The sequence below is a fragment of the Erpetoichthys calabaricus genome, chromosome 16 (assembly GCF_900747795.2).
Source record: "Erpetoichthys calabaricus chromosome 16, fErpCal1.3, whole genome shotgun sequence".
In the NCBI taxonomy this organism is placed as follows: Eukaryota; Metazoa; Chordata; class Cladistia; order Polypteriformes; family Polypteridae; genus Erpetoichthys; species Erpetoichthys calabaricus.
The window spans coordinates 77263645-77508031 of NC_041409.2; the positions used below are offsets into that span (position 1 = coordinate 77263645).

The 244387-nt window shown below is 39.5% G+C and overlaps 3 protein-coding genes across 4 annotated transcripts; 2 read left to right on the plus strand and 1 right to left on the minus strand.

The window, feature by feature from the left end:
• The first annotated feature begins 1428 nt into the window (after positions 1-1428).
• On the plus strand, positions 1429-20376 carry slc25a47b (solute carrier family 25 member 47b). Its single transcript, XM_028821441.2, has 6 exons — positions 1429-1629; positions 10716-10759; positions 10845-10916; positions 11239-11421; positions 15800-16070; positions 19133-20376. The coding sequence occupies exons 1-6, from the start codon at positions 1593-1595 to the stop codon at positions 19399-19401; spliced, it is 876 nt and encodes a 291-aa protein (XP_028677274.1). The 5' UTR covers positions 1429-1592; the 3' UTR covers positions 19402-20376.
• Positions 20377-23852: 3476 nt separating this feature from the next.
• LOC114666415 (tryptophan--tRNA ligase, cytoplasmic-like) lies at positions 23853-55340 on the minus strand. Its single transcript, XM_028821269.2, has 11 exons — positions 55260-55340; positions 51841-52078; positions 40014-40227; positions 37407-37515; positions 33382-33501; positions 31578-31760; positions 31307-31407; positions 30088-30200; positions 27226-27399; positions 24518-24658; positions 23853-24206 (listed from the first exon to the last, which is right to left on the minus strand). Exons 2-11 carry the CDS (start codon positions 51952-51954, stop codon positions 24048-24050), a joined length of 1428 nt encoding a protein of 475 aa, XP_028677102.1. The 5' UTR covers positions 51955-52078; positions 55260-55340; the 3' UTR covers positions 23853-24047.
• A 123-nt stretch (positions 55341-55463) lies between these two features.
• wdr25 (WD repeat domain 25) lies at positions 55464-214560 on the plus strand. Of its 2 annotated transcripts, none has more exons than XM_028821266.2 (7): positions 55464-55623; positions 68356-69031; positions 144376-144523; positions 197946-198076; positions 199946-200116; positions 205817-205957; positions 212569-214560. In XM_028821266.2, exons 2-7 carry the CDS (start codon positions 68363-68365, stop codon positions 212788-212790), a joined length of 1482 nt encoding a protein of 493 aa, XP_028677099.2. In that variant the 5' UTR covers positions 55464-55623; positions 68356-68362; the 3' UTR covers positions 212791-214560. The 2 variants fall into 2 exon arrangements, with proteins under 2 accessions (XP_028677099.2, XP_028677100.2); XM_028821267.2 differs by having other exon boundaries at positions 68359-69031.
• The last annotated feature ends 29827 nt before the right edge of the window (positions 214561-244387 follow it).

Below are 244387 nucleotides of genomic sequence, written 5' to 3' on the forward strand. Positions count from 1 at the left end.
CAGACGAGGAGCCAGATTTAAATGTAAGCGCATCGTGAAGAAAAAAAGAAGAGTGAAGAAATGAGTGAAAGCCGAAAAAGAAGCAGCATCTGGCTGCATTTCAGTGATAGTGGAGACTGCAAAGCTAAGTGCAGAATTTGTAATATGAAAATATCCGTTAGAGCAGGGTCAACAACAAACCTGCACAGGCATATAAGAACCACCCACCCATCCGTGCAACTGGAGGAGAGCGTGCCCTCTCTCCTGCCATCCACTGACCCTGGAAAAGAGCCAAGTACTTCTGCTGCAGCATCCACTGTCTTACCGAAAACTGCAGGTATAACACGGTCTTCAGTTCAAACCAAAATAAGCACATTTATTCCAAAACAAATGACGCCAAACAAACAAATAAGTGTCGATGAGGAGCTGGCTAAAACGATAGCTAGCGACTTTTAACCATTTTCCATTGTGGAGGACAGAGGATTTACAACTTTTGTACAGGCCTTAAACCCCATGTATGTTCTCCCTAGCAGAAAAACTTTGTCCCAAACAATAATTCCATAACTATATATCTGAGGATGGAGTACAACACTGTGCTTTCAGAAACCACTGCTCTGGAAAAAAGGTAGCATTTAATGACAACAGAGCTGTGGATGAGGCTTTTCAAAGAATAAGTGCAGCAGCAGCAAGATGCAACCCCAGAAGCCTGTCTGCTCCTCCATCAGAGGGCCAAGAGGAAGAAATTGAAGCAGGGGCGTGTTCACAGGAACCACAAGCTTCTGCTGTGTGGAGGCTCTTTGACGAAAGAGCAACAGGAGACACTGCAAGGAGAAATCCCACAGCTGATGCTATGCTGGAGTTGAGGTCCTATCTTGAGGAGCCCCTCATCCAAAGATCTGAAGACCCACTGAGCTGGTGGGAGGCCAAGGCTGCAGTCTACCCACGCCTGGTTAAGGTAATGGTAGGAAGACTTTGCATTGTCGCTACATCTGTCCCCTCAGAAAGAGTCTTCTCAAAAACAGGACAAATAATCACGGAGAGGAGAAATCGTATCAGCCCATCTAAGCTGAGGCATCTGGCATTTCTGAATGCCAACCTGGCCTAAAAACTGTTATTCAAAGAGTCATAGTGTTGTGTTGTTGTTGTTGAGTTTGGCCTTTATTTAATTTGTTTGCTGTGGAAAAATGCATAAAAATACGTAATGTCTGAAAACAATGAATACGAAATTGCTTATACACAAACCATTCATAATTGCTTAATTAGGCTAAAATATAAGCATCCAAGTGATACTAAACGAAGAGCCATTCGGGAGCCGTAAGAGCCGGTTCTTTAAAGGGAGTCGATCCAAAAGAGCCGAAGCTTTGAAAAGAGCCGGAGTTCCCATCACTATCGTGCTCGCTCATGCCCGCTCTTCTGTTTGTGCGCGTGCGTACGCGTGCCCTCATACCCGGCTTTGCTCAGCTCTGCTCGCGTCCAACACTCTGAGCCGCACGCGCGTGCGCCCAATCTCTGCGCCTTCCCGTTTGTCTCATGTCACGTTAGGGGATTCATCTGCCGTCATTGCTGTCAGGCAACGGTCATTTCATTTGATAAAGGTTATTGCTTAGGTACCAATGTATCTGGCAGATTTCATCGCTGGCTCCGCTGGAGGTAAGGAAAACGTCGGTATCTACCACCACAGAGTACATCACTATAAAGTCCTTTAATAATGCTTAGATTTAAAATCGACACACTAGCTTTTGCCTGGTCACAAAACAATTTAGAAAACCGCTGACCTCCATTGTGTGAAGGCAGAGTACGTAATTCGCATATAATCGTACCGGCGTGGCACGTCGTCAGCTAGTCTTCATGTATAAGCATTTAAAACGGTAATACAATATCAAAATTCACAGCAAGTGGCGGAGCTCATCTTTTGAGCAGCGGGCCAATAGCGTCACGCTTGCACTGCTACATCTAACGGCTGGCGCCGGGATTGGGGCGGAGTCACGGAGGTTGGACTTGCTGTCACACTTCCAGTAACAAAATAAGGAGGCACGGTGAAGCAACGGCGGTCAGCAAATGGTCACTCACCAGATGAGGTCGATAGCTGTCAGCGTGGAATATTAACTTTCTCCCCGTGGTCACACGAGTTCAGCGTGCTCTAGATCAGGGGTGGGCAGATTCAGTCCTGGAGGGCCGCAGTGGCAGCAGGTTTTTGTTCCAACCCAGTTACTTAATTAAAAACCAATACGTGTCAATTATTTAATTTCATGGCTTGCTAGTGCTTTAACTCTGCCATGTCAGGTCATTCTCATATCCTAGATTTTTTTTCCTTTCTAAGGATACCATCCAAATAATTTGAAGTCTAAAACAGTTATTCACAGTGTTTCACTTTTTTTCTCTTCATTTTCCTTCCAAGTATTTAATTAAACCCAATAGTGCATGTTAAATACACACAGGTGTAAACGGAAACAAGCTAAATGGAGAAATGTTGGTTTCTTTTGTCATTTGCATCTTATTGCTAATAAGGAGCAATTAAAAACCAAGACTACAGCTGTTTAAGACTAAAATAAGTAATAAGGGTTCAACATCTTAATGAGAGAGACAACTAAAGTGAAGCAGAAGTGTTACTTGAGCAATAAGTGCTTCTTATTAAGCAATTGGGTTGGAACAAAAACCTGCAGCCACTGCGGCCCTCCAGGACTGAATCTGCCCACCCCTGCTCTAGATGAACGAATGTGGCAGTCGGTAGTGGAAATTATCGTTCGCTTGATGACGCTGTCGAGAAGTGAATTATCATTAATTTAATTAAAAAAATGTTACATGTTATGATATATTGTTGACATAAATGTGAATCTGTCACCAGCCAACTCTAAAGAAGACTGACAATAGTTATTTAATAGCATAGCTGTTCATAGACGTGCTTGTTTAGCTCCTTCTGCTAAATTAATCTTTTAGCAGAATATATATATATATATATATATATAAGATGCTACTGAGAGAAGGAATAAGCAATAAAGGTAGGGTGACAGGGCATAAATGCTTTAGTTAAAACTTTTCATTGTAGTGCCTTTTTTGTGAGGATCCACAAATATAAGTACTTGACATGTGCCCTTTCAACCCAATATTCACATGGATGTATAGCACTGCAAGGCTCCAGGGATTTGAGAAATGGAGGAGTGGAATTAGCCTCTGGTAAGTGACCCTTAAAAAGGTCAGTTGGCATCTTCATGTGATCTTACTAGAGTCAGAGGGAACCCGTATGCCACACTTTTCCCTTAGGTCCATGAGCCATCCCAAAGAAAAGGTTGACATCCAAGGCTCGCCACCAGCCACACATCAGGCTGATGGGTTTCAAAAGCTGGGAGACGTGATCGAGGTGCGCTGTAAATGCTGTCTGCCTACTTCCCATGCTCCTCATTTGGCTGATTTTTATAGCCAGTATTCCAGGTTTCCTTGCCCCCTCGAACAGTTGGTGGTCACCTGAGGAGCGTGTCCCTTCTCACGTCTGGACCCAGTGCCTCTACAGCATGTTTCATTTACTGGCAGCACAGGTAGTTTAAGTAACCGTGGACATCGCACATTGAGTCAGAGTTGTGATTTAAACTTTTAGGTGAGCTATTGTATTTTATTTTGAGTTCCTCCTATCTAAAATTCACGTTGACTTTGTACAGATTAGCTGTCAAAAGTGGCAGAAAATCTTAAAAAGACAGCTAGTTAAATGATCCAAAGATCAGAATAAGCAGAAAAATAAAATAACACCAATGAAAAGTTGAATTTCATTCTGAGTGTCCTCTTAATTCTATAAGGGTTGATGGGTGTTTTCCAGATTTCCCAAACACCTTAGAAAGCTGCATAAAAACAAAAAGACCACAACACTCAGGACAGTTTAGCTGTGGAGTATTAAACTATATGTCTACAGAAGAAATGGGAATGGTGGTGTCCTTTCATCATTTTGCTCTTAACATACTATATGACATTGAAACACAATAACCACCAGTATTTTGATACAAAATCTGTAGATAACTGTTTAGAAATATCGCAAATTAAAACAACCAACGCTGATTCAGGTGGCGCAGTGGTAGTGCTGCTGCTTTGCAGTAAGGAGACTGTGGAAGATTGTGGGTTCGCTTCCCGGTTCCTCCCTGTGTGGATAGTGCTTTGAGTACTGAGAAAAGCGCTATATAAATGTAATGAATTATTATTATTCATTTTCCATGGCAAAGGTTTGAAAACAGCCTGATAATTCCCAGTCGGCTAATGCTTTAGTCCAAAGTCCATTATGTGGCTACTGGTTTCAGACAAACCAATTTCTTAAACAGAGACTATTTCTTGCTTTCTCTTTCAATGCATCTTTATCAGACGTGTGCACTTTAATCTAAGAATCTTCAGTATTCCAGATGTGTTGATTATGATTTTTAATTTGCCAGTTCATAAGGAACACACAAGTGTCAAACAAAACAAAACTGCTTTTTATGTATTTGCTCTTGCGTTGTCATATTTTAAAATTTAACAGATCCTGAGATGGGCCTCTGTCCCTTGTAACCCAGAACTGGATTAAGCAGGTGTGGAAATGTTATGCTATGAAAAAAAAGCAAATAAATAAAAAAACACACACAATACAACATACACACTTTAAAACCTACATGTCAGTTTTCTAAAGCAGCTTATCTAGTAGTAGATTGTGAGATGTTGAAGCCTGTCCTGATAACACTAGTTGAGGCTCCTGTCTGTCACAGGACATACTTGCATGCACATCTGCACCTGGCCATTTAGATAAGCCAGTCCTCCTAAGCTTGCTGGAGACAGCCAAGGTCTCCAGAAGAAAATCATGCATGGACAATGTAGAAGCTTCATAGAAGAGCTCTCAACTAGATGTTGAACTGAGGTTCAATCACTGAAAGGCAGCAACACTGCATCACTGTTGGGTGTAAGCAGAAAAACAAAGGATGCAAATGTACTAACTACATTAGTACTACCATCCATTTTCCAACCCGCTGAATCTGAACACAGGGTCACAGGAGCCAATCCCAGCCAACACAGGGCAGGAACCAATCCTGGGCAGGGTGCCAACCCACCGCAGGACACACACACTAGGGCCAATTTAGAATCGCCAATCCACCTAACCTGCATGTCTTTGGACTGTGGGAGCAAACTGGAGCGCCCGGAGGAAACCCACACAGACACGGGACGAACATGCAAACTCCATGCAGGGAGGACCCGGGAAGCGAACCCAGGTCCCCAGATCTCCCAACTGCGAGGCAGCAGCGCTACCCACTGCACCACCCTGTACTAAGTAATGGTACAGCAAATTTAGTTAATACCTTTTTGGTGCGTTTGCATATAATGCACAAAGCACCTGTTGCATAACCCATGTCTGTCTATCTGTCTGTCTGTCTGTCTGAAACAACTCAGACCCCCATGGACCAATTTTGTTGAGATGTAGCACACTTACTCTTCAAAGACATTTATTGAGACAGTTCAATTTTCACTCAGGTATCTCAAAGAGATTGAACTGTGAAGTTTGAAAATGTAAAAAATTCCCATTGGGAAGCATCGGTGAATTTGCAAACTCTTCCATTTTAACACGGAGATTTGTTCTGTGCAACTTTGACTAGGAATTAGTTTACTGTTTCAATTTGACCTTCAGAGATATTTTGCATATTTTCCTTTTAACTCATCTGACTGTCGCTCAGAGGCCCAATGCGATTGAGTCAAACTATGAGCTCAAATAATAGCGCCCCCCTTCTGCTGCTTTAGGTAAGTTAACTAATAGGATACAAAAAGAAGTCACTTCTCTGGAAATTAATGGAAGGAGAAAACAAAAATATAAGCATATATAAGACGGAATTGATTGAACGATATTATCTGCAGATTATTATTGTAAAGAACCAACATTATCAACCTGCAGCTAAATGGTGTCTGAACTCATTAATAACACAGAAAAGGCGCAGCTGCCCTAACTGATATAAACACAGGGCAGGTTTAGAAATGGACAGTGGCTTCAGGAGGAGGGGGGCATCAGGGGATTAAACCCCTAATTTCTGGCACCCAGCCCCCCTTGTGATATACAAGGACAATCGCGGTCAGCACCTGATCTTTTTGCCCACCCAATGCCATACGAATTCCTGTTATACAATAAATCAGTTCTGCTGCTTTGCAGTAAGGAGACTGTGGAAGATTGTGGGTTCGCTTCCCGGTTCCTCCCTGTGTGGATAACGCTTTGAGTACTGAGAAAAGCGCTATATAAATGTAATGAATTATTAATTATTATTATTAGTTCTTTTCCAAGTTCATACTTATTTGTATAATTTTTAAGAAATTACTCTGTTTTAAGTAATATTAATGGGTAGAGGGGGAACTTATTTCAGTTTCTTTTCTCCTTTCATCGGATAATATTAAGACTGATTTGATGTTAGTATTGGTCAATGTGTATCTATACTAATAAAAGGCAAAGCCCTCACTGACTCACTCACTCACTGACTGACTGACTCACTCATCACTAATTCCCCAACTTCCTGTGTAGGTCGAAGGCTGAAATTTGGCAGGCTCATTCCTTACAGCTTACTTACAAAAGTTAGGCAGATTTCATTTAGAAATTCTACACGTAATGGTCATAACTGGAACCTCTTTTTTGTCCATATACTGTAATAGAGTGCACCTCCATGGCCATGGGAGGCGGAGTTGCGTATCGTGTCATCACGCCACCCACGTAATCATGTGAACTGACTGTGAACGCAGTACATACAAAACAAGGAACAGCCCCAAAGAGCGCTGAAGAAAACATTCATTACACAATTGAGAAGGCAGCGAAACAATAAGAAGCGAGCGAGTGACGCATACAAGCATATTCATAAGTGCAGCTACTGCGGAAACAAAGCACGGTGTAAACCGTAAGTTTAAATTAAGTTTATAGAAACACTCCCGCTGCCATTTGCAATACCATATTCGCGACATACAAGTTTAATGAGAAGACACGAGGTATAAACGAGACTTTGGATCACTTTGTAACGGAGTTAAAATTGCTGTAGCGAGAAACTTTTAAGTGCCGGGTTTTAGCTAACATTAAATAAAGCCGTGGACATCGCAACATCACACAAGAGAGTGGCTCACGTGAACATATGAAGCGACTGACGCATATAGACATATTCATGAGTGCAGGTACTTCGGAAACAAAGCACCATGTAAACCTAAACTTTAAATTAAGTTTATAGACCTACAAAAGGTTGCCATTGATTTGAGGCAAGATTGCTTTTCTCCTGTACAACTATACGTTGCATTCTCCACAGTAAGCTTGCACGGCTTGGTCATATTACAACCGGAGTGCTGAACTGACAACGTGGTACACAAAGAGAACTATAACAATCGTAATAAATGAACAAAAAAACATCTGAGAACCCGTGATTATATAAAAAGGCTGCTTCCTTGGCGAAGCAAGGAAAAAGGAAGACCTTATATGGCGTTCGTTTATAAAACAGCGGAAAAGCTGTGTAAAGGCTGCTTCACAAAAAAAACAGCAGAGCGCCTTATATGAGCAGGCAGTCAGCTAAAGAAGGGAATCAATAAATAACTATAATCGTACATAAACGAACAAAAAATAGCGGAGATTCCGCGGACTACATAAAGGAAATGGGTACCTGAACAGAAAAGTAAGTCTCAAACAGCTACACAATAACTATAACAATCGTAATAAACGAACAATAAAAGAATACAGAACCGCTAAGCAAGGAGAAAGGACGGCATTATATGGCGTTCGTTTATAAAACAGCGGAGAGGATGTGTAAAGGCAGCTTCACAAAAAAACAGATCCTTAACAAATTGTTATTGGTATATTTTCCCTCAATTTAAAAAGGTTTTCTTTTCTTCTTAATAAAAATTTAAAAGCAGTACTTTGCCGCTGCGAAGCGCAGGGATTTGGCTCTATATATATATATATGTATGTATGTGTATATGTATATGTGTGTGTGTATGTATGTGTGTATATGTATACAGTATATATGTTGATATGTGTATATGTAGATATGTATATATATATATGTATATATGTATATGCATATATATGTTTACATAACCTCTTTAACACACTACTTCTCCGCTGCGAAGCGCGGGTATTTTGCTAGTTAATAGATATTTTTCAATTGCTCTTTATTGGATACTACTCTATTGGGGATGTTATCTTTAAGAAAATGGAACAACAATTAGTCACAGGCTACTCACCACTAACACACATCAATTGATGTCATTTTCACAAGTGTATGAAAGCCATTGAGCCACCACAAGCCTCTGTGTCCCTGTTGTTAACTCCATTGTAAAGCGCTCTTGGAAAGCACACATTTAATGGAGTCTGCTAACACATGTAATTGCATTCTATTACCACTATTACGTTTGAATATCACTCATTGTTACAAAAGTATTTAATAAACAAAGATGTAATAACTGACCCTAGGATGATAAATAAAAAATGTGAAATGCTCCACTGTTCGTATCCGTTAACTTAGTCACCAAATGCACAGAATGTTGCGCCATGTGTCTAACGTGTCTCATATGGTGTAACTCAGGGGTGGGCAGATTCAGTCCTGGAGGGCCGCAGTGGTTGCAGGTTTTTTCTCCAACCCAGTTGCTTAATTAAAAAACAATCCTTGTCAGTTATTTAATTTCATGGCTTGCTAGCGCTTTATCTCTGCTATGTAAGGTCATTCTCATATCCTAGATTTGTTTTCCTTTCTAAGGATATCATCCAAATGATTTGAAGTCTAAAACAGACGAGTTATTCTCAGTGCTTCACTTTTTTCTCTTCACTTTCCTTCCAAGTATTTAATTAAACCCAATAGTGCATGATGCATACACACAGGTGGAAATGGTAACAAGCTAAATGGAGAACTGTTGGTAGCATGTTATTGCTAATAAGGAACAATTAAAAACCAAGACAGCTGTTTAAGACTAAAATAAGCAATAAGGGTTCAAAATCTTAACGAGCGAGACAACTAAAGTGAAGCTGAAGTGTTACTTGAGCAATAAGGGCTTCTTATTAAGCAATTGGGTTGGAACAAAAACCTGCAGCCACTGCGGCCCTCCAGGACTGAATCTGCCCACCCCTGGTCTAACTTGTTTAGTATAGACTTTGTGGAAAGCAGCCCGGACACAGACTGGTAGGTAGACATGGTTTTAAGCACCACACACATGTTTACTTACACTATATACTATTTACAAGGTGCACACACAACCCCCAAACCTTCCCCAAAGTCCAGGCCTCACAATGCCTCTCTTTCTCTGGTCCGCCTCCTCTCCTCTCCTCTCCTCTCCTCTCCTCTCCTCTCCTCCAAGACTTTGTCTCTCGTCCTCCCGACTCCAGCCCCCTGATTGTAGGGAGTCAACTCCTTTTATTCAAACCCGGATGTGCTCCTGGTGCCTGATGACACTCTTCTGGCAGCACTTCCTGGTGTGGCGGAACTGCTGCCCTTGTTCCCAGAAGCACTCCGGGCGTCCCTGGAAGGCTCTTCATCCATCTTCCCGGGTGTGGTGGAAGTGAATGTTTCCCGGGCTCTCTGAGGCTCAGGGCACCCTCTGGCAGTGGCCACAGGCCCCAATGGGCTTGAGCCTCCTTGCTCCTCTCCCGTGGTCCTCTCCCGATCCAGGGTGGTTGCCCCCTCGTGGCCCGGAGGACGTAAACCATTTGTTAAATGGTGCGACTCAAACCACCTACAACTGAACACCAGCAAAACCAAGGAGCTGGTGGTGGATTTTAGGAGGCCTAGACCCCTCAAAGACCCCGTGATCATCAAAGGTGACTGTGTACAGATGGTGCAGACCTATAAATATCTTGGAGTGCAGCTGGATGATAAATTAGACTGGACTGCCAATACTGATGCGCTGTGCAAGAAAGGACAGAGCCGACTATACTTCCTTAGAAGGCTGGCGTCCTTCAACATCTGCAATAAGATGCTGCAAATGTTCTATCAGACGGTTGTGGCGAGCGCCCTCTTCTACGCAGTGGTGTGCTGGGAAGGCAGCATTAAGAGGAAAGACGCCTCATGCCTGGACAAAATGGTGATGAAGGCAAGCTCTATTGTAGGCATGGAGCTGGACAGTTTAACATCTGTGGCAGAGCGAAGGGCGCTGAGCAGGCTCCTATCAATTATGGAGAATCCACTGCATCCACTAAATAGTATCATCTCCAGACAGAAGAGCAGCTTCAGCGACAGACTGCTGTCACCGTCCTGCTCCACTGACAGACTGAGAAGATCGTTCCTCCCCCAAACTATGCGACTCTTTAATTCCACCCGGGGGGGTAAACGTTAACATTTAACATTATACAAAGTTATTGTCTGTTTTTCACCTGCATTATTATCATTCTTTAATTTAATATTATTTATTGTATCAGTATGCTGCTGCTGAAGAATGTGAATTTCCCATTGGGATTAATAAAGTATCTATCTATCTATCTATCTATCTATCTATCTATCTATCTATCTATCTATCTATCTATCTATCTATCTATCTATCTATCTATCTATCTATCTATCTAAACGCCACCTCCCGGTCCTTCCAGGTATCCCGGCTGGGTCTGTCCCCCAGCCTCCTGTGACAACTTTCACATTAAAAAGAGTTTCTATTGTGAAATGTTTTTCAGTACTAGGGGCGCTTGTATGAGGGGACATCGATTTGTTTGTCTTTGATGTGAAATCTTCTGAATATGAGATGGGGGATTGTTTCTCTATATAAAAATGAAACCTTCATTCAGTTCTTTTCTTTCGCAGGGGCTCTTGGTGTGGCCGTGGGCTACCCTCTTGACACAGTCAAGGTATGTTTATATTTCAGCTTTGCCAGATGGTGCTTTCTGCTGAAGTATCTTTGCTAATAAAGTGTTGATGTGTGTTTTATTTCAGGTTAGAATACAAACCCAGAGATCATATAAAGGTGTATGGCACTGCATTAAAAGCACCTACAAGACCGAGAAGGTAGGCCTCTATTGTTACTAGGACTAGTGTTTCATAGGTCCCTTTTACTTGACATGTTTTTTGAAATAGTAGCAGATTCAAGTCCTACAAGGTTTCGTTAGAGTGTCATGTCTCCCTTTATTTTAGGAAAGAGACTCTCCATGTAAAGACACTGTGAAAGATTAGTAAAGAATGAGGGGGTACATTGCACATGTTGGTCACACATGCCAGTAAGAGTCTCACTGTACTCTGTATGTGTGAAAAAAAACTTCAACTTGAACTTCTGATTTAGGAGATAATTAACAAGTGTTCATTTTTAGTGAATTCTGTGCTATTTTTTCAGATTGGTGGCTTCTTTAAAGGGATGTCAATGCCTGTCACCACTGTATCCATCACCTCATCAGTTGCATTTGGCACTTACAGAAATTGTCTTCAGTGGATCCAGCAGTTTCGGTATGGAAGCACTGAGGTCAGCCCATCAAAACTGGATTTTTTCCTGTCTGGTTTAGCAGCTGGAGCCGCACAGGTCAGTACCTAAAACAAATAAAAATATTAGATACTGAATACTGAGTCTGTTTTATCTTTCCATTACGAGAAATATTAATAATTCTTATTAGACTCATATGTGACATAATAAGCGAAGAAGGTCAAATGGTTTACCATTAAGTGTATCAGTGATCCTGGCTGTGCTTAACGTGGTGCAGATTTTTCCTCCATTGTTCATTCTTGGTAAGCTTTTAATGAATCATTTTACTAACATGCCTTTCTTTGTTAGCCTTCCCTCTTCATCTCTAAAATGGTATTTATAGCTATCAAGACATTTTGCAATGATAATGTTAGACTTTAAGTATACAGTCTTAAAAGAATTGACATGAATGCCGAAGACAATAGTCACATAAACATAGCAGATCAAGAGGTCCTTCACATGAGGTAGCTCAGATTGAGATCAAATGCTTCTTCTTCCAGGGTTGCGCAGATCTGTGTTAAATGACAGTTTTAATGTCGTACATAGTCACTGGAAAGGATGCTTTACAAACTCCCTGGGATATATTTCTTTCATCCATTATCCAACCTGCTATATCCTAACTACAGGGTCACGGGGGTCTGCTGGAGCCAATCCCAGCCAACACAGGGTGCAAGGCAGGAAACAAACCCCGGGCAGGGTGCCAGCCCACCACAGGGTGCACACACACCAATGCACCCAAGTCTTTGGACTGTGGGAGGAAACCCACGCAGACACGGGGAGAACATGCAAACTCCACGCAGGGAGGACCCGGGAAGTGAACTTGGGTCTCCTAACTGCGAGGCAACAGCGCTACCCACTGCACCACCATATATTTCTCTCACTAACCATTAAAAATGTCTACCCAGTACCCGTTCTTTTATAAATCTTGTGGGAATTTTCAATGCTCCCTACATTAATAGGCCCCGAAGACCTGAATTTCTCAAACTGCAACACTCAATGAGTGCATACTGTATTTTGATAAGCTGCAATGGCACTTGGCCGTAACTCTGAACGTGATCTGAGCCTAGCCAAGGGTTTACTCTAGATGTGATGAAAAAGTTAAAATATTAAATACATATACAGTGTATTCAGAATGTTCTCAGACCCCTTCACTTTCTGTACTCTGTATTTAATTTTAAATGGATACATTTGCCATTTTTGCCCCCCTGTCTACACTCAATAACTCATAACAACACAGTGAAAAACATGTTTTCAGAAGGACATGCCAATTTATTAAACATTAAAAACTGAAATCTCTCAATCGTACCAGTATTCAGACCCTCAATTCAGTATTTTGTAGCAGCAGTTCCAGCTTTTGAGTCTTCTTAGACAAGCTTTGCAGACATGGATTTGGGCAGATCCTCTCAAGTCCGTTATATTGGATGGAAAGCATTTGTAAAGTGCCATCTTCAGGTTACTCCGCAGAGACTTGTACCCAAAGCCACTCCAGCTTTGTTCTGACTGCATGCTTTGGGTCATCGTCGTGCTGAAAGGTGAACTGTTGCTCCACTCTAAGGTCACGTGCGCTCTGGAGCAGGTTTTCTTCAAGCACCTCTCTGTATTGGGCTGCATTTATTCTTTCTTCAGTTCTGACAAGTCCCCCTGTCCTTGCCAGTGAAAAGAACCCTTATAGCATGATATTGCACCCACCATGCTTCACTGGCTGCGGTGGGTTGGCACCCTGCCCGGGATTGGTTCCTGCCTTGTGCCCTGTGTTGGCTGGGATTGGCTCCAGCAGACCCCCGTGACCCTGTGTTCGGATTCAGCGGGTTGGGAAATGGATGGATGGATGCTTCACTGGAGGGATTGCCTGCTCTCTGCCAGACATAGTGCTTGGAGTTCTGCCCAAAGAGTTAACATTTTTGTCTCTTCAGACCTTTTTCCTTGTGCTCTCAGTGTTCTTTAAATGCCATTTGGCAAACTCCAAGTGGGCTGTCGTATGCCTTTTACTCAAGAGTGGCTTTCTTTGTCTACTATATACACCTGATTAATGGAGTGCTGCCTGACAAGTTGTCCCATCTCAGGAGAAGCGACCGCACACTTTGTGAGCGCACCGTACACCCAGGATCTGTTATAGTGCAGCATTTACTGCGTTATCTTAAAATGAAGTCTAGCACAATAACACGCTCCAGGTATTTAAAGCCAAGACAATTCAAATAGTACATGTGAGAATGACATCTTATACCTGCCACAATTAAGTAGCAAGAAGCAATGCTAAATTGTATTTTTATTATGCAAAAGGTCACTTACAGTATCAACCAGCCAAAGCTAAACTGCATTGACTATGGAAAACAAATACCACGGAGGTAAATACACAAACTGAACAAAAGAAACAGTACTAACAATAATCTGTTTTGATCAAAGATGATTTTCATTACTGAAGCACTGTAATACTAGTGTTTAAAATTTCATTAGTAATTTTTATGTATTTATTTGTGCCATAACCTGTGATGCAATACCGTATTAGCTATTTTTAAATGGGTGTACATGCATGTATGTGTATGTGTGTATGTATGCAGGTACAGATGTATGTATGTGTGTGTGTGTATACATCCATCCATCCATCCATTTTCCAACCCGCTGAATCCGAACACAGGGTCACGGGGGTCCGCTGGAGCCAATCCCAGCCAACACAGGGCACAAGGCAGGAAACAATCCCGGGCAGGGTGCCAACCCACCGCAGGTCTGTATACATATATATTGTTAATTATTCTTGTAATTTGTGAATGTACCAAAAAGGTTGGCAATTCATTTTGTTGTACTTTGCGCAATGATAATAAAGGAATCTAAAAGAAATTGTCCAAGTCCTGCTCATTCTGTCCACAGTTAATCCGGTCCAGTGTTTGTGCAATGACTTGATGTTTACTCGTCATCAACACTTTTCAAGGAATTTGAGAGAACTCAAATGGTTTTATAAATCAGAATGGTCTAATAGGCGTCCAGTGTTGCTGCACAAACCCATAGGTTGGGCTCCTCACGAGGTTACCACCATCCAATAAAGCAGGGGCTGGACACTGAATAGTTATGATATTCCAGTTTTGTATTTTTAATATATACAGTTGATATAGTTTCCCACCCACAGCTGTATATTTTAAAAACAGACAAGAAAGATGGCTATTTTAACAGTAGGAAGCATTTTTATTTCAAAATATGGAGTCTGGCACATAATGGACATTTAAGTGCATGCATGTTTGAGGCATAACGGCTATGGCAGACTGAACTTTATTGTTGTTTTATTGTGCTGCTTCATTGTTGAAGCCCCAGTTGACCATCCACTATGTACCTGCGTGCCAGGGGTAGATGGCCTTCTGCTCTGCAGTCCATTAGGACTCAGCTTTCTTAGCACTATTGCCATATCATATAGGTCATAATTATTACATTACAGTGTTTATTAAAACTAAAGCATGCTAGAAATGGGTAAAGAAATGGAAATGTTAAGGATGAATAAATAAAAAGTTTATAAAAAAAAAAAAAGGTGCTGCCACTATGGGTCACCTGGGTGACTTGCACTCTTGCCAGTCTCTCAGTTACCCTAAAATCACTCCCCTCTTCACTTATCACCTGTCTGTCTCACACACAGCTCTATCTTCCACATCCTCACAGTGATCATCACTTCACAACAGTCCTTTAGGCTTGAGATGGCTTTATGATGGCTCTGCTGTGCTCTCTTTTTGCAAAATCCCAGAATTATTAAGACTTTTACTTGCAATGGAGACAGCAGGCTAGAACTCCCCAAAGTGGCTTCTGGCTTTCCTTTACCCCTAAATCACCAAAAGCCATTAAACACTCAGCTTTTGGACCCACTTTTTGCTGAAGGAGTTCTGCAGGTTTATGGCTTGTGTCCTGCAGGTCCTTTGCTTTAAAAGTACAACATTGGGTGAATGTTTCGATTGTCGCTTTCCTGTTGTGAGCTACAGTGTTCCACCTTCTTGTTAATCATCTGTGACCTTTCTCCTGTAGTCAGAAGATGAGGCATTCCCGGTATCTGCCGTGTTGCCTTCACTCTAGTGGAATATTTCATTAGTCCTCCAAGGTAGCTGGCTTTCTACCTGCAGGAGTGCAGACTCCCGGGCCAAGCAGTACATTTACAGGGCTTATCTGACTCTGACGGTGCCATTTTTCCCACACTGGAATGTCAGCTAACATTCTCATTGCCAGTGTGTATCATGTTTACCTTTTCCTCCCATGGGGCTTTGCTTCTTATTTTCTCTGTCTTGTGCAACTCCTTCCTCAGGACAACCAATGGCAAGTAGGCAAACCATCACACCCACTATTGTTTATTTAAGATCCTTCTTTGTAATGAAGCTGTGGTATACAAAAGAAATAATAAAGTACACTTTTTATTTATTTCCTTGAATTGACCAATAAAATAACAATGACACAATTTTTTTCTTTAAAGGTCTTGGTTATGTCACCTGCAGACATAGTGAAAGTGCGGCTCCAGACTCAGACCCAGCCATATCGCTCAAGTGACGCTGCAGGAACACCAAAAGCAAAATACAGAGGCCCTCTGCACTGCATGATGACGATTGCCAAGGAGGAAGGATTTTTCGGCCTCTATAAGGGGGCCTCTGCACTTATTCTGAGAGATTGCCCTTCATTTGCAACGTACTTTCTGACTTATGCTGTTTTTTGTAAATTGTTGACACCAACTGGCCAGAATCATCCAGGTAACTGCCATATTATCTTAATACATAATTCGTCTGCCTCCTCACTCACTCACTCACTCACTCACATCCGAAGCCAAATGCGCAGTCGCCTTCTGTGCAGCTGCCCGAAAAACCTTACAAGACCGACATCCAACCCCAACATCGCGGCAGGCGGCGGATTTACGGCCGCAAAAATTCAAAGAGAAAGGCGACTTCAATTAAAGCTCTAGAGGCCTGAAAGGCGATTTTGACTACAGCTCGAGGCCTAATTACGCATTCATTCAATACACCTATATCAGGTTTGTGGTGCTTATACTTATTACTATTCCATATTGTACTGGAACATTCATCATTCAATATTATACTATAGGCCTGGAAAATTCATCAACTAACAGTACAAGCCTGTACAGTAAAGAGTAAAGTGGACTACAATCATTACAAAACAACTTCTTCGTTACTTATCATTTGTTCTTCATACACTGCTGACACAAACTTGTGCCTGTTTCATCTTACGTTGTCGAAACGGGCTCTTTGTCTAATAATTCTTTACATTTATATAGCGCTTTAGTGAGTGGAGAGCCACCTTAACCACCTAGCGCTAATGTGTAGCATCCACCTGGATGACACAACGGCAGCCATTTTTGCACCAGTATGCTCACCACACATTACCAGTAAGGTAGTGAAGTGGTGAGAGAGACAGCCAATTAGAGACAAGGGATGATTAGGGGGGCCAGAATGACTAGGCCATGGTGGGCAATGTAGCCAGGACATCAGGATACACCCTACACTTTGCAAAGGGTGCCTGGAGATCTTTTATGACCACAGAGAGTCAGGACCTTAGTTTTATGTCTCATCCGAAGGACAGCTCCATTTTTACAGCACAGTGTCCTAGTCACTGCACTGGGGCATTGGGATCCACACACAGACCACAGGGTATGTGCCCCCTGCTGGCTTCACCAACACTTCTTCCAGCAGCAACTCCAGCTTTTCGTAGATGATCTCCCATCTAAGTACTGGCTGGGCCTGAACATTCATAACTTCAGGTGGAAGACCTCCTCTGAAATGCATGTGGCATGGCTGCTGGTCAATTCCTTTATGATTTACTGCCCCACAGACGGCCAAGCGTTTAGCGCTGCTGCCTCCCAGCTTCAATGACCCAAGTTTGAGTTACTGTACATATTCCACATGTATCCTGGTTTCCTTCTACGTGTCATATAGGTGCACGATAGATTAAGGGGTTCATTGAAACTAGAAAGTCTTCCAGTGAACGTGTGCTGCGAAGTTGGTTCATGGGTGGCTGTGGTAAAATGAGTCTAGGCGGTGTGTTAATTGTTTCCCTTATTTGTTTTAATCGATTTTTAGCACAATTCACACCAGTGTGAGGTGCGCATATGAGAGCATGAACTTGTTTAATTGACAGTTAACGTGAAGCGGCACAGTAATCGGCAGGCACCGGCTATGGGTTAAAGGTAACTGGTTAGAGCAGGTAAAGACTAAATCTTTATAGCAAAAAGAAAGTTTTGTGTGAAAGAAGAACTCAATTGTTTGTTGGTGAGGTAAGCAGGCAGAGGACGAGAAGGGAAGCATCAGCCATGCTGTTGACTGAGAAAGAGCAGGACTGAGGTGAGGGCTGCGTAGAGGTTTCAGGTTGTGCTCATATTCCCTTTGCTGAGCAATGGAGCAGACAAGATAGGGAGACACCACAGGAGCTGGCAGACTGCGGAAGGGGCAAAATATGTTGGCATCGGTAGAGAGGCAAGGAGCCCTGGGAGCTGTGGCAACCCAAAGGCGCTGGACTGGGATGTGGCAGGCTGCATTGTTGTGACTCCCATTGCCCTGACATGGAGAGCGAAAGAGTGAAAGGGTTACTCTTGACTGGGATGCTTTTAAAGTGTGTTTTGGGTTTGTCTGTTTATTTGTTTTAAGGTACGTATATTATTATTAATTATTAGATTACATTTATTTATTGACTTTATTTATTTGACTTCACCTTTGTGCACTTTAAATTCTCGTGATCTTAACTCCCTAGCGTTATATAAGCTTTGCATTTTTTGGATTGAAAAATTACATTTTTATTAAATCTCATCTTTCTAATGTAAAACGTGCAAAACACTAAAAGTACAGAAAGTATAATACTGATAAAAATAATAATAAAAATGATTAATAATTATAATAAGAACAGCACACTGCACGTGTGTGAGTGACGCGAGCGTCACTTTCGGTTTCACTGCCTGAAGACAGATTCACTTCACCAATGCTTACGCGAGACACGTCAGTACCACAGCCTGAGCGATACTCGGGACGAAGGTTTTTAGCTCTGTTTTTATAACTTGAGTGATGTGATGCTCGGGTCTAACACTAAGGAGGTTAATAAACTGCCATTCCTTTGATTTTAAAGTTCTGCTTGTCTGCTCACATGCCCTGGTCCAGTGTCTCAGATATTACAAAGAGTCCATGGCTGTGGGTACCTTGGTTTAACTTCAGTAACCATTTTGAATAGCTATTTCTCTTTATAGTCAGTCAGTCAGTCAGTCTCCAACCTGCTATATCCTAACACAGGGTCACGGGGGTCTGCTGGAGCCAATCCCAGCCAGCACAGGGCACAAGGCAGGAACAAACCCCAGGCAGGGTGCCAGCCCACCACAGAGCACACACACACACACACACACACCAAGGACAATTTAGAATCGCCAATCCACCTAACCTGCATGTCTTTGGACTGTGGGAGGAAACCCACACAGACACGGGGAGAACATGCAAACTCCGCGCAGGGAGGACCCAAGAAGCGAGCCCAGGTCTCCTTACTGCAGGGCATCAGCGCTACCATGCCACCCTTTCTCTTTATAATAATATAATAATTCTTTACATTTATATCACACTTTTCTCACTACTCAAAGCACTTTGCAAACTCTAGGCAGGGAGGACCCAGGATACGAACACTTATTCATTATTCGCTGTTCTCTTTACCTTGTGATATTGTTATACCCTTGTCATGCTTTTTGTCCCACTAGATAGGTGTCTGCCATTCATAATCTGTTATGTAGGCAGAAATTCTCAATTTTGTTAATTTGTTTTCCCCACAGAATGGGCTGGAGTACTGGTGGCAGGGGGCTGTGCCGGTATGTGTGCGTGGTCATTATCCACTCCCATGGATGTAATCAAGTCTCGGATGCAGACTGATGGCATTACGAAGAAGCGGTACAGAGGTGTGATCCATTGCATCACAGACAGTGTTAAGAATGAGGGAATTAAAGTGTTCTTTAAAGGCCTCGGCTTGAACTGCCTTCGCGCCTTCCCGGTCAACATGGTGGTATTTGCAACCTATGAACTACTGTTGAAGATCCTGAGGTAGGCAGCAAAGATGAAGACGAACATAACAACATGGAGTTCCAATTGACTTCTCTGTTATATATAGTATGTAATGAATTATGACCTGGGACCTAAATTGGAAAGGATTTATTTATATGTGACTTTAATGCCTAGAATGCTGCTAAAATCTACATTCATTATGGAGGAACAAAATATCTGCAGTTATTTCACTATGGAGCCCCTGCTGACTTTGCTATTGAGAGACGTATTAATTGCAGATGTGGTGACAGGCACATTGATTTTTAACTTTAATTATATATTATACAGGTTTATATGAAGATTATCAATTGTTTGGCTTTAAGAAATCATTATATTTAGTAACACTTGGTAAAACATAAGCAGTGGATTGTCTCTGCTAATTTAAAGTACACTGCAATTTGAAATTCATTTTGATAGATCACGGTGGCCTACATGACACAATACCTTGAGGCAATGAATGCAAAGCTTAGCAAAATCATGCAAAAAGCATTAACTGCAACCTAACTGGTGTCCGCAGATTATATTTCACTTCCCTGGAATAAAGCTTTATGAGGTTTGTTTCAAAACCATCGGTAGTAATAAAGGGCTGAGGCAGGCTTTTGCCATGTCCAAAGTTGTTAATAATTCATGTCATATGAGAGCAAGACACTTCATTGCAAACTGATTAATCATATCAATTAAGTTGATTTAAATGAGTAGGTAGAAAATGTTGCTGCTTAAAGTACAGATATCAATTATACAAACAATAAATCGGGAGTGGTCTCCTCTCGGCTTTCTCGTATACTCAGATATGGGGATGGATATTTGAGGAGTAAATCGCAAGACAATGATTATATTTTTATATTATGTACATTAAATAAATATCAACAACAAATCAAATCAATAATATATTGAACAATTATTATAAAAGTAAAGTTGAATAAATCAGACTCTGCAGCTGCATGAATAAAAGGTAAAGTACCACTCCGGCTAACGGAAATAGCCCAAAAGTTGATAAAAATCTACGTTTTGTACCCAACACTTGTATGCAAAATTTGGTTGACATAAATAAAAGTGTACTCAAGTTATCGTGTTTACACACACACAGACGTAATTCCATAAATGGTATTTTCTGAGTCAGGGTGGTCTAAACATCAAAATTAATCAAAATCTTGAAATGGAATTTTTGGTCAATTACAATACTTTCCCTATTCTTTGTATACGAGAAAGTCAGGGAGGTCTAAAATGTTGAGATTCATCAAAATCTCGAAATTGAAATTTCCCTATACTTCGTATACAAGAAAGTAAAAATTGAACATGGACTGAACAAATTGTGTTTGGTTAGCTAAGTAACGTTATCCAGCAACCTGGGACTGACTCCTCTTTATCTGTGTGGATTTACACATTGTCCCTGTTGTTCACGCAGGGTGTCTCCACCAACTTCAATTTCTTCCCACATTCTAAAGACATCTCATTTAAGGTAATTGGTAAATCTGATGGATTGAATTCCTATCTAGGGTTTGACTGCAGCCTTATGACGCTGTAAATAAGACTCTGGCCTATAATAAGTGGATACAGGATTTAGCAGGATGCTCGGATTTTAAGATGAAGACAAACAGGAATGGCTTCACTGGTGGCTATCTCACCAGTCTGCATCTGTGCTTCCTTACGAGGTATGGCTATTAAGTAGAAAGACTGGACTACTGTGGATCAAACCACATCACGCAGGCAAGAACTAGGCGGGGGACATTAACTGTGGACAAGCATAAACAAGCCTGCGAGTTTCCAGCATGTCGCGTTATTAGTTTGCTGTCAGGCATTGTTTGAAGTTAACAAGTTTTTTCTTGCGAGTCAGAATGAAAATCAGGCAAAGTATTAATTTGAAAATTTCGGTTAAAAGGAACAAAATGACTGCCAAATCTTTTCAGATGACAACTGAGGCTAACTGGGAAGAATTCACGTCACATGTGCAAGACACAAGCGGCACAAAAGATTTTCTGGAGTTTGAGAGGGTGTCGAAGATGAATAGACATTCTGGACGCCCATGCATTCCTTTCAAACACCAACCAGAATGTGCAAAAAGTTGAAGAATGTGTTCAAAATGATTACTGGCCCAGTGTCAGAGTGACTGCACAAATACACCATCTGAACATGAAAAAAGTTTGTGCAAAAGTTGTCCCGAACCTTCTGACCTCCAACCAAAAAAAAAAAAAAAAGCCGCAAGCAGATTTGTGGTGACATTTTGGGGCAAACAGAAACAAACCAAACTTTTTTAAAAAAAGTCATCACTTGTAAAGAGACCTGGAGCTTCGACTACAATCCTGAGACATCGGTAAACACCCTCGCCACCGAGGCAGAAGAAAGCACAGCAAAGCAAGTCCTATTCAAGGCCATGTTGATTGTTTTCTTTGACATTAAGGTTGTAATTTTAGTGGGAGTGGGTTCCAGATGAAGCAACATTGAGCCAACACCACTACAGACAGGTTACGAAAGAAAGAAAGAAAGAAAGAAAGAAAGAAAGAAAAGCCATAGGTGTGAGAAAATGGTTTCATCCTTCATCAGGACAATGCACCAGCCCGCTCAGTGAAGCAGTTTTTGGCTGAGAATCGCATCGCAGTGCTTGCACATCCTCCCCACTCACCAGGCACGACTCCATGTGACTTTATTTCTTTTCCCTAAAGTCGAGTCTACACTCACGATAACCCGTTTTGAGTCATTTTCTGAGGTGAAAAAGAAGACAAACGACACTTCTAAGACAACTGATGGAAGATAACTTCGAGCAAAGAGCACGGATTTGATCAGTGGAAGATGAAAACGAAGCAGTGTGTAGAAGCAGGAGTGGAGTATATTGAAGGGATTGAAATACATCTTTTCTTCATTAAAATTAAGTTCTAGCATCAGTCTCATTATTTAATGGCCACCCTTTGTATTAACCATTTGCTTTTTTTTTTTTTTTGGAAATGAAAACAAATACAGTTCTGAATTTTCAGTCAGTGACCCGTGATATGTAAAAGTGAAAAAAAATACTTAAGTACATATAAGAGAGTAAAAAGCCTTCAGTGTCGTTTGAAATAAAACCCAACAATTGTTGTCGCCTTATTAAACTTTAGGAACAGGCTTGTGATTAAGAAATGTAGGCAGAACAAAGGTCAGTTTCCACATGAGTCTTCTAGCATAAAGACTGACAACCTCTGAAACACAACAAAAGCACAGCAGTCAATTAAAATAATAAAATAAAATAAATAAATTCAATAAAAATTTATGTGAATTTCCCATTGGGATTAATAAAGTATCTATCTATAAAAAATAAAAATGGCAACTTAGCACAGAAGCAGTTGATTAAAGAAGAGGGTGCTGCTGTGCCACATCATTTCATGGACTTCTTCATTTGTGGTATTCCAGTTCTTTAAAAATAGATTTCCTCATTGAAACTGCACACTGATTGTGTCCATTTTTCTTTTACCCATATATATATATATATATATATATATATATATATATATATATATATATATATATTTTCTGCCACTTCTCTGAGTCCGGGTCGTGGGGGCAGCAGACTGAGCAACGATGCCCAGACATTCCTTTTCCCCGCCACCTCTGCCAGCTTCACTGAGGGGATACTGAGGCCTTTGCAGGCCAGCTGAGAGATAGAATCTCTCCAGTATGTCCAGGGTCTCCCTCAATGTCTCCCTCCCAGGTGGACATGCCAGAGAGACCTCCTCAGGGAGGCATCCTAATCAGATGCCTGAATTACCTCAACTGGCTCCCTTCAACTTGAAGCTGCGGCTGTACTTTGAGCTGCTCCTCTCACGCCATCTCTAAGGCTGGACGCCCTGCAAAGGATACTCATTTCTGTGACTTGTATCCATGAACTAGTTCTTTCAGTTTCAGTCACTACCCAAAGCTTGTGAACATAGGTCTTTTACTCCTGTTCCAAAATGGAGACAGTATGTTGCCTTGTTTGTCTTAAATATATTTTTGAACTAGTTGCATATAAAATGTGGCAATTTTCTACCTACTAAAGGAAAAAAATGAAGTGGCTAAAATGTTCCCAGTTATTCAGTTACAACCACTTATACTGAGCAACATTTTCAGGGTCATTCTGAATTTTGATGGTGTGCCAGGAGAAAATTATTCTTTTTCTTAAATCATTTTAAAGCCAATCCCCATTTCTTATTATTTTGAGATATTCTTACTCCCAATTCATGAAGAGAATCTATGAAAGGACAGAATAAAATATTTCAGAGTAGTTTAAACCCCTCAATCTGTATCCTTTAATGTCAGGCCCTTCTTTAATTTCCATAAGGCCATCGTCATTTTGACTTTAAAAATCTCAAAAGTGGATTTCCTTTATCATGTCTAAAAGTCTTCTTCACACTTACCAATTACTGTAAGGTCATTTTAGAAATGACAGAATTGTGGTCAACTGCATGTGTGTCATTGGAGGGTAAAACAGTTCACAGGATGATAGTCTGGTTGTGGTGCTACTGGAGTGCTACCTGCACTGACACAGGTAAACTCTTCTGGATTCTTTATTATTACTTGAAGGACAAGATTTACATGGCAAAGTATATTTCCTCTTATCAGATAAAAGATAAACATATAGTTTTTTACTTTCTAACTTAAAAAAGGATCTATACTCCGTACAATTAAATAATACAATAGAGTTCAGAAATCAAAAGCCAGTTTTCTTGGAGTCATGAACTGTTTGATAACGTCGTCAGTCACCTGCTTGCGTCTTTCTTGGTGGGCTGCTATTAGGGGCTGTAAAATATCTATGAGGTATTTCTTCAGTTCGCCTGTTAGGAGTGCTCCACTTGAGTAATCCTAGGAGGAAACAAATGAAATAAATCTTTAACTGTGATTAAAAAATTACTTTTATCTCTAGCTGCTTGTAAGTAAGGGAGCAGCTCTAACTCGAATCGGGTGTTATGGGTTTCATAACGTTAAACAAAATTCATTTTGTAATTAAAGGCATATTTAGTTCCCCTCCATTCAAACATTTTAACATTTAGAAACTATCCATGCCTAAGAATGCAGAGTATATATATCGCTAGCTATACATATTGCTAACACAAAACAAATTAGTACCCTTGGTGCATTTCCTTCCTTGAAGATTTACTGAGATCAGTACTGACCTTCCTGATTTGTTCAAGTTTCTCATCATCTTCCAGGAAGAAAGTCAAATACATGAAGGAGACATCAACATCTGTGTTTCCACCAAACTTTCTGTGTTCCTCAATTGTGTCTTTACCGCCCGAGAAAGCATGTTTGTTAATCTGTAGGTACAAGGTCAAGATTGCCAATAATTTATTTCTTTTCCTTCAGAATTAAAGTTTATATGCACTACTCAAATAAACTAAACGAACATTTAATCATCACGGTCTAACACCAAGCTAGTTAATCTTCAGGGTTATCCACCTGTCCAGTTAGGAAGCAGAACTGATTGTAAATGAAAGTGAAAACAGGGGCACTGGAGAGGCAACAGCAAGACAACCCCCAAAAAGGAAATGGTTGTGCAGGTGGTGGCCACAAACAATTGCACTCTCCTTATCTTTCCTGTCTGATTCTTCTCTAGTTTTAATAATAATAATACTTCTTTGCATTTATATAGCGCTTTTCTCACTACTCAAAGCACTCAGCAATTGCAGGTTAATGGCCTTGCTTAAGGGCCCAACAGAGCAGAGTCTTCTATTGGCATTTATGGGATTCGAACCAGCAACCTTCTGATTGCCAGTGCAGATCCCTAGCCTCAGAGCCACCACTCCGTTTTGTGTTTTGCTAGTGTCCTTCTCACTACTGGTAGCATTAGGCGGTACCTGCAGCCCATTCAAGGTTGCACAGGTAGTCCAGCTCCTCCAGGATGGCACATTCATATGTGCTGTCACAAGAAGATTTGCAGGGTTTCCCAGCACAGCCTCAAGAGCATGGAGGAGATACCAGGAGACGAGGAGAGCTGGACAATGCCATAGGACATCAACCCAGCAGCAGGACCTTTGGGAGAGGAGGAACAGGAGGAGCACTGCCAGATCCCTACAAAATGACCTCCAGCTGGCTACTGGTGTGCATGTTTCTAACCAAACTTACTGAGTTCTGTTGAAACCAAGTGAGCTAACGCTAAATATTAAACCCTGGTTAGCCAGAGCTGTTAGTATAACTGTATAACAGGAAAAGATGTTAGTAATTATTAAAAATTGCTTCATGAAAACGTAATAGTCTTTTCTCCAGTTTTGATGTTTTTGTCGTGGAATTCTTTTCAACAATAGTTCTTATATAGCAAAAATCAATTTTTTCAAGTGAAAGGAGTGGGGTGGAATTGACGTTATCCATTGTTGGCTACTAGAAGTAGGTTTACTTTTCAGTGGTCACTTGATGAATTTTGCTAAAAGGTGCTTATTCTGTAGATTATATAACTATGCAGTGGTTAATCATTAATAAAGATAAACAGACCAGCTGCTTCCATATCAATAGCTCAGTGCTAAAAGACATTTGAAACATTTCTAACATCTTGTGGAAGGGATCAAATAGTCAGAGGGCCTTTAATAAAAAAGCCAGAGATAAAATGGCTTTTAATTATATAGTAAAACAAAAAAGGTCAATATTGTTAAGAAACAGATAGATGGCTGTCAGAACTTCATCAGAGCTTTCTCAGCTCACAGCCTGCCTTAGTGAAATTAAAACCTGGATGAAGCAGAACTCTTTAAAATTAAATTGCAATAAAACTGAACTCCTGCAAATTGGGACTAAAATGCAACTTAATAAAATGAGCTCCTTCCCAGTCCATCTTGGCGGTGATCTCATCAGACCTGCCTCTACTGTAAAGAATCTTGGTGTCATTTTTGATTCCTCCTTCTCTTATTCCGCCCACATAAATCACATTAAGAAACTTTCTTACTTTCACCTCCGTAACATATCCCGTGTTCGCTCCTTCCCTAATGCTGAGAAACTTGTCCATGCTTTTATCACATCCCGCATCGATTATTGTAATTCCCTACTGGCAGGTGCCCCTTCTAATCTTATATCACAGCTCCAGCTCATTCAAAACTCAGCTGCAAGAGTCCTTACTCGAACCAGCAGCAGCGAGCACATCACACCCATCCTGCTCCGTCTTCACTGGCTCCCTGTGTCTTACAGAATCGAATATAAAATCCTACTAACAACCTACAAAGCCTTAAACAACCTTGCGCCAAACTACATCAGTGACCTTCTCCATCACTATGTGCCTGCCCGCCCACTAAGGTCCTCTGATTCTGCCAATCTTGTTGTGCCCCACACTAATCTACACTCCATGGGTGACAGGGCCTTCAGCTGTATAGCGCCCAGACTCTGGAATGACCTACCGAAATTAATCAGGTCACCTGACTCCACAAATTCTTTTAAAAAACAACTCAAAACTCATCTGTTCAGGAAGGCTTTTAGCTCTACCTGACTTTATTACCCTTCTCTCAGTTTACTTCTCTGTCAAGATGCTCATGTGACCTGTGTGTGTGTGTGTGTGCTAGACCATCAATTATGTTGTCTGTTTTTTTTTTCCCCAGAATTCACTGTCTTAATCTTCTTTATTTATTTATCTGGTTTGTACAATGCTATATACTGTATACACTGCTGTTCTTTATTATATTCTGTAAGTGCCTTGAGCATGGGAAAGGCGCTATATAAATAAAATGTATTATTATTATCAACAAAGTCAATATACTGTTCAACACAGCATTAGTTGACAAGCATTCTGAGTAAACCAAAGTGTCTCTTAAGTAGCTGCATTTTTCCTATAAATTGGTGCATTATTGAAAACAGCTCTGGGTGAAAAATAAGTGATATTCCCCTTTTTTGATTTAATTGTACTCACCTTGTTCTTGATCTGTTTTGCTGTGTCAGTGAGAAAGATGGAGGAGTTGGGGTCACTGGCACTCATCTTGGTCTGAGCTCCTTGGAGAGCAGGAAAAAATGTTGAGTGAAATAGAGCAGGTTTTGAATGGCCAATTCTCGGGGCCACATCTCGGGTCATTCGGAAGTAGGGGTCCTAAAGTAGCAGTACAACACAGGCAATAATTCGATTAGGTTAGATAAACTTTATTAAACTCAATGGGAAATTCAGATGCATACAGCCACAGAAACATAAAACAACGAGGATACAGACTCACAGGACAGATCATATGGCCAATCAATCAATCGATAAGTAAATAAATAAATAAATAAACTTATTGAGTACATGGGATGGAAGCACTGAATTGCCTGATAGCAGTGAGTATAAAAGACTCCCAGAAGTGCTTCTTAGCACAAGGTGGTGGGATCAGCCTATGGCTACAAGGGATCCAAGAGAGCACCTACTGAAGGGGATTTTTCATAATGACATCCAATTTTGCCACCGTCCTCTTTTTCACAACAGCTACCAACGTGTTCAGGGTTCGCACTGTGATGGGGAAGGCTTTCCTGATATCTTTGTTCAGGCATTGTGCTTCTTTTGAGCTCAGATTGCTCCCCAGGAGACTGTGGTGTAGAACAACACACTTTATTTTTCTTTAATATAAAGCAGCATGCAAACAAACACATGACATGCTGGCCTCAGATCATCAGGTAGGGAGGAGGATGAGTTACACACATACTGACTCTTGTACAAGAATACTGGAGCCCATCCACCAACCAGCAAAACTGGGAAGAGAGTAAGCAAACTCCACGCAATTGTTCTCTAGCATTGTTAGGAAGTAGCATTACCCAGCAAACAGCAAAACTCAATTATGCCTGGCATTTACATTCATGAATCGAAAAACCCAGTTCACAATGGTAACGTATCCAGGTAGTTCCAGTGGTGTTACACTGGACAAATACCCCTGCCATTAAGATTCCCATCCTTTCAAAAGAAAAATGTTTCAATATGACATGCTGGTTTGATGCCAAATGATTCTGTGGGCAGAATAATTTGGATAATGCCTTATACTAGTTAAGGCAGTCTAGAAAGGTCAATGTAAAAGTCACTGAAGCAAAGGTATAGAAACTGAAATAGTATGTAATATTGAATCTGCGTTTATAGTAGAATACTTGGGGACTTTGGAAAAACAATATCTCATGAAAATATTCTAAATAGAGAAACATCAAGTGTGTTTTAAAATCCACTGCAAATGAGAGTCCGGCAGGTGCTTTCAAATCTCCTTTACTGTAATACTTAACAGTAAATTTGAAGAGGAAATAGTGTAGGATTAGCGATGGTCCACAGTTTCTCCTCTTCAACATTTCAGTATTTAACTCACAGGGAGGTACAGTTTACAGATTTATACCTGAAAGCTTGGCTAACTGTAAACAGCTCACTTCCTACTTGCTTTATTCTACATTTTGGGTTGTATTACTTTGACACTTTTTCTTATGTAGTCATACTTGTGATTTGCTTCCAATTCAGTCAAATAGCTCATCAAATGAAGCATAACCACTAGAAAATGCAAAAAAGAAATATGAATTTTCCAGTGTCATACAGGATGCTGGAAGTTTTTGAGCTCTAAAGGTGAGTGAAGACTTTTAACGTGTTGATTCGTAAACTAATGTCATATACTGTATATACCTGCTGTTTTAGGACTTGTGGATGATACACTATTTTACTATTGTGCATATTTATATGTATAAAATAATAAGTTTTAGTTTTGAAAATGCAACATTTGTTTCTACAGCACTTTTCATATTGTACTTCATTAAACACAACCAGTAGGGAATCCATTCCCGGGAATTCGGGAATCCCGCATGTCATTCCCGGGAATGACACAGTGCACGGGCATCTCACATGTGAACGGTTTTAGAACGACCGCCACTTATTTTTAATAAAACTACTGCAATATGTTGACACAAATAAAAGACTAACCTTATCTACAAGCAGTTCATGCCGTCATGTAAGTACATGTATCTTTAGTTGCGGTAGTAAGAGCGTAGAAAGCACAACGTGTCCAGCGTGCGGTCGTACAGACAAGAGCGCACCTTCGTGCATACTAGTACGCCAGCCGCTGAGAAAGCACACTCTGTCTCCACTTAAGGAGGCGGCACAATCATCAGATACTGATACACTTGTTCTAAACAATGCCCGCGCCTGCCGTTGCTCTGAAACACCGCCATTTCAGCTTTTACTGATGCATCCAGTTTCTTGCCATCATTCTGTGATGGCAGGTTTCTTGGCACAGATAATGCAGATGCAACAGACTGACGCATTGCAATTTCAAGTTGCTGTTCAAAGCTGTTGTCTGATGAAGTGCAAGCTGCAACAATGGTGCCACCTTAATTATTTTCAACGATAACTCTGTTATTTCTTGATCGATTTTTATACTTTTACACGCTATATATGCGAGCTTGGCCGTTCCCATTTTCCCGGGAATTACATCAGTTTAATTAATGAAAAATGTCCGGGGAGCCCTGGATTGGGTTCCCTAACAACCAGGCAATTAAATCAACTCGGCAAAAGTATGATTTTGCCAGCCAGCAGGCTTCAGATGATGCACTACGGTTCCAAAGCAGTTTATGTAAAGGTAGCTTGGTGGAACGATTTCAACCTGTACCAGTTTGCTATGAACCAGATTGGAGATGGAATGGTTGGCCAACATTACAAAGGTTCAAAAAACCAAAATAAATATTTAGTAGTAGAACTACATTACTGGCCATCTGTTTACTAAATAAAAATAGATATCTTAATTCATGTATACACAGCAACTTAAAAGCAGCAGACAGATGCAGATACCTGATCAATTGCACAAGGAATAAGACTCTGAATGTCCTTTCGGCCATTGAAGATCTGTGGAAATGAACTGCTGAAGGATGGAGCTGCTTGGATTGCTGGAAAGCTGATTTTTCCTGGAATGCATAATTGTGTAGAAATAATAATTTATGAGTCAAACCAGTTTGATAATTATTTCATAGTGTGCCTTTCTATAGTAGACACATTCGCAAGACACTTTGCAAGTACAGAACTGTATTACAATTGTTTACATGCAAGAATGATTTGCTCTATAACCTTTTAGACAAGACTTTGAATGTTTTGTTTTAGGACAGTTCATTATTAGACTCAAAATATTCTCGATCAAGGGAGTGCTTGTGATGTTCTGCAGAAATTTTTGTTATTAATTTTGGATTTCACTTTTAGACCTCTCTTAAGTGGAAAAACAATGGCTCTTGAAGTTCTATGATCTTAAGTGTGTTAATGATTTTTAGATGTTTTGTTGTCCAAATAATTATTCTGGTAAAAAGAATTTGTGGGAAAACCACAGGATTAAAATTTTACAAAAATTACCAGATTGACGTGCAACAATAGCCATGTGTAAAGTACTGTTTTATAATAAGGAACGTGACTGGCACATTCTGATGAGAATGGAGATCATTGGCCTGACATACTCAGTTTATAAATTCTGATTAGGGCATCACTCTAAATAATTAGGTGGATCTTATACAAATAAACAGTTTGCTTATAACCATCTTGGACTATTGTGCATTGTCTTTTTAGGATATTTATTTACAGTTAAAGTCAGAAGTTTACATGCTGTACATTTTAGGATACGAATCCTAACGGTATGTCAAATTTATAGTTTGTTAGTATAAAATCTGTTGAGGGGTTATAAAGTGAGTTTTAAAGAATTCACCCTAAGTATATGTAAACCTCTGACTTCAACTGTATACACAGTAGTTTAAATCATTAAAGCAAGATGGTCATGACATTCACAGTATATACACAATTTGAAAAAGGGGTGATGCAAGTTGTAATTCTATGCTAATTTGGTATTTTGGGTAAGTGAAATACGAACACAGCAAAAACAGAAAATGTCTGGTTTATGTGACAAGACGCCACTGTGCTTACAGAGATCTGAGCTCTCTTCAGTAGCTCATCTGGTTTATTTAAATGAGCTGTCTCCTGGTAAAGAAAATATTCTTTGAAAAACAAACAAATAGAAGTACATCAAGCTTACCAATACAGTCACTATCTGTGAAACCAAAGATTCCCTTCACTTGATTGAATGTTACATGCTTCTGAATCTTTACCACATTTTTGTAGAATCCAGGGCTTTCTCTGTGAAGTAGAGTAATTATTTTGTGTTTTTTATTAAAAAGCACAGGCATGTTTCTCAGCAGGTCTCCGACAGTGACTATGAAAACTGTAAAAGTTAACAGGGTCCCTTTAGTTCTAATAGATAAAGTTACAAATCTAATGTGGAAATTAAAGAAACCATTTTGACATACCCCATGTACTCCAGGTCCGAAAATATGAATGTTTTGTTCACATCAAACCCACAAGCGATGATATCCTTGCAGTTTTCTATAGCAAATCTGTAGCATTCTTCGATTTTCAAGTCCTTCCACAAATATTTTTCATCATCAGTTAACTGAATGACCAAGGGAACATCAAACACTTCTTGCAACCACCTGGGGGAAACAACATAAGATGTCATGAAAAATTTAATTACTATGTATTTTTTGCGACTCTAAAACTTCCACACAATCTAATACTTATAAACAGGGATGCACCGATACCACTTTTTTGGAAAATGAGTACGAGTACGAGTACTTGCATTTCAGTACTCGTCGATACCGAGTACTTAATAAAAACATGATTTAAATTTACAGGTAACAGCTTTAGTCATATAATTTAACAAAAAAAACAAGAAACTCTCGTCTATCCACTGGGAGGTTAGGCTAATTAGCGACACGGGGCTAACACTGCTTGTCCAAAACGCAGAGGAGGCTTGCAGTAGGCTGTGGATATGTTTTTTCACGGAGTCGTGTAGTTTAGGCAGCTCCGTGTCAGTCATGTAGCGGCGGCTTGGGACATCATATCTGGGCTCCAGAACATGGAGGAGACGCAGGAATCCCACATTTTCTACCTCCGAGAGTGGCTGGTCACTCAGTGCAATGTACTCGATAATTGCCTGTGTTATTTTCACAGCACGTGGATTGTCTCTGGACATTTTCTCTCGTCTTGCAAGAGTTTGCTGCAGCGTGGGTTGTGTTGGTTTAGAAGCGTGGGTAAACTCTTTGTACTCGTTGTCGTGTTGGGATTTTAGGTGCTTGATTAAATTACTTGTGTTAAATGCGCTACCTTTTGAGCCTCCTCTGGACAATTTCGCTGAGCACAATTTGCAGTCCACCTTTGTTTTGTCGTCTTCATTCACTTTGAAATAGTTCCACACGGCTGACATGTCTCGCCTCGCCTTCTCCCCGCTCTGAGCTGCAGCCGGGGCCTGGGGGCGGGCACTCGGCGCCTGTGATTAACCCCTTACACACCGCTCAAACATAGACATTTCTCAGACCGTGGTATCGGTCCCCGGTATCGGGGGACTTTTAACGAGTACGAGTACTTTAGAAAATGTGGTATCGAGGCCGATACCAGATACCCGTTTCGGTATCGGTGCATCCCTACTTATAAAGCAGATGACTTGTATTGTTGCATGCTAGCACTACCATCTTTTTGTTCTATGACAAATTACAGTGATAATTCATCTAAGAAAGTCTCATTTATAACATGTTGTGTGCCACCTTTCAACACATGAAAATAAGATATTTAAATTCTGGTCAATGAATGAGAAGTGCTGCATTTACCCACACCCTTACAATTCTACCTATTTTTATCCGTTGGATATGAAATTTTAATCTTAGTTTACATGACTGGAGTGATCATTTTTATTAGTAAAACAGAGAAAAGCCAAGCAAAATGACACCTTTTATTGGCTAACTAGAAAGATTACAATATGCAAGCTTTCGAGGCAACTCAGGCCCCTTCTTCAGGCAAGATGCCTGAAGAAGGGGCCTGAGTTGCCTCGAAAGCTTGCATATTGTAATCTTTCTAGTTAGCCAATAAAAGGTGTCATTTTGCTTGGCTTTTCTCTACATTCATAATGGCTAACACGGTACAACACCCTAGTACTACAGATATATTAGTAAAACAGTAATTCTTAAAACCACACACACTTAATGAACTCTGACTTGGCCAACTTCAAAGGGTTGCCCACATAATGAAGCTTAGCCAAGTGTAAAGATATCAACTTACTTTGTGAAAATGAATGGAATAAGGTGACCCACGTGCATCGATTCTGAAGAGGGTCCTCGGCCAGTGTACAAGTAAAAAGACTTCTTGTTTTCATAGGCATCCAGAATCTGGTGCATATCTCTAGGAGACAACAAGTTTGTTGCACATCACTTACAGGATCACTTCTCAAAAGGACTAGCAAGACTTATTTATGGGGGGTAATGTGACAATATGTTTTAAAAGCAGCAAACCCTATAAGGAAAACTAATCATGTTTATCAATATATTCCTTCAAAGCTTATTTATTTGTCAGTTTTAAAGGATAACAATAGAGTACAAAACAAGCTCACAAACACAAAACTGTCCAAGCAAATTCATTACAGAGTGAGGCATTACTGACATATAAAAAGCAGAAAACGGAAGTTCGTTTATGAAGATAGATACTGTATGTGTTCATGAGGACATATTGATGACAGCAGATTATTTTGTTTTGTCACATGAATACAAATGCGGTATGGGGGCTCTGTGGTCATTGCTGATGCTCTCAGAGCCAATGTTAGGGTCCTATTCCTGCACCTACTTGCCATCGGTGTGGAGTCTTCACTTTCTGTCTGTACTGGAGTGAGATTTTCTTAAGAAGCTCAGTTCTCCTACAAGAACTCAAAGACACACACGTGTCTTTGGTCGACTGTCAATTTAAATTGGTTCTATGTACAGTGCATCCGGAAAGTATTCATAGCACATCACTTTTTCCACATTTTGTGATGTTACAGCCTTATTCCAAAATGGATTAAATTCATTTTTTCCTCAGAATTCTACACACAACACCCCATAATGACAACGTGAAAAAAGTTTACTTGAGGTTTTTGCAAATTTATTAAAAATAAAAAAATTGAGAAAGCACATGTACATAAGTATTCACAGCCTTTGCAATGAAGCTCAAAATTGAACTCAGGTGCATCCTGTTTCCCCTGATCATCCTTGAGATGTTTCTGCAGCTTCATTGGAGTCCACCTGTGGTAAATTCAGTTGATTGGACATGATTTGGAAAGGCACACACCTGTCTATATAAGGTCCCACAGTTGACAGTTCATGTCAGAGCACAAACCAAGCATGAAGTCAAAGGAATTGTCTGTAGACCTCCGAGACAGGATTGTCTTGAGGCACAAATCTGGGGAAGGTTACAGAAAAATTTCTGCTGCTTTGAAGGTCCCAATGAGCACAGTGGCCTCCATCATCCGTAAGTGGAAGAAGTTCGAAACCACCAGGACTCTTCCTAGAGCTGGCCAGCCATCTAAACTGAGCGATCGGGGGAGAAGGGCCTTAGTCAGGGAGGTGACCAAGAACCCGATGGTCACTCTGTCAGAGCTCCAGAGGTCCTCTGTGGAGAGGGGAGAACCTTCCAGAAGGACAACAATCTCTGCAGCAATCCACCTTCAGGCCTGTATGGTAGAGTGGCCAGACGGAAGCCATTCCTTAGTAAAAGGCACATGGCAGCCCGCCTGGAGTTTGCCAAAAGGCACCTGAAGGACTCTCAGACCATGAGAAAGAAAATTCTCTGGTCTGATGAGACAAAGATTGAACTCTTTGGTGTGAATGCCAGGTGTCACGTTTGGAGGAAACCAGGCACCGCTCATCACCAGGCCAATACCATCCCTACAGTGAAGCATGGTGGTGGCAGCATCATGCTGTGGGGGTGTTTTTCAGCGGCAGGGACTGGGAGACTAGTCAGGATAAAGGGAAAGATGACTGCAGCAATGTACAGAGACATCCTGGATGAAAACCTGCTCCAGAGCGCTCTTGGCCTCAGACTGGGGCGACGGTTCATCTTTCAGCAGGTCAACGACCCTAAGCACACAGCCAAGATATCAAAGGAGTGGCTTCAGGACAACTCTGTGAATGTCCTTGAGTGGCCCAGCCAGAGCCCAGACTTGAATCCGATTGAACATCTCTGGAGAGATCTTAAAATGGCTGTGCACAGACGCTTCCCATCCAACCTGATGGAGCTTGAGAGGTGCTGCAAAGAGGAATGGGCGAAACTGGCCAAGGATAGGTGTGCCAAGCTTGTGGCATCATATTCAAAAAGACTTGAGGCTGTAATTGCTGCCAAAAGTGCATTGACAAAGTATTGAGCAAAGGCTGTGAATACTTATGTACATGGGATTTCTCAGTTTTTTTATTTTTAATAAATTTGCAAAAACCTCAAGTAAACTTTTTTCACGTTGTCATTATGGGGTGTTGTGTGTAGAATTCCGAGGAAAAAAATGAATTTAATCCATTTTGGAATAAGGCTGTAACATAACAAAATGTGGAAAAAGTGATGCGCTGTGAATACTTTCTGGATGCACTGTATATATATATATATATATATATATATATATATATACATACACACACACACACACATACACATATATATACATATACTTATTTTAGGGGGCTCTACCCCTGCTCGCTTCGTTTGCCCACCCCCTGGTTTGGCTATCCAGATATACAATTTAAAGAGATTGTTATTTTCATGGGAATTGTTACCTACTCTATCAATTCTATGTTGCATCGCTTCTCCATGATCATCATAAATATAAACCTGACCGAATTGCGGTTTCTTCTAAATTAAACTTGTCGTAGCTTTAATTGTTGCGGAACCACTGATTCTCATGGCATATGGTATATTATTGTGTAAATCTACATATTGAGCATTGAATGACGCGATCGCGAAAAGTTTATTGTAGACTCTGATATTTTGCCTGAGTGTTTGTGGATTTCACTTTCACCAAACAACAAATCTTTTAATTCTCGCACATAGGCCTCTTCACTGGGAAGCAACACTACTTTTCCCTGATGGCAACACAAATTAGACGATCTACAAGTCTCTGACTTAAACTTTAAAGCCTTACAATATCTACATACTTCTGACATATCACCTATTTCCATATATTCAATCTCTTTTTGCTGTTCTGTTATTTCACAGATTAATAATTTGTTTGCTTGTGCTAATGCGATCTTTACTTTCTTTTTTTTTTTGATACTTTCGAATTTTACTACTTTCATATTCTTTAACTTGCTCTGCATGTGTATCGCGCCAACATTTTTTTTGAGCCTTTCGAATTCCACTGCTTTCATAATCTCTAACCTGCTCTGCATGTGTATCGCGCCAACATTTTTGAACGTCTTTATGAAGTCTTTTATTTCTGACCCCAATTGGACCTACAAGGTTTTCAATTCCACTTGGTCTGGGCAGTTTTACTTAGTTGTTGACGTGCCACCTAGAACATATAAAATTTTTAAGAGCTGGGACCACATGAAGTGTGTCTGCCAAAAGCATTCCAACAACTGAGAGGTTAGATGTCCGTGATCTTGTTTTACATTGTTTGTAAGTAGGCCGTGAAGTGCAAAAGTCACCGTCTCACGGGTCTTACTTCCAAAGGTTGTAAAGTGTAGTCTCGCGGGACATCAAAGTATCTTTCTGAGAAGATCATGTCTTGACCCAAGATTTTTTATTAAAATATATATGTGTGTGTGTGTGTGTGTGTGTGTGTGTGTGTGCATGTCTTATATCACAAATGATGTTATTTGTTTAGGCTTTTCTTTTAGTATTGAATTTAGTATTTTACTCTTGCTTATTGTCTTTTATTCTGTATTTACCTGTTTAGTGTTCTATGCAGAAATATTTGTACCCAATGTTACATATACCCTGCTGTTTAAATAAGTGCCTTGAGCATGGGAAAGGCGCTATATAAATAAAATGTACTTACTTTTATTATTATTCATTTTAATTGGCTGCAAGCCATATGTATCATATACGTCTTGTTTTGACATACAGTAGTAGAACATTAGAACAATCTTGATGAGAACAGGCGAACATGTCCCGATGTACTGTACTTATGACCCAAATGACATTCCAGACATAACAGACTAACTAGTTAAAAAGATAATAAGGCCTAGTCGTTCACTGAGTGTATCCTTTCAAGATTCAGTTACTTCAGGTAAAGCATGATTTCAACAATAAGACACCATTAAAATCTTAAATAAGGCTGAAGAACTTACCGATGAGAGAAAAAGATTCCTCGTCTGAGAAAGTGGTGCGGTCTCTGTCCAGTGACTCGTTCTATCCGATCTATTAATTCCTGATCAATTTTACTACTTCCAAACCGTACTAAAAAAAAAAATATATATATAGCATAATCCCTTAAAAATTCTGTCTTTACAGACACTAAGAGTTGCAGTGCTGTTACCTAATCTCATATGCTGGTGTAATCTACAGTATATTACATGCCTTCAAGTTATAAAGGCAAAGCTGAACTAAAGTAAAAGAAATACTTTTTCCATTTGTATATTGCTTTGCATTTTGCCTTTTTTTACATTTACATTTATGTGCTTGGCAGATACTTTTATCCAAAGGGACTTACAAAGAAGGTCAACATAACTGAATAAACATCTGTCTGGGGACTGTTTGGGAAACAATTGTTACAAAACAAAGTTGCAAAATTAATCACCTCAAGTGAAGAGCTCAGAACAAAACACAAACTTGTTATAAGTGTCAATTCCTACATTAGAAAACCAAACAGCTAATAAAAGTTAGACAGAAATTCGCCAAACAAAAGAGTCTTCAAAACACTTCTTAAACATATTGAGGGAGTCATCATTTGGGATGGCAGTGGGCAGCTTGTTCCACCAGCTAGATGCTACACATGAAGAGTCTGGACTGAGATTTTTATATATATAGGCATACAATGTACTCGAGGACAGGTTGTAAGAAACTATCACTATCAACGTTCCCTCTAAGGACTTGGGTGTTGTGAGCCAAATTTTTTTTTTGTGAGCCAAAATTTTATCAATTTCAAAACTTGTGAGCCACTTTCTCCTTACCGGCTTCGATTTGTTATTTTACCAACATCGGTTGATTGCGCTTTTTATCAACGCTTCTGTAGGCCTTCGTTTTAGTGGCGATGAAGTATGTCATTTACAAAGTATGTTATTTAGAATTACAAAGTAAAATTACTTGAAAATTCAAAAGTTAAGCATTATAAATATTATGAGAGTTTCAATTTCCCTCATTAATGGTAACTGTTTCCAAGCATCATCAATTCCTAGGTCTTCTCGGTGAGCTACACAGTGCTGCTCTAGCAAGTGAGGAATTGATTGTCTTAATATAGCAGCAACACCATTATGCTTTCCAAGCATCACAGATGCACCATCAGATGTAAACATGACCATGCGATTTATGTCCAAGTTATTCTCATTATAAAATCTCCTTATTGCCTCAACTATTGCTGTACTGTTACAAGCAGTCAATTTGGTAATTCCAGCAAAAACAGTTTTATGAATTTTATCAGTAGTTTTTCTAAATTTGATGTACATAATCAGCATTTTTGAAACAGAAATATCTGTACTTTCATCCACCATAAGTGTGTGGAAATCAGATTCTCTAATTTCATTTAAAACTTCTGTTTTTACAACATTGTTAATGCATTCAATGAATTCAAAAGCATAATTTTTGCTTCTCCAACATTCAGGAATTTCTGTGTATTTTGCCACATGGTCATGAATTTCTTGCACAGACAGCATGGATGCATTCAACTTAACTGCAAGTAAAACATTGTCAATCAACACCTTTACCGCTTCGGGATTCGATCTGTCACGTTCATTCAATTCTTGTCTAACAATCCTATCTTCAGGCGTTTCTTTTAAAAAATTTTGTATGAATCCACGATTCTGATTTCGAAGTTTCGTGACAGCATCCAGATGAATTTTGTGACTTACGTGACGCTTCAAGTAATCAATTTTCCATTCACCCCATTTCTTTCCTGAACTCCATTCTCCATCAACTCCTGCTTTAAGACAAAACGTACAAACAACGTCTTCCGTTTCACGATATTTAAAAATTTCTCCGAGTTTCACATTCTTATGTCCGGACCCATTTGGCAGGATGGTTTCAACCGAATAATCTGTTAACCATTCCTTCTTGAAGTTATTGCGGCTTCTCTTTGTCGCATTACATAGCAGTTCATCTTGAGCTTTGCGCTTCGACATTTTCATAAATAATGAAAAGAAATTGTAAAGTTCAAATTTTTATTTTTTACTGCGAATTTGCGAAAACAGTAATTTAACGAACGTTATGAATGCGAACTGGACCGGACCGGAACTTCCGACCTTTCAGTAGACAACATCATGGACTTTAATTGAAATATAGACCAGCTGAATGGTGGGAAAGTGCACCAATCACGCGGTCACCGGTCACATGCCATATTACACCAGCCAAGGCCCAACTTCGCCCAAGGCCAAAGTTTACTTCGTTATTATGCCGATTGAATCATGTAGCCCGAGACTCCCGAGTCACGCAGGCAACAGGATTCCCGCCAGGCCGCAGTCCGCCGGCACGTGATTTTACGAAAATTAACAAATCGGCCGCCACGTGCGCTAGGATTAAAAGTTGTGCGCCAAGGTTAAACAGTTGGTGCGCCAGCGCACGCTAGCGCAGCTTAGAGGGAACGTTGATCACTATATAGTATACATAAAGCTTGACACGTAAAAGATTATATTTCTTTGTAATGTTTACATTTTTTTTGCATTTGAAACCCTAGCTGTGAAGTGCTTGACTTTAAACTTTAACCATGCTGATGGTACCAGTGTGCTGTGCACAGTTTCACTTACCTATGAGTTTGTCATAGTCTATGCCTTTTGCGTTTGACGTTGCCACCGTCCAGGGATCCACAACATCGTCATCTTCTGTGGTTGCTGTAGGTCCATTTCCACTTGTTGATGTAACTTCACTAGGTGGACTACCAGACTTGTAATCTTGACCTGTGACTTTTTTGTATGTTTCTTTCAGTTGCAATAAGAGTTTCACTGCCTCGTCTATTTCATTCTACGATCATAAAACAGAACCATGAACCAGAATATGAATAAACTATACAAATGCCAGTAAACATGGAAAGTCTCTAAAAGTTGAATATTGTAATTGGATTTAAAGTATAAAAAAGATGACCAAGTATTTTGAGAGGAACGCAGCATTATTGTGTTATAGAATGCTAACTGGGCAACTGGGCAAAGTCTGAAAGAGTTTGACTTATCATTTCTAAATGACTTTGAATTGCTGCATGTCAGCCTTATTTTTTTCTCTCCTCGGTTTAATTGCTGGTTTTACTTTTACATACAGTGCTGAGAAAAAATATTTTCCTCACATCATTATTCGCCTTTTACAGTGAAGGTATCAGATCTTCAACCAAGACATAATATAATATTAAAAGGATCCTGTGCAAACAAATAACAGGAAAGATTCATGATAACCATTCAATTACTCACAGTGCTGATGAGAACATCTGGCCCATTACTCCATGCAGAACTACCACAATTCATTGAAGTGGGTTCATTTCCACAACAACTCACGTGGCCTGCACTCTGGGCCATTCCAAAACCAGCTGTACTGCGCCTTTAACTCGAAGACGTTTGGTCTCATGATATCCAAAGGCACAGCTGAATTCATAAGTTCATTTAGTGCTGGCAAGTCATCAAGTCCTAAAGCAGCAAAGCACTGTGAAACAACCACGTTCAAGTTTGATCTTTAGAATAATATTCTTAGCTTTTCACTGAATGTAATGGGGTCCTTGCGGGCCAATAGGTTCCATTTATTTTTGGCTCATTAGTTCATGGAACACTGTTCTAGAATTCTACAGGATCATCCAGGTACAGTACATTTTAGCAAACGTAGGGCAAATACTTTTGTTCTAAACTAACATCATTTTGGACCAAGATTTTTAAATGCCTTTCAGACAGCCTTGGTGTCACAATCCCTCCTAATCCACTAACAGCTGTGTTTGGTGTACTTCCAGATGGGCTTAAAGTGGAGAAGGACAAACAAACTGTAATTGCCTTTACTACACTATTGGCACATAGACTTATCTTTAGACTTATCTTGCTCAACTGGAAGAATCCTAACTCTCTCCTCTTAAGTCAATGGGTAACTGATGTTATATATTATCTGAAATTGGAAAAAATAAAATTCTCACTTACAGGATCTGTGCAGAAATTTTTCCAAACCTGGCAGGATCTAATCAATAACATTTTAGAATAAGCTTTTAAAGCACTGAGGAAGCAGATTCTCTCCCTTTTTTGTCTTCTCCATTTATCTATATTCACTTATTACTCTATCTATTTGCTTATTTTTACTAGGTTTAAATTTTATTCTGCTGGCCATGCTCTCTTTCTCAGGGTTGGGGGTTGATTTGTTTTCAATCCTATTCTTGCAAAATTGATGTATTTGTATGGAATGTTGTGTGATTTCAATAAAATCAATTAAAAAAAATACTTTTGTTCTTAGTAGAATGTTTTTTTTTTCTTTTTCTGCACTGTCATGGAATTCATTTTTCCAACTGTTTGTCTAATGATAAAATACTGAGCAATGACTTTTAACCAAAGCAAGAAAATCCTATAAATGGAAGTCGGCAAGGCCAGCCTGCAGCAGCCCTGGTTGTTAATGAGACTATTCAAACAGCTATTCAGATAATAACTTTAAATGGTTTGAGTCAACAGTTGGGCAGCAGAGCATCCAAATTTCACACTGGAAAAATATGAATGTTTTGCTTTGGGATTTATTTGGGTGGGTTGACCTCTCTTGCTGTGATTGGCTGCTACATCCAAGTGCTACCTCCAACTCTCTGAGAGTGCTCCTGTTTCTGCACTTTTAAATCACAACTGAAAACTTTCCTCTTCTACGAACTTTTGTCATCCGTGTAATTTTTTTTTTTACTCTGTATGTAAAGCGACCTTGGGTTTGTGAATGGCGCTCAATTAATGTAACCTATTATTATTATTATTATTAAGTTCATGTGGACAAAACATCTCTGCCAAGGGTTTGGTGGAGCTCCAGAAACAACTTTTGTAAATCTTTTCACCCAGATAGACTGAAACAATTTTTTTCTGAGCTCTTCCCTGAATCTTTTTTGATTGTAACATGATGTTCCTTTAGAAGCGAAGAGATAAACTAATCTCTAATGTTAAGAACAGAATTTAGTCTGAAATATACTGAGCAGGACTAGTCAACAGCAAGGCTGATTGTTAACATAACTATTGAAACAATAACTACAACGGGTTTGAGTTCACAGTTGGCCAGCAAGGCATACAGTAGACTCCCGCGAAGTTGCGGTTCAGAGTTCGCGGCCTCAGTCATTTGTGGATTTTTCCTTAGAACCTACAGTATCTAATAATTAGTGGAAACCGCAAATATCCTCCGCAATTTGTATGGCTTTTTTCGTGGCCATACTGTACTGTAGAGAGAACAGGAAGCAACTAGAGGAAGACGAGGCTTGGGATGGTGGAAGTAGCCAATAGAATTTGAAACTGCAACTCCCAGCAGTCCCTGCAGTGGCTCTGATTGGTCTTCTGCTGAGGGTGCTGGGGTTGTTGAGGTCAAAGGATGTCAACACGGCTTTGAAAAAGGGGGCCGGTGACCAAAAGCAAAAAAAAAAAGTTTTTGTAATTTGTGTTTCAAGTTCCTGTCTGTCTGCCTTCTGTTGGGTTACCTGTACTTATTCGTTTTGTCCTGGATTGTTTCGTGGTTGGCGCCTGGATTGTCTGCCATCTGCCTATGTACATGAGGACTGTAAGTAGATTCATGGCCACCCTGCAAAGAAAGGAACGCTCCTGAACCCGTCCACCCGTCTTCACCATTTCAGGAACTAGCGGTAGGACTATCTTTACATTCCCATTCAACGTGCGGATCTCTGGACTATCTATTTTCATCATTACATTTCATCCGTTGCCGTTTTTCATGATTTACTGTGTGTTTGGTTTGTGCTTTGTTATATTTAATGTATAAATCGCCGTAAGGGGAACGGGGTGGTATCGTTGTTTTCATTTATTTCATTTGTTTTCATTACATTCTTTACTTGCTGTTTGATTACCGGTTTGCTTTGTTTTTGTCTCTGTGAGTGCGTGCGGGTCGGGTCAAGGCTGGGTGCATCCCTGGAATCTCCACCATAAAAATAAATAAATCACCATCTTCTCAATGGTGTGAATCTTAGCGGCACCGGACTGCTACAGCGTTATTCATTTCTCCTTGCCGTTGATTGACTGTGATGCATCTCCAGCCGAGTGACTTGCGGGTAAATGCAGACAGAGGCCATTTATCTGTTCTCATCCTCTTAGATTTGAGTGCCGCATTTGACACTATTGATCATAATATTCTTAAGAATCGCCTTAGTCAATGGGTGGGCCTCTCTGGCAGTGTCTTAAACTGGTTTGAATCCTACCTGGCAGGGAGAAAATTCTTTGTTAGTTGTGGTAATTATAACTCAAAGACACATGATATTCTATATGGTGTTCCACAAGGCTCTATCCTGGGTCCGCTGCTCTTCTCAATCTACATGCTTCCATTAGGTCAGATTATCTCGGGACATAACGTGAGCTACCACAGCTATGCTGATGACACACAGCTGTATTTATCAATAGCACCTGATGACCCCAAATCTCTTGATTCGCTAACACAATGTCTAACCTGTATCTCAGAATGGATGAATAGTAACTTTCTCAAATTAAATAAAGAAAAAACCGAAATCTTAGTGATTGGCAATAATGGATACAATGAGGCTATTAGAAATAAACTGGATGCATTAGGATTAAAAGTCAAATCGGAGGTAAAAAGCTTAGGGGTAACCGTTGATTGTAATCTGAATTTTAAATCGCATATTAATAAAATCACTAGGACAGCATTTTTTCACCTAAGGAACATAGCAAAAGTTAGACCTCTTATATCATCGAAAGATGCAGAGAAATTAGTTCATTCGTTTGTCTTTAGTCGGCTAGATTACTGTAATGCACTCCTCTCAGGACTACCCAAAAAAGACATCAATCGTTTGCAGTTAGTGCAGAATGCAGCTGCTAGAATCCTTACCAGGAAAAGAAAATCCGAACACATTTCTCCAGTTTTGATGTCACTACACTGGTTACCTGTGTCATTCAGAATTGACTTTAAAATTCTGCTTATGGTTTATAAAGCTTTAAATAATCTCGCCCCGTCTTATATATCGGAATGTCTGACACCTTATATTCCAAATCGCAACCTCAGATCCTCAACTGAGTGTCTCCTTAGAATTCCAAGAGCAAAACTTAAAAGAAGTGGTGAGGCGGCCTTCTGCTGTTATGCACCTAAAATCTGGAATAGCCTGCCAGTAGGAATTCGCCAGGCTAATACAGTGGAGCACTTTAAAAAACTACTGAAAACACATTACTTTAACATGGCCTTCTCATAACTTCACTGTAATTTAATCCTGACACTCTGTATATCCAATTCATTATAATAACTATTCATTCAAAATTTGTACTAACCCCTACTCTCTCTTCTGTTTTCTTTTCCGGTGTCCTATTGGTGGTGGCTTGTGCCACCACCATCTACCCAAAGCACCATGATGTTCCAACAATGATGGATGGATTAAAAGCCAGAAGTCTGTATAACCATCAGCATCAAGTGACTCCGTGAGAACCCTAACTACAAAGAGGACTATTTCATTTATGTTAGGTAGAATGCCCAAAGGGGACTGGGTGGTCTCGTGGCCTGGAACCCCTACAGATTTTATTTTTTTCTCCAGCCTTCTGGAGTTTTTTTTTGTTTTTTCTGTCCACCCTGGCCATCGGACCTTACTCCTTTCTATGTTAACTAATGTTGTCTTATTTTAATTTCTTATTTGTCTTTTATTCTTCTTTTCTTCATTATGTAAAGCACTTTGAGCTACTTTTTGTATGAAAATGTGCTATATAAATAAATGTTGTTGTTGTTGTTGAGTGTTCTTGTGTTTTCCGTTTTGTTCCTCTTAACCCGCCACAACCGGCTATAGTCGTTTCCCAGTGACATTTGCGAGCACACAGGAGCTGATCAGTCAGTGCCGTACATTTGTTGAGTAGCCAGCTCATGACCAATGGCTGAAAGCACCCCTAGAAGACACGGACGCTCCTCAAAAAACCCATCTTAAAAAAAAGCTGATAGACTATTTTCACATTGCTCCCTTACTTGCTGGGCTTACTTGCGGCTGCTCCATTGTGTGATATGCTTCTCGCGCAACGCTACGCATACTTAAAAGCCTGAACAGCACCTGTCCTTTTTGGCTGATTGCTTAGTTTCTCTCTCCTCCCCCTGACATCCTCTGCTCCTGTTAGGGGTCCCGCTCCTGTTGTACTCCCCTATGATATTTATCTATTCTTTAATCGAGAACTAACTGCATACTGAGCTCGTTTTACTTCTGAAAGAGACATGTTTATTTGAAGTGTTTGAATAAAGTTCCTGTCTCTACAATCTCCTGTGTTTTGGGCAATTCTGTGACCCAAGTGTGACACCCCTGCAGTCTCACTGTCCCTGGGATTGAGCCGCTGCACTAGACTAGCCTGCAAGCATCAGCGCTTACCTCTGTTTGCTTGAGTGCAGCCAGTTCAAGCGCAGTTCGCTCGGTGATTTACTGAATTTCATCCATGGCGTCAGTTGCTCCTTGTACATATTGTTCCAGTAGTTTTTTAAATAGTTTTTACAGTTCATTAGCAGTGTGTAAAATGATCAGTGTTGAAGTAATTGTGATGCTCTTTGCATGAAAAAAAATGTGTTCTATTAAAATTTCACTTTTCCTTTGTGAATTGTGACGTTTACTTAAAAAGTGCAGCAAAAAAGTATTTGGTGTCTAGGGATGCATTAACCCCCAAATATGTGGCAGTTTAAGGGTTAAAGCCCCAAGATGCTGCCGAAACGCCCTGCACCTTCTAAGGCTTCTGACAATGAAAACACCCTTGCATGAATTACAGTACATATAACGATAACATCGGTATTTTACATTCTAGCACTGCAGGAGACATAGCAGTACAGTATACGGGTTTACATTTACATTCTTTATTTTTACGTAATGTATTAAGCTGAGTTTGAAATTAAATTAAAGTGTTTTGGGGGCATATTTAGGGTTTAAACTATAAAAATAGGCATTTTTTTTTAACCACATCCAAATTTGCGGGTGCTCTAGGAACGTAACCCCCGCGAATTTTGGGGGTGTACTGTATATTTTTCTCATCTGATGACTCTGATTCCTTGAACATCAACATTTTTTCCCATTACATTTTTCTTTATATACAGTACCTATTGAATCCACAAAAATCTCACTCAGTTCAGTGTGAATAATATGACAAATACTGTAGTTTTTCATTCATAGCACTAAATCTATGCATTACGCTGAACTTGTATTGCAGTAGTAGGAGGACTATAAAACTAATTCACTGTATAAAATAAAAACAAATTCACATATATGTATGATACGTATCTATGTAAGTTATTATTACTTCTTCTTTTCTTTTCGGCTGCTCCTGTTAGGGGTCGCCACAGTGGATCATCTTTTTCCATACCTTCCTGTCCTCTACATGCTGCTCTGTCACACCCATCACCTGCATGTCCTCTCTCACCACATCCATAAACCTCCTCTTAGGCCTTCCTTTTTTCCTTTTTCCTGACAGCTCTATCCTTAGCATCCTTTTCCCAATATACCCAGCATCTCTCCTCTGCACATGTCCAAACCAACGCAATCTCGCCTCTCTGACTTTGTCTCCCAACTGTCCAACCTGAGCTGACCTTCTAATATACTTATTTCTAATCCTGTCCATCCTCGTCACACCCAATGCAAATCTTAGCATCTTTAACTCTGCCACCTCCAGCTCTGTCTCCTGCTTTCTGGTCAGTGCCACCGTCTCCAACCCATATAACATAGCTGGTCTCACTACCGTCCTGTAGACCTTCCCTTTCTCTCTTGCTGATACCCGTCTGTCACAAATTACTCCTTACACTCTTCTCCACCCATTCCACCCTGCCTGCACTCTCTTCTTCACCTCTCTTCCACAATCCCCATTACTCTGTACTGTTGATCCCAAGTATTTAAACTCATCCACCTTCGTTAACTCTACTCCTTGCATCCTCACCATTCCACTGACCTTCCTCTCATTCACACACATGTATTCTGTCTTGCTCCTACTGACATTCATTCCTCTCCTCTCTAGAGCATATCTCCACCTCTCCAGGGTGTCCTCGACCTGCTCCCTACTCTTGCTACAGATCACAATGTCATCAGCAAACATCATAGTCCAAGGGGACTCTTGACTAATCATATCTGTCAACATGTCCACCACCATTGCAAATAAGAAAGGGCTCAGAGCTGATGTAATCCCACCTCCACGTTGAATGCATCTGTCACTCCTACCTACTCTCACCACTGTCACACTTCCCTCGTACATATCCTGTAAAACTCTTATGTACTTCTCTGCCACTCCCGACTTCATCATACAATACCACAACTCCTCTCAGTCACCCTCTCATATGCTTTCTCCAGGTCCACAAAGACGCAATGCAACTCCTTCTGGTCTTCTCTATACTTCTCTATCAACATCCTCAGAGCAAACATCGCATCTGTGGTGTTCTTGTTCCCAGAAAAAGGTCTTTTTGTAAAACTCTGAAAAGCTTACTAATTTTCCTATTTTGATAACTCAAACCTTTTTTTTAACCTTTGGATGTTTACTGTTTACCTTTGTACAATTTTAGGTTATTAACTGGACTTGAACTGCTGAAATTTCGATAAAAAGTAGAAAGATTGGGTTGTTCTAAAACTTTTGACTGGTAGTATATATATTAAAATACATTTTGGAGTTATAGTGTAAAACGTAATTTTTTGCTTTATTGAATGTTATTTTGCTATTTTGTAAATGTATGAGATGCTTTAAACATTTCAAAGGATATTGTGTTGTAAATATATATATCTATATCAATATATAATGCAAAGTTGAATGACTCATTCACTCTCTCAACAACACTATTTCCGGTTTAGCTAAAAAGCTGAAATTTGTCAGGATGGTATATCAAAGGTAGTAGGTATTTGTTAGGAAAGGGCAATGTTATGAACAAAATTTAGGGGTTAAAAAATGCAATAGAAAAACTATAACCCCAAAATCTCAAAAATACTTCGACTGATTTGAATGAAATTTGGTGACGTTGCAGAAAAAACAAAATTAGCCGACATATGTTTTTTTATTTGTTGATACTGTATTTGTCAGTAACAATGCTCTAGCAAATAGTACATTCTAATGCACTGTGTCCCCCAATTTACAACAGTACTGACAATGATCTGAAGGAGAAATGGAGTGTGTGGGATTATTTCATTACTGCACACTAAGTTTAAAAAAGAGCTTCGACAAATGGCTCATGTCTTCAAAGGGAGCAACTGTTGTGTTTTTTTTTTTCTCTCAACCACTCTGGAATAAAAATTTCATTGTCTCACCGGATTTCAGTGCTTGTCTTAGAACAGTGTTTCTCAACCTTTCTGGCTATGGGATCCACTTTTACCTTTATAAGTTCCTTGACAACCCACAGACAGCGTTTGTATGGGGGGGGGGTCCAATTACCTATATCAAGCATGATAAGATGAAGCGAGTGCAGTTAGAAATGGGGGGGAAATATTACTCAGTATTGTTGATCGCTTTGGTGCTCCGGGAGTGTGTTATACAGTATGCTATACTAAATTTGGATTAAACTGATTACACCACATTTTTTATCAATGTAAAGCCTTGCATTTTCGAAAAAGTGAACTCTGTTCTCCACCTGCATATTGTCATTAAGTTCACAATACCAATCAATGATCAATCAGCATTAAGCACTTTTTGAAATAAAAGAAAAAAAAAAGACAAAAATAACACAAAATTAACCGATGGAGCCAAGCCACGGTTTAACAGAATGAAGAACAATTTTTTTTCTGTAGCTGATGGAGATGCAATTTTTCAGAAGAGTACAGGATGGAGCATCTGAGTGAGTAAAAATAACTAGTAACTTTTGTTTTTGTTGGCAGTCATTTATTCAGATCCACTGTACGCTGAGGCAATAATAATTTCAGGCTTTAATGCTAATGGGGAGTTGAGATTTTTAGCAATTTTTATCTTTGAATTACTTAACTTTAAATCACCTTCGTAATATTATACCACTTTAATGCTGAGTTCTGCTGCAATCTGTTCCACACGAACACCAATGAGTACTGTATGTAGCATGTGCATCAGTAAGCAGCTCAAGTGAACTAACAAAATTAGTCCCAGTACATAAAAAAAAAATTAAAATATTGTATACAGAAAATTTCTTAGTTACACATTACTTTTGATACATTGGAATAAGCAATACCACTATCACAGAGGCCCACTGACTCAGAAAATTTCTTGGGCAAAGCCGAGTAACACAGCTTATTAAATTTTATATATACATATATCTACCCCCTCTCGCTTTGTTCGCCAACTCCTAGCCACTTCGGGGCTCTGCCGCTCGCATATGGGGAAGTGGATGTACAATTTAAACAAATTGTTATTTTCATGGGAATTGTTACATATGCATAACAGAACTATTTTACATTACAGCAAGTAATTAACCATAGTAAAAACTAGTAAAATGTGACAAATTGAAAGAAAATTATGTTTCATGTTGCATTAGAGGTATTCATTGTGTTATACATTTTTGTTCTGTTTTGCTTTGAAATTAACACGCAAATACTTTTTAAGCTTACACTTTTTCTGTAAAACCAGTAAAAATAATTTTTTGAATTAAATTTTTGTGAATATCAAATTGAATTTTGATTCCATGTTTGGACTTTCATCGTGACAACAAAACGTATAACTGCCCGTGAGTGAATATAGTTTATTTATTAGAGAGAAAGAAACGGACTTTTTCAAATGTTTGCCCCTGTAATTTGTTAACTGTCATAGCAAAAGCTACTGTGACAGGAAACTGTAAATGTTTTAATACGAATGGCATATCAAGATCTCCTTTGGTGTCTAATATTTTCCACGGAAGATGTACTACATTACCTTTTTTGTCGCCTGTTAAAATTTTACATGTCATTGTCGTGTAACCGATTGACAATTTTCACGTTTATTCATCTGACTTCATCGTTTCTCGGTGCTAGGATTGCCCGTGTACTCATTTATTCTGTTGACAACCCTTCGGGATGAAGTTCATTAATAAGATTTGAACATAATAAGTCTTCTTTAATTGGGAACTTAAAGTGAGGAAAACGTAAAAATTTATAAGAGCTGAGAGCGCAGGAACTGTGTCGGACAAAAGCATTCACATGAATGAGAGGTGACAGGACCGTGGGCGTGTTTGAAAATGGTTGAGAGAAGGGCAGGACTTGAAAAAAATCTCTTGGCAATAGTCTTGTCTCAAGATTTTCTTTTATAATATACATATATATTCGGTTCACGAACGTCTCTGAACACATATTAATCGGGTTACGACCAAAAGGTTTGGCAAATTTTTGCATTTGTTCTTGACCACACACTCGGTATACGAACAAGCCAGTTTCCCTTTCAGTTTGTACGCGCAGATGATTTCCGCACGTGTTCATTCTATCCCTGTGCATTCCCTGTGCAGCGAGCGAGAGAGAGAGCGCAAGCGTCAGACACACACGCGCGAGCGACAGACACACAGATACACACACACACACACACACACACACAAGAGAGAGGGCTGGCTGCATAAGGCCGAGAAGGCAGTTAAAGAATGCACCGGGCTTGTTTTTAAAGAGACTGATTCGAGCATTGTTTTAATCGTTGTATTTAATGAAGACTTTTTTCTATTGGATCTTAACCTCCACTTCACTTCTGTTTACAGCGAACGGTTCGTATCGTGCATTGTTACTTTTCTTGGTTGTTTATTAAATTACGAATTTTTCAAATGTTCATTTTTTTCCCTGTGCTTAAAACTCATTAAAAAAAAAGAGTTTTTAGCGAGCGGTTCGTAGCGCTATAGCGGGAACTCTTGCAATGTTAGTTTTCTGTGTTGTTCAAGGTTTTCTCAGTGTTCTTCAATGTTTTTACATTTAGTTTACTATTACGCTGTGCATTCTATGGTATAATTAACTATATTTGTGCTTAAAAATCTTTAAAAAAAATATATTTACATACAGTTCGTACAGTCTGGAACGGATTAATTGTATTTACATACAATCCTATGGGGGAAATTACTTCGGGTCACGACCAGAGTTTTGGAACGTATTACGATCGTGACCCAAGGTTCTACTGTATGTATGTATGTATGTATATATATATATATATATATATATATATATATATATATATATATATATATATATATATATATATATATATATATATATATATATATATATATATATATATCTATACACACACACACACACACACACATCTAGAAAGAGAGAGATAGAGAATATATGAATATGTGTGTAGCTTTACTTTTAATACTCTGTGCAGCTTTACTTTGATCATTTACAAAAATACTCAGTATTACAGGAGCACCCCAAATGGACTCATCTGGCCTCTTTTTTCTTTTCCTTTTACTTGCACTTTAATTCAAAAGTCTATGAAAGACCAAGATAATGCACCACCTATCTTTGAAAAATTAGTCATTAACTATTTACAACAAAAAATCAAATTCCAGTGAAATAAAAAAAAATACCTTTGCAGCTTTATCTGTCTTCAGTGTTCGGACTCTGTCCCCTTGTGCAGTTAACCTTTCATATAACTCCATGGCACATTCACTAGCAGCACAATCTTTATTGCAGTCTGTCATTTTGCACAGTACAATATCAACCAAGCAAAAGTGCTCAACCTCAGCAAAAGATGAACAATGGAATTCTTCAGGATTTAGAACAGTACACAGTCATTTACTGTACAAAAATGTTTTTTCAGAAGCCCTAAAAAACAAACAAAAAACAGAGAAATAAAATTAAGACTTAAAAAATCACAACCTTTTTTAAATAAGATTTTGTTTCAACAACTAAGGGAAGCCTTGAATAGATAATTAATAAAGGTTTCTTTCTAACAACATGGTAAACTGTTAACATACATGGTAAACCTCCGTATTTTTTTAATTTGCATATGAAAAGATGAATGTTCAATATCAAGAAGGCCAAAGGTCTCCATTGTTCAGCTGCCAAAAAGCTAACAGCTTTAAAAATCAACTGTTAGAAATAGCTGACTTTGACAAAGAAATCCATCACTGCTTTCAATTTACAGGCACACCTTTTGGTCTCTTAATGATAACAGTTATTGGTAATCAGACCATGAGGACTTGTGGTCCTTCCATTCTGATACCTACTCTACTATATGAAGATAAGACAGGAATAATGCAAAGCACACATCCCAAAGCCCTTACGAAAATACTGCAGAAAATCCTCTGTATTACAAAGGCAAACCTCAGTACTGACAATGTCTGCAACAAGTCCTGAGATTATGATGATGGACTGGCTATGTTACAAAGTTATCAGAATAATGCAGCCAAGAAATTCAAAATGTGTCTTTTGCACCAAGATGAAGAAATGAAATATTACTGCAGTTTACCCTTGTACTGGAAGAGTATGGACTTAAATTATTCCAACTGTGGAACTCTGGGAACCATCCCTGTACAGTATGTCAAAAACTACTGTATATAGTGCAAACACAAAGATAAAACTCAAAAGCAATGCATTAAAAAGTTTCTGGATCTCAATCTGTTCTCTCTGACTAAATTTAGATCACTCCATTGGACAGAATAATGTTTCTCATCTGAAAAAGTTTGGTAACAATGATAACTTAATTCAGATTGTGCTATTATGCTTTAAATAAGTACACTGAAAATGAATACTTTATGAAAGAGGCATGGGAACATACAACCTGAGACACTGAAAAGCGATTGATTGAACGATAGTAGACAGAGAGATCTTCATTTGTTCCCAGGAAAACTGGGCTTTTTACAAAAGCACAATTTTATTTATATAAATTTTAGTTACAGTTTATATATTTATAAATATATTATTATTATATGGGGCTGCACGGTGGTGCAGTGGTAGCGCTGCTGCCTCGCAGTTAGGAGACCTGGGTTTGCTTCCCGGATCCTCCCTGTGTGGAGTTTGCATGTTCTCCTCATGTCTGCGTGGGTTTCCCCCGGTTTCCTCCCACAGTCCAAAGACATGTAGGTTAGGTGCATTGGCGATTCCAAATTGGCCCTAGTGTGTGTGCTTGGTGTGTGTCCTGCAGTGGGTTGGCGCCCTGCCCGGAATTGTTTCCTGCCTTGTGCCCTGTGTTGGCTGGGATTGGCTCCAGCAAACCCTTGTGACCCTGTGTTTGGATTCAGCGGGTTGGAAAATGGATGGATGGATATTATTATATGTATTTAAGTAATATTATATTTTCTTTTTTATTGTATTTATATACACACACACATATATATTACTTTATTACAACAAACAAGAAATACACATCAGAATAACTACATTTATTATGTATCAATTATATTCTTAACATTCATTTACTCGTGGGAATCGGACAAGATACAGGAAGAACACGTGATCAACAAAGAGAAAGCAACATCGGGTACAATGCATGAATAGAGCCTTGAAAGAGGCACCCGTGCATGGCAGGGCTTATTAATCCAAATACATACAGACACACACCCTCAGAACTGTCTAATTTAAAAAAAAATAAAACAATTAATTGGAAATATGTAAATTTTCTCCCTTATTTCCACATTGGAGTTCTTAGAGAAAAACCCCATACAGAAAATGTTAAATACTACAAGTGGGTATGGAGTTTTATGTTTTCTCGTTTTTAATTAACTTACCTAAAGTGCAAAAGAGAATATCATACACAAGCCACTTACAAATCTTAGGGAAGCAGCTATACATGCAATACAATACACCCACATTAGTTTCACTGACGTCTCTACTGGTGTGAATAATTTTAGTGAGTGTGCATCAAGCAATGGACTGGTGTCCCATCCAGACAAGTAATTCCCAGGGAAGGCCAAGTGTCAAACAAGGGTGGGGGGCTGTTACCCATTTTAATGATCATGTCTCTGCCTATTTGCATATTCTAGGTAATCCTGTTTAGAGCATATCACAATATATCATTAAGTTTTCTCAGACTGTAATGAAGTAAATGTGTGTGGATTCAGCGGGTTGGAAAATGGATGGATGGATATTATTATATGTATTTAAGTAATATTATATTTTCTTTTTTATTGTATTTATATACACACATATATATATTACTTTATTACAACAAACAAGAAATACACATCAGAATAACTACATTTATTATGTATCAATTATATTCTTAACATTCATTTACTCGTGGGAATCGGACAAGATACAGGGAGAACACGTGATCAACAAAGAGAAAGCAACCAAACAGGAGAAAATCGATCACTTTCTAATCTGCGTAATGCAACTGCTAACGATATAATATTTTCACATCTTTAAATATATTTCTTCCACAATGTTATATTTGTGATCCAAAACCTCATAACCATTGATACTATGTCGATGCATTCTACAAGAGAAGGCGAGGCTTGTCTGTTTTTAAATATCAGATATTTAGATAGATAGATAGAACCTTATTTGTCCTGGCTTTTTACATAGATAGATATGAAAGGCACTACATGCTAGATAGACAGACAGACACAGGAAAGACAAACGACTGTCTGTGCTTGCCATCAGTATTTCCCAATCAACCGCATACGCATGGGTGTGCTTTTTAATGTAGTTGTCACATGTCTGGTTCTTGCATTTTCTCTACAAAACATCAGGTATATCGCACCAGAATGTCATGTCAGTAAGCGAAGCAAACGTGATGGGGTCGCATCATCTTCCAGAGAACCGGACAAGTTATCCAATTATACACGCAGCTCCCTATTTCAGGAACAGGACAGTCGATTGCAAGCGATGCCGCAGTCAATTCACTGGCACCTCCACTCTCTCTGAGCTGACGTGTTCTTACATATGCAGTAAACGAAATGTAAAAGTCATGATAAAATGTATTGTGTTCAGCAGCTCCATTGTAGGAAGTCTACAAATTAGCTAAAAGTCTTTCATAACGAAACGATAATATGTCGCTTACCTCTGCTGACATGAGGCAGCATTCAACACCCGGCATCTACCACGACTTCCATTGCATCAGTAAATAAGTTCAGCAACGAAATGATCCCCCCTGGAAAAATGACTCTACATCAAGTAAGTAAGAAAGAAAGAAAAAACAAACAAATACGGAAAACTTGGAAAATTAGCATGATATACGTCTTACAATTATTTATTTTTAATAAATATAGTAAATGTGTAACAAAAATAGAATACTATATTTGGGTGATTGAGAAAACGCTTAAGTAGTTTGTTGTGAGGGGGACAGTACTAAATGACGGACACAATTCCGGCGATGCTGTTGACGGTGACAGATTCTACACTACAGCCTCAGTCTGAGCGAAAACGTGAGTGATGGTGTGTGTGAAGGTTTGGGTGCAACAGAATCCATTCTCTGTGCCGGTCTCCGGGGTGTGCTCATAAACTATCCATTTATTAGCATGAAGCTTTCTTGAATGACTGTGGCTATACCACCGCTACGTGATTGGTTGGTTTCCTCCTTTTAAATTTTACGCGTTTTCTAGCGTGGTGTGACTAGCATTTGACATGAGCGCTCTAACCTTATAGGCTGTAAATTGAATGTTTTAGTCGGTCACAGACGTGCATGTAATAATACATACAGACAGGGAACAAAACTATTTGTAGTTTATATATGTCAGTATGGTCGTACCTTCTAAAAGTGGGTTGTGTCGATCTTTAAAAGCAAAAACATAACATGTTGTATGTCTTATGTGTCTGAATAGGAAGTTCTCGGGATGCTATTTTCAGCTACACGGCTAAGTAGTTTAATTCGCGAATCAGTAATGGTTTTAAATAAATAATTTTCAACCATTCATCTTTTGGAACCTCATTACAGAGTTGCACCATCCAGAGACGGCAGTGGACTATTGGAACTACCGAAGATGCGATTCCACGGCATTGCTTTGCATTCTTAGGACCACCAGACTTAACACAAAGCACGCTCTAAACACGATTTGGGATTTAAATGTTCAAATTAAGCAAATACATAAATTAAGTGTTTTTTCAAGTAAATGGCTGGTGCATTTAAGATGAGTTTAACATTGTTGTAATATGTATAAAAATGTGAACATGCCACCTAAATAAAAATATATTGTTAGTCCGATTTTACTTGAGTTGTTATGTTGAGGTTTGAAAGTTCTTCAAGTACTACCGTCTGTCCATCAATTTTCTAAACCCACTTATTCAAAACGGTCACAGAGAAGCTCGAGCCCATCCCAGCAAGCACAGGGCGCAAGGCCATCACAGAAAGAATGCACATGCAGTTGTAAGAAAAGGTCTTTGGAATTTCCTGGATTTCTTCATTGATTACTAATAACATGTCTGATCTTTATCAAAGTCACAATTGTAGACACGCACAATGTAACTAAACTAATACCACACACACACACAGTTGTGCTTTTCATGTCTTTATTGAGAACAGTGCAGGGAAGATTGTGGCTTCTAAAGGAGGATCTGCAAGTTATTAAAATCAAGAGCTCACTCACTTTTTCCATCCAGCACTATGAATGATTACTCAGTGTGCTTAACAAAGACATGAAAAGAATAACTTGATTTGTAGGCAGATTGTGCTTGTCAATAATCGTGACTTAGATATAGAGCAGACAACATTTTATTGGTAATCAGCGTTGAAATCCAGAGAATTCCAAAGGGTTCACTTACTTTTTCTTGCAACTGTACACATACACACCATAAGTACAATTTAACAATGCAAATTCACCTAACCTGCTTGCCTTTATTCTTTGTATCTTCTTGGTGTGAACATGGACTTTCTATTAATTCATGCAAAGTAAACCATTTACCCATTTTCCACTGTGCTCTTGATGATGAACTCATTTTGAAGTAACAGCTGACATCTATCCTACTAATCCCCTTCATAATATTACACACACTTCTACACTTCTGTTAACGGCATATGTTAACTGTTTTCAGTAAAAATATTAAACTCTTTCAGTCTCTTCTAACAAGGCATACCCAATGTTGCTGAAATCAGTCTAGCATCTCTCCTCTTTGACCTTGTCTAGCACTGTTGTATCTTGTTTGAATGTGGAAACGGCTGCCAACACTGCTTTCTGTTTAGGGTGGCTGCACTTACTTTACTACTGTTCTACTGTATAATGTCAGTAGGCAGTTTGATGTTGCAGTTAAGACATTGGATTTAGTTTTTTGGCTTTACTCTCGAGCTCCTACTTCTTTACTTATTTATATAAGTAGAAGTAATATGTGAATAACCCACAATTTATGTTCACACTAGGGGGCTCCGCCCCCTGCTCGCTTCGCTCGCCAACCCCTGGTGTTGGGAATGACAAAGAGCGTGATGTATGAATGAGATATAGAATAGTGTGACGGTGTAGATGATGCAAATAGAAAGCAAACAATAAAGTGTGTGGCACAGTGTAAAGGTTTATTTGAAAATTTCTTTGTACACGCCGTTTAAGTGTAAAAGGTAATTCCAGCTCAGAACTTGTAAGGTCATTTAAGATGGTTATTGTTGTGGTCAGAGTCAAGTTTGTCAGAGCCTAGAAAGAGTTGTGTCTCTCCAGGAAGTAATGGAATGACTTGGGTATTAATGTTTTCCATATTAATATTTTTTGGACATAATATAGTGCGTTGTGTTAAAAGGGGCATTTGGTCTAATGAGATTGCTGTTCGAAATGTCTCTGTAACTAAGTTGTCGCAGATAAAGGCTTGAGGAATTGTAATAATATGTGCCTGAAGTCCAGCTGTATTGGTGAGTGTACCATCTCTCAGTTGTAATAAGCAATTGTTATGATCTGGTTTTGGACATCGTATCTTTTTTACTAACTGTATCTTTTGAAAGCAATGCCAATTGTCTGCGTATTTTAAGGTGCACTGAACAATAGCTGAGTGCATGGCATCTGGAAGAATAGCTAATCACTGTCTAAAATCTCCTCCTCATAAAAGTACCTTTCCTTCAAATCGAATATTATTATTCATAAACGTTTGTAGAAGTTTATGAATGGTGTTGAGTAAGTGACTTCATGCCATTGAACATTCATCAATAAACAACATTTTTTCAAGACGGATGTCACGTGCAGTGCCACCGTTAATGTTCATAGTGGATACCGATTTGTAGGATCTAATGTAGTTGATAAAGATTTCACTTTCAGGTACATCGTCAGTTATAAGCCTCTGTAGATATTCAGTATATGAATGTAAAGAAGGCAGTCTAATTTGACCCTTTTGACAACAACGTGTAAATGTATAACTTGTATTTCCAGTTGTTTCTTCAGGGAAGTGAACTGAATGACAATGATTGCAAATGACATTCATTAATCCGAATGAATTTTACTGGTGTATGTTTTTCTTGTGCCGTTTGAGAGGCGCGTTGTTGCATGTGTAGTATTTGGGACGTGTTGTTTTGGAGCTGTAATCGATTTGCCTGTGCTGTGTGAGAAGCCCGTTGTAGCCTTCGCTGCCATTAACGTATGTCTGAGACGGGAGGTGTTTCGTTTTGAATCCGTGCCTGTTGCGATGCAGCACTTTGATTGATAGTTTGCGTCATGTGGATCCAGGATGTAGATTTGTGCATATTTGCGTTGTTGATTTGTTTCAGGGTGCACTGTTCCAATGCGATGCAGTATTTGTGCACATATGCGAAAGTAGTATGGGCCATTGCCTTTTGGTGGCCTGATATTTACTCCGGTATATGCAAAAGCAAATGAACCATTGTAGGATCTAATGCAGTTCATAAAGTTTTTACTTTTAGGTACATCGTTAGTTAGAAGCTTTAGTTGAGCTTTGCGTTTTTGGAGTCGAGACATTTTTTCTTTTCGAAATATGGATAAGTAATAAGGAGAATTGCACTCACTGTTAATATGGAGCCTTTTCTGCGGTTGAACAGTTAATAGTGCCTTATTGTAATGAGATCCACCTATGCTGCATAGCCGTCTATTTTGTTGTTTCTTTCGTTTTCGTGTGTTTGTTCCTGTTATCCTTTCCTTTTCGTTTTGTACCCGTGACCGTGTATTCATGACTTGTTTCTTTCTCAGCATGCGAAATATGGATAAGTAATAAGAAGGATCGCAGTCACTGTTAATATGTTTCTTTTTCTGCAGTTGAACGGTTAATAGTGCTTTATTGTAAGGAGATCCACCAATGCTGACACCTATGCTGTCTAGTGTGAAGGTGTTGATGTTCACTTTAGAATATGTGGCTTTGGGTGTCACTTCTTATGGATGTGTGTGTGTGTGTGTGTTGGGGGGGGGGGGGGGTTGAGGATTGTTGTCGCGCGAGCGTCTTCTTTCTTTTTGTGTTCCTGTGTCTTGTTGAATCCCCCTCTTTGTGTGTGTCCCGTCCGTTGCTTGTAGGGTCTGTGGGGTGGTTTTGTGTTCTTTTTTTTGTGTTCCATGGGCTTGTTGAATCCCCTTCTTGGTGTGTGTCCCGTCCGGTGCCTGTAGGGGGGGGGTGCCTTGCTGTTGTGCGCGAGCCTCTTTTTTTTTTTTTTTTTTTTTTTTTGGGTCTAGTTTCGTGTGCAATGTGTTTCGTGCTTTGCTTGCGTTTGAATACTTTTTTATGTGCCGTTTCCTTTTTTCGGTGCTCTTTGCGCCTCATTTCTCAATTTTTCCTGTGCTCACTCCTTTTTTCTGTGGTCTTGTCCGCCTCTCGCGGCCCCTCATCCGCCTCTCTCGCCCTCTTCTATCCGCCTTTCTCGGCTCCTCAGCCGACCCTTGCAGACTCTTTTTGCGCCTGCGCAGTACGTCTTTTTGCAGCTACGGCCCATTGCCGGATGTGCCTGCGTCCATCATCCGGTTTAGCATTCTTGGTTAGTAATATGGATGTTTGCTACATTTGTACTGTTTTGCACAAGCATTAGGAAGTTTTTCTTTTCATAGAGAACCACAGACACTTGGAATAAGCTACCAAGTACCGTTATAGACAGTAGGACTTTAGGGACTTTCAAAACTCGACTTGATGTTTTTTTTAGAAGAATTAAGTAGATAGGACTGGTCTCGTCTAGATTGTTCTAATGTTGAGGGTCTGGTGGACCCAGAGCAATATTTGAATTTTGGAACAACTCAGCCACATTTACTCATACAGTGGAACCTCGGGTCACGACCATAATTCGTTCCAAAACTCTGATCGTAATCCGATTTGGTCATGACCCGAAGTAATTTCCCCCATGGGACTGTATGTAAATACAATTAATCCATTCCAGATCGTACGAACTGTATGTGCTTAAAAGTCTTTCAAAAAATATATTTACAAATATAGTTAATAATACCATAGAATGCACAGCGTAATAGTAAACTAAATGTAAAAACATTGAATAACACTGAGAAAACCTTGAACAACAGAGAAAACTAACACTGCAATAGTTCACGCTATAGCGCTACGAACCGCTTGCTAAAAACACTTTTTTTTAATGAGTTTTAAGCACAGGGAAAAAAAGGAACATTTGAAAAATTCGTAATTTAATAAACAACCAAGAAAAGTAACATTGCAACAATGCACGCTATGAACCAATCGCTGTAAACAGAAGTGAAGTGGAGGTTAAAATCCAATAGAAAAAAGTCTTCATTAAGTACAATGAGGTTAAAACAATGCTCGAATCAGTATCTTTAAAAACAAGCCCGGTACATTATTTAACTGCCTTTTCGGCTTTATGCTGCCAGCCCTCTCTGTCTCTCTCTCTCTTGCGCACATGTGCCTGTGTCTCTCTCTCTCACGTGTGTGTGTGTGTGTGTCTGTCTCTCTCTCTCTCTCTCTCTCTCTCACTGCACAGGGAATGCACAGGGAGAGACTGAACCCGTGCGGAAACATCGGCACGCACAAACTGAAAGGGAAACTGGCTTGTTCATATACCGAGTGTGTGGTCGTGAACAGATGCAAAAGTTTGGCGAACTTTTTGGTCGTAACCCGATTTGTACGAGTTCAGAGACGTTTGTGAACCAAGGTTCCACTGTATTTACCAAGGATCATGCTGATTGCTTTTCCAGCAAAATTGAAAATTTTCATTTTCTACACAACATTATAACTACAAATTTACATAACTTCAATTACACAGTACATAAGACAACGAGACACACAGACAAGCAATAAGTACTTAGTTGTGGTGCTGGCATTGGCTGCTGTGCAGGTTGGGCTGGTGGGATTCTAGGACCTTCCTGTTGAATCCTCCTCATGATGGCTGCAGATGTTGGGTTCCTTGGCACATGCTGTCTAATTTGGATGTGAAAGCTCACCAATGCTTTGCCCATTTCCTCAAGAAAGAGCTGTCTCCCATGGTGCCTCTTTTTTCCATTCTTGGTTCAAGGTTGTCCAGATGACAAAAGCATTGTATGCTGAAATGCCCAGTATGTGGAGAGTGCAGTGTTTTTCTTTTGCAGCTGTATCAAGTCACCAGCTTTCCCAAATGGCCTGCTCATCTGTTTTGTAGCATTGTAGTCCATTATCTCTGGTTTTTGATGTTGCTGGCCACAGATTCTCCCATCCCTATATAGCGTACTCATGAAGATCACATTTTTGTTCCTTTCTTCAGCACATAGGACACCAAGGAGGTGTCATCTGTATAGACTTACTTTGAAGACTTCGTTGACTTATTCCATGTGACCAAAAGCCAAGGTGTCTCCTTTTAATATTAGTGACTATGGAAAATGATCATATAATGACCATTTTTAGTGGATGCTAAATCTATGGCAAAACACCTTTATAATGTCTGACTGTAACTTTAAAAACTAAGTTTCCTCTTGAAACATCTATCTATCTATCTATCTATCTATCTATCTATCTATCTATCTATCTATCTATCTATCTATCTATCTATCTATCTATCTATCTATCTATCTATCTATCTATCGGTCCATCTATCTATCGGTCCATCCATCAATCTTTCTATCTATCCATCCATCCTCAAAAGTTCACCATCATGATATACAGTGACTTACCACACTGAAGATATCTCAGAGGACATGACCGAGCAGCAAAATTATTAGGTTTTTATGACAATGTGAGTTGGTGATTGAATGTGAGAGTTGCCACTGTAATGTCAAACCTTTTAGTTGAACTAATTATTCAGGTTATTTGAGGGTTTACTACTAAGTACTGACACACTATGTTTGTTAATTTACTTTATTATAGTCTGAGAAAACTTAATGATATATTGTGATATGCTCTAAACAGGATTACCTAGAATATGCAAATAGACAGAGACATGATCATTGAAATGGGTAACAGCCCCCCACCCTTGTTTGACACTTGGCCTTCCCTGGGAATTACTTGTCTGGATGGGACACCAGTCCATTGCTTGATGCGCACTCACTAAAATTATAAGTCTTATTCACACCAGTAGAGACGTCAGTGAAACTAATGTGGGTGTATTGTGCAAATGCATCTCTAACAGGTAAATACTGTAGTACTAAATAGCATGTACAGCTGCTTCCCTAAGATTTGTAAGTGGCTTGTGTATGATATTCTCTTTTGCACTTTAGGTAAGTTAATTAAAAACGAGAAAACATAAAACTCCATACCCACTTGTAGTATTTAACATTTTCTGTATGGGGTTTTTCTCTAAGAACTCCAATGTGGAAATATGGGAGAAAATTTACATATTTCCAATTAACTGTTTTTTTTTTAAATTAGACAGTTCTGAGGGTGTGTGTCTGTATGTATTTGGATTAATAAGCCCTGCCATGCACGGGTGCCTCTTTCAAGGCTCTATTCGTGCATTGTACCCGATGTTGCTTTCTCTTTGTTGATCGCATGTTCTCCCTGTATCTTGTCGTCCAATTCCTGCAAGTGAATGAAAGTTTGTTAGTAATGTGTTAAAAAAAAATGGGGCATTCTTTATTCATCTTAACAGTGTCCTTACTTTTCTGTACAGATGTTAAGAATATAATTGATAAATAATAAATGTGATCCAGGCTATGTAATTACTGAAGTTTTCATTCTTCTTAGTTTTTCTGGTGTGTATTTCTTGTTTGTTATAATAAAATAATATGTAAAATAAAAAATAAAATATAATAATACTTTAATATATATATAATAATGATATTTATAAATATATATCAGTAAAATTAATATAAATTAAATTGTGCTTTTATAAAAAGCTCAATTTCCCTGGGAACAAATAAAGATTTCTCTATCTATCTCTCTATCTACTATCAATCAATCAATCAATCAATCACTTTTTAGTGTCTCAGGTTGTATGTCCCCATGCCTCTTTTATAAAGTATTCATTTTCAGTGTGTACTTATTTAAAGCATAATTTCACAATCTGAATTAAGTTATCGTTGTTACTGAACTTTTCCCACGAGTCTACAATGGATAATGCAGGTTTAAAAATGTTGCGCTTTTTATTTGTAAACGTTTTTATCGTGAGTCCTGGGTAGTGCAGTAGTTATTGTAGTTGTGGTGTTTGACAGTTACAAGATTGCTTACTCATTTGCCAAGTAGGTGACATTCTGTGGCACATGCATAGTTCAAATGTGTTTTCTCCACATATAATTTTTTTCTGCATTTGAAAGATGTGCCTGTGTCAGAATAACAGATGAGATGAATTGAACAATTATATTTGAGTGCATGCCTTGTAATTGTTTAGAGCTCAATGCAGCAATGAGCTTGCGCACCCTGAAACAGAAATAGTCCTTTCAAAAATGAGTGGACGGAAAAATGCATTTTATGATTTGTTTGTCTGATACAGTCTCTAAAAAAAACTGCTTTGTACTCTTTACCTACTGGAGTCATAGACAGAAAGTCTTCTCCCCTATTCTTCCATTTATAATACCAACATTGTTATAGAAGTCAATATATTGATATACATATTGAGACCATAATTAAGCAATGTGCAACCATGGTTCTGTCATGCTTAAAATACAATTTGTTTAAGATCTATTAAGCAATTGCTTTCAAACTAGACAGTTCAATCTACAGATGCATTTCCATAATATAACTGTTTGCATTAATTGCATTATTTGATTTTGTTTTATAGGTAATAATTTATTTTTCCTTTTGGTGAAGGCAGCTTCTTGAATTGCTGTGTTACTTGACCACAAGCACTAATAAGTTCCCCTATTTTAATATATTTTACTATATAAATCCCTGTAGTTTTGTGTTTGTGCAAATGCAGGTAATGCCCAATCACTTTGTTCATTTTCTCTTTCTGAATTTTTGGATGCTCTTTGTAGAGATTGTGCACCGCTGGCCATATTTTGGCGTCATGAGAAATGATACACATAGCTACTTACTGTTATTACAAGCTGTCAGACATCAAACACATTATGATAAACTATGCAAGTGTGCTGTGGAAGGGGACCTGGAATGTTGAGAGACAGTAACTCCTGCTTCCAAAGCCTTGCTTTCCTTTTTTTCTTAGAAGCTTCCAAAAGCAAACAGACTGAAGTATTAGAGAGGGTTTTACATGCTGTCACTCATAAAAACATCTCTGTGCTGCTACTGTAATCATTTTTAATTTATCTAGGAAAAAACAATGCATAAAGCATTTTTGAAAGTATGATTTTTTTTTTCTGCTAAATGACTGTTGTTCTGAGAGCAACTAATAGAATGTTGTTAAATCACAAGATGAACAACAGAGAAAAGAAATCTGACATATTTATTATTGTCATGCAGACACATTCTAATCTTCTTTGTAAAGTTATTATATAATGTTAGCTCCTGGAGACTTCTTTATGGCAAGCTTCATTTACATAAGGGCATAACTTTGAAACATTAGAAATACAGGTAAGTTTTCTAATTAAGAAAAAAAGAACAGCATTTAACTCTCATTTCATTTCCTGCATTATTGTATATCTTGGTCATAGCACTTCATACGTTTTAGTAGAACAGGAGAGTCTGATCATTGATAGTTAAAGCAGATTTATCCATCAAAGTGGAATGTGCATTCTTAAGGTATGAATAAGTTATTTCTCCTCCTAGAGTACTCAGCCTGATTAAAGCGACAGTGTCAGTGTTCGATGAAGCAATAAGTTACTATTTACGTACTAGCAGTGTAAACCCGTGCTGTAAATAGCCTGGGGTCCTAGAAACTATTGAAATCGCCAGGGAAAAAAAATTGAAATGTAGAGATGTCAGGTAATTGAGAGGAACTACTCTGGGCGTCTCTCTCCTAGGAGGATTAGTTTTGCTGACGTGCTTGCATCACTTGTACATTAGCGTTGGGAGAAAAAGTGAAAGGGATACCGTTTTGCCAATATTTGCGGTTAAGCGACTTTGTCTTTCTTCTGAGGTTTCGTTTTGCTGACGTGCTCGCCTCGCTTGTGTATTAGTGGCTAAGCGAGTGTCTCTTTCTTCAGAGGTTTCATTTTGTGGACTTGGTCACTTCCCTTGTCTATCAGCAGCTAAGCGAGTTTCTCTCTTTTCTCTGCGGTTTCACTTTGGCAACAGAGTCTCTTTTTTTGAGCCTCATGCTGTAGCCTCGCACTTCCAAGCCAGACAGACAGACAGACGCACACTTCCACGCATAGACATTTATATATAAGATGTCATGCCTAACATATATCTGACTAACACTAACTCTTACAATCAGAAATAAGCTTTCAGCTCAAAGGTTCTAGAATTACATTGTGTTATTATCAAAATAAATTTCTAAAAATCCAGAGGTAGGGGTTATAAGTTGTTGATGTTTTATCTGTGTGAAAAAAGGTTCCAGTGCTCATTCTGTCACTTTAACATAATCAAAGCCATATTAAAACAGTCAAAGCAAATTCAAATATTTTTAGATAGCAGTTAATCTTTTTGATTGTTGTTCTTGTTGGAATTTCTCCAAAAGTAATAAGTAAAGTTTTTTTCCTAAAGTTAATAATTACTGTAGAACAGTGTCAGCTGGCAATGTTTGTGGTTCTAAAATCAGAGAGAAAGTGGACAACAATAGGATTCCTGTTGGAGAAGCAGGAGTGTAACTGCACTTTAATAAAGATGTTGATGCTTATTTCCAGTTTGCCAAAATGTTCCTGGCTGAAAGAATTCTGGAGCAGTTTTCTACAGACAGATGAAATCATACCCAGTGGCTTACATGTGAACAGTAAGAAGTATATCAGTACTCAAGCATGGTGATAATTTTGTGAAGACTTGGAGGTCTTTTATTGCAGGGGTTCTCAGGTTCAGTTTTGGAGGTCCCAATTTTCAGATTTTTCGTTCCAGCCCAAAGTTTTAAAATAGAAGCAAATGAATGCTCAAACAACATGTTTGATCTTCATTTTAGTCAACGCACTTGGTAAGATTCGCAACCCTCAATTATCTTTTAGTCTTAAGCAGCTGCATTTACGATTGTAGTTATTTAATATTTGCTTTGTTTTCCATCTGCCAACTAACAATGAGATGCAAATCAGAAGGAGCCAGTAGCTCATCATCTCTATTTATACTTGCATGAGTTTATCATGAAGTGTCTGTTTGAATAAAATATTTGGAAAGAAACAAAAGATAAAATAGTGAAGGACTGAAAAATACTAATCTGCACCAGTCCACAAATCATGTGGATGATATATTTGAACAAGAAATATCTGCAGTATAAATGTGATAACAAGTTCTGTTACCAGCAAGGATTAAGTTCTCATTAGGCATTAAGGTTGGAAAACAAACCTGCAGCCACTCCAGCCTTCCCTGCTTTACTGAATCACGTGTTATAATGGCAGGAGGCATAAATTCTGTTCTGTATGTTTAGAATTCCAGTCTATCCATCAATGAGCTGAAGTATAGCTAGCTCATGAGGTTTAGATTGGCCAAGTCAAAGTGCAGACTTAAACCCAATTGAGAGTGCCATGTAGTCAGTAGTTGGCACTCTTGAAACAATACCAAAAACCACAGTAAGAACTAAATGACTTGAAGAATCAGAAAGAAAAATTATATATATTGTGATAAAGATACAAAAGACATTAGAAATATTTGTGGCCCAGAAGGCAAGCCCCATATATTATAACTAAAATGCGGGTTGAAATGCGTTGAAAAAAGGTAAAGGAAAACGTCATAAAGATGCAAGTTAAAATTAGACTGTTTAAGATGGTGGAGCTCCCAGTCTTAAAGGCTCCTGGCAGGAAGAGGCGGGTCCAGATGTCATTATCATCAATCTTCCAGTCTGCAGAGAGAGGAGGAGAAAAGGTATCGGTGAACAGTGCCCTTGGGCTTTCCGTCGGGAAATTACAATTATCTGAACCCTTAAACTGTCCCCTGTGCACTCGCGTGTGGCAATATTAAGCATTCAAGAGAGGGCAAACACATGGGAGCTAAAATGAAACAAAAACAATGACTGACATTTAGGGTTATTACTACTGTATATAAGTTATTCCCCAACACCTTCAGTGGAATGGTCTCTGTGACCAATGACACACTCGTATAAATTAACTCTCGCCCACCCTTTCCTTTTGCCACCTGTGACTCTTCATTCTCCTGTCAACAGAGCTTTTGCCACCACTTGACCACCTGACTCCAAGTTCTATTCCTTGATTGATGACACCAGGTCAAACCTCCACCTAGTGGAGCCTGCTGTCCATGCAACTCCAAAGAGCCAACCGGGTAAATCGCACAACCTGAAACAATCAATTTAAGCTTGAAAATCAGAGTTTGGCAGAGTTGGCCAAAATTCCTCAACAACTTTGTGCAAACTGATGAATAACTATACAGGAGAAACCTCATTACAGTTATTGCTGCTTAAGGTGGTGTAGCCAATCATTGGTTGTGTGTGTCAAATGTGTTTACATTCAAGGTACTGGATGTTGTATTACTTTTAAAAGAAAATATATTGTTTTTAAATGTTGAGTTATTTATTCACTTGTGGTCTCTTTTTATTTATTAATTATGTTTTTGTTTTTCTTACTTAATATTTCTTAGTAACATAGATATTGGTGTTTCTGGTTGTAGATTTTGAGTTTCACTCAGACAGTCATGTTTTCCTGCTTGTATTGAATTGTTGTAAGGTTTCACATACTGAACCCTGCAGCCAGTAGAATTTCAAAATAAGTAAATGGATAAAAAAAAAGATAGCACCCCCATTTCCTTCCATAAAATATGATCACATTATTAGTAATAGATACTTTCTAGTGTGTTTTGTGAAATTGCTATTTATTTATTTATTTATTTTTTATTCCCAGAAGGACAATGACATCTTTGGTGGAATATGAAGATTCCGATTCCGAGAATGATAGAAGTGGACCAGAGAACCCAAGATGTTCAAGCGTAACCCTAAATGGTTGTGAACCTAATATTTCAGGATGTTCATCTTTGTACAGTGAAGCAGATTGTTTTCAGGATGTATCTAGACATGCAATAAGACATAATCTTAACATAACCTCTAGTGTAAGCACTCAAGTAGAAAGTGTGCACAAAGTACAAAATGTTCAGTTTTCTTTGCATTCATATCATAATGTTAACCAAGGAACAGGACAAAGATATGCACAGGTGGAGCACCGTCCTCCGGCTCACAACATTCAGAAACGATCATTTCAGCTGAAAGATGGTAATCCAAGAGCAGTGAAGCCTTATGTACCTAAAAGACTGAGGGTAGGACCATCTGTGTGTGGCATGGACTCAGGGAACTCTTCTGGAAATGAAGTGAACACAATGGGCGAAGCGGATTCTGCCATATTGTCAGAGGCTTCTGTAACACTGCGCGCACATCTTGGCACACGATATGCTGCCACTGAAATTCCTAGAGCAGTACTTTTCCAAATGGCAGCTCATCAGGGTCCAGTGAATAAGGTCCAATGGTGTCCTGTGCAGCAGTACAGCCATCTTCTTCTTTCTGCTTCCATGGATCACACTGTAAAGGTAAATGGTGTACCTGAACATCACTCGTTATCTGCATCTCTAAGGGAGAGGGAGGTGACCTTCACACTTTAGTTTGAGTTCTGGGAATGAACATGTGTTACTGTAGAGAAGCATCTAAAAATAAGTTGTTTCTGTTAATAATTGAGGATAGCATGTTTCTGTAGAAGAACTAGGACATTTTTTTTAGTTGCTGACTTCATCCATATTCTAACCTGCTTATCAAGTTTGGGGTCATAGGAAAGCCGTGTTTGTTTTGCTCACTAGTGTGATGTCCCCTATATATTCTGTTAGTCACAAAATCTCACAAGTATGGGTTCCAAGGAGATCAGCGGAGAGAAGTTTGCAAATTTATTATTTACCTTTCAATCGCTGTTTGTCTCAGTGATGTGTCATAAAACTCTTCTTTATATATAAGTTGCTTAGTAAGAATGTGTCTCTATATAGAAATATAGATTTTTGGTCTCTGTGTCTTTAGACCAGTTCTTCCACATTGACTTTTATAGATATACATTTACATTAGTGTCAGTAAAGATTGTTCACTTTTGTGTTGTACCAGTGTGGTTCTAACCTTCAGTAATATATTTTTAAAATAAAGTAGCACTTGTCTTTTGTTAATTAGGTGAATCTACAACAGACAGATGTGGAAGGGTCAGTAAATGAAGGGTGCAGAAATGTTACAGAAATGGGTGACACGTTGGTGTAGTGATCTTTGCTGCTGTCTTACAGTTCTGGAGTCTCACGTTTCAATCATGGTCTATGGATGACTGCATGGCATTTGCACATTCTTCCTGTGTCTGTCTACTTTTTATTTAGATTCTCAAAATTGTGTCTCACATCCCAAAAACATTCCAGTTAGTTTGTCACCTCCTTTGTGTTGGTAAAATGTATTACCAACATATTAGTGAGAAACATCAGAATAAACAGAATCTAGGAGTATATACCCAGTTCTACTTAATATGGACCTTTCAAACAACTGATTAGATCATTGGTATTTCTAGGAAAAAGTCACACTTTAAAACTTATGAACTCCTCCTTATTGCAAAATAAATAAATAAACATAAAGGGACTCCAAACCTTTACCTCCCATGTGACCCCCCCCCCTTTTTTTATGAATTTTAATTTTAACAAATTTTTGGCATGTTTTTAGACATTCTTTTTTGTAACCAGTTCTCAATTAATGTTTTTCATTTATTCCTAAAAGGTTTGATAAACTTCAGCATGGTGGTCATGTGTTGTTGCATGTTGATTAGCATATGTAAGTAAGAATTGCACTGTACTCTGTGCATATGACAATAATAAACCTATAAATCTATACATTCAAAATTAGATTACAATAGATAAAACTTTATTAATCCCATGGGGAAATTCAAATGCATACAGCAGCAGAAATATAACAAACAAGAATAAAGACTCACAAGACAGATAATACAGCCAATCAAATTAATCGGTAAATAAATAAATAAAAATAAACTTAACAAGTACATGAGGTGGAAGCTTTGAATTGCCTAATGGCAGTGGGCAGAAAAGACCCCGAGAGGTGCTTCTTAGCACACTATGGTGGAATGAGCCAGCAGCTAAAAGCAGGGCTGTCTTAACAGTATCAGAGGTCCCTGGGCATTGTAGTGCACTGGGGCCCCTATTTTGATAGCAAAACAGGAACATACATAGGCATCAGAAACATTGTGGGCCCCAATGCCCCTGGAGACCCCGGCAGTGCCCATTTTACCCATACGTTAAGACAGCTCTGGTTAAAAGTGCTCCAAGAGAGCATTTCCTGCAGGGGATAGAGGAGATTTATTATGATGGCATCCCATTTTGCTACCATCCTCTTTTCCACAACAGGTTTCAGTGTGTATAGGGTTTCCCCTGTGATGGAGCAGGCTTTCCAGATAAGTTTGGTCAGACATTGTGCTTCTTTTGTGCACAGTTTGCTTCCATGGGAGACTGCAGTGCAAAAAAAAACACTACATTAGCTCTTATGGTCTGGTTTGAAATTGGCCCTGTGTGAGTGTGTATGTGAGCATGGCGTAATGTGGACGCAGGGCCGGTTCAGAATTGCTTCCTGCCTTGCTCTCTACAACCTTTAACTTGATAAGCAGATAAGAAAATGAAGGAGAATCATTGTCGACTTTTAACACCAAGTTATTTAAAATAATGTCTTTGCATCATAAACAGTTGTTCTCTGTGTCTGGGTCAGTTTTAATCCAATCTTTGCACCAGATCCAGAATCCATACTTGATACAGTTGTTTGCATATTCCTACAATTGCTCTGGTCACAGTAAGTGTTGTGGGAGCTAAACTTGAACTTCAATGGTTTATCTCTTCAGCATTTTGGCCCAAAGGCACCAGTGTAATTTGAAAAGTGGTTTGGGGGATTGGGGCCTTCTCTAGTAATAACGCCATGCATAATTGACTGACGCATAATTTTAACTTCCCTGATGAATGGAAGAGTGACTATTACAATTAGCTGCCTCATTAACTAAAAGCTCTAGAGTAAATAATAATCATTCTTGTGACAATGTTATGGAACCTAAATTGAATTAATATTAGTGCACATTCCACTTAATTCACTACTGTTGTGATAGTTTTAAGATATGTGGAGTAATTTGGAGAAAAGCGAGTCATCTGATGGCTCCTGAACAATTTTCTCTTTCAAAGGCAGAGAATCATCTGCAATGATGGTTTTTGTCTATTGCCACCAGAGGGCACTGTGGAACAACTATTATTTGATTTCCAGAAGAAATGTTCTTTACTCAAAGGCAACATATACACTGAATTTGCTCATATATGCTGTCTATTTTCAATAAAGAACCAAGTATAAACTATATTTTTGTTTAACATTACACTGATGACATTGTACTTTCTTTTCTCCAAATTGTTCACATTTGACATGAAAACAAACTTTTGGAAACCAGATGTTTTATGCTCTTTTCAAACCTTTTAAATATTTATCCTCCATTTGCAATAATCATGTAGCTGTTAGTCAGATGTGGTCTTTGGCTCATGGTTTCATGATAACAGAATATGGTTAAAAGATAGAGCAAAGTCATCTGGGTGCATTTTTATTAGAGACTTGGTTAAATATTCACAGTTAAGCCCTTCATTATGAGTGGGAAACAACTTCAAACACTGCTGCGTCTATGAAGTGCATCTAATTGGAGAAACTGGGGCAGTTGGTAGAGGCAGCTCTCTTTATTATTATTCTGATCTCTCTTCTGTGCTGCCAGTTTACCTGATGGATTTTATTGCTTGTCTGAAATTGAAATAACGGCATTAAAAATGGAAGAGCTGAGCCAGTTTTGTCAGCGCAGATGTTGTTTAGGAGGCGTTACTTTAGAAAGATTTTCTTTAGATATGTTTTCAGTGAAAACAAACTGACTGTGGTTAGACTCCTCTGAGTTTTGTGTATTTGGGAATGCTGTTACTATACATTATATCAGTAAGTATTCTTTGAGTGGTGCTAAGACATGTATTTTCTTGTTGTTTCATTCTGTTGAACTCTTCACTTACTCTTCACACAAATAGTTCAAATGCTGAACTTGCTCTGTCACACACAAGAAATTATGTCTGCTCATTTTGTGTCAGGTGAGCCACACACATTTCCTTAAAATGCTGCCTTTAAAATGTATATTATAAATTTTACTTTTGTTTTTAAGAATTTCTAAAGATGTATAAACACAGATTCATTTTTTGCCACTTTTTATTTCTGTTTTTAACATGGAATCCAGGAATTTGCCAATAAATCTGTAGTCTTCTTTTCATTGACCAGGATCATTTGGGTTAACACACTGGCCAAGGCCTTAAAAGTCTTTATTTCAAACCCTCTATATTCTGCCTGTCTAATAATGTTTAATTGTAATTTGCATTTGCGTTTTGTCATTGAGTTTTTATTTCACAAAGTACTTTCACTGAGAGTAGTAACAGAAGATGCTTTACAAAGCACTGAAGAATAAAATGTTAGCTGGTTTAAGTTAACAAGGTACAATTATAGTCAACAACACATTAACATGCACACAGTCTTTTAAATTATTCTTCTAAGGAAAGGGATGAACAATAAAACAAATAAAAAACATCATTTATTAATGCTAAAAACTGGAAAGGTGGGGAAGAAATGCAGATCACATTGCCAGTGGTGTTACTGTTGACTTTAATTTAATAGCGATCAAATGGCTTGTATATATTACATGAATAGAGTGTGGGGTGGTCAGGTGATTGTTTAAGAAATGCTAAGGAGATTTCAGAAATATGTAACTCTCAATTTTGTGGCTGTGCTTTCAGATAATGAAACAGCCTAAACAAAGATGGAATGAAGCTCAGGTTAGGGATAATTAACTCAAAAATGCTTGGGACTTAGTTTAAACGTGTCCTAGTGCATAGCCAACTGTATAGTTTAAGACTTTCTTCTGAATGCATGCTTTCTTGGACACCTTTAAAAAGCAAAGCTGCAACCTCATATGCCCTGAATTCCCAAATGAAGGCCATGGAGTTTAAAATGATTTATCTTCCTGTGCAGTCCTTGCCTTTTGGGTTCTGTCAAGTAGGGATTTAAAACCATATGCCAAAGAGAAAGAAAAAGATGTGATCTTATAGCAGCAAATGCTTGTTTCAATCAATGTGGAACAAAAGTCCAAAAGAAGTCCAATCTGTATTGTATAAATGATGGATCTCACTAAAACGGCATAAACTTCAGTTGGTACTCTCTGTCCTTTTAGATATTATCATAGTGTACCTAATTGCCAACCGCTGCACACGTTTAGCTTCTGTGTGACATTGTGCTCAATAATTCAAGCTCTGAACTTTAAATGTACAGTACAGAATACAGAGTAAAGTGCCTTCTCTCTTAGGGGCTGTCATTTCTCCTTCATGTCACGTCTTTAGCATTGGACATCTTTTAATCGTTTTGATCTGTCTTTTTCTAACATTTGTTAGGGAATGCACTTGCTTATTTCTGTTCATTGCTTGTTCATTCTGTGGTAAAAGATAGTAAGATTGTGGAGATTATTTGACATAAAAATTAAACCGCAGTAGTGTGAAGTCACATACTGTATCCTTATGGTATACCAAAGATACTGAAATAATAACATCTCAAAAGTGAATTCAGGAATACATCGTTGATAATTTTTTGTGTTAATTTTTGCCCTAGCATTCTTCCATCAAATCTTTATTAAAGGACACAAAAAACTACATCTAAAAGAAACAGACATCAGTTTTAACAAGGATTCTAATAACAACCTTAATCATCACATGACCCCAAACTAGGCAGTTTAGAGTTCTTGAATGATGATAAAATGGAAGCCTTTATTAATTGACAAGAGAAAGCAGCTCTACTGCAACCCCAGCAAGAAAAAAATCATTGAGAGAGTTCGGTAAGGATGAGGGATATGGCAAAGGCCGTAGAATCTAAGAACTAACCGTGTCATTTCCAACTGTTTGCAAATATTGGGATCAGGTACACCATGAATAGTCACCATTTAGAGTTTGAAAAGGGTCAATTTAAAAAAATATTAATGTTTAGAAAGGTTGGTGGGATGGGAGAGTTGGTAGTTTTCTAGCAAGAGGCTAGAGCAAGTTTTGTAGCACATGTCCCTAAGGAAAATAGCCTGTGCTGAATAGCAGACAGGTGGAACAAGGTAGGGTCTAGAAGTAGAAAAATATTTAACAAGGAGAGGATTGTTGATAGGGATGTTGAATTCCAAAAAAATTAGACCCTGAAGGGCAACTGCAAATGTTTGCATACAGGTCTCAGGAGTGTTAATGGAACAGAAATGCATGTTTGGGTTGTAGATCAAATTGCAGCTTTGTATCTTGTGTGGGACACTGTATTTTCAGTTGAACAAACTTGGAAAAAAGGAGATATTTTTTTAAGGAGAGATCCCATTGCCATACTGCCTTAATCAATAATGAGCCATATGTTGCCTTATTCAGCATGGTATATAAAGTTAACACTGATTTCTCTGCTTGAAGAAAAAGTAAGCAAGGATTTTTACAGAGGGTAAAAAACAAGAGAATGTAAATTTCAAACTCCACTTTAAAATAGATCTGAGTTATAAGTAAAAGGAAGAAAGGTTAGAAAAGGAATATTTTAATGGCTGCGATTTTTAAAGTCCAGAATCGTCATATATATTACCAAGTGTGTGAACACCCCAATGGAGCTAATAAAAGAATTGGGATTCATTTCAACACATAGTTGTCAGGTTGTTGAAAAGGGGAATAAAAGTATGCAACACTGGGCAAGGACCAAATCGCCTCACCACCTTTTGCAGCATTTCTAGAGAGTATATTATTGGAGGACCCATATCTGAGGATCAAGACCTGAGTTTAGCAGCAGAAAAGAGTGGAATAATAAGATCCTGGAGCTTAACTCCTGTGGTAGCCAAGACGGATGGCCACACAGGATGCAGTGTATAAGCCCATTGATCCAGCTCAAAGGCCTGGTTCAGCTTTGCTTTTAATTAGGTCAGGTTGAGGAGCATGCAATGGTACAGCGCGTTGCCACACACCCCACATGATGACACAGCTCAGGATACTGGTTCATCAACCCTCCAGGCAGACATGCAGTCCAGTCCCACCTTCCGGAAATGACCCTCTATCTGCCACAGCCAGGTGTTACATGGGTGTCCCCTTGGCCTGGTCCAGTCACTCAGGTCCTCAACAACGAGGATCGTACAAGCCAGATCACCCTTGGGGAATCGTGCCACAGGCCGTAGTGCCATAATTAACGCTCCCTCACAATTCAGGTAATGTGCCTCATTCGGGACATCATGAGCAATCGCTCATTTGACACAAAGTCAAACCAGCGGTACCCATGGATTCTCAGAAGAGACACAGTACCAAAGGAGTACAATCTTTGTCTCAGGTCACTGGATAGCGTCCATGTTTCGCAACCATATAGCAAGACAGGAAGCACCAGGATTCTAAAACTTGGACCTTTCTCCTTTTGCATAGATATTGGGAGAACTACACACTCCTTTCCAGTGACCTAATGACCTCCCATGCTCTCCCAATGCATCTACTGACTTCACAGGAAAAGTCACCAGAGACATGAATGTCACTGTCATGGTAAGTAAACCTCTCAACAAGGTCAACACTCTCTCCACAGTCAGACACACTGCTGCTGTGCCTAAGAGGTCATTAAAGGCCTGGATCTGGGTTTTATCCAGGACACTCGCAAGCCTAGACACTCCGACTTCTCACTAAGTGTCTCGAGAGCCCTGATAAGAGTCTTCCATTGACTCCGCGAAATCACAGCATCGTCGGCAAAGTCAAGATCCGTGAATCTTTCTTTGCCAACAGATGCCCCACAGCTGCTGGATCCCACAACGTTGCCCAACACCCAGTCCATGCAAGCATTGAACAGAGTAGGAGCAAGAACACTCCCCTGACGAACCCCAGAATCAACTGGGAAAAATGTAGGGATTCTGCCTCCACTCTGCACAGCACTCACAGTACCAGTGTACAGGCCGGCATGATATCCAGCAACCGTGAAGTCTCAGGATGTCCCACAGGGCAACTCGAAAGCTTTATGAAAATCAACAAAGGCTGCAAAGAAACTCTGCTGGTATTCGCATTTGTGCCCCATGAGAACCCTCAGTGCCAGGTGTCATTTAATTCGTATGGAACTTTTAAAAGCAGTTTTTTTTATTTTATAAGAAGTTAGATAAAAATGACTTAAAATAAAGCCAGGACACAACTGGAGAAGAAAGGGGAAGCAAGTTTAGGTGGGGATGAATATTAGTTTTTACATTAAGCAAACGTGATGTGAATAAAAGACACTTCGACAACCATGATGTCATTGAATCTTCCACACTGTTGAGAGTTCAACAATAGGTAACGGTAAAAGTATGTTACAGAAGGGAGAGATACTTATACTAAAATACTTCACTGATGTAATTAAAAGAGTAGAGGGAGGCGAGTGGGGGAACAGTATTTACAGAAAACATTTACGTGTAGGAAAGCAGATTTTATTGAGTTTGTCTTATATCCAGAGAGATACTTTTAGGAGACATATAATTTAGGACTATGAGGGAGAGCTGTAGGGGCATTTCTTAAGAAGAATAAAATGTCATCAGTGTACAGCAATATCCTGTGATAGATGTACAAGATGGTAAAGAATATAATGTCTTGGTCAGATTAATGAAATTTGCACCAAATCTCTTGGAGTACATGATTTGTTACAAGAAGTTCCAAGTTATTTGATCAAAGGCCTTGTTTGAATCTCAGGCAATCATCTATCACATTTTACTCTAATGCAAGTGTAAGGCATTGAAGATTGTTTTTGCCTAGTTTATGTTACGGTGTTTTTTTCGTCCCCCATTTATTATTGCTTTTTATCATTATTTTATTAACATCAAGAAAATATTAGTATTAAATTCCTGATATATTAATTTTGTTTTGATGTGTTAATATTTTAATTTTATTTTATTTTTTTGTTATTGTTCATGTTTGTCAGTGGTTGCGACCATATAGTGCCCACAGACACACACATTGCCAAGCAAAGTTTGCATTCACTTCTGCAGTAAGTAACGTCACATTGGCACTTTAAATAAAGGCAACACACACAGCAGTGTTTGAGTAGCAAAAAAAAAAAAACTTCATAAGAGCATAGCACTCACGCAATAAAAAGAAATTACTTAAGAACATTATTCTGGCTTTGAATATAATTTTTTGTTTTTTAAGCTTCAAGCTTGTAACACTAGTCCCGCATATCAAATGCGGTGTCCTTGTGTATTCTCCTGCTCAGTCCAAAATAAAAGGCCTTTGAAACCACTGCTGCTCAAAAACAAATCTTTTCCTTGGGACTTATGCTACCGAAGATGTTAAGGGGTTTCTACAAATGTAACCACAAAGCCTTAAGTTTTATCTGTCCATCTGTATGGTAAAAAAGAAAAAAAAGAAAACAAGAATCGAAAATATGAAAAATACATCTATTGAAACCAAAACAAATTAACTTAAACTACATTCTGATAGATAGATAGATAGATAAATGTTGATAAAAGTTAAGTAGGTATAATAAAATATGCATCTATGATATATCATTAATTAAAAAAGAACAAATTGGTATTAGTGGGCTCCTTTCAAAAAAATGTTAGGGGGGGCGCGATTAAAACTGTTATGAAAACTCGGGTCGCAAATACTTAAAGGTTGAGAAACGCGGTACTATTGTTTTCACTGCATCTATAATTGAACGGGAACAACAATAAGGAAAAATGATGATAAAACGTGATGAATAACCAGGACCCTTGACTTAAATGGTGAAGCTTAAATTGTGTAAAATATACATTAAGTGGATAGACATGTTGAGGCTTTGAATAAAAGTAACAAGTTTTGTATTTGCCATGTTTCAATGCCTTGGGCTTCTGCAAGATGTTTTAGTGGGACAAAATGATGGTGTAGGACAAAGTGGGCTGCTTGGGGTGCCAAATGGGCCAAAAATGTGTTTCACTTTCAACAAAAATCCAGTAAAGACTGAAACTCAAGCAATTCTTAGCATTTTCTTAGCAATAAAAGTCTTTTCCATTGGATGTTAGAGAAGTATAGTCTCTGGCTCGGGTCAGCGCAGAAGCCTGGTGAACATCTAAAATAAGATGCCATCTTCTGGGAGCAGTCTCCTTTTATATGGCGTGAACTGGAAGGGGAGGGGCTTCTTTCATTTTTGTACCCTCACTGGGTGGTTTCACAAACCTGTGAGGAAAGAAGGAGATGAGACTGTTGGCTGCAGTGCCCTCTTTCATCCCGAGGTGGTATTACTTCAGGCAGATTTGGATGATGGCCTTCTGGGGTGCATGCGTGACAATGTACAGAATCAAAGTGTGGCTGATGATATTCATACATTGTACTTGAAAATTTCTGAATGCATGAAATACTTGATTTCAGGCATTTTGAACTGGTACAGGACAGGTTCACACAAAGCTCTAACACCGTGAATACTGTAACTGGCAGCACAACTCACTATGCCAGTGAAAACGTGCAGAGAAGTATATTCTGTTTGAAACCATGGTTTGTTCTCCCCAAAGCACTAGAAAGCTGACATCCCAACTAGTTACCTAACCATCTTCTAGAAAAATAGTGTATTCCTTTAAGGGTTTCAGGCAGCTTAGTGGTGCAGATACAGCAGGAGTTGGTAGAGAAGCTCTAGTATTTGTCTCTGGCTAACCCCTGATAATAGAGATGGTCATAAGTGATCCTGGTGGGGTATTAAAACAACTTCATTGCCAGTCCTTTCATAAGTGATCCTGGTGGGGTATTAAAACAACTTCATTGCCAGTCCTTAATTGAGTCAAGAGGAGTGAAATGATAAGTGTTGAGTTGATGGGAGTAAATTCAACCAATTTGAGAGAGAGAGAAGGTGCAACGTAGGGTTGGTTGTGAATGGACACAGTACAGCTACAACACAAATATATAGGAACACAGGGTTGTATTAGGAAAACCCAGAGTGGCTACAGATGTATATTATTTATGTAAGTATGAATTTTGATTTATGTATGTTCACTTTAAATAATAGTTTCCTAATAAGCCATTTTTGGCTGTTATTGTCGTAGTATTGTATAGGTTCAGAAATGTCACAAGAGCACCTCTACAACTATTAGTGGTTGCAACCTAGTTTAAGACATTTAAATGATATCCTTTTAGTTCATCTACATTTCTAATGTGTTCATTCCTCGTGTAATGAAAAACTCTGAGAAACAAAGCTGACTAAATGAAGCTGTTATTTCTGCAGAATCCTATTATAATAAATAACATTAGTTGTAATGGGCTTCTAAGGAAGTAATGACATTAATGCATTATCAATAAAATGTTTCATTACATAATGCCCTTTACTGACATAATAAAAATAAGTAGATTACATATATAGATTGTATTCTCTAATAATTGTAGTAATACTATTAATAATGAACTATATTTTGAATCATTAATACTAATGGGAAGAGGTTGACTGGGAGAGGTGACAGTTAAATAAAACAGAAATGTTTTTCTATTAATCTGAAATAGAATCACTAGGGAACTGCAGTATTTAGCACACAGAAAAAGTCTTGAGGGCTCAAAGTCAATTACACATTAGTTTGTAATAAGTGAACCAAAAAAACCTTCTGTACCTAATGGCATTGTATCCTAATAGTTTAAAAGTGTTAAAGCAAAGCATCGTTTATTACATAAGCATTTGCTCGCTTGATAGAATACCCATTTATAAGTCGCTTGCACATTGTGCTTTGGGGATTGAGGATCCTGCCCACTGGGAATTAGCAGTGGAATCCAGGAAATGTGTGGTGAGACCTGTAAAGTTTACAGTGGTGTACTAGTTTACTCAGAAAACAATACTGACAATTTGAAAAATGTTGGGGTATAATACACCACAGAGGCAATTATATTTGTTTTCGCTTACCAATATTTAAGCTATATACTATACAGATTCATGCATGTTTCAGTTATGATTGACACACCTTTTTCCCCAGCATTTCACTGTTCTTATTGTTGCAGAAAATGAAGCAAGGACTCTTTTAGGATAATTTAAAATTTGTGAATGATTTAATGACTACATGGCAGTGCAGGAGAGATCTGAGCAATGTGGCTTAGCTAAGGCCTGCTGAAGTTAACAGTTGAATTACCTTTAGCCAGGGGCCAATAATAACATTGGTGGAAATATATTTAAAACATCTTAAGAAATTGTTCTCTCTTAAGATTGAATTAACGTATTAGAAAAAAATATGAAAATCATTATTTCAGTGTGTGATGTTGTGTTGTAGAGCAGCATAAAATGAATTGCTGAAAAATGTAAAGAAAAAAAAACTATTCCTGTCCATTTTTTTGCACTAATCTGCTTCAAAAAGATGAGAAAATCTGTACACTGATTCCTCCCTAATTTACACTGAATTGTTTTGTCATTACATTGTGGAGCACATTGCACTTGTATCCCACTCCAAAGGATCTTGTCATTTGGCACAATTGCCAGGGTAATGAAAAACCAAAAGGCTAAGGTAACTTTGAAAGTATTTTCTACTTAACATTATGAATATTAAGAAATTTCAATATTAGGTTAATAGTTTCTCCCTTCGGAAATCTCTTTAGGAAGCATTAAAATGAAATGGCGCAGAAAAATTGTCAAGGTGATTTCTGAATAAGTTGTTATGTCTTTTCTTTTTGATCAGAGATGATGACTAAGGAAGTCTCTGAGATTCTGGATATAAGAGGAACATAATAAAAAATGTTGGCCCAGGATATCTTTATATCCCAGTGTTTTTGTGATTTATGAGTTTGCTTGAGGGGTTAGTTTTCAGAAAAGTTTTGCCAGACTAGCAGCCAAGCACTGCAATTCGGGATAAACATTTGTTTTCTTCCTGAGGTTAATTAGGTTAGGGTCCCCTATCTCTTGTTCTGTTGACCAGTGCCAAACATGCAGTGGAAGCCAGTGGTAGGATATTAATATACTTTTTCACCCCAATCATTTCTGTTTGTATCCAAAATTGTGTCACTTCTAGGTAAGTAAAAGTAAAAATATATTAATAAAGTGCCTATCACAGACAAAAGTCACAAAGCACAAATTCAATTAAACACAGAATAAAATGAAATTCAAAGCAAAATACAAAATATGGAGAATATATGAACGCCCACAGATGGCAACGCTACTCAAATGCCTGTCTGAACAGATGCGTCTTAAGTTGACACTTAAACAGTTCAATAGATACTGCTGATCTAAATGTCAGTGGTCTGTCATTCTGTTTCATAACCTTGGAGCAATGGCTTGAAATCTGTGATCCCCACGTGTCTTTAATCTGGTATGAGGAATTGAAAGGAGATCTAACTTAGCAGCTTCCAGAGCGTGGCCTGAGGTGTAGTGTTGAAGGAGGTTTGCGATATACTGGGGAGCATGACCATGCAGAGCTCTGTTAGTAAGTAGCAGAACTTTGAACTGGATCCTAAATTCCACTGGGATCCAATGTAGAGAGTGTAAAATCGGGGAAATGTGTTCTTAAGTGAATTTGAGCATGTTTAATTATGGACGATTCTTTTGTAGAGAAGCATGTTGTTAAACTAGTCAGCAATGTTATTCTAGGAAATCATGCTAGGGGTTTTCTGCCAGAAATGAATCCTGCTTAACCAAGGATGCCTAAGCAACATTAAGAGTCAAGCACTCATACAGATACAGTATGCAGTTTAACTCCCAAATATGAATCCACCTTTAGTTCACGTTTGTAGATATAGGTTAACTTTAACTTGTTCTGTGGTAGATTGGTTATATCTTGCTGTGATCCACACAATTGCCTGATAACTGTTTTAAAGTCCTCTCAGAATCACCACCTCATTAATTATATTATAATTAATTGTGCCTTCTGTCATGCAAGTCTCCTTTCGAAGTTATGCATTTATATGTCAGTGCTATGTCTCACCTACTTTGCCTCATAACACATGTCGTTGTTACTGAGTGAAGCATTACCTTTGACAGAAAAAACACTCCAAAAATGCTTTCATTCTCAAAATTCAAAGAAAAAAGTGGGAGTACAAAGCTCTGAATGGTGAGATACTGGAAATAGTAATTTAATAAACAGACTGCACTGTATTTATAAAGAATTCAATCACATTACAGGTGTCCCCCAAGTTACAAACACTTTATAAAAGTGTGATATAAAAAGTTTTTTTGATACATTTTTGTTTTACGAACCATAATGAGGCAGAATTTTTGCAGTTATGAAGACCGAGTGTTTTCAAAAGCACTCCACTAGTGGTAACACTTAATCATCTTGGCAATTATTCCCAGTATTCTTTGGTGCAGCCAACAGAATTGGGCAGAACTGGTTGTTGATGTTGCCCAGTCACAATCTCACATTCTCACAGTCTGCCATTCTCATAGCTGATGCCATTTTTATATGTTATGGTTCAGTCAACTAGTTACATTTGTTTCTCACATGTTGTTTTGAATTAACTTGAGCAATATAGCTCCAACAAATTGTGAAAGAGATGGAAAAACCTGTTCCTTGAATGTGAAACCTTCAGTCAAAAGGTTTATTTTCATTTCCATTAAATCAGTTTTGTCAATGTGTTTTCTTGTTATTTGAATAAAAATGAGGATAATGTTTTGGGACCAGGTAAGAGCAACAGGGGCAGGTCTCTGGCATTTTCAACCCCCCCCCCCCCCTTTCCCAAAACCCCATCCCAACCCACCCGCCCCATCACATGTATCTAGTTTCGCTCTTAATTCTGCCTCATTAAAAAAAAAAAAAAAAAAATTCAGATGATACAATTGCACCATGTCTGTGTTGTTTGTTGGTTTATCGGTGGCTAGGGATATAATATCAGCCTGACATCACCAAAGTTTGGATATTCTCAGCCAACATATGAACACAGCGTGCAGCAGTTACAGGTGACAGAAATATCTGTTTTAGAGATTCATAACATTATTACTACAAAACTGATAAAAATGTCTGTAACATATTTTTTTAATAGTTCCACTCTGGTGAAGGCTTTATTGTTGCTTCTCCATGTTATTTGGAGAGGAGTATTTTCCTACTGTGATCACAGCTTGCTTTCAAGGTCTTGACTTTTCCTGTGCTGGGCCTCAGAATATGTTGGATAAGATTCTGTGGAAGTGCCATGTGTCTAAAGATACTGGAACCTCATATTGTACATTTTTACAATAGCAAATGTTTAATTGCAGATCAGGTACCGTATATACTCGCATTTAAGTTCTACCGCGGATAAGTCAGGGCTTGATTTTACCATATAATTTCCGGTATTTTATAATGTCGGTCGTATATGTCGAATGCACGCTATAACTCACGCTATTGGTACAAGAGTTTATGATATACTAACGTCCACCTGAGAGAGTAGCCACAGAGCATACTGCCTTTTTTTCTATGTTTTGTGCCTACGTGACCACACAGTAATACCTGAACTATTCTGAAGCAACGTTTGCACTGTTGTGTGTTTTTTGTATCTCACACCTGCATACACCTTTATCATAAGAGCATCCCTTATCTACGATGTAATGTTTGACCAGAAGAAAATATGAAGCTGGTTTTAAATGAAAAGTCATTGAAATGGCGAAAGAAATTGGTAACTGTGCTCCTGCAACAAAATTCGATGTGTCTGAGAAACTGGTGTGAGATTGGAGGAAGCGAGAAGATGTAAAAAAAAAAAAAAAAAATTAAGTGTCGCATTTTTGAACAGGCGTGTAAGTTGCGGTCTGATTTTATGATTGATTTTTTGGGTTTCAAGACCCAACTTATACGCAAGCATATATGGTATATTGGCTAAGCATTTCCAAATGATGGCATTATAGAGACAGGTCTTTTGATCCAGTCATCACTGAAAAAACATTCTCAGTATTTTCCTTTTAAGACATTTTGACAGAGACATTTTTACTAGCTAAATTGCACCCTGAGTTTTGAATGTTACTTCTTGGCTAACAAGCAAACAAAGCATGATTGGGTACAAACACTTTTTTATTTTCATGAGGAGAAATGTTAATTTCAACGATAGAGCTTGCTCATTTCAAGTAAAAATAATGCTCAGATTGCTTCAGTGCAACTTATACTTGATGATCCCTTATCTTGCATACCACAGATGCAGATTTTGCAGGTCTGAACTGTTTTAGTATGCGAGACTTGTTTGTGTTGGTAGGGTCATTGTTACAGGGAGGTCCAGCCCAAATGGTATTTGCTGTTCAGGATTTTGCCTCTAGGTCCAATCTGTTTGTTGACCCCTACTCAATTGCATGAAATTGATTCTAAAGAGAAGATTCTTCAGTTTACACTTGAGCTGATAGCAAATCCACTTTGTAAAGACAGCTGCCTGGATTCTCTCCTCATCCCTTACCATATGCTAGGTAGCCTGCCAAAATCTACAGTTCAATTCATACAGCCAGTAGATGAATAGCACAGAAAACCTTGCTCAGAGTAAGAGATCCAGCAGCAATTAAGGCCAAATAAATAATTATTGTAGTTTACAGGAAAACTTTTTTTATCATATTTTCATTTACTGTTTCATTGATTTATATCAAGCAACAGCAAACAAAAGGGAGGACTTATCTAACCTGTATATTATTTAGAGTCCAGGGAAGAATCATCAGGATACCTGAGGGAATCCATCCTGGTTGGAGTACCCGTAATGTTTTGTTTTAAATGTAGGAAAATTGAAAATTGCATGATGCTTCATAGATTCATCTGGACCTAGGTTAAAATCACATTCAGCATAAGTCTTCTAACACATTGTGTCCTATTTTAAAATGCACAGTGTTACAGAACTTCAGTGAATGTCACTTCCATCATGACAGTGATGCTCTACATTTGGTGCTTCCAACTCTAGAATGTCCTACCAGCTGTTCTATTACAACATTTATTTCTATAGTATATTTTCATACAAAGGGTGTTGCTTAAAGAGTCTTACAAAAGAAAGAACAGGACAGTATGAATAGTAAAAGTAAAAGAAAATAAAATTAAAAATTGTCTAGAATGACAGATATACTGGCTCTATGTTTAGATAGCCAGGGAGAAGAGGAAAATAAAATCTCCTGTGTGTATGAATTCTGGGTAAAATAAATATCTATGTTCCAAGGCCAAATGAGTCATTAATGTCTACATGTGATAATATACAGTATTTCTGCTGGTCTCATCATAGGTAGATAATCTTCATCACTTCTAGCCTCAAATGCAGTTTTTTATGTTTGACTTTGCAAGTCTGATTAGTAACATATTACAGGATATTACATGTATCAAAGCAAAAGGCTGCATCACCAGTTCTTTTTGATTCACTCTAAGAGCATTTAGAAATCCAGAGTTTGAAGATTTGATATTATGATTCGGGATGTATGGGTTGGGCAATCAGTAATGTAAGGAGGTGCAAGAATGTTCATAGTTTTAGATTATTAACAGAATTTTAAAGTAAACCTGAAAGACGCAGTCATTCAATTTAATGATGGTAATATTGATGAAAGAAATTCAATTTTCCTTTTCTTGGTTAAAATACTTCCTTCTGTATTCTGAAATAGTTGTTGCCAGTTTATTTATTTTATTGGCGGCCCTGACAGGAGAGCATTACAATAATCTATTTGGCTAAAGCAAAAACATGTATTCATTTTTCGTCATCTTGCACAGATAAAAAAAAGATTGGACTTGTGCTGTTTCTTAAATGGAAAAAAAACAATCTTTTATAACATAACTAATACACAAATTCTGAATAATTCTGAATCTATAATGACACCTAGATTCCTCACTTTTGGCTTAACTTCCTCAACATTTTTCCTGCCAACAATAATTACAGTTTCTGCTTTTTTTGTTTAATGTAAGGACAATACAATCCATTTTGAAATAATAGCAAGGCACTGAATGAGGGGATGGAGAGCCTCGGGATCATCTGGTGCAATAGATGTGAATAGCTGTGTGTTGTCTATGGCAATTAACTTTGTATTTCGAAATTAGCTGACCAAAAGGGCAACAGAGTGAGAATAATAAAGGACCTAAACATAATTCCTAAGGCACGCCAAATGCCATATCACGTGTTTCTGATATGCAGTCATCAAGACTTTCTCCCTGTTATGTATGATTTAAACCAACTTAGCATGTTACCTAAAAGACCAAACCTCCGTCAAAGACAGTTAATGAGAATGCTATCATTTTTGGGATCAAATGCCAAACTCAAGTCTAATAATACAAGGACTAAAATGTTATTTTCATTAGCAATAAGCCATAAGTCATTGCCTTCTTTGACAAGAACAGTTTCTGTGCTCAGATTAGACCCAAAAACCTGAATGGTATCTGCATAGAATACAATTGCTTTTCAAGTAATCATTTAATTGTTGAAAAGTCACTTTTTATAGATGTTTTCTTGAAAATATTTGGAGAGAGCTCCAAAATGATCCAAAACAGAACAGTCAAGGTTATTTTTTTTTCCAGCAGAAATTTTCCTAGTGCAGCTTTTGAGGAATTTGGAAAAATGCAGAATCTATTGAATATGTCATCTACCCAGAGACTTCCTTGAAAAAGTGTGTAGGTGGACAAATTAAGTTAAGAAATTATTTTGCAAAGTTCTAGACTACTTATTTTTCTAAAGAGCTGAACAGGCAGAAGTCTGTATTCAGAGATGTTTTATCATTTTTTTACAGAACAGAAATGCTGCAGAGTCTAATAATCAATCAGTGACACTTTGTTGATCCATTCCATAGGTGATGCTGGGTTCAACAAATAGTTGAGGACAACAGGTTTGGATTACCTGTATTCTCTTTTATAATTTTAGAGTTACAGGACCAGATGGACATATTGCATCTAATTATTTAATTTCTCAAAAATGATTAGTGCATAGTTAGTTTTTCCTCCATTTATGTTAAGACTTGGGGCAAATCCTTTTCAGTTTGTACATTTTTTTGGTTTTCGACAAAACTGTAGTAGTTATTGATTTTTTCTTCTAACCAATTTTTCTGAAGCTATTATATTAGCTGTGGCCTTCAGCCTAGCAATGATGTTGCCCAATGGCTGTAAATATGTCTTTTTGTAAAAGAATAAAAGCTTGTGTCCAACTGATTGTTACTAAGCTTAGAAAAGGTTAAAGCAGATGTTGCACTAAATTATAGTTTCCTAACAGTTTGCCACTTTCTGAACAGTTTCAATCTGGCTTTTGTCCTAAACTTAGCTCATAAACTGCCCAGGTCAAAATCACAAATGATCTCCTCCGGGCAGCTGACATGGGACTCTTATCAATTCTTGTACTTCCTGATCTTAGCTCTGCATTAGACACCATATACCAGGGGTAGGCAACGTCGGTCCTGGAGTGCCACAGTATGTGCAGGTTTTTGTTCCAACCCAGTTCCTTAACGAGAACTCAATTATTGCTGATGAAGCACATATTGCTTAAGTGACATTTTAATGCTTCATTTTAGTGGTCTCGCTTGTTAAGGTTCTCCAACCTTAATTGCTTATTTCAATCTTAAACTGCTGCATTCAGTGTTTTAATTGCTCCTTATTAGCAATAAGATGTAAAAGACAAAGCAGCCAGCAGTTCTCCAGCTAGCTTTTTTCCAATTACATCTGTGTGTGTTCATCATGCACGGTTTGATTTAATAAAACACTTAATAGAAAAATGTGACAGACTGAAAATGATCTGTTTTAGGCTTCAAATCATTTGGATGATCTCCTTGGAAAGGAAAAAAATCTACGATATAAAAGCCTTACATTGCACAGACTAACAAGCCATAAAATTAAATAAGGTCTGAGATTGGCAATGATTGGTTTCTAATTAAGCAATTGGGTTGAATGAAAACCTGTAGCCACTGTGGCTCACCAGGACCGACATTGCCTCCCCTGTTTTACATCTTATTGCTAATAAGGAGCAATTAAAACACTGAATGCAGCAGTTTAAGATTGAAATAAGCAATTAAGGTTGGAGAACCTTAACAAGCGAGACCACTAAAATGAAGCATCAAAATGTCACTTAAGCAATATGTGCTTCATCAGCAATAATTGAGTTCTCGTTAAGGAACTGGGTTGGAACAAAAACCTGCACATACTGTGGCACTCCAGGACCGACGTTGCCTACCCCTGCCATATACCATATGGTGTCAAACCATACCATACCATCAGATACTTTTGAAATGTCTAGCTAGTTTTGGAGTCTGTGACCTTGTCCATCAATGGTTTTCTTCTTACCTCACTGACAGGAGGTTTGTTTAAGTAAATGGCTTTAAGTCAGAGAATGCAGTTGTTACTCAGGGAGTTCCGCAGGGCTCTGTTTTAGGGCCACTTCTTTTTGTCATCTACATCTACTCAACAGGTAGTATCTTTCAACACCATGGTATTAAATTTCATTCTTATGCTAATGACACACAGCTTTATCTATCCACTAAATCCACTTCTGCTTTCCTTCCAAATACTCTTATGGCATGTCTCCAAGACAAAAAGTCATGGATGACTCATAGTTTTCTCCAATTAAACAGCAATAAAACTTCTTGGCTCGAAATCTACACTATCTACTGTAAGTTTAACCGTTGTTCTATTTTAATTAACAGAACTATCACAAACATCTCTTCCCAGGTTAAGGGCCTGGGCACTACCTCATTCTAGACAGCACCCTCTCTTTTTTATCCCATATAAACAATGTTTCTCAGACTGTTTTTTTTCCATCTCAAAAACATTTCTAGACTTTGTCCTGTTCTTACACAACACAGTACTAAAGTATTGGTTAATGCCTTAGTCATTTCATGTATAGATTACTGTAATGCTATTCAATTTGGCACCCATAAAAAAAACGTATCCATCACTTAAAACTTACACAGAATTCTGCTGCTAGGTTAATTACTTGCTCTACATCCACTGAACATATTCCACCTATTATCTCTGAACTTCACTGGCTCCCTGTTTACTACCAAATACAATACAAAATGCTGCTGTTAACGTTTAAAGCTCTCCTCCCTACCTTACTGATCTCCTACAGACTTACACTCCTTCCCTCTCACTCAGATCATCATCTGCAGCTTTACTTTCTGTACCACACATCAAAGTCTGTTCTATGGGAGCTCGAGTATTCTCTCATTGTGCCCCTCAACTCTAGAATTGTCATCCCTCTCATATCTGTCAGCTAAATTCAATAATACAATTTAAAGCTGCACTCAAAACATATCTTTTCAAATTTGCATACCCATTATGAGTTTACCACTGTTACAGCCAGATATCTTTGATGTTTGTTACTACTTCTGTACCCTTATTGCTATTTCTAGTGAGGTAGGTGGTGACCTTGGCTCGTTTTTATGCTTGGGAGCTTGGGTAAAGTAGATGTGGCCTTACCTTAACCTCTGTGCCATCCACTAGCTCCACAAATCACTGAGTTTACGTTGCTATTTCAAATGCTGAGGCAGTTGTATTGATAATACACTAAGTGTACTGGTAAATAGGAGACTTCTAAATCTGCTTCTCCAAGTACACAACTCCTCAATCAAATGCTACAGCTAGTAGCTTCAGCTCTTCCCTTCAATGCTCTAATGTGTGGAAACCATTGAGTTAAACTAAAACAGTTGCATTTAAGAAAAAAGAAATAAATAAAAGAATTATTCATGGGCACAAAGAACTTGGATGGCATCTCATGTGACTGGACATCCGGTAAATATATTTTTTCAAGGATTACACTGAGCTGGGTGTAATGTATTAAACATCCCTGGACCTGACTAAGTCCTCTGTCTTAGATAGATAGATAGATACTTTATTAATCCTGCAACATACCCAAGCATTCTTTCATACATGCTTAAACTAGAACAATTTGAAAGACTAAAAATATTTGCACATTTTCCGCCCTCCTGAGGAGCTGCATTTTGATATGCAATGCATCTTTGTAAAATGGTGCAAGCTTTAGACCTTATCATAGCAAATGTACATTCTATTTAATTTTTAATACTGTTTAACTCTACTAGGGGTCTATTTAACCTCCTTGACTCGGTGACTCCGGCACGGAATTCTATGTAACTGTGTTTAAGTATGAGTCAGTCTCGGGGCGATGTTGAATTGCCCGCTTTACAGTGTAAAGCCCAAAGAACACTTGGGAGAGTATTCTGCTGCCTTCTATTGAATAAAATAATGTCTTGCTGCAAAGAATTATGAATATTTCTATGCATTTTGCCACACTGGAGTAACTCATCAACATTCATGAGTGGGGCAGAGCCTTCAACAAAAGACAATGGCATGTAATGGCATGCTTGTGCATGAGAGGGTACAATGACAGTGCCTTATCCACACGATCGATGTGTCCCTTGTGTTACTGTAGGCTACCATAGTGCAGCTGGATGATAAATTGGACTGGACTGCCAATACTGATGCTCTGTGCAAGAGAGGACAGAGCCGACTATACTTCCTTAGAAGGCTGGCGTCCTTCAACATCTGCAATAAGATGCTTCTTCTACGCAGTGATGTGCTGGGGAGGCAGCATTAAGAGGAAGAATGCCTCACGCCTTGACAAACTGGTAAGGAAGGCAGGCTCTATTGTAGGCATGGAGCTGGACAGTCTGACATCTGGGCGCTGAGCAGGCTCCTGTCAATCATGGAGAATCCACTGCATCCACTGAACAGTATCATCTCCAGACAGAGGAGCAGCTTGCATTTTTTTTTTTTAACTTGCACTGTGTTTTTATTGCTCTTTAATTAATATTGTTTTTGTATCAGTATGCTGCTGCTGGAGTATGTGAATTTCCCCTTGGGATTAATAAAGTATCTATCTATCTATCTATCTATCTATCTATCTATCTATCTATCTATCTATCTATCTATCTATCTATCTATCTATCTATCTATCTATCTATCTATCTATCTATCTATCTATCTATCTATCTATCTATCTATCTATCTATCTATCTATCTATCTATCTATCTATCTATCTATCTATCTGAGAAACAGATAAACACACATTCAGCTTTATATATTATATGATAGCTCTAAAATAATAAATATCTCACTTAACAGATTTCTAAAACAGCAAAATCAAGCATATTACTCTAATTCAATTTCAAACTTTAGATAACAGTATGTGAATAATATGTACCAATATCAATCAAATGGGTTAAAATGGTCAAAAGATGTGCTGCAGAATTCTGTGACAGGCCAGTGTCTCCAGAAGGTCATGCAAAGTCTGGCCAGCCTTTGACATCAATGAGAAAAGAAAATGTTGCCACCGTAGAGAAAGTTCGTATGCCCAGTTTTTTTTTAGTGATGTTGAGTATTTAATCCGTATTAGATACCTTGAGAGGCCCATATAGCCAGGTAATATTATACTGATTTACTTAAGCATTTATAGCAAAAATGCTTGCTATATATGGGAAATGGGCCGTGCCTGTCGGTCCACCTGGACTATTAGCTCCATTTATTTTTAAAACATTTTCTAGGAACAGTCTCTCTGTTTACAGTTCATATTTCTATTTACTGCAACCTTTAGAATAAACACTGGAGTATTTATTATTTATATATTGAATTCAAATATTTTTAGTATCACAAGTGTCCTATAAATTAATTTGGCAGTCTTTGTTACTAAAATTTCTCTTTAAACACCCGAAAAAATTATTGCATATTAAAACAGGTTTATAGGGTCATTAATCTGGATAAAAAAATAACTTTTCTTCTTTATTGTATTTATTTCCTTCAAAACATTTTTACAATGCATACATGACAGATCAATTATTATTTTCTAATAATAAAACTTTGTCCAATTCAGCTGCCACTAACCCTGAGATACAGAAATGAAAATGTAACAGCGATAATAAAACTATCGTAAAAGCTGGCATATCCAGTGAGAGAGCATTAGTTGGCCATGCTCAGCATAACATTAATAAATGCTGGCCAAATATCAATTTTTAAAAAAATTATTCCTTATGAATAATTATTTAATAAAACTGTAAACTATAATTTAGCATTTTTAAGTTGTACTGTGGCATGTTAAGATTTTTCCCACTGACAAACTGACATGTGCAAGCAGTGTTAGTTACTATAACAGGATGTTTCTTAGGTAGTAATGTCCACTCAAGTGTCACTCCTACTAAAAATATTAATTAATTTGAGTTTTTTATGATTCTTAGGTTGTCTTCTTTCAAAAGTGTATTAGCAGGGACTATCCCAAAGGAGGTGGCATAAAGAGGCAGGTACTTGACGAAAAGGGTCTAGTCTCTTGTATATTTTTGACCGAAAGTCAAGAGAGACTAGAATTAGATCTGAGTTAGACCGTGTTTGATGAAAATAGAGCAACTATGTATCTTAAAGTTGGCTTAGATAATAGGTTTATTACCTGAAATTTCAGTTGAAATGTCATCAGCTGTCAAAAATTCTCTAGCTGTGTGTTGTGTTTTCATGCAGTTTGCTGGTAGTTTCTGTAGCTATATTACAGACAGAGTGCAAAGATTCCATAGCAGATAGTGGATAGTGAAGACATGTTGTGATAGTTAGCCAGCATTCTTGTATTCAAAATGTCTATCTTAGCAGAACAAAATGTTTTTTCACAGAAGATTGTGTTTGAGATAGCTAGGCATTGTTATGAAACAGGGAGTTAAAATCCAGTTAGAAAGGGCAAGTTACAATCAAAGGTGGAATGAAAACATCTTTAGAGAAAGCAGAAAAAAAAGATAGTCTCCAGTATGACTTCAACCATACATAAAATAAATTCCTGAATACCCATAGTCCAATGCAAAAAAATAGTCATACAGGCTTAAGGTACCTGTCCAATCATAAGCATGTGCAGAATAGCAGGACACAGTAGAGAGAGTCCAAGTAAATGTTTACACCTGTAATGGTGATATGTGGAACTGAGGAGGTCCAGTTTTGGATCAAAATATAATGATAACTGTTTTCTATTTTCTGTGAAGCCATGTTCTGTATATAGATGAAGAATAAAATTACTGCTAAATAAGCAATTGTTGAGGAACAAATTCTGTAATAAAAAATTCATTTTAATTCTATCAAAATATCTTGCCATCCAGCTGTGTAATGGTTTAATATATGGAAGATATATTTGCAGACTTTCCTTCCAACCAGCATTAATTCAGAATTAATTTTCAAAAAGTAACAAAATCTTTGTCAGCTACTGCCAGTCTCTGAATTTTTGACACATAAAGCCAATTTAGTTAATGTCATAGATTTTGCAGTTGAATTGAAATTCTTTCTAATAATTCTAATTATTGTGGCGAGTGCAGAAACATAATGTTCAAACCTGATACTAATCAACAAATGCCTCAAAAGCGCCACACAAGACAGATTGCTAGCACTCACCATTTTAAAACTTGAAAATTACTGTGAAAGGATGAGATAGAGGAACAGTAACCTGACAGCAGCTAGGATAGGTGGTTGTACAGGTACAGAAAAATGACTGCCACTCATCCAGTGAATGCTTAGTTATATCAGATCAGTTAGTACATTTGTCATTTGCTACTTAAAAATAAGGAAGCACTGTTTTTTATTTTTGATTAAGGTATTAAGTCTTTGTGATTGAATAGGTTTTTGGACACCCTTATGTGTAATGGTTGGTTGTTTAAGGCAAATTGAAAAATAATACTGATCTACACCACTGATCTGAAACCTAACATTTTGTCTAGACAAACAGTTTCTTACACATCCATTATAGAATTTTTAGTAACCATTTAAATTACAGGTCTGCCTCACTGTTGTCAACACTTGATATTTGTTCTTTGTTGTATTCTGCAGTGGACCCACAACAATTAGCCTAATTCCTCTTGAAGCACACACACAACACAGGCAGTAAAGGATACAATATGGGAATATTCAAGAAAAAGAGTACTTAGATTTCTGACTTTTATTCCCAATTTAGCTTCTTTTTCAAACTGCTCTTGAGGTACAAGAAGGCAACACATCATCGGAACAAACAACTCCAGTCCAAAGCAGAAATGAGGAACATGGATTATTGCCAACTTCTTGTCTTTTCAGCTTTAATAATAATTCTTTGCATTTATATAGCGCTTTTCTCACTACTCAAAGTGCACAGCAATTGCAGGTTAAGGGCCTTGTTCAAGGGCCCAACAGAGCAGAGTCCCTATTGGCATTTACGGGATTCGAACCGGCAACCTTCCGATTGCCAGTGCAGATCCCTAGCCTCAGAGCCACCACTCCGCCATTGTCCTCAGTGACTTGATCATGAAAAATGCAGTGCTGATTGCTGTTAGGACAGGATTCCGGTGTTAAACAATTGCAACAGACAGCAGCTGTCATGAATTTTAAGTAAGTTGGACAAATATATAAAGTATTAGCAGAAATAATCACAATAGTTCAGTATGTGTAAGGATGTTGACCAGCATGTTATTCTATCACTAACAGACCAAATAGAAAGAAAGATACAGTAATCCCTCCTCCATCGCGGGGGTTGCGTTCCAGAGCCACCCGCGAAATAGGAAAATCCGCCAAGTAGAAACCATATGTTTATATGGTTATTTTTAGAATGTCATGCTTGGGTCACAGATTTGCGCAGAAACACAGGAGGTTGTAGAGAGACAGGAACGTTATTCAAACACTGCAAACAAACATTTGTCTCTTTTTCAAAAGTTTAAACTGTGCTCCATGACAAGACAGAGATGACAGTTCTGTCTCACAATTAAAAGAATGCAAACATATCTTCCTTTTCAAAGGAGTGCAAAGCAAGCAGTCAAAAAAAAAAATCAATAGGGCTTTTTGGGTTTTAAGTATGCGAAGCACCGCCGGTACAAAGCTGTTGAAGGCGGCAGCTCACACCCCCTCTGTCAGGAGCAGGAAGACAGAGAGAGAGAGATAGAGAGAGATAGCGAGAGACAGATAAAAAAAATCAATACGTGCCCTTTGAGCTTTTAAGTATGCGAAGCTCCGTGCAGCCTGTCCTTCAGGAAGCAGCTGCACACAGCCCCCCTGCTCACACCCCCCTACGTCAGCGCAAGAGAGAGAGAGAGAGAGAGTAAGCTGGATAGCTTCTCAGCCATCTGCCAATAGCGTCACTTGTATGAAATCAACTGGGCAAACCAACTGAGGAAGCATGTACCAGAAATTAAAAGACCTATTGTCCGCAGAAACCCGCGAAGCAGCGAAAAATCCGCGATATATATTTAAATATGCTTACATATAAAATCCGCGATGGAGTGAAGCCGCGAAAGGCGAAGCGCGATATAGCGAGGGATCACTTGTATGTTATTATGAGCAATCAACATTAATTGGTAGTAGTTCAGGACTACATATCATGTATTTGTCTTTACTGTAAGTTATTGAGAATAATGAAAATATACTGAAAATGTTTAAAACCAGTGAATTACAAATGCAAAGTGTTAGGTTCTCTGCCTGTAGGGTGTCCTCATCATGTATGAATCTGCCTATATACTCAGTGAGTTTGTTTTATATTTGTATTACTGTTCTTCACTGATTACAGGCTCAGAGCACTTCCACAAGTTTTAGTTATAATGCTGTAAACCATACGTTATTCATCATTTACATACACATGATTAATGTTTGCTGCCTTGTCTTCACATTTAGGCCTCAGATGCACTAACCCTTTTTAGGACACCTTAAACTAACAATATTTAATTTCTTTGGACTTTCAAAGGTAATAGTGTATATCTTTGTTATGATTCACACTCTTAGTGAAAAATGCTTGATATTTTCTTTCTTTCTTTCTTTCTTTCTTTCTTTCTTTCTTTCTTTCTTTCTTTCTGAATGTGTCATTAATGCTTTAGCAGCATTATTCAGCAATATTGTAACTTTTAGATTAGATAAATTTATATTAATCCCATGGTGAAATACAGATGCATACAGCAACAAAAAACAAGAACACAGACTCAAGGACAAATAATACAGCCAATTAATCAATCAACAAATAAATGAAAATAAATAAATTAATATTGTGTAAGATATTTCAAAATGAACATAACAAGTACATTGGTAGGAAGCACTGAATTCCATAGTGGAATTAGTCTGTGGCTAAATGTGCCCCTGGAGGGGATGGAAGGGTTTTTTTTTCTGGATTCCATCCAGTTTTGCCATCATCCTCTTTTCCACAACATCTTTCAGTGTGTCCTGTGTTTGCTCTGTGATAGGAGTCGTTGGTACTTAAAATACTATGGATTGGACTCCTTTGAACATTAAACCATCAGTCTGTTTTCAGAGTAGAAATGCATGAGAAAAGCAGGAACACTTCAATGCTCAGAAAGCAAGTGTCTCCATGGAGTTTTTTTTATTATATTCTGGTGTATTTCCTCATCCCACACATCTAAATGCTGAAAATGTTTGTTAAAATAATTTGGTATTAGACTGGTGCCCCTACCAGGGTTGGTTCCTTCAACACCTGTTGTTCTTGTTCTAGGCACATTCCACACATCCAAGATATTCAATTAAAATGCAGAGCATTTCAGTTTGTTTTAAAGCTAGCACACAAGGAAGAACATAAAAATATTAAATAAGCAAAAGAGCTTTTCAGATATTTCATAACTAAATATTAAGATGACAACAGGTTTTAATTTTATGTTAATGATAGCAGTGTTATCATCACATTTAAATATTGGTTGAAATAACCCTCTGTCAGAACACCATATGGGCCAAAAGGGGATTCCATTTCACTTATACAGACACCACAATTATATTCCTATCTTCTTTTGCACCAGCATGTCTTCATGCATTTTATTTTATGCACTGCAACCATGGAAACGCATCACACAATATATGACTGAGCTGCCAGATTCTGTCTTGTGTTTTTTTTTTTTTTGTGTTAAATTTCATTATTTGATCTAGGACAATTACAGTGAATTGAAGCCATTAAAGTAAAATGAAAATTGGTTTGTGGCAATTGGATCCCTTGCATTACATTTTTTTTTTTTTTTACTTGATGACTTGGTTCAGTAAAGAAATAGTCACAATTAATCTAACTGTAATTTTTGATCTTTCCATTGTAGTACACTGGAACAAAAAAAAAAAAATAAGTCAGCTTTTTGTTAACCCCCAAACCCAGACACTTCCATCTTCTTACTAATATTTTTTTGTATTTAAGACAAAAGTCAGCATTTACCTCTCTGGGAATGTTAAACATGCCCCAAATACAGTTAGTTTCCAGATGAGAATAGACTGTAAACCTTTATTATCTTTTAATAACTGTGTGGCCTCACTGTTTGTATATCCTTGCAGCCACATACAGGCAGCAATGGAAGTACCTGATTCTTTACTTACATATATTGTGAGCAAAAGGACAATCACTTCACTTAAATTGGTTTAAGAAGAGTAGGCAGTACAGAATACACTTCCCAGTCGGACAGCGTAGAGCTTCAGCTAATGTAATTTCTGCTAAAGCAGCTTTTGCTAACAACCCTGTACCACTCTTCTTCACGCAGAAGCCATAAATGTGTCATGATTGGAAACAAAACTACAGTGTGCTGTCAATATGTGAGTCTCCAGCCTCTCATTAGAAACAAAACTTTAAGAAATGTTTCCTTGTATTTGGGATTGCAATTTTTTGTCTAAGCAAAGGACAAATCTTTGCGAGCATCTGTGTTTCAGTGCTCATCAAGATATGGAGGTCCAGCTGACATAGTACATGCTAATTTAAATCTTTAATAATGTGTACAGACATAAATCAAGATGTCAGTCAATCAGTTATTACTTACAGAACCTTTTATAGGGAAAACGTATACTGCATCTTTACTGCTTGTAGACAAGCAGTAAAATTAATAATGAGAAAAGAGAAACTGAATTACAGTTCAGTAAATGATGATATACATTCAGGTCCGTAAGTATTTTGACAGCGACACAATTGTCATAATTTTTGGCTCTGTACACCACTACAATGGAATTGAAAAACAGCAATCATTATATGATTGAACTTGACTTTCAGGTTTAATTCAAGGGGTTTAACAAATATATTTTATGAGCTGTTTAGCAAAACATTTTTATACATGGTCCTCTTATATTCAGGGACTCAAAAGAATTTGGACAGCCAACATAATCATAAATATAACGATCATTTTCAATATTTGGTTGAAAATCCTTTACAGTCAATGACAGTCTGATCTCTGAACCCCTGGCCATCTTCAAGTGCTGGGTTTCCATGCTAGTGATGCTTTGCCAGGCCTTTACTGCAGTGGTCTTCAGGCGCTGCTTGTTCATTGGACTTTCTGCCATCAGTTTTTTCTTCACCAAGTGAAATGCAAGTCCAATTGGGTAGAAGTAAGTTGATTAACTTGCATAACATTCCGTTGGCACCCTGCCCAGGATTGGTTCCCTGCCTTGTGCCCTGTGTTGGCTGGGATTGGCTCCAGCAGACCCCCGTGACCCTGTGTTTGGATTCAGCGGGTTGGAAAATGGATGGATAACATTCCACTTTTTTGTGTTTAAAAGCACTTGGTTTGCTTTTGCAGTATGTTTTGGCTCATTGTCCATCTGTACTGTGAAGCGTCATCAGTTTTGAAGCATTTGGCTGAATCTGAGTAGACAGTATAGCCCCCCTGTAAACTTCAGAATTCAACCTGCAACTTCTGTCAGCGGTCGTATCATCAATATACACCAGTGACTGACTTCCATTGGTAGTTATGCATGCTTATGCCATAAAACTGCCTCCACCGTGTTTCATAGATGATGTGGTGTTCATCGGATCATGACCAGTTTCTTCTCTTTCCAACATTCTGGTACATATTGGCCTTAGTTTCCTTTGTCCAAAGGAAATTCTTCCAGAACTGGACAGGCTTTTAAAAATGTTTTCTGGTGAATCTGTCCTTACTATGCTTGAGGTTAACCAGTGGTTTGCACCTTGTGATAAACCCTCTGTCTTTACTTTCATTCTCTTGTTTGTATACTTCGGCAATGATAGGCCTACCTCCTGGAGAGTGTTCTTGGTTTGGCTAAATGTTGTGAAGGGGTTCTTCTTCACCAAGGACAGAATTCTGAAATCATCCAGCACAGTGGTCTTCTGTGGTTATCCAGGCCTTCTGGTGTTGCTGAGTTCACCAGTGTGTTCCTTCTTTTTAAGAATTTATCAAGTGGTTCATTCGACCACTCCTGGGGCCTCATGTATAAATGGTGCGTACGCACAAAAATGTTGCGTAAGAACGTTCAAATCGCGATGTATAAAACCTAAACTTGGCGTAAAGCCACACACATTTCCACGGTAGCTCATACCCTGGCGTACTCAAGTTCTGCGCTTGGTTTTGCAGACTGGCGGCACCCAGCATCAAAGCAGTGCTACTGTTCCTGTGTGGTTACCCTTTCTTTTTTAGATCCACATCCGTGATGCGGCTTTATAAATACACTGAAATTAAACGCATATTGTTTATTAGTTTAATGCATCTGATTGTAATTAACCTGTAACAATATAATGGTCCACAGAATGGTCAAACTATTCTAAATACAATAGCTGCTTCAGCGTTGTTACTCTCACTGCACCTTCTTCTTCTTCTTTCAGCTGTTCCCGTTAGGGGTTGCCACAGCGGATAATCTTTTTCCATAATACTCTTACTGCACCACTCTGAGTATTTATATCACTGTATCTGAGTGGGGAATCACAGATCTACAGCAGCTGATCAGAAAGAGAATTATCGGTATACAGCATCAAGCACACGCTGCCTCAGCCATGCTGTCTATTGAACTGCTCTCTTACGGCAAATGCTTCGGAGCCTTTCCTGTACTGACCTCGCGGTTCAGAAAGAGTTTCATCCCAAGAACTATAAACGCACTCAATCAGTCCATCAAGTTCTCCTTGTAGAACTGCTTGTACCTATAAGTACAATTACCTCACTGTAAACTTGCAATACAGTTATAATATTGCACAACCTGAGCCACTTTATAAAGTGCGTATTTACATATGAAGACTATATCATTTATAAGATGAAATGCAGCAAAATATGTTTATTATATTATACAGATAAAACTTTAACTTCATTTAAATAATCAATATTGTTAATAATTAAACATGTGAGGACATGGTGCCTCAGCGCTATTGATGTGCTGGTGCACCATTCACAGATTGTTCCTGCCTCGCGCTGTATTCTTGCTGGTGCCGGAAGGATAGATGGATAGAATAATTAAACATGTACTATGTAGATATTTCAATGTTCCTTAAAAGTTTTGAAGAATTGCCGTTCTAAGCTTACAGATGGCTTAACGTCTATTACAGAGCTGATTGTGTGGCGATTGGGTATTTGGAGAAAGAAAAATAAGGACAGGAATTGGGGGTTAGTACGTTTGAAAGAGACAGTAATGCTACAATAAAGTATTTCATCGATGGTCGCGCATGGTGCAGCAAGCATCTTGCGTGAGCCATGAACAATCACTGTGCCACCGTGTTCCATGTTTAATAACATGCTTTAACTCCTATCATCAAGAAAATTATATCACATATACATCTCAGTATTTAATTATTCAGAGAGCTGTAATATTACGAATTTAATGGATTCTGTGTCCAGTCGGAGGAAGAGAAAGCCCGGAAGCACATAGTGATTTACACACATAGAGCACCTAGAAGATCAAATACAAAACAAAGCATTTAACGTGCTACTTTAGTTACGATGGGATTTGAGAAACTAAACATTAAACAATTTTAAGATGAAGTTTATGATGTTCTGCGTTAATGACTAAATAAACTACGTGATTAAAGTGGAAATTTAGATATTAAAGTTGACATTTCAAGCTTTTTTCCCCACTGTGTGCCTATTTTTTTTCTCTGTACCCTAATAAGCTTTCGTATGACACTCAGACGTTGGGCTACGACTCGCCTTTTCATGGCGACTTTGATATGTGACAACTTCTTTTTTTATTTCGGGCACTGTGCGATTTTGTGAACTTGAGCTTTTGAGTTTCTCCGACACGCTATGTCACTCGATCAACTTCCTTTTGTTGATTATATCACTGTTTAAACTAACAAATAGTACATTTTTCCTTGCCTCCACTTGGTATTCGCTGAAATCCTTCTAGTTTCCCTTGTGCTTTTGCCATTATCTTTTCACAGAAGGCTGATCTTAAGGGCTATTCATATTTATTCAAAGAGGCGTAATTCTGGGAGGAGTTGGGGCGGGACAGCAGGGGCCTCATGTATAAACGGTGCGTAAGCACAGAAATGTTGCGTAAGAATGTTTCCACGTTCAAATCGCGATGTATAAAACCTACATTTGGCGTAAAGCCACGCACTTTTCCACGGTACCTCATACCCTGTCGTACGCAAGTTCTCTGCTCGGTTTTGCAGACTGGCGGCCCCCAGCATCAAAGCAATGCTACTGTTCCTGTGTGGTTACCCTTTCTTAGATCCACATCCACGACGATGGCTTTATCAAATACACTGAAATTAACTGCATATCGTTCATAAATTTAATGCATCTGATTGTAATTAACCTGTAACAATATAATGGTCCACAGAATGGTCAAACTATTCTAAATACCATAACTGCTTTAGCGTTGTTACTCTCACTGCACCTTTTTCTTCTTCTGTCAGCTGCTCCCGTTAGGGGTTGCCACAGCGGATCATCTTTTTCCATATTACTCTCACTGCACCACTCGGAGTATTTATATCACTGTATCTGAGTGTGAATCACAGATCTACAGCGATCGGAAAGAGAATTATCGGTATACAGCACTCGCTGCCTCAGCCATTTGCTATTTGAACTACTCTCATCCGACCAATGCTTCACAGCCTTTCCTGTTCGGACCTTGCGGTTCACAAACAGTTTCATCCCAAGAACTCTAAACACACTCAATCAGTCCATCAAGTGCTCCTTGTAGAACTGTTTGTACTTGCAAGTTACCGTGAGGTAATTGTACTTATGATACAGTTATAATATTGCACAACCTGAGCCACTTTATAAAGTGCGTATTTACATATGATGACGATATCATTTTTAAGATGAAATGCAGCAAAATATATTGATTATATTATACAGATAAAACTTTAACTACACGGTGCTGCAGCGCTAGCGAGCTTGAGCTTTGTTCACGGATTGTTCCTGCCTTGCGCTGTATTCATACTGTAGCTGGCGCGACACTGGAAAGATAGATGGATAGAATAATTAAACATTACGAAAATATTTCGATGTTTCTTAAAAGTTTTGAAGAATCTGCGTTCTAAGCTTACAGATGGCTTAACGTCTATTACAGAGCTGATTGTGTGGTGATTGGGTATTTGGAGAAAGAAAAGTAAGGACAGGAATTGGGGGTTAGTACATTTGAAAAAGACAGTACTGCTACAATAAAGTATTTCATTGAAGGTCGTGCATGGCGCAGCAAGCATCTTATTGTAAGACATGAACAATTACTGCGCCACCGTGTTCCCATGTTTAATAACATGCTTTAACTCATATCATCATGAAAATGATATCACGTATACTTCTCAGTATTTTAATTATTCAGAGAGCTGTAATATTACGAACGTAATGGATTCTGTGTCCTGTCGGAGGAAGAGCACATAGTGATTCAGGCACATAGAGCACATATAAGATCAAATACACAACAAAGCATTTAAAGTGCTACCTTAGTTACGATGGGATTTGAGAAACTAGTAAATTAAACGATTTTAAGATGACGTTTATGATTTTCTACTTTAATGACAAACTACATGATTAAAGTGGAAATTTCGAGATTAAAGTTGACATTTCGTGCTTTTTTCACATTGTGTGCCTTTTTTTTCACTGTACCCTAATAAGCTTTCATATGACACTCAGATGGTGGGCTACGAGTCGCCTTTTGATGCCGACTTTGATATGTGGCAATTTCTTTTTTATTTCGGGCACTGTGTGACTTTGTGAACTTGAGCTTTCGAGTTTCTCCGACACGCTATGTCACTCAATCAACTTCCTTTTGTTGCTTATATAACTGTTTAAACCAACAAATAGTACGTTTTTCTTTGCCTCCATTTGGTATTCGCTGAAATTCTTCTATTTTTCCTCTTACTTTTGCCATTGCCTTTTCACAGAACGCTGGGCTTAAGGGCTATTTATATTGATTTGCATATTCAAAGAGGCGTAATTCTGGGAGGAGTTGGGGCAGGACAGCAGGCGCGTGCACGTGCGTTTATTTCCACGCTGAGCGGGATTTATGTAGCAGAAGAACACGGAAGTTGGCGAACGCACAGATTCCTGCATCTGGATTTTTCTGTGCGTAAGCACAAAAGCCGAAATGTGCTTACGTCATGTTATAGTGCGAATTCTGCGCACAGCGTTATGCATGAGGCCCCAGGTGCGTGAACGTGCGTTGCTTTTCGCGCAGACCGAGATTTATGGAGCAGAAGAACGTGAAAGTTGGTGTTCACACAGATTTATGCATCTGGATTTTTTTGTGCATAAGTACATTTCTGCTTTTGTCCACACGCCATGTTATAGTGTGAGTTCTACGCACGGCATTATGCATAAGGCCCCTGGTGTTTCTGCCATCTCTCTAAAGGGTTTGTTTTGTGTTCACAGCCTAATGATGGCCTGTTTTTACTTGCATGGACAGCTTTTTGGACCTCATATTGAGAGTTCATAGTGATTGCTTGCAAATGCAAATTTCACACTAGGAATCAACTCCAGACCTTCAACCTACTTAATAGTTAGTGAAATAATGAGGGACCTGCTCCCACCTGGCTATGGAACAGCTTGTCAGTCAAATGTCAAAATACTTTGGAGCCCATGGAAATGCAGGGGTGGTTGGCTATGCAGAAAAATGTCTGTCATTCCTAAATCACTTCTACGATATTTTTGGTAAACCCCTTAATTTAAAACTGAAAGTCTACATTTCAAACACATCTTGGTTGCTTTTTTCAAATCCATAGTGGTGGCATACAGAGCCAAAATTATGAAAATAGCATCACTGTCCAAATACTTATGGACCTGTCTGTACCTTTAGTGTTTGCTGTGCATTTGGCCTGGGGCTGGGATTTGCTGGTGATGTGCTTAATGCTAAATATCTGAATTGAGATGTTAAGGTGGACAGAGGGGGGATTGGAGTGAAAGGAAAGGTTAAACTAATGAGGTTGTGGATTAACCTCATTATAAAGTGTAGTCATTGTTTCCTATTACAATACCTTTATGATTGTTTGGTATGTTAGCAAATGTTGATTTATTATTTTTAATGTTTTTAAACATCCTAACAAATCAAAACATAAAATCAGTCACAAAATCTTTCAGGTCTTTATAAGTCACAAAGTAATTCGGGTGTTTGTATATCTCTCATTTATTGATCAACAAACTGTTTCTTATTGATTATGATTTTGAACTTTTTGATTGTGGGTGTTTGACCTTCTGCTAAACTGGCTTTTGTCAAGGTTTCTGTGGCAGAAGGCAGAACATGGATGAATGGGAAGCTTTTCATTCTTGATTTTATTTTTTGCAGGAACAATGTCTATTTTAGGTGTGGATAGGCTTTTCCCAGTTCCTCTTTTTATTAGTTTTATAAGAATATATTGAAGTATGTATAGTGTTGAATATCTGAGCACATAATAAGTGATACAGTATTCTGTCAAGTTTAAATTCAGATTCAGTACTATCCTGATCCAATATGGAGAGCTATAATGCACCATTATGTGGTTGTCACTCAGAAATAAAAAAAACACCTAAAGGGCTTTAAAGACAGCAGTAATACATTTTTGCCAAATTATAAAGAAGCTTGTAACAGTTCCTTGAATGTAAAATTTGATTCTTTTCAAATTTTAAATAGCTTCAGATATTCTTTTCTCACTGTATTATAATGAGGAAATTGGGATTATTCCAGCTGAATAAGACGAGAAGACATGTGAGCAATGTAGTGTAAGATATCACAGTGGATTTTTCTCTACACTGCTATATGTCCCACCTGGCAATGCTTGGAAAACTGTAAATGGATGTAACAAAACATATGGTTGTGGGACACATATGCCTAACAACGTTGTTCACAATTGGGTCCTTGGCTAATTTTAAATAACCTGTATTTAGATATACTATATGGCCAAAAGGATATGGGCATCCCTCCAAAATATTCAGTTCAGGCATTTAAGCTACACCTGTTGTTAACAGGTAAATAAAATCAAGTACATAGCCAAACTTCATTGACAGGCATTGGGTCATATTGAAGAGTACAGTGATACTGTCATAGAATTACCCTCTTCGCCACTATTCATTATGTGAAATTGCTGCTCTAATAGATCTGCCTTGGTCAACTTTAAGTGCTGCTATTGTGAACTGAAATCGTCAAGGAGCAGCAGCTCAGCCATGAAGTGATACACCATGCAAACTCACAGTGTATAACATGTACAAATCACCTATTCTCTGTATCATCACCTACAACATAGTTCCAAAACTTTCCCTGGAAGCAACATTAGCACAAGAACTGTGCATTGGGAGTGTCATGAAGTGGGTTACCATGGCCAAAGAGTTGCACGCAAGTCTAAGATGATTGCGTAATTCCAAATGTCAGATGGAGTTGTTTAAAGCATATAGCCATTGTAGTCTAGAGCAGTGAAAATGTGTTCCCTGGAGTGATGAATCACACTGGACTATTTAGCATCTGGCAGACTGATGGACACATCTAGGATTGGCAGATGCCAGGAGGAGAACGCTACCTTCTGGACAGCATAGTGCCTACTGTAAAGTTAATAGTCTGAGGCTGTTTTTTAGGGTCTAGGCTAGGGCCCTTTTTTCCAGTGAAGGGTCTTTCTAATGCTACAGCTGCTGCATACAAAAACATTTTAGACAATTTTATGCTTCCAGTTTTGCGGCAACAGTTTGGGGAGGGCCCTTTTCTGTTCCAGTATGAGTGTGCACAAAGCCAAGTCCATAAAGACAGGGAGAACCTTGAGTGGCCTGCATAGAGTCCTGACCTCGACCCAAATGGGATGAACATCTTTGGGGTGAACTGGAACACCAATTGTGAACCAGGTCTTCTTGTCCAACATCAGTACTTGATCTCACATATTCTCTTTTGTATGAATGGGCGCAAATTCCTGCAAGCACACTCCAAAATTTTGTTGAATGTCTTCCCAGAGGGTGGAGGTTGTTGTAATCGTAAAGGGGGGATCAGACTCCTTTTTAATCCCCACGGTTTTGGAATGGAATGCCCAAGAAGCACATATAGGTGGAATGGTCTGTTTACAAACCTTTGGCTATATAGTTTAAGTGCATGTGGTATACAATTTCTGACTTTAATAACACCATTTTAAACACAGTGTGCCATGTCAGTTACTGATTTCCATTCTTTTTCCAAAATTCTAATTGAAAAATACCTCCCCCAACACTGCATCAAGTCGTCTAAAAAAAAAAAAAAAACCTTTTGGAAGAAATTGTAGAATGTATAAATTCTGCTTAGAGTATATCTTCATTATTGCAAGAGTCTATAGTTTCTGTTGTTGATATTAAAGGAGGCTTGGAAAAGCCTGTTAGGTGTCTGACTTCAATATAATAGAAGAAATGAGCTGCTGGAAGATTAAATTTGAGTCATACATGTTTGAAGGAAGAAAATCAATATAGATATCTGTAAAAGCCCCAGTGCTAAGAATCATCCATGTCCAAATGTTTAATGTTTAGGACAGCTGTAATCCTCATGCTCAGGTACAACTGATGGTAACATTTACAGACTTCTACACTGGCATCAAATTTCAAGTAAATGTTGAATCACCAGATTCCTGCAAAATTCACAGCAGTTGTAATGGGTTAACAGAGGTGAGCATACATATAAAGCAGAATTAGAACAGAATTTATTTTCCCATGCTGCAGTTCAATTGTAGTTTCACATTTGGATCTAATTTCATTTTCATTCCCTCTAAAGGCTAAGGATATGTATACAGTAGAACCTCTGGTTACGAACATTTCCGAACACGTACAAATCGGGTTACGATCAAAAAGTTTGTCAAAATTTTGTATCTGTTCACGACCACATGCTTTAGTGGTGAACAAAAACACTGGCGGCCAGTTTCCCTATGTGCGTTCGTATGCGCCAATGATTTCCCATTCTCCGTTTCCCATTTTCTTTTGTTTGCGTATACAGGGCCTAACAAAGCAGCTGATGTTGCATAAGGAGTTACAATGTTAACCAAGCAGAGGCCTCAAGTGCTGGAAGAGGTGGAAAAACTGTTGCTAGTGTGGTTGAACGAGAAGCAGCTTGCAGGGGATATTGTAAGCGAGGCGATCATATGCAAGAAAGCCAGGAAGATTCATGGCAATTTGCTAAAAAAAATCCTTCTTTGAGTGGCGAAGGTGAGGAATTTAAAGCCAGTAGAGGATGGTTTGAAAAGTTTCGCAAGAGAAGTGCCATTGAAATTGGAATGCAACATTAACACATTCCGAAATTTTCAGATGACTATCATTGTGAGTCTTCTGTAAGATAAAGAGGACAGTCATGCACCTGTTGTTGGTGTGATCATTCTTTTTAACAGCTAAATATCTCTAAGACAAAGGATATGGCTGTAGACTTCTTGTGCTTCCCTCCTCTTACTCTCTCAACAGCAATTAAGGTGGTGACTGTGGACTTGGTGGGACACTACAAATGTCTACGGACAGTCATTGATAATATGTTAGCTTTTGATCTCAACACAGAACAAATCTGTAATATATATTAATAATAAATTTATATATATATATATATAAGAGAGAGAGAGAGAGAGAGAGAGAGAGAGAGAGATATAGATATAGCTATTCTTTCTTAGGAAATTCAATAGTTTTAAAGTGGATAAAAAAATAACAAATTTTTGTAAGTTTTTTTTTTTTTTTATTGAATCTGTTGTTACATTTGCTTTTATATGTTGGTATGGGTTTTCAGCAGAACCTCTGTCAAAGATTTGGGGCAGAATGGTGGTGGCTCTGAGGCTGGGGATCTGCGCCGGCAAATCCTGTAAATGCAAGAAATGACTCTACTCCGTTGGGCCCGTGAGCAAGGCCCTTAACCTGCAATTGTTTTGTCCTGGGTATGATGTTAATCTGCATCCAATCCTGCAAGTAGGTCCCCCAACTTGCATGGAAAACTTGTGGGTTGGTGGGTAGAGTATTCCTTTAAAATACAAACCAAAATTTTGGATCCCAAAGGAAGTGTGCCACCATCATCAATGCTTTTCAAATAATGATTATACCCTGTCCCACTTCTGAGCAGTAGGAATGTATCGCTAAAAACAACTAAATGGTGACACCTGTGATAAATAACTGTGTGATGAAAGTCATGAAACGGTAAATGAAAATAACAATAAAAAATAATCACATTGTTAAATGATCAAAGTTTTTGCAAAAAAGTACAAGAATAGAAACCAGAGTGCACATAATCATTACACTTTTCAAGCAGTCAGCACAATGGCACTAACTTACCATATGCATACTGTAGACAGCTAGCTGTTCTTATCAGATATTAGACATTATTAATTACATGTAGAAATTTCCCATTAAATGCTCTCTGTTAAGTTATATGCAAAGCATTCTAACTGAATGATTTCTGTAAACAATAAATAAGCAGTGTAGCCCATTACATACTATATAATGAACTAATTAAAATAAATTAATTAAAGCTTTATTGTGATTAAAAATATATTTTTTAAATAATTACATTACATGCTACTTGGTGTTTGGCAGAACACAACTTGCCATTTGCCCTGGTACCAAAATTAATAAACTTTGTCAAAATCATTCAGCTGTTACCAGAAAGCCCCCCAGAGACTAACAGTGTCATGTGTTGCAGCATCCTACAAAAAGAAGCATGGCTTGGCATGTAAACTTGGCATATACTTTTACACTGAAGACCATAGGCAAAACGAAGAAAACCCCATTTTCACGTACCATAAACAAGGCAACATGCCAAAACACAGAGGGCATTAAGCATGTTGCTATGCTATTTCTCTGAAAAAGTGGAGCATCTTGCTTCTGTTAGCATCACAATCTCTTTAAAAGAAAATGACGTTTCTTAGAAAATCTTTGGGTCCTAATGGGTTAATGTCATGCAGTGAATGTATATAAGTAAGTGTGTTGACACACCTGCCAGGTTAAAAATACAGTTTTGAATAGCCATTTGAAAGAAAGATTGAGAGTCTCAACTCATAGCTGTTTGAAAGATGGGTTGAGGGTCTCAGCTCTGACTTGCTCCCTAATTTTATATACAGTAGTCAGTAGATTTGAGAAAAGCATCGGAAGGGATCTGTCTAAAGCTTGGCATTAAAGTCACATTGTCAGTTGCATTAAAACTACTAGTTATGGTAATGTGCTATTGCCACTTGCTGCTGGAGAGGGAAAAACTTTTGGATGATTGTTTTTTCTTGAGCAAGAAGCTAGCCAGATGACCCAGTCTTAAATGTTAGGGACAGTAGTTGGCTCTCTTCTGACTGGCAGACATGTCAGGGATTACATCTGGTTCCTTGATTATCTCTTACAACAGAATATAATACATCATTCTTCTTGGCTTTAGTTGCTGTTTTGATGGCTGTGGTGGGGATTTCTTTGAAGACATAATATGCTTAATACCGCTGGAATCCTCAGCAGAGATATTGAAATTGTTGTGTTACAGCCAGGGTTCAATTCATTTGGTTATACGTATTTTCCATTTTATTGTTATTTTTGATTTTTTTCATGTTTTTGTGTAATTTCTATTAGCTGTCTCTATTGTTTTATACTTGTTTGTATATACTATGCCTTTATGTATTGTGACATTCTTTGCACTTTTTGGATGGTTCCTCCAAGATGTGGGACCATCCTCGGCCTTTACACCGAGGTGAAAGAAAAGGTTCCAGCTGTTGTTCATTTAGTATTATAGGAGTAGTCTTATAGTCGTCTTTATATTTTGCTTCTGCTCTTGGATTACTGATTTTGTATTTCACGTTCTGACTGGTTCACCTTGGATTGCCTTTTTTTAATTTTTGTTTTTAATTTTGTGCCTCCTTTTGCTTTTCTTTAATAAATTCTGTATTTGAAAAAAAAAAAAAAAAAAAACCAGTTTTGGTCTTGTCTATTCAACATATATTGAAAGACATTTTTGTATTTTTTTTAAACATTTGGAATATTTTGAACTTTTAAAACCAGCTCCCCATTTTTTGAGCCTAGTAGGCTACAGCCTGCCTGTGGAATCTGGAGAAAGGCTGCCTAGGGTTGAGACTACATCTGGGCAGGTTGTGGGACTGGCCTGCTCTGTGGCACTTTCAGGAGATATCACTCCCCTTTTCAACATTTTTGTGACTCCTTCAAGCAACAGAAATGCATTATGCCCCAAAGAAAATGAGAACAGAATAGGATTCCTTAGGGAACCAGGCACCTCAGTGCCCAACAAACAGATGAGACCAGTCCTCTTGCTGTGCCTTTACATTTTTTACATACAACTTCAGGTTGGTCCAAGAGGGTGAATGCACTGCCACTATTGCTAAGGAAAAGTGTGGAAAATTATTCATATTCTTTTATTAGAATCATTGTCAACTGAATTAACTTAGTAAACACTGAAATAAACAACATCCTTTTGGTCTTCCTTCATTTGTCAAATTTCTTATTTTGTTATTAAGAAGTGCCTGGATGAGATATTTGGACATCGTAGCTATTAGCTAAACAAATGATCTTGATGGATTTAATGGACTTTTGTCAAATTTCTTATGTTGTATGATCTTGTATATTGTATATACTGTATTGTATAAAAATCCAGCTTATACTACCTACTGATATTGTGTGATATCCACCTTACTCCCAAAGGAATTTTATTGTATTGCATTATTAAATTACATTTAAAAGATCCTGGGGGTGTGAAGTTTGTCTTCCTCCCAGATACTCCCATGAGATTAACTCATAATTTATCTGCTAAAAGCCAGGTTTGCCAATGATGAGTAGACACTAATGTGAACAACACATTCTAATTAATACTTTATCATTCACACTGTTGTCTCTCACCAAAGCATTTGCTGCTTTAGATAGATGCTTTACAAAAACCTGTTACAACCTCATACTGGATAGACTAGAAAAATCTGTGCCATTATCTGTTGCAGAACCAACAAAAAATTCTCTCTTCTTTAGCCTCTGATTATCTAGAACAAAATCACTGCTGATCTCCAGAATCAAGGTTGGCCACTTCTATAATATAGACAGAAACCAGTTACACTTTAAAACCTGGTAAACAGATCTACACCAATTAGACTTTCTCTTTGTAGGCGCTTAGAGAACACTTCAGTTGTCTGTGGTCATTCATCAAATGTGATCTTTATTCGTACTATTTGAGATTCTCCCATTTTTATCATTGGCTTTTAGTGATTGTTTGTTCCGTGCAGGAAAACTGAATTAACCTTTCATTAGATTTTTATGAAATTTGTGACTGTTTAAATCAGGTTTTAATTACAAAGCTCTGGATTCCTCAAGATTTCTTTCAGCTATGTTATGCACTTCAAACACATATGTTTTCTTTAATGTAGTCCTGAAGCAGTGGGTGTTGCTTGAGGAGAGTGTGATCTAATAGCTCAATTAAATATTGCAGTCAAGTAGAGATGTTTAATATTTTATTGGTTGACTACTGTAAATCTGCAGTCAATACTGCCTGCAAAACAGCCTAAGTCAATTAGTGCTTTCTCTGCTTATAGGTAGTGAGAACTGTTATTAATTACTGTTTTTCATCGCTGTGTCAAGCCTGTGATATTATTTGTCACATAGTGAGATTAGAGTTTTAATAATAATCTAATTTCACATATTACTTCTAACACATTAACACAGAGCACTTATTCACAAATAATCATCTGAACTGGTTAAACTGGATTAAGTATGTATGTATGTTCTAAAAAAACACAATTTAACATGGATAATGCTTGATAATTCAAATAATTGGTTAATAAGATCATTATGATCTTGTCTACAGAGTACAGTTAAATTCTTACTTCCATATGCTAATCAATAAACATTGCATTCCTGTTCATGCCGTGATGCATGGTCATAATTAGTGAGTATAACTACCCTACTAATTTGTTGATGACATCTCTTTCCATACAATCCCATTGGATTTCTGTATTGGATAAGGAGCACCATTTATTGTAATTTCTTCATTTATTTAAATTTGAATAATCACGTTTGTGGAAGTTGTTGCATTTGATGCTCACAGAAGTACAGTGTAAATGTTCTAGATCAATATTAAATAATCACTTCCGACTTTGTAGAGATCAAGGTTAACCTGACATAATTATAAACTTGCGTGCCATTATTTTCTGATTTTGCAAAAAATGGAACATGCAAGCATGCATAGTGATAGCATTTCCTGTGTTATTCAACAATACGTATAACCTACTGGGTTTGCATTAAGACATTGTTTACTGAGAATCAAATGCTGATGTGATGTACTTTTTTATTTCAACATATCAGTTATTTCATCTTCTATTTACTGTTTTTAGCACAACTGATTATTTCCATGTTACAAGTTTTGCACATATGTCCTCTTTTTTGGAGTTCAAGGAGTCCTAGCAGGCTTTTTACTCACCACATATAAGTGTTTTGTATTAGCTTCTCATAGCACGGAAAACTAATGTACATGTTTCGGTACAAGGTCTTGTCATGTTGATAAATGGCACAAGGCAACCTCTCACTATTATTAAAATCATCACTGTTTTTCTTTTTTTCATACCTTCAGCTAACAAAGTTGTCCCATAATAGTTCTGAAGATTATTTTAATGGTGTATTAAAGGCAAAGGGAACAATGGACTAAACCTATCTATGACTGAGTGATTGTTTTTTTTTTTTGCTTAGTGAGATGGCAGAATTCAGAGTTTATGTCCACACTGCTGCTTTTTTCTTTTGAAAATGCAGATATTCATTTCTGCTGTTGCCCTTTTGTCCACATTATCTTGCTGTGGTTCTTTGGAATAAATTAGCTATGCTGAGTGCTGCCAGTTAGGACATACTTATTGTAAGTAGAGAATATAGTTTTTCAATCTATGGTAAACAGTATGTGAGGCTGTTCCTGGCATTTTTTATACCTGCCTGGTGTTCTTGATGTGTAGAGAATGCTCATGTGCCTTTTTTTAAAAATTAGTAATAAATTAGAATATTCAACAGTACAAATGAGAGATATGGAAGTAAGTGCAGCTCATACTACACTATTATTAAAATTCTGGCAATATTATTAAATTAACAATAAAGGTTCTCATCTTGCTCCATTTCCCAAGCACAGGATTAAGTTCTAACAGTGAAACAGTGTGTGAAAAGTAATTTAACATTTCACGATATCACCTAGATAGCAAATTCCCTTTCCGATTAAGTTACAAGGTACCATTTGCTATTTTATGTGTTTGTTTCTCTATTAAAAATGTTGCGAATTGTGTTCAAATACCCCTTCCTTTCTCTTTATTATGCTGCAATTGGGGAAGTTTCCACCTCACGGATTCTGGTAGTGACATTAGTTTCTCACCTTATGTCTTACTTTTGTTTTTTGGGCTGTTTTAGTTGCCCAAATAAAAAATTTTGGTTATTAAAATATTGATTTTTTTACTGAAGGCATCATTTTGAGCTCCCACTGTCAGGCCAGTACCCACCCGTTTTGGGTCGTCCGAGGTTGTGAACTGTCAATCGTGATGCGTTAGAATAAAAATTCACCTTTAAAGTAATTTCTTCATCCAAGTTCACGGATTCAAATTAATACCTTTGCTTTTGCCTTTGTTAAATTGTTTTTCTAACGATCTTCCTGTTTTAGATCTTTTGTTCTTCTTTTTTGTTTAACTTTGATTTTTGTCTCTTGATTTTGTCTTGTTGCTGTGCTTTTTGATCTCTTTGTATTTGACTTGTTGCTGTTTTTTGACCTCATCTTTTCTCTTTTAAAATCTAGCATGCATGTAAGATATTGCCGGAGAGACAACATCAGAAGAAATTCTTTTTCTGACTCATTAGCTCTTACTCTCACCCATATATATCAGTCTGTTTGTTTGTATCATTAATTGTGCTGCCAAAGATACTTTTTAAATTCACTTTTCCTTGATGTACTTTGTAAAGATTTTATTAACATTAGAAGGTATGCATTACAGCATGTGCAGAGATCACCTATAAAGGGTTTGTGCCGTATCAGCAGTCTGGAAGCACTATGCAATTTTATGTTTAACTGGGATCTGTAATTTCTGGTTGAGGATATTGGTGCTTATAAGTTTTTTTGAGTGGTACAATAACCTAGAGTTAAAACCTCCAGTTTTCTCCCAGGACCTCCAACTACTTCTGCATAAAAGACTCACAAGCAACTGTTGATTAGCAGCATTTCACAGAAAAATACTTACAAAGAGATTTTTATTACTACATTTGGTATTGTGGCTTGGAAACTGAAGAATAGTACAGAGATTAGTTTGACTCTTTATTGCTATAAACATTTAATGATCTTTTTCCAACCCATTTAAGATTGGCGTTGTCTCAGTGTTGAGGGGCCAGCAGGGGGCATTGTGGCCTGTTTCATGTGGAAGCCAGACTCTGTTTTTTCTGCTGCAGTTTTACTTTGGCCAATTAGCCGTTATTCTTTTGCCTTCAGGGACCGGCACAATTCTGCTGGAATGTCAGTCAGCTGTCTCATTTTTTGGCCAGGCTCCTACCCAGCAGGGGTCAATCAGCCCCATAAGGCAAATCCATTGCCTCCCTTGCACTAATTGGCAGCTGTACATGACAGGGATTGCAACAGATGCCCACACTATCCCCACAGGGACCCTACTAATTCTGTGAATATCTGAAATCCTTTGGCAGGAACCCCTAAACACAAACTTCACGGCGTCTATGCTTCTTGGCAGGCCCCCAGCTTTCCTTAATATCTGAAACTGTCTTTGGAGGTGAGTGTTACTAGAGCTTTGAGATCATGCTCTCCCACCTAAGTTACAAGTTATCTGTAACACTGGCAGCTGTTTTTCCATTGCTTTTTATTTTTCTAAGTTAGAGACCAGCAGTGTGTTTCACTGTGTAGAACACAATCATAGTAAGTGATAGCAGTAATGGCTTTCCGCCATGGGAGGCCTATAAAGCCTCTAAGAACTGAAGAGCCATCTAGCATTTCTCAGATAATGGTGAGCATCAGTACCCCTAGCTAATTTGCATCCATTTTCTAATTAACTATTAATGATTTTATTTTCTTCTTCTCACCTCCGGAGACTGCTATTTATGCTAATGAGAGGCTTTTTTTTGTATGATCAACCTTTTATAGTTTACAGGAACATTAATTCACAGTGGGTAGCTTTTCAAAGCTGATATTAAATTAATGTAAATGGGCTTCAAGAAAGAAAATCCAGACTAATGTTCTCAGTACATCTGGGCTAAGGGATTTAGAATAATAGTCATAATATGTGTTTCCATTTCTCACTAACATGTTTCACTAGCAATATGAAAATGTGAATGAGAGTATTGCAGACTTACTGTTATGAGCTAAGCAAATTATTGTTACTCTGGAAACACAAAAATCACTGCTATGTAGCTTTTATTTATTTATTTTTTTTTGCATTTTACATTTATTTTACTATTTTGATTTTGGGGGTGGGGGGCTACATGCAAGTGGTGGTTGTTGCATTTATCTAAAACATGAAGGCAGATATGAGAACATCTGTGGTGCAGTATCATTTTTTCATAAGTGCAAGTTAACCAGGTATATCACATATTCAATGTAGATTTATTACAAAAGAAGTCTGAAAATTAATTTTGCAGAGCAAATGACTAGTGTTAACAGTTACAAAAAATAAGCTACTGTCATTGCTGTAGTAGGTGAAAGCATAGAAATAAATAATTAAGGTGTCCCACAAAACATACAGTAGGAAAGACTGCAGTATTATATGAAGTCTGAAAAGGTGGATCTTCAATATCTCTCTATTATAAAAAACAATCTTGGAAGGCTTGGAAGGAGACGGATTTTCTCGGAGACACTTTAACGTCCCGTGAGACAAAAGGACAACTGCTGTACAGGCTTTTAAATGATCGATGTGCAGCGCGACAAACAGAACATGCAGCTCGGCAGCAGCAGCAAGCCAGCCAGATCCGACCACATCTCCTTAGCGTGCATTCAGCCCCCCCCTTCACAACCCGTGCGGCAGAGACACGAAGTGGCTGGCACGTAGCGCGCCTTGGGGAAGAGGGGGTGGGCGAGCTAAGCGAGCATGGGGCAAAGCCCCCTAGTTTTTGATTAAAATGATAATGAATTCAGCTGTTCAAATAATTGTACATGTAATGGAATATTTTCCAAACAATGAGTTAAAAGGTCTAGTAATCCACAAATGTGAATTTCCCCCGGGATTAATAAAGTATCTATCTATCTATCTATCTATCTATCTATCTATCTATCTATCTATCTATCTATCTATCTATCTATCTATCTATCTATCTATCTATCTATCTATCTATCTATCTATCTATCTATCTATCTATCTATCTATCTATCTATCTATCTATCTATCTATCTATCTAAATAGTAGATGGTACACCTCAGTAATATCTATGTCAAACATCTTGGATAGACCCTCCATAAATGTACAGCTAGCAGGTGTATAAAAAAAAGAGGATCACTGCTACAACAACAACATTTACAAGGGGAAGCACAAAAACTACTGGAACTGGTCAAAGGTACAGGAGCAGGGTGTTTTTGAATGTGCCGCTAGGTATCGTATGTCTACAAGTGTGGTTAATCAGTTTGTTGAGTGGCATCGTGCTAAGTTGATTGAGTGCATATTTCTGTTGTCCGTATTCTACAATTGTGCAGGTGATCTGGGCGATTTTTTTTCCCTCCAATCCACTAACTTAGATTTTCAAGAGACGATGATTGTGTGTATTTTTTTTTTTTAAACATTAACGGACTTGTTCATAAAAATGTTTTTCCCAGTGGACAGACTGTTAAACAGTGACATTACACTGAAGTACCGAGGTGTCTATGTGAAAATATCAGGGGAAAAAAAACAACAATGTGGCTGTTGCTTCAGATCCCACACACTCTGTTTACACCAGATCTCTCTCCCTGTGACTTCTTTTCGTTCCTGTAACTAAAACTGAGACTGAAGGGAAGAAGATTAGCTACCGTGGAAGAAATCCAGGATAGAAACACCTGAGGCTTAGTACAGCACATGCATCCAGAAATGGGAGCAGAGCTGGAAATAGTGTAGGTTGCAAGTTTGAATCCCAACAATGCCAGAAGAAATGCTACTCTGTCGGGCCCTTGAAGCAAGGCCCTTAACCTGCAATTGCTCCAATGGGGGTGTACAAAATAGCTGACCTTGCACTCTGAACCTACTTCTCCCTCTCTGTGTGTCTCTAGAGAGTAAGTTGGGGCATGCGAAATATGCCAGATAAAGTGGAAGATCATTTGTAATAAAGTTTCTTTTTTTTTTTTTTTTTTACAGTTCTGAGCACTTTTGGGCCCCCCTTGGTATTTCTATAGCCCATGTTCATACAAAACATATAACGCAGAGTGCTTTGCAAGAAGTTAAAGAAAAAAAAAAAAAAAAAAAAAAAAATACAAAAAATAAATAAAAATTAATAAAATGTAAACAAAAATACAAACATATAACACTGATAAATACATAAGCAATAGAAGTGGAGTCCTTAAGTTTGGATTAAATTGCTACCCTCATTTAAGTCTCTAATTATTTAATTGATAAGTCTAATGCTATGGTCAGATGACCAAGGAGGATGGGAAAATAAAAACTCTATCTAGATCGATGATGGAGGAAACAAATCGTCAGGAGTTCTAAGGCCAAAAGACCCCCCAGCTCCTACTGGCCTTCTTCTAAGCATAATTGCTCTAAAGTAGTTTGTTTTTGTTTTCATGCTCCGTCTTAGAATAGTGTTGACCACATTGACTTGCTATTAAGTTTGCATGATTATTGGGTCATATCTGCCACTTCAGCGTGGCACATCATATTTAATATAATATGTATAATATATATTTATTAATGATCTGTGGAGGTGCACACTAGTGCAGTGGCTACTTTAGATCTGTTTACCCCGGTGGTAAATGATGTCTCTAGTTTATTTCTTGAGAACTATAAAGAAGGCAATAAAAGATGGGTCTGGATCCTGGTGACCTCAAAACAATTAAATTGCTGCTAAAGCATAGCATGGCTGAAGGGTTCTTTGCCAGCTGTGTAAGCAGTTTATTGAGTATGATAGTAGACTGGATTGATAGTCCTTGTGAGTTTGTCATATATTGGCCTACAAACATGATAGTAGGATGATGTTCTGAGTAGTGTTTGCAAAAAACCTCTCATGGTCTTTGGGAAAACCAATTATACATTGAGAGATCATGCAAGCTTCAATTAGACAGTGCAGCCATGTATTTGAACCATTGTGCCTACATACAACCCCAGATATTTATAAGCTATTTCTTTAAATACAAGGTTTTACTGCCTTCAGATGCCATGCTTGCCCTCCTGCAGTTGCTTACCAGCCTAGAGAAACCTTGTAGAAATGCCTGTTTTTAATCATCATAGAGTCCAACAAGATTCCCATATGTCTAACAGACTTTGTTTTTTCAAGCCTTGCTACCAAAACTGAAAAGGAGTACTTTTACTTCTTGTCCTATTCTCATTTTTTCACTCCACATGAGGAAGTTATAATGAACCTTTCATCTGAAACTTTTAAAGCTCTTTAGAGATCTTATTCAGGAGAGAGTTGTGTGAAAGAGAACATTCCTCTGCTGCATGTCACATGTAATTTACCATTGAGATCACATGCTGATAAATTATGGACTGTGAATTGCAGTGGGGCTGCAAACAGATTACAGATATTGCTGTCTTATTGTACACATTTGGTTGTAATTAATTCCCTCTAATATGCGGAAGCAGACATAAATCAAGCAACAGACATCTACAGAGACAAAAATGCTGAGTTCCCAGTGAAAAACAAATTTCTGTATTTGTGGGGAACCAAACTGGAACCTGTGGCCTTTCATACTAAACACTTGTTTAATATTAACTTCATTTGGCACTGCTAAGAACAGAATTGTAACACTTTGAAACTCTTTGATGAGAAGCAGAGCTCTAAAAATTAAACAGTATGCTTTCTTCAAATTTAAAGCATATGTGGGAGAGGTTGATTAATAGTGGGATGCACTAAAATTGATATCATTCACAAGGATTTAGCAAAGATTTAAAAAAGGATGAACCAAATCGTGGAAAAGACTCCAGCCCTGTGCATTCCTGAATTGGATTAAGTGTTTTTGAGAATGTTATGTTGTATTTTGTCTATTGGTGGGATGATTGGCTTTCAGAATGACTATTGTGTTGGTGCTACTATGTGCCACATATTGAGCATGGCTTCTGTGAAGGGGTGGATAATCTTTGCAGAGGTGTCTCTTTGTATACATGTAGCTTCAAAGAATTCCATTCTCTTCATAAGAGATTATTTATTTATTTTTCCCTAATTTCTGTTTCATTGTCAAAGCCAACAAGTTGCTGAGATCATTGTTAAATGTATCCTTGATAAGGCAAATTAAGAAGATGTCTGGTTTCATCACTAAACCAGAAAACTATTTACGTTTTTTTCCACACATTTCTATTTCATGGCTAAAGGCAGTAAATTACTGAGATCACTGTTAAATGTGACATTGATAAAGCAATTTAAGAAAACATCTGCAAGTTTTTAAAATCCAACAACTTTGGTAGACGTTTTATATAAAGAATCAGAAGCATGTAAATGTTTACATGGAAATCAGAATTTATTAATGTCAAATTAAAGCAACTCAAAATTGATAGATTTAACGTTTTGGCAAATTGTGCTAAGCACTGGAAGTTCATGTGGATCAACACTGTGGTTCTAGAATGTCTTCTAGCATGACGCAAAGGCTCCACAATTTATTTCATATTTTATTCTTATATAGGTGGTTGATTAAAAAATGTTGGGAGCTGGGGATTCAGATGTGCTGCATGCATTCTCCTGTTTGTAATTAAGATGACCTTTCTCTTTTATTTCCCTGTACTTACTCTGTATGCTCCATTCAAGCACAGATGCAATGTGGGTTATAAAGTATCTTGTCCCATGCAGTTGATTCTACCTGTTTCTCTTTGTTTTTAGCCTTGTAAAAAGAAGGATAAAGTAAAAAGGAATTTGAACAGTGGATGGCATACATTTTTATTCAGCTAGGTAAGACCTATTTACACAGCACAGAGTATGGCAGCTGTTAGTCTACAAGCGTGGCTTTCGCCTCCCATACAGCAAAGGCCAAGAATGACCCATGTAAGAATGAAGTGCGCTTATAAATGCCGATCAGTCCTTTGTCAAACAATTCTTCATATTCTGAAATGGAGGTACAATCCAGTGTCACTAAAACACATTTACTGTAAAACAACATTGTCCACGGTCACATTAAGTCACTAGAAAATGAAAGAGTAGATTCAAATACTCTATAAAAGAAAACTAAAGTACTAATACAATGCAAAGATAAAACACTGTAAGAGCACAAACCCTTCCATTTTAAATACAATGGTTTTAAATCGCATAGCTTTCTTTTACAAAAACTGCAATATTGAACAACATATTCTTAGTACCACCAGCCTACCAATGTGCCTGTAAGCAGAATAGGCAGCCCAGCTGCAATTAAAATTAAGCAACAAGAGCTCACTGATATTGACAACTGTTATAAATAATGACAAACATCTGTAGCTGAAGACAACATTCTCTATTCCCTCATTTCATTATATTTTACAGATATCTGCAACTGTGAGATAGATTGTCGCATTGTGTATCAGAATTTGAATGTGAATCAGCAAATCCAAATCTTATGCTATGGCTCTCTTCATGAAATGAGTAGCTTGTAGACGAAGATGTAAGCACCTGCCACAAAATTAGCATTTAAGTCCATTGTGGTTATATTCAAAAGTAAAGGTAGACAGGACTGTGAAACAGCTGTACTAGACAGTGATGGTGAGGTGGGATCTAAATCTTAAAAGGATGTTCTTGATTTACTGGTGACACATTGTTGTTCAAAAAGTAATGAACATTAAAGAACATGTTGATATTATTAAGAAATGGCAGACAACATTCAAATACAATGTATTGTAACTAGTAGCTTCATTTACCACCTCATAAATGAAGAATGTCATCTGCCTAAAGGTTAAATGTAAATAGTTTAGTGAGAACACATGACTGATAAAGACATTTTGTCTATACACTACATTGTGACTGAATCTTTTATGAATCTCCCACTACAGCCATTCATACACAAATTTAAAATGTGCAGTGCCTATAAAAAGTATTCACCCCTCGGAAGCTTTCGCATTTTATTGTTATATAACATTGAATCATAATGAATTCAATTTGACTTTTTTGACACTGATCAACAGAAAAAGAAATTTTAATGTCAAATTCAAAACAGACCTCTGCAAAGTGGTCTAAATTAAGTACAGATTAGTCATTTATAGTGTTATGTATTTCCCTTTGGGCTTCCCAGGGCCCCTGGTGACCAGACAGCTTCAGTCTCTCAAAACTTGAGCAGTATTGGGGAAATAAATGTGTAAAAAATTGTAGTGTCCATTCTGTCTTGTGGTACTCACCCAAAAACTAAATGTACTAAGAACAATAAAAGGAAAGAAAAACTGAACTCACTAGAGAAGTCTGACAATCAGTTATGACAATTAGAGATATTAAGCCATCCAGGCATGCTGTTTATTCAGAGCTAGAACTGAGTTCTGCTGAAGGAGATCTTCAGACTTCTAGAACAGCAACAAAAACCTATAGATAGTAATAAAGGCTTTATGGACATCTAAATATAGGTATGCAGATTAGATCAATTTATAGTAATTTCCTATGATATCTTCATTGAACCATAACATGCTTTTGCTTTTGGACTGAACCTTGTATAGCCCCATTCTCACCTACAGTACCAGGTCTTAGGATATTAAACAAAAAATGAGATCACCAAACAAGCAACCAGAATTCTAACAAGGGTACACCACAGGATGTTTACTTGACCTGGAGCCAGACCAACAAACAATTGTGGAATGAAGTCTCTCTTCTTATAGAAAGTGTCTGGGAATTCTCTAAGAATGGAGAGAAGACGTTAGTACTGTAGGAAAAATCAGGTTCGCCTTGTTAAACCTTTTACAACAGTAACCGTCTCCTAGAGATATAGATGGAAACTACAGCAAGTGAGTGACAGAACAACACGAACTGTGTTATGGTGAAAGGAGATAAAGTGGGATGAGTTTTTCACTTATAAATCTTTTTTTATGTTCAATATTGTAGTGTCTTTTTCAAAACCAACTCATAATAATATTTTGTATAACCAGAGATTGTATCTTTAATTGCCACCCATTGAAGACAAAGAGATAGCTAGGTTCAAAATGTTTTCATCAAGACATTCTGATGTTAAAAGATGTCCTTGAGGCAACAGAAGAGAAGAGGGCAGTGAATTAAAAAAGTTGTGAAGTGGTCAGAGACTGCAAAGGAAAAAACTGTAGGCTACCTGAAATGGGCTGATTAAGAGCATGTTAGGTCTACTTTGTCCAAGCTGGTATGCCAACAAGAGCACCCCATGAAAGTGATGTTCAATTCAGAGGCAAGAGGAGCCTGTTAGGGGCTGTATGTGTGTGTGTGTACGTGTGTGTGTACGTGTGTGTTTTTTTATAATCTTTTATGCCTATTGAATGAATACAGATTTATTGGACATATTTCAGTCTTCCTTGGCGTTTATGCTGCAGGAGAGAGGATTTCTTTGTTACGTACCATATACATGTAACCATAAAATCAGAAGCAGTTTTACTGAATTGGAACAGAACAAATTATTCTCTTTTTGTTTGCAAGTCTTGCATTTCCCAAAACGTGTAGATGTTCATTAGTCACATTTCTTGCAAAGCCAAGCTGCACCATAAGCAGTACTTCTGCCGAAAATGATTTGCAGCTTGAAAAATTGTCTTCCTTTGTATTTAATATAATTTGTAACTGATTTCGTAATTATAGAACTCAAGGTGCAATCTTTTGTATGAGAAATGGTTTTATCTCCTTTTTACATTGCTAATTATTTTTTTGTCCTTATGCAGTGTAAACAAAATCACTTAAAACCTCCAAATAAAATGTAAATCTCATCCATTATTTAAGCCATAATGATCTGTGGTAGAAAGAGCCTCCCTGTTAATAAAATGCAGTTTCTTATCTTGGCTCGGATACATTCCTTTAGATTCTCAGTAAGCGTAGCTTAGTAATTCTCTTTAATACAAGTAGGTCTTTATTTTATGTTTTAATAGCCTTGAATGTGGCCTTGACTACAGCATGACATGCACCTGGGCAACTGTATGATGCTAGCTCATTTTATACACATTTCTAGGATTGCTAGGTATTAAAAAACAAATCTTTATTAGCTGTTTTGTACTGATTCCTCTTCATTTTGATTATGTTGCATCATCCTTGGGAGAAGCACTGACTGAAGCCCAGTACAGAAATTCTTTACTTATGTTTAGTGACTTACCTTAGTCAGTGTGCAGCTCAGACTGTCACTTTCATCTTTTAAATATAATTGTCCTTGCTTATTTGTGCCACAGGAAGATGATTTGAAGGGACTGAAAGCAGTTGCAGAAGCAAACTGATGGTGAATCCATTAACAGGATATTAGTTGAAGTGTTTAAATCATCAAGGTAAAATCAGTAATCCAGAAGCAATTTAACAGTTCACTTTATATTGACACCATGGCTCCATGTATTCCAGTTTGAGTATGCCACTGAAGACTGACTTAATTTTAAATCTCTCTATTATATAAAAAAAAAAAAAAAAAACTTGAGACAACACTTTTTTCCTGTGACGAGACTTGATCTTTTGAAGAGAGACACTTTCAGGTCCCGCGAGACAGGAAAGTCACGTCATACTTACAACCTTTGGAAGCAAGTCCTGTGATACACATGCAGAGCAGGTTAGAGATAACGGAAGTAGGGAAATTCGAAAGACTCAAAAAATGAGATTAAAGATCACATTACCACAAACAAATGGAAAATATTACTCGTTGAAATAACGGAACAGCGAAAAGAGATCGAATAGTGTTTGAGGATGTCTGTGGGAGAAGAGAGACAAGGCAATGACTTTAAAATGTTTGAAGCGCCGCACGAAATGCAGATCACGCGGGGCGGGATCAGCAGCAAGCCAGCAGCTGATTGAGCAAAGAAGAGGTAAAAAAAACAACGATTATTTGTTTCCCGTTGTATCACCATTAAAGAGGGATTTCGGAGCAGCCACGTCTCCTTGGGGTGTGTTCAGAAGGGGTAGCTGAGAGAAGTGCAGATCACTTGGCATGGCAGCAGCAGCAAGCCAGCAGTTGATTGAGCAAAGAGGAGGTAAAAAAAAAAAAGGAATTTGCCATTGTATCACTGTTTAAGATGGGTTTCGGAGTAGCGGCCGCGTCTCCTTGGGGTGCATTCAGCCCCCCTCTTCACAACGGTGCACATAATGTTTTGGGGGGCTGGTTTTTGCAGGGAAAGGGGTTGGCAAGTGAAGCATTATGAAAATCATCTTCAGTGACTGTTTTATTGTGGTAGGTTTCTAGAGTGACGCTGTTCTCCCCTATTTACTCTTTATTATGCAGACCTGAACAAAATGCCCTACATTCCATACTCTTACAACTCAGTCAGGATTTTGACAACTACTATTGTTCAACACTTACCCATTTTCTTTTATGTCTGTAACCCCAGGCAATTAGATAGAGTACCAAAACAGGCAGGAGAGAAAGCCACACATTTATTCATGTACTGTAGATAGTATTCCCAAAATTGCAGAATACAGTGAGTGTTGGTTAAATAATACAACCTGATAATATGCAGTTCATCTTGTGTCCAATATGTTTACTACCATTTGGTACCTCATGAGTAATAAGTAATAATCTCTAAAAAATACAAAGCTAACAGTAGCGATATTTCAAAATGGAAATTAGAAATGCCTAATGTTTGAAGACATTATTATTAAAAAAATTCCAAAATGCTACCTTGTATTTTATCAGTAAATAAGCAATAAAGGAAGTTGTATAAAGGCAGCCAGTGTGGTGTAGTGGTTAAGGCTTTGGACCTCAAACCCTGAGTTCGTGTGTTCAAATCCTACTATTAACACTGCGTGAGCCTGACCCAAGTCACTTGACCTGCTTGTTCTCCAATTGGAAAACCAAAAGAAATGCAACCGATTGTATCATGAATGTTTTAAGTCACCTTGTATAAAGGCATCAGCCAAATAAGTAAATATAAATGTGTAAATTACTGAAAATAAAGAATGATAAAATATATAGTAAACTAAATAGCAAATACTCAAGAGTTCATATTTTTCTTGATTTTCAACTGTAAACAGATAATTACCTGCCAGTGTCTTCAGGGAATATTAAGTAAATGTTATACAATATGAAAGTTATTTACAGGTATGTAATCCCCATCCTCAACCATGGTTTTTGCACAGGGTTGTTAAGGTTCACTCTCAATAACAGGTTGAGGAGCTTAGCAATAAAAGAGGGTCTCTGCAAATAGGTTTCATGACAGAGGGGAGCACTTCTGGTGTTTTGAAAGAGTAGTTATGCTGAAAACCCCCCTTACAAAAAATGTCTACTGTCTTCAGCAGGCAATAGCCCGAGTCACCTTTGTCTTTGATTTGAGATTCAAAACCCATTTTTCTGATTTTAGTGGGTGCCTATCATTAAGGGTAACATTTTAGTTTGACTCAACCTCAATGGGGTTATGAATTAATGCTGATTCTATTAATAATAATGATATGATAGCAACATTACATATATTTTAAATAGCCCATTTGTTTCTCCATAGAAGATTCCAAAATGCTTTACAAAAGTAAATGTAATCATATATTGTATGCCCAGTTGAATATTGAATTGTTAACATTGATTTAAAGGCTGATAGAGAACTTGAACTCCTCACAGCAAGTGGTAAGATATTTCATCATATATGTAAAAATAAAGTTGTGGTCAAAACTGATACAGGCAGTCAGCAGTTTGCTTAGACTCTAATATATTGTTAACATGTGTATGTTAATAATGCTATTTTATGATCTGTTGGATATTCCATTGGATGTACCATTTTGGCATGATTATTTTGCTCATCTTATAACGATATACTAGTAATTTATATTTTGCTGTAATGGTAGAATATTCAATGATATATTAGAGCTGTCAAGCCAGCAGCATTTTACAGGTGTTCATGTCTGATGTATGCCAACAAGAAGCAGCTTGCCTATAGCATGCATTGACACAAGTTTACTGGCTGAGGCAGTTTTATACAAATGATAAAGGGTACTTCGCGAGCACTGACCTATAGGGTAAAACTTTCCTTCATTAGTCCAGAGGACCTGGCTGTTATGTGTCTTCTCAAATGATCCAAAATCTATCTCTATATATAATCTTCATTTGGATCTTGATCTTTGTTTGTCCATGAATGAATTAGAAGAAGAAGCACTAGATGGCAGTAGAGAGACAGCTAAAACATTGGCATTGCATTAAGAATCTCCTCCAGGCTTATACTACTGAAGACTGTAGTACTCCAGTCACCCCTCAAAACACAGACATTCAAACTAAACAAATTGTTGTGCTTTAAATTAACTAATCTTTATATATAATCTTCATTTGGATCTTGATCTTTGTTTGTCCGCAAATTCCATGCAGGCGTAGACCACCTTCCAGTTTAGTACGTTGTTGTTACTCACGGATGTCAACAATGTGCCGGAATAACGAAAGGGGTGGTGGACAGTGTTACGCTGGTTAGCTCCTGAGACCTGGTTAGAGAATGAGATTGCCAAAGATAAAAGGTACGGGCCTACGTAACATATGAATGAAAGAAAGACAGTGGGTAAAATGAATGACAACGTAACAGCACGTTCCGGAAATTATTATTGTTACGTTGTAGCCGGCGAGTGCTGCGTGTCTCACAGTTGTACCCTGGCTTGCTCACATGTCAGTGAAGTGATCCCTATTTATGCTTTAAAGAGCCTGGATACCTATGTGTCCCCCTTTTTTAACCATTGCTCCGTGTATATTGCCTTATTCTTTGGATTGCCACAAAGCAACCTGCGAGATTGGAGAAAGGTTGAGAAGAGATCGTGAGAGGAAACGACAGCGTCGTGAAAACAAGACGGACTGTAAATGGAGAGAAGCAGAAATTCTCCTACACCACCACATAATTACTATTCGGACAGTGATTCCGAGTAGGCCGTTCCTATCGAATCAATGTCCAAGGGTTTTCTTTTGTAATTTTGTTTCCCTTATAAAAAATCATAATGCTGTGCGATGAAGGGCCCAGTTCACGACTGGCAGCCACGTTTAAACAGGGAGCCCTTCACAGACAACTTTAACACGCGCAATGTAGTTGGGCGTACATGGCTAGTATATATATAAAAGTCAATGTATGTGTGTGTGTATGTATGTATATTCCAGCATGACTTCGAAACAGCTGGAGCGATTGTCATGAAACTTGGTACACATGTTTCTCATTGGTCGACTAAAAATACTATAGGGTGAAATCAACCCTAACCCACCCCCTTCTGGGTAGGGTGTGGGGTGATCTTGTGGTTTTGTATGCATTATCATCCAGTTGACACTAGGAAAGACCACCAGAGGGCGATCTGGAGGTGACTGCCAGCATTCTTTGTTTGAGCACCACCGCGCACTTGTTGCTTTTGAAATTAAATAAAGTTGGCCAGTTCCGAGCGTCAACTGGATGATAAATTACATATAAGACCACAAGACAAGCACATTAGTGACTTTTCATTGTTTGCTAATTTATTTTTATTTTTAAAGTTTTTTTTTTTTGCTTGCTTTGCTCACCAACCCCCCATCCTGTGCTACATGCCAGCCACTTCGCATCTCTGCTGCTTGCATAAGTGGATTTCACTTTCTTAAATCTTTTAATTCTCACGGATACGCCTCTTCATTGGGAAGAAACACTACTTTTCCCTGATGGCAACACGAATTAGACAATCTACAAGTCTCCAACTTAAAGTTTAAATCCAAACAATATATTCAATCTCTTTTCGCTGTTCCGTTATTTCACTGAGTAATAATTTCTGTTTGTTTGTGCTAATGCAATCTTTACTATAATTTTTTTGAGGCTTTCGAATTTTAGTACTTTCATTGTCTCTGTACTGCTCTGCATGTGTATTGCGCCAGCGTTTTTGAACCTCTTTTCAGGATGTTCTACTTTGTCTTCTACTCTTTGTCTTTTATTTCCGGCCCTGGGCATGGTTAAATCTCTTTGCACAAAGTCTCATCTCTCTGAAAAAGTCTCATCTCGTCCCAGGATTTTTTTTTATACAATAGATTTTTTTTTCTCAAACAATTAAAAAAAAAATAAAACTTTTTTTTTTCCTCCTAGGCAACGCTGGGTATTTCAGCTAGTCATAAATATTTCCTATAAACTCCTTCTATTAGACCAGACCTTGATGCATTTCTGTTTTTCTTTCATTTTTAGGAGCTGCCCCCTTTGAAATCATTGTAGAGTTAGAGCAGGAAGTTTTTCTATTATTGCTCTTTCAGGAGATCCAAGGCTTACAAACACCCAAGTATTTGGTTAACCACTCTAGTTTTGCAGGCAAGTACACATTCATAAAGATGTCAGCTTAAGAATTTCTTTGAATCTAGAAGAAAAACCCAAACAAAGTAGGCAGGTAAACATCCATTTTCACTGATGTGGTATTTTACTTCTGAATATTAGTCTGGGCAATGAAAGCAGCTTTTTGAAAATCTGTACTTCAACACCAGCACCTCCACACAAGCTGCTTTACTTGTGGGTAAAGATTAGGTTTGGGTGAAAATGTGTTACCATGTGTACTGTAGTGATGCATGATGCCTTAATATTTCTTATGTGATCATTAAGGAACTGGGTTTCTTACCACTGACTAAATGCATAGTACCAGACAAACCAGTAACGGTAAACAGGCCTACAGTAAGTGAATATAAATGACTGGGTTAATGTTGTGTGAACGTTATTGTTATATTCCTGTCTTGTAGCTCATCATTAGAAGATTTAGAGCAATCTAGATGAGAACAGGTCATTCAGCCCAACAAAGCTCACTAGTCCTCTCCACTTAATTCTTCTAAAATAACATCAAGTCAAGTTTTAAAAGTCCCTAAAGTCCTTCTGTCTACTATACTACTTGGTAGCTTATTCCATGTTGTCTGTGGGTCTCTGTGTAAAGAAAATCTTCCTAAACGTCTGTGCGAAAATTTACCTTAACAAGTTTCCAACTGTGTCCCCGTGTTCTTGATGAACTCATTTTAAAGTCACCGTCTCGATCCACTGGACTAATTCCCTTCATAATTTTAAACAATTCAATCATGTTTTCTCGTAATCTTCTTTTGCTTAATAATCTTCTTTTGATTAACTTTTGCTTAAATCTTCTTTTGCTGGACTAAACTGAAAGGATCAGGTTGGAAAATGGATTAATAGTTTGAAATTACAGGTACAGAATTTAGATTGTTGTATGTTACTTTATCCTCTGACCATGCGTCTCCAGCAGGCTGTTAACTGGGGTCACAAAGCAGACAGGTGAAGAGGTGTCATTTTAGTCTAATCCTAGTATCACTGTAATGAACTCTTACTTTGAGAAGTTTATCATAGTATTATTTTATGTGGGAATGTTTGTTTGACAGTTGACATTTGGTTATGTTTGGTTGACAGCTGTCTTTTATGTGTCAGATACCTTTAGAGTTATGTGCTACCAGGGGTTGTTTTCCTTTATACTTTTGTCATTCCAAAGTATTTTTTCCTTTTAATGCTGCCAGCAAGACATAGGCATGTATGGTTTATTTGTAATCCACTTTGTGTTTTACTTTTTTAGGTTATTTTGTGGTCTTTTTAATATTCAGAACCATGTAGCAATGAGAATAGTAGTATGTAAATAAAATGACTGTGATGTGGATTAAGTCTAGGTCTTTTGAGGCTTTATGAATCAGACTTTCTCCAAACAAAATCCAGCGCAGTTCCTGACTATCACCTCCCAGCTCCCTGTGTCTGTCTGTGCCAAACGATATCATGTCTTGGACTGGATCAGAGTCTGCAATATTTTCTTGTTCACAGTTCACATACTGGTTTGTGTGAAGTGCTTGCTTTGAGATGTCTATTATTACTGTAATTATCGTCAGCATGCTGGAAACTGTTTGGCTTTTCTATTTTAGAAACATGGATACAACCCCCCCCCCCCACTAGTTTTATCAGAGCATCTCTTCCTGATTATAGGGAAGAGATGCGAAAAAACCAAGGAAGCACTTGAGGCTGTCAGCATGTAATTCAACCGATAAAAGAGAGCAGGATGTCTGTGGCTTTCAGCTTTTACTCGAAAATATTTTCTGACCTTTTATGACACATTTGCAGTATATTTGGATACAAATACAGAAATTAAAGCAAAACATCTGTATTGAAATGTCTTTCTAAGAATTCCTTCCATAGTATTCTGAGTTCACTTCATTCAATTGGAAAAGAATTACTGCTGATTTAAGTCTGACTCTTGGCTACTAATGTGCTAAACTAAGTATGGATGCATAGTGCCTTTTTGTAGTCTCCTTATGAGCGTATATTTAGCATATGTAGCTACAGGGTACACACAAAAATCCTTTTCATTGTTCAGCTTTTTTAAAAATTTCCACTCTTCTAACTTCCTTTTTACTCACTAGTTAATTAAAGTTAGCAGTTTGCTACAAACAGCCATCTCAAAGTTGGGATGGAGCAGGAGGCCACTCAGCCTTCTGCATTTTGAATTTAAGACAGGGATCTTGACCAATGAATGAGTACTGAGAGGAAGGCCTTTAGTTCAAAAGCACAGGAATATGGGAATGTGTTTTCCTATTATGATATAAACTGCTTTTCTGGAAGCAAGTATAAATAATATTTTATCAAAAAAATAAATGCAATACTGGATAGCAGACACATGGATTATTCAACATGAGTAATGTGTGATTTTCTTTCTTTTTTCCTTATCATTTTTCAAATTGTTTGCTGTTGTGCAGCACGGGTTCCCAATAGTCTCCATTATATTAAACATTTTTTGTCAAGTTCTGCATGAAAACATGAGATTTCATTTTTTATCTGCCATCACTACAAATGTCATGGGTTATGTAACGTATAAAAAATATAATTTTGAGTGGATTATTCCTTTAATGCAACAAAAACATTGGAAGATTTTTTGTTTATTTATTTTTAAAATGGTCCCTTTGTCCCTCATTTTAATATTTTGGTTGCAATATCTAATAAAAAAATGACACATTTCCCTTGATTTCAGTCTTTATATTAAAATAAGTTAAAATTAAGTAGAGGAGTGAAAATAAGCCCTCCCCGCCAGTGTTGATCAGCGAATTTCGTCAAAGCGTTTTTCTATTATTTACTGATAATTCTGCTGGTTTAGGAGAATTTTTTTATATACCAGAGCCCCATAATGCTTTGCTAGGCCAATGTGACGTCCTCCACAGCTGTAACAACCAACATTGATGTGACTGCCCCCAGGGTATATAATGTTGATCATTTGTATTGCAGACTGTTTGGGACAAGTTATCTGTGCTTGTAGACAAATCTGCAGGTCAACATAATGCCTGATACCCCCCCCCCCCCCCAAAGAAGAGACTATGAAATAATAATAATAAAGAAAGATTTATTACTATTTACAAGACATTTCTATCCTTTTGATAGAATAAAAAGTGCAAAGCCTTTGAAGAGCAGGATCAATCATGATAAAAAGACCTACATATTTTTGCTGACTTTTGACTATGATTTCTTCATTTGCACTTTGTTTTGATGAAATATATGATTGCACATCTCTGATTGGGTTCTTTCTTTTTTAATCTTGCAAAGGCATGGTGGTGCAGTGATTGGCACTGCTGCTGCACAGCTCAGGTAACTTTTTTGGCCAGAATAATTAAACATATGCAGCATAAGTAACGACTTATCTCTGCCTGTGAAGTTGTAATGTATGATAATAAACAGTTATGATTTTAAAATGTTAATTGTGTCAATTGCAAGCATCCAAAGTGCTTGGCTAGACCGCTGCATAGAGTAGGTCCCCAACTTTTTTAGTTACAGCTGACATCTTTGAATTGCCAGCTGTCAACAGGGTCTGTGAGCAACTGTGAAGATGGTTTTAAACGGGCCCGACATTATCAAATCCTTCTGCCTGAGAAATGTGAACAGCCATTAAGAAAATGCAATTGTCACCAGAACCAAGATGCTAAAACCATAACTCAAATTGATAAATGGATTGCTATGAGTCATTAATCAGAAAGTTTCTTCAAGGTTTTTCGCCAATGTGCAGGTCGATCTTTGAGTACCTTGTCAGTTTAAGAGGAGGAGGCGAGTGACCTGTGTGTGCATAATAATTAGCCACGTGCTGACAAAAAACAAACCTTGAAGGAGCCTGACACCCCCACAAATGAAGGAGACTCTATGAAATAATAATAATAATAACGAAACGGTTTATAGCTATTTATAAAATGTTTCTATCTTTTTGAAAGAAGAAAAAGTGCAAAGCATCAGCACAGAGAGTTTGGAGAACCTTCAGCGCGAGTGCAAAAAATAAAACGAGCTAGCGGCTTCAATCACGAAACGCCACTTTGAATTTTCTGCCTTTAAAAAGACCTACATATTTTTCTGACCTTTTGACTACAATTTCGGCATTTACACTTTGTTTTGACAAAATGTATGATAGTGCGTCTCTGATTGCGTACTTTTTATCTCTGATATTACAGAGGCGCTTTGGTGCAGTGGTTGGCTCTGCTGCTGCACAGCTCAGGTCAACATTTTGGCTGCAATAACTGGGCCAGTATAGCTGGAAGACGTTTCCCTAGCCCACAGGGAGACTTTAAAGATGACTACACCATTATAATCCAGTCAAATCTCGCACAGTTAGTCCTTCCCCATTGACTTTAATGCAGTTCGGCAAGCGAGTATCACAAACATTTCCATGATTTCAGAGAACTCACAGAGAAGCAAATTCAGCAATGTTCTCACATCACTACCCCCAGTAACAAGATTCTTCCTCGTAGATTGTTTCTTCATTCTTTCATTTTTGGCATTTTGGTAAGTTACTATGAATTTCACAGCAATCTTGTTTGCCTCATACTAAAATAATAATATAAATGTATCAAACAAAAATACTGATGTCATTGTTTTTTGGTTATTGAATTTTCATCTGCTAAAAAAATGTTAATTAAGAGTACATTTTTTTCAAACTTTCTTTTTTTAACTAATGCCTTCACAAAGCTGCTCAACTCACTCTGCTACTTCAAAGGACTTCTCACTTTTAGATTTTCTTTTAGAAATGTGTGTTCAATTAATTCCACATTGTTCTGGTATTGCCTCCCTTTAGCCTTTCCCCTCTTTGAATGAAGAGTGAATTTACTAAATTCTGTTTGATGGATGCTCCACTGCTGTGCCTAATTTACTCGCACATTCATTTTTTGCAATTTTTGGCACATTTATGTACATGACTAGTAAGCAATTCTCCCCTGCAGTATTCCCAGTGAAAGTGCTCATGCAGTAAATTACATTCTTTTCTCTTGAATTTTATCGGGTGATTTTAACAAATAGAAAATAATGTACAGCATTTTAGGATGAATCATACACATTCTGAGCAAATTCATCCAAGAAAATTGTGTATGTCTACCTTCTTATTTTATGGTAAATGACATTATAAGCAAGTAAATGTTGGTCAAGAGCCAGGCCTAGGGGGGCATCCGGGTTATCCATTTCCCTTTCCCAAGCACAGGGATGAGAGTTCCGGAGGTAATAGTTTATAACAGTTCTAGAGTTTTGCTCCAAGCACCTGGTGATGGAGCTTTAACAGGTTTGGTTATTTGTTTTTAGGCCAGACACTGCTGTAGTTCTCATCCATAACCCTGCTTTACCCATCAGTTAGACCAAAAAAGTGACATCTCCTACCTATATTTACATTTACATTTATTTGCTTAACAGACAGTTTAATCCAAAGCAACTTACAAAAAAAGGTCAACATAACCAAACAACATCAGTCTGGGAACTGTTTGGAAAAACTGTTTATAGGACAAGGGTATAAAATTGATTTCCACAAGTGAAGAGCTCATATCCAAATATAAGCTAGTTACAATTCTCAGATTTACCAAACCTAACAGCTGTCACTTAGACAGAAATTCACCAAACAAGAAAGTTGTCAAACATTGTGGGAGTCAGAGTTTTGAATGGAAGTGGGCAGCTCGTTCCACCAGCCAGGAGCTATATATAAATAGAGTCTGGACTGAGATTTGATACCATGCAGAGGTGGCATCAGCAGACATTGTTCAACAGCAGAACTTACTGGCCAAGAAGGAACATAGGACCACACATACAGAAGACTTCACCAAGTGTCTCCATATATATATGTGCAGACACACTGACTGCTTTGTAGGCAAGCATCTAGGATTTTCACTTAATTTGTCCCACTACAAGAAGCCAGTGTATTGATCTGAAGATGGGAGTAACATGTGCCTGCCTTGACCGATTGAACACCAAATGTGCTGCTGCATTTTGAACCATCGTCAGCATTTTGTTGACATCTGCTGGTACACCTTGCCAGGAGAGAGTTACTGTAGTCCAGCTGTGATAAGGCATGAGCCTGGAACAGGATGGTGCTACATATTTGGTCAGATACGTTCTAATCTTTCAGGTATTATACAGAGTGAATCTACAAGACCGAGAGATTGTAGAAACATGGTCCTTGAAGGACACCCAAAGGTTGCATACCAACTTGGTAGGTATTGGTGATAATGAACCAAGCTGAATAGAGTTAGGGTGCTGAAGAGACGGACAAGCCTGGATAACAAGAAAGTCTGTCTTTGCTAGACCTTTGGTCCTTCATTCAGGTTTGCAGTATCAGTGAGACATACAGATTCTACCTGATACTCTGTGGTCCTCTGGAGGGAACAACAGGTAAAGCTGGGTATCATCAGTGTAGCACTGATTAGACAAACCATGGGACTGGATGATAGGGCTAGTGAAAAGTTGTGTAGGGAGAAAAGGAGAAGACCCAGCACCAATCTTTGCGGCACTCCTGTGCTTGCCTGGTGCACCCTTGACAGTCCCATTGATGCCAAGGCCAGAGTCCTTACTGATTAGAATTGAGCAGTGTACTGTTTAGAAGAAAGGAAGAGACTTGGTTAGAGACAGTAGGTTCCAGAGTTTTGGATAGAAAGAAGAGGAAAGACACAGGTGTGTAAATACCTACTTAAGATGGGGTCTAGCGTGGAATTATTTTGAAGAGGAGTTACTAGGGCCTGCTTGAACAATGTGGAAAAAGTGCTTTGGGTGAGGGAGGTGTCAATGACATGTAATGCAGACATGAGTGAAGAAGGGAGAGCCTGGAGGAGATGTGAGGGGTTGGGGTCAAGAGGATAGGTATTGGAACCACTAGAGAGGAGTTTGGGAACACCAGTGGTGGAGCAGTCTATTTCTACTCTTCTCGTCCCTCCGTGCTGGCTCCCCCTTAAATGCCTTCATGGGCGTAGTGTCTCAATCACTCACTGCAGAAAGCTGATGAAGCAATTGAGACAGGTAGCATCCTCATGTCCGGGTGTGCCTCGCCCCAATTACATCACCAGTCTCCCGCAGCTGCTTGAGCATGCACACCCACAGAGATCCGCCCGGCCATTCAATTACTCATTTATTTAAAAATGGGCTCCTATGTTAAACTGCAAATCTGCTATTCCACACTATATAATTAAGTGATCATGCAAGAAGAAGGCCACCAAGAATCCTGTGGGAAGTGTGAAAGAATGACAAGCAACAGTGGCTAAGACTGGGGATGAACAACTGTTGCCCACATGGTTCACCAATCACAGCTTTATAGGAGAGTGGCAAAGTGAAATCTACCCATATGACATCTTGGCCAAAGTTTGCCAGAAGGCACATGGGAGACTCTGAAGTCAGCTGGTACAAGATTCTATAGTCTGAGGAGACCAAAAGAGACCTTTTTGGCCATTGCACTAAATACCATGTCACACTGGACCTTATTAAAAATACACCATCTCCAACATGAAGCATGGTGGTGGCAACATCAGGCTGTGGTGATGCTTCTCTGCAGCAAGCCCAGGAAGACTTTTGGGGGTAAAATGAATGCAGCAAAACTCATGAAGACCCAGAGGAAAAACTGAGGCAGTCTGCAAGAAACTGTAGCCTGGATAGGGAAGATTTATTTTCCAACAGGACAATAACTCTAAATATAAAGCCAAAGCTACACAGGAATGGCTGAAAAACAACAAATGCGAATGTCCTGGAGTAGCCGAGTCAGAGTTCAGACCTCAATCCAATTGACAATTGATGGCTGGGCATGAAAAAGGCTGTTCACTCATGATCACAATACAGCCTGACAGAGCTTGAGCAGCTTTGTAAAGAAGAGTGACAAAAAATGTCAGTGTCCAGAGTGGAAAGCTGATTGAGAGAGACCTGTGCTGTCATGGCTGCCCATCTAAATACTGACTGGAATGGTTTAATACTTATGTGATGAATTACTTTAATATTTTGTAAATAATTTACCTCTTTGTAGAGATCTGTTTTCCCTTTACCATTAATGTGTCTTTTTCTGATGATCAGTGCCAAAAAAGCTAAATGAAATTCACTTTGATTCAGTGTTGCATAACAATAAAATTTGAAAACATCCAAGAGGGTAAATACATCTTATTGACAACGTCTTCCACTGAAGTGAGTGTACACTTTAGGGCGCTCATATGCAGAAGCCTTTGCATTATGGGAAACATATAGTATATAAAGTTTAGGACTCTTTCAAAAGGCTACCACCAACTTCTTGTATAAAGAGACAACATTTTGGAAGAATAGTCTGCAAGAAATTTACATTTATTTGGTTAATCGATCAAAAAGACATCAGTACTACACAACTAGTTACTGTAAAGGTACTAATCCATGTTTATCAAAATAGTTAATGTAAAACAAAAACATAGTTTCTGTTAGACTGGCTGCAAAAGTGTGCATAGCCTGAAAAAATAATAAGGATCTAATAGTTTCATTATTTAAAAAATGTTTGTCAGTCAGTAAATTGACTTGTCCTGCCTGAAAATAATTCTCTTCCGTTTGCACTTGTACTGTGTGCTACTGCATAACAACTGAAGACATGAAATCTGTCACCATTTTTGACCCATGCTTCTTTATTTGGTTCTTGCTTTTGGTTGTCTTTCTTGGCATATGCTTTCTGCCTGTTGATCTGGAAGAAAATAATTCAAACATTCATCCCACTCTGAAAAGCACAAAAGAAGCAACCTGTTTCTCCTAACATCCCAGCAACCCACACATACAGAAATGCATTTTTAAAATTATAAAGTACTTGAGCATCTGTCCAGATTACTCATATTTCTGATTAAATATATACAAAATTATTCAAAATCCCCATCCCTTCCACCTACATTAGAACAGTCTCTGGTGTAATCTCTACAGACAGCTGAAATGCATCCTGAATGGAGTATGGATTTACCAACATAAATTTGACTTTATTTTTTATTTACAGTTGATTTAAGACTGATTCAAATGTGATACATTGGACGCTTCTTAGGTATAACATTATTCAAATGTTTATAATGAGTGGCCATTGTCCACCCTTAAATGCTGATAATTATTTACTAAATTGTAATATTTACATTTGCACAATAACAGGGTTCAGTGAGTAAATATAAAATATTAATATTTTAAAATTCATTAATGTAATACAGTATGCTGGTTGGGTGAGACAGTGGTGCACTTGATTGCACTTTAAATGGCATTGGCTGCATTTATTTTTAAAAAATTATTAGTCTGTATATTATAAAGAAAACACTACAATCACAGGATGGAAGATGTAGCCTTTAGCTTTGGAATCTTCTGTCTGCCAGAGTAAAAGATGCCCCAGGGTGAACACTCCGCTTTAGTCAGCACTTGTTGAAAACTCCGACTTCAATTCCAGAAGGCTTATAGGTATAACTTTGATGCACAACCTCCTCTCATATTTTGCTAACAAATGAAAATGTGCACTAGAGGTGTGCTGTGGAACTGGGAACCTGAGGGGCTCGGTGTACAACGTAAAAGGTGTGGGCACTGGAGCTTTTCTGTCTAATGAAAGTAAGAATTGACTGTCAGTATTGAGAAAGGCTAAATGACAATTTGCACATAGTATGCAATAAAACCCCATAAAATGTTTTGAATATGAACAAAACAAGTGCATTATATAAAAAGTCTTGTTTATGCATTAAATATCGAGTCATATCATTATTTTTAGGATGTTATTTCTAAGCACCAGATATTCAAAGCTTATTAAAAAAAACTGAGCAGGCAGATTTGCAAAGGACAGCGTGTACCAGCCAGTATAAGCACAGTGAAAGAGACAAGAAGTCAGATATTTGGAAACAATATTCATTGTTTGTATATTTAGATATAAAGAGCTGAACCATCTTTGCTATGTTTAGTACTTCCTGGACAAACCAAATTGTGTTTCAGACCGGATAAAGACACTCCCTGGTAGCATTAAGCACAGAAAAATAGTGAGCTGTGCTGAGCGTGTGCATTTAGAGACACTTGTCTCCTATGATTGTTTAGCTGGTAAAGGTTTTGTGCAGCTTAGATGGGAACTATGGCAGATTTGATATTCACATGTGAATGATGCTTTCTGCATACAATGCACACCTAAGTGTGTTATTTTCCCTTTTAACTCTCAGAAGTGCCCAAATGAGGATAAAATATGATATAAGGGACATGATAAATCTTTGATACATGCACATACAAGCACCCTGAGCATGGGAAAGGCACTATATAAATCATATTTATTATTATTTTTATTACATTCATCATGGATATGGTCTTACTACATGGGATGCAATTTTGTTTAAACCACAAGTTATCAAAAGTAGAAGCTGCAGTTTCAAGCCGAAGGAGCACTTTCGGTAATCAAAAACTTGTGTTCATGTCAAGAGTATGTGTGAATCTTAATTTTGCAGTGTTTTACTCCATGTAAATTGTAAATAACCAGTGTGTCCCCATCTATCAAAAAGCCACATTCCTTGCTATTTTTCCATCATGCAGTCAAATGCAGGTAAGCACCTTGCTGTTTTTTTCCCAAGTTGCTTAGAGCACACAAGTTCAAGTTCATGTTCAAGTTTGGGAGCATTCACTGGTACAGCACGTTGCCGCACCCACCAAACAACGAAACAACTCGGGATCCTGGTTGGCAACCCCCCCGGGCAGACTCTGGAAATGACCCTCTATCAGCCACAGCCAGCTGTTACATGGGCAATCCCTTGGCCTGGTCCAGCTACTTGGGTCCCCAACAATGAGGATCCTATGAGCTGGATCACCCTTGGGGAAACGCGCCACATGGCTGTAGTGCCGTAAATGACGCTCCCTCACAATGCAGGTAATGTGCCTCATTCAGGACTCCATGACCAACCACTCTTTCGAAACAAAGTCAAACCAACGGTACCCAAGGATTTTCTGGAGAGACACAGTACCTAAGGAGTCCAGTCTTTGTCTCAGGACACTGGATAGTGTCCATGTCTCGCAACCATATAGCAAGACAGGAAGCACCAGGACTCTAAAGACTTGGACCTTCGTCCTTTTGCATAGATATCGGGAGCGCCACACACCTCTTTCCAGCGACGTCATGACCCCCAATGCTCTCCCAATCTGTCTACTGACTTCATAGGAAGAGTCACCAGAGACATGAATGTCACTGCCGAGGTAAGTAAACCTGTTGAGGTCATTAAAGCACACAGGCCTTTGTAAAGTCTAAGCCCTTTTCATTAAAATAAAAATCATCTCTTGACAATTTTTTTTTGTTTTTACTTTGTTTATTTTGGGGTAGTAGACTGAATTCATTAGAAAAGTATACAGATGGGAGCAGTCGGAGTACTTGTGGGGACAGACTTGAAAAACAGCTCAGTGATTGGCTGTAACGTGCATATAACAGATGTAAATCCTGGAGCTGCACTGGCACTCAAGGTCATGCCTTAACTTCTTTTGCTTGTGCTTGGTAGTTTAAATCACTTGGCATGTACTGTACAACAATTGCAGCCACGTCTACATTAAGTTTACAAAAATTAACGTTTACAGTTAATGTCAATGTTTTTCTTAATTAGTGTTAGTAATTAATAACTGACAGAAGTTACACGTGGATTGCTGTAGTTGTACTTACTAAAGCATTTGAGACTCAACTGCTGGATTCAGAGTTGAATAAAAATTTTGAAACTTGGACTCCTGCTCCTCCAACTTCTTGGATTGGAGTCTAAGATAACTTTATTAGGCCTCGTGATTACACTGTTTACATTAGAACTACTTTTGCTGTTTCAAAAGTAAAGCTTTGATTGTCAGTGCAAATTACAACTAACCTTTTTCTAAATAATCTCTCTTTCATATTTTCTGCTGCATAGCAATTTGTTCTAACGTGAAGTTAAAACATGTCACAAGCTGTCATATAATAATCTAGGAAGTGTTTTATGCATTTTTGTTAGGGGGTAGGATCAAACCATTTACTGTGCTTAGCAGTCAGTTGGATCTTCACCTTATCAACAGATAGCCAGAAGCTGAGAGCAGCTTGCCTTATAGGACTTGGGTTCCTGGCATTGTCAGGTAGCGTCTCGCCATGGTGAATATGCAAGTTCAATCCACCGTTGCAGTTCATGGAGGTAGGTGAATTACTAGCATTACCATGTCTGCTTGCAAGTCACTTTGTAGCAGCTCACGTCTCCTCAGGGCTGTCAGATTAGAAAGTCTTGTGCCTGCTTGTACTACCACAGATTTCATCCACCTGTCTTTATCTATGTAGTGGCACATTATGATGATATAATTCTTTATTTGTTAGTGCAATTCAATGGTCAGTTAAGAGCAGAAGCTCACTGGTTGTAGCTGTAGCTCTTGTGTCTTTCACTAAAACATTTTTCTGTATAGCTGGTGACAGTGCCTGTAGATTGAATATGGTTTCCTGGTTTAAGATAACTGAATAGCCATTGGACATCTTGCTGTCAAACATGTTGATTGGAAGTATTTCTTGTTCTGTCATCATATACTGTAGACCCTTTATGTGTGTGATTAGTTTTTTCCTTGCTAATTTTGGCAATATAGTAAGTTCTTCATTCTGACCTTACAAACAATGGTTTTATGTGATAATACGTTTTTGCATTGCCTTTGCATTTCATTATGTCCACATCTGTAGGCTTCTGTTAGTAATATACATGCACTTTTCTGCTTGTATTTCTGTGTTAAGTTTTTAGTTATGTATACAATATTATTTTGATGCCTGTTTCACATTTTTAATAGAATTTAAAAAGTTATATTTTATTAATATCTTGATTTTCATTATTTATGTATCACTTTCTATAGTGATCATGTGATTGTGTCGTTGTGCTTGTGATGTCACAGGACAATGCATTTAGATATGCGCTATTCATATTTTCAAGCTATCCCTCAATTGATGCAAGAACTCCTACTTTTCAGTGCTAGCTAGCTTTATTTTCAAGAAGGCCCTAGTGTTATATTTTGGATTTTCCTCTGTTTGATCCAGGTGCTCAGTCCTATTTTGACCTTCTCTGGCCTTTTGACTAATTTTTTTGCATCTCCCAGTCTCTTCTCGCACTCAATAATCCTTAATATACCCTGTGTTTCATAACATTGCTCTTTTTCAGATTATAAACTGATCTGACATTTAGCCTAAATTCTGCTCCCATGAGTCTCTTTAAATGAACACTGTGTCTCATAGTAAGTCTATATTTGATTAGATCAAGCAGTGCTCCAAGCAATTGAAATTTCCCAACCTAAATTTAAATTATTCATAATTGATAAAAATTATTTGTTTTAAACTCCTCATGTAAATAATCAAAGAACATTTAATAATTATATAGGGTGGTCAAGATCTAACTTTACAACGTTTAATGCAATGCAATGCAATAATTGCACAATTAGATGTGGATCACCCTGTATTTCCAAGTTTTATATGGTTGTGGCCCAAGTCTATGCACATGGGCACCCTACAATATAATTTTTTTCCAGGAATGCTCATCACATGAATTCCTGTCCCAAACCCCCCTCTTCTCCACTGTCAATAGGCCCTATCTTTTGTTAGCTGGAAATGTGTCAGCATGACTTTAAAATTTTACGAATGAAATTATCTTCTGAATTATTGTTTATTTGACTTACTGTGTTATATAGAGTATGTCATTATTGTCAGGCTTTGATATTTACTGGTTCTGTCTTATTATAATTTTTTAATCCATGTAAGCTGTCAAAGTCTGTAAATGAAGAGTTCTAAGGAGAAACTTGATTGAAATGGTGGGATGGCCTGAGCTTTTGGTGGCTTTTCATAAGCAACCACTTGTTCACCTGATATGATTTTCTAGAAAATAGAAAAAATTAGAAATGAGTATAGCTGACAACTGTCTTTGTTTTAAGTTGAAATATAAATATTCTGCAATTTTGCACATATTACTTGTGTCTGATTAAGGCCGAATGATTTTTCTCATTCTTAAGGAAAATCTTTCTTAATTCAAAATATTTGATAATGCAATCTGAAAAGAGACAATGGTCAATTCAACTTTTGGAGACTAAAATGTTACAGTGTTGCTTGCTCCAGGATTATTGAAAATTTAGATTGTAAACCTTATTAGTATCTCTTTAGTGTTTTTGTTGGAAAACAATTCAATAAGTCTAAATGTGTAGCTCTTAGTTGCTATGATCACAAAAATATTTCAGAGAAATCAAAAATTGTCATAAAAGCTTATGTTTGTGTAACTATACATTCAATGAGTGAAGATCTATCCATCCATCCATTTTCCAACCCGTTGAATCCGAACACAGGGTCACGGGGGTCTGCTGGAGCCAATCCCAGCTAACACAGGGCAAAAGGCAGGAACCAATCCCGGGCAGGGTGCCAACCTACCGCAGGACACACACAAACAAACCCCCCACACACCAAGCATACAATAGGGCCAATTTAGAATTGCCAATCCACCTAACCTGCATGTCTTTGGACTGTGGGAGGAAACCGGAGCGCCCGGAGGAAACCCACGCAGACACGGGGAGAACATGCAAACTCCACGCAGGGAGGACCCGGGAAGCGAACCCAGGTCTCCCAACTGCGAGGCAGCAGCGCTACCAACTGCACCACCATGCCGCCTGAGTGAAGATTCTGAACTTAAATATTCTTAACTCAAACTTAAATTGTTATATAAAGAATTTTTATAATGCCCCAATTATTTGCCATTGTTGCCACTGTTACGGACAACTAATATGCCTGAAGATTATTGGGAGCAAACTGAATGAACAAGAGTTGAAACGGGAGTCAAAAGATATGGTCAAAAAACAAGCCAAAGGTTAAAGCTAGCAAGACAATTGATGAGAGCAAACAAATCCAAAGGGCAAAGACAAAGGTTAAAAAACAGAACAGAAATCTGAACAAATAAGAAACCTAACACAAGGGTCTGCTTGGAAAAGAAGCAAACTCTAACTAAGATTTTAGGTTATTTGGAATATCCACCAAGGAATACTAAATCTGCCATTTGTCCCCATATTTATACTGGAAGTACCGATGACATCATCAGTCATGACTCTTGTGAATGTAACATGAACAGGAATGTGTCAAAAATAAAACCCCATGTATAAAAACTCCAAATAAGACAAGAACATACAAATAGAAGTGGCCAAATACTACAGACACGAACTATACAAATGGGGGCAATACTGCAAGATTATAAGTTATACAAAAGTCTTTAGTTTTTTTTGTACATTGTTTGATTTTACTGCTCTGTTGTACTACACAGTTATTTAGGTTTTTTCAAACCAAATGACCTCCTGTACACTTGCTTATCTGTCATTTTGAATTTATATCTGAAACTAAGAACCTGTGGAGCTCTGCAGTTAAAGTAAGGCTGATGGCATTGTTATTTTTCAGATACAAAATAGACTGGAAGTTGTTCCTTTCATGAACCCTTAAGACACTTGTCTACTCAGTGTCTTGAGTATCTGATATGAAACAGGCCTTGAAAAAAGTGTTATCTAATAAGAACTGGAGTGTCTTGGGTTCACAGGTGACAGTCATTCGTAGTAGTGTATTACCTTCTGGACACGGCTGTCTCCTTTATAAATGCAGAATATTTTATTGTCTCTTTTTTTCTGGTAGATTTGGAATGCTGTTGACACAGGCAAATGTCGGAAGACCTACACGTCTCATGGAGGAGCTGTGCGGGATATTCAGTGGTCCCCTTGTGGCAGCCGCATTCTCACTGGATCATTTGATTCAGAGGCTCATGTAACTGATGTGGAAACTGGTAGGTGCTTTCCTAGCTATCTGGATTGTTTGACCCTGTGCTTTTGTGTTTTTAGGCTTGATTATCAGAATATCAAAAAAAATGTATTTTGCTTTTTGCTTCATGTGATTAAGACCAGTTTATAATGAGTGTTTTGTCATGGTAGGATCTTAGGATGACCCTATTCTCCTCTTTATACTCTATATTAAGTAGACTTAAACAAAATGCCCCCAAATCCCTGCTGTACCCAGTTATGCTACACTACCTTTTATATTCATAACCTCAGGCCACAAGATGGAGTACCAGAACATCCATCCATCCATTTTCCAACCCGCTGAATCCGAACACAGGGTCACGGGGGTCTGCTGGAGCCAATCCCAGCCAACACAGGGCACAAGGCAGGAACCAATCCTGGGCAGGGTGCCAACCCACCGCAGGTACCAGAACAGGCAGGAGAAAAAGTTTCAAATGTATTCATGTATTATAGATAATAGGCCCAGGATATAAGCAGAGGACATATATATTGGTTAAAACAATACAATCTGATAATAGACTAATAGATGGCTCTCTGTCTTAGTCTCTGATCTGACATGATCAGGCATGGCCCTTGATCCAGTGTGCCATCTGTATAGGGCAGTAGAAATTGTCTCTCCTCAGGAAGGAAAATGGTAGAGAGTGAGAGTATTCCTTTTCAGGCCTCATTTACCTAGTTCTAATGGTCCTTGACACACCTCTTGCATTACGAGAGTATATAGTTCCCAATGGCTCAGATCCAGCCCCCATGCTTTCTTCCTGGAGGAGGAAGGGGTGCCATAAATGCTCTGTATCCCTTCCATTTCAGGCATTGCTAGCCTGTTAATGGCCTTTCATCTCGGCCTGCCTGTATTCCCCCAGGCTAGCTGACCAGTCATTTTCTGAGATTTTATCTATAGTAGTTGTAATCTAAAGTTAGTACATCAGTTGACTTCTAATGTATTGTTTTTTTTCCTAAGAACATATTTTTATCATAATTTAACCATACCTCATAAAAACTGTGAAAAAGAGTTTTGATACTACATATTTCTCCATTCTCCTTTATTTTTGAATAAATTCCTGTGGTGTGGGAAACTGTAATATCCTGGGGTCAATGCAGTGTATTTGATGACCACCAAAACCTGTTGTAGACCACTTTAGCTTAGCTTCTGACTTGTCTTGACTCACTCCCGTTCTGTAGACTTCAATAACATTTTTAATCCTTTTTTTAGGTTTGAGTATTTCTATCATCCATCCTTTTTGATTACGCTTAATGAAATTCAGGGTTACTGGCAGCATAAGGCCCCAGATATAAACCAGGCATACAAAGGGTGCCAGTTCATTTTTGAACAAATTCCAACACACCCCCTTTCACTGGACCAGTTTAGAATAATCAGTTTATGTGACCTGCATGTCTTTGGGCTGTGGAAGGAAAAAAACACCTAAATGTAGAAACAAATCCACACAGACACCAAAAGAACTTGTAAACTCTACACAGATAAGTAACTAACCTAGGATTTCAACTAAGACTCCCTGGAGCTTTGAAGCAGCAGTGCTCTGTGATTTTATTTTAATCAATAATTGAAATCATAGGGTGATTTAATTTTCTTTAATTCATTTTTAATCATTTCAAGAACGGGTTTATTGATGTGATTTCCCCAACAGTAAAGCTTTTTCTGTACCTCCTGACAGAAAACATGGTAAGAGTATATTAATTGTTTCTTTTTAAGATTACTAGTATAAGCAATTTTTATAATCTTATCATACATTTCAAATTTATTTGACAAGGAATCTCAATAATACATGAATAATGTTAAATTAAAAATGTGCCCTTTTTCAGCATCTCTATGGTAACTTTTATCCTTTTTCACTTTCCTCTTTTTCCCTCCAATTCCTTTGATCTGGCAGCTAATCAGTATATGCAGACACACTGCAGGGCTAGGAACTTGATAGGCTGTTATGTATTCATTTACTCAGCTAGGGGTGGTGGAATCGGAGAAGTCAGAATGATGCTTGTTGACTTAGCAAGCAACAGATATCAAATCCTATTTTTTTTTTTACTTTATGAAATTGTGCTGCTACTAGAACAGTGCTTAGCACTGCTTTCTCATAGCTTCCCACCTGTGTGAAGTGTACACATTTTCTCAAGGTACTCCAATTTCATTCCATATTCCAAACATTTGTGTATTAAAATAATTGCTGTTTTTAAATTATCGCTTTATGTCTCAGTGTGTGTATGTGCATAAGTGTGCTCTACGAGTGACTGCCAGTCCTATCCAGACTTTCTGCTGAAGGATGCATGGACAAATAGAATCAATCATTACTAAAAAAACTGTACCCTTTAAATGTTTATTCTTCACACTGATCCTATTAATATTTAATTTAAACCATGTGTTTAAGATACTCTGAATTGGCTTTAGTTTGGGAACTGGGTAACACCTAATTATTTAACAATTAAATTAACAAGTGTAAGAAATCTTTGTTAATTAATCTTTGCCTTCACTAACAGAAATATGTGTTAACTGTAAATGATGTTGGCAATGTAAGAGGTTTGGATGTTCCAGACATGTGCAGTAGACTTATTCTCTTTCCCATCTGCAAGACATGTTCACACACTACAAACTTTTTGAGCTCCATAAAAATGTTCTGTCTGCTTAGCAACTGAGACCTAACTGAAATGCAGTAGATCTATCACTTTCTTAATACCTGAACATTTTAAAGAAGTACAAACTTAAAAATGATATTTTAATCTGTTCCTATTGATGAGAATTTTTCATGAACACATAGTTTCTGCCAAGGACAAGTCCCCTGCATGTTTCAGAGGGTTTCCATTTTTCATTTTTACTTACCATAATCCTCCTATAAAAAGGACATCCAAAAGTTGTAGAAAATATACGGTCATGCCATTTTTCTTTCTACGGTCTCCAAGATGTTTACCCATGCCATCAGTATTTCCTGAAAAACAAAAATGTGGATTCAGTGGTGTTGTGGCTGAAAGACAAGTAGGTAATGCTTATAATTTTAAAATATTATCATTAATGTACTGTAATGTCCTGTTCATCATCAACTCCTAGAATACCAACCTGTTTATAACCAGTATGTGTGTTACTGTTACTATTTACTAATTAAGTTTGTAATCTGATGTAGTATACTGCAGCCATTCAGATTGTTTACTGATTTGTACAGTCTGATTTACAATTAAAGTGATTCTCAGGTTCCATATTTCATCACTCAAATTGATGCAAAATCCTTACTACCCTGTTTCCTATATTTTGTTTTTGAAAGTCATGATATTGTTGTAAACCAGAGTTCCTGTCATGGAAAAAAAGGGGCGTGAGGCCTCTGAAATGCTCCACAGAGCAGACCAGGACCTTCACTGGTCTGTCTTAATGTAGCCTCAATCTAGGCTGCCAGTCCTCAACTACTACCTACAGGCTTTGGCATATGCAGACCCAAAAATAGGGCACTGGCTTTTAAAATTCATAATTTAAAGATAGTCCTAAAATATATCAAAAATATCGTACAAGGGATAAAAATCCATAAATCTCTGAAGTGTAAAGACAATCCAAACAAGGGACCTTTATAAAATAAGGATTTATTAACAGAAATTGAAACATAAGAGAAAAGGCACAAAAAGGGCCTTTACAGAACATACTTATTAAATAAGAAAGAATCTTGGGCCATCATTGTTTATGAATTTGAAACAGGGCCATCCTTTATGTACACCAGCTGGTGAAGCCCCCATGTGCTTTGTTTAATGCAATACTGTACACTGAAGAAATCTTAACAGAAAGCTTCCTTAAACTAGCTAGGTTCATTTACATATACTTATTACAAAGTATTTTAAACAAACCAATCAGCACACAGATAAATGGTATATTTTAGAAACACGCCTCTGTATTAAGTATTATGTAACGTCCCAAAACAGTTAAACATATTAAGAGTTGTGGGTGGATATTTGGTTAAAAGAAATAAGACTTCTTATTGGTAAACTGTTATCAGAGAACAAAATATACAATTAAATGTTATGTATAATCTAATTTTGTAATTTGAATATGCTGGTACAAATGTCAGGATGTCCTAGCAGGCAGTTTCAGGAACATTTTCTTGTATGCCTAAAAGGCTAAAGACAAAAGCGTCTAAATCCCAGTACAATATCAAGTAGCAATTCTGAGAAACAATGGCAAGAATAAATCCTATAAACCAGAAAAATCAAACAAAAAGAAATGCAATAACACGCCTACAAACTCAATGATCCACTGCGGGGACCCTATCGCTGATTTCAGTTTAAAGGCATTGAGAGAACTCTGCAGCAGTCAAACCTTTTTTACTATAAGTAAAACTGAAAATAAAAGATGCTGATGTTAATAGCATAATTCTTTATTCTGAATTTAATATTGATAGATACACAGTAATGTAAACCAAATCCAAGTGCAAAGCTGACAAAAAAATTTCATGAAAAACGCCCTTTAATATATGAAAGACAGTGCTAAGCAGGAACAAGTATCACAAATACCTTATTCCACTGGCCAGTACAAGCTAGACTTACCCTAACCCAGCCAGCCCCCGCACTACTACCTGAGGCAGCGGCCCAACTGGGCCCAGAAATGAGGAAACTGGCTTTTAAAGTTCAAAATGTCTTTAACATTTATAAAATTATTATAAATGTCCCACAAGGGAAAGGAACCTTAGAAACATTGTTGGCTTGAAGAGACAAACTGAACCAAAGAATCCTTGTAAAGGCAAGAATTTATGAGAGAGTAAAAAAAATCACAAAATGGCAAAAAGTGGCTCAGAAGGATTTGCCTAAAAAGGTAAAAAGCAATCCAGAAAGTAAAACCCACTAATAGAGGCAAAAATCCAAATAACCAAAAAATCCAATAGTTATAGTAGCTGGTCACTCAAAAGAAGAGAGATGATTAATAAACCACTAAGGGTCTTGTCTCCAGGGCTGAAGTTGTAGGCTGAGGGTGATACCTTAGCAGTGATGTAAAGATGGTCCTGCCTCTTCGCATTCCACCTGCAAAATGCAAGGAACATCAGAGAATATTAGCACATTTATAGCTATAAAAAACATAATTTTATTAATTCTATTATCTACACATAATGACAATACAAAATCTAAACAGATTTACCATAATAAGAAACATCATATTTAAATAATAAAATGAATAAACTAAAAAGAAGCACACTTGAGCCAGAGTGGAGACTTTGGTTGATGCCAGCAACCAGTAGTACTTGTACGTCTAATTTTCTTCTTTGGATTAAAGGCTCTGTTTGCGATGAGAGAGCCTGCTTCTTTGGCTTCTATTCTCCGAAAATAGATACTTAAAAATTTTTATTTTTTAAATTTTTTTAGGTACAAAATAGATATATTTTTTAAAGACATTAAATAAATTGTAGATCATTTCTAGAGCATTTTACAAAATTTACTTCACCATAGTATCATTAAACAATGTCCTTAAGTGCATTTGGTATTTATTTCCTGGGTATAAACAAATGTGGAATTATTGATTAAGAACATGCGGTTTCTTCTTTTGATATGCAGTTGCTTGTAATGATGCCTTGTTGTCTCTGCCTTTTTTTTGATAGATTCATTAATTCTTGCTTTTAGATTCTTTAATCTGTGAAAATCGTTGTTGCAGTATTGTCCATTGTCTTTTTATTAGAGTCCACAGTGGTTCTTCAACTCTTTCCCAGCACCCACGTCTAACCCTCCCTTGGGATGAGAATCATTTTTAATTCATCATAAGAGCTAAATGGCTTGTTCAAAATTTTTCTGATGTTCTAATTTATGATTATGGAGGCTTAGGTCTGCATCGGAGGATAATAGCAACTGGTAATTTTATTAAAATTCTTGTAAAATATCCATCACAAATAATGGGCAGAAACAAAATTTTAACAAAAGACTGTTTCAGAGTTTTTTAATCTGAAAAACTTTATTATTTGTACAGGATTTCTTTGATCACAATATTTTTGGTAAAGATTCAGTGGTCGTATCACATATTGCCACATACAGTTAGTTATCCTTGGGCAAAGACTGGCATAGGAAGGTAAACTGCAACACAAATAACTGCCTGAGACTTATTAATGATCATAGCAAATCTGGAAATGACAGTGAAGGCCACTAATGAAATTTTTAGGACAAGGAAAAGGAAACAAAAGTGAACTCAAGATATAACAATCAACAAGACAGGGTGACAGCGACTCGATTGAAATGGCAGTGAACACTCACTTGGTATTTAAAGAATGCACTATTATGGAATACCCATAAGTGAGGGTAACAACACACTCTGAAATAAATAAACAATTTATATAAATGTTGATTGATTCTTAAAATTGTATTGAGTGAGGAGAGACATGCTTCAATTGAGTGTAAGCTGACTGCAGTAAATTGGAGGCTGAGGATAGGGAAAAAAAAAAACAAGTGCAAGGCCTTGACTGCAAATGAGCAAAAACAAGCAAGATATCAGAACTAAGAAAAATAAAAATAAGAGAGTGCAATAAAGAATAACTTGACAGGCTATAAAACAAGCATTTACGTGACACAGGAAGCCGGTCTAAAATGTTCAGGTGATAGTAAAAAAAAAAAATACTGCAAGTAGGATTTGGGACAAGAGATGGAGAGGACGTGGAAGGTGTAGCTAAGGGTGTAGAGACAGGTAAAGCACCCAGTGCTGCTAGAACAAGCTCCGACCCCTGCTAACCTGAAATGGATGAGGCAGGTTTGAAAATATTATGCTACTTAATCATTAGTCTGCTTAGTTATTATTTGTATGTCTGCTCACTGCAGCTTTCGTGTTGCTTTTGTCTTGTGGCGTTTTGTGTTCATTGTTTTCCTGTCACCCTTCTTTCTTGATTGTTTTCATTTTGTCTTGTCCTATAAATTTTATTAGTGGCCTTTACTGTACTGACCTTAGTCTGGCCCTGTTTGTGTTTAAAAATGCCAACACTAGTCTCTGCTTTTGTCTCTCTTCCAAACTACCCCGGTGTTTTCAACCCCCGAAAATGGAGATTTTGAAAATGCTCTCCTGCATACTTCTGAAAAATACCGGCTCAGCATTGTAATGTGGAAGGGCAAAAACATAAGAGTTTTAAAAAACACAGACTCTAATTGCACTCTAATTGGTTTGTGCTTATTACGTGGCTCTTCCCTGATTGGATCCTGCTCATTACGTCAACTCATTCCCCGATTGGTCATCCTTCACAGAAAAAAAAATATTCCAACATAGCAGGCATAGAAGAGTTGTTTTTCATGACACTTGCTGTGTGGTTTACCTCTATGTATCTGAATTACTTTTAGGTACAGTTGGGGTGCTGCATACATGCGCTAAAGGCAAATCATTTATTGGTTGTTATGGCTTTGTGATAAATCCGGTGGCCAGCGGCATTACTACTTCTTCAAGTATTAATCTGCCAATGTGTGCCTGTGTAGGCAGATGTCTGTGTCGTATGCGTTTTCAGTCATTTTAATGTGAACAGTGATACTTTCGTAAATGATCTGAAAATGATAGTGTGGACAGAGAATGTTTCTATTTAAAATGTTCCTTTTAAATAAAAATGTAGTAGTGACTATGTGCTTCTGCCAGACTGCATCTTCACTCTTTCCATTTGCCTGTCCAATAAGTAAAGATCCACAGAAAACAATACCACTGACCACTGTAATTCTCCATGAGTTTGAAGACTTCCTGACTGCCAAGAAGATGTTTAAAAGTAAACTGATGAATAAAATGAGAGTTCGTGGGGAAAGAGATCTATAGTCAGACATCATGTAGTGAAATAAATCACAGGGTGCCTCGCTAGGGTAAATTACTCCATGCTACATTACAAGTCGTGATTTGAATTCAGCTATGCAACAAAGATGGATGAACAAATTAGAAAAGTGGATTCAGAAAGCTTTTGGTGTTTTTTTAAGAAATTCTGTTCCATGTCAACGCATCTAATAATTCCACTTTAACATTTATAACTGCCCAGGAGGACGGACAGATATCCCAGCCAGGATCAAGGAGGATTTCTTGCCCAGCTGGTAAACTATAATGGAAGGATGGAAAGACTGCGTACACTACCCACCTGGGGAACCTTATAATTCCCATCATGGATAAGATAAGGAAGGATGGACTAGTGAGAGCTGAAGGCCAGGAGCAGTTACTCCACCATATTTATAGGTGGCAGTGTCCCTCACGGTCACCTGCAGGGCTGCATGGGAATTGGAGTTCAGAAGCGCAGCCCTGTAGGGGGGGGTCCTTGGGTAATGCTAGAGGGTGCTGCCCTTGCACTTGGTTTCTGTATGACCCAGAAGTGCTTCCAACAAGTCACGTCGTGCCACCGGAAGTAGTCCTGAGTCCAGCTAAAAAGGAGCCTGCTGTCATACCTCAGGGAGACAAAGTCGGGAGACGGCAGGCGAAATTCACTGGAAGAGAGAAGGAGACAAGAGAAGCCGTCAGTTTTGTGATTGTCTTGGCTGAGGATATTGTATTATTGCAGCTGGTTGGATTTTAAATCATTTTATTGAACCTGGAGTAGTGTTGGGTCATGTATGTCTGGGGTTTGGGGGCTCGGTGGCACCCCTTACTGCTCACACAATACATTTGGTAGAGCTCCAGTAAACTGGACATACACAAGTGCATCATCAACCGTGCAGCATGAACGTTTTGTACCGCTTAGTCACTCGGCTCTGTCGAGTCTTGCCCAAGTCTAAAAGTTATCCTTTGGTTAATTGTGTTAAAGGAGTGCATGCTAAAGCAGCTTCAGGCCACAAAACAATGGGCAACAGCATCCAAAAGCAAGTTAATCAAAAAGTCGTCATAGATTTTAAAACTCGAGTTAATATTCCTCAGAAAGGCAAACTACATAAGAAAGAAGAAAAAAGATAATTTGCACAAGAAGGTGCAAGCCGACTTTAAATAAATGAGAGCTTTGATGAAAGCTGCATCAGGCTTTCTGATGGATATGCTGTCGCTTCTCATTACAAATCTCAAACATGTACTGTCGCATGACAGCTAAATAACTTGACTAGAAAGTTTCACATAAACGTAATCTCTCAAACCTACAGGCAGTGCTGCTGGGATAAGCTCTGACACTTCACAAACCTGAAATGGAAAATGTTTGTTAGAAACTTCTAGAAAAAATTGAGTATTTGGAAAACTAATCCAAACAGAGTGTGTGTATTATGGGTATACTGAAGGAGCGAGACAGAGACAATCTTACTGCCTTTTTGTATGGATTATTGCTAAAAATGTTTGGAGATTGCTTCAATGAAAACCCTGAAGTGGGTTTATTCCTTTGTTTACAAGGCACAGAAATAGTTCTTTGCTGTGCAGGGCAGTACAATGGCAGCATATTATCAGTGCTTATTTGGTATTTAAACATGCTTCCTTGAATAGAATTAGAAAGCAGCTGCAAAATTTTGATATCTGGTATGCATTATTGTATCCTGCCTGACTGAAAATTAATTTCAAGGATTTTTTTTGTGAGTGTTGGAGAAAATGGCCAAAAAAACATCGCATAGATACAGGGCAAATATAAATATACAATACATATTTTATTGCACTACTTTGTAAGCCCAAGAAAGGAATAAACTTGAATCTTATCAAAGGGTCCAAGACAGTGGTTGTTGGCTATGTTTTGGACACTTGTGGCTGTACCTCACTGTTCCTATGATGTTTCCCAAATACTTAGCTTTCTCCAACCATTAGAAACATTTAGGTGTGTTAATTGGTAAGCTGGCTTTTTCAGAGGAAGTAAGTATAGCCACAGTGTTATTTAAGGGTTTTTTCCTAGGTGCTGGATATTATTAGAATGATGTCTGTATAGGTGGCACTACAGGAACTGAGAGGCTGAAGCACTCTAATCAACATATGGTGAAATGTTGATGGGGCCCTAGGAAGCCCAAATGGAACAACGAATTACTATAATGAGCTTTTGGACTGGACCTCAGAGAGACATGCTAGGTGAGCAAGTGATCACAGATCCTATTGAGGATGACCTTACAAGGCATAGAGAGCAGTGGTGTATCCCTGCAGTTGCCACAGTCCAGAGGCCTCATGTATAAACAGTGTGCACGCACAAAAATGTTGCGTAAGCCCGTTTCCACGCTAACATCGCGATGTATAAAACCTAAACTTGGCGTAAAGACAATAACATTTTCACAACAGCTAAGTGTTTGGTGTATGCAAGTTCTCCGCTCGGTTTTGCAAACTGGTGGCACCCAACTTCATAGCAGTGCTTTTGTTCCAGTGTGCTTTCCCTTTCTGTTTTAGATCCACATCCCTGACGCTGCTTTATCAATATCATATTGTTTATTAGTTTATGGCATCTGATTGTAATTAACCTGTAACAATATAATGGTCCGCGGAATGGCCAAACTTTTCCAAATACCACAGCTGCTTTAGCGTTGTTTCTCTCACTGCATCACTCAGAGTATTTATCCCACTGGACCTGAGTGTGGAATCACAGCTCTACAGCAGCTAATCGGAATGAGAATTATCGGTGTACAGCATCAAGCACACGCTGCCTCAGCCATGTACACTGTCTATTGAACTGCTCTCAAACGGTAAACACTTCAGAGCCTTTCCTTTACGGACCTCGCAGTTCAGAAACAGTTTCATCCCAAGAAATATAAATGCGCTCAATCAGTCCATCAAGTGCTCCTTGTAGAACTGCTTGTACTTATTAGTGCAATCATCTCACTGTACACTTGCGATACAGTTATAATATTGCACAACCTGAGCCACTTTATAAAGAGCATATTTACATATGATGACGATATCATTTTTAAGATGAAATGCAGCAAAATATGTTTATACATTATACAGATAAAATGTTAACATCATTTAAAGGACATGGTGGCACAGCGCTAGCGACGATGTGGTGCCCCGTTCAAGCATCTTGCGGGAGGCAGGAACAATCTCTGGATGAGGCACCAGCTCGTCACTATCACTGCACTATCGTGTTCCCATGTTTAATAACATGCTTTAACTCCTATCATCATGAAAATGATATCAAGTATACATCTCAGTATTTTAATTATTCAGAGAGCTGTAATATCACAAATGTAATGGATTCTGTGTCCTGTCCGAGGAAGAGAAAGCCTGTTTAAGAAGCACGTAGTGATTCACACACATAGAGCACATAGAAGAACAAATACAAAACAAAGCATTTAACGTACTACTTTAGTTACGATGGTATTTGAGAAACTCGTAAATTAAATGATTTAAAGATGAAGTTTATGATGTTCTACTTTAATGACAAAATAAACTATGTGATTAAAGTGGAAATTTTGAGATTAAAGTTGACATTTCAAGCTTTTTTTCCATTGTGTCCCTATTTCTTTTTTTTCATTTCTCTGTACCCTAATAAGCTTTCATATGACACTCAGACGGTGGGCTACAACTCACCTTTTCACGGCGACTTCGATATCTGACAACTTCTTTTTTTATTTCGGGCACTGTGCAACTTTGTGAACTTGAGCTTTTGAGTTTCTCCGACACTCTATGTCACTCAGTCAACTTCCTTTTGTTGTTTCTACCACTGTTAAATCAACAAATAGTTTGTTTTTCCTTGCCTCCACTTGGTATTTGCTGAAATTCTTCTATTTTCACCCGTGCTTTTGCCATTATCTTTTCACAGAATGCTGAGCTTAAGGGCTATTTATATTGATTTGCATATTCAAAGAGGCGTAATTCTCTGAGGAGTTGGGGAGTGGCAGCAGGCGTGTGCATTACTTTTCACACTGACTGGGATTTGTGTAGCGGAAGAACGTGGAAGTTGGCGTACGCACAGATTTATGCATCTGGATTTTTTTGTGCATACGCACATTTCTACTTTTGTCCATACGCCATGTTTTAGTGTGAATTCTACACACGGCATTATGCATGAGGCCCCAGGTGATCACCCTTCCCTTTCCAGATAAGGACGACAATTCCTGTTTTTCAGTCATTTGGGATGATGCCTGTCTCCCAAATGGAAGCAAAGATCCTCCTAGAATTGGAAACTCCTGCTTCCAAAAAATGGCTGCCTAATTGAAGTTTGCTAAATACTACAGAGCTAATGGAACAAAGTTTAGTGCACCAATGAGACAAAAATTGAACATTATAGGTAAAATATAAAAAGATTATATATGGAAAAAACAAAACATCACATTTAACACTGCAATGATGGCTACCACTCATTGAGTGAACATTAAGATCTAAGTTGTATTACAAAATTCTCCTGTAGAATATCAGGACATTTGTCTATGATCTGAAGTTAAAAAGACATCAGGGTCATCCGTCATGACAGTGGCCTCAAACACAGGAGAAAATTAGAAACAGAATGGTTTAAACAGATTAAAGTCCACATTTTATATAGTTTGAATCCTGAGTTTATTCCTATTAAAATTCTGTGGCATGAGGGAATGCTATATATCCCAGAAATCTAAATGAACGGAAAAACAAAAAGGAATTGTCAGATGTACCTTGTACACACTTTACAGAGCTCTGCCATTCTGGTCAGCAGATTCAAGATGTGTTCAGTTGGAGTATTTGCTGCTAAAGAAGGTTGCACCAGTCATTGTCTATATGATATTATGGTTTACGTGAAAGTCAGAACACATTTTAGAAACTGTACACCACATTTTTTAATATTACACACACAGTTGTTAAGCATCTCTCTATGCAACTTTTAGCAGAGATGAACAAGCCTACGTACACACCATACTGTTCAGGTTTGTCCCACAGTCCTCACTGGGATAAATTGTTTGTACTGAAGTCCTGAAGCCACAGTCTGAAGAAGTCATTTAGTTCAAAGTCATACCTCAAGACTAGGAATGCCCTCTTTTGCCTTTCTGTTTTGCCTATACTCTTGGACCACCTTCTGTTTGCTGGCACAATAAGATTTGTTACTCTTGATCTGTTCCCTGACTTTTCACTGGCTTTCTAACTTGTCATTCACTGGTGAAAAGGAGAAGAGAAATGACTGGAAATAAACATGCTTACCGTGATCTTCTAAGGTGATCTCTCCCACGGTCCTGAGACGTCTGGACACCTCCTTTAAGTGCACATCCATTCATCTTTCTTCAACTAATGCTCTTTCCTCCGATTCTCTTTCTCAATCCAAATATTTAATCAAAAATAAAGAATCCCCCTGCTTATCTGTATTTGTAAATTGGTCTTCATACATTTACACCATGACATTTAATTTTTTTCTGTTTTATGCTTGAATATTTAAAATTCTGTCCTACAGGCTTTGGTGTAATGTCTTAACTACTTTTATATTTGAATTATTTAGTTCACTTTGTCCTGTAATAGAAATTGCTTTGTGACAGACATCTGTGTGAGAGGTGCTACAGTGCTTTCAGGACGTATTCAGACTTCCTCACATGTTACATATTTTGTTATGCTGATCATTTAAATTTCCTGCATCAAGCAACACTCATCAGACCAAAGAATCTTGTTTCTCACAGTCTGATAGTCCTTTAGGTGCCATTTTTTGTAACCTCAAAATGGGTTTCATGTGTCACCTGGTCACTCTGCCATAAAGCCCAGTTTACTGTAGTGCTGCAGTTGTGGTTGTCCTTCTGGAAGTTTCTCTCATCTCCTCACAGGTTTTCAGGAAGCTCTTGGTCATCTCCCTTACTGAGGCCCTTCTCCCATGATTGCTCAGTTTTGCCAAGTGTCCAGCTCTAGGTAGAGTCATAATTGTTCCCAACTTCTTTAATTTAAGAATTATGGAAGCCACTGTGCCCTTATGAACCTTCAGTGCTGCAGGAATTTTTTGTAGCATTTTAAACATCTGTGCCGTGACATAACCCTAGCTCTATTCTCTGAAGATACCATATTTTTCGCTCCATAAGACGCACTTTTTTTCCCCAAAAGAAGCGTGGAAATGTCTGTGCGTCTTATAAAGCAAATATTGCATCACAGACCGTGATGTGTATTACCTGACAAAAGTGGACATCCAGGGGTAGAGGGCAACAATCAGCTGTTAATGGCGACAAAACTCACTGTTACGTTACAGGCATTCCCTCTCTGCTTGACTCGGCATCTAATCCTTGCGTGTGCGTGAGTTACGAAATGTAAACAAATGTAAACAAAGGCAAGATGGCATCGACATCTCACGAGGGAGTGAAGCGAGTGCAGAAAACAAAATACACAGCAGAGGATGTTTTGTGCATTATCGCTGAGTCAGACTGATTTTTCAGAATCTGATTTTGTTGAGAATGATCAGATCAAGTGAGGAACTGGCATCAGCTGATCAGACACCAGCCGATGCCGCCCCAGCTGAGTGCATTCGCACAGCCAATGCACCTATGGCAAGGTTTGTGTGGGAGGAATACCCAGACATTGATCCGTGGGAGCCAAACTGGCTACCGGACTTCACAAGACAGCATGGCTTGCTGTTGGACTCGACAGATTACCAGCCGCTGGACTACTTCAGGCTGTTCTTTCCTGAGGCTGCTTTTCAGCGACTGTCAGACGAGGCAAACAGGTATGCAGAGCAATTTTTTGAATCGCGGGCTGCACTTGCACCTCATTCTCATTTTTCAAAGTGGAAACCCACAACAAAAGACGAGATGAAGGGCTTTGTGGCATTACAAATAGAAATGGGACTACACTGGTGATATAACTTCAGGGAGCATTGGTCCAAACGTGCTTTGTCCCCTGGTAGCTTTGGATAGTTTATGCCGCGTGATAGGTACATGCTCCTGCAACGTGATTGTGAGCAACTGAGCTTCATAAATTCTGACTCTAGCGATGAGGAGTTCTTGGGGTTTCCAGAAAACTAGAAGAGTGCTTGAACCTTAAAGTCTCTCCTCATTTGTTAATGACAGTGATCATGGTTGTTAATACTGCTGTTGATTTTAAATGGTAGAAATATTATTCTGCTATATTTTATTAAATATATTAGTACACCATTTGGTTCAGAATATTTTTTTCTTGTTTTCCTCCTCTAAACCTAGGTGGGTCTAATGGTCAGATGTGTCTTAAGGAGCGAAAAATATGGTAATTCCTTCAACATCATGGCTGGTTTCTGCTCAACACTGTGTCCTTCGGTAGACAGGAAAGTGTCTTTTCTAATCCTGTCCAACCAAGTGAATGGACCACAGGTTGACTCCAAACAAGGGGTAGAGATGTCTCAGTGGTGATCAACAGAATGGGTGCACCTGAGCCAGCTTTACAGTACCATAGCAAAGGGTCTTAATACTTATATCAGTGGGATATTTCTGTTATTAATTTTTAATAAATTTGCAAAAATGTCTAAATTCCTGTTTTTGCTTTGTCATTCTGGGGTTATTAAGTGTTGATTGACAGTAAACAATTTTAGTATAAGGCTGCAACATAACAGAATGTTAGAGAACTGAAGGGGTCTGACTAATTTCTGAAGCTGCTGTATATTATATAAGCATTGATTGCTTTCTAAGAAAAGCTGCTGGCACAAGAAAAACGAAATGACTAAAACAACACTGACAGTACGGCTTAAGAGCACCATACACATCGCCCCTTAACGCTGCAGGTATTTTATAGCCTGGACTGGAAAGACTGGGAATACTGCAGAAGGAAAAATGCCAAAAAATATCAAATGTCGAGGAAAAAGAATCAGTTTAGTTGAATATGCAGATGTTTTGACTCTGTCAGCATGCTACTGATGGCAGAAACGTTTTTCTTGAGAAATCCAAAGTTGCATATTAATCTAGCTTTGTCTGCAGTTCCCTGTTCCCCAAATGAAAAGCGCAGCACATAAATATGCTTAGGCTTGTCGCCAAAGAAGAAAAAAAAATATTCGGCACGCTGCGATATAAATAACTTCAGCTGATCCAAAATAAAACATCTGTCAGCTTTTGCTTTAGGGTGTTGATGGTGGAAACTGAATGGCTCAGAAGGAAGCCTTGTCCTTTTATGCCAGTATTCGCCTGCTTATTCACAAAATTCTCTCTTTTTCCATTTACAAACACTGAGCAGAAATAGTTCAACAGTAGCTGCTTTTGTTATTTCTTTATGTAGGTAGTGTGCAGTTTTTCCTTTACATTTTATATACAAAAGAATTAGCTACAGGTTAGAAATTCTGATAAAAAATTCATTAGGATCCATAAGTGAGCCTCTTGCTTTTCCCGATCTCACCAACCATGTAGAGGAGAGCCGACAGGCTTCTTATCTCTGCCATTCCATCCAGTCATTTCCAGGGACTGCAGACTTTGATGGGATTTAGGGGAGGCTTCTCAGCCCCTCCAAACTTTCTTTTTAATAGTTGTTGTTGTCATTCTGTTTATCCAGACAGTTGCTTTGTGGACTCTTTTGGCAGTGCCGAGGTCATCAAGGTGCTTATGATTTATTCATTGGCCAAGACTGAAGCCTTGGATGTGCGCCAGCTGCTGCAGGTGTGGTGACAGCGCTCACACTGGCATGTGTCTTTGAAGACAGACGGGATGAAGGAAAGAGTGACTTCAAAGACGAGACAAAAAAAGAGTGAGTGACAGGGAGAAGGCTGCAGTGGGCCATATGGAGGTGGTAGTGAGGAAGAGACAGTGTGACAGAGAGAGAAAATGAAAGTGGCTGGAAGAGAAGCACAAAAGCAGATTGGGAAGGAAAGGAACAAGTGGAATAATTGAAATGAAAGGAGGAAAAGAGGAATAAAGAGCAGATAGATGGGGCAATGAAGAAATAAGGAAACAAATCTGGTAATACGGTTGTTTTAGAATGGAATTGCCACCTGTTACCATATACACATTTAGGTGGAGTAGTAGTAGTACTGTCACGTGTACAGAGTACCGTCAAACTCTTACTGGAACATTCTAACAACATGCACAAAATATCTCCAGAGGTGGTGCATCAGAGTTATTACAGACTTAAAAACGAACCTATAATAAGGACTCTACTTTAGCTATGACTTGTAGATATGTGTTAAGCAAGTGCAGATTGATTGATTCTTATTTACTGTTTTTGGTATCCTAATTATTCAATTTATATTCTCTTCTGTTTCAACTTGTTTTTTCTTTACTTGCAACTTTTTCATTGACATCTTATGAAGCACTTTGAGCACATTCTGTGTATGAAAATAAATGCTGTTGATGTCGCCACTCTCCAGTGCCACGATAATCAAGAATGTATTAAAATGCACCTTACCTCTCATCAAAATCAGAACATGTGGTGCAGAACTTTGTTTAGATGTGTGGCATAAAGTTGTTCTTCTAAAGAACTGCAAAGTCTGAAACTGGACACTCTGGCCACTTTAACTACTGTCACCACTACGGTTCTGTTGTGCTGAAAAAGTACCAAAAACACAATTTTAAAAACGTTATAGTACCAGCATTTTATTATTTATTAGTAGGTCAAGACTCCCACATGCTTGATATGTCTGTCATAAGCTTCCCGTTTGTAATACCACGTGAGCCTGTCAGTAAAGAGCTAGATTATCCTTTTGTTCTCGTGTAATATTTTAACCGTCATATTGCATGCTGGGGAGGTATAATACCTTTTTATTTAAATTCAGGTTAATTAAAACGCCTCAATTGAAAAGAACACATTTCTAGAGAGCTAATGCCTCTTAAGGAAACAGCCCTCTGGTAGCATAACGTTTTGCTACCCCAAATGGCTTAGCCCTAGGACATTGTCAGAGGGTCTGGTACCCTGGCCCACTGCTGAAGAACCTGCCATCTAGCATCATGGAGGTGCTTTGTATGCTTTCACTCAGGATGCAGCTCTCTTACCCTCCTTGGCATGCTGGTGCCCCAATCTATGTTTCCATTCTTGGACACTAAGCTCCTACACTGGCATATACAATAGAGGCCTTCTAGTGTTTCTTTGTCCCTTTTTCCTCCAGGGGTTTTCTTATGAGACGTATCTCTGCTCTGGTGCCATCCTGGTGGCACCCCATTCGAGACCGTCTTTTTTTTTTTGCTGCCCACTCCCTTACTCAATGCAATCCTACACAAAAATCGCAGCAGGTTCTCACTTTATGAACATTATGTGGTTGGTTTCACCAACTGTTGGTGTGGCTAAATTGTATTAGGATATTTTAAAAACAAATCAATGAACTTAGTAAATCAGACTGCCATTCTATAAGTAAAAAGCATCAAGCATGACTTCTGCACGGACCTCTGAAAATGATGTATGCCAGCACGCTTTGAAATGTGGGCTCACCTCATCCCATTTGTTTGATGTAGGAGAAGTGGGCAGATTTGAATATACTTCTCCATTCGTCCTTGTGCTTCTTTGACTATTGATCTCCCACCACACTTACTGTGCGTGTCAAATATCAAACATTTAGGTTCTTAGATCTCCCCGTGACGAAAAACACAGTGGGAACGCAGCCTTTGACATCATCTGCAGAGAGAACAGCACGGGTTAACATTTAGATGCGTTTATTAAGTGCCGTGCTTTTTTGCTTCCTTTTGCATCGGTGTGACCAGATATGCAAGAATACTAGTTAAGTGCTATGAATTAATTATTTTCACCTCCAGACGGGTAGTTCTTAGTGAAATCACGCAAGCACTGCAAGTCAGAGAGCGTGCTGGGAGTCAGACATGTGATGCTTTTACCCAGTAGTCATCTTTAATTCAAGACTGGAGGAAAGCGTATGCAGTTAGAAATGGCTTTTTCTTCCAGAATGTGTCTTTAACAGCATATCGATTTTTATTTGTATTTATTTACTTTTTCATTAAGAGGAAATTAAAAGCGTTGTCATTGGTAAATTGCAAAGAATGAGATCTCCCAGCAGAGCTGCTGAGGGTATGGAGAGACCCCAGGCAGCTCCTTCAGAAAGCTGCCTAATTACCAGAGCACCCAGAGAAAAGCAGCTTGTGTGTGTTTGTGTTTTTTAATCTTATGGGGGACGGCGGGTGCACATTCTGGTTATCTTGCCTGCAGCTGTCGACGTGTAATACTTGCAGAACTCTGAATGGTTACAGTAAAAATCAACATTTTCTTTCACAGTAAAGGTGTTCCAATTTAGTGGTGTAGTCCACTGCAGATGAACAGTAATTTAATGTCCTAGTGGAGATGTCAGCGAGAGGCTGAAGACTTGCATCTGTTGTTTAATTTATTCACTTGGAATTTTCAGCAATCTAGCAAGTCCTTCAGCAAGTACATCTATGGCACGCATGCTCTTCACAGACGTGTGCTACTCATCAGTGACTGCAAAACAGACACCCGGCTAATTGGCCCAAAATAGAAAATGAAGGCCACAGTGCAGTATGCCTTTTATCAATTTTCTTTTCTGGAAAGTCCCAGCTAGTTTATAGATTTTACACTAATAAGCTATATTAGCAGAGAATGAGGAGCCTTTGTTATCAGCATGCCGGATTCTCTTCAGAATTTAGTTCTTCTCCTCCTCTCGTCTGCTTGCATTTTACGAATTGCAAAAGTGAGACAAAGTGAAGTGGTGGCTCTGTTACGATTTGTAATTGTACTCCATTCAGCTGTGCCGTGGGGTCCAGTTGTGCCAGTCATGTAGGTAGCTGGGCCTCCTGTTCCACCTCATGCATTTATTCAGACCATGGTGGGTGCTGCCTGCTGACATTCACAGACTGAACCAGTTAAGCAAACGTCTGTATGACGTGGATTTCTATTCATATGGGTGGTAGGGGGTCAGGGTTGGAACAACTCAAGTAATTTTCATTTGCAACAAGGCAACACACGGACCTCCGCTCCTCAGAAAAAGGTGTCTGATACAGAGCAAGCTGAACATGTTCACGTTGGCCACACATTCTTTTTAGGGATGCTTTTAGGACTGATACCGATCACCAGTATCATGTTACTGGGCTGGCCGATTTCAACACCGACTGCAGTTTTTTTTTCTTTATCTCTTTAAAATACTTTTACACTAAGCTTCTGCATAATCAGACACAAAGAAGCCTTATGTTCTATATTAAGCTGTTAACTTTTGTATTTTAATAATTAAACTATGTACCTCAGCTGTTACCTGTTCATTTTGTATTAACAAAATGAAATTCTGTTGGCGTATTGTTCAGTGACCATAAAAATACTAAAATATATAAAATTCCCTTAAAATACATACTGTACTTTTTAATTACTAAAATACTGTAAAGACAATGTATGGTAATAAAGAAAATGAAATGCTTTTTCTAATTAAAGCAGCCATACTGTTTAATTTCTTCTATAATGTGCTATTCTGAAACAAAGTTTGATTAAAAAAAAAAAAATCTCAGTCATTGATTCAACTAATTATTGATATTGGCAATTGCTAACGTCTTGGTGACAGGTACTGCTGGTCACCCTCCCTCACAGGCCTTGCAGAGTTGACACGTTTGGATGGCATTGGGGGACTCTACACAATATTAGGCAGGTGCTTTTAATGTTGTGGCTAAACATTGTGTGTGTCTGTATATATCGTATGTACATGAGTGAGTATATATAAATTATATAAGCTCTGATCCCGTGGCCCCCATGTGAACCAGGACGGCTACCTTCTTGTGGCCCCAGGAAGGTATCGTCTTTCCCCCAGTCCTTCCAGGCATCCTGGAATATATTTATATTAGTAGCTAGAAATCCACAAAGGGAGAAAATGAGTCACGTATCACATTTCTTATACCTAAGCTTTCGACAACCGACAAGATGTCATCATCAGAGGAAAATAATTAGACATACAGAAATCAAAGGCAATATATAGCAAATTGGTGGGAGGGGATTAATTAGGTGGGGTTCAGAGGGTGTTGGTCATAAAGTTTATTTTTTTTATTATTTTTTGAGTTTTCTTCTTTTTAAGACTGGGCTCAAGTCCAAGTGCCTTTTATTTGAAAAACTGTGTTTTTCATTGACCATCCACTAAAGTCAGTCAGTAGAAAAAGCAAGAATTGATCTACGGCAGGAATGTTTTAGTGGTGGGCACTTGTATGTAGTACATTCAAGATTGAGGAGCTCCAGTGAACTAATAATGTTGTATACAAAAATAACAAATCCCATATACAGAAATGTGCTTGGTTAGCTACAAAGAGCTTCTGATACATCTGCTAAACTGACACATCTGCTAAACTGAGGGCACTATAACCAACGCTATTTCTCTTAGAAAATTTCTCACAGACAGTATATATATATACATATATATATATATAATATTCACGGCATTCATAGTCTGTGTCACAATCTGATTGTATGGGTGGTTACCTACCAGGTAACGCTTGTGGTTGGCCAGCAATCTGCTAACATCCTCCACGGTGCCTTCAGTTGTGAGGAGCAGATCATAGAATGGTTGAAATAGTTTACTGTCAAATAAATGCAAAGAGTACGCGACACATGTTTCGCCTTCATTCTGGGCTCATCAGGCGTACACACTCCACTGCACTCCCTCTCGGGAATCGAACCTCGGACGTCAGCGCCAGAGGCGATGCCCCTAACATTGCGCCACGGCGTGTGGTTCGTTTATTTGACAGCATGTAGATCGGGGTAATTACATTCACGGCATTCGTAGTCTGTGTCACAATCTGATTGTATGGGTGGTTACCTACCAGGTAACGCTTGTGGTTGGCAGTGGAGTGTGTACGCCTGATGAGCCCAGAATGAGGGCAAAACACGTGTCGCGTACTCTTTGCATTTATTTGACAGTAAACTATTTCAACCATTCTATGATCTGCTCCTCACAAACTGAGGGCACCGTGGCGGATGTTAGCAGATTGCTGGCCAACCACAAGCGTTACCTGGTAGGTAACCACCCATACAATCAGATTGTGACACAGACTATGAATGCCGTGAATGTAATTACCCCGATCTACATGCTGTCAAATAAACAAACCACACGCTGTGGCGCAACGTTAGGGGCATCGCCTCTGGCACTGACGTCCGAGGTTCGATTCCCGAGAGGGAGTGCAGTGGAGTGTGTACACCTGATGAGCCCAGAATGAGGGCGAAACACGTGTCGCGTACTCTTTGCATTTATTTGACAGTAAACTATTTCAACCATATATATATATATATATATATATATATATATATATATATATATATATATATTTATATATATATATATATATTTATATATATATATAAGAAATGTGTATTGTGTGTGTGTGTGTGTGTATAAATGATTATAATGTATCCTGATATTTCAAGATGTAATGGATACAAATGTCTGTCAAACACACAATAATAACACAATAAATTATATAAATAAATTGTGATGCACATGGAATTATGTTCATAAAGCGGTTTAAGATAATTGTTAAAGACATTGTGTTATATATAATAAAGTGGTACTGGATACATGAATATACAGATGATAGCGATGCTGTCGGGTCGAGTTAAGTTCAGATGCTGCTTGATTAACACTTAATGGCCATCTTCTGTCCAATTACACTCCATGGTATCCGTGATCAATGCATAGTAAAAAATAATAGTATACCATTTGGAGACCTGGAATGATAATTGTCTTGTGGTATCAGTTTATATTTTAATCCTCCCTTTTTATTTTCCATCCCCTCTCTCTTTCTTTATATATATATATATATATATATATATATATATATATATATATATATATATATATATATTTTTTTTTTTTTTTTTTTTTTTTTTCATTCTCGAAGATGGTCTTGCAGCTCAGAGGTTTCTGCCATGGACATATAGCCAGGGAAGAAATGAAGCCCAGAATCTCTGGACTCTGACTGCAAGCACCATCTGTCATTGTTGTTCTGTGTCCTCTGGGTGCCCAAAAGAGCAGATGCCATAAGACCACATGTACCCAAAAGGCATAATTTGTAACTGATCCCCTGCAATGGCTTTGCCCTTTTATATTGTATTCCCTGATGTGTTCAGTGTTGATCCAGAAACTTCTATCTAAAAGTACAGGAAAAGCTTTATGTAACAGGAATGTTTAACAGTGAAGTATTCAGGTCTTCCCAATGTCATGCTGGTTTGTTGCTTTAAGAACATAACAAACTGCCAGCCAACCGTTTCTGAGGTTATTGTCCATGCACATGTGATATCTTCTTTAATAAATTTTAAGAGACATTCAATACTTTGCCTCCTGGAAAAAGGAGAGTTTGTTTCCCTCCCTTAAAAAAAAAAAAGAGGATTTCTTTCTGAAATTCTGGACCTGAATTTCTTTTACTGTCCATTATGGCGGACTGACCATTCTCCCAAAGATATCTTAAGATATCTTCCTGGGCCTCCAGACTAATACCTACCAACACCATATCATAAAACTATAATTGGAGTGTGACATCACAGAGGACCTGACCTGGTCTAAGTAAGTCAACACCTTGGTGAAGAAGGCACAGTGGCGTCTTTACCACCTCAGGCTGCCCTCTCAGATACTAAAGGACTTCTACACATCCACCATTGAAAGTACTTTGATAAGGAAGTATTACTGGTTTTGTAAACTGCACGCAGTAGGATCACAAGTCTCTACAAAGAATGATGTGGTCAACTGAACCATCACTGGGTGTGCACTCTCTAAATTCCAGGGCATCTGTATTAAGTGATGTTGGACCAAGGAAAAGAAAATGATCAGAAATACCTGCCTTAGCAACAATGGCCTCTGCTCTTAGCCATGGTCAGGGAAACGCTATCATTGTCTAAAGTCCAGTTCAGAGAACTGAAGAAGAGCTTCTGTCTGCAGTCCATTTGCATCTTGAATAAGAAAAGTGTTTACCACTACATGCTGCCCTATTGTTAGCTCTCTTATATTATGTTTTAAGTTATTAAGTTATTTATTTATCTATATATTGAGGTAAAATAGAATGTTTGTCTCTCTGTTCCCTTTACAATCCTACACTCTTTGACTGATCTGCACCACATTTTCCATAATTGCTCTCTATGACTATTGTGGAACAAGCCCAGGACACAGACAGGAGGACATGTTTCGAACACCACCACGTTTATTTACAGTTTCTATTTACAATTTACACACACAAACCCCCAAAGTCCAGGCCAACACCACACTAAGCCTCACTCTTCAGGCCGCCTCCTTCTCTTCCCTCCAGACCTCGTCTTTCTCCTCACCCGACTCCAGCCTTGAATGAAGGGAGGCGGCCCCTCTTATAAGCACCCGGGTGTGCTCTGGCAATCTCCCACCGACACGCCCCAGTGTAGCGGGAGTGCCGGCTACATTCCTGGAAGCACTCCGGGTGTCCCTGCTCTTCTTCTCCCCAGCACTTCCTGGTGTGGCAGAAGTGCTGAGGTCCAGGAATCTCCAGGCATTGGGTAACCCCTTGGTGGAGACCACGGGCCCCTACAGGGTTGAGCTTCATAGCTCTGTACCCGTGGCCCCCAAAGGAACAAGGGTGGTCGCCCCCTCATGGTCTGGAGGAGGCACAAGCCCTCCTTCGGTCTTCCTGGGCGTCCCGGCTGGGTACCACCCCCAGCAGCATGCCACATTATATGAACCCAAAATTTTGACCCTAGGGGGTCCCAGTGGTTTTTGTGTTTTTTTTTTTTTTTCCTGTTCCCAGTATGTACACCAATGCTACCTGCTAGCTTGGACCATTTGGCCAGTTTGTGGCTTTATTATTGAATGTGGTGTGCATTACAGGGCATGCTTAATAATGTATGATGGTTACAATAAGTTCTAGTTTAGAAAGACATTGCTGTCGCTTATTAGAGCGGTAAACTTTAAGGGAGTTGCAATAAAGTGAAATAAAATTAAAGCTTTCGTGAGGTTAAATTTTCTCAGAGTGTACAGATGTTCTTTGGCACAGTGTAGTGAGTCTTGACTGCTGTGCTATTAGTTGGCCCTTTTGAAAGGCCAACAGTAGTATGTCATTAATTGCGATTAAAACATGTAATTATGAAATGAATACATAAATCATGAAGTAAATACACACTGAACCACAAAGTTAATGTAGAAACAACACAAAGGAATTAAAAATATAATAATGGCATTATTTAAGCAATGACCCTAAACTTAAACTTTTAACGACATACTACTTGAGTGAGTACAACCTGAATTTGAATGCCTTCCTAAAAGGCAAGTTGAAAAGAAGACAATAAGAAAACAAGGCCAGTGTATTAATTGTCAAAGTAGCATTGCATATGAGACACAGACATGTCAAAATAAAAAACTGATCTCTTAAATGGACATGCATTAAAACTTGCTTGGTCGTTATAGCTTCGTAAATGCTGTCCTGTATTGTTCATCACCGTCAATGAGTTGATAATTATACTCTACACAATTGGTGTACCATGGAAGTAACAGTGTAGTGCCCCTGGGTCCTGACCATAAGAACAGCTCTGTGATTTCCATTTTGCAGACAAAGCACTTGGAGAGCACTTTAGCAGCCAGGAGACGTGTTGGGGGTCCATCTGCCTAGGTGTGTGTTCGCTAGTGGCTTTCGTGGAGCAAGTGACAATCTCTGAGCTGCTTTTTTTTGCCTCCCTCTGTTCCGCCCTTTTTGACAGTTTAGCACATCTAAGAGATTTAATGCTTTGTTGGTTGGTAGAATCGTTGTGTGTCTTGGGATTTTTGGGTTACAAAAAGTGCCCCACCACATAAAAAGGGTTGGCAAACAGTGCTGTATCTACACCTTTGCTCCTGGCACACTAAAAAAGATCTCCATAGCTGCTGTCTTGCTAAAAACTGACACCATACATTACTTGGATGGTTATGATGTGTTCTTTGCATAACATAGCGAAGATACTGCAAACTTGAATCATGGGTGGGGATAATCATTACACTTCTATTTCATAGAATTTTGTCAGTATAACAGGGCAGTCAGCACTGTAAGTAAGCTACCTGGCAGACTAGCGAGTTAAATACAGAGGTTCTAGATTTTAGTTTTAATGCCTCTGAAAGATAACTTATTTAGCATTTATGTGATATGACATTGATCTGGCCGTCTTACAGAAACATGAAATGAAAAAAAACAAAAAAAGAGAATTTTTACTTTGGCACTTTTTCTCTGTTGTATCAGGACTGCCATAACCCCCACCAACTTCCCTGCACCTATGTCATAATGTAGAAATTAAGAACGTGAACACCAGTGCACCAGTATTGACATGTGGTGTATTGTTGTGAACTGTGTAATACACAATACAATAAGGCTACATAACTTGACAGTCGGGTTGGCCTGCTGGACTGTCCGTCACTTTATAATGTTGGCTGGGATGGTGTCTGTAAATAGCCCTTCAGGCACTTTTGGTGACGTCCCAGTGCTGAGAGGATCCTGCCCGGTAAATATTCCAGCTGCCTGTTGCTGGCGTCATGTTTCCATAACAACCGAAAGGGGAAAGGATGTTTTGGCGAGAAAGCTTTTTTCTTTTTAAGGGGAATGGAAGATCAAGGAAGAGAGAAAAAAGAAAGGAAGGAAAAGGCTGAAGGTAAGGAGGCGACTATCTACGCTCTAAGAATCATTCAGGATCTTACTTCACCCAGGGACATCTGCTATTTGGGGGTGGCCACCCTGAAGAAATGATCAGGTGACGAATCCCCGAGATGAGGCCAGGTACTGGTGTTCTCCGGGTGCTCCCGTCTGGTGAGTCGGACTCATGAGTTGCGTTTCTTCATGATAGTCCGCGGAGAAGCCGGTTCACCAGAGGACTGTTGTGTTTCCTCCTGCCGTACGCTAGGAACTGAACTGCAGGGTTTTTCTCCTATATGTGGACTACGTTAAATCGTTCTTTTTGCGTTCTCAGAGAACAGTTCTTTTTATTTACTTTTTTTTTTTTATTGTCTGTGTCAAACCGGGGGTTAGGATTTGGCCGCTGGGGAGGGCGCCTGGGGAAGGGGTTCACTAATGACGACTCAGGCACCGGGCAAGTAAATGTAAACAGCAAATTTCAATATGTTTATCAGTCCCACTTTCTTTTGCGTGTGATTTTTTTGCCAGTTATTTAAGGGTGTGCATTGGGGACAAGAGGGGCCGAGGACCGAATATGGTAATGCTATTTTATCCTTCAAATATCGTCCACTTCCCTTTCGGGTTGTGAAGTGTAGGAATCACTTTTCTGTATCTTGCGGTTGCTACAATACGAAATTTTAAACTTTTATATGAAAAATGTATTTCATACAATTTTTAAAGGTATTATTTAAATACAGTAATGGATGTGTATGTAATTCTTTAGGTACACATTTTTTTTGTATTATTGTTTCGTAATGTTGCAAAAAAAAAAATTTACCTGAAAATGACGCCCCGACCAAAGCACAGCCTGAGGTGTTTGCCTTGTTGTCCGTCCTGGATGTGACAATATTTTTTAATGCGTTAAACACACCACATCACAGAAATTAACGTGTTAGCTTTCCCATTGAGCTGAATGAAACTGTGTGACTTTATAAAATAGAAAAGGTAGATCTGGGGGCAGAATATCAGAGTGTGCAGTGAGACTAAATTCAAAATATTAGTAATTTGTGCATTGACTTGATCTGTCTGGAAAAAATGACATGATTAAAAGAGACAATTAGGTACAGGTACAATGGGATTTCTGTATATTGCACAGTATCATTAAAATGTATAATTTCCCAGAGTATTTGTTTGATTCAGTTACCATGTAAAATCAGGTCTATACATTGAGCCCTGTAAAGCGAGCACACGTGTGCAAGCGTCAATCATGGATTTGTAGGCGTCCTTCCAGGTTACACCACACAGAGCAGACATTGTACGGTGCACTTGGTAGTTTGAGGCAGCAGGACGAGGATCACAGGACTGCCTTATGACTTCTCAGTACAGCTTCAGATTTCCATAGCATTGCGAGTGCCCCGTATTCTGAAAGCCAATTGACATGGCGGCTAACAGAGCTGTTGCTTGTACAAACGCTGGCCTGGCATCACAAGTTCAGCTTCAGTCTGAAGTCTTTTTTTCCATTTTTTTGGGAGTACAACAAACACAAGACTTTGGACAGACTAGCCCCTCTTCTGCTTGCACAGCCATTTTGCTTCTTTTCTTGTTTGTGCCTTGTATGCATTGTACTTCCGGCTGAGCGCTTACTGGTTGTCAACTCCCACAGATGCAAGAACCGAGCTCTAGGACTTAAGACAAAATCAAACCTGTTAATATTTTGTCATGGATGGTCATTGGGAATGTCATATTATACACAAGGGGAGGTCACAGGAGTGTGCTGTGACTGGCCCCCAACTGATTAAGATTACAAAAAAAAAATTCACTGGAACAGTCGTGCAGTGTGATTGATGCTTTAAGATGGTGAATTGACTAGCGTCTGATGGCCACAGGCAAACTCAAACACATCTCATGCATCCTGGCTGTCCAGCATATCTCCTCGGCTGAGAGACATTACAACACCCATTTGCTTCTTGATCCTGAAAATCCTCCCCACATTTAATACAGCTGTATGCAAACATTTTGGCCTATTATGCTTCTCTTTTTGTGTACTTTGAATGATTAAACAGCAGGCACGGACAGAGGTTGGAGAGACTGTGGTGTCATCAAATAGTATGGTAATGAAACCTCCCAAAAGTATTCCTGACTTAAGGCTTAATCTTCAAACAGTATAACTCATTTTCTTAAGGCTCAACTTTCTCCTTTGTGAGTTTTTTAAGTGTTCTTCTGTACTTTGGAGACAGGGGAAGGATGAATGGATTATTCACATAAGAGTGTCATTTAAACTTTGGTCCGAAGCCTTGTGCGTAACTTACTACTGCAGCGCTGAGGCCACATTAGCACTAAAGCACTTCTTCTCCCCCATTCTCCTGAACATCTGGTTATGTAAAGCCATGTGAGTGAATAACATTCTCTGCTGGGTGGAAGCCCTTTTCAGGTTGCAGTCAGATGTGACTCACCTCAGTGGTCTTTCCTCCACGTGAGTAGTTACGCTGGCAGTTCACTGAGTGTGCCCAGTTCCACACGCTACGCTGACGTTTTGTTTGGCTGGTAGTCAAGCCGTCCTCACAGCACTTCTCCTGCCTGCTTCTTCCGATCTTCTCCTTGGTGCTTTGCAGGTCTCAGCTTGCTGTGAGGTAAAATCAAAAAATAAATGTTTGAAAGTCAGCCAAAAATATCCTGATGAGGAAAACTGTGCTGGCTGTACAAATTCTCAATATGGTGCTTTGTTTTAAGTGTTCTTCATCTTTTCCACATTCGGCTAGCTAAGATAACACATTTTTAGATATGCTTAATCTAAGTCAGGGTTGTGGGAGGTCAACGTCTATCCTGGAAGTATTAGGGCAACAGTTTGAACCCGCTCCTGACAGGGTGCCAGTCTATTGCAGGCCCAGTCAAGTTCAAATTAGTGTCCCATTCTAATGAGAGTAGTAATATGGTACTGTGTCCACTACCAAGAGTAAAGTGCACCATGGTAAAACTGTCCAGCTCTGAATATAACAAATGGTAACTGTTGAAAGAGCAGACACTCCAAAAACACAAAGGCTCATTCATAAAATCTGTTGTCTCAGACTTGATGCGTGAGGATTCTGATCCACCATCGTCAAGTCATTAAGTCTCTGATTCCACTTGAAACTTTGCTTTATGGCAAACAGCAGTAGGTGTTGAGGGTTCTCCACCTAATCGTGGCAGTAATAGTCACGTCTCATACAAAATGTTACAAAGTGAGGAAGTTTTGAACAATCCCAGTACTGTTAATAGAGGACAGTGTTAATGGACTGGCTATAATCTCCATAAAGCATGAGCCAGTACAGAACATTTTCAAAGAAGACGTACAGTAAAGGTCCAGTATGTACACCTCTGAAAGCTAAACTTAATTAATAGTCGTTGATGTCATTCATTTTTAGTCAGTTGTGCAAGTACGTTGCCAGTCGAGTTGGTGCGCATAAGAGAAATGAAGCATTATTGTAGGATCCGGATTGGTGCTATTTATTAATATTTTTTTAACTTTCCTAAGGAATTTTTTGTAATGCTTTGGTAACTATTATAAGGTTTCTGAGGTCAAGGAATATGATTCAAATGTTTATTTTGTCCTGTCTTTGTCTTATTGTGGTGCCAATTTGAATATTGACAGATGGTGCTATATTGTTGATTTTCACGTCAGCCGTCCCAGATGTCCCCTCTTGTGATGCCATCAGTGTGACTCTATAAAGGGTCATATTATGCGCAAATTTGATGCATGATTGGATAAAACTAAAGACTTAACATGTGCTTCTTGGTGTATTGACTTACTTTCTGACTTAAGATTTCAATTCTTGTGTCACGTTTCTGGCCTGGGGAAAGATCACTTTGGCTCACTGGTTTTGATGCTGGCGTGTGCCTCTTTTTGTTCACTGTTTAATCGTCTGATTCAGCAGAATATGTAGGAAGTGTTTGAACTCTCTGAAATCTTGCAGGGCTCAAGCTGAGCACCAGTGAATGAGATGCCAGTCCACCACAGGACACACTCACGCATACTGAGGGCCAGTTTAGAGTGGATATTTAACTGGACACTGTTTTTTAGAAAGAAACTCGGATTGCACAAGGAGAATGTGAAAACTCCACACAGTAACAATGTCAAAATTCAAACACAGGACTTTGGAAGTCACAGAACAAATATCCTTTACCCCTATGCTGCCCATGTTTTACATCTACAGATTAACAAGTACTCACATTTCAAATATACACTTCATATTTGCCGTTTATGTACTCATTTTCCATTTATTTTTGACATCTTGTATTTTCACTTTGGCCAAATACACTTAGAAGTTAAGCAAAATGACACCTTTTATTGGCTAACTAAAAAGATTACAATATGCAAGCTTTCGAGGCAACTCGGGCCCCTTGTTCAGGCTGTTTGTCATTTTGCTTGATCTCTCGTTGCATCCATCATGGCTAACACTGTACAACACCCTAGTACTACAGCCAAATAAATTTAAAATGTTTCCATTTATCCCTTGAATGGAGTGCCGCCCAGTCAGGGTTTGTTCCTGCCTTATGCCCTATACTGGCTGGGATACGTGGGTTAGAAAATGACTGACTGACTGTTTCCATTTATATTTGACATTATATTATATTATTATATTAAAATGTTGATTCAACATTAATATTTATTGTAAAATTAAAAGCCAAGCAAAATGACACCTTTTATTGGCTAACTAAAAAGATTACAATATGCAACCTTTCGAGGCAACCCTGAAGAGGCTAAGTTGCCTCTAAAGCTTGCATATTGTAATCTTTTTAGTTAGCCAATAAAAGGTGTCATTTTGCTTGGCTTTTCTCTACATTCATAATGGCTAACACGGTACAACACCCTTGTAAAATTAACAAAAAGACACATTTAAAAAGCAGTGTTAAATTCAATTTCCTCTAAATGTTGGAAAAAATCACGCTTCTTTTTTACTAATGGCGCTCAATAGTTTCAATTTTTATTACTACAATAGCTATGTCTGTCCATCTGTCTGTCCACATGAAACAACCTGTCTCCCAGCGGACTGATTTTGTTGAAAATGGTACGTTTATTCTTCATGGAAATTTGTCAGGGCAGTTCAACTTTAATTGAGTTACAGTAATCCCTCGCTACTTTGCGGTTCACTTTTCGTTGATTCACGATTTCGCGGATTTTATATGTAAGCATATCTAAATACATAACGCGGATTTTTCGCTGCTTCGCGGGTTTCTGCGGACAATGGGTCTTTTTACTTGCTTCCTCAGTTGGTTTGCCCAGTTGATTTCATACAAGAGATGCTATTGGTGGATGGCTGAGAAGCTACCCAATCAGAGCACGCAGTTAAGTTCCTGTGTGCTGCTGATTGGCTCAGCGACGGAGTGTTGCATTAACCAGGAAGTCTCATCTCGCTCATTCATCATTAACGTGCTAATGCTTCAGGGGCCGTGTCCAAGCACCAACAGAAGATGCAAATGATTGCAGAAAAGGTAAAAGTTTTGGATATGTTGAAGGAAGGGAACAGCTACACCGCTGCAGGACATCGATTCTTTTTATTTAAAATGGAGGAAAAGCATATAAGATCTACGGCCGCAGTGTCCTTTAACCAGGGTGCAAAACGAGTTGCAAGTGGACGTGATAAGGCAGTAGTCTGGATGGAATCTGCTTTAGGAATCTTTGCAACAAGGTCGACGACGTCATGACCGCCTACAAGCTGCTACGTGTACTTCGCTATACAGTAGGTGTAAACTTATCTACCGATTTCATATTGCTTAGCAGTTGTCCCTGTTATTAATAGAGTAAATGGTGGGTTGTAAACAATACAGGGAGGGTTTAAAAACGTCCAAATACACGTTAAATAATTAAATAAATATAGTGTCCCTACTTCGCGGAAATTCAGTTATCGCGGTCGGCCTTGGAACCTATCTCCCGCGATAAGTGAGGGATTACTGTATCTCAAATACAGTGCACTGTACACATTTTTTTTTAATTTAAATATTTCCCATTAAAAAGCATTGGGAAATTTGTGAACTCATTCACCTTAAAATGGAGAAACATTCTGTGGGAGTGCAGTTATGAATTAGTTTAACGTTTTAATTTTACCTTGAGAGCAGTGACATCTTTTTTTCCTTTTCTGACAGTCACTCCTGATGTCAAAACAATGAAGCCCCTGCAGTTGAGAATGCTGAGGAAAGTACACTTTGGGATGGGGCGGGGCCAGATGTATGCGGGGTTGGATGGCCAATTGTTACCATACAAGAAGGTGCAATGTTACATGTGTATGTATTTAGCCAGTTTCTTAAAATTGATACTCTTTTTTTTATTCAATACGGTAGTAATGACATGGTTTATTTATTCACCGCAGTAGAAGGGAAGTACGGTGCCTTATCGTACCAGAATGGCGCAGTAGATCATGTTACATGCTCACAGTCAGCTTCTGCCTTTGCCTCATCCCACACTCGTCTCTGCAGCTGTGCGGCGTCTTGTGTGAACCTCAGACACAGCAGTTTACATCTCCTGCTCCTTAAAATCGTAACGGGTGGGTGATATGACATTATGTCCATAAAAGTAAAAGTAACAAAAGAAAAAAAAATCCAAGAAACCAAAGTTGTGTAGAAATGTACAAATGATGACGGTGACACTTTATGCTACAGGGACTAAAGGTCACGTCATGTCATTTTTTCCAACCTGTTTAATCCAGACCAGGGTTGTGGGGGGAGCTGGAGCCTCTCCTAGCTAGCATAGGGTGCAAGGCAGGAATACACCCTGGACAGGGCGACCACACACACACCCACCAAACACACACTAGTGCCAATTTGGCGTCGCCAGTTCGCCTGCAATGCATGTCTTTAAACAGATGGGAGTAAATCTACGCAGGCACAGGGAGGACCCGGGATGTGAACACCACTCTACTTATGATGAAGCAGCAGTTGTGCCACCATGCCACCTGGGACTAAAGTGTGCTGAGAATTTCTGTTACACTAAAACCAACCTCATGGCTGTGAGAATTCAGCACTTCTCTGGCAAAGTGCCACAATGATCCACTCGCTGTCTGCCATGTTCAGATGGAGCCAACAATTTTAGCTTAAGACTTTAGCACAGATTTTACATCTCCATCATGTACTTCTTTCAAAAATGTTATGTTTAAGAAATGTAAACCCCAGTTAACTACAGACATTCCACGTCCAACAACTAATAATGGCACACGATGTCTTTCATCACTAGAATTGGAATCTGCTGTCCAAGAAACCAATTTAATATAACACACGATACTGTAAAGTGGTATTAAAAATATTTTATCTACATTAATAGTACACATAATTGCATTCTTTTATCACTGTTATTATGACTAGAAAATGTATAAATGTTCTAAGTTTCAAACCAGGTAAGCAAGTCTCTGAGTGCACTAGAATGTTATGCCGTGTGTACATTTTTGTACTTGTTAGTTCTTTGAAGTCTTGACCGATGCATCATATTCAGCACTTTGCTCTTGCTTTCTGTTCCTCATGGTGTCTCTTCAGTGAGCTCTAATTTGTTATATTACTTTTATACTAGCTGTGCTACCCTAATAAGAAATCTAAGTGACCAGGATAGACCTCAGTGCTAACGTTTTCAGTGCACCATGCAATGTACACTTTATTACACACTTTATTACTGATAATTTATGGACTTATTTGTTTTGATTTCTTTGTATGTGTGGATTACTTGGGTTGTTACCGACATCTGGTGAAAATTTCATGTGAATAGCCCCATTAGAAATATATTTACTGACAAAAACGTTGACATGTACTTATTTTCCCTGCTGTATGCATCTCTGTTTTATGCCTTTTGGTATGGGATTCGTAAACACAGTATTAATGTTTGCGATGCATCACCTGTTGGAATGACAAATGCAATGCATTTTATAACTAAAAATGTTTGTGATGGACCATCCTTTGGAATGACAGAGACATAGCAACCGGACAGACACTTATCATTTTAATATAGTAGATCGCTCCTTTACAAGGAATTTTAAAAAGTAGACCAGTGGAGCAGCTCATACCACTAGAATACCACTCAGTGCTCTAAATTACGGAAACATTAGCAAGTATTAACCTGTAAACTCTTGTGTTTCAAGTAGGGACATGACGTTTATTTTTTTCTACAGGTTAAAATGTGTTTTGTAGTCAGTTAAACGTTTAACACATCAAGATAGGGGTCTGCATATATTTTGACCTACAGGCCAGTTTTATTCTGTGCTGATTATGTTATCTTTTGAGCCCCTGAAAATAGAGGGAGACCATGCATAAAAATGGCTGTCTTTTGTAAACAGCTAATACAATATTTGTGTTAAACCCCTTGAATTAGAGCTCTGTCGCTTCCTTGATTTCTAAATCGTCACCACTGCTGTAGTGTGTTACTTTTATTTTTATTACATGTGATTTTAAAATATTACCATATAATGTAAGGCGCTATAACTTTTCAGTACTCAGTTGCATAAACCGTGGTGCTGCTCCTCCGTGTGCTCATATACTTCCAGCTGTGCTTCAGAGCGTGTTTTTGATACGCCAACAAAAGCACGCAGTGGACACACAGAAGAGTACGTCAACACGCTACTCTTTTGGAGAAAATGTGGGAGTTACAAAGACATCGTAGTGTAAAAGGCGCTATATAGCGCCCGACCCGGCACAGACTCAGGCAGAGGCATGTACTTAAATAAAACACGCTTTATTATTTCTTCAGCCGTGGGGCACGTCTTCCCCGTGTCCCACAGGCCCAACACAGTCCCAAATACACTCCCAATTACTCTCTCTATCCACCTCAGCACCACCACTCCTCCTCCTCAGGCTTAGTCCTCCTCCTCCCGACTCTGGCTCTCTCAAGTGGTGGTGGCTGGCCTTTTTATTCCCCACCCGGACGTAGTCCAGGTGCTTGATTACCTGGTCCTAACTGACCTTCCGGGTGGGGCTGACGAGTCGACCAGCTGGGCTGGAAAGTCCATGCAGCTCCCCCTGGCGGCCATCCAAGCCCCCAACCAGGCTGTAGAGGACTCCATCTCCCATGGAGCCTTGCGCCAGGTTGGGGAATCATCGTCCACCAGGGAGGCTGCCACCAAGCGTCCCGGGGGAGGTACTGAGCTGCCCATGGTGGCTCCCCCGGAACAGATGCAGCAGGGGCGTCCCTGCCGGGCATGGGACCCGGCTGTCCTTCACAGTAGTTTATTTACACACAAATACAACGTGCACTCTTTGTGTTTATGCAAAGCCCTCAAGTGTCTGAGTCGTCTGTTTGTGTTACTTTCCTGAATAATTGTTTATAAAAGGCCACATTGCAAAAGCCTACAATCAAGAGAAGATTTTATGAAAGTAAAGACGCAAAAAACTGGTTAACATCAGCTATAGGAAGGACAGATTAGACTTTGCCAGAAGACATTTTTAAAAGTCTGTCCAGTTCTGGAACAATTTTCTTTGGATAAAGGAAACTAAGATCAATATGTACCAGAATGCTGGAATGGGAATTAACGGCTCATAATCAGCTGAATACCACATCACCCGGTGGAGGCCGTGTTATGGCCTGATCATACATGGCTGCCAATGGAAGTCAGTCACTGGTGTTCATTGATGATGTGACTGCTGACAGAAGTTGCAGGATGAGTTCTGAAGTTTACTGGGGGGCTACACTGTCTGACAACACTTCACAGTACAGATGGACAATGAGCCAAAACACACTGTGACAGCAAACCAAGTGCTTTTAAACACAAACAAGTGGAGTATTCGTCAATGGCCAAGTCAATCAACAGGCCTCAACCCAACTGGACTTGCATTTCACCTGCTGAAGACAAAACTGAAGGTAGAAAGTCCAACAAACAAACGGCACCTGAAGACCACTGCAGTAAAGGCCTGGCAAAGCATCACTGGAGTGGAAACCAGCACTTGAGATGGCATTGGGTTCGAGTTCAGGACGTCATTGACTGTAAAGGATATTCAACCAAATATTGAAAATGATCATTATAGTTATGATTATGTTAGTTTGTCCAAATACTTGTGAGCCCCTGAAAATAGGGAGGCCATGTATAGAAATGGCTGTCTTTTGTAAACAGCTCATACGATATTTTTGTTAAACCCCTTGAATTAAAGCCGAGAGTCTACACTTCAATCCCATAATGATTGTTTTCTTTCAAATCCATTGTGGTGGCGTACAGAGCCAAAAATATGAAAACGGTGTGACTGTCCAAATACTTATAGACCTGACTGTGTCCTTGTGGGCGCTCTGTCCTGCTCCTCCAGCGACCCCTTGATCACCGGACACCCCATCACAGTAACTTTACGAGTTTGTCTTTTTATTTCAACACCAAAATAAATAAATAAAACTTCACTCCAGTTTTGCGAACATAAGATGGCACATTTGGCCAGTGTGATCTTGCCAAGAATTTCCCTACTTTGTGAAGTAGCCAACAATCCATGCTGTTTAAAGTTGTTAACTTTAAAATAGAAACTGCATGGAGATGATGGACAGACGTTTTGAATTATTGTTAGGTGTGGAGTAGTAACACTCTCACTGCTGTCGTTTTTTAAGCTTTGATGCTCTACAGGCTGATCTGAGAGGCGCATCTTCTCTTCAGTAGGTGTATGGCGGTAGGTGAGACTCTCTATCATGGACATTTTGTGATGTTGTTTTGCAGAACAAAGAATGGGCAGCCTGGCATTGTGGGTGTTCTCTGGTGACCCGCTGCTAGTTGTTGGCAGCAGTGTGTGCTGACGTGGTCACTCCAGATATCCTGAGGGCAGGTCGGCTAATGCCGGTGACCCAGTTACTGAGGGGGATGCTGGGAATCTCTCTGTGCTGTACACCTGAGGACTGGAACAAAGCTGGCACAGGCCTGTCTCTGCCCGAGACTCTCTGCCTTTTCATTTGGAGCACCTTGCTAATGGCTGTTGCACTCATTACACGTTACTGCTCACCTCTCAAGCTCCACAGCGGGTTTGTGAGGCTGCTTGCTTTACATCCTGGCATATCAGTTGGGCCCACAGATGAAAATCTGCAGCCTGACCGTAAAGCTCCAAATGCCAAAGTCAATCCAGGGAAACGTTTCAGCCTAACAAACTGCTCTTTTATTCCCGTTAACGTTCAACTGATTTGTGCTTTGGACACACGTGCACTTCATTTCTTCTTTCAGGATCTGGAGGATCTTATAAACACATTTAAAAAACTCAGTTCAAACTAAGCAAGTTCCTGCTTGTGTTCCTGGCCTAATGGTTGATTTTGGTCACTCAGGTCGGTGAAGTCACGCTTACCTGTGAAGCGAATCCCGTCTTAGTTTTAATGCTGCAAGCCCACTGGACTTTAAAGATAAGTTGTTCTGTTTGTTTGAATTTACTGTTGCTATTCATTGCCACCCTTTCATTCAGCGTCCTCCGCTTTATTGTGTGTCAAAGGCTTTGTAAGAATCCTTCTTTCTCTTTGTGTTACATAATGAGCTTTACTATGAAATACAGATTGTTTCATAATACACCAGGCAGCTCTGTAAGCTGGTGCAGAGCCATCGCCAAGTTTTCTATCCCAGTCGTTTGAACGAGAGAAATGAAAGCAGATGAGTCCCGACATTCATTATTGTTAACCAAACAATCCCCAATTCCTTTTTATATTGTTCCATTTGTAGCAGATTCTCAGAGCACTTCACAGACATGTTTCAAGTGGTGCAGTGCCTGTCTACAACAGCACAAGCAAATATTGAGTTACATCCACAGGAGATTACAGGCGTTACAATACGAGTTACAGAAGAAGAAGAAGAAGCGAGGGAGAGGGAGAGAATATTGAATTCATTTATCCACAGACTTAACCCACTTACTCCAATAAAACTGCACGAGCGATCTCTGGGGCATTGGGGGAATGGCACGAGCAGCCCTGGAGGGGGCGCCAGGCTGTCAGACATCACAGTCGGTCTTACTGGCCTAACGCTGAGCTGCCATTTAACTTGAAGTGAACAGAAATCGCACAAAGTGCTGAGAGGCTGCGGCTGGGCTGGGGTTCAAAGGCAGGGCTCTGAGCGGTGAGGCGCAGTGTGCTACTGTGGCGCGACACTTTACTCTCACACACTACACGTCCGTTTACAAACCAGAACAACACAGATGGGACGGTTCAAATGAAAGGCAGCATGCAGAAAAACACTCTAGTGAGCAGAGGGAGCACCATTTAAGATGTACTGTGCACAGACATACACCGATGTATACACGGACACACCCGGAATGTTAATGTTTGAGATAGAAATCGATATCTTCTTTTATTCAGGATACCGTTAAATTGGTTTTAAAATGCAGCCAGGACATTCCTAGTGTGTAAAATGGCCATTAGCGATTACATTTAAATTTAGTCATATATGGCTGCAAAGCCCCATCTTCAGCATCTGCTTTCTTAGCCTAAAAAATGACTATCCATCCATCCATTTTCCAACCCGCTGAATCCGAACACAGGGTCACGGGGGTCTGCTGGAGCCAATCCCAGCCAACACAGGGCACAAGGCAGGAACCAATCCCGGGCAGGGTGCCAACCCGCCGCAGGACACACACAAACACACCCACACACCAAGCACACACTAGGGCCAATTTAGAATCGCCAATCCACCTAACCAGCATGTCTTTGGACTGTGGGAGGAAACCGGAGCGCCCGGAGGAAACCCACGCAGACACGGGGAGAACATGCAAACTCCACGCAGGGAGGGCCCGGGAAGCGAACCCGGGTCCCCAGGTCTCCCAACTGCGAGGCAGCAGCGCTACTATTTATTTGAGAAGCTTTTGTAATGTCATTAGCACCGCTGGCACCTCTTATTCTGCTCACTTGGATTGCAAAGTCCTGGAATTTCTAAAGTTCAGTTCTGGGTTCAGGAATGGCCAAAATGAAACCGCTTTCTCAGGAAACATCCCACACTTTTATTTATTTGCAGAGCAAAAGCCTTACAAGTCCTCAGTTGGCTTCTTCTTTGAAATACACACACACACCAGTGCCATCTGTAACAGAAAAGGGGCAACTCCAGGACGCTGACCATAAAACACTCTTCTAGTCATCGTTGGTCCAATGCCGGCCTGGGCTCTTTCACTCATGTTTACCTTTTTTAGGTTTAAGCTTTTCAAAGCACTTTGAGTGTCTATAAACGCACTCCTTAAATATAACGTCTTCTTCCTCTTCTTTTCATTTGATTTGCCAGTTTCACGTGTGGTTTTTTCTTTGAAACTCTGCATCTAATTCCAGCATGCCAGGATCCTCTTTTCACAGTTGTAATTGACTCTGGTATTCGGTGTGTATTTAGTGACGAAGCCAACGGAGGACCTGTGGGGTGTTTGTTTCTCACACTTCACACTCCGATGTTCTTCTCCTCGTATGCAGATGTCCATCTCAGCCTCCCCCTTCTTTTTTTCTTATCTTGCTTTGATTCAGTTTGCCCTCATTGCCTCGTGGACTCCTTTGTAGGAAATCTTCAGTTTCTTGGCACTCTGTCCCATGGCACAGCCTTCATTCTGCACAGTAACAACATACTGACAGGATTCTTGTGAAAGCTGCTTCATTTTGTCCATTTTTGAACCCAGAACTGAACCTTAGAAATGCAGATACCTTGCAACCCAAGTGAACAGAATAAGAGGTGTCAACGGTGCTAATGACATTACAAATAACCAGTTAGTATTTCAAATGACTAATAAAGAATAAAAAAAGGTAGCGATTTCTATCAAAAACATGAAAATTTCTAGCTGTGTCCAGACTTTGGCAGGCAGTGTACATGTGCACTTATCTATACTTATAAAATCCAGCGTTTGTCTGTCTATCTGATTTTCATGAGAGAAATACTTAACGGATTTAGATTGTTTTTTTTCTATAATTTACTTGGACATTCCAGCTGATTTTGCGACTTCTCTCATCACGCTGTGTATCATAGTTTGGTTGCGGTAGCACGAATCCAAGAGACAGGCTGCGTGCGGGCTGAGGAGTGGGGGAGCAGGGCAGGGCCCTCCTCACTCACATGCCAGCCTCCGTTTGAGTCGCTCTACCTCTAGCCATGTGTTTGAGCGCACCTTGGCTCCACTTAGTTGTTTGTTTAGCAGACATTATCATCTAGAGATTGTTAAAAGAGTAATGTTTGACGTTTTTGGCAGAGATATCACAGCCACGTGCTCTTCTCCCCACTTGGGCAACACTCTCCCATCAGAGCTGAACACAATCACATACAGTGCCAACATTTGACGTTGCAGCGTACCTACCTTCAGAGATACCTTGCCAACTTTTTATATTTTTGGCAAAGAGATCACAGCTACGTTCTCACCCATGATAGCAAAACCAAAATTATTATATATCAAAAGGGCCTCAGATATGAAAGCTATCAATATAAATTCTTCTCAACACAAATATTACATTTTTTTTTAAAGTTTGTCCTGTTTCACTACTACTATGGAGGACAGCAAGTTTATAATAAGCTAGGTCTTTCATATACAGTGATCCCTCGCTATATCGCGCTTCACCTTTCGCGGCTTCACTCTATCGCGGATTTTATATGTAAGCATATTTAAATATATATCGCAGATTTTTTGCTGGTTCGTGGATTTCTGAGGACAATGGGTCTTTTAATTTCTGTTACATGCTTCCTCAGTTGGTTTGCCCAGTTGATTTCATACAAGGGACGCTATTGGCAGATGGCTGAGAAGCTACCCAACTTACTTTTCTCTCTCTCTTGCGCTGACTTTCTCTGATCCTGACGTAGGGGGTGTGAGCAGGGGGGCTGTTCGCACACCTAGACGATAAGGACGCTCGTCTAAAAATGCTGAAAGATTATTTTCACGTTGCTATCTTTTGTGCAGCTGCTTCCTGAAACGACATGCTGCACGGAGCTTCACATACTTAAAAGCTCGAAGGGCACATATTGATTTTTGATTGAAAAACAAACTCTCTCTCTCTCTCTCTCTCTCTCTCTCCCTGCTCCTGACGGAGGGGGTGTGAGCTGCCGCCTTCAACAGCTTTGTACCGGCGGTGCTTCGCATACTTAAAAGCCAAACAGCCCTATTGATTTGTTTGCTTTCCTCTGTCTTTCTGACAGTCTGTGCTCCTGACGCGCACTCCTTTGAAGAGGAAGATATGTTTGCATTCTTTCAATTGTGAGACAGAACTGTCATCTCTGTCTTGTCATGGAGCACAGTTTAAACTTTTGAAAAAGAGACAAATGTTTGTTTGCAGTGTTTGAATAACGTTCCTGTCTCTCTACAACCTCCTGTGTTTCTGCACAAATCTGTGACCCAAGCATGACAATATAAAAATAACCATATAAACATATGGTTTCTACTTCGCGGATTTTCTTATTTCGCGGGTGGCTCTGGAACGCAACCCCCGCGATGGAGGAGGGATTACTGTATTCATTTATTGACTAAAAATTGACTGCTTATATATCATACATTTTCATATCTGCTTAATCCACTTGAAGGTGTCAGGGCCAGTGCCTGTCTCAACAACAGTGGACACAAATCACCAGTCCAAATGTTTTATAAGGAAATATTTTGTGTATCAGAATGTCCGTTTTTGTGACCAGTACAGAAGATTCAAAGAAATTACCGAAATTCCTAAAGGGAACACGAGAGAGTCCTCCTTGGTCTGTCATGCCAAGAGATTTACTCTGCATTGATTCAGCTTCACTCTCTGCTTCAGGTTTGCCAACAAACTTCCTTCTTAAGGACTGCGTGACCTTCAGTGAGAGCTTCAATCTGAGCGGATATTTTCTATTGTGGAAATGTTTGGACGCGGACACAAACGCACATATTTTATTGCTAAGCACCTGCACAACACAATGCATCAATAACTCATAAGTCCTTTAGACTTCCTTCTTCTTCTCTCGATCGCCTCCAACTCCTCCCAGGCAAGCTCCGTCCTCTTCCACCCGACTCCAGCTCCCAAGTGGAGTGAGGCGGCCTCTTTTATATGTCACCCGGATGTGCTCCAGGTGCTTCCTGATCTTCTTCCGGCAGTACTTCCTGGTGTGGCGGAAGTGCTGCTCTTGCACCCGGAAGCACTCTGGGTGTACCTGGACTCTTCTTCCGGCAGCACTTCTTAGTGTGGTGGAAGTGCTGCCTTCCAGGGCTCCATAATTGTCCGGGTGCCCCCTGGAGGTGACCACAGCACCCTACAGGGATGAGCTTCTAAGCTCTGCTCCCACGGTCCCCACGCAGACTAGGGCGGCTGCCCTCTCGTGGCCCGGGGAAGGTATTGCTTCCCTCCTGGTCCCTCTAGGTGTCCCAGCAGGGCAGGACCCCCAGCTGTCTGCCACACTACCCCTCCCTCAGCTGATGCCCATAGGGTGAAGTAGCTTGTCCTGCAAGGGCAGGTCTTCCTCCACGGCAGGGTGCCAACATTTTTCCATCCACAGTCCGGTACTGCAATTGACAAAGCAGAAAAGGGTGCAGAGATGTCGTTGTGACGCAACTTCCAGGCGTCCTCCGTCACGCTGTACGGACAACGCCTCCACAGATGACCGGTACTATGGCACTCATAGCATTGGCAAACCCCCCTTCTCTCCCATACCCTCGGGATATGAAAATAGGACGGGTATGCCCGTTCCCTCGATACCCCAGTGTTGAGGGTCCAGTGAGATACCTGGCTAGTAACACCTGACGGTGAAGGACACACGCGGGATTTTGTACATTCAGATTTCCACCGTTATGACATAAGCTAAGGCCTTGCCCATTCTTCTCTTGGTATATTTGTAAGTAAGTAAGTAAGACAGGCCGGTACAATAAAATAAAAGAACAAAGAAGTTAGTATATTTTTACTTTATTTAATTTTTTTATTCTAACAAAAACTACCCAAAAGCTTGTCTAAGAAGGCAAGTTGTAGCAGTGCTACTTAAAAACTGCATCTCCCAGCAGTCCCTGCTGGGGCTGCTGGGGTCAAAGGTAGCCACAGGCAGATAAAAGGAGGGCAGAGGGCAAAGAGAAAAAAAGTTTGTTTTTGGTTTGTATTGTTGCTATTATTTGTCGTCTCTCCTGCTATTATTTGAACTGTGATCATTTTGTCTTGGACTGTATTCGTTTGTTGGGGTCTGGATTGTCTGTCTACCTGTTCACTGATAGCTGTATTGGATTTTCCGGAAGAGTGGAGCGCTCCCGAATCAGCCATCAACCATCAACGTCATCAGTAAATACCGGTAGGACTGTATTTTCCCTTCTCCATTGCAACTTACAGATTCGCTGGACATAACTTGGTCACTATTCATCTTTCAACCTGTTTCTTATATATGGACTTGGCTGTGTGGTGTTTGTGTTTATTTGTCTCTGTGGTGAGAGTGTGTGGGTCGATCCAAGGCTGGGGACGTTCCTGGGATCTCTGCTTTTAAAATAAATAAATCACCGTCTTCGTTGGCGGTGTGAATCTTAGCGGCTCCTGACCGCTACAGATTTTGGCGAGCCGGGTAGGAGCCAGGTTAATTACGTTCCCTTCTGACCGACTTTACATACACATCCGACAGAAGCATGTCTGTTGTAAGCGCAGTGCAGGGCGAGGAGCTTGAGCTGAGTGGACCGCTGGTGGACGTGCGTCCGCAGCCTAGGCCACATCACGTTACGGTCAGAGCCCCGGAGGAAGAATTGAGCCTGCTGGATTCCCTGTGTGTCTCCAGTCCGGAGCAGCCCGAGACGGATGAGGGACGGCTTCTGCATGACCTGACGTTGCGCCTTGAACAGCTAGAGACGCGGGTGGATCACATCGCCGGCAGTTTTCTCAACCGAGATGAAACTATCCATGAGCTCATCGATGCCACGGCCGCCCGAGTTTACGGTGAGGCGGTTGTGAGGGTGCAGCGTCTGGAGCAGTCCTTCGCGAATTGTGTGCAGCGCCTGGAAGCCAATATGAGGGAGGAGATCAGGAGGCAGGTGCAGGATAGCTGGCGTGCCGTCACGCAGCCACTGGGGCAGTCGACTCCTTTAGCGGGAGTGGGGATCAACTGGGGACAGTCGTCCTTGTCCGTTGCGATGCCGCGGATGGAGTTCCCTAAGCTGGCCCTCAGTGTACACCCACGGGCATTGTCGACTTTGTGGAGGAGGTCGACTTGTTCGTGGAACTGCATCCTCTGAGTGGAGCCGAGCTGCGGGGATTCCTGAACACGGCACTCAGCGGGCCGGCGCGCTCTTGGTGGTTTGCTGAGCGGCACAAGTGTAACACCTGGCCGGAGTTTCGCGCTGCCTTCCTGAAAGCATTCCTCTCAGATGAATACCAGGTGCTGTTGGAAGAAAAGCTCCGGATCTTTGTACAGAAGCCATCGCAGAGTCTCAGGGACTTTGTCTTTGAGTTCCGTGCGTTGTGCCTTAAGTGGCGATCTGACATGCGTGAGGAAGAGATATTGCGACGTGTCCTTGACGCTTGTGACCCTCGGGTGGCGGCTACTTTGAGGGGAGTCGTGAAGTCGGTAGATGAGTTGGTGAAGGTGGGGTCCCGAGTGGAAAAGGACTGGGCGGCTATCGGGATTAGTGGGTCTCGAAAGGGTCTCACGTCTCGGGATGTCCCCTGTCCCAAACCACGAGGGAAAGCCTCAGTGGATCCCCGTGCCGATCTCACCCTGGTGCAAGCCACCTTGCCCCTCTTAGTGCTGCCCGTACAAGTGCGAGGTGTCACTGGAGAGGCGGTCGTAGATACAGGGAGCACTTATACCCTTATGAAATACAGCTTGTGGGAAAAGCTTAAAGTGCCTCATGAGCAATTAAGGGGAAGTGCAAAAGTGAAATTCTTTCTTGCGGATGGAAGGGCGCACGGGGCCAGGGGCAGGGTTCCTATGAGGCTCTGCTTACATGAGACACACTGGGAGACAGAGGTTTACATCCTGGAAGATGACCACCTGTCGATGCCCTTATTACTGGGAATGGACTCTCTTGTGTCGGTAGGTCTGACTATCCATCTGTCGCGGCTGGAGTATGAGTTGCCGGGGGGTGAAGTCCATCGGTTTGGGACGAAGGCTCAAAGCAATCTGGTTTGGCCTAACTTGTGTTATTATCTCGCGCAGTTGGTGGATGAGCCCAGCCCAGTAGAGAAGGCTATTCTTGAACAGCCGGAGCTCGTTCAGCCACTGCTTAGGAGGTGGCACTCGGTGTGGACGGACAAATTGGGTCGGACTGAGGTGGTGTGTCATCACATTCACACAGTCGACCCTGTCCCTGTTCGGCACAGAGCCTACAGAGTGTCGCCTCTGAAAAGAGGAATAATCAAGGAGTGGGTTGACCAGATGTTGGCAGAGGGGGTCATCGAGCCTTCCACCTCGCCATGGGCTAGCCCCACGGTACTCGTTCAGAAGGCCGACGGGACCTACCGATTCTGTGTGGACTATCGGGAGCTGAACAAGAAGACCTTGGATGACGCTTACCCCATGCCACTCATTCATGACATCTTGGAGTCTTTGCATGGGGCAGCAGTGTTCAGCTCCCTTGATTTGAAGTCAGGGTATTGGCAGGTGAGGATGGGGAAGAGTAGCATGGAAAAGACAGCCGTCATCACCCCGGAGGGGTTGTTCCAGTTTCGGGTGATGCCCTTTGGACTGAAAAACGCTGGGGCGTCATTCCAACGGCTAATGGAGCAGGTACTCCGGGGACTCATTGGGAAGACCTGTTTTGTTTATATTGATGACATCATTGTATTCTCCCCATCTGTCCAACAACATCTTAAGGACTTCGACCACATCTTCCAGAAACTGCATAAGGCTCATCTCACCCTTAACATCAAGAAGTGTAGATTTCAGCAAGACCATCTGAACTTCCTCGGCCATGTGGTGTCAGCAGACGGAGTCCGAGTGGACCCGAAGAAAATTAAGTCCATCTTGGACTACCCAGCGCCCCAGGAGGTAAAAAGTCTCCAGCGCTTCCTGGGGATGGCTGGGTGGTTCCACAAATTTGTGCATGGGTTTGCCGACATCGCTGCCCCTTTGTTCCAGTTGCTGAGGAAGGGATCCCCCTGGGAGTGGTCACCAACGTGCCAGGACTCTTTTGAAAGACTCAAACAGGCCCTGATATCGCCACCAGTCCTGGCACAGCCTGATCCGTCATTAACCTTTCAGGTCCACACTGACGCAAGTGACCTCGGGCTCGGCGCCGTTCTATGCCAAACTAGCCAAGGAGAGGAAAGAGTGGTGGCCTATGCTTCTCGGTCACTAAAGGGCGCCGAGTATAATTATTCCACCACCGAGAAGGAATGCCTCGCTGTCGTGTGGGCCGTGGAAAAGTGGCGGCACTTCCTGGAGGGAACATCGTTTGAAGTCTACACTGACCATAGGGCTCTGACCTGGGCATTCAATTGCCCAAAGACCACGTCTAGGCTAACAAGGTGGGTATTGCGCCTCCAACAGTTCACGTTCAGGGTGTGCTATCGGAAGGGTTGTGCTAACGTTGTGCCCGATGCCTTATCACGGGTTCACGAGCCCGCGCCAGTGGTATGTGCGGTATCGGTCTCTAACCCTTGGCCTGATCTTCCCCTGAACATGCAGGAAATCGTTCAATCTCAAGCAGCCAGTCCTGTATGTCAGGGGTTGAGAGAGGGCTCGGGGGGGGGAGGCCTGACCGCATACATTATAGGGAACTTCAAGGGGCACTCTATCGCTGCGTTCCAACAAAAGATCGGGGTTACCATTATCAGTTGGTAGTGCCCGAGACATATGTGCCCAAGTTCCTACAGTATTATCATGATAGCCCGATCGGTGGTCACCTTGGACGTACTAAAACACTGTTTAAAATCTTGGAGGTGGCATGGTGGCCGACTGTACGCAAAGACGTCTGGTCCCATGTCCAGACTTGTACCACCTGTCAGCAATACAAAACCCCATCTGGTCTCCCCTCGGGACAGCTTCAGCCAGTAACCGTCACCACCCCGGGGGAAAGCCTAGGCGTGGACCTAATGGGACCATTTCCTTCTAGCAAGGACCGGAAGACCTACCTGATGGTGGTTGTGGACTATTTTACTCGCTGGGTGGAGCTATTCCCTTTGGCTAATGCCACAGCCAAGAAGATATGTTCCACCCTGAAGGATGAGATATTTACCCGATGGGGGGTGCCGAAGAACATCATCACAGATCGGGGCCCACAATTTACCAGCTCAGAGGCCGAAGAGTTGTGGAAACAATGGGGGGTGGTTCACCTGAAAACTACAGCATACCATCCCCAATCAAATCGCACTGAGCGGGTGAATCGGACCCTGAAGACCATGATAGCATCCTTCGTCGGAGACCATCATCAGGATTGGACAAAGTGGCTGCCTGAGCTGCGGTTCGCATTGAACACGGCGGTGCACGAGGTTACAGGTGAAACCCCTGCATTGTTAGCTTTAGGCAGACAGATAAACGGTCCTCTGGAAAGGATTATTGAACTCAACCCACCTAAACCAGACACATCACTACACAATCACCTGCAAAGTATCCAACACATCACACAACAGGTAAAGGAGAGGATGGTGAGGTCCCAGTCCAGACAATCTCAATCGTACAACCAGAGACATAAGCTTGTGCAATTCTCGGTTGGGGAGAAAGTCTGGATCAGGACTCATCCCCTCTCCAAAGCCTCTGAGAAATTCACTGCTAAACTGGCTCCTAAGTGGTTTGGCCCGGCAACGGTTGTCCAAAAGAAGGGACCTGTGACCTACGCAATAGAGTGGGGATTGCCAGGGACTAAAAAAATAGACACGGTAAACATCTCCAATCTCAAGCCTTGGTTCGGCCGTACACCACGGCCTGGGGGTGGGGATTGTAGCAGTGCTACTTAAAAACTGCATCTCCCAGCAGTCCCTGCTGGGGTCAAAGGTAGCCACAGGCAGATAAAAGGAGGGCAGAGGGCAAAGAGAAAAAAAGTTTGTTTTTGGTTTGTATTGTTGCTATTATTTGTCGTCTCTCCTGCTATTATTTGAACTGTGATCATTTTTGTCTTGGACTGTATTCGTTTGTTGGGGACTGGATTGTCTGTCTACTTGTTCACTGAGAGCTGTATTGGATTATTGGATTTTTCGGAACAGTGGAGCGCTCCCGAATCAACCATCAACCATCAACGTCATCAGTAAATACCGGTAGGACTGTATTTTCCCTTCTCCATTGCAACTTACAGATTCGCTGGACATAACTTGGTCACTATTCATCTTTCAACCTGTTTCTTATATATGGACTTGGCTGTGTGGTGTTTGTGTTTATTTTGTGTATGTGTAATATCGCCGAAGAGGTCAGGGGTGGTATTACTGTTTTCATTTCTCAATTCATGTCATTATATTTATAATTGTTTGTCATTCCCAGTGTGTTTATTTGTCTCTGTGGTGAGAGTGTGTGGGTCGATCCAAGGCTGGGGACGTTCCTGGGATCTCTGCTTTTAAAATAAATAAATCACCGTCTTCGTTGGCGGTGTGAATCTTAGCGGCTCCTGACCGCTACAAAGTCTTAAACTGGGCTTTAAACTGTTGAACCAATCTCAGTGCTGGAAGAAGACCTGTCTGGGAGCCACAGACCGAAATGTCGATCCCTTCAGAAAGAAGGCCTTGTTGGCAGGACCTCAGGGCTCGACTAGTGGTGTAACGGTGCAGGAGATCCACAATGCATTGAGGAGCCTGACCAGTTAGATTGTATCCTGAATCTGACTGGAAGCCAATGCAAAGAGAATAAGACAGGAGTAACGCGAGTCCACTTATGAGAGCATTTCTTTGGGGTTTCTATCATACACTCCTTCAAAAGCTCTCATCTATGGACGGGTTTGCTTTGTTTTGTAAGTTCAAACGGATGCTGGTTTGCTTGCCTTTGTGCAGAAGAATGCATTTTGCATGAGCCTGTAAACCATCGCTCTCTTTCCTTACCTCGCATGACAGATTATAGCACAGTTTGGACCTTTGCCGACTGGGATTGTATTTTTCGAACACTGAAACTCTTTCCTTCCAAATGAAACATGCAGTCTTTGTTCCAGCATCTGTGATGAAGTATTCGAACTCTCTGCATTCACTGCCAATGTTTCGCTTGTGCAGTTTGCTCAGTCTGGCACAGGTTTCTGCACAGTACTGTGGAGCCTTTTAACTGGTGAATCGGAGCTGGTGCTACGTTTGTGTGTCCTCCAAGGGGGTAAGAATAATGAAGATTAAAGAAAGAAGTTGCTCCCAAAACCTTATCTTGGAGGATCTAACAGTAGATGCTGTGACTGGGTTGGCCCTCACTGTGTGACTGCAGCAGGTGAAGAGATGTGGGGGTGAGCATCCGTCACAAAGCAGGACAGGGAGCTTGGATTTCTTGTTTTCGAGGATTTCTTCATGGCCATAACAATGGAGAACTTGAAACTGGAGTTTGGAGGCTGTGGAGCAGCCTGGTTTTAATAAAACAACACGTAAGCTTGATAAAGAACAAGCTGAACTTTAAATTCTGTGTGCTTTCACTCCTTTAGGTCTCAGTATTTCTTACAATAGTTTACAGTGACTGCAACTTGAATGCCATATGTGGCAATCGAATGAAGGAAATCTGCAGTCATTTTGAAATAGAGAAGAATATGAAGGTTCCATGATGCTTTCCTCCTGCTATGACACAGACTGTTAAGTGAGGTCTTTATGTGAGCAAACATTAAACATATTTAAGTTTTAAAATTGCAAAACCTTGCGAGTAACTTGGTCTGCGAGTGTTTTGCAAGACGAGCTAAAATTTATAATAAATTTTAACTTGATAAACGAGCGAGGTCTTGCAATACAAGTAGTACATATACGCTTTGTCTGCTGAGTGTCACGTGATCACAATATGATCTCACTGCGGGACTGTGGGTAATCGTCTCCTGTGCTTGTTCTCAGTCGGTGTGCCTCACTCATGTAGTCAACATCTGTACGAGCGTATGCTGTTTACTATGGTATGGTGACCACGTGTGTGTTATAACGCGTGAGTCCCTGTCATGCACCCCAAAACACGAAGCTGAATCTCAGCACTTTAGCGACACCAGTTTTATTCAGCGTGAAACAGGAACAGCGCGGTTATTTATTGTAGCGGGGTCTTCCACTCCCTTATACACAGACACAGCAGTCAGGCAGGGTCGTGGCCAAGTAGTACTGTGCCCTGCGCATTTAAAATGTTCCTTGTATCACCCATCGACGGCAGGCGCTTATAGCATGTCTGTGATCTTTTCGGATTCGCTTTTACAGCGAACTGCTACAGCGCTGGGAGACTGCGGTTGCTTCAGGACGCTCTTCCGCGTGTCGTCCCGTTGGGGGGGGGATCCCAAAAGAGTTTAGAAACCTTGCAGTGCGTAAATCATTTTTTTATTTTGTGGCACAAGTGTAGTGACTCTTCAGGCAAAAGCAACCGTCATTGGAGATGTTCCTTGTTAAAGTCGCAAAAAAAGATGAAGATTCCAGTGAGCCAACAGATAGCAGGGATTGTTAGTTAGAGTGAAAGGCGTCCTACAAAATAACTCTCCTCCTCCTCTCCTCTCTCTCGTCTCCCTCACACCAGCCATGATTCTTTTAAAAGGTAAATTGCAGGTTAATTTGTTTTACGCATTTTTACTTTATATTTTGTATTAATCATTTTTATATGAATATTTTTGGGTTGTAGAACGAATCATCTGAGTTTCCATTATTTCTTATGGGGAAATTTGCTTTGATATACGAGTGCTTTGGATTACAAGCACGTTTCCGGAACGAATTATACTCACAAACCGAGGCACCACTGTAACAGACTAAAGCAGTGATTTAAACATGACCTTGCCCACCACTGACCAACAACTGCAGATCATGGGTGCTTATCGACTACACTTTTAAAATCAATAATGTAAAACCTGATGAACAGTACAATAAAAAGGACAGGCAGGTTATGGGATACACTCAGGCACACCCTGGAGGTCGTAGTGAAGGAGATGATGAAGAGGAGTGCCATTATGAACAATGCTGCACATGCTCTATCTGATACACTACCACTGAGGACTTTTAGGGCAACGGCTCATTCATCAGGAGTGTGTCAAGAAACACTACGGGGCTCCTTTATACCAACAGCAATACAAGCGCTTTTTAGCGCCTCTCTGGGTCTGCTCTCTAGGCGTTAGCCAAGTCAGAAGCTGTTGTCTTTTTTGTGTACACCCCTGTGTGTATTTTACGGGTTGTTGTGGTTTCTTACAATATTTCTTGAGCTTCTGTAAAAAGCTACATTTCTCTTTTGGCCCAAATGAAGTTCTCTTTATGTGTGGAGTTAGTGAAGGGCTGCGTCACCCTGCATCTGTAAAGAAGAAAAAAGCTTAAAGGTTACTTCTGCACTGAGAAGGAAAGAAAGTTAAAGAGACCACTTTTCAACTGTCCGACTGAAAAGGAAAAGCAGGTAGCGTGTGCAGAAGGGAACAAAGCCAGGGCAGGTGAATGAAGAAAAGGTGAAAGTAGGTAAGAAAAAGCTGGCATTCTAAGAAAGGTGAGATTGACAGTTAGTCTGTCATTGAGACCTGGAGAAAAGTGTGAGGATGGGCTTCTGCTTGTCTTTGAAGCAGTGTGAAGGAACACAGACAGAAGGCTCAATGAGGCTATCAACAACAACAACATTTATTTATAGAGCACATTTTCATACCAATAATGAAGCTCAAAGTGCTTTACATGATGAAGAAAGAGAAAAAAGACAAAGTAAGGGAACACTAATTAACATAGAATAAGAGTAAGGCCCAATGGCCATGGAGGACAGAAAAAACAAAAAAAAAACTCCAGATGGCTGGAGAAAAAATAAAATCTGCAGGGGTCCGAGGCCACGAGACCGTCCAGCCCCCTTTAGGCATTCTACCTAACATAAATGATCAGTCCTCATTGCATTCAGGGTTTTCATGGAAGGACTTGATGATGACGGTCATGTAGTCTTCTCGCTTTTAATCCATCAATGTGGGGACATCAAGGTGCTTTGATTAGGTGGTGGTGGTGCAGGTCGCCACCCCAGAAAACCAGAAAAAGAACTGAAGAGAGAGTAGGGGTTGGTACGGATTTTGGAGCCACCATGAATAGTAATGATAATTAATTGAATATGCAGGATTAAATTAAAATGAAGTTATGAGAAGGCCATGTTAAAGTAATGTGTTTTCAGCAGTTTTTTAAAGTGCTCCACTGTATTAGCCTGGCGAATTCCTACTGGCAGGCTATTCCAGATTTTAGGTGCCTAACAGCAGAAGGCCGCCTCACCACTTCTTTTAAGTTTTGCTCTTGGAATTCTAAGGAGACACTCAGTTGAGGATCTGAGGTTACGATTTGGAATATAAGGTGTCAGACATTCCGATATATAAGATGGGGCGAGATTATTTAAGGTTTTGTAAACCATAAGCAGTATTTTAAAGTCAATTCTGAATGACACAGGTAACCAGTGTAGTGACATCAAAACTGGAGAGATGTACTCGGATTTCCTTTTCTTAGTTAGGATTCTAGCAGCTGCATCAAGGGATCTACAACAGGCTCTGTGAGGTCTTTGACTTTAACACATCAAATTTGCTCCCTGAAATGGTCTACTTGCTGTCTCCCTGCTTCAGCTCTGCAGATGGCTGGACACTTTCTACCAGAAATAAGATTTTTAGACTGGCAAGAAGCCCGTTGTTTAATATTGAATTTACCACAGGGACCAGACACACAGGTATTTTGGGGACATATTTGCAAGTGACACAGGGACTCCTGGAGGAGATTGTGGAGTGTGAAGTGAGCAGCAGATGAGATGTACAGTGTGTAAGTTATGACGAAGGTAGGGCTGGTTAAAAAAAGGCCCCTTCTGAAGGATCAGTCTGAGAAATGAGGAAATTCTGCTTGATGTGGTGGGCCGGAATGGCAGAACCAGCGACAGGTGGGGCTCCTCTGAGAGTGGATGTTATGAGGTCCACTTCTGGCTTGATTGAGGGCCGTGTCCACAACAGGCATGTGTGTATGTATGGCCATGTGGCTAATTTAACAGCAACGACGGTTTACAACCAGAAGAACAGCACAGAATGAATCAAGGCATGGAGGGGGTGCTGCATCTGTGATGGACAGGTAAGGTCAGGCTTGAAGGTCACTTTATAGACCGTAGAATTAAAAGTGAATTACAAGAGTGCCGTGAGGGTCAGGGGACAGGGGGCCGTCGAGGCTGACTGTAATTGTAGTCACAGAAGGTAACCTCGTATTCCCTTGCTTGGTCACAGATATTCCTTTTTAATTGCAACTTAGTCTTCTGAAAATGTGTCACCTGCAAAGAGGCCGGCAGGAGTGTGACGTTTATTTTAGCAGATGATATCTTTTTCTCTTTTGCTGAAACTTTTTTTTTTTTTTTTTTTTTTTTTATTTCATAGGACAGCAACTGGAAAAACTGAGAAATGAGTTTAAAATCACTTGTCTGTCTTTCTTACCTGGAGATCAGAATATCTTTGTATGTGGAGGATTCGGCCCAGAGGTGAAGGCGTGGGACACCCGCATTGGCAAGGTATCAGTCTGCACTTTTTGCACAACGGGGTGTCAAGTGTTCTTATTGACACTCGCAGAGCCTCCTGTGGGTGGACTACGACTGTCACCGTACAGTTCTAGCAGAAGTCTTCAGACCCATGAAGCTTTTGTACTTTATTGTTTTACAGCATTGAATCATGAAAGGTTTTATTTAGCTTTTTTGACACTGACCAACTGAAAAGACTCTTTAATGTCAAAGTGAAAACAGATCTTTGATAACTAATCTACAAATAGAAAACCCTTTACATTTAGGACAAATTTAACGTGCATTTTATGAGGTAACGCTATGTCTTGCTCTGTGTTTTTATGGTCTCCTCCTTTCCAGCTCATAAACATCTAAGACTGACAGAAGTTCTGTTATAAGCAGCGTTTCCATCAGGCAGTACAGCCCTGTAGCAGTCGTACTAAAAGTGACGTGCAACTCTTACCCACTGTGCCTGGGCACCGCTGACAGAGACGTGCCCAGAGCCTCACAGCTGGCTTTGCTGCTAAATGTTGCCTCCCTAACTTATCTTGTGAAGATTTTGTTGTTGTTGTTTTTTCGTTGCCGTTTCACAATATTTTGAATCACCAAAATAGAGGAGATGAAGCACAGCAGCATCAACATTTATTTTCTTGAAGACTCAGACAGCACCAAATTAAGAACATTCTGGAAAACAACCTTTAAATGATAGCCTCGGTGTCCTAATCACTCATAACCCATGAACTGCCATGTCTGGTGGACTCCCATATGGGCTTAAAGTGGAGAAGAACAAAGAAATTGTAACTTCCTTTACCTCACCACTAGCACACAGACTTACTGGGGCTCAACTGGAGGAATCCCACCACACCAGTTTCAAGTCAGTGGGTAACTGATGTTATATACTATTTGGAAAAAAACAAATTCTCACCCAGACGATCTGTTCAGAGGGCGGCACGGTGGCGCAGTGGGTAGCGCTGCTGCCTCGCAGTTGGGTGATCTGGGGTCCTGGGTTCGCTTCCCGGGTCCTCCCTGCGTGGAGTTTGCATGTTCTCCCCGTGTCTGCGTGGGTTTCCTCCGGGCGCTCCGGTTTCCTCCCACAGTCCAAGGACATGCAGGTTAGGTGGATTGGCGATTCTAAATTGTCCCTAGTGTGTGCTTGGTATGTGGGTGTGTTTGTGTGTGTCCTGCGGTGGGTTGGCACCCTGCCCGGGATTGGTTCCTGCCTTGTGTCCTGTGTTGGCTGGGATTGGCTCCAGCAGACCCCCGTGACCCTGTGTTCGGATTCAGCGGGTTGGAAAATGGATGGATGGATGGATGGATCTGTTCAGAACATTTTAAAAAATATGGCTGCATTTAATCAATAACATTTTATAACAAGCATCTGTATCAGGGAAAGGGATACTCTTCTTTCCTTCCTTCGTTCCTGCTTTTCAAGTTTTTAAAGATTCTGTCCTCTCTTTCTCTCGGGTGGGAGTTGAATTTCGGTTTGTTAAGTTTGACTCGATTGTATGGAATGCCATTTGCTGGCCCGTTTTTAACCTGCTTATCCAGTTCAGGGTTTCTTGCATTTACTAATTTGGCCGACGCTTTCATCGAAGGTGGCTAACAACATTTGAGATACACTTGTTACACTGCTTTTATTTTCAGATAAACGTGACATTCACGGGCACACAGTGTCAGTGGCGGGCTTTGAAGTCCACAACTGCACTATGCCACACTGCCTGCGCTCTGAGAGCTACGGCCCATTCCAGTGCCAGTTATGTATTGCCTTGCATGCATCTCACTGACAGTTCTTGAGTGCTGAGACCACCACAATCACCAGGTCAGCAGTGGCCCAGTCCTCCTCGTGTGATTTATTTGTAACTCTTGCCTTCTCTGCTGCTGTAGGTCATAAGGTCCTACAAGGCGAGGGTACAGCAAACACTGGACATCCTGTTTCTCCCAGAGGGTCAAGAGTTTGTGACCAGCTCAGACTGTGTGAGCAGGGACTCTGCTGACCGAACATTAATTGCGTGGGATTTTCAGACAGCTGCCAAAATCTCCAATCAGATTTACCAGGTGAGTGCCTGACTGACGGACCATGAGGCTTGTGAAGAGGATCACTTGTGTTCTGTTTTGTGTGTTCTGTTTACCCCATTTTTTTGACACCCATTGCCTGCCCATCCTAACTGCGAGGGGGTCTCTCTGAATTGCCTTTTCCTTGATTTCTTCCTTTTTTCCTTCCAGGGGTATTTTTTAATTGGGATTTTTTTTTCTTGCCTTCTTAGGGAGTCAAGGCTGTCAGGAAACCGGGCCTAATAAAGCCCATCGAGGCATTCTTTATGTGATTTTGGGGCAATCCAAGAAATAAATTGTTGTTGATGGGCTGATCTAGCAGGGTCCACTCACCATATTTCAGATTCTCTTCTGTTAATATTTGGTGTCCCTGCAGTTCTCAATTTATTCACTTGATGGTTCAGAATTAAAGGGGTAGCCAGCTTTATTTGAAGCAGAGAGGGGCTTTGAAATCCTTGCTTGTGACATATTGACAAAAACCACATACAGTGCATCCAGGAAGTATTCACAGCGCATCACTTTTTCCACATTTTGTTATGTTACAGCCTTATTCCAAAATTGATTAAATTCATTTTTTTCCTCAGAATTCTACACACAACACCCCATAATGACATCGTGAAAAAAGTTTACTTGGTTTTTGCAAATTTATTAAAAATAAAAAAACTGAGAAATCACATGTACATAAGTATTCACAGCCTTTGCTCAATACTTTGTCGATGCACCTTTGGCAGCAATTACAGCCTCAAGTCTTTTTGAATATGATGCCACCAGCTTGGCACACCTATCCTTGGCTAGTTTCGCCCATTCCTCTTTGCAGCACCTCTCAAGCTCCATCAGGTTGGATGGGAAGCGTCGGTGCACAGCCATTTTAAGATCTCTCCAGAGATGTTCAATCGGATTCAAGTCTGGGCTCTGGCTGGGCCACTCAAGGACATTCACAGAGTTGTCCTGAAGCCACTCCTTTGATATCTTGGCTGTGTGCTTAGGGTCGTTGTCCTGCTGAAAGATGAACCGTCGCCCCAGTCTGAGGCCAAGAGCGCTCTGGAGCAGGTTTTCATCCAGGATGTCTCTGTACATTGCTGCAGTCATCTTTCCCTTTATCCTGACTAGTCTCCCAGTTCCTGCCGCTGAAAAACATCCCCACAGCATGATGCTGCCACCACCATGCTTCACTGTAGGGATGGTATTGGCCTGGTGGTGAGCGGTGCCTGGTTTCCTCCAAATGTGACGCCTGGCATTCACACCAAAGAGTTCAATCTTTGTCTCATCAGACCAGAGAATTTTCTTTCTCATGGTCTGAGAGTCCTTCAGGTGCCTTTTGGCAAACTCCAGGCGGGCTGCCATGTGCCTTTTACTAAGGAGTGGCTTCCATCTGGCCACTCTACCATACAGGCCTGATTGGTGGATTGCTGCAGAGATGGTTGTCCTTCTGGAAGGTTCTCCTCTCTCCACAGAGGACCTCTGGAGCTCTGACAGAGTGACCATCAGGTTCTTGGTCACCTCCCTGACTAAGGCCCTTCTCCCCCTTTCGCTCAGTTTAGATGGCTGGCCAGCTCTAGGAAGAGTCCTGGTGGTTTCGAACTTCTTCCACTTACGGATGATGGAGGCCACTGTGCTCATTTGGACCTTCAAAGCAGCAGAAATTTTTCTGTAACCTTCCCCAGATTTGTGCCTCTAGACAATCCAGTCTCGGAGGTCTACAGACAATTCCTTTGACTTCATGCTTGGTTTGTGCTCTGACATGAACGGTCAACTGTGGGACCTTATATAGACAGGTGTGTGCCTTTCCAAATCATGTCCAGTCAACTGAATTGACCACAGGTGGACTCCAATGAAGCTGCAGAAACATCTCAAGGATGATCAGGGGAAACAGGATGCACCTGAGCTCAATTTTGATCTTCATGGTAAAGGCTGTGAATACTTATGTACATGTGCTTTCTCAATTTTTTTATTTTTAATAAATTTGCAAAAATCTCAAGTAAACTTTTTTCACATTGTCATTATGGGGTGTTGGGTGTAGAATTCTGAGGAAAAAAATTAATTTAATCCATTTTGGAATAAGGCTGTAACATCACAAAATGTGGAAAAAGTGATGTGCTGTGAATACTTTCCAGATGCACTGTAAACTTCAAATTCTCTTTGTATGTAATGCATGATGGTTCAACATTGATTTGTGCTTGTGTTGCTTATCTTTTTTATTCATAATGTAGTTGTAATTATTGGGTAGCGTGCTGGGTTCTTAAGTGAAAGTGTACCTAATAAGAATAAAGTAGAAAGCCAGAGTGCTGACACACTAAATTACTTGATAAAGCTGCTGACAGGACACTGGTCCTTAATCTACTTTATTCTGCTAGTATCTCACAGTCCCAGCCTATGACACAAGTCATCTAAAAAAACAACAGCTGTTAAAAATCGATTACTAAATGGAGTTCTCATCCCATGGTGCAGTGGTAAGGGGTCACTAGTGGAGCAGATGGATACACAGAATTACTATCATTTTGATGATGAAATAGAGAGAGACAGGAGTAAACGGCAAGTTAGAGGTGTTATACAGCACTTGAGACATCAGGACCCTTGAAGAGGACAGTTGTCCCAAATTCACTGCAGTACTGGAGACTGCCCAGGCTACAGGAATTTCAGCTCAATTTCCCTAGCAGTGCTGGTTTTCATTGTATCATTGTATCATTACAGAAGGCCATTGTGTACCTAACAGAAAATATTGAAAGTACACCTCATGAGAAGGATTTAGGAGTCGTAGTGGATTATCAACTGGCAGACAGTGTTCAGAAGCCATTAAGAAGGCTAACAGAATGTCAGGTTATATAGTGCCCTGATGTGTGGAGTACAAGTCACAGGAGGTTCTGCTCAAGCTTTATAACACACTGGTGAGGCTTCATCTGGAGTCCTGTGTGCAGTTTGGGTCTCCAATCTACAAGAAGGACATAACAGCACTAGAAGAGCAACTAGGCTGATTTTAGGGCTACAGGGGTTGAGTTATAAGGAAAGGTTAAAAGAGCTGAGCCTTTACAGTTTAAGCAAAAGACGATTAAGAAATGACCTGATTGAAGTGTTTAAAATTGTGAAGGGAATTAGTCCAGTGGACCGAGACTGTGACTTTAAAATGAGTTCTTCAAGAACATGAGAACACAGATGGGAATTGTAAGGGCAAATTTCACACAAAGAACCACAGACACATTGAATAAGTGACCAAGTAGTGTGGTAGACAGAAGGACTTTAGGGACCTTCAAAAATCAATTTAATTTAAGAGGATAGGACTGGTGAGCTTTGTTGGGCTGAATGGCATGTCCCCATCCACGTTTTTCTAATGTTCTATTGTATATATCCTGTAAATGCTGCCATGTTTGGTTGCTTGCACTCAGGCCCACACTGTGGAAACTTTCAAAGCTCTCTTTGGGGATGAGTAGAAAGAATCTATGGAGTGAGTGGAAATATGTGAAGCCTACGTGGCAGGAATGGGTTCCCCTTCTTACTATGAGAGGTACAGCACATTTTTTATACATTTTGGCAGGAAGGACTAATAGACTACGTGCACCCCGTAGTGCTGACCTACTGCCAGTGAAATCTCAGCCAGCTCAGTCCCTTCCGTTGTCCATACAGCAGTTGTGATATTTGTGTAGTGGCGAGAATGTCTGAGCAAAAGACGTTTAAGTTTCAGCATACAGATACTTAACAGCACAACTTTGTTGTGTATCTTTATGTCGCGCTCTCCAGTAAGTACAACAAGGTACTTCATTTTCATACATTGCCCTCCGATGCGGAAACCCTAATCTAAAAGGATCGTTGCTATCTGCAGAGAGAGCTTTATGGTTAGTCCCCATACCTGAGTTTGGAGTCTATGTTTTACAAATGAAGATTTTCATGAACCACAGTCTGAGACAGGGCGGCGATTGTTGAAGAAGGGAGCGCTCCCTGCATTGTTTGAGTGGAACAATTTCTGTGTTCCACTTTCAAGACGGGGTGGGTGGTTGGAGAGGATAAAGAAACTGACGGAGGATTTTTAATATGTGCAGATCTTATCTTCGTAATTGTGGTATAATTTGAAGTCCTTCTCCTTTTAGCTCCTGACATTTGGCACAAAAACATGAAGGACTGAGAATTACTCCTCCATTTTAGCCTTCAGATCATTTGGATGATATCCTTAGAAAGGGGAAGAAAATCTAGGATATGAGAATGACCTGACATGGCAGAGTTAAAGCACTAACAAGCCATGAAATTAAATTATTGGCAAGACTTGCTTTGTTTGAATAATGCGGCTTACGTCGTTTAGGTTAGTCTAGGCACGTCTTGAAGTGATCGGGTGAAAAATACCACAACTCGTCCGTTTTGATATCAGCGTTGGAAGTGAAGAAGCTGGCTGATGTGGAATCCGGAAGAGAGTGTGCACATAGCCCATTGGCCACATAGCAGTACACCCTCGTCCTCATCATTTAACTCGGGGGTCCTCAGTCACAGTCCTGGAGGGCTGCAGTGGCTGCAGGTTTTTGTTCCAACGCAGTTACTTAATTAGAAAGCAAGTCTTGCCAATAATTTCATTTCGTGGCTTGTTAGTGCTTTAACTCTGCCATGTCAGGTCATTCTCATATCTTAGATTTTCTTCCCCTTTCTAAGGATATCATCCAAATGATCTGAAGGCTAAAATGGAGGAGTAATTCTCAGTCCTTCACGTTTTTCTCTTCACTTTATTTAATTAAACCCAACAGTATATGATAAATTCACGCAGGTGTCAATGGTGACAAGTGAAATGGAAAACTGCTGCTCTCTTTTGTCATTTGCATGTTATTGCTAATTAGGAGCGTTTAAAAACCAAGAATGCAGCGGTTTAACACTAAAATAAGCAAAAAGGGTTCAAAATCTTAACGAGTGAGACAACTAAAGTGAAGCAGAAGTCTTACTGGGGCAGTAAGTGCTTCTTATTAAGCAATCGGTTTGGAGCAAAAACCTGCAGCCACTGCGGCCCTCCAGGACCATGACTGAGGACCCCTGATCTAACTCTACTGTGGCTCATGAAGGGGGCTGCCGTTTAATAAATGTGACATCCGTCCATTTACTGTACCAACTGGGTGCAAAGCAGGAACCAGACACTGCCTCATACATTTAATGGCACTCTATAAAGGACAGCTGTGAGGACCAGTTTTAATCTTCTGAATGAAAGACAGAACTGTACCGTATAAAATAAATACCCAAACAGCATGGCCGGATATCCCACCTGTGAGGTCAGCCCTGATATTAGCTGCCTTGGGTTCAGTGAACTTTGAATATAAATAACAAACCGAAGGACTCGGACTGTACATGTGTTATCAGATGGTGCCTGCCATGTGTGGAGTGGACAGATACTCTTGTTGCTTCTAAAATTGCCTTTGCAGTTCAGTTCTTTGAGAACAGATGAGAGCTTCATGTTTCATAATCCCATCTTTTTTAAGCCTGTTCTCAAAAGACATTTGGTACTACAGTAGATGGCATATGATAATTGTAATAAGTGGTATCCTTGTAGCTTTTCACGTATCCTATTAATCCACTTAACCATGCTATGTTATGTACTGATGGGCCTCTGCCCCCTTTATCATCGTGAGCGTGTCCCATACATTATAATCTCTGAAAAAGGTTAAAACAATGTCATAAATGGTTGTTTGCTACCTAGAATGTGTGCATTTCTCACAGGCTCTCACTGTTGTTGTTCCCTAGGAGCGCTATACTTGCCCAAGTCTGACCCTTCACCCCAAAGATGACGTCTTTGCTGCACAGACTAATGGAAACTACGTGGCTTTGTTCTCAGCCCAGCGACCATACAAAATGAACAAGAAAAAGCGCTTTGAAGGCCACAAAGTAAGTCTTGCAGCATCACTGCACCCATCTGACAAGGAGGAATCTTTTTACGACAAAGTAGACGTTTCAGCTTCTTATTCTTGTTTGCCTTCACTAGGGACTTTAGGCAGCTGTGAAAATGCAGCAACGCAAATGAAGGTCTTCCCCGACTCTCTGGTTGTTTCTGCTCCTGTTGGCTATTTCTGAGCGATTAACCCCACAGGCCTCCGTTGGTGCCATCGCTCTGCCCTCTGTGATGATAGGTTACATGGGTCTCTTGTTAGAGGCATACTGCCAAAATGACTCGAGCTCTGTGTGTGGAGGCGTAGCGTTTCTCTCACTCCTCCAGATCTGTGAGCAGCCATGCGTGGGCTCAAGGTCTTTATTCTCTCTGTGCGCTTTTGTAAAGAAGCCTTTCTCCTCTCCCTTAATTAAACTTTATTTTACAGTGCAGATCACTCCTTGTTTCCATAAAGCGACTTATTTCAGTGTTTTTTTGTTGCAGAAGTAAATAAAGCCAGCATTGTATGATCAAGTTTGTGGCTCGTCAGGCAGTATGTGGACATCTTTTTAAGCAGTGGACACTCTTGACCCGTAGCTCTGGCCAGAATACCATCGGCTCATTTAGCACCACATTTCACAAACTCATTTTATATCCTTATAGGCTAAGGCAGCACGGCCCTAGAGAAGTGTGTCTTCACGGCCCAGTGCACCATTACAGTGGTCATCATGAATCTCCTGTATTCGATATCCCACCTCAAAAGGCAAAAGCATTGTGCGAGGTTAGTAAATGTCAGCGTGGGCCAAGACCCACTTCAGTGATGTGCTGGACTAAGACTGCACTGGACTGGGACGCTACTCCAAATCTGTCTCTCGACGGTACCCTAGCACCCCTGCTACCCAAAATCATACATCCAATTGTTTTGTCCTACGGCACAGCTAGCTCTGCGTTACTCTAAAACACAGTTCCCTGAAGTACACAACATATACATTGTACATTTTTGCACAATACGCAAATATGGCTTTAAACATATGAGAAGAAAAATTTAAATTATGCAAGGGGTACAAAGAAAAAATCCCAAATCTCTAATGGCACAATTGGTGAAAGTCTGTTGAATTGATAGCATTTTTTACGCTCAAATGGCCAGAGAAGAGAGGAAAACAAGCAGTCAAGCTGGCCAGGATGCTAAAGAAAATAACCTTAAGGAGTATCATGGCTAAAAGAGTGCCCAGCACCATCTGGGCATGGCGCAGCTCTGAAATATCGATCAAACTGTTCACTTTTATCAACGGGGAGTTATAATGGAAAGCCCTGGCAGATTCAGAGCTGCAAGTATCATCAGCCTTTCCAGCATCAAACCTGTTGCTGAGTGCTTTGGCCAAGTGGCAGTGGTGTAAAGAGTCAGCAGAGGACACTGGAAATAAAATGAAAAGGCAAAAGAAGTTAAGAGTAACTGAAAAAAGCAAAGAAATATTTGATTGGGCTGTTTAATAGTATTCTCTGAAAACACTGTGAGCAAATACAAGAGCTTAAAATCTGCTGTCACCTGTATGTGGTAAGAGTTTTAATGTCTTTCACTTATATTTCGAAAAGGCCAAATTAATAAATGTGTTGAGTAGTTTTTTAAATGTTCAACAGTACTCACCTAAGTGATAAATTATTCTAGATATGGATATATAAAATGTAAAAAGCCGCTTCACCATGAGAAGACTGAGCAAGCTGTTTGCCTTTAATGCTCTTGCCAGCAGCAGGCCTTCAGATCTTCAATTATTATAAAATGTAAAAGACGCAATGAAGCAGTTTAGTGATGCTAATCTTGGTAGAACATGTTTCTCTTTTTCACTAAGATTCCTGCTGCCACTGAATTATACGTTTTCTTGGTGGTCCTGATAGGAGTGCATTACAATCATCAAGTCAGCTACAAACAGCATCTTGCAATAATATAAAAGATCACATTTTTAATTGAATAAACACAGCCTTATTAATATGTTTAATAAGTGATTTAAGATGTAGCTCTGAATTCATTCTAGTAGCCACAGTAGACTCTTTATATCTGATTTGACCGGCGAGGCCAGATCCATACGTTTTCCATAAGATCCTCACTTTTTCCACCACAGATAAATAACTAGAGTCCTTACGTTTTCCTTATTTAGTTTATGGGAATTTCTGCTCATTCATTCTGGAATGCTAATAAGACAATTAATTGGGGGTTGACAGCTTTGGGGTCCTGTGATCTGTATAGAAGGAGGCAATGATGCAGTTAATGCAGGAACAAACTAAAATTGGAAAGTCGTTTTGATAATACAACATGCAACAAATATGGGACACCTACAGTAAGTAAGTATCTGCTGAAAGTGGTGTCACTCGATTTTGATGAAAGACAATACTTTCATTTCTAGAGGGTTTTCCTGCCTGAGTGTCAGAGTGTCCACAGCAAAACTGTCAGCTTGTCAGCCTTGTAGCATGGTGGTGGGTGAGCTGTGTGACGTGATGGTGGTGATTGAGTGTTCAGCTGTTCCAGTTTGAAGTCAGCTGAAATGAGGATTTGTTCAGCTAAGAAAAATAATGAGTTTATGAAAGCAAAGTCACGAAACATGCCCAAGTCTAGATCACGGTGTGTCCCCTAATAAATGTAAGCATTACATTTGATCAGGTGGTGCGTAATGGCCTCCACGCCACTGCAGTATACTCAGTCAGTCAGCTTTTGGCTGCTTAGTCCGAGACAGCAAGCAGTACACGTAATGATTCAACATCAGTCACACCTCACTGTACGACAACCCAAGCGCAATTACACGGAGTGTTCAGTAAACATCTCCACGGCTCCACACACTGTTACATTACATCATGAGGCGTCCCCCTCGCCCCAGACCATGTTTACACCGGAGCAGTGGCCCTCTGCTTGTTGCGATGTTTAATCTGCAACACACACAAACTTTAGGCCTACTCATCCATAATTGAGTTTACTATTATTAGGTAAATTTCCGCTTACAACCCTAGTGCACATAAAAATGAAGGATAAAGTTTCAATATCATGCAATATTTGTAAAAATACAGTACTGTTGTAAATAACTCCTAAGAAAAGTATTTGAACACTCGTTTATTTGGGCAATGAGTGCTTTGCTCGTGGAAACGTTAATTAGAATTAACATAAATGAACACTCTGCGGTAAAGAGTAACAAGGTGACATCCCTTAGAATGCCAAACTGAAGCAGTTCGCAGGAGTGCACTGCTATATAATATTTAGAATTACTTCTGTGGTAGATTGTTACGAGTGTCGTCCATCGTTTGCCGTAACTCGTCTTTTGACTTTATGTTCTCTTCCCCATTCAAGTGATCCCACACATATGTTGAGGTCAGGGCATCTGAGGTGGCCGGTCTAACGCCATTAGAGTTCCACCTGCAGACTTCTCATCCAAGGAGGTCCGAATTATGTTTGCAGCACATTTCATGTCATTCATTGTTCCATAAAAGTCTGTTTTTGCCAGTTTTTCATTTTTCTAAAGATATAGCAGGATGATATTTCTCAGCATTCACTATTTTATTCATTTATACCAGGGGTCCTCAATAACAGTCCTGGAAGGCCGCAGTGGCTGCAGGTTTTTGTTCTAACCTGGCTGCTTAATTAGAAAGCAATTCTTGCCAATAATTTAATTTCATGGCTTGTTAGTGCTTTAACTCTGCTATGTCAGGTCATTCTTATATCCTGGATTTTCTTTCCCTTTCTAAGGATATCATCCAAATGATTTGAAGGCTAAAATGGAGGAGTAATTCTCAGTCCTTCACTTTTTCCTCTTCAGTGTCCTTCCAAGTATTTAATTTAACCCAATAGTGCATGATAAATAAACACAGAGGTGTAAATGGTAACAAGCTAAATGGAGAAATGCTGCTCTCTTTTGTCATTTACATCTTATTGCTAATTAGGAGCAATTAAAAACAAAGAATACGGCTGTTTAAGACTAAAATAAGCAATAAGGGTTCAAAATCTTAACGAGCGAGACAACTAAACTGAAACAGAAGTGTTACTTGAGCAATAAGTGCTTCTTATTAAGCAATCGGGTTGGAGCAAAAACCTGCAGCCACTGCGGCCCTCCAGGACCGTGATTGAGGACCCCTGATTTATAACATTGGCTAAAAAGCACCTTCAAACCATGACACAAACACCAGGGTGCAGTCCACAAAAGAGCTGCAGAAAGGCATCAATGTACATCTCATCAACTAGACTTTGTAAACCAGAAATTTCAAATTTGGACTCGGTGGTCCTTTTGACTTTCTGTCCCTGGTGGTCTTTCCTGTACTCCTAGCTCTTGTGCACGCTGCCTCTCTCCGAGATTGACTGCTTGGCTGCAACACGCCCTACATGACCATTTCTTTTAAGACTTCTGTGCTCAGCCCAAATGTGTTCTTTTGTTGTCAGTGGTCTCTGCCGGAAGATGAAGTTCTTCACTCGGCTTATTGAGACCGTTATGTTCTCTTTGTCAGGTGGCAGAGGTTTCTTTGGATCCTTTCCCTCTCTGTTCTGTCTTTAGTTTGTCCAGTTTCATCAGATTCCTTTAAGACAGCTTGGACATTTTGGTGTGCTGTTGTTTGCAGATACAAAGTTAGGATTTAATGTGCCTAAGTGTATTACTGTAGTCCTGTCCAAACCTCTCCTTGAAACACCTCCGTATTTGCAGGTATCTTTCAGTCCTCCCATTTAGTTATTAAACGGCACCACTACCACAGCAGGCTCCGCTAATCATCACCTTCGGCTGCATCCACACTACTACATTTACATTTAAAATGTATTTTTTTTTTAAATGGAAACAATCTTTGTCCACACTAGCATTGTAGCTGCGTTTTCCCAAAGTTACCAAAGCTCAGCAGCTCTAACTTAAAAAATGGGATTCAACAAAAGCCTGATGCACAGAAATGATTCCACAGACAAAATAGCTTTGTTTTTAAGTGTTTAGTTAAGTTTCAAAATAAAACAGTTCACACAAAAAAGAAAATCAAATAGCAAAAAAGGGAAAAATTTATAATAAGAAAAATTCTAAGCTTAATCTTGTTACATCTTAAATCATTATTATTCACTTATCATTTCTGAACCATTTCAAAATGGTCAGAAAACTGGATGCTTATCCCATTTCTAACTTGAAAATGGGTCTTTCAAGTCCCTGTTTACTGGGACCTGTTCTAAACACAACTAGATCTATCATCACACTGTTCCTCAGTTATAGCAAGAAGGTTCTCTCTCTTACTAACTTATAGGGGGAAAAGACCATACCACTGTCTATGACTATGGAAGAAATTAAATTCTATTCAAATTAAGCAAACATTAATATGAGTTTAACTTTCTAACATTGGCTCTTACAAGCATTTTTACATGGTCTACAGCAGCATCTTGGTTCACACTACAATAATCCAAAGTGCTTATAACGTAGACATTCGCCGACACTGAGCATACGTGTATCAGCAGAAAAATCCTTGACAGGCAACCAGTAAATGTTCCTTTTGTGCGTCTGTGCAGCATTCAGATTGTACAAAACCATTTAGACGCATACAGGCAAGCAGCACAACAAGTACCATGGAATGCAACTCTTCTGTGTCTGCTACATGTGAATACGGTCTACTTCCATGAAGGGTGACCAATCAGTGAATGAGACGTTATAGTGAGCAGAATCCAATCAGGGAACGGCTATGTAATAAGCAGAAACCAATCAGAGCGCGATTAGAGTCTGCATTTTTAGAAGTCTTTTATGTTTTCACCCATCCACATTGCAGAGCTGAGCTGGCACTTCAGAAGTATATGGCTCTAGAGAGCGTTTCCAAAAGGCAAAAGTATTTTTGGGGGTTAAAAATCAACAGTGCAGTGTGGAGGAAATGCCTAATGTCTGTGTTTTTAAACAAAAAACATAGTAGTGTGGTGTAGCCTTAGTTCAAATGAGGGGTGCCATTGGTAGAATTTAACAAATCTGTGGAATGGCTGGGGTGTTTGAAGGAGATGTCGTCTCATATGATGTCTACGTTTTTGGGAAACACAAGAAATTCTTGTCACTTATTTTATTTTATCAATGTTAACTTATGTTCTGTTATGTATTATTTCCACAAGCAAATAAGAACGTACAGCCTAGAAATATCTGCTAATCGTTTGGTGAGGAGTTTTGTGCAGTATTGTGTGTGTGTGTACAGTATGTGTGTGTTTCCTAACCAGTAGCAGTCACAATATGAAATTCTGGCCAGTAAATCTACTGTATCATTTTAGAAGGGAGCTTGGTGTGAGTCACTAAAGATGCGCTGCCAGTTTTATAAAGGATTACTCGAGCTTTAACTGCAAAAAGAGCAGCTGGCAGAAAGAACCTCCAGTCCTCCAACAGAAAGAACACCATTTATATTGGATGTATTGTGAGTTGTGTGCGAGGGGCTTCACATTTATTTTTGAGTGCCCTACTCTGAAGATTTAAATCTTCCTCTTTTACAGCAGGTTCCATGTTCATAAAATAGTGTAGAGAAGGAATGCCAACCCACACCACTCTGTTTTAACAAACCAGATTACTGTTCTGTATATCTGGTGCCCTGATATGAAGTGCCCATCTCTCTCTGCTGAGCTAGTTCCCTTGATGTCCACTGACGCATTTCTTGTTGTTTCTTGCAGGTTGAAGGCTATGCTGTGAGCTGCGAGTTTTCACCAGATGGCACCCTGCTCGCCACTGGCAGTTCCCAAGGCATAGTATACTTTTATAGCTATGCCACTTCCAGAATGGTCCGAACTCTGTCTGCCCACAAACAAGCCTGTGTGTGTGTGACCTTTCATCCTGTCCTACCATCTGTTGCTGCAACATGTGACTGGAGTGGCGAAGTTGCCATTTGGCACTGACTTCACTTGTCTGGGAGGTCATCAAGGAAAACAAGGTGCTTGGATAGCCTCACTGATGAAGGTCTACGCAAATGTTTGCCACATAATCCTTGTGGACTGCTATCACTTTTTCCAACTAGTCTTCTTATTTAATAGGATTCTTAAGCAATAAAATGGGTTTTCTTGCTCCAGCTTGCATTTTAGTGCTATGGATGGACCAGGAGAGTCAGATGTGTCAGAGATTTGCACTCGGTTACCTAATTTGGTAAGCAGTTTGATTGTCGACAAGCTCCAGTGGACAGACTTGTGGACTGTTCTGACTGAGTCAGCGGGGGGTGTCAAACTACATGACAGGACTAGACTCCATGCGATTACACAAATAAAGTTCACAACTGAAAATTGCTGGATGAATCTTGGAGTGCGATAGGGCATAAGTTGATTGTGCTATAAATATTTTACCGATATGTTAAATTATTGAGGTGAGTTTACCGTTTACTTTGTGCAAAACAGCACCGTCTGCTAGGAGATGGGGGGCAATGTCCCACATGCTCTTAGGGCTGAGAGACCACTGAAACTGAACTGAAATCCAATATCAGTTCAATCGCGATGGCTACGTATAAGGTTTGTGCGACAACTCGACAATCAGAACGAAACCAGACAAACAAAGCATCAGACTGGAGAGCACAAAGCTGCTGTGTCTGACCGCGCTACCATCTTGATTGAGCGAAATAATTTTAAAAATCAAACAAAGAAATAAAAAGAAAATAAACTAAAGTGAAGGAAGCCAAACCATAAGCCCTGACGGGCAGACCCTAGCATTTATAAAATGTCAGTACACAACAAAGGCACCAACCAGCACCGCTTGCTAAGCCTAGTTCGGTATTCCATATTCTCTCGTGTCTTCTACAGGAGCTCAGTGGAGTCCATCCACACTGGCTGCTTATATCCTGACGTAGCACACGCAGCGCTGGACCACAATGCATGAAAGAGGGCGGTGAAGGAGAGGATTATCAGTACACAGCTCTTGTAAAGAACACGTCACATGCAGCACAGGATTATCTAACACCTCGGCCTGGCAGCACATCGGTGGCGAATGGCGCCCGCCTCACCCGATACTGAAGAGCTACTCCTGCCGACAGCTGAGTGGGTGTTTCTGCTTTTGTGTTTTTTAAAATATGTTTTTATTGATGCATGTTGTATTTAATGTTTGATGTTGTGTGAACGGTGTGCCCTTGGTATTATACTCCTGTAACTAGTCTGGGAGCGCGAACAGTAAACACCTCGTCGTACTTTTGCACACAAAAATAAACTTGCATGTGCGTGTTAACATACACTTGGGATTGCAAAGGAGAGCCCTATTTCATTCTGATGAAAATAAATTGTTCATTTTTCCTTGAACAGTGTGAGAAAAGACAACATGATAAATTTAGATAAATGGTGTGTGAGTGAAAAGACCCCCAAATCTATTAGCGGAGGATTCAGAAAGCATCCCCTTATAATTAACAGACTGTTGCCGGCTTCTATAGCATATTGGTAGACTCTGATGTTCCACATTTAGGGAATTAATTTTCTTTAGCATTATTATTGCATAGCGTAAGGTAAAGAACCTTGTCAGTGTATAGTAAAGGAATTTTAATACTGGTGTTTTGCACTTGAGCCCCACATCCAATGTGTCACAGAGAGGAGAATGTGGTTAGATGTAAATACTAGAGACGCTTAGGGGTGGAGGAGAAGGCAAAGCAAAGCTGGATTTGAAAGGGCAGGCTTGAGTGGGTGGCAAAGGCACAGCGAGGCTGAAAGGACCGCTGCCTTCTTCAATGACAAGGGAATTGCAGACCCAGGTTTAAGAATGCTTGGGACAGAAGGTGGCAACTGTGATCAACTACTAAATGTGTCACCAGGGACGTGGAGACATCAGGGATCCTGTGGACTCTGATGTGCTTGCTGTAAAGTTTCCAGGTTTTCAGACTGTTCAGTCCACTTCCATTCCAGGCACTATCTAGAGGACATACGTAAACACGTTTTTAAGGACTCATTTGTTAACTTGAAAATACACCTAAGAATGGGATGACATCCCTGTGCTGTTGGAGGCCAACGTACCTGTGATGCTGTGGCTCCACTTGCAATAGAAAGTTCACTGGGTGGTGGATTACAAAGGCTTCAAGAGGGGCCATTCCACTCTGATGGCTCTACTTACTGTTGTTGAAGCTTTATGGCTGGCTTGACTCCGCTACCAACATGACACCCATCTTCATCCTGCTAGATTCCCTCCTCTGCCTTTGACACTGTCAACCATCCATACAGATCTTCCTTGCCACCCCCTCCGACATTGGCATCACTGGGACTGCCCTCAGGTGGTCCGAGTCCTCTATCTCTCTTGGGCAGATCCTACCATGTGAGCTGTTGTGAAAAGTATCAAGGCAAGCATGGCAATCCCCAAGGATCGGTGCTGGGCCCTCTCCTCTTCTCGTTGTTCATCTCACAAGGCCCCTAGTTCCTGTCCTGTGCTTTCTCTTATCAGTGCTATCTGTTTTGTTTTTTTGATCTGATAATCTTTTTGCATGACCATTGAATGTCAGAGCACAGTGTCAGCCATTGTACAGCGACCCTGGACCCCTGCCCCCTATACACAACTGTACCTGTCATTCCCTTCAGAAGACCTAAAGAGTCAACTAAAATCTTGGCATGTGTAATGAATATTGCAGCCTGGACGTAGGAAATCTAGCTCCAGCTCAATCTGTCAAAGATGGACCTTCTTGTTATCCCAACTCATCTGTCTGTTCGGCCCCCCCACCTCTGGTCAGTTTGACTCACTAATGGTAACAGTCGCCAAGTCTGTACTCAGCCATAGTTTGGTGATCCATCCCCAGCTGTCCTTCACTGACCACACGATCTCTTAGTCTTGCAGAGTCACGCTATACAACATCCATAAGATCAGAACGCATCTGACAAGAGTATGCAGCACAACTCCTGGTCCAGGCTTTGGTTTTGTGATGTCCTGGTTTGAAGAACAAGCTGCCCATTTGAGATTCTGCCTCCCTCAATGTGTTTAAGAAGTGATAAAAAGTGTCTGCCAAGATAATAAATGTAAATTACAAAGGGTACTGTGGGTAGCTGTGCGGAGGCGGTTGAAGAGGCGATGGTGGACCACACAGTGCCTGTGCATACGCGGACCTTCTTAGGTTTTACGTTCTTCTCTTCCTCACCACTCTCAGATTAATAGATCCTCCCTGCTGGCTCTAGTAACGTTGTTAGTTTAAATAATGTAGATAAATGAGATGAAACAGGATAGTACTCCTTTGCTTGTTTAGTAAAATATGTAATTCAAATAAGCAATACAATACTTCACTTCCACATGAAGTGCCATTTAATCAATATTTAAATATTTCTACAAACATATCTTACTGATAATATGCTCAAGAACTAAAAAAGGCACAACAGACAAAGTGAAGCGTCAGCCATCTCCATGGCTACTTGAAGCAATCCAAAGCCATCGTCATCACTGTTTGTGTGTGTCAGTAGTGAGAAATAAAAAGTACCAAGGACGTCCTTAAATAAAGCACACCTGCTCCATCTATGAAATGTTGTTAAGCTGACCTTGGTGCAGCCGGACCCCAGTGCCCAACCCCACCCGAGCAGATTTACTTGTCATCTCTGCTGCCACCAGCTCAGTGCCATCCTTTCCATTCTATGGTTTGTGGCCCAGGCGTAGTTCCTTGTGCTGTCGATCTCCGCAGCACCAACGGGTGAAGCACTCAAGACTGGAAATTCTGTTCAAAATGAGAAGTCAGTGGAAGTGAAAAGTGCAGCAGCCAGGATCAAAGCTAATTCTGTCGATTAACATTTCAAAGTTGTGCTCTGCCTTTGTATGTTCCTTTCAGTCTTAATTGGCACTGCCATGTTTTCAGAAACTGACCTCATTCCAGAACAAAAAAATATCACCGGTTTTACCAACATTCTGTCTTTTAGTAGTAAAATACTTTTTTATTTTGCACTACTGGGTCACCACACACATAAATCTACACAACTTAAAATCTGAGTTAGCGTGTGCCGTCTCTCTTTATTATCTTCTTGGGAAAAACCAACCTGACAGAAAAGTGGAACTCCAGTCAGTCGGAGAGAAAATTCCCCCTTCATGTTTCTGTTTTCTTGGGTTTATTTGTGTGTGTCAAGGTGTGTTTTCAACGTGTTTATGGCAGAAAGCTGTAATGAAAGACCTGTCACTAGTGCCCACCTCTCAGACACACACACACAGTACATAATGGCGACACAGCGGCTAACACGGGTCATTCACAGCTCCAGAGAGTGGGCTTTGTACAGAGTTGGTTTCTGGGTTGAGTTTCGTTGGCTTTCCCTTCCCAGTGTTCTTATATATTTTTTGTCCAACCCACTATATCCTAACACAGGGTCACGGGGGTCTGCTGGAGCCAATCCCAGCCAGCACAGGACACAAGTCAGGAACAAATCCTGGGCAGGGTGCCAACCCACTGCAGGGCACACACACACAGGACAATTTAGGATCGCCAATCCACCAAACCTGCATGTCTTTGGACTGTGGGAGGAAACCCAGACAGACACAGGGAGAACATGCAAACTCCACACAGGGAGGACTCGGGAAGCAAACCCGGGTCTCCGTACTGCGAGGCAGCAGTGCTACCACTGCGCCACCGTGCTGCCCCTTATATATTTTTTCCTACATAAATCCAAACAACATGTATTGGGCAGTATGGGCAACCATACAGTGCATCCGGAAAGTATTCACAGCACATCACTTTTTCCACATTGTTATGTTACAGCCTTATTCCAAAATGGATTAAATTCATTTTTTTCCTCAGAATTCTACACACAACACCCCATAATGACAACGTGAAAAAAGTTTACTTGAGGTTTTTAAAAATTTATTAAAAATAAAAAAACTAAGAAATCCCATGTACATAAGTATTCACAGCCTTTGCTCAATACTTTGTCGATGCACCTTTGGCAGCAATTCCAGCCTCAAGTCTTTTTGAATATGATGCCATAAGCTTGGCACACCTATCCTTGCCCAGTTTCGCCCATTCCTCTTTGTAGCACCTCTCAAGCTCCATCAGGTTGGATGGGAAGCGTCGGTGCACAGCCATTTTAAGATCTCTCCAGAGATGTTCAATCAGATTCAAGTCTGAGCTCTGGCTGGGCCACTCAAGGACATTCACAGAGTTGTCCTGAAGCCACTCCTTTGATATCTTGGCTGTGTGCTTAGGGTCGTTGTCCTGCTGAAAGATGAACCATCACCCCAGTCTGAGGTCAAGAGTGCTCTGGCGCAGGTTTTCATCCAGGATGTCTCTGTACATTGCTGCAATCATCTTTCCCTTTATCCTGACTAGTCTCCCAGTCCCCCACAGCATGATGCTGCCACCACCATGCTTCACTGTAGGGATGGTATTGGCTTGGTGATGAGCGGTGCCAGGTTTCCTCCAAACGTGACGCCTGGCATTCACACCAAAGAGTTCAATCTTTGTCTCATCAGACCAGAGAATTTTCTTTCTCATGGTCTGAGAGTCCTTCAGGTGCCTTTTGGCAAACTCCAGGAGGGCTGCCATGTGCCTTTTACTAAAGGAGTGGCTTCTGTCTGGCCACTCTATCATACAGGCCTGATTGGTGGAGTGCTGCAGAGATGGTTGACCTTCTGGAAGGTTCTCCTCTCTCCACAGAGGACCTCTGGAGCTCTGACAGAGTGACTATCGGGTTCTTGGTCACCTCCTTGACTAAGGTCCTTCTCCCCCAATCGCTCAGTTTAGATGGCCGGCCAGCTCTAGGAAGAGTTCTGGTGGTTTCGAACTTCTTCCACTTACGGATGATGGAGGCCACTGTGCTCATTGGGACTTTCAAAGCAGCAGACATTTTTCTGTAACCTTCCCCAGATTTGTACCTCGAGACAATCCCATCTCGGAGGTCTACAGACAATTCCTTTGACTTCATGCTTGGTTTGTGCTCTGACATGAACTGTTAACTGTGGGACCTTATATAGACAGGTGTGTGCCTTTCCAAATCATGTCCAATCAACTGAATTTACCACAGGTGGACTCCAATTAAGCTGCAGAAACATCTCAAGGATGATCAGGGGAAACAGGATGCATCTGAGCTCAATTTCAAGCTTCATGGCAAAGGCTGTGAATACTTATGTACATGTGCTTTCTCAATTTTTTTATTTTTAATAAATTTGCAAAAACCTCAAGTAAACTTTTTTCACGTTGTCATTATGGGGTGTTGTGTGTAGAATTCTGAGGAAAAAAATGAATTTAATCCATTTTGGAATAAGGCTGTAACATAACAAAATGTGGAAAAAGTGATGCGCTGTGAATACTTTCCGGATGCACTGTATCTTGTGATGGGCAAGCTTCCTGGTGTGAACCTGATGGTGGTAAGAGTGGCCTCTACTGGGAGAAGTGGGTTCAGAAAACAGATGGCTATAAGCAGGTCAGCAGGTCCCTCTTAGGTCTCACAATCGAATTGTTTAGCCTGCCTTTTTTCTATTCATACGCATGTTTTCTTTGTTGTAGTTTTAAACACTTTCTTTTACCAGATTAACTTCAATTCATCTTAAGCAGCGACCTCCACCGAACTAAGTTGCATCCAAACACTGACAATTAGGTGCAGATGACCCCGAGTGTAAATACAAAGCCGCTACTTCAATGCTACATTCATTTGTGTGCTAATTAGTAATAACAAGCTAACTAAGTGGTCCTCAACTCCAGTCCTGCAGACCACCTTAAGGTGGTTGGGGTGAACGACTGCCTTTATTACTCAAGCTGTTATTTCCAATTCTCTGACTTTTTTGTGTCAATCCAGAAATTTCAAAATGGCTTTGCAAATTTTAAGGGAATGTAGCGGGCATTTATGTGTGTGACATTAATTATTGTTCATTTTGTGTTTTGGTCATTTAAGGCTCTTCTTATTTATTTATTTATTTATTAGCTCAGACATGGATTTTATACGGAGGGTAGCTGCTCCCCGTTAGTATTCAGTGTCTTTTGCACCCGTGTCTGTACTGCTTATCACTAATCAGCAGTGTTTGGGTACAGTGAGGGGAGTAAACTCCACAAGAAAAGGCAAACTAAAAGGAGGCTAACATTTAAAGATGCTTCCAAAAATTCTACTTAATGAATTTTGCTTGCATGTAAATATACAACAACACATTTGTGAATGCAAAATGAGAGAAGAAAAAATCTAATTAAGCAGAACATTTAGAAGACTGAACCATTTATATTTGTGAAACTGGCTGGAATGAAAGCCCACAGCCACAGTGGGACCCCCTGTACTGAACGTGGGAAGCTATACCTGCTGTATAATACGTCTGGTAGAGTCCTTGTGTGTTTGTGTAGATACACACAAATCTAAACCGTGTTTATGGAGCGAAGCTCAACACGAGGTCTCTTAGTGTAATACACTCCTTAAAGCACAGACGCCTAGGGAGTTTCTTCTTGAAGCTCTGAACTTCACAGGACTCCGTTTGTTTCATTACAATGGTGCCACTGCTTCAGGGAGCACCTTTGACGTGATGCTAGTAGACTACAAAGATGGCGTAAGGCATTCAGACACTCATTTTGGTTACTCTGGAAGTTGTAGAAAAGAGGGTCACAACAGAATTCATTTTACAGTTGCAGACATACCTTTAACATCTCCGATCCTTACGGGACACGACTTGCACTCGAGCTGTGATTCGTTTTTTTCCCCACTAACCAGCATTCTAGTTTTATTTTTTTTGCGCCTCCTGTTCCTGAACACACAGGTTTGCTGCCACCCCTTGTATTTTTCACATGCCACCTCTTTTAATGTCCTTCTGCTTGCACTCTTGGATCATCACAATGTCCCTGACCAAACTGCTTCACAATGAAAGAAGCCTAGAAGTTGTGAGAAATGGAAAGTTTAAAGATCAAGCTGAACTACAACCAAATCGTTACCAGGCAGTTCTGCTTTGGAACACAGTGATCTCCTTGTGAATGACAATGATGGACAAAAGCCTGATGAACATCCGTGACATCCTGAACCCACAGCCAAGGTGTGTATTGTGTTGTGAGGTTTAGATCACTACACCCCTACGATTGTGGATACACACACACACACACACACATACAGTACTGTGCAAAAGTTTTAGGCAGGTGTGAAAAAATACTGTAAACAAAGAATGCTTTCAGAAATATAAATAATGATTGTTTATTGTTATCAATTTACAAAAATGCAAAGTGAGCGAACAAAAGAAAAATCTAAATTAAATCAATATTTGGTGTTCCTACCTTTTGCCTTCATACCAGCATCAATTCTCATAGGTGCACTTGCACAAAGTCAGGGATTTTGTAGGATTCTAGTCAGGTGTTTGATCAACCAATTATACCAAACAGGTGCTAATGATCATCAATGTCACACGTAGGTTGAAACACAGTCACTAACTGAAACAGAAACAGCTGTGTAGGAGGCTTAAAACTGGGTGAGGAACAGCCAAACTCTGCTACCAAGATGAGGTTGTGGAAGACAGTTTCATGTCATGGCAAGATTGAGCACAGCAACAAGACACAAGGTAGTTCTACTGCATCAGCAAGGTCTCTCCCAGACAAAGATTTCAAAGCAGACTGGGGTTTCAAGATGTGCTGTTCAAGCTCTTTTGAAGAAGCACAAAGAAACGGGCAACATTGAGGATCGTAGACGCAGTGGTCGGCCAAGGAAACTTAGTGCAGCAGATGAACGACACATCAAGCTTATTACCCTTCGAAATCTGAAGATGTCCAGCAGTGCCATCAGCTCAGAACTGGTAGAAACCAGTGGGACCCAGGTACACCCATCTACTGTCTGGCCAGAAGTGGTCTTTATGGAAGAGTTGCAGCCAAAAATCCATACCTCCGACGTAGAAAACAAGGCCAAGCGACTCAAATATGCACGAAAACATAGGAACTGGGGTGCAGAAAAATGGCAGCAGGTGCTCTGGACTGATGAGTCCAAATTTGAAATATTTGGCTGTAGCAGAAGGCAGTTTGTTCGTCGAAGGGCTGGAGAGCGGTACAGTAATGAGTGTCTGCAGGCAACAGTGAAGCATGGTGGAGGTTCCTTGAATGTTTGGGGCTGCATTTCTGTAAATGGAGTTGGAGATTTGGTCAGGATTAATGGTGTTCTCAATGCTGATAAATACAGGCAGATACTTATCCATCATGCAATACCATCAGGGAGGCGTATGATTGGCCCCAAGTTTATTGTGCAGCAGGACAACGACCCCAAACATACAGCCAAAGTCATTAAGAACTATCTTCAGCGTAAAGAAGAACAAGAAGTCCTGGAAGTGATGGTATGGCCCCCACAGAGCCCTGATCTCAACATCATTGAGTGTGTCTGGGATTACATGAAGAGACAGAAGGATGTGAGGAAGCCGACATCCACAGAAGATCTGTGGTTAGTTCTCCAAGATGTTTGGAACAACCTACCAGCCGAGTTCCTTCAAAAACTGTGTGCAAGTGTACCTAGAAGAATTGATGCTGTTTTGAAGGCAAAGGGTGGTCACAGCAAATATTGATTTGATTTAGATTTCTCTTTTGTTCATTCACTGCATTTTGTTGATTTATGAAAATAAATGATTAACACTTCCATTTGTGAAAGCATTCTTTGTTTACAGCATTTTTTCACACCTGCCTAAAACTTTTGCACAGTACTGTATGTGTAGATAGATAGATAGATAGATAGATAGATAGATAGATAGATAGATATAGACACATACGCTTTCAGCCAGCTCTGGCCTGACATCACACAAGTAACACACATGACATTCAAAATGTTTATTTCCTTTATGGTCAGCACGGGGGAACAGCGGGCAGCACGGCTTCCTCACAGATCCAGCGTCCTTGCTTCAAATCCTGGGCTGCTCTTTGTCCACATTCGGTTTCCATCTTCTCTTTGTCTGTGGTTGTTTTCCCCCTGGGGACGCTGGCTTTCCTTCCACGGCCCCAGAGGGGTGCACTTTAAGTAAACGGCCAATTCCACGTTGGTCCAGTGTGACTATGGGCGTGTGGGCCCTGTGATGGACTCTCTAGAGCCGTTTCCCACCCATTGGTGATGCCATGCAGAAAAGTAGGGGGCTGACAGAGAGGACAGACGGATGTGACCAGGAAGCACTCAGCTTGCAGTGTTCAGAGACCCCGACTGTGCAGTGGACTAAAGGAGCTGTCCATTTAGCTCACACTGCAAGGAGGAGATCGATCGCTCCTGAGCCAGTCGTTGTGGCTTCTTGGCTTCCCACCAGCAGTTGCACAGAGCAGATCTTCCAACAAGCTCAGATTCTTCATTGTGCGAGTCCATAGCAATTCAGCACTTAGTTGCTGCTCTGGTTTTGTGCTTAGTTTTCTGGTTATGTTCAAAAATTAAACATCTTCCAAGTTTAAGCTTTTTTTTTGTTGGGGGGGATCAGGATTGCTTCAAGAATCAGCATTTGCTCCTACCGAGTCCTCACATTTGTGATTTGTCCCCAGTCCTTGTGGATGGCAGATGTCCTCTTATCTCCATAATGGGCCTCCTTAATTAAACACGAGCAGGCTGATCTGTGCATAAACTGTTAATTTTTGTGCATTTTGGTATTCATTAATACTTTAGTAGCTCCAATCTGTTCTTAGCTATGAACTAATTTTACAGCTGCTTGCATTATGTGTGTGAATTACACAAGCAGCTCACTTACTCCTTATATAAATCACAGTTTGAATGTATGTTGTGTAGTTATGTTTCAAAGGCACCAGTACAGTATTGTAAATATACATTTAAAACTGGAAAAAAGAAACAAGGCTGTTCAGCAGCAGATTTAAGTTTAAGATGAGTTTAACAAATAAAGATAAATAGGTTTGTGGAGAAAGTGGTTTTTTCCCTACATGTACAAACTCTGGCTGTATGTTGCCTGCTGGTATATACTGTACACGTATTATCCATTAATTCCATCAATCCAGCACACATTACCCATAATCCCTGCTTACTGAAATGTTTATAAAAAGACCCCCAAGCCTTCCCCAACATAAGGGCTGCATGATTTGGCAGAGGGTGCACCTCAGTTTGTCGTTGGTTTATTACTCAGACCATTTCTGTTGTATTTATGCAACATGCTGGACCTTCATCTGAAAAGGCTGACAAACTGAAGCGCCGCCATCCCTCTCTCTGCACCTGCCGTTTTAGCTACAGGGTCACAATTCTGCGCTATCCCAGCTATCTATGAGCCACACACTACCTGCCCGTTGCAATGTATTTTCAGGACATGAAATGTTTAAAAATAAACACAGTGGTGCCTCGTATTTTGAACTTAATTCATTTCGGGAGGCAGTTTGAATCTCTGAATCGTTCAAAGTCCAAATCAGTTTTCCCCATTAGAAATAATGAAAAGTGAATTCATCCGCTCCTAGACCGTAAACAATGATAAACTTAAACGGCAGATACACATAATTTAATGTAAAAATAACGCAATTAGATGCCCTTAATATTAGGTTAAAACATGAAAACAATAAACACCTAAATATTGAATAATAATTGCACTTACTGTACCTCAGTGAAGAGTGGCGATGTCCCATGGATCGCTTTCATGCTTCACAATAAGTTCCTTTTCCACCTCAGTCATCGTTGCTTCCACACACTTCTTGGATGCCAGGGTTGATATTTTGGGGTTACACCAAAAACAAAGTGAAAAAAGTGCTGAACACACACGAGCGGAACTCCAGAGATGCTTTCACAGTGAGAGTGAGAGACGACTTTGGCGCACAACAGATGATGTTTACGCTCGCTGCATAAACACCATGTGTTGCTGGATTTTTTTCACTGTGTGCGCAGTTCGAACGTTGAAGTATCGTTCAAAATCCTGATCAAATTCATCTGTAATATAACATTCAAACTCTGGAACATTCAAAGTACAAGGCACGACTGTATACAGAAAAGAATTTTTCAGCCTCAGCTTAAACAACCTCTTATCTCAGCAGCTGAAAAGTTTTTCTTTCTTTGTTTCTTCCATTGGCACATTTTTGCACTTTTAACCACATTAATTACCAACTCCTTATAATATAATACATTAAGTTGGCACTGATGGGTACGGACTTCTGTCAGTTGAGTAATAAGGTGACTGCACTGGCCATGTACGATTGGTTTGGATTCATCATCCTACAGCGGTGATTACGATCAAAACTGTGATCCACCCAACATGAGGTTTAATCAGGACCATATAAACATTTCAGTAATGAGACCCACTGATGGCATTTAGGATTTATCCTACTGGCTTCAAAATCTTCCTTATCCTTGTCTGCATTAATCTACAGTATATTTTCCCCATAATTTATCATCATATTTCCTGTAAGTTTCCTTTATGAAGCAGTGAAAACTCCAGCAAAATGACACCTTTTATTGGCTAACTAAAAAGATTACAGTATGCAAGCTTGGCCTCATCAAACCAGAAAATAACCTAATTTACACCCAAAATGGATTCACAATAAATAAAACACCTAAAAATAACACAATTAAATGTTTTACATTTTAGGTTCAAACATGTTATAACATGAAAACAATAAATGGATTCACAATATTCAGCATTAATTCACTTCTGGGCTGTATAATAATTGAATTGAAGAGGCTGGAGTTCCCTCGAAAGCCTACATATTGTAATCTGCAGGTGTCGTTGTGCTCGACTTCTCACTACACTCCTAATGGCTAACATGGTACAACACCCTAGAACTTCATGAAGCATTAAGACCAAAGGTTCACAATCACCCCTGGAGTCCTGAGTTGCGCCACATGATCCTGTTGTACCTTAGCTCACCTCACTTCACCTGCTTACATGTCACTTCAGATGACTTTTAGATGAATTTTCCAGCGCTTTTCGGTCACAGCCTTCATTTACATCACCTTAGCCAGTCGCTGACATGCTCCTGGTGAAGATGATCGTTTAATGGGACGTTCCTAACGACTGAGACTGGCTAGAATAAAATCAATCAGGTTTGTGGATTGTCGTTTTTTTGTCAGGACTATTTCTGCGTTAACCCTCTAGAACAGACATCACTGAGATATGCTATTTGTTGTTTACAGTATGAATTATTTTTATTGTCAAGATATTTGCAAGCTCCACCAGTACTGAATTCCTGTTTCTAGTTGTTCCAGTTTTCACTTTATTTTTACCTTAACGTTAATTAAATGTTCCTCCAGTTTAGCTTGCTTTATGAAATCAAAATTGATGCACAACTGTATGTCGACGCCAAAATCTTTTTGTATTAGGGATCTCTGTCTTGGCCCCTGGCATCAGGTTCCCTGCAAATGATTGTATAATCAGAAGCAAATTCTTGTGTTAAATGACACCCTGTGACATTACTTATATGGACAGGCAGTGCACATTGACACACAAGACATTTCGGACATCACTTATGGTAATTTTCTGGAAATATCACCCTAAGGTTTTTTGACCTGAAGCAGTACTTATTTTTAAATCGCAGTTGCTTTATGAAAAGTAAGCAGCTTAGGTTTAAAAATCTTAAAAAGCAAGTTGATTAAAATTAAGGAAGCAAAGTATGTTCTATTAATAGTAATTAAAGTGAAATGAAAAGCCACTAAAGCCCTCCAGGAACAGAGTTTGAGACCCCCGTTTAGAGTATGTATGCTTCGATGATTTGCTTGAACCCTGCAGAGGCTGCAAAGGCCTTGAGAGTTAATTTCTTTATCTACTTTTACACTTAAGTACTTTCCAAAATGTCTACCCGCTCCCCAGCAGATCAAGGAAAGTGAAATGTTAAAATCACACACGTAGTTTGTTGTAACTTCGATTGTTTACGCTCTTCAATAAGTAACAGCTTAAAGAAAAACAACGTAGCGCTGTTCCCTTCAATGACTCAGAGTATGCAAGCGGTGCCATATTGTTTCTTTAACAAGTAGCCATCGTCATTCCAATCGCAAGCATCCAGATTTGCTCCGGGTGTGCCAACCATTGTATACTTTTTGAAGTCCATCTGATCCTAAAGCTGGACATCAATAAATCTGCGCCAACTTACTGCCAGTCTGTGTTGGTAATTAAAAGTGTCCCTGTTGTAAGTCCCTCCTGCTTCGGCCTCTCTATCCCTGTTAAAACCTCGCGCTGTTTATCACAACCTTCTCTGCTTCCTCCTCTTTGGCTCTTCGACACTTGTGTTGTTTTACAGGATGCTTTTATTACGCTTCCCATAGCATCTGTTTTTGGTTATTCTGCTTTATTTTATAACAAATCTAAGTTTTATATGAGAACTACAACAATTATGCTTTCATATTACAGCGACACATTCTTTGTTGTCACCCATTACTGAAAGATGTCTTTGGTCAAACCTACAGTTACATTTTGTTGAAGTTGTCCTAACTTGGTCTCATCGAACCAAAAAATAACCTAATTTACCCCCAAAATGGATTCACAATATTCAGCATTAATTCACTTCTGGGCGGTAAAATGGAATTTCACTATTCAGTTTCTAAAATATTAAGATGAATGTGTAAAGCAAAGGCCGGACAATTGAAAATACGAGAATGGCTGTTTGCTTTGCTCTCGCCAAGTCAGACGTGCGATACAATGCTGCGGTACTTCTCCAATTTTATTTTTGCACACCAATTCCAGGATCTTCTTTCCTGCTTGATAAGCTGAAAAGGGGTGGCTGTCTACATTTGACAATACATCCTTTCATAAAACATTTTTGCTCCTCTGCTATCTTCCTGGATTTAGTTCTACTATTAGAGAGCTGCATGAGCCGGACGTTTTTATACGTTTCTTTCACAGCACACTGCTCCGGTTCCATTTTGCTCAGGACCTCTTTATCTGACATTATGCTAGCAAAAGGTAGCAGTTTTCCTTTTCAGCAATAATGGAAAACAACTGCCACTTGTCTAATTTTTCTTTTGTTATCTTACCAGATTTAAAAATTGCAATTCTTCAAAGTCACGAGGCTCATTTTAGCTGCATCTGGCAATGTGCAGTTTCACACCAGGTACGGCTTACCAGTCTGCCTCCATCAATTACATTCATCCAGTAAGCATAATGGGGGGGAAGAAAAAAAAAAAAAAAAAAAACAGACTCCAATTATCTGAGGCCTTTATACTGTTGTGACATGGTGTGCTGCAAAGTATGAAGGCCTGCTTGTGGACTAAAACCGTCCACCTGCTGTTCTCATCTCCAAACTGTTAGATGTCACCCAGCTTTGGAGTTAACTGTAGCCTGTGTGTCTGCTTTTCTTTACAATAAGTCATTCAAATACCCTTTATACGTGGTGATTTTTAAATACCCTCATTTGGATAGAAGTCAGTTTCTAAAATCAGTAATAATGATGAGGAAGCAATCACAGAACATTACAGTCTATCGCTTTGTACATTTATTTCATTTGTGAAGACTCACAATGTCCCAGTTTTTATCAGAGAGACGCGGGCAAGGACATTATGTCTTCTCCGCGCATAGCACAAAGAAGCATAGCTGGGAAAACGAAAAACTAATCGGTGACCATGTTTAATATGTTTGAGCAATCACAAGTGATATTGTGCAAGTTTCATGTGTGTATTACAAGCAGACAGAGGCAACACCAATGTCACATCCACACTACTGCATTTTCAACCCCCAAAAATGAAGATTTCTAGAAGCGTTTTCCACAGCGGTATACTTCTGAAAACATCGTGTTGGTGTTTCAGTGTGGACGGGCAGTATTTCGAAAACGCAGTCTCTAATCCTGCTCAGAGCTGATTGTGTTTATTTCCCTGATTGAATTCTGCTTATTACATCAACTATCGCTCTTCACAGAAGAAAACCCTACCCCAGCATAGCAGGCACAGAAGACTTATCTAAATTGCATTTTGGACAGTTTGAATGCTGCTTACATGCACAAAAGGCAAGGAATTTGCAGGTCACTACAGCTTTGTAATAAATCCAGTGGCTGGCAACGTATACATTGTAGTGAACAACTCAGAGCCGCATGAAAATCAGATTGTAAATAACTCAGCTGGCAGCCTCTTATCGACGTTTATTACTTAAACTTGATCCGCTCAGTAATGAGGAGGACTACTTCATGCAGCAAAATTAATAACAAGGCACCCAATAAAACGGACAGTTGTATGAGCTCACAAGAAAACAGGAAAGAGACATGAAAGTACAATGCACTAAAGAGAAGTTACACACACACAGATACTCATTTATTTCTCTATGGAGTTCACTTTGTAACGGGGCTACATAGTTAGTGTTGTCAAATGTTAGTACTAAGTGCGTTTTGTTTCCATCGTCCCGTTTGCTGTTTGTGTCAGTAAATGTCGTCCCCGTAAATTACAAGGGGGACGGATGATGGAAAGACACCGCAGCCCCAAATTGGAAAGCACCTGTTTTCAATCACAATCAATTACATCCGCCAGTACTATTTAAGCAATCAGGAGGAAACGGAGAGAGAAGGAGAATCATTTTTTTCACCACAACGAACCAACTTACCTGCTGTTTTCCACATCGCGCTTTTGCAATCAGTTTGTTCTTCATTCCGCCAGACTTACTTTAATTCCCTCATCACAAGAGACCCTGGGGTTGGACTACATCATCACCACGCGCCGAGGATTCACGGTGAGGCTGTTCCATTTGTTCCGGGAAATACAAACACTCCACATATCTGTTAACCAGTCATCCGCATTCAGGACAATTGTATACTCGGACTCAAGTTCACGACCATTCATTTCCGTATCTCATTCATTGTTATTTGTGTTGTTTCTTATATGTTACAAGGGCAAGGGAGGGTTTGTTGTGTATTTGTATGGTGTTGTTACGTTGTTGCTTTGGTGGAGGGATATATACTGTATATATATTCTATTTTACATTTTTTGTTGTTATTGTTTCACTTAATATAATTAATCACCTATTTTTTACATATCTGTTTTTGCGTGCTTGTTTAAACCATCGATTGTGGGGAAAATTTTCATTTGTTAGAGGTACGGCTTGTTATTTAGATTCAGCTCAATAGTTTATCCAGGCCACAGGTCTTGGAAGTGTAGCGGCTGACCCCTTACCCGGCCAGCAGTTACAACTTTACAAATATTTTTTAGGCACAAGTGAACACTGATCACTTTTTTTTTTTTTTGTTTTTAATGTGCCACTTTCAGCATTTATGGAGTTTTTATTTAATGACAAGACTCCTGTTGTCAGTTCTGAAGACTTACAACTGTAATGAGCACATGAATGTGGCGCAGTGGCAATTCACTGTGGTCCTTTACAAATGGGTTTTTCTGTGCTGTCAATGTACTCTCAGAGTCCTGCAGGTATGACAACGTTTGAAAGCACAAAGGGCTCTGATTTTCAAGGGGCTCTGAATTTTCACCACATTGTCTCTGGAAGGATTTTTCCACCCAACGTGCACATGCCCATTGTAAGCAAACGTCTATGTCGTATGCGTTTTCAATCATTTAAATGTGAATGGGGATACTTTTGTAAATGATGTGAAAATGCTAGTGTAGAAAGAGATTGTTTTCATTTAAAAATGCAGTAATGTGGAAGGATCCCAAGTGTACTCCTCTCCACTTTCTCTTTGCCTATGTCAAATCGGGTGCATGGGCCTGGTGCACGTCACATTCGTTTAAAAGCTGTTATGCATTTTATTTTATGCAGATTGCACAAGTTGTTAGTACTTCATGTTTTATAAGTGCTATGTGTGCAAAACAAAGATTGAAAAAATGTATATTCATTGAATTCTTATTATATACCTCATAAGAATTTGCAATCTACACTTGAATATATTTGAACTAATACAGTTAGGTCCATAAATATTTGGACAGAGAACACTTTTTTAATTTTGGTTCTGTACATTACCACAATGAATTTTAAATGAAACAACTCAGATGCAGTTGAAGTGCAGACTTTCAGCTTTAATTCAGTGGGATGAACAAAACGATTGCATAAAAATGTGAGGCAACTAAAGCATTTTTTAACACTATCCCTTCATTTCAGGAGCTCAAAAGTAATTGGACAAATTAAATAACTGGAAATAAAATGTTCATTTCTAATACTTGGTTGAAAACCCTTTGCTGGCAATGACAGCCTGACGTTTTGAACTCATGGACATCGCCAGATGCTGGGTTTCCTCCTTTTTAATGCTCTGCCAGGCCTTTACTGCAGCGGCTTTCAGTTGCTGATTGTTTGTGGGCCTTTCTGTGCGAAGTTTAGTCTTCAACAAGTGAAATGCCTGCTCAGTTGGGTTAAGATCAGGTGACTGACTTGGCCATTCAAGAATTTTCCACTTCTTTGCTTTAATAAACTCCTGGGTTGCTTTGGCTGTATGTTTTGGGTCATTGTCCATCTGTATCATGAATCATTTTGACTGCATATAGCTGGATTTGAGCAGACAGTATGTCTCTGAACACCTCAGAATTCATTCAGCTGCTTCTGTCCTGTGTCACATCATCACTAAACACTAGTGTCCCAGTGCCACTGGCAGTCATGCACGCCCAAGCCATCACACTGCCTCCACCGTGTTTTACAGATGATGTGGTATGCTTTGGATAATGACCTGTTCCATGCCTTCTCCATACTTTTTTTCTTGCCATCATTCTGGTAGAGGTTGATCTTGGTTTCATGTGTCCAAAGAATGTTTTTCCAGAACTGTGCTGGCTTTTTTTAGATGTTCTTTAGCAAAGTCCAATCTAGCCTTTCTATTCTTGAGGCTTATGAGTGGCTTGCACCTTGCAGTGCACCCTCTGTATTTACTTTCATGCAGTCTTCTCTTTATGGTAGACTTGGATATCGATACGCCTACCCCCTGGAGAGTGTTGTTCACTTGGTTGGCTGTTGTGAAGGGGTTTCTCTTCACCATGGAAATGATTCTGCGATCATCCACCACTGTTGTCTTCCGTGGACGTCCAGGTCTTTTTCCATTGCTGAGTTCACCAGTGTTTGTTTTCTTTCTCAGGATGTACCAAACTGTAGATTTTGCCACTCATAATATTGTAGCAATTTCTCGGATGGGTTTTTTTCTGTTTATGTAACAAATTTTTATTTTGTTCCTGGGTACAAAGTGTGTTTTTCTAACCCGTTATGCCTAAAAAAAATAGAAAATAGCTGTTGTTCCACAAAAACTTTGCTTTTGTGATCAGGACAATGATATTTTGAAATTTGTCTGTTTTCGAGAAAATTCTCGATTCACATTCAATACTGAGTAGTCTTCTAGAATATTCTTGAACTGTTAGAATTGTCCAGAAGTTTCTAGAATTTTCCAGAATTATCTAGAACTTTCAAGAAACTTTTAGAACTTTCTAGAACGTTCTCGGACTGTCCAACAGCAGTCATACAAGTATAGAAGCACAGGTGACTCGAACCAACAATTCGGTTTATGTTATTTTTTTGATTTGATTTAGATGGCATCAAGAGGTTGCTTGCACCCAGCAGATGCATTTTGCTACGTCTGTAGACAATTTATAAAGACAAGAGTGAAAAAGTATTCCGTGAAAGCATGTCGTAAGATGTGCGAGGCATACAAGCCACACTTCGGCATGTCTGTCAGGGATCAAGACAAGCCCTGGGCACCTCATTTCACATGTGAATATTGTAAGAAAACTCTTGAAGGTTGGTACAGGGGAGAAAAGAGAGCCATGAAGTTTGCTATCCCGCGAATTTGGCGGCAACAAACTGACCACTTAAGCAACTGCTACTTCTGCAAACCAAACGTCGCACTGGCAAGAATGCGCCTCAAATCGTTTATCCAGACATTCCTTCTTCCATTGCCCCAGTACCACACTGCCCCGAGCTGCCCGTTCCCACTCCTCTGAAGAGGGATCAGCCATCTTCAGGAGACAGCAGCAAGTCAGACAGCGAGGAAGATATTGCAGATATCCTTGATGCTAATCTTGACAAATTCAAGGAGAACATGGGAGCTTACTCAGAGGAGCAAGGCGAGCTCTTTCATCAGGATATACTGGACTTTGAACGTCGTTACCAAGGACAGTATAACGAAAACATGATGGGGGACTACATTTGGGGGCTTCTTCGAGAAGTACAGTCGCAAATCTAGAACACCTACTCATTTCTGAACCTTTTTGAGTGGTTTTGACTGTCTTTGTCTATTTACCATGCAAGTGTTGTTCTTTATCAGACCGTATGAACGAAAAGATAAAAATTCCCTTGTTTTGTCACTATAAATACAAAATTTTCTGGGCTGTGGTCATAAAATCAAAGTTTGTGCTGAATGTAGTCGTTTTTCCGTAGGCTTTAGACATAAGCAGTTGAAATATAACTCTTGGAAGCCAGGAACAAAAATTGTGTTACATAGTGGCAATTTCTCGGTTGGGTTTTTTCTGTTTTCGCAGCTTAAGGATGGCTTCTTTCACCTGCATGGAGAGCTCCTTTGACCGCATGTTGTCTGTTCACAGCAAAATCTTCCACATGCAAGCACCACACCTCAAATCAAATCCAGGCCTTTTATCTGCTTAATTAATAATGACATAACGACAGACTTCCCCACACCTGCCCATGAAATAGCCTTTCAGTCAATTGTCCAATTACTTCTGAGCCCCTGAAATGAAGGGATTGTGTTAAAAAAATGCTTTAGTTGCCTCACATTTTTATACAATCGTTTTGTTCACCCCACTGAATTAAAGCTGAAAGTCTGCACTTCAACTGCATCTGAGTTGTTTCATTTAAAATTCATTGTGGTAATGTACAGAATGAAAATTAGGAAAAAGTTGTGTCCAAATATTTATGGACCTAACTGTATACAGTTGTGAGTACATGACGCCAGCAATTTGAGCACTTACAAGACTGTACCTAAGTGCGCTGTGCCATTGTGATATTCCTTTAAGTTAATAAAGCTATTGTAATAAGCATAACCTACGTTATTTCCATATGCACAACTGACAACCCAAGTTTATAGACCCAAAACACGACATTGGAGCTACTTTAAGTAATGGTATTGATCGTCCCCAACTCCCAGCTCAAAAATGTGGAGAACATGGGACAGTGTTACGAGGTACTCACATTGACATATCTATTGTACACTTGGTGGTAAGGTTAGGCTTTACTGCTCCCATATGACTTCTGCTCGTCAGTTATTGACTGTGTGCTCAGGGATATCCCCATCTACGGTGCCTTGCAAAACAACTTGACAAAATTCTCAAAGTTTACTGAACAACAAATCTTATGCTGAAACTTTGTTCTCTGTGATTTTTCTTTTCAAAGCACTGAAGCTACAAAATACCTTTTTAACATGAAGTTTTAGATAAATGCTTGAAGTAAGCATTGCTGCACTAATATTAAATCTCCAAACATTTTGTTTAATGCTTTGTTGAACACTCTTTTAAAGCTCTGTTTTTGATGTAAGCATTGCCCATCTTTCCACGCTGAGTGAATTTGTGTCGTACATTCAGACAGATATCTTTCAGGCTGAACGGGGTAAGTTAGATGACACTTCTGCATTGCAGCTTTCCATTAGTGCCACAGATTCTCAGTCTAACTGGGACCCGAGCCATTATAGGACAGTCCCCTCTTTACCGTTGTGCCACTCCAAAGTCGTTTTCGCCCAAGTTTCACTTCTAGCAGATTTAAACATGTTCTCTTACAGCATCTATATTTATATCAACATAATGCAAAGCTGACTCATTCACTCATCAATAAAAACACAATTTTCTGAGTTAAAATGCTGAAATTTGCGAGGATGGTACACTTTGGGCCTTTAGGCAGTAGGTATTCTCTAAGAAAAGACATTTTGATATATTAATATTTAGCAACATTATACAAAAAAGAAAATTAGCCAACCAGTGTCATTTTATTTGTAGATGTGTATTAATGATCTTCTAAAATGCATGCTCTGCGCTGTAGCAAACAAAGATCAGAGCAGAAAGCAACTGATGGGCTGAACAGCACCATTAAACGATAGGGTAGATGGACGACTGAAGAGGAACCGTCTTGTACAGGAAGAAAAGAGATGTGATCACATCTGGTGTGTATAGTCAGGTGTGAAATGGAAGGGGAAAGTTCAGTGAAGCTCAAGGGTTAGCAAGAGCTATAAATCTCCAGTGAGGGTGCCAGGCATTGTGGCTATGAGCATAGGTGTTGCTTCACCAGGAACAAAAAAAGGAAGGAGAGAGAAGTAGAGGCGAAAGTGATGTCGTCCAACCCAAGACAAGCCTGGACTGACACAGTGGTGTAGGGAGGAGGGCAGGAGCTTCAGAGGCTCAAGCCCTCAATTTACTCTGCCTAGCCCCTGATCTTTTTCTCAGTTAAATACAAGATCAAGAGCGGTAAGCCCCTGATCAATGTCACACCATTATATGAATGTGCACAAAAGCCCAAAGGGACCCCTCCTCGCTCAGTCTCCCCCATGCTTGGATTGTATATACATGTAAAACCACTCACGCCAATAACCAAGGGGGCCAAGACGCTGATAACCCCCACCTCGCTCTCCAAAATTCTTTACATGTACATTTGTATCTGCGGACTTTAAAAGGGGGACCACATATAATTGACGAAAAATGGGAAATGGAATACATGAGTGAGCAATATAAACATATTAAAAATTGTAAACATTTAATAATATTAATATATATTCAAAAATCACATTATTCATAATGTTTCAGTTTAAAAGAATATACTTTTTGGTAAAATTATGTTTTGCAATGACCATCAAAAACAACCAAATCACTAGGAAAAGCAGAAACTGATCTATGGCAGAAATGTTTCACTCATGTGCAATTGTGTATAGCATTGTCAAAAGTAGATATTAGTGACCTAATAATATTATTACCTATTACATGGCTGTCACCTTTATCCAAGATGACTTGTATCATTTGAGATAGAGTTGGTTACATTTCTTTTGTTTTTATTATGGTGCACAGACAGGTGACTCGCTCAAGGTTACACAGCGCCAGTAGCAGGATGTGAACCCTGATTAACTGATGGCACTATAACTGAGGCCCGTTTTCTTATGGAATTTCCTGGATGGAGCCGGGTCACACAGCTAGTATAATTACAATATATATCTGTGCCTCACCACAAAATGATCACAGACGGCTACAGAGAAATCCTTGGACTTCATGGCTTGTTTTCTCCCTGACAAACAATGTGAACCGTGGACCTTCTATACACAGGTGCGTACCTTTCTAAATGATGTCCAATCAATTCAGTGTGTGCCACAAATGGACTCCAATCAAGTTCTTGATACATTGCAAGTAGAATTAATGCAGGCAGGATACACCCGAGCACAATTTGGAGAGCCATAACAAAGGGTCCTAAATACTTATATGAATGAGATTTCAGGTGTTGAGTTTTAATAACTTTGCCAATCTTTCTGAAAACGTTTTTTTTCCATTATGGTTTATTGAATGTAGACTGATGGACAAAATGGCAAATGTATCCATTTAAAATTAAGTTTACAGCACAATAAAATGTGTAGAAAGTGATGGGGTCTGAATGTGTTCTGAATCCACTGCAAATGTGCTCCTCGTTTTAGGGTTTTGTTTTAATATTTTTTTCACATGCACAATCATATGTAACAATTCTACTAGATATGTATCACGGTTTATAGTCAAGTCTCTTCTTTAAGAATTTCCACCCAACCTGGCTGAACCACAGTTACTGTAATTAGACCAACAAGAAGTTTGTTTTTTCTATGGCCCATGCCTTCCTACAGACAATGTTCCTTCTAAGTACCATGCTGGCAAAAGCAAAAGTTTTTCTTTGTGAGTACAATATTTTACTTAATCTTGTTGAGTATTGTTCAGTATTATTATGTAATAATTTCTATACATTAGAAAACTCACTTAAAGGTTTTTTTATTCGAAGTGGCAAGTTTAAATAAATTATTCAGGCACATTCAATTCATTTATTAATGCATCTGAAAAGGATATGATGCATGTTTCTCATGACAAGTTAAAAAATATTGCAAGGGCAACTTAATCAGGTATCTATTAAAAAGTGCATAATATACAACTTGATTATTTATATATACACCACACACACACACACACAGAGTGAAAGTTGACTTAAAATCACAATTCTGTATTAAAATGTCTGTCTAAAATCAGAGTTGCCTGCCTCATCATATTCTAGACTTGCAAAAAAGGCTAAGAGAAATGCATCTCATTTTTAAACAAGTAATTTCTCATCCATTCATTCTCAATCAGCACTACATAATCGACCTGAGCCACACCTGACAGTGTCAGCCACAAGGCAATGATCAAATCCAGACAACAAAACTTCATTTTTTAAGAAAGACAAAAATACAAGGAATTTATAAAATAAAAAAAAATGCCAAAACACTAAAAGCATTTAGCCACCTTCAAAAATAATAACAATAGGGAGTACTGAAAAAAAAAAATAGAAAAAGTTAAGGCTTACCGGTTAGCTTGCAGCATCATTTGTAAAAACAGACAAGGCTCCTGATTCTTACACCTGAGATCTGACATGCTGCTGCTTTATGCTAGAACTGTAGCACATCCATCACAGCAATGAAAAATGTATTTCTTTGTCATTAAAGACAATGGAACATGATGCCATATTTCAGATTTTCCTTTTGTTATTATAAAGGCTTTAAAATCGCCATTTTAGTTACCTCAAGCTCAGCCAGCATCCTGTTTCAAATAAGCTGTATCTTTAGGTGGCTGCTGACCAGACACACAATACATCAAATAAAATAAAGTCACCTGAATTACATTTTTCCAGTAACTACAAAGGTGGAGGGAAAGAGTTTTTGGTTTATCCCTATGTATTATTCATTGACCGTTTGTTCCTACCTACAAGCACTCAACTGGCAACCCACACTGCAGGGTATGAACTTGGCTTCTGCACTCAATTTATCATCCACCAGCTATGTAGTGGCATTTTTTTTTTTGTTTTTTAAGATAGCAATAAAGAAGACAAATTAATTAAGGATTGTACTTGAAGTGTCTGAGCAATTACAAGCAATTGGAATCAGGGTTTCTCATGTGCATTACAGGGAGGCAGTCCAAACTCTGCCATTTACACTTGCTCTTCGATCTCGTCACTTTGTACACACAGAGAATCAAGTTTTGGTCAACGGCTGCGTTTTCAACAGTCACATTTCACTTGAAGACTGCAGTCTATCCTTTGCAAAGTTTTGACATGAGGGGGACAGATTTCTCGACTCACTGTTTTGTGCCATACTAGAGAGTGGTGTATAGTGTTCTCTGTAAAGCGAGTACATTCTTCAATGACTACAGACTTGAATTCTCTATTTTAAAATGTTCAAGAGCAAAGCTCGTTTTTGATACCCTAAGTCCGTTTCAGAGGCCTCTGTAACATGTATAGTACAAGAGAAAGTCTGGAAAACAAGCATAATATTACATAAAAGAATAAATAAATGCTTTGATTCTGGTAGAACAAGATGTCTTTAAGGATTTCAAAATATCAGTTATGCTTTTTAAGCACTAGGTGTACTGAAATAAATTGAGGAAATTATTTATGAAACATTAGTAAACATATTTAAGTAATCAGTTCAGACGGAGGACTGATCTGATGATTGAAATTTGAAAGTGCAACTCCAAACAATAAAAAGGAAGCCAATATGAATCCCAGTAGCTAAAGATCAATAAGCCTCTGGCATGAAATCTACAAGAATGAAAATAGTCTAATGGTCATATTGGATTTGTAATGGAATGATAAATGTTAGACTTTCTTGAACAGAAATTAAGGACAGTAGACAAAGCACACTTGATACAGCTCTGCAACAGATCTTAAATCTGAAACTGGATTTTAAAGTGCAAATCAAGTGAGTGCAACATGGAAGGTGGCCATCAGTGGAGTTCTTCAGAGACCTGTGCTTGACCATTATTAATTTATGACACTGAAGCAAACATGTGAAATTTAACCATGACACTAAATGTGGAGTGTGTAAATCCAGTAGAGACAGGAAAAACATCACATTTATTTCAGTGTCAGCAAGTGCAAAGTGGCAAGCAGGCAAAAGGAAGTCCATCCATCCATTATCCAACCCGCTATATCCTAACTACATGGTCACGGGGGTCTGCTGGAGCCAATCTCAGCCAACACAGGGCACAAGGCAGGAAACAAACCCCGGGCAGGGCGCCAGCCTACCGCAGGCAAAAGGAAGTGTCAATGTGAATTCCTTAATGTGTCCAGAATCGCACTCGAGACTGTTGACCTGATCACCTGGATTAAAAAGGTATGACAGATGAATGCATGTTGGCAATACACTATTATCCTGTTGTACATAAACAAAAATAAAATTAAAAAAAAAAATTAAAAATTCATTAATGGATGTTATAGTCAAAGTCAAAAGAAAGTGTTATAAGTACAGCTGCTGGGGCCACGTCTGGGCCATGTTCTCAAACCTACAGCACCAGATGTGTGAAGACCAGCCAAGTACAACCCTGGAAACATAATGATATTCTTCTGTGACAGGCTATTGGAGTTAAACCTATTTATTTTCAAACCCAGAAGTCTGTGGGGGAATATCTGATCCAGGTCTTTAGAATACTTAAAGGTGTTGATAAGGCTGATTCTGCAGGATAAAGACAATGCGGTAAATCCAATATGAAAACCAAAAAGCAAAAGGTCCAGCTTGGAAATCAGGAGATAACAACTGAGTGATGGAGTAAAGCAGAAACCTTGACCACATGAAAAACACATCTGGATAAGATATTAAAATAACTTGCTAACCAAACAATCACAATGGGCTTCTCTTTTTTAAAACCCTTCTTAATGCTTATTCATTATTCACTCCTCATGTACAGTAGATTGCATCTGACCTGCTGCTCAATGGCAGCTACTTAAAATTTCAGTCTTAAGCCAGCTTCCAGCTATGCATCCAAACAGTACAGGCACAGCCATTTATATACTGTACACACAAGGAAAACAAAACACACCTTGAAGTTGGCATTGCAGGATTAACACATAAGACAATCAGAACTTTATCAGACTAATAAGGCCCATTCAACTGCTCTAAAATTGAGAAATATAAAAACTTTTCCTCTTTTTACATATGTCAGTCACACATACAAGTACGCAGTACAGCCTGTGAGGTGTCAATACACACAGTACTGCATGCTGAACACAGATAAGCTGGTACATTAATGAACTGGGCTTGTCAATTCATTAGCTATGTGTCACTTAAACCTACACAAAAATGTACCTGATTAGTCCATGGCTGACTGGCACACTGAGTAGTTTTTCTAGCACACTATTTTATTTTCATCTGGAATGCCCTCTTTTTAGAGTTTACTTGGGATTCAACTGGCGATTGTGGTTTGCAAATTCTTCACTCAAGTAGATGAGGTTTTCAGTCCAGAGGTCATTTTTGTTTTGCATCCATTGCTACTGGATCTTGCTCCGGCTCCCTGAAGCCCTGTACTGAAAAAGCAAGTTTAAAATATTCATAACATAGAAGCACTCCCGAGATTGCTGCAAGAGCGTTTGGACACCACCTTTTAAAGCATGACAATAACCTAAAAATACCAGTTTCTAGAAGTTTAGCAGAATTTCAGCAGGATGTAATCATTTCCATGATGTGGGCACTAGTAGCATTTTTGAGGAGTAAGGTCAGTGGGGTACTGCACATGCAGATACCACCTGCAATATCAGGGAAATTTCAATTAACAAGCTTTGTCATTGTCTCATATATCTAACTTTACACTCTTCATCAATCTCCAGTTTTATGTAAATGGCAACATGCCCACTCCCGGTGGCTTACTTCACAGTGATTGGGAGCTACTGCTCTCATCTCTTTAGTGCTTGGCATCAACTTCTTTAGGGACCACAGTAGTGCATATAAGAGATTTTTCCACCAACCATTGGCACTCAACCACCCACCAAACCCCTTTTCTTTTCAATTTAGTCCACTTCAGTGTCAATAAAGCAGTGTTCTTTATTCTGGGTAGAAACATACAAGAAAAATATGGAAACATGCTGGGTTTCTGACAGATCTGAGGTAGAACAAGACTGAGAGTACAGTGGAAGGAAATTAAAACCAGCCTGTGGTTGGCATGTATTTACAACAGTGTCCTCCTCACCATACAGTACATTTCACACTGTTAGAATGCCGCTTCAGACCCGCCAGGTAGCAGCTGTGTTTCGACAGCCCATGCATATATATTCATGAAATATACAAATAAAAACATAATAAAGGAAAGAAGCTTTGCTTGCCTGAACTCAGGATGACCCAGACTGTACTCAAACATAAACCACTAGTCACAGCTCACGTGAAAATTTAAGGCAGAAAACTGGAGAGAAAAGCAGGCCCACATCCCACCCCAGCACTCTCCTAACAGTGCAACACTTCAGACACGCTATAAGAGTGAACATGTGGCCTAGAACCAGGAGTGAGATTGCCAGAAAGTATGGCTGTGCAAACGCTACCCCCCCCCCCCCCCCCCCCCCTCAAGCAAATTAAGCATGAGACATTGGGGGCAGATGGGGAAATGCGGATCAGTGTCTTTTCTTCTGTACATCATTCATTTAGTATAGAGCTAGGCAAGTGTGCAAGGCTCAGCGCACCACAGCAGAACACCTACTTTGCAGGGAAGTACACCACACTTCTAGTTTTCTTCTGTGACTCACAATGTAAAGACTTCATGGCCATACTATACACATTTCCAGGGAGACAGGCACATCTCATGCAGTCCTCAGTCTTACTAGTGAGCCCAGCTACTTTTTATAGATTGATGGACTGGGCTTTAGGTCAGCAGTACTGCAGAAGCTATCACTCCCAGGGACCTGCTGTGGCTGCGGCTTGTACTACTCCTGATTTAGAAGTTAATTCTTCACCAATAAAAAATTAAAAAAAACAAAACACATTACAAGTGAAGTTTGCACATTCTCCTCATGTTTCTATAGGCATCACTCCACGGTGCCAGAACTAAACAGGCTCTGGGTGAGAGAACGTTGGGCAAGTACGCAAGTGTGTCTTGGGATGGAGTTTTACCCCATTATATTTTGTACCCTGCCTTGTGCCTACTCTACATGAGTCTCTACTTAAAGGGTGGCTCATTTTACTGTCTGTTCAGTATTTCAGAAATGGCCTGTGGTTTAGATTTTACTTCTGTATGAAGCAGAGAAAACCGATTTTCACACACGACTTACCACACAGGACTTTGCTTAGTCTAAACTGTTTTGTTTTTGCATTTAGTTTACTTGCTTGTTGCACTTCTGAGTTCTTGAGAGAGCTTCCAGAAAACTATGAACCTTACAGACAAATAAGCAACTTTATGACATAATGCAGATCATGTATGTGCTACTTTTTTGTGGGTTTCCCAAAAAAACGGGTCATTTTATTATTGAATATAGAAAAGTTCTCCAAACTCATCTGGGAAAAAAAATTCAATTGAAAACACTACTGACTGCACATTCTTTCATTATCTGGTGTGGTTTTAAGGTGTGAAAAGTACTATGAAGTAAACATGGCATTATAATATATAAGAAACTATTAAGACAAAGTACAACCTCAAGTACAAAATCAGACACCGGTTCAGGTACAAAATAAATCACAAAATAAATGCTGGACACATGCCATAAAATTAACCTCACCTTTCTAAAGAAGAGTGTGTGGTCTCTTACCACTATGCCACACTAAACACCACTAAAGTGCCTACATATCACAACCTAACTTTACTATTTTCTAGACAGCTTGGTTGCAATTTCTATACGAATTCAATGTACAAATAAATAATTTAATTTTTTATTTTTCCACAATCTTTAAATAAAGAAAAGTAAAGAAATTCCATTAAGAATTAAAATTCTCACTCGGTCAACAGATAATTTGTTTATTCCTAAAATATAACTGAATAAATCAAGTATAGTGAAATGCAAACAAAACCTTAATTATAATAAAATAATTATGTAAAAATAGTAATGATGATTTCCTGTCTTGCCTCTTCATCATTCTGGTATATGGGGTGGGGGGCAACTCAAAAATTCCTGGGAAACCATCAAAAGAACGGAAGTAGGGTGTAGTATCAAAAATGCCGCTAGATATTGTATGCCTGCATTCTAGTTAATCAACCCATCAAGTGTCATCATCCTGAGTGGATCGAGTGCGTATATCAGGTGTTTATTCTACAGTCGTGTTTTCCTTTAACAATTCTGGGAATGTCTGAATCCCTCCATATACTTTCTGCTCTAAGATCAGCAATTTTGATAAAATCCAACCACCACCTCTCTTCAGCTTTTCAACAAGGCTGGAGTACACTAGTTCTAAGAGCAATGTTATCCATAAATGTATATTTGATTACGACAAGTGAAAATCTGACACACCCAAAGATTTATAAAGACAGCAAAACCAGGTTTCACATACTGCTATGCCTATACGTATACTCTATTGATGTGCTGTGCTCTGTTGTATAGTTACATGGCTGCTACGTTAGAGGTGTCAATGGTTATGAATGTAAAGAATTATTATTATTATTATGCACAAAGGACCACACCACCAAACCTACTTTCTGACATAATGCCCAATTGATATAGCAGTTACTCCCAGGCCACACTGCCATAACTATCCATGAAAAGTTCTTGGAGATTGTAAATGCATGTTCATAGACAGAACCTTTATGGAAGGGGTATACTAGGCTCCAAGATGCTGGGAGTTGGAGTTTTCAAGTATTAATGGTTATCAGTACAACCTAATGATTTAACACAAATAATGTGTAAGGTTTGCATTCCTGAGATGGTGGTCAGAGGCACTCGCACAGAATTTAATGGATATTTTTCTATATTACCTCTCTTGAAACTACAATGCTTTTGAGAAACACCCCTTAAATCTTTGTTCATCAATCTGTAACTCAGCTTACAATGAAGTGCACATAAGTAATTAGTTGAGAAGCAGCCATTTATACCTTTTATCACACATGTGCGCATGGGAGATTGTTTATGGGCTCAAATATTGTTTTTTCTCAGCCATACCAGGTGTTGGCACTGTCATATGATCCTTTCTCCTCCTGTCCCTCTGCAGACCAGCCAAAGATCGTGCCTCTCAGTGACATCACCACTGGCTCATCAACTGAGGATACAGTAACTTCCATCACCTGCCACACCAGTTCCTGTTCCTGCATCCCTGACTCAAACTCTTCCTCTAATCCACCATATTTATAGACCGGTTTCATCCTGTTAGTCAGTTCTGTATTGATCTTGTGTCTGTGAAGATGCATTTTTCATTTTTGCCTGCCTTTTTTTCAAGTATACAGGGTGGCCATCCCCAAATCTTTTTCTGTCTACTGCCTATTTATTAGGGTGGCACGGTGGCGCAGTGGGTAGCGCTGCTGCCTCGCAGTTGGGAGACCTGGTGACCCGGGTTCGCTTCCCGGGTCCTCCCTGCGTGGAGTTTGCATGTTCTCCCCGTGTCTGCGTGGGTTTCCTCCGGGCGCTCCGGTTTCCTCCCACAGTCCAAAGACATGCAGGTTAGGTGGATTGGCGATTCTAAATTGGCCCTAGTGTGTGCTTGGTGTGTGGGTGTGTTTGTGTGTGTCCTGCGGTGGGTTGGCACCCTGCCCGGGATTGTTTCCTGCCTTGTGCCCTGTGTTGGCTGGGATTGGCTCCAGCAGACCCCCGTGACCCTGTGTTCGGATTCAGCGGGTCGGAAAATGGATGGATGGATGGATGCCTATTTATTAAACTTTGAATATTCTATGTTTAGTAAACTAGCCAAGGAACTGAGAACAACTAATT

Excerpts from the sequence above, each read along its gene's own strand:
- slc25a47b (XM_028821441.2), top strand. The coding sequence starts at position 1,593 with ATGTATCTGGCAGATTTCATCGCTGGCTCCGCTGGAG. Across the intron at positions 1,630-10,715 it reads CATCGCTGGCTCCGCTGGAG|GGGCTCTTGGTGTGGCCGTG; the intron begins GTAAGGAAAACG and ends TTTCTTTCGCAG. Across the intron at positions 16,071-19,132 it reads AACTGGCCAGAATCATCCAG|AATGGGCTGGAGTACTGGTG; the intron begins GTAACTGCCATA and ends TTTTCCCCACAG.
- LOC114666415 (XM_028821269.2), bottom strand. The coding sequence starts at position 51,954 with ATGACAGACTGCAATAAAGATTGTGCTGCTAGTGAATGTGCCATGGAG. Across the intron at positions 33,502-37,406 it reads GGAATCTTTTTCTCTCATCG|AGATATGCACCAGATTCTGG; the intron begins GTAAGTTCTTCA and ends GTTGTCTCCTAG. Across the intron at positions 31,408-31,577 it reads TCGGACCTGGAGTACATGGG|AGAAAGCCCTGGATTCTACA; the intron begins GTATGTCAAAAT and ends TCTACTTCACAG.
- wdr25 (XM_028821266.2), top strand. The coding sequence starts at position 68,363 with ATGACATCTTTGGTGGAATATGAAGATTCCGATTCCGAGAATGATAGA. Across the intron at positions 69,032-144,375 it reads CCATGGATCACACTGTAAAG|ATTTGGAATGCTGTTGACAC; the intron begins GTAAATGGTGTA and ends TTTTTCTGGTAG. Across the intron at positions 205,958-212,568 it reads AGCGCTTTGAAGGCCACAAA|GTTGAAGGCTATGCTGTGAG; the intron begins GTAAGTCTTGCA and ends TGTTTCTTGCAG.